At 34.9% G+C, this 265,700-nt stretch overlaps 26 protein-coding genes, 3 long non-coding RNA genes and 1 pseudogene across 38 annotated transcripts in view; 15 read left to right on the forward strand and 15 right to left on the reverse strand.

Annotated features, from left to right (window-relative positions):
- The first annotated feature begins 7,777 nt into the window (after positions 1-7,777).
- LOC117911796 (aquaporin PIP2-7) lies at positions 7,778-9,282 on the forward strand. Its single transcript, XM_034826213.1, has 4 exons — positions 7,778-8,168; positions 8,262-8,557; positions 8,652-8,792; positions 8,908-9,282. The coding sequence occupies exons 1-4, from the start codon at positions 7,886-7,888 to the stop codon at positions 9,025-9,027; spliced, it is 840 nt and encodes a 279-aa protein (XP_034682104.1). The 5' UTR covers positions 7,778-7,885; the 3' UTR covers positions 9,028-9,282.
- A 2,153-nt stretch (positions 9,283-11,435) lies between these two features.
- LOC117908870 (pre-mRNA-splicing factor syf2) lies at positions 11,436-14,942 on the reverse strand. The gene is made up of 6 exons (XM_034822672.1): positions 14,814-14,942; positions 13,840-13,994; positions 13,295-13,506; positions 12,965-13,205; positions 11,966-12,102; positions 11,436-11,870 (listed from the first exon to the last, which is right to left on the reverse strand). Exons 2-6 carry the CDS (start codon positions 13,961-13,963, stop codon positions 11,643-11,645), a joined length of 942 nt encoding a protein of 313 aa, XP_034678563.1. The 5' UTR covers positions 13,964-13,994; positions 14,814-14,942; the 3' UTR covers positions 11,436-11,642.
- Positions 14,943-16,050: 1,108 nt separating this feature from the next.
- On the reverse strand, positions 16,051-18,273 carry LOC117911746. Of its 3 annotated transcripts, none has more exons than XM_034826164.1 (5): positions 18,046-18,273; positions 17,704-17,801; positions 17,433-17,543; positions 17,187-17,365; positions 16,051-17,087 (listed from the first exon to the last, which is right to left on the reverse strand). In XM_034826164.1, the coding sequence occupies exons 2-5, from the start codon at positions 17,759-17,761 to the stop codon at positions 16,527-16,529; spliced, it is 909 nt and encodes a 302-aa protein (XP_034682055.1). In that variant the 5' UTR covers positions 17,762-17,801; positions 18,046-18,273; the 3' UTR covers positions 16,051-16,526. The 3 variants fall into 3 exon arrangements, with proteins under 3 accessions (XP_034682055.1, XP_034682054.1, XP_034682052.1); XM_034826163.1 differs by having other exon boundaries at positions 18,042-18,273; XM_034826161.1 differs by having other exon boundaries at positions 17,704-18,273.
- A 1,529-nt stretch (positions 18,274-19,802) lies between these two features.
- On the forward strand, positions 19,803-22,863 carry LOC117910901 (transcription factor ABORTED MICROSPORES). 2 transcript variants are annotated; one of them, XM_034825081.1, is made up of 9 exons: positions 19,803-19,930; positions 20,123-20,234; positions 20,416-20,601; positions 20,690-20,768; positions 20,848-20,916; positions 21,049-21,717; positions 21,821-22,162; positions 22,243-22,419; positions 22,502-22,863. In XM_034825081.1, exons 2-9 carry the CDS (start codon positions 20,137-20,139, stop codon positions 22,706-22,708), a joined length of 1,827 nt encoding a protein of 608 aa, XP_034680972.1. In that variant the 5' UTR covers positions 19,803-19,930; positions 20,123-20,136; the 3' UTR covers positions 22,709-22,863. The 2 variants fall into 2 exon arrangements, with proteins under 2 accessions (XP_034680972.1, XP_034680973.1); XM_034825082.1 differs by having other exon boundaries at positions 22,505-22,863.
- Positions 22,864-22,935: 72 nt separating this feature from the next.
- On the reverse strand, positions 22,936-23,822 carry LOC117910902 (chemocyanin-like). The gene is made up of 2 exons (XM_034825083.1): positions 23,493-23,822; positions 22,936-23,332 (listed from the first exon to the last, which is right to left on the reverse strand). The coding sequence occupies exons 1-2, from the start codon at positions 23,677-23,679 to the stop codon at positions 22,968-22,970; spliced, it is 552 nt and encodes a 183-aa protein (XP_034680974.1). The 5' UTR covers positions 23,680-23,822; the 3' UTR covers positions 22,936-22,967.
- Positions 23,823-24,989: 1,167 nt separating this feature from the next.
- LOC117911410 lies at positions 24,990-25,943 on the forward strand. Its single transcript, XM_034825773.1, has 2 exons — positions 24,990-25,505; positions 25,708-25,943. The coding sequence occupies exons 1-2, from the start codon at positions 25,059-25,061 to the stop codon at positions 25,717-25,719; spliced, it is 459 nt and encodes a 152-aa protein (XP_034681664.1). The 5' UTR covers positions 24,990-25,058; the 3' UTR covers positions 25,720-25,943.
- An 8,373-nt stretch (positions 25,944-34,316) lies between these two features.
- LOC117911574 lies at positions 34,317-35,609 on the reverse strand. The gene is made up of 2 exons (XM_034825982.1): positions 35,165-35,609; positions 34,317-34,828 (listed from the first exon to the last, which is right to left on the reverse strand). The coding sequence occupies exons 1-2, from the start codon at positions 35,607-35,609 to the stop codon at positions 34,317-34,319; spliced, it is 957 nt and encodes a 318-aa protein (XP_034681873.1).
- A 2,731-nt stretch (positions 35,610-38,340) lies between these two features.
- LOC117911243 (probable ubiquitin-conjugating enzyme E2 23) lies at positions 38,341-46,057 on the reverse strand. The gene is made up of 8 exons (XM_034825540.1): positions 45,946-46,057; positions 42,916-44,970; positions 42,232-42,372; positions 41,219-41,713; positions 40,574-40,643; positions 40,330-40,469; positions 39,856-40,167; positions 38,341-39,048 (listed from the first exon to the last, which is right to left on the reverse strand). The coding sequence occupies exons 2-8, from the start codon at positions 44,968-44,970 to the stop codon at positions 38,797-38,799; spliced, it is 3,465 nt and encodes a 1,154-aa protein (XP_034681431.1). The 5' UTR covers positions 45,946-46,057; the 3' UTR covers positions 38,341-38,796.
- Positions 46,058-47,480: 1,423 nt separating this feature from the next.
- Positions 47,481-51,095, forward strand: LOC117911131 (trafficking protein particle complex subunit 2-like protein). Its single transcript, XM_034825335.1, has 4 exons — positions 47,481-47,640; positions 49,041-49,119; positions 49,279-49,360; positions 50,668-51,095. The coding sequence occupies exons 1-4, from the start codon at positions 47,511-47,513 to the stop codon at positions 50,806-50,808; spliced, it is 432 nt and encodes a 143-aa protein (XP_034681226.1). The 5' UTR covers positions 47,481-47,510; the 3' UTR covers positions 50,809-51,095.
- Positions 51,096-51,692: 597 nt separating this feature from the next.
- LOC117911130 (probable 26S proteasome non-ATPase regulatory subunit 3) lies at positions 51,693-57,959 on the reverse strand. The gene is made up of 10 exons (XM_034825334.1): positions 57,851-57,959; positions 57,701-57,776; positions 57,481-57,574; positions 57,206-57,396; positions 55,521-55,658; positions 55,305-55,441; positions 55,048-55,102; positions 54,861-54,971; positions 52,927-53,166; positions 51,693-52,527 (listed from the first exon to the last, which is right to left on the reverse strand). The coding sequence occupies exons 3-10, from the start codon at positions 57,557-57,559 to the stop codon at positions 52,015-52,017; spliced, it is 1,464 nt and encodes a 487-aa protein (XP_034681225.1). The 5' UTR covers positions 57,560-57,574; positions 57,701-57,776; positions 57,851-57,959; the 3' UTR covers positions 51,693-52,014.
- A 1,066-nt stretch (positions 57,960-59,025) lies between these two features.
- Positions 59,026-62,385, reverse strand: LOC117911810 (monooxygenase 2-like). The gene is made up of 4 exons (XM_034826233.1): positions 61,882-62,385; positions 60,305-60,455; positions 59,527-59,754; positions 59,026-59,460 (listed from the first exon to the last, which is right to left on the reverse strand). Exons 3-4 carry the CDS (start codon positions 59,711-59,713, stop codon positions 59,210-59,212), a joined length of 438 nt encoding a protein of 145 aa, XP_034682124.1. The 5' UTR covers positions 59,714-59,754; positions 60,305-60,455; positions 61,882-62,385; the 3' UTR covers positions 59,026-59,209.
- Positions 62,386-62,477: 92 nt separating this feature from the next.
- On the reverse strand, positions 62,478-68,610 carry LOC117911809 (monooxygenase 2-like). Its single transcript, XM_034826232.1, has 6 exons — positions 68,489-68,610; positions 66,680-66,826; positions 65,988-66,056; positions 65,577-65,742; positions 65,079-65,307; positions 62,478-63,221 (listed from the first exon to the last, which is right to left on the reverse strand). Exons 1-6 carry the CDS (start codon positions 68,560-68,562, stop codon positions 62,671-62,673), a joined length of 1,236 nt encoding a protein of 411 aa, XP_034682123.1. The 5' UTR covers positions 68,563-68,610; the 3' UTR covers positions 62,478-62,670.
- Positions 68,611-71,480: 2,870 nt separating this feature from the next.
- Positions 71,481-94,785, reverse strand: LOC117911350 (RNA-binding protein 39). Its single transcript, XM_034825690.1, has 14 exons — positions 94,683-94,785; positions 92,078-92,745; positions 87,528-87,609; positions 87,370-87,426; positions 77,983-78,038; positions 77,490-77,724; positions 76,541-76,627; positions 76,346-76,420; positions 74,700-74,783; positions 73,628-73,692; positions 73,268-73,517; positions 73,099-73,187; positions 71,965-72,079; positions 71,481-71,878 (listed from the first exon to the last, which is right to left on the reverse strand). The coding sequence occupies exons 2-14, from the start codon at positions 92,668-92,670 to the stop codon at positions 71,837-71,839; spliced, it is 1,830 nt and encodes a 609-aa protein (XP_034681581.1). The 5' UTR covers positions 92,671-92,745; positions 94,683-94,785; the 3' UTR covers positions 71,481-71,836.
- Positions 94,786-95,613: 828 nt separating this feature from the next.
- On the reverse strand, positions 95,614-104,648 carry LOC117911439 (translation initiation factor IF3-1, mitochondrial). Its single transcript, XM_034825816.1, has 8 exons — positions 104,340-104,648; positions 104,174-104,264; positions 103,595-103,662; positions 102,678-102,776; positions 99,997-100,053; positions 98,497-98,565; positions 97,341-97,403; positions 95,614-97,241 (listed from the first exon to the last, which is right to left on the reverse strand). Exons 1-8 carry the CDS (start codon positions 104,550-104,552, stop codon positions 95,871-95,873), a joined length of 2,031 nt encoding a protein of 676 aa, XP_034681707.1. The 5' UTR covers positions 104,553-104,648; the 3' UTR covers positions 95,614-95,870.
- A 5,887-nt stretch (positions 104,649-110,535) lies between these two features.
- LOC117911702 lies at positions 110,536-112,777 on the forward strand. Its single transcript, XR_004650897.1, has 5 exons — positions 110,536-110,613; positions 110,720-111,084; positions 111,162-111,250; positions 111,646-111,836; positions 112,689-112,777. It is a non-coding gene; the product is annotated as an uncharacterized LOC117911702 (long non-coding RNA).
- A 193-nt stretch (positions 112,778-112,970) lies between these two features.
- On the forward strand, positions 112,971-113,936 carry LOC117911703. The gene is made up of 2 exons (XR_004650898.1): positions 112,971-113,131; positions 113,409-113,936. It is a non-coding gene; the product is annotated as an uncharacterized LOC117911703 (long non-coding RNA).
- A 136-nt stretch (positions 113,937-114,072) lies between these two features.
- LOC117911925 lies at positions 114,073-114,807 on the reverse strand. Its single transcript, XR_004650948.1, has 2 exons — positions 114,528-114,807; positions 114,073-114,432 (listed from the first exon to the last, which is right to left on the reverse strand). It is a non-coding gene; the product is annotated as an uncharacterized LOC117911925 (long non-coding RNA).
- Positions 114,808-130,790: 15,983 nt separating this feature from the next.
- On the forward strand, positions 130,791-136,591 carry LOC117911333 (probable protein phosphatase 2C 60). Of its 3 annotated transcripts, XM_034825660.1 has the most exons (6): positions 130,791-131,076; positions 131,204-131,292; positions 131,475-131,923; positions 132,583-132,950; positions 134,553-134,789; positions 135,973-136,591. In XM_034825660.1, exons 3-6 carry the CDS (start codon positions 131,605-131,607, stop codon positions 136,240-136,242), a joined length of 1,194 nt encoding a protein of 397 aa, XP_034681551.1. In that variant the 5' UTR covers positions 130,791-131,076; positions 131,204-131,292; positions 131,475-131,604; the 3' UTR covers positions 136,243-136,591. The 3 variants fall into 3 exon arrangements, with proteins under 3 accessions (XP_034681551.1, XP_034681550.1, XP_034681552.1); XM_034825659.1 differs by lacking the exon at positions 131,204-131,292; XM_034825661.1 differs by lacking the exons at positions 130,791-131,076; positions 131,204-131,292; positions 131,475-131,923 and adding an exon at positions 132,057-132,158.
- A 6,219-nt stretch (positions 136,592-142,810) lies between these two features.
- On the forward strand, positions 142,811-147,922 carry LOC117911431 (protein ALTERED PHOSPHATE STARVATION RESPONSE 1-like). The gene is made up of 4 exons (XM_034825802.1): positions 142,811-144,436; positions 145,605-145,825; positions 146,470-146,693; positions 146,790-147,922. Exons 1-4 carry the CDS (start codon positions 143,548-143,550, stop codon positions 147,634-147,636), a joined length of 2,181 nt encoding a protein of 726 aa, XP_034681693.1. The 5' UTR covers positions 142,811-143,547; the 3' UTR covers positions 147,637-147,922.
- A 997-nt stretch (positions 147,923-148,919) lies between these two features.
- Positions 148,920-153,535, reverse strand: LOC117911433 (protein CHAPERONE-LIKE PROTEIN OF POR1, chloroplastic). The gene is made up of 3 exons (XM_034825803.1): positions 153,146-153,535; positions 150,627-150,987; positions 148,920-149,251 (listed from the first exon to the last, which is right to left on the reverse strand). The coding sequence occupies exons 1-3, from the start codon at positions 153,482-153,484 to the stop codon at positions 149,076-149,078; spliced, it is 876 nt and encodes a 291-aa protein (XP_034681694.1). The 5' UTR covers positions 153,485-153,535; the 3' UTR covers positions 148,920-149,075.
- Positions 153,536-154,852: 1,317 nt separating this feature from the next.
- LOC117908974 lies at positions 154,853-160,256 on the forward strand. Of its 2 annotated transcripts, none has more exons than XM_034822848.1 (13): positions 154,853-155,157; positions 155,646-155,727; positions 155,996-156,102; positions 156,225-156,293; positions 156,397-156,451; positions 156,613-156,660; positions 156,791-156,948; positions 157,080-157,318; positions 157,633-157,723; positions 158,463-158,591; positions 158,684-158,837; positions 159,676-159,770; positions 159,869-160,256. In XM_034822848.1, the coding sequence occupies exons 1-13, from the start codon at positions 154,978-154,980 to the stop codon at positions 160,052-160,054; spliced, it is 1,593 nt and encodes a 530-aa protein (XP_034678739.1). In that variant the 5' UTR covers positions 154,853-154,977; the 3' UTR covers positions 160,055-160,256. The 2 variants fall into 2 exon arrangements, with proteins under 2 accessions (XP_034678739.1, XP_034678747.1); XM_034822856.1 differs by lacking the exon at positions 154,853-155,157 and adding an exon at positions 155,464-155,486.
- Positions 160,257-161,322: 1,066 nt separating this feature from the next.
- Positions 161,323-170,062, forward strand: LOC117911102. The gene is made up of 5 exons (XM_034825297.1): positions 161,323-161,410; positions 163,913-163,953; positions 164,982-165,068; positions 167,449-167,780; positions 167,882-170,062. Exons 4-5 carry the CDS (start codon positions 167,449-167,451, stop codon positions 169,791-169,793), a joined length of 2,244 nt encoding a protein of 747 aa, XP_034681188.1. The 5' UTR covers positions 161,323-161,410; positions 163,913-163,953; positions 164,982-165,068; the 3' UTR covers positions 169,794-170,062.
- Positions 170,063-172,980: 2,918 nt separating this feature from the next.
- Positions 172,981-178,635, forward strand: LOC117911575 (annotated as a pseudogene).
- A 9,375-nt stretch (positions 178,636-188,010) lies between these two features.
- On the forward strand, positions 188,011-195,444 carry LOC117911373 (V-type proton ATPase subunit B 2). Its single transcript, XM_034825721.1, has 15 exons — positions 188,011-188,137; positions 189,458-189,522; positions 190,425-190,480; positions 190,585-190,683; positions 191,104-191,163; positions 191,709-191,820; positions 191,927-192,135; positions 192,668-192,796; positions 192,916-193,053; positions 193,480-193,630; positions 193,719-193,801; positions 194,369-194,416; positions 194,516-194,569; positions 194,646-194,729; positions 194,825-195,444. Exons 2-15 carry the CDS (start codon positions 189,465-189,467, stop codon positions 195,008-195,010), a joined length of 1,467 nt encoding a protein of 488 aa, XP_034681612.1. The 5' UTR covers positions 188,011-188,137; positions 189,458-189,464; the 3' UTR covers positions 195,011-195,444.
- Positions 195,445-196,231: 787 nt separating this feature from the next.
- LOC117909288 (sorcin-like) lies at positions 196,232-201,242 on the reverse strand. The gene is made up of 10 exons (XM_034823255.1): positions 201,111-201,242; positions 200,937-200,995; positions 200,807-200,847; positions 200,358-200,389; positions 199,624-199,652; positions 198,445-198,481; positions 198,157-198,213; positions 197,825-197,901; positions 196,960-197,033; positions 196,232-196,520 (listed from the first exon to the last, which is right to left on the reverse strand). The coding sequence occupies exons 1-10, from the start codon at positions 201,183-201,185 to the stop codon at positions 196,501-196,503; spliced, it is 501 nt and encodes a 166-aa protein (XP_034679146.1). The 5' UTR covers positions 201,186-201,242; the 3' UTR covers positions 196,232-196,500.
- A 3,577-nt stretch (positions 201,243-204,819) lies between these two features.
- On the reverse strand, positions 204,820-208,971 carry LOC117910035 (G2/mitotic-specific cyclin-2-like). Of its 3 annotated transcripts, none has more exons than XM_034824092.1 (12): positions 208,711-208,971; positions 208,399-208,465; positions 208,127-208,262; positions 207,952-208,008; positions 207,835-207,853; positions 207,582-207,740; positions 207,350-207,478; positions 207,048-207,137; positions 205,861-206,082; positions 205,676-205,774; positions 205,327-205,505; positions 204,820-205,216 (listed from the first exon to the last, which is right to left on the reverse strand). In XM_034824092.1, the coding sequence occupies exons 2-12, from the start codon at positions 208,454-208,456 to the stop codon at positions 205,084-205,086; spliced, it is 1,281 nt and encodes a 426-aa protein (XP_034679983.1). In that variant the 5' UTR covers positions 208,457-208,465; positions 208,711-208,971; the 3' UTR covers positions 204,820-205,083. The 3 variants fall into 3 exon arrangements, with proteins under 3 accessions (XP_034679983.1, XP_034679990.1, XP_034679980.1); XM_034824099.1 differs by having other exon boundaries at positions 207,588-207,740; positions 208,607-208,971; XM_034824089.1 differs by having other exon boundaries at positions 208,607-208,971.
- Positions 208,972-214,230: 5,259 nt separating this feature from the next.
- On the forward strand, positions 214,231-215,983 carry LOC117911576 (stress response protein NST1-like). Its single transcript, XM_034825983.1, has 3 exons — positions 214,231-214,527; positions 214,611-214,772; positions 215,460-215,983. Exons 1-3 carry the CDS (start codon positions 214,231-214,233, stop codon positions 215,979-215,981), a joined length of 981 nt encoding a protein of 326 aa, XP_034681874.1. The 3' UTR covers positions 215,982-215,983.
- Positions 215,984-219,180: 3,197 nt separating this feature from the next.
- On the reverse strand, positions 219,181-221,691 carry LOC117910196 (chromatin-remodeling complex subunit ies6). Of its 2 annotated transcripts, none has more exons than XM_034824264.1 (4): positions 221,630-221,691; positions 220,864-221,038; positions 220,364-220,431; positions 219,181-219,737 (listed from the first exon to the last, which is right to left on the reverse strand). In XM_034824264.1, exons 2-4 carry the CDS (start codon positions 221,036-221,038, stop codon positions 219,606-219,608), a joined length of 375 nt encoding a protein of 124 aa, XP_034680155.1. In that variant the 5' UTR covers positions 221,630-221,691; the 3' UTR covers positions 219,181-219,605. The 2 variants fall into 2 exon arrangements, with proteins under 2 accessions (XP_034680155.1, XP_034680147.1); XM_034824256.1 differs by having other exon boundaries at positions 220,864-221,049; positions 221,630-221,690.
- A 4,811-nt stretch (positions 221,692-226,502) lies between these two features.
- Positions 226,503-232,994, forward strand: LOC117911912. Its single transcript, XM_034826347.1, is given in 10 exon segments — positions 226,503-226,612; positions 226,727-226,770; positions 226,916-227,056; positions 227,625-227,804; positions 228,025-228,096; positions 228,179-228,372; positions 230,758-230,920; positions 230,923-231,172; positions 231,449-231,633; positions 232,588-232,994. Coding segments are annotated over 10 exon segments (1,623 nt in total). The 5' UTR covers positions 226,503-226,592; the 3' UTR covers positions 232,962-232,994.
- A 2,374-nt stretch (positions 232,995-235,368) lies between these two features.
- LOC117911693 (transportin-1-like) overlaps positions 235,369-265,700 on the forward strand; it is a 61,041-nt gene continuing 30,709 nt past the window's right edge. Inside the window, 25 exon segments of the mRNA XM_034826094.1 lie at positions 235,369-235,640; positions 237,257-237,392; positions 237,395-237,543; positions 238,726-238,815; positions 239,069-239,146; positions 239,226-239,306; positions 239,714-239,764; positions 240,023-240,108; positions 241,063-241,129; positions 241,236-241,292; positions 241,385-241,414; positions 241,537-241,596; positions 241,768-241,881; positions 244,075-244,188; positions 244,694-244,748; positions 244,751-244,791; positions 248,114-248,239; positions 248,325-248,399; positions 248,571-248,642; positions 248,713-248,823; positions 255,972-256,055; positions 257,836-257,943; positions 258,477-258,581; positions 259,172-259,234; positions 259,327-259,401. Of these exon segments, the coding sequence (XP_034681985.1) occupies positions 235,464-235,640; positions 237,257-237,392; positions 237,395-237,543; positions 238,726-238,815; positions 239,069-239,146; positions 239,226-239,306; positions 239,714-239,764; positions 240,023-240,108; positions 241,063-241,129; positions 241,236-241,292; positions 241,385-241,414; positions 241,537-241,596; positions 241,768-241,881; positions 244,075-244,188; positions 244,694-244,748; positions 244,751-244,791; positions 248,114-248,239; positions 248,325-248,399; positions 248,571-248,642; positions 248,713-248,823; positions 255,972-256,055; positions 257,836-257,943; positions 258,477-258,581; positions 259,172-259,234; positions 259,327-259,401 (2,205 nt within the window). The 5' untranslated portion in view covers positions 235,369-235,463.

The following is a 265,700-nucleotide window of genomic DNA, read 5'->3' on the forward strand; positions in this document are numbered from 1 at the left end:
GAAGTGGCTGGAAGAACCTGCTACTTCAGAATAAAGTGGCATGAATTTTTCAAAAGGAACTGAATAGGAAATCTTAGAATTTGTAGGTTATATATATATATATATATATATATATATATATATATATATATATATATATATATATATATATATATATTATGTTACAAGTGACTCTAAAAGAATCACAATGATTCTTAGAGTTTGTTTGGTAGTATTTTTTAAAACATTTATATTATAAAATGGTTTTTAAAGAAAAATCAAGACTTTTAACAAAATTTAGAAAATGTTTTTAAAAAATTCAAAAATGTTTATTTTTGAAGAAAGTAGTAAAGTACGTGATTATCTCAAAAACACACTTTTCGAAAAAATAAAAAATAAAATCGTTGAAAGCCCTTCCAATATAAATATTGGCAAACACACCCTTACTATAATCATTTTGCCAACCCAAAATATTGATTTTAACTCATCCAAGTGTTGGAGATGCTAAATGTAATCATTTTATTTTTTATATTTATTAATATAAATTATTGCATATCATCGTAATCATCAATGATTAGAAAGCCCACCTTGGTTGATTTTTTTAATCTGTAAGTTGATTATCAAATATTATTATATTAGGAGGGGATATCCAAGGAGATTATTCTCATTCTTTTCTTCTTAGATGAACATCTTATCTTCAATAATTAAATAAATAAAAAAACAATAATTTTAAAAAATAAAAAATAAAAAAGCATCATGCACTTTCTTGTACTTCTTTTCAATCTTATCTTATGGATAGTTTATTTTTTTTTTAATTTATAAATAAAAAATAAAGGTAAGAGCATAATTTTAAACAATTTTCATAATCCAATTATATTATTTAAAAATTAATTTTTACATCAGATATTGATTGCATTAATTCTTTGAATATTTCAATTCTACGAGTATTTGGATGAATATATTATAAAATTAAAATATAACTTTTATTTTATGATAATAATTTTTAAAAAAATTGATAGCGTCTGAACTCATATCATAGTCGTGTCCATGGTTCGAACCTAGGCGTATCAAATGGGAGGAGGTGTTACAATAATTTAAAAGGATGACAAACCAATTCAAATAGAGCCCTAATAATTAATACATATATATATATATATATATATATATATATATATAATACACGCTGGATTCCACTTATCTTTGATTCCACACATATACTATAATAAGATAAAGATGGTGAAATGTGGGACCTTGAAGCTCACAATTTCCAAGATTTTTCTAATCACTTCAATGTCTTATCCCTTAAGAAAATGGTAGTCTTATCGATAAACATGTCCTTTCATTTTTGTCCCACCAAACTTAATTTATTAATTTATAAATTTATTTATTCCCACAATTTTTATTTATTTGTTTATCTACCATTCTCATTTAAACCACCTTGTATTTTTCCTTTATTTTTTAAAGGGAGAATTACCCAAAAGGGTAGGTTGGGCAAAATAATTACTAGAAAGGGTGATATCTTTTAATAATTATTGGGAAGGACTTTAGTAAGTTTAATATACCAAAACTGCCATTTAACTAAAACTTTTAAAATTCAAAGCATTTAAAGTACTTTACTTGATTTGTCAATACATTTATGGTACATGAGTCCCATATTTATTGTAATTATTGATATTTAAATTTTAAATCAAAATTTTGGGTTTAACCCTTACAATTATATATAATTTGTTATTTAAATTTACTATTTAAAACAAAAATACTTTTAAAAAATATTTTCAAATATCATTTATTGTTTTTTTACCTTTTTTATTTTTATTCTAATTTTTAATTTTATGAAGAAAAAAATAAGTTTTATAATTATATAATAAAAATGATGATTTTTTCATAGATATATTATAATTTTAAATTGATAAATTATGTTTTTGTATTAAATTTAAGGAAGATAAAATTTTTAATTTTTCATTCAGATTCTCTAAAAATAATAAGAAAATGATAGAAAATGTTTAATCATTTTTTATTTTTATAATAAAATAATTTTAAAAAAATTATATGATTTTTTTCCTTTGCATAGTGTTTTTTATTTATTTTAATTTTCATATAAATTTTTTTTCTCAATGCATCGTGTGGATGATGTTAATATATTTGATATGTTGAATATTAATAAGGTATAAAAGGTGATCCTTAAAATTATTACTTTTATTATACAATACAAGCACAACAAAAATATGTTATAATTATAATATAAATACACTTACATTACAATACATTACAATAAAACCTGATTAATAAATTTATGAATTTTTTTATAAAATGGTAATTTTGTATGATTATACCATATTTCACAACATACCTATATCATAAATAATTTCTGAAATCAAATAAAATACTAATTTGAATTCACGTAGTTTATATATATATATATACAAAAATTATTAAATAATTTTAAAACACTAAATAAATATTGTTAATATATTAATACGATGTGTTAATACCAATAGGGTATGAATAAACATTTTTAAAATTATTACTTTTATAATGAAATATAGGTACAACATAAATGCATTATACTTATAATATAAATATACTATCATTACAATATATTATAACATAATTTAATTTATTTTTATTTAATTTTTTCACTTGCTATATTACCCAATGAATAATTGTGAGTTATTCCATTTAATAGGTGTCTGTTAGTCAATTGAATATTTATATATTATTCAATTAATGAGTGCTCGAAAAAAATAATTATTTATTATATTATGATAACAAAGTTTTTAATTGTATGTTTTATATATAAAACGATATAATAACTTTAGGATATGGTTTTTATTTATGAGATATTAAATTTTTTTTTTTTACAAGGTTCTCTAAAAAATCTCAATTTAAAAAAAAACAAATTTTTAAATAGTTAATTGTTCAAAAGTAATAACAATTTTTTCAAGTTGAAAAATATACCGTTAATTGTCTATCAACATGTACTTATCATCATGTATGGGCCCCATATCATTTATTAACTTGTACTTATCATTATATATGGGTCCCACATAATTGACAATCTCAATTTATTTATAAATAATATAAAAAATATATTAAAGGGTAAAATTGTCCTTTAAAAGAATGAGCCTTCATAGTCATTAGTTTTTCTAACCCACCTTATTGGATAATTCTCCATTTTTTAAACCTCTTTTCATATTATTTTTTTGGAAAAGTCTTAAAGGATGTCTAAGTAATCAATTTAATCATTTAAAATGATTTAATAATTTAATTTATATCAATTTTAATTATTTTAAGCATAATTTTAAATTTAATAAAAATAAATTGATTATCTTGACTTAATATTTAATTAAATCTAAAACTATGATTATATAAAAAGATTTAAAATTAATATAAATTAAGTCATTAAATAAATTTTAAAATTATTTTTAAAATATATTTAAAAATATTAAAAATTAATTAAAAACATTTTAAATTTCAAATAAACTTTTATTTTATAAAATATCATAACACGGTTTTTTAGAATTATTTTAAAAAATAATTATAAAACAGAACCACAATTTTGATCTTACAATTTATTTCCATTTTAATCCCGTGCCAAACACGGCCTAAATCCATTCTATTTATCTCCGATGACACATTTTTAATAACATGTGGGACCACGAAAGCTCACGATTCCAAAATTTTGTCGTCCTCCAACTCAACCATATAATTATTCAATCACTTTAATGTTGAATTTTACAAAGAAAATTTTAGACTTATCAAAGTTTCTTTTTGATTATAAACCCTCCAAATTATTTTATAATTTTCATTTTTTTTCTTGGGTGTGACATTTTATCAATTTTTTCTCAAACATTTTGCAATTGTCGTTTACGATAAATCAGTATTCTATCTTCTATATTTAGTATTTCAAATATAGTCCATTTTTCAATCATTTTCAAATGACAATTATGTCAAAAAAAAATTCCAAGTATTTTTTTTTATTTAAAATTATTTAATAAATAAAATAGAAAAAAATAAAAAATTTATTATGATAATTTTTTTAAAAAAAAAAACACTAAAATTAGTTCATAGTTTAAATCACTTTTATTATGTTTTGCCTGTCGGGATCGAACCGATCAATTTGTGAAGTTAATGACTTATGTATAATCGTAATTAAGAAATATTTAAAAGTTTTATCATTATATCCTACGATGATCGTATTAATTGCTGAATCATCTTAAAAATCTTGTGTTTTTCTTTATATTACATGGGTGTCTCGAACTTTTTGATAAAATTTTATGTTTGATTATATTTAATATTATTTTTTCTGTTTATAATTTCTATTATTAAAAAATAAAATAATCTTAAAGGGAATGTACGAAGCTTAATAGTTTGGTGAGCCATTAAGGGGTCCACACGGAAAAAAATAATTGGAAAATAAAAAGAAAAAGGAAAAAAAATGGGAAAAAGAAAGACCACAACTTTCTGGAGTTTTCCAGGGTGCCAAACGGGGACCAAAAATTGCGGCAAACGGGATAAAGATAAGGTCATTTTCATCGTAAGAAAAACAAAATTAAAAAATTATAAAAAAAAATAAAAGAGAGAACATAATTCAACGTCATTAAAAATTGGAATCTGTCTGGAGAATGGTGAGTCGCTTTCAAGCATTTAACGTTAGTTTTCAAAAGCACCACCCCCGCCCACAGGCCACAGCCACAAACTCTGTGCCCAAAAAATATGACCGTTGGGAATTTAATGCCGTGGAGAGCCGTTTCCTCCCTACAACGGTTAAAAGAGAAGACTCTGGAAACATCTAGCCGTTTTGTGCAACTTGAAACGTGGCAGAGTGTAATTGATCCACGTGGACATATAAGTATATATACATATAAATTTTTATTGATTTTAAAAAAAATTATATTAAATTATTTTAACAAAATCAACTAAATAATTATAAAAAATAAAACCTTATGATTTTTATTAAAAAAATAATTTAAAAAATAAATCTAAAGAAGCCGCCACCGAAGCAAGGGAACAACATCCGTCTTTTCACTCCAAGAATGACATTGGAAAGGCAAAGGCATGGTAGTTGGGAACCAGCTCATAATTTATTTTGTGGTGGCTCTAAATATTTTAGAATTATTAACTTATAGTTGGGTGGGAAAATGTCACATCTTATTCGAATATTCTAAATATATAGTCTATTAATATTTGTATATCCCACTTTTAGTCGGATATTCCAAATTATGTGCCAAAATTCTCCATGTTCCAAAGTTTAAAAATCATCGTATGATAAACATAATTTCATTTGTTTGTATAGAGTTTTATTTTTATTTTTTTTTCAATAATTTATATTTTGGTATGCAAGGGAAAGTGTTAGATTTTGGAGTGGAGGATGGTAATCCTTGGGGTAAATTGAGTCATAGAAAGGTTGGAGGTGGTGGGGATTAATAGGAGGAAATTAGTGGGGCGAAGGCTAGACCCTTACCATGAGGCTTGATAAATGGTGGCTAGAGGCTAGACCCACGTGATTTTCATTTAGTACTTTGATGAGTCGCACACAATGTAACATTTCTTTAACCTAAAGAATGTCAAGTACCCATCGACAATTAAAGAGGAGTACCCCAATTAATGCTACCTTGGTTTATTGATTTAGAACTTTAGGATTTATGGAGCTCACTCTTCTTCTTTTGTTTTTGTTTTTGTTTTTATGAAAGAGTAACCGATGAAATTGTGAATAGAATTGGTGTTACGGTTTTTTTTTTTATAGGAGAAGTATTATATGAAGGTTTATAGAATTAACTCATTTTTTTTTGTTATGAAAGGTAATCGATAGAATTATGAACAAGAATAATGTTACGAGTTTTTTTATAAGAAAAAGTATCATATACATGTATCAAGGGAAAAATAAAATAAAATATATAATAACATGATATGAACACAAAATGATAGAATGTAAACATGGAATGATAGAATATCGAATAACAAAACATATGAAAAATATTAAATATCCATTTTGTTAATATTTTCATAAATTCAGAGCAATCAAATTTTAATAATATTTATTTTAAATAAATCGAAAGGAATCAAAATTCTTAATGTTGGGGTGGACGTATTTCATATTTTTATTATTTGTATTTATTTTTGTATCAACAATTAAAGAGGAGTACCTCAATTAACGCTACCTTGGTTTATTGATTTACAACTTTAGGATTTATCGAGCTCACCCTTTTTTTTAAACGAAAGAGTAGCCGATGAAATTGTGAATAGGATTAGTGCTACGAGGTTTTTTTTTACTGGAGAAGTATTATATGATGATTTATAGAATTAACTTTTTTTTTTTTGTTATGAAAGGTAATCGATTGAATCATAAATGGGAATGATGTTACGAGTTTCTTTATAAGAAAAAGTATTATATATATATATGAAAAAAATAAAATAAAACATATAATTACATGATATGAACGTAAAATAATAGAACGTAAATACAGAATGATAGAATATCGAATAACAAAACATAGAAAAATATTAAAGATCCATTTTTTTAATATTTCCTATTATTATTATTATTGTTATCATTTGTGTTTATTTTTGTATCAATCCTACCATAATAAGCATATCTAAAAATAACCAAAATTTATTATTAAAAAGTGTCTTTTTTTTTCTTAAAATTATTAAGAAAAGATCCACAAATAGAACCTATTAAAAAAAACCCACCTTGGAATTTTGCTTATAAAATGATGGCATTGAGCCACACAAAGGGAATAGTTTTTAATTATCAAGAAAGGCCCTAATAATGCAGATTCAGATACTCATAGGCAAAGAAAGAGAAGTGGAGAGAAGGTTGGGCCTCTCTGTCTCTCACCTGCACTGCATCCCTCCCTTCTGCCATTTTCCAATTACCAAATAAAAAATGGATGAGGACAATGCAATCAATGGAGACAGACTAAAAGACAATTCCTACTTGATTCTACCAAATAAAGAAGTCACTCTCCACCCCCATTTCCAAGCAACCACTCTCATTAATTTAATGAATTAATTAATTAATATATCTAAAAGAATGTTTTTTTTTTCTTATCTTGGTCTCACTTGTAATTAAGTGCCTTTTAAAACCCATTTCACTCTATATAATCATTTTATTTTTTGAAAATTTTAAAACAAATTCTTGGTCTTGGGTTATTTTCCAATTGATTTGATGTGTGTTTAAAAATAATTTTATTATTAATAATAATTTTCTTTATTTAAGAATAATAGTTATTTACTAATTTTTAAAATATTTTAAAAAATATCATCAAATAAAACCCTAAATAAATATTTTTACCTAATATAAAAAAATCATTTAAAAATGATGAAAAAGTAGGTATTTTTCCATATTGGAAATATATATCACCAAAAAAGAAAAAAAACCCCATGATTTTCCTAGGTTAAAATAAAATACTATGGATTCAAATGGTGGATGAAATGCCAAAACAATGGACACAACATGATTGGAAATCAGAGAAAAAAATATTTAAATAAAACAAGATAAAAAAAAAAAAAAGTGAGAGAAAAAAAGACAAGAGGTAACCGTTGCAGGCGTGGGTTTGAGTTGGATGCCAGGCTGACCATTCCAACCCTACCAACACATCACTGGCAGTGCCCACTGCCCCCCTTCTCCATTTTATCATTAGCCATCACATGGTTTCGCTGTATCCATGGCCCCACCTCTCTCTCTCTCTCTCTCTCACTCTAAACCTACTTTTTTTTCTTTTTCTTTTTTTTTTTTTAATTTCAAAACAGCCCTTGCTTATCCATAAATCTCCATGCCAGTCAGTCATCCTCTCTGTTCTTAAAAGGAGTCTTCTGGGGTTTGTGTGCATCAGTGAGTTAAGCTTTTTGAAGGAGAAGGGATAAGTGAGAAGAGAGAACAGAGAGAGAAGAGAGTGAGAAAATGTCTAAGGAAGTGAGTGAAGAAGGGCAGAGCCATGGGAAGGACTATGTGGATCCACCACCTGCTCCACTGATTGACATAGCTGAGATCAAGCTTTGGTCTTTTTACAGAGCCGTGATAGCTGAGTTCATAGCAACCCTTCTTTTCCTCTACATCACTGTGGCCACGGTCATAGGCTACAAGAAGCAGGCTGATCCATGTGGTGGCGTGGGGCTTCTGGGTGTTGCATGGGCCTTTGGTGGGATGATTTTCATTCTCGTGTACTGCACTGCCGGAATCTCTGGTAAAGAACTCTACAAAACCTCTTCAAAACCCTGTTAATGGTTTTTTCATGTGATTTTCTGATGGAGTTGTGGGTTTTTTCTTGTACTAACAGGTGGGCACATCAACCCTGCTGTGACCTTCGGGTTGTTCTTGGCCAGGAAGGTGTCTCTTATCCGGGCTTTGGCCTACATGGTGGCTCAGTGTTTGGGAGCCATTTGCGGTGTTGGGTTGGTGAAAGCCTTCATGAAATCCTTCTACAATTCACTTGGTGGTGGTGCCAACTCCGTCGCCGCCGGCTACAACAAAGGCACAGCTCTTGGTGCTGAAATCATCGGCACTTTCGTGCTCGTGTACACTGTTTTCTCAGCCACTGACCCCAAGAGAAGCGCCAGAGATTCCCACGTCCCTGTAATTAATTAACCCACCTCAAAATTTCATCCTTTCATGGGTTTATCACCAATTTTTGTCTGTTTTTCACTATCTTTTTGGTGGGTTGTTTCAGGTTTTGGCTCCACTGCCCATTGGGTTTGCTGTCTTCATGGTCCACCTTGCCACCATCCCCATCACCGGCACCGGCATCAACCCCGCCAGGAGCTTCGGCGCCGCCGTCATCTACAACAATGAAAAAGTTTGGGACGACCAGGTAAGAGAAATCAAATCCTTCAACATTTCTAGCTTCCTCCTTCCAACAAACAAAAAAAACATCTACACTTATTTTAGATTTTCCTGACACTGAAACCATATATGTTCTCCAACAGTGGATCTTCTGGGTCGGACCATTTGTGGGAGCACTAGCTGCAGCAGCATACCACCAGTACATACTGAGAGCAGCTGCCATCAAAGCTTTGGGATCATTCCGCAGCAACCCCACCAACTAAAAACCCACAACACCCCTCCCTCCACCATAAAACAAAAAAAATCCCATTTCTATTTGTTTGTTTGTGTGTACCAGAGATGATTATGATGATGATGTTGATGATGAGAGCCCCTCTCTTCATTTTTTTTGTTTTTCTTTTTTTTTTTCTTTCTTTGTATCTTTTGTTCCATAATTTAATCCTTCTTTGTTAGCTTTGGGCTTTTGTGTATTATATTCTTATTTGCATTGGATATTAACCAATAGTGGTTTGTCTTCTTCTCTTGTTCTTCTTCTTCTTTCTCTGCTCCATCTTCTACCATTCCCATGGGGCATTTTCTCTGTGCTCTTCTTCTTTTCTTCCTTTCATGTCATGTTGGGTAGGTTTGGTGAGGCATTGTTACCCACATCCAGTAACATGGTGACACGTGTCACTGAGAGGATATAGAATTGGACCCAAGGTGTGTCCTCTAGGGCATTCGTTGTTCACAAGTGTCCCTTCATTTGGAGCTTAAGGCCAACAAATGGGGCTAAATGGGTGAAAAAGTGGGTAAAAAAGTAGGAGGGTTTCCAAGACCTGGCCAGCAGTGCAGTTTCCACGTGTCACCAGACCAGTGGGCAGTATGTAAAGTAGTCACATGGGTGTAGGTGATATGAGATGGCCCCCCCCCCCCCCCCCCCCCACCCCTCTTTAACCATCAAAAAGACTCTGACCCAAGGCCAAAAATTTAAAGAAAATGAAAAAGGAGAAGGGGGGTTTGCTTTTCTTTTCCATTTTGAATATGAGAAGAATCATATCATAATTCCACCCTCCTCTTTATCCATCAAAAGACTCTGACCCAAGGCCAAAAATTTAAAGAAAATGAAAAAGGAGAAGGGGGGTTTGCTTTTCGTTTCCATTTTGAATATGAGAAGAATCATATTATAATTGATATGGGTCCCTCCCTCTTTCCTTTCCTTGGGAAATTTTAATGGGTATTATTCTTTTTATTATTATTTTACATGGGATTCTCAAGTAATTTTTCTTTTTAAATCCAAAAGTTTGGTGTGGGGGGCGGGCACCAAGAACCTGAAAGACCCATTTCAACTCCCGTCCCGGCTATCTTTTTCAGGTTACCAACTCCCTTTGGCTTTATCTTTTCACTTAAAATTAAAAGCAAAGCCCAAGTAAAAACTATAAACACAATGATAAAAGAAGATTTGGAGTGATAAAGAATGAGTTTTTGGAGATAGGGTTTGGAGACACTGATTGTGTTGGTACCAAGTTGAAGTCGTTATCATGGTGTGTCCACTACCAAAATGAAAGATAATGTAAGATTTGTGTCCACTACCAAAATTATATATTATTACCATCACTGTCTTCTTAGAAAAATGGTGGTGGGTGTTTAACTGGTGGGTTCAAATTCTCTTCCCCCTTATTTTGAGAATCCCTTTAAAGAAATTTTTTTATACAAAGAAAGGTTACTTTTCTTTTTAATATGGGAACTCTTTTGGGTTTCTTATAAGCTAAGAGACTGATTTTTATTATATGTTTGGATAACATGACTCAAAGAGCTTTTAAGTAAATGTTATTTCTTTGGGAGCTATTTTCTATTAAGCGTAAGATGATTTTTGTTTTTCGATTGAATAGAAAAAATTAAAATATTTAATTTTTTTAATTGAAAATAATACGTTGATATCAACCAATATTTAAATTAAACTTGTTGATAACAAGTTCATTTTAATTCCTATATAATTTTTATATTGGTTGATATCAATCTATTACTTTTAATTAAATAGAAAAAACTGAAAACAAACACGGACTTTTTACTAGAAGTTGAAACCAAAATCAATTCCTAATTTTATTAGAATTTATAAGCATTTTAAAAGTTTTACCAAAATTTCTACATAATTTTTAGATTGGGTTTTTCTTTTTCATTTTTATAGGTGGAATCTCTTTTAACAATACTATCCAACCACATGGAACAAAAGCTTATTAACTTAAACAGCTTTTAACGTTTTAGAACTCAATCCAAACGAAACCTTATGATATCAAATTATCACCCACAAACAAAAGGTTATCTTAGTAGAGTTTTATTAGAAGAAGAAAAAAAAAGAATTTTTAGAACTTAAACTCGTGTGAGAGACATTTTAGACCAGAGGAACTTAATTTTGGTCGTGGATGAAATCAGTATAAATGGAGTTAAAACCCTAATTGGACCATGGCAACACATATACCCACAAAGATTTTGGTCTTTAGTGGATGAAATCAGTAAATGGAGTTCAAGGGCCAATTGGACCATGCCAATACATCTTACCCACAAATAGTTTAACCCAAAGCAGACAAAATCTAATCATTGAGATTTAGGACCAATTCCACCATATTCCTGTCTAAAACAATGCCTTTCTTCATCTTCTAGCAAATGGGATGAATAGAAGAGAATAGTTCAATTATTTAAAGCCCTAGTAGTAAAGCCAAAATATAAGTCAAAAGAAGATTATACACTGAAGAAATCTCTGTTACATCAAATCTATCCCATACATGTATACTCCAAAAAAGTACAGAAAGACCAGGGTGGAATATGCCATTGTTGGACAGATAACTTGTACAATTAGAGAGCAAAGAGTTTCACACATACTGCACTAAAATGAGCAAAGACCTTAGTCAGGAAGGGCAGTTCCTCTCTCAAGATTGTTTTTGATCTCCAGTGTATATTTACCAAATGCTCGCTCGATCTTCTTGTTGAAATGCTCGTTACGGTCATTGATGGAGTCGATGTCCTTCTCTTCATGGAACTTCCTCCTCCTGCTAAATGACTGGCGCTTCTCGTCCCGGTCCTTGAGTTCCTTAACCATCTTGTCAATCTTATCTTCTGAGCACTTTGGTGCCTGCACGGTACAAGAACGGGAAATCAATGGATTGAAGCCTTGAGTTTAAGCCAGATAAGCCAGGAAGCACCTCACTTTCTGAACAGAAACCATACCTTCCCATATTGAAGGCTTGAAGCTTCGCGATAGAATTCTGGGTCGGCTTCTTTCATCTTATTATATTCATCGATGTCAACCTCAATATTCTTTGTTCGCTTCTTGTATGCATCGTACAATGTTTTCTGATTGAAAACTGTTCAGTTAAGATATGTCAGGATCCTCCTAAGATCAAAATCTATATGGGAATTCTAAACTCTCACGTTGCTCTTCAATTCAACCCAATGCATATAATATTCAGATGCAAAAATAAAAACAAATAAATAACATAAAAAAGGAGTTTATCATGCTTTATTTTGGATTTTTAGAAAATAAGTTTTCACAGAACTAGCAATTTTCCAATGTCCCAAACACCAAGTAAAGCAAGCTTCCTCAAATCAGCTACTGGGTCTACTTTCATCAGTGGGTAACATACTCAACTATTGAGAGTTGAAACAAATTATAGTGGTGCACACAAGAAAATAATCAGTTCTTAGGAAGTAGTCAACGATGGCTATCTATGCCAAACCATCTCGCCAGGATGTGAATGGTAAAGAAACAAAAGCAGGAGTAAAACTTTGTGCTCTGGATTGCAAAGGGAGTGCTTTGATATGTTTATGCGTGCAGGTCTAAAACTCTCAAATTCTACTCTTATGGGCAAAATAACTATAAAGAGAAAACGTTCTTGCATCTTATACCATCACCAAGGATAAATATTCAAGTCTACATGGCTCACTGTATCTGTAATAAAAGAAGCCTGGTATCTAAATGAAGTTCAGGAAGTTTTCAGGGGACATTAAAAAGACTTGGTTTTCGCAGATGCAAGTTGCTATGAGCTTAGATTTGTCTGTGCTAAATATATTATCTGATATGTTATTGCATGCATGAATACATTCATGATTACCACAAAGAGAAATGAAATGTATATGCACATGAACAAACTAGGCAATGAATAGACCAGATAGAAGCATTATTGTCATAAAGAAAGAAAAAAAAGGTTAACAGAGACATAAACATACCATCCCAACCAAATGGAGCAGGATCCTTTTCCCATTTCTTATATTTTGTCTCTGCCCTTTCTTGTGTATCTAGCATATATGCCTTTTTCATATCCAGACCATTAACATCTAGAAGTTTGCCAATTTTTTTCTTCCTCTCCTCGATCCATTTTTGTTTAGAAATGCCCCTTGACTCTGGTGGAGCTTCCATTTTTTTCTTCTCAGCCACCATGGCTGTCTGATTGGCTTTTCTTGCCTCATTCTGCAAATACAGGAAATAAATTTTTGACATCCCAACACATTCACTTATGAAATTCAAAGCTCCTGATTTGAAGGTTCATGCAAACTTACCATCTTAAGTCTTAACTCAAACAACTTTTTCTGCCTCCCTGTGAGTTGTGTGAAGTCTACTTCCTCAATCTCCTCAACAGGTTGATCATTGTCGTCATCAGACTGTTCTTCAGGATCCGTTCCTTCATCATGTGGATTTTTATCCTGATCAGGGACACCTGAAATGTATTGATCATTGCCGCCACCACTGCCACTACCAGCTTCCATGACTTCTGAAATAGTAAAGGGCCCTTAAGCACTGACATCAAATTAAATGAAATAGGGAATGTATGCATTTACATAATTGTTAAAAGACACACAACAAACTTGCCCACCATTGGATTCAAGAAGACTTTGACTCTGCCATAAGTTATACACTAACATAAAAATAAAAATCAAAAATCAAAAACCTCAAATTGTAGACCAAAAAAAAACTTAAGGTATAACTCCAGTGAATTGAAAGGGGCAGGCATAAGCTGGGAGGTGGAACTATTAGTATATGAATTAAATGTAATCAAAATTGATTCAAATAAACCAAAGAATATCATAAGATAAATGGAAAGTACCTGACTCCTTTTTATCCATCTGTGCCTTGGCTTCGGCAATTTTTCTAAAGCAATATTCAACACACTCATGATAGGGATTAGATGCATTTATGCAATCTGGATGCACTCTTCTTTCTCCAGCCATCTTTTTGCTGAGTTCACTTTCTTGTATACCACTGCAGAAAGTTCAAATGTGATCCATGCTCAGAATGTGTATCAACTAAATCCATCACCAATTCAGTAAACTTTCCCACTTGATTGCATCTTAGGCTCAAAAACCGTAGATTCATATTTTTCATTTTTCATTTTTGAATTGGAAATTCTACCATGAGGCTCCTGTTTTTGTTAAGATCTATAAAAATAATAAATATTTTAAATTTCTTAACATTAACCTACAAAATTACTCAACATAAAATGAAAATTATCCAATACCCACCCAATTGCATATGAAACTCAAAAGACCATATATTCAGGTTTTTCATTTTTCAATTCATGGATTGAAAATTCCAACAAGTGGCTCTAATTTTCGGTTTTGACTATGATAAAAAAATGGATATATTCCAATTTTTCTTACAGAACCCACCAATATCCATAAAAAAAAACCGAAAAAAAAGTGAAATCCAATAATTAAGCAAAAATCTCCCAGAATTTAAACCTCTCCCTTAACAACCCATCAAGGTTTAGCAGAGACCAGGTATTCACAATCTCAGAAACCCCATCAACACACTTCTGTAATGCTTAAGCAACTGAGTGTATCATTTTACAATTTTTTTCAGCGACCCAAGCAAAATAGAAATAAAAGGTTTTCACTTTCCGTCTTATTTCCTTTTCCCTTAGCTTTCTCAGCAACCAAACGAATGAAAACCAAAAAAAATTAAAGAATAAAAAAAACGGGGAATACGAAACAATCATAGATGAAAAACTTCAGAAAAAACACAAAACAAATATTGGAAAATTGTTAAAGAGAATGAAAATCGACGTTGGGAGAGACGAACCTGAGATAGGAATTGATTCGACTGTGGGTGATCTCGCTCCCTGAAGAATTCTAGAGTTTTGTTTTGGATATGGATTGACGAACGAGGTCGAACCGGATTAGGGTTCCGATTCCAGATTGAGATATTTTCAATCTGCTCCCTCAAAGTTTTGTAATTTCAATTCAGCCTCTTTTCGTTTTCAATTTTACCGGCATAGCCCTTGCGGCCCATAGGCCATAAGGTCCTGTTTCCATATGGGAAAAGGAAAAGTTGATATATTTTTTTTTCACTGTTTTTTTTTTCAAATTTATTTAACATTTAAACGAAGAACAAAAAATATTAAAAGATTATTATTTATTAAATTGTATTATATATATATATATATATTATTTATTTTTAGTAGTGAAATATGAAAAAAAGGGAATTTATTTATTTATAATTATCTTTTTGAGAAATATTTTTATTTCAAAATAAAAATAAAAATACATTTTTAAATTATAAAATTACTATTTTTTAAAATGATTATTAAATACGCAAAACATATTGTATAACTTTACAAGAAATAATACAAAATGCTTAACCTATTTAATAACTTAAATTAAGTTATTAAGGAGATTAAATATATTTGATAAAATAATTTAATATCACAATTTAAAGTTAAAAAAAAACTTGTATTAAGTTAAAATAGTTAACTTATTCTTAATCTATTTTTTTAGGTTTTATTTGTTCATATTTAATAAAACATATGTAATAACCATGACTCCAAATTCATGACTCATTTTTTTTTATAAATATTTTAAAGTTATCTTATAAATTTAAAATACTTTAAATATGAATGTTTAATAAACAAATTTATTATTTAAAATTAATAAAAATAAATATTAATTAAAAATTTTAATAATAAATATTAGTTATAACTAATGGGTAAATATGTCAATTCAATTATTTAAAATAAATTTTAAATTAATTTTACCATTTATAAATTAAAAAATAAGTAATCAGTTTTAAGTTTAGAAATTAAGAATAATTTAACTTAAAATCAACTTAATTCGTTAAGTAATAAGTATTAAATCTTACTAAACATCAACTAAATCGAGAACATTTTTATTTAAACAAGAGCATTTTTATTTGAAGTGTTTTTAGTTGAAATATTAAAATCAATAAAAGTGGTATTTGACTCAGAACTGCAATATTATAAGATTATTCCATGCATTAAAAAACAAAAACAAATTAAAAAATATGAATTTTAATTCCTTAATCCCTTGGCACAAATTCTAACAAATTTGGCCAATAAAATGAAATCTTAACCAAACCAACGAAGTATAGATGAAAGAAAAAGAACAATCACCAATGCTAATGTTGACAAGAATCATAAAATTTGCAGAACACATGAATAACAAGAACTTGTCCATTAATGGCTTCCAAACTGTTGCACTGCAACTTCAAATGAATCTTAATCCAGTTCTTTCCAACTTGAACCTACCAGACAAAGCTGCTTTACCCAGTATGAACAGATTCAACCTCAAGCTTTGGCAACCTTCTTTTCTGAGATTCTAGCTCTTTTCTGACTGAATCCACAGCTTGATCACACTTAACCTTGGTCACTTTAATGGCTTCTACTGAGCTCTGGGTCTTCTGTGATTTCATTGAATACATAGCTTCGCTGGTTGGACTTGAATTTTGCAGATTCTAAATCATCAAGAAGAGCGAACAGTTTGGTGAATTGAGAGTTGGTCAGGTGCGCCTAGCAGTTCCAGCACCGACACGTGCTCTAGAGAATAAGCGCCATGGAAGACTGACTACCTTGAGAATGGAAGAGAGCAGATAGGAATCAGATGTTGTGGGTTGAGCCTCTTCATGCTTGTCTTCTTCCGATTTGTGGGCATCATCTGAGATTGCAGTGGATGAAGAAGTATCAATCCTTTCAGCCTCCACTTCTGGGATTGGTGTTGTACTGGCATAGGAGGTAGAAGTGTCCTCTCCAATCAGCACATAGGAATCAGATGTCGCCTCTTTCTGCTCATCTTCTTCCAAATTGTGGGAATTATCCGAGGTTGCAGTGCTCAGAGACCCCATAACAGGAACAGCCCCCGCTTCTTTGATCGGTTTAACCAGCACATAGGAATCAGATGTTATGGATTGAACCTCTTCCTGCTCATCTTCCTCCAAATCTTTGGCATTATCTGATCTTGCAATGCTCCAATTAACAGGAACCTCAGGTGAAGCATCAATTCTTTCAGCCTCCACTCCATCCTTTGGGGAGCCTGTAGTTGACATCTTTTCTGGACCGTTTTCCTTCAACACATACAGAACAGAGAAGATCAAGATAGGTATCAGATATAGGAAGCTGATGACACCAAAACAAAGAACGAAAAACTTAGGCAGAATAAGCACCATTGCTCCATTTTCAGATGTAGCCACCAATTGAAATGACTGGACTTCCACCTCATGGGAAGCTGCGCAACCATGAATGGAGATATTATCAGGCAGTTTAGGGGGTGTAGGTTGACATTCATCGTCTCCCTTCTTTCTTTTCCTGCTCAATTTTCGGGGAGCATCAGCAACAGGGGAGCCTGCAGTTGCCAATTACTACACTCAGCTACTTACAATCAAAACATATGCAGAAATACACACACAAACCTGATTCTTTAGTGTTCTTCCCTGCATCAGCTTTTATGATCCTTTTGAAATATTTTCTTTCTTTGGTCACCTGTTTGCTGAATTCACCTTCTTCCCTGCTCTTTCCATCATCTGAAAATAGATCTCCAATTTTAGAATTTCATCAACAACAAACTGAAGAGGTCCTTGGAAAAAGCTTTAATGGATAAAACTTCACAAAGAACTTTCTAAATTTCTAAATCAAATTATATGCAATAGAAAATCAATTGAGTAACTGACTAAGAAGAATAACCTGAATATGGAGCAGGGCAGGAATTTGATGACCTGCTTACCACTCGTCCACCAGCCATGTTTAACCCAAATTGAGCTTTTCTAGAACTCAGCTGTGGCCTGTAGAAAAATTCAAACACAAACAATGTTTCAGAACTTATTTTGATAACAGAGAACATTCTAGTCCAGTTACAAGTAGGTTCAAAAACCCTAGATCATCCCTTTTTTTTCTCATCTTTGATTGAAAACCCTGTCATGAATCAACTAGGGTTAAACCTTCTTTCAACTAAAATTTGTTCGGAACTGCAAAATTACTCGAACGAAATTGAAAACTAGTTCAGAGAATAGCCTTTTTCCTACTAACAGCCATGGTACAAGTACTTAGGAGTCCATTGAAATTCGTTTGGATAACGAGAAAATGTAGGAAGATTGCAAATATTGGGCCAACCCCATCTCCCTAAAACAACCCAAGCTTTCTTTTCTTTTACTAGGTTTCCCAAATGAACCGCTTAGTTGTTGAGAAAAGGTAGGAAACTAAAAAAGAAATGTTAATTTTTTTTGTTAAGATAAGGCCGTCCATCTCTTTTCCTGCATTTCCTCTTCAACCAAACAAAGGGTAACAGAAAATACAAATGAATCAATGGCCTAATATGAATGATCAAAAGTTGAAAAGCTCAAATTTTGAATCAAACCCAAATCCAAAAACACTGAATTGATTCAAAACAACGGACATATTGGAACAAACTCTTCAAAAATGTAGTCCTCTCCCTCTGTAATTTCTAGGACTTTGTTTGGCTGAGCACTATTTTAAGTGCTTTTCAAATTCAATGGGAAAATTATATGCCCCTCCATTCCAGACTAACCCTTCATGTGTTCCAACAAAGATCAAAAGAAAATGAGACTCAGTCCCAACAAAGGAGGCAATGTGAAATGCAGAAATCAGAGCATTGCCAAAAACAATGAAGCCTACATAACCTTATGATATTTTTTTTTATTAATCACTACACTCCCTCTCTAATTTTATTTTTTCATAATTAATGTTATTTAGAAAATTATTTTTAAAATTATGGAAGACTATGCCTAACTATTTGTTTTGGAAAATAATTATTTATACAATTAATGTCATGTACAACTTAGGAAATGTAGGAAATATAAAAAATAAATCTAACTCATGTCAACTTGGTACGTGTAGAATATGGTTATAACTTTAGTGAGTCGAGTTGGGTTGATAACTAATTTAAGACAAACCCGAATTAAAAAAACAATCAATTCTAATATAAATGAACTTGACCTCTAATTCAAGGTACTTAATCCACTATTATTCTTTTTTAAGTTTAAGCTATATTAGGGTTAGTGGGAATCTTGGTTAGAACCCGACTTTAATTTGGGTTGAAAAAACTTAACTCAAATCCAACTCAAGTATTAAAAAATGATTGTTTTATGATTCGATCAACTTGATTTAGGCCAATTCGATCAACTTGCACCCTCAAAACAAGTGAAATATGATCATAGAATCAAGATATATACTAAAAATACAAAAATTTAATTAGAGTACTAAAAAGGTACTTAATGAAAAATATGACTAATTAAATTGTACCGACTACATATATATTTAAGTCTCATTACTTTATACTAATTACTTTTAGTTTCATTTTTTGTATCCTAATTCCATCGTATTGTATTTTCATTCATGATATACTAATTAATATAATATGATGGGATTAGGATAAAAAAACTGAGACTTGACCTAGATTTTTTTTTTCCTATGTAGTTTCAAGTTTCATCCATGAAGATGAAAATATAAATATTTGGTACTATGACTTCGATATCTTACAATTTTTTTTGCTTACTAACATTGGAAGATATATACAATTGAAGAAGATTCTTTTAGAGTAGTTTTCAGCATGATTCAATGTAGGAGAGTAGTTGAGACATGAAAGAATATATAACCGAAACGAATGAAAAAACTTTGAAGTTAGTTATGGTTTTGTACGCCTTCTTAGCTCACACAATATGCTCCTTCCATTATTACTTCTCATAATATCTTTTTTATATGTCCCCCTTTTTCTTGTCTTGCTTACAAAACTACCTCCCTCTCTCTCATGCATGCACTACACTTCACCTACCAAAGTAACACCCCAAATGTAAAAACCAAATTTTTTCCTTCTCTCAGCTCATTTGCTGAGATGGGGTTTTCTTGGATGGAGTGGATGCTGCAGTTACCTATTCCTATCAGCTAGCCCAAGTTTGTATGGATCTTTGCTTTGTTTTTCTCTTCTTTGCTTTCTTCTTTTGTTTTTCTTACTCTAAAGGATTATTTAACCTTAATTTATATTGTTGGGAAGTTTTCTAGTAGCTTAAACTTTTTTGGGTAATGGATAGTTAGGCATGGGATTGTGTTTAATGCAGGTTTTTTGAAGTGGGTATGATGTTAATTGCAGGAGAAACGATCAATATGGTACAGAGCCTCATGGAGAGGCTAAGGCCTCTTGTGGGATTGAAAAGCTGGGACTGGGACTACTGTGTTCTTTGGAAACTAAGTGAAGATCAAAGGTTGAGTAAAAAGCTAAAATCTATGAGTCCTAGTGATTCTACTGAAAATTTTTATCAAAAGATTTATTTTCGAGTGTTAGAATGGCTACAAACGCATCCTAAAATCAGTCAAACAAGCTTTATGTCTAGTACTACTACTCTTTGTGATCAGTACATGATTCATAATTCAGTTTTGTTTTAGGTTTCTGAACTGGATGGACTGTTGCTGCGCCGGAGGAGGTGAAAACAGTACTCAAAATGGTGGAGAAGAGCATCTTTTTCCTGTTTCCAGTGTCCTTCCTTGCAGGGATGCCATGTCGCAGCACCTAAGAACCAAATCTTGTGATCTTCTTGCCCAACTGCCTTCTTCCATCTCCCTAGATTCTGGGTATCTTTCCCTTTTTTCGGCCTTTTCACCTTGAGTGACATACAGTTACTAATTATAAACTTCATTTGACATGGATGCTTATAAGCAGGATTCATGGACAGACCTTGATCTCAAACCAACCCAGATGGCTCAACTTCTGTAATAGCTCAGATTCAAGCATTCTTGAAGTGAGTTCTATTCCAAATTCCTAGTCAAACAAGGCCAAATCCCCAATTGAGTTAATGATTTTCCACTGGGTTTTTGCAGGAAACAGTTGGGACTGGGCTCCTGATTCCAGTTCTAGGAGGACTAATTGAGCTGTTTGTTGCTAAACAAGTACTATTAATGTTTGCTGCCTCAAATTCTGCATGATCAGTTCTTAACATAGAATTTTCAGGTTGATTTGAAGAAAAATGATATTTTCATGAAGATAATGAAATTGGTAACTTCATTTATTTATTGAAATAGGTAGCTGAGGATCAACATGTAATAAACTTTGTTACAACACAGTGCCACATGATCTCAATGGAGCAGGAAGCCATTATGAATTCAAGCAATATCAATTCAATCTTCTCGGTTAATGTCAATGGAGGCAATGCAGATGAGAATCAAAAGGATCCCAACAATCATTTCCAGGCACCAATTTCCCCAGTAACAGCAATGGAGAACTTGAATGATCTGCCAATCTCAGTCGACCGAATCCGCCTATGCAGCTCTCCCATGAACTTCTTGCAGCAATTCAGTTACACCTCTGAGAGTAGTATCAAGAATGATGTCTTCTTTGAAGGATCCCATGACTCATTTCTTTCAGAGAAGGCAATGATGAATGCTTTAGATTGTGGATTTCAGGAGATGGAGGCAATGCAGAAGTCCATGCATATAGAAATGACGGAGCCTCTAGCAAACAAGGAGCAGCTGGGTGATGATCATAAGGATTCGAGTGCTAAAAGAACAGCGAACCAAGCTGATTCAGTTTCAGACTGCAGTGATCAGATTGATGATGATGATGATTTAAAGTTCCAAAGGAGGACAGGGAAAGGGGCTCAATCGAAAAACATCGATGCTGAGAGGAGGCGAAGGAAGAAGCTTAATGATAGGCTCTATGCGCTTCGTTCTTTGGTTCCCAAAATATCAAAGGTAGCTGCCGTTGTCCTTGGCCTGGTGATCAAATTTCTTCAAGATTAATTCACATTGATTAGTACTTTTTCCTGATATCTGATGTACTGTTCTTGATTCCTAGTTGGATAGAGCTTCAATTCTGGGTGATGCAATAGAATTTGTGAAGGAGTTGCAGAAGCAAGCGAAGGATCTGCAAGATGAGCTTGAAGAGAATTCAGAGGACGAAGGTGGGAAGATGAATGCAGGCATCAACAGCAACCCCAACAATCTCCAATCTGAAATTCTGAATGACAATGGATCAGGAGTAAACATTGGGCCTAAAACTGAAAATGAAGAAACTCAAAACCGGTTTCTTATGGGAGCAGCAGGCAATGGCATTGCCGCCAGTGCCTGCAGGCCGCCATCCACCAAGCAGAACCATGAAACCGATCAAATCACTGATGACAAAGCACAGCAGATGGAGGTACATATTTAGTGTCCCTATTATGTGATTTCTATTTTCTGTGTGTTCAATTGGAAGTGAAATTTGAACCCATGCTGCAGCCCCAAGTGGAGGTGGCTCAGATAGAAGGGAATGACTTCTTTGTCAAGGTGTTTTGCGAGCATAAGGCGGGCGGGTTTGTGAGGCTGATGGAGGCTCTGAGCTCTTTAGGCTTGGAAGTGACTAATGCAAATGTAACAAGCTGCAAAGGCCTGGTTTCTAATCTGTTCAAAGTAGAGGTATGGCAGCCATTGAACACTTTTCTCCAACTGTTTGATAATTTTTTTTCATGTTTATGTATTGATTTTCCTATCTTGGCAGCAGAAAAGGGACAGTGAGATGGTCCAAGCTGACCATGTTAGGGACTCCTTGCTCGAGTTAACGAAAAACCCATCTGAAAAATGGCATGGTCAGATGGCTTACGCTTCGGAAAATGGCGGTGGCTTGGACTTCCACAACCATCACCACCACCATCACCTCCACAGCCATCTCCTCAGTTCCCATCACCTCCACCACATTCAGAATTAGTCATATGATCATCTTCATGGTTCCAAAAAGGAAGTTTATGAAAAATAAGTGAAAGGGGATTATTAATTCTCTACCTCTTTATACCCTTATCTGATCAGTTTATCAATTTTGCTTTAATTTTCTTTTTGCCAAGCATTCGTGGCCACTATTGAGAGATTATAAAATGTATGTTCTCCTCAAAATCAAGGAAAAGAAAAGGAATGGAAACAAACAAACAAACAAACAAATAAATCCTCAAAATATACTTGGCCTTGATGAATTAACTAACAATTTGAAGTATTACAATAACCCCAAATGCAACAAGACAATAACTTCCCATGCCTTGTGGTCTGGAGGCAAAATCTTTATCAGGGCTGGTTGGTGGAGGACTTGGCTCCATTTCTGGAGGTGATCCACCCTTTGTGGTATTAGTACTCGCTGCTTTGACGTCGATGGTGAACCTCATCCCCCCAAGGCAATGCCCAGCAATGGTGCAGATGAACCAGTACTGCTTCTCTTCTGTGAGTGGCACCTGATCATCTCCACTCTCATACTTGGCCAAGACCCCAGTGCTTGCATCGCACGATTTATAGGTCGCCTCGGTCACTTCATACGCGTTATGCTGCACAGCTACATACTTGAAAACTGCAATAGACCCGAAAAACAGAAAAATTCAGAACCATGAATCATTCAATTTGCAGAAGCACAAAGCTTTTCTACATTGAACCAGCCCAAAAAAATCCCATCTGCAGTTGACTTTCTTTACAATGGAACTACTAATAAGATCTAAGGAAAGAGGTCAAACCAAGAACATCGCCCATGCTGAAATTGTATCTCTCAGACCATGTTAGATAGTTTATCCCTGTGTCCCATTCTTCTTCATCACCTACTGTATAAGTTTCTGAATTCGTGCCGTGAAAAAACCCGAGACTGATCATTATTAGGATGATTGTGAAGCTAGAACAACACTTGAGAACTTGAGTTTCTTCCATGGAAATGGATCAAAGCTGTAGTTGAGGGGATCAGGAGGTTGAAGATGGAGGCTTTTTGAGGTTTGTCTGTTGAGTACAAGAAACTCAAACAGCACTTTTCTTTTTTTCCTTTTTTGTGAAGTTGGATACTCAGATTGGAAAATCTATCTGAATCAAAGAATAAACCGCAAAATTTGAACTGAAGTGACATGAAGATGAGACTCGACTTTCACCTACTTAGTATTAATTATACAAATAGAATTTTTGACTAGACCTTTTCAAATTTGATTTATTTGTTTAGATATTTTTAATTTTGTATAATTAATTAATTGTGAGATATTTTGTGGGGATGTTTGGCTGGTAAGAAATGTGGTGGTCCATTAATGAAAGCTGTTAGGGAGAAGAGGGTCAGTAGTGGGGGATAGAGATTGGATCCATTGCTAAAGATGGGCGTGGGCATGGACATGATGATGATTGAAGAAACTTCAAACTAAAAGATACAACTCATTCAATTTTGTTGTTGCAACTACAACCACATTTTATGATATTTATTTTTGTTGGTATTTTTAAATATTTATTAAGTAAAAAATATATATATATACTTAAATAATAATATTTTTAACTTTTTACATTATATATTCTTAATTTTATAATTAATAAAAAATTTATATAAATAATGTTGTCTTAAAAATGTCTTTGGAGAAATTTATTTGGGTAAATAGGAATTTAGGGTATGTTTGAAATTGTTTTTTTAAATGGTTTTCTATTTTTTTTATAAAAATATTTTTGATAATTAAAAACTGTTTTTTATTTTTTATTTTTAAAAACAAAAAATATAATGTTTTAAAAAAAAACATTTTTTAGTTGTTTATATTGTTTTTACTTGTTTTTTAAGAATTATTTTAAGAAATAATTATACAAATATATAAAATAATTAAAAATAAAATATTAGTTATAAAAATTATTATTTTTAAATATTAAAACATGTTAAAAATATTTTAGATTTTTCGAATAGTTTTTTGTTTTATAAAAATCATAAAACAGTTTTTAAAAATTATTTTTCAGAATTGTTTTCGAAAATAGTTACCAAACATGTCCTAAATCTGCATTTCTAAAAAATTATTTTCAAATCTTAGTTAGAAAAAATTGGAAAATTTATTTTTATAATCATAAATCCTCTATTTTTTAATTAAAAATATATTTATTAAAAAAAAAAGGAGTTCTCGAATATAATTTAACAGTTTTCAAATCCTCTAATGCATGCTTTAATTATTTATATAAGCTAGCCGATAGGGCATTCAAAACGGTGTCGTTTTTCTGTATCTCGTAAATGGTAGAAACCCTAGACCACTCCAAAACCCTGATCCCTCAGACTACTCTGCTTCTCTCTCAATTCATCAATGGCGTCATCCAACGGCGGGAGATTCCGGGAGCTCCTGAAGAAGTACGGAAAAGTCGCACTCGGCGTCCACTTCTCCGTGTCCGCCGCCTCAATCAGTGGCCTCTACATCGCCATCAAGAACAACGTCGACGTCGAATCGCTCCTCCACAAGGTGGGGATGAGTGGCGTCTCCACCAAAGATGAGCAGCAGCAGCAGCAGCTCCACCCTCCACCGACGGAGACATTAGATGAGTTTGTTATAGAAGAAAGACCCAGCTCGGAAAATCAACAGCCCACGCTGCAGAAGAGGAACCGGACTGCGGAATTGGCCGCCACCAGCGGCGGAGCCCTAGCCTTGGCCGTTCTCTGCAATAAAGCTCTGTTTCCAATTAGGGTCCCGATCACAATTGCTCTAACGCCCCCGGTTGCAAGGTTCTTGGCGAGGCGTCGGATTATCAAGAACAATGTATGACCTTTGTTGTTGTTCTTCTCTCTGTTTCATACTCTATTTTTCTTGTTCACAGAGAAAGAAATGTGAAAATTATGATTCAATGTGGTTTCAACTCAAAATGGGTTTTGGAAATTGATCTTGCTTGAATATGGAAAAAACTATTTCTTGGGTGAAGAACTGAAACAAGGTTTTTGGGTGGTTTGGGTTTTGGATACAGGGGAGAGGATGACGAGTTTGTGAGATGTGAATCATGTGATTGGGCAGTGCTCAAAGGCCTAGTACCCACAAGATTTTGGTTGGGAATTTTAGCAATAATTTGACACTCACATTATCTTGTTTTGTAGTTTTGAATTTGCTTTTATATCATGGGTTAATGTAAAGAACCTCCAAATAAATTTATAGTTTCTATATCTTGTAGTACTTTCAATAAAGAAGTAGAGTTGGTTTTGCGCCTTTGCTGCTGAATCTTTGTTTGTGGTTGTGTTGCAAAGCTATTTGAGGTTGAATGAGATATACTTAAACCCAATTGAACTGCATGATAGAAAATTAGGTGAAGGAAGATTAGAGAATGAGTGCAGAAAACCAATTAGTAGAACTTCTAGAGCTTTGTTTGTACCTTAACCAGCTGAGATGGATTTCCAAGCCCTGTATTTGTGGACACGTGTTTTATGGATGTAGATTGTGGGAGGAGATTGTCAGGGTGAACTGCATGGTAGAAAAAATTTAGAAGGATAGGTAGGGTGAGACTGGGAATGAGTGCAGAAAACTGATTGTTACACCTTTAGGACTTTGGTATTATGGAGGGATTTTTTAGCTCTGCACTAATGGGAGTATAAGTGTTTTTGTGGTTGTAGATTGTGGGGAGGAGATTGTGAGGGAATGTTTTTGTGAACTGCATGGTAGAAAGTTTAGGTGAAGGAAGAATATGGAAGGCGAGACTAGGAATGAGTGCAGAAAAATGATGAGTGGAACTTCTAGTGCTCTGTTTATACCATAACCAGCTGAGAGATTTTCGAGCTCTGCATTAATAGGAGGATTAGTGTTTTGTGGATGTTGATTGTTAGGAAGATATTGTGAGGGAACATTTTTTGTGAACCGCATTACGCCCCTAAAATGCACTACCTCATAATTGGAGGGATTACTTGTCTTTGTCATTAGGATGACTTTTCTATTGTGAGTGTACTAGTGTGTATGGTTACACGTTGGATATGACCTATGGTAAATCATGATATTAGCTATTGGGTGGTCATGATTTACTAAGTTGCTATACTGCATGAACCTTTAACCTTGAGAGGATGTTAAGCTTATTTCAAAGTCGAGAGACTTTGACTTTAGGTGAGGCCCTAAGGTGATCATATATTCCCTGCAAATTGGGTCATTATTAATAGAGGTTGGTGACAATAGGCATTTTCGATAAAGGCATCATGATATCTTATGGAATTGAGACAGTGTGCCCCCTTGGGTGATTCTAAAGACATGCGATAAGGAAAACTACGACCATAGTATTTTCTTAAATGAAATTTAGCATGTATTCTTTGTGCGTTAGAGTATGTTAGTTGATCATATAATATGAAGATCTATAACTCAAGGATTGGAGGGGTAATCTTGAGAGGTTGATAGCATACACCTCGTTAGATTTACGAACACTGGTTCATGATAAGTCTGTATGTAATGGATAATAGGTCATGAACTTGAGTTTTGTCTCATAATATCACAAGATATTGGAGTATAATTGATCATTTTTAGTGGAATGTTGAGTCAACTTCAGAATTGGATTCAATGTGGCTTACTGTGTATGAGGCAAGTAATGAAAGGATGAGTGGCTGCAAGGAAGTGGGACTACCCAAAAGCAGTAGTGATAAAGGTAGGGGAATGAATGGGGTTGGGGACATTTATGATGTCCAAATTGAAAGAGAGGAATTGGAGGACAAATGGGAAGAGAGTGGCTTGGCGAGATTCAGCCAGTTCCTGGGATTCCCCACGGAGGGGTTGGAGAAGGAAATACTGAATTTTTTGACCAAGATCAGAAAAAGAAGGGAGAAAATTCATAGCAAAGAGCTGCTGGAAAAGTCTAAATTTGAAAGGGAGCTAAGAAGGCTGGAGTGCTCAGTAAATTATGAGGGGGGATGAAACAGAAAGGCTCGGTTCAGGGCAAAGGGCGCCAAATTGTGATTGTCCAATGAAGGTGAAAATACTGAGCTGGAATGTAAGGGGAGCTAATGATAGCTCCAAAAGAAAAGTGATTAAGACCTTTATAAGAAATCAGAGGGTGGACTTAATTTGTATTCAGGAAACAAAAATGCAAGCTATGACGGATAGTACAGCAAGAAGTCTAGGTTCTGGGAGATTCCTTGATTGGAAAGCTGTGGATGCGGAGGGGGCTTCGGGAGGAATTTTTATATGTTGGGATAAGAGGACTTTGGACATTATAGATTGGGAGGAGGGTCAGTTCACGTTATCTTGCAGATTCCGGAATGTTGAAAATGGGAATGTCTGGGTGTTTACGGGAGTTTATGGCCCGTTTGCTAAAGTGGAAAGGGATGCGTTATGGGAAGAATTTGGGGCAATTAGAGGGCTGTGGGAAGAGCCCTGGTGTGTAGGGGGGGATTTTAACATTACTTTGTTTCCAAGGGAAAGGAGTAGCAAAAGGAGAATTAGCTCAGCAATGAGGAAATTTGCTGAAACTGTGAATGAGCTTGGGCTGGTGGATCTTCCTCTTCAGGGGGGAGAATGTACTTGGAATGGGGGCCAAAATAATCAGACCTGGGCACGTTTGGACAGATTCCTAGTGACTCCTTGTTGGATAGATCAGTTCAGTGGGATTAATCAATGTAGACTGCCCCGTCCGGTTTCAGATCACTTCCCAATAATGCTAGTGGGGGGTGGGATAAGACGTGGGCCGACTCCATTTAGATTTGAAAACATGTGGCTTAAGGCTGAAGGCTTTAAAGAGTTGGTGCGCAGCTGGTGGCAAGAAATTGATGTAAGGGGCAGTGCTAGTTACAAGTTGGCTACCAAGATGAAGGAAATAAAAAAGAAGCTGAAAGTCTGGAATAGGGAAGTCTTCGGTAAGCTGGAGAGTAATAAATCTGAGGCCTTGCAGCAGGTGGAATTCTGGGATAGGGAGGAGGAGGAGAGAGTTTTGACTGTGGAGGAAACAGAGTTGAAGAAAGCGGCTAAAGAAAATTACAGAAAATGGGTGATAATGGAGGAAACACACTGGAGACAGCTCTCAAGGGAAATATGGCTAAAGGAGGGGGATAGAAACACGGGGTTCTTCATCGTATGGCAAGTGCTCATCGTAGAAATAATTCTCTGGAGAGAATTAAGATCAATGGGGAATGGTTACTAGAGGAGCAGGATATTAGGGAAGGAATTGCTAATGCGTTTAAAAATTTTCTATCAGAAGATTCGGGGTGGAAGGCGGATATTGGGAGAATTCAGCTTGAGCAGATCAGCCATCAAGAGGCTGAAAACATGGAGAGGCCCTTTTCAGAGGAAGAAATTCATGCGTCCCTGATGGAGATGAATGGGACAAAACCCCTGGCCCGGATGGATTTACTCTGGCCTTTGGCAAAGCTGTTGGGAGTTTGTCAAGGAGGAGATCCTAGAAATGTTCAAGGAATTCGACGAACATGGCTCTTTCCTAAAGAGCCTTAACAATACTTTCTTGGTGTTGATTCCCAAGAAAAGTGGGCTGAGGACCTAGGTGACTTTAGACCCATTAGTCTCCTGGGGGGACTGTACAATTATTGGCTAAAGTTTTAGCTACAGACTGAAGACAGTGGTTGGAAAGTGGTATCTACTTCTCAGAATGCCTTTGTGAGGGGAAGACAAATCCTTGACGCCTCCTTAATTGCAAATGAAGTGATAGACTCGTGGCAGAAACGAAAAGAGAAGGGTCTAATATGTAAGCTGGATATAGAAAAAGCCTATGACAGTATCAACTGGAAGTTTCTGTTGAAGGTGTTGCAAAAAATGGGCTTTGGGCCAAAGTGGGTGGGGTGGATGTGGAGTTGTTTATCTTCAGCCAAATTTTCAGTGTTGGTTAATGGCGTGCCGGCAGGATTCTTTCCCAGCACTAAAGGTCTTAGACAAGGAGACCCCCTGTCTCCTTATCTCTTTGTTATGGGGATGGAAGTGTTAGATGTCCTTATTAGGAGAGCTGTGGAGGGGGGCTTCTTATCAGGGTGTAATATAAGGAGTGGCAGGGAACCCTCTCTGATTATCTCTCATTTGTCTTTGCTGACGATACAATTATTTTCTGTGAGCCAAGAAAGGAACACTTAACTCACTTAAGTTGGATTTTATTCTGGTTTGAAGCGGCGTCAGGCCTAAGGATTAATCTAGCCAAGAGTGAAATCATTCCAGTTGGAGAAGTGGTGGAGATGGAGGAGATGGCTGTTGAGCTAGGCTGCAGGGTGGGGTCCTTACCTTCTCAGTACTTGGGTCTTCCCTTAGGGGTTCCTAATAAAGCGCCCTATATGTGGGATGGGGTGGAAGAGCGAGTCAGGAGGAGACTAGCTCTTTGGAAACGACAATATATCTCTAAAGGGGGGAGAGTTACTCTAATTAAGAGTACTTTGGCTAGCATGCCAATCTACCAAATGTCCATTTTCAGAATGCCCAAGATTGTTGCTAGAAGGCTTGAGAAAGTGCAAAGGGATTTCTTGTGGGGAGGGGGAAATATGGAGGGGAAAATTCACTTGGTCAATTGGGAGGTGGTTTGCACAGACAAGGATAAAGGTGGGCTAGGCCTTAGGAAGCTAGCCATGTTGAACAAAGCTTTGCTTGGTAAGTGGATATGGAGATTTGCTTGTGACAAAGAGAATCTTTGGAAACAAGTGATCAAGGTGAAGTATGGGCAGGAGGAGTTTGGGTGGAGGCCAAAGAAGGTTAATGGGGCAGTGGGTGTAGGGGTTTGGAAAGAGATTTGGAAAGAATCAGATTGGTGCTGGAATAACATGACTTTCAGAGTAGGGAAGGGCAACAAGATCAGATTTTGGACAGATGTGTGGTGTACAGAGACAGCGCTGTCCCATTGTTTCCCTCATCTCTTTGGTATGACGGTGCAAAGGAATGTAACGGTTGAGGAAATGTGGGATCAAAATTCGGGGCAAGGAAACTGGAATCTAAACTTTGTGAGGGATTTCAATGATTGGGAGATGGAGTTGGTTGGGGATTTTCTGCATATTTTGAGGGTCACAAGCCCTCTCTGGAGGAAGACGCAGTCCTGTGGAGGAAAGGAAAAAGAGGTCAGTTCAGGGTCAAGGAAGCGTATAGCTTGATGGCGAGGTCTGTTGATACAAATTTTCCTTCTAGGAGCATTTGGGTGGCACGGGTGCCTACTAAAGTTGCTTTTTTTGCGTGGGAGGCGACTTGGGGGAAGGTGCTCACTTTGGATAGGCTCCAAAAAAGAGGTCTTCAACTTCCAAATCGTTGCTTCCTATGTGGTTGTGAGGAGGAAAGTGTAAATCATATCCTTATTCATTGTACAGTGGTTAGAGCTCTATGGGATACTGTTTTTGGTTTAGTTGATGTGAAATGGGTTTTCCCAGAAAGTGTAAAGGAGGTCTTAGCTAGCTGGAGGGGCTCGTTTGTGGGAAAGAAAAGGAAAAAGATTTGGGACACCATTCCGTTGTGTATTTTTTGGACGGTGTGGAAAGAGAGGAATAGATTAGCTTTTAGGGGAGGTGTGTTAAATGTGCAGAAGTTAAAGAATTTTTTTGTTTGTAATCTTTGGAGTTGGGCCAAATTGTATGTAGGTGAGGAGGCGTTCTCCCTTATAGGTTTCCTGGAGTGGATAGCCTCCAATTAAAGGGAGGTGATTCTTTTGTTTTTGTTGTTGTTTTTTGAGGCCTTAGCTGCCTTGTATACTCCCTGTATACCTTGTGGCTTTGTGCCTTTTGAATGAATATCCTTTACTTATCAAAAAAAAAACTTCAGAATTGGATTCTGAGGAAGTTAAGTATTTTCCTATGAATACCCATTTGAGCTTTTGATTCATGGTGGCACATTTATTTGAGGGTATTTTGGGTTTGTAATTCATAAATGTGCATAATGACGTTTTTGTAAAAATGCAAGGTTGCACTAGATCTTATAAATGATCTTTTTAGATTTGACTAATTAATTAATTGAAACCTAATAGAATTAATTAATTAATTAGAATTCAAGTGGGTTAGATTAGGTGATCTAAACCTAAATTGGGTTCAAGTCATTTAAGCTTAGAAAAACCTATATAAACCCCTTTAGAGGTTTAGAGCTTTACTTTTGCATCCTGTTTTGCAGACTTTAGAGAGCAAACCCTATCCATCCCTCTATAAAGAGAGAGAAGATTATCTTTCTCTTATGCCAAGATCCGTGAAATGAGTGATTAGGTGGAAGATCGTTGGGTTTATGAGATTCATGTCACCTGTGAACTTTCTTCTTTAGATTGGATTTGATATGGGAATATCAAGATTACAGTTATGACTCAAAATCTCTAGATCTACTTATTGTTTTTGAATTTCATGTTTCCACTGTGTGTTAGATCTAGAGAGCTTAAGAATAGTATGCATGCACCCTACATGATCCGGGGCTAGGGAATGGAGTAATTTGGGGTTTCCAACACTTTTATATCAAGAGAAAGATGCCTTTCTCAAACTCTTATGACCAAAAATCTAGCCCCCGTCAAGACTGCAAGTAGAATTCCATTTTGTTTTTCATGCCATGTTGGAGACAAAGCAATGGAATCATTACATAAAATGAAGCTCCCACCAGAAATAAGGGAACAAAAGCAAAAATATGGAACCATTCCATGAAATTCTGAAAGGAGAATTGTTTTTCTCATAAGGTTTTTCCTGTAGTCTTCTTATACATTCTAGTTTCATTTACATTCAGATCTGTCCTGCAGGTTATCTGAAACCTGAAACCCTAAGCCTTGTAGCTGTCAAATTTGCTCACAACTTACCAACTGTTTTTTTTATCATTTATCTCAAGGAAAATTTATGACTTCAAAGAGGTCCATACTAAAGTTTTAATTCAGTTATTGGATTTTAATATAGAATATGACTGGTTAGTGAGATTCTGTATTCTGATCACATGGTTCATATTCTTAGTCATGTTTTCATATCTTTGAACACATTTTCTTGTCTAGTCCTTTTTCTTTTCTTTCTCCTTTTTTTTTTTTTTGTTTTTTTTATCCAATATGTAATGTCAATTATAGTAAGAGCACCCAATAAAAGGGCACACAAAAGGTGCATACCATGTATACAACACACCAAGGAAAAAAAGACAAAGGGAAACATAAAAATACAACTTCCTCGTCTTACTTACAACTTAATCACACAATAAAATCAAATAACGACAATGAGCTATCACTTTAACCTCTTTCCAAGAACGTGCGCATAAAAGATTGTTTAATTGCTTGATCAACCTTTTTGGTGTTTTTTTTTATAGATAAGCGCTGAATATATTGAAAAGAGGCCAAAAAGCCAAAAAGTATACAAGGAGTATACAAACTAGCTAAGCCTCACAACCAAAAAGAAAGCAAAAAAACCTCACCAGCCCTTATCTGGAGGCTATCCACTCCAAGAAGCCTATAAGAGACAACGAACTCTCTCCACTATACAATCTAGCCTAACACCATAAATTACAGACAAAAGAATTTTTTAATTTCTGAATTGTTATCACTTCCCCCCTAAACGCTAGCCTATTTCTTTCATTCCAAAGAGTCTAAAAAATGTACAATGGGATAGACTTTCAAATCTTTTTCCTTTTTTCCCCTACAAAAGGGCCCATCCAGCTCAATAAGACCTCTTTTACAGTTTCTGGAAAGACCCACTGAACACCAAACAAGGCAAAGATCATATCCCACAGGACTTTTGCCACTATACAGTGAATGAGAATGTGAATTACAGATTCCTCTTCGTAGCCACACAAGAAACAACAGTTTAGGAGTTGCCACCCTCTTTTCTGATGCCTATTTAACGTAAGCACCTTCCCCCAAGTGGCCTCCCAAGCAAAAAACAAAATTTTTGTTGGAACTTTATCCACCCAAATGTTACTTTTCGGAAAGTTGTTGGCAATGGTATTAACCACCAAGTTGTAAGCTTCCTTGACTTTAAACTGCCCGTTTCTTCCCCTTTTCCAATAGACTGAATCTTCTTCTAAAGTAGGTTTATAGCCCCTCAAGACATGAAGCAAATTACCTACCATATCCAACTCCCAATTATTGAAGTCCCTCATAAACCTTAAATCCCATCCTCCTTGGCTGACATTCTGATCCCACATTTCTTTTACTGTGTTGTTTCTATTAGCAGTCATGCCATAAAGGTAAGGGAACCTTTGGGACAGCACTGTACAACCGCACCAAATATCAGTCCAAAATCTGATTTTGGTGTCGTTTCCAATAGTAAAAGCCATATTTTCCCAGCACCAGTCTTTTTCCTTCAAAATCTTCTTCCAAACCCCTACTCCAAATGTCCCATTAACCTTTTTGGTCTTTCAACAAAAACCCTCTTGCCCATATTTCGCCAAAAACACTTGCTTCCACAGATTTTCCTTTTCACAAGCAAATCTTCATATTCATTTACCCAACAAGACTTTGTTCAACGAGACTAACTTCCTTAAGCCAAGCCCTCCTTTTTCCTTCTCCGTACAAACAACCTCCCAATTAACTAAGTGCACTTTCCTCTCCAAATTTCCTCCTCCCCAAAGGAAGTCCCTTTGCAATTTTTCTAACCTCCGCGCAACTGACTTGGGCATACGGAAAATGGACATTTGATACAAAGGCATACTAGCCATCATGCTCTTTATGAGAATAAGTCTCCTGCCTTTGGAAATATATTAGCGTTTCCAAAGCGTAAGTCTTCTCCTCACCCTCTCTTCCACCCCATCCCACACGGAGGTAGCCTTATTAGGAGCCCCCAAGGGCAGCCCCAAATACACAGAAGGCATAGAACCCACCCTGCAGCCTAGTTCCGCTGCCATCTTCTCCATCTCTTCCACCTCGCCAACTAGGATTATTTCACTTTTATCCAAATTGATCCTTAACCCTGACGCGGCTTCAAACCAGAACAAGATCCAACTCAGATGAGTTAGATGCTCTTTCCTAGCCTCACAGAAAACTATTGTATCATCCACAAACAACATATGGGATATATGTACCGGTTGTCTTCCACCTCCTCGGATCCTACACCCTGACAGAAATCCCGCTTCAACAGCCCTCCTAATGAGAGTGCTTAAAACTTCCATTCCCATAACAAAGAGGTAAGGAGAAAGAGGATCTCCTTGCCGCAACCCCTTAGAACTTGGGAAGAAACTAGCTGGCACTCCATTCACCAACACCGAAAACTTGGCTGTGGATATGCAACTCCACATCCAACCCAACCACTTTGATCCGAACCCCATTTTTTTCATGACTTTCATAAAAAATTGCTAATTTAAATTGTCATAAGCTTTCTCAATATCCAGTTTACAGATGAGACATTTCTCTTCCCTTTTTTGCCAAGGGTCAATCACCTCATTTGCAATTAAAGAGGCATCAAGGATTTGCCTGCCTATCACAAATGCATTAGGATCTAGGGAGACCACTTTCCCTATCACTTTTTTGAGTCTATTGGCCAACACCTTAGCCAATAGTTTGTACACCCCCCCCCCCCCCCCCCCCCCCAAAAAAAAAAAGACTAATTGACCTAAAATCCCAAAGATCCTCAGCCCCCCTCCCCTTCCCTTCTTGGGTAACAATACCAGAAACGTATTGTTGAGACTCTTGATGAAGGCACTTTGCTCATAGAACTCCTTAAACAGATCCAAGACCTCCTCTTTAACAAAAACCCAACAGCTTTGCCAAAATGCCATAGTAAATCCGTCCGGTCCTGGGGCTTTGTCTCCATTCATCTCCATCAGGGCACTATGAATTTCATCCTCAGAGAAAGGGTGCTCCAAATTCTCCGCTTCTTGTTGACTAATCTGCTCTAACTGCAGCCTATCTATATCCACTTTCCTTCCAATTTGAATTTTCTGTAAGTATTGAAAAACATTAACTACCCCTTCTCTCACATCCTTCTCCTCGGACAGCCACACCCCATTTATCTTAATTCTGTCCATATGATTGATTCTACGATGAGCAACCGCCATGCGATGAAAATAACCTGTATTTCTATCCCCTTCCCTTAACCATAACTCCCTTGAATGCTGCTTCCAATGAGTTTCTTCCAAAGAGACCGACTTAGCATAACTCTCCTTAACTTCCTTTTTTTAAGTTGTTTCCTCCTTTGATAATCTTCTCTCACTTTCCACCAGGTCCCAGTGGTCCACTAGTTGGAGAGCAACAACTTTATTGTATTCCAATCTCCCAATCAACCTTTTTGGTGTTTTAAAAGCTTTCCTATTTCTTTTGATAAGAAAAAAAAACTCTCTTACTTTTCTTCTTCCATAAAGTTCAAAATAAACATAAAATAGTTGTTTTTGCCTTCATTTTTCTCTTCTTCCTTACTCCATGCCAGCCAAGGGCTAATACCCATTGAATGCATAAAGTATCACCATTGAATGCTAAACAAAACAAAAATTAGTTTGTCATAGCATGATTGCTTTAGAACAAAGATAGAGGGTATGTTTTACCATTTTGCCCTCTCATTTACACAAATAAGATATACTCAACAATCTCCAACCCCTTATGAAACTCCAAGCAAAAAATCCAACCTTCATCGAGACCTAAGGGTTCCACACAATGTTCGATGAAAGGCCTCCATTCTACAATTTCTTAATTAGGAGTATTTGCATTTAACCATAAATTTGCCACTCTTGGATACCCTTCAAACCATGATGTTTTCTACACCTCTTATAATCGTTTGCTCTTGCAACCTCCTAAAAAAAACCTCTACCTCTCTAATTTGGAATCATTATTTTTTTTCTCGTGGACAAGAGATTCCAACAACCTTCATCCCCATTTTGCTTTCACAATTGGTTTACCTAGTCGTCTTTGACAAAGACATAGAAAACAACTTAGGAAAGGCCTCTTCCAAGGAATCATCGTTACACCACCTATCCTTTTAAATTTTCAACCCCCTACCATTTTCCACCCTCAATGTAACCTTTTTTATTAAACTCTTCCCTCACATTCCTAATAGTCTTCCATTGCCCATCTATGGTTATGTTTGGTTTTAGAAAATAGTAAGGAAAGAAAAAAAAATATAAAGGAAAATGATTTTTTTATATTTGGTTGTCTTATAAAAAATATCAAAGAAAATAAAAGATAATTAAAATTAGTTAAAATTTTATATATTTTTAAATTATTTAATTTTCATATCAATGAGTTAAAATAAATAAAATAAGTTTGAAGCAGCAAGTAAAAATAATTTATTTACTTTTAATCTATTTTTTATTTTCCTTCTACTTTTCCTTTATATTTTCTTTCCATTACATTTTCCTTCATTTTTTTGGGGAACCAAACATAGCCTATATATTTTCCTCAATGATCAAGGTCGCCAACTCCCCTTGATTCTTTCTATCTGTTTGTATGATTCTTTGATTAAAAAAAAAAAAAGGTATGTTGCTCCCATTTTGAAAGGATTAAGGATCATCGAAATAATGGTTAAACCCAATAATTTAAAACAAAATAAAGGATAAACAAGAAACACCATTTTCAATTATCTATAAAACTAGTATAAGGACCAGAATGACATCTAGTCATATTGTTACTTTGTGCTCATATCTAAATAGGATTGTTTGATTCTCAAATAAGATGAGAGGAAGATGGGAGGAAAACATTCAATACCAAAAATAGACCTTTGTCTTAATTATGACCATAAACATTAATGATGTCAATAACATTCATATGAAAAAATATATATATTATACTACTCATGGAGCCATTAGTGCCATGCAGATCAAGGCTCAATTTGGAGTGATTTGGATGGGGTGAGTGGACTAGAAGGTCAATCCACGCCAAACCCATCATCAAATCTAACCTGATGTCGGGTCGGGAATTTGTAACCCAAGCCAATGTTGTGGGCGACTCAAGTTATTGTGGTTCATACAAGTTATCAACAAAACAAATATTTTAGAACTCATAAAATATGTTTCATACTATGAAATAAGAGATTAAAACCTAAATGCCTCAACATCTTTAAATAAATTATTACTTACTACTTTAACACAAATTATTATTTATAAACTCAAACTTTAACCATCAAATATGCTTTTACAACTAAGGAAAAATGATGAACTTATAAACTTAACATAATTAAAAAATTAAGAATGGTTAGAGCTCTTTCTTTTTTTAATCATTTTTATGGTTTTTATATTTTAATAAAATAATATATATATATATATATATATATATATATATATATATATATATATATATATATATATATAATATAATATAATTATAAATAAATAATAATGTGCTAGACCTTCAATACACAATAACCCTAATATTTTGGGATTGGTATTTTTCTAACCCAAGCCCGACCCAACCCGACCCAAATCCATTCAAACCTTACTTGCCAACCAAAATAATGGGTTTTATGGGTTGGACACTGCCCAAGTTGCAGCCTATACTACATACAAAAAGAGGAGTTTGAAGACAAGCTTATGAACCAAAAGATACCCTCTCAGCCACAATGGACTGCTTACCATTCCAATGCATCCCAAGCAGTTGAAATTTAAATCAACTTGGAGGGGTTTTTACAGGTTTTGTGTGAAATTTCTGCCTAAAGAATGCATTAGCAGGATAATACACTTCTTTTTCAGGTAAAAGATTGATCATTTTTTCGGGTTTACAGCAAATAAAAATGCACTTTATATCACACGATAATCATCAAGATCCCACTCTTTGAGAGTGTAATGAATTGCTAAAAGGATACAAGCAGAGACATCTCAATCAAAGTATATATTGTTTGGGAATGCTATTTCTCACAATAAGGTTTGATGAAAATAGTAAAATACAATGTGAATGTGAAAGAATTTGTAAGTATTCTTTCTCCAATTAATGAATCAATTCATCAAATTTTGAATGGAAGATCAAAGTGAACAGTCAATTCAAAACCCGACTGCCTTCTCAATCCCAGAAAGAAAAAAGAGAACATAAGAACTCTAAATGTGTCAAGACAACTAGTTTAGCAGATGTACTTTTCACCTGCAGTTTTTCTTGAAAATGCAAAGGCTGCTCAAAGTTGATAAGCTTTTCAAAAGGCAGAACTTTTCCAAGTTATATAAGATGAAACATTTCTAAAGCATCTAAGTCTTTACATTATAGAGGAACCTGAAAGAATGTTGAAGTAACCTCTTTCCCTGGTGGAGATGTTGGGATGTACCTCTGCTATGACTGTTGCAGATGCTTGAATTCTTGACAATCAGCTCCAACTTCATTTAGTGCCAAGAAGAGCCTCGGTGCAATCTTAGTTAACATCAATTTGAAACCAACCGATGTAGAATTTGTATTGCTTCTATCACTTGTAGAGGCATCCTTTAAGAGAGAGCCAATTAAGTAGCCTTTCATGTATGCATCACAGGCCTTGAGAATGTAATAGCCCCGCCTCTTGAAATGGTCTTTGACAAGCTCTTCGAAGTCCTGGTCATGGTAGGAGTTGGTAAAAAACTTGTCTTATGTCATAGAATCAGCAACATCCACTTTTAGGAAACATATGGAAATAACTCAGAAAAACTATTTTTAGATTTTGATAATTTGTAAAATTTCTAAGCAACAGATAAAAATCAAAATTATTTCAAAACTAATGGTCACCTTGGTTTGCAATCACAACATCCCATAAAGAACAAGAAAACAAGACGAAGGGAAAATCTAAAGAACCAAGCATTTGGCAAGACAATCGAACATAAAGCCTTTGTATTTGGCAATGTACCCTCATTCAGTTTAATAAAACAAGATGGCAGCTTGCCAAATACATACTGGCAAGAAAAGTGATGCACAAGGTGAGCATAAAGCAGCCATTTTGCGCCTGGGCTGAATCTGGAGGTAATATTTTGGAAAATCCATGTAGTATATTAGATTTTTATGTAAGGTTAGTCCTAGTCCTTCAAAATTTAAAAGGAGGCTGAAATTTTTAGAAATCATTCAGTGCTTCTCGACTTCTATGCCAAAACCACCTGAGCGGGTTTGTTAGCAACAATACTGTTTGACCTAATTATGAGCAATACAATAGATAGCTAAAAGTCTCAAAGGCAAGGTACAACTTTATAGGTAACATAGTTTTGGCAGTTGAGGTCTATAATGTGGCAGCAGCTATTTTTTAGCCAAAAAGCCTCTATGCTTCAGGCACCGTGAAAGAAAGGCCACCTACAAGTAATATAATGATCACTGGAAACAGTAAAAATATGAAACAGAATGAGAATCAGAAACAATAAGAATCTAATATATTACCTTGGGGGGTTTCCGCATGAGATACATCATAGTTTTGCAATTTAGCAAGAAAGTGTTCTCATTGTAGGACAATGAATTTTTCTCTCCTTCAGCAGTCCCTATTTGCTTGTCATAGCCGGCTTCATTAAAATATGGCTTCGAGTTTAGCACCAATCCCTGGAGTGAAACTAGGACTTGAAGGATGCTTGAGGACACTGGATCCCATACTTCATTTCCTCTGCCAGTCCAGGTGTTTAAAAGGCTAAGACACACCTTGCCTTCCTCGTACAGATTTGGGTTTATCCGCCACCCACCAGAATGATAGTACGCTGACTGCAACATCACAGAAACAGTCACAAGACAAATGGAAAGAATAATTTTTTTTTTTCAAAAAATTCCAAGCAATTTATGTAGAACTCTTTAAACAATGGCAGAGCTTTAGCTTTTGCTTCTGCTCTGCGAGCCAAACAATCAAACAACACAATTGGTTCTTACCGGTGGAACATCAGGGTACTCTGGTGGAAGGTGAAAATCAAAGAAGAAGAGACCATCTTGGTAAGGAGTTCCATATGCCCCGGCTATCACAGCCCTTAGGAGATCCATTCGATCTTCATACACTCGCACATAGATCCCATCTGCAAAGAATCCTTCATGTGTTATGAAATGTTGCTAATATTAATTTTTTTTTCAGAATCCTAGAATGTCTTACAAATATTCAAGATACTAATGCATTGCATACCAGGCAGGTTATTCTGAAGGATGCTCCAATCTTGCTGAACCTTCTTGAGCCACTTCCTCCCATTGCTATTCTGTAAATACAATTAACGTGTTGGGGTTCAATAATTCATAATTGATTCTACGTGCTATAAGGTAATAAGGGAACATCCAAAAGGCTGAATATACAAATATGCAAAATAAATAGCAAAGACAGTCAACAGAGCAAGGACATAACAATGAACTTGAAAAACCAAGTATAAAATTTAATAAATTTCTCAATGCAATAAAGAAAAAAATATATAGAAAACTGGAACAATTAAGAAGAAATACAGATAAAATATCAAACAAGAATCTTATTTACAACTCTCTGTCCCTGAGCCTGAGCTTCACCTTCCTAATTATTCGAGCAACATCCAATATGATACAAATTGCATAAATATTTAATGAATATTCTAAACAGTATACTGAAAAAATGCCCTGCAATATGAAAGTCATACAATTATCAAAATGAAAACCCCACTGGCTCATTATGTATTATAAGCTTGCATGAGTAGAAAGATAACCATTTGAAACGATGACATAAACCATACAACACTGAAACAATCAATCAAGGAGGGAATTATTCTTATTCTTTATATTCTAACATAAGGAGGAAAATAACATTCACCTGCCCACTTGCACCAAGAAAATAATGGTCCAAAGGATCTTTAGCAATATCAAAGCGTTTGAAACTGCAGGATTCATACTCATGGCATGCTAGAGCATCTGGCTCGTTGGCCCTTAGATTCACTAAGGCCTCAGCCATATCCAAAGAATCCATAACCTCAACCCCAACATGCTCCTCTTCTTTTTCGTGAGTAGTTTGCAGACCAAAATTGTCAATGACATTATTTGGAGAGTTAGTCTCATCATGGGAAACCTTTATCTGAGAAGGCTTAAGTGCTCCTTGTGATTGGAGTTCATTTTCACCTTCAGAATCCGAAGAAGGTGGTTCTACATGTTTCCTTCCCCGTGAGAATATGCCAGTAGCCAGTCTGGTAACAAACCCCAGGGCAGCTAATGGAAGAGATAATGCCCCATTTCTCCCAGGATTGTTATCTTCAACAGTTGTGTGCTCTTCAGTCTCAGGATCAGTGTCAGCGGTATTTGGCAGCCCAATTTCCTGAAACAAAATCAATTTGCATTATTCATTTAACAAAAGAAAGAATCATTGGAAGAACTGAATAATCGTAAGGTACAAACAGGCAAATAAGGACAGTCTCTAAAGGAAAGCAATTCAATCATGTGGTGTGCATCCAGGGGGTTGGCCAACCATTTGATTGTCACATCATTTAGATAACACAAGGCAAGACATCTTCCAACATGAAGATTCCAATCCTCTGATATAATGCTCTCAAACTTCTTAAGTAAATAAATGTCAATCAGGCAATGTGTATAAGACCTCCAGTACCATGTTTTAGGCTCATTTGATATCCAAATGAGGAGACAAGCCACAAAAGTAAAATTTGCCCAACTCTTTCTTGCGAATCCTAATCTACGAGAGCTGGTGAGGGCACATTAGATAACATGTTTCCTCCCTGCATGTGCATCAAACATATAGTCTCTGGTACACTGACAGCTAACCTATTTTAAAATCAATCATTAAATCAATGACACCCAACAGTTCCAAAAGAAACTAACCTCTTCAGCATTCTCAAGGGCATCCACTTCATCATCATTTACAGTTTCCCAACTAGCAGCATCATCACTAACTTCACTCCCACCAGCAATTGACTCATCATCATCATCTCGACCAACAACATAAACTGCTTGAGGTCCAACCTGGTGCCAAACCACCGGAAAAAAAGATATAATTATTATTACACAAGTAAATGTATCATGAAATCTTTTTATGCACTCTGGATGGCTAAGAAAAGTCAAAGAAAATAAATTTTGAAATCTCACAACTACAATCTCAACCCCAGGTGGTCATGAGGTTCCAAATTTTGGTTTTTCTTCCCTTAATGTACCAAGACCATTAGGGTATGCATTGGATACCGTTCATCAGGCTTCTACAAATATCCTTGGGGTTTAAAGTCACATCATTCATCTCCCACTGCACAAATTTGGTTGCTTTAAGCAGCTAGAGATCTTCAATCCCTGATTGAAATGTTAATTAAAATTCGAGTCACAGTCCACAGTTCCTAAATTCTTGAAATCACCAAGCTCATAGAAGGGGGAAGCAAAGGTGATTGGTAAGTTCTAGTGCTATAAGTACACAAACACCAAGTAGCTAATCATGCAAAGTTTTAGAATCAAGATAATATTTATCATGAAATAATGCCAATTAGGAAGAGAGATTAGTATCTAAAAATATGAATATACCGTTGAAACCATCCCATCAGCCCATGTAACTTCAATATCGCCATTTTTAAGACCAGTTATATTCCCAACCCAAGAGAGATCTGAGAAGTCCATACAAGCTCCATCTGCAGATTCATCCTCCACTTTCTTACATCCAGAGTTATTGTTCAGATCTTGTTTAACCTCATTTGAACCACTTTGCTGCTTTGGTTCCTCCTCTACAGCAGTACCCGTATGGGCAGAGACAGAAACTGGGGACAACCGAACAACTACGTCCCCATAACAATAATCATAGTCCAGATGCCCCTCAAGCTCATAGACGCTTACAACTTCCTCCCTATCAAACTCTCGAGGATCTTCAGCCCTGACAGCTGGCTTTAACCACCTCACACAAGCTGTTCGCTCCTTCGCATTAACACTTTTCACAACACCAACACGTCTAACTTCAGAAGCATCATCACTCTCATCAGAGGCCTTCTCCACCACATACTGTTCAGAAACAAATTCATGATCACCAGGACTGTCAATTGGAATCAAAGTAGTTGATGGCAGTCCACGTGCTGTTGTTCCATCTTGCCATGAAACATCAACTCTAGTCCTTGTATTCACAATCAAAAGTGCTTTTTCATAATTGTCCTCCTTTTTCCGAGTCTTCTTATCTCTCCTAACAACAAGTTTACGGATCTTTTTTCGATGAAGAAGCCAAGTTTCATGGACAGGTTCCTTTGAAACTGATACTGAACTACTACAGGGACTAGATTGTGATGAAGCATTGCCTTCAATATTTCTGTTATTTACATCCACTGCAGACACTGCATCAAGATCCATTGATTCACCAGTACCATGTGCTTCCTCTAGCAAGACCTCTTCCTGATCACACCTGCTTCTTGATTTACTAGAATCTAATTCTCCTTGGACGGAATCATGAAGTTCTAATTCAGATTGGCCCTTGTCCTGGGTGATGGAGGATGATAGTGCTAATGATGGAAGAAGACACCAGTCACCCACTTGCCAATTTGCATGTGCAAAACAAGACAGCAGTTTTAAATTCTTTGGATTCTGCTCTTCAGCTGGGGTAGTAGAAGAATCAGGCCCATAGCCAGCAGATGCTATCCAATATATAAACACTGACCCAACCGTAACTTTAGTAACGGTACCTTCCAACCGGTTAGCTTTCCACAATCCAGATAGCCACCTAGAATTCTTGAAAACTGATGAAGAACGTGCTCTTACCCGCTGACCAGGGTAGTATGGAAAATGTCCATCTTCAAGAATATTCTTTGTAACTGGTTTAAGACGCAGTGGGTCAGCCCTCATAACTTTACACACGGAACCATCATCAAATGACACAGTCACATTATCCAACACATCATCAATTCTACCCAGCCAGGGCCCAAGAACTACATAATCACCCACAGCAAAATCCCTTACACGTTTCAGGTCTCTGGATGAGACTTGTTCTATAATAGTTCCATCAATGGGTAACAAATCAATGGAGATATTGACATCCACCACAACACCTACTTGTCCAGTAGGGTCTGAAGCAGAAGCAACATAATCCCCATGCATGAATCCCCTATCAATTACAGTCACATCATTAAGATTTTGGGTTGTCTCAGAGTCATCCATCCAAAGTACTCGAACCTGATCATCTGGGAGAGGACTGCTCTTATAGTTACCACCACTTCTATTCCCATCACTACTCGCATTGGTATTGCCATGGTTGTCACCTTCTTCATTTCCACCAGTTTCATCTTCATCGTTGTCATCATCTTCTTCTTCTTCATCATCAGTAATGCTGCTATCCGAATCCGAGTCACCAGCAACTTCAGACACAATTCCTATCATGCCACCTTTGTTGCACCTAACAACGTCTTGTCTATAAATGCAAGGGATATTAAGAGTCTCCTTGGCAACATCTGGCATTTTGGTGGCTTCGTTGCTCTCATAAATGGCATTTGAATCGGAAAGAATACTATTTACTGTCGTATCACCTTGGTCCAAAGTAGTGTTATCATGCACACTAGTGCTAGGTTCATCAACTTGGGAAACACCATCTTGTTGATTGATTCCCATCTGAAACCATGTACAGAAATGAACAAGTTCAAAACAATTAACATGTATTATCATAACACTAGTACTAGGTTCATCAACTTAGGAAACAACATCTTGTTGATTGATTCCTAGCTGAAACCATGTACAGAAATGAACAAGTTCAAATAAAATTAAATAAACAATTAACATGTATTATCATATATATCAAACAGGAAGTGGATATCAACCTTACTCAAATCACATACATTGATTGAGCTTATTTACTTACTACACACACTCCTCAAATTTTTCTTACATAAAATACTATATTTTTCCACAGGCTACCACAATCAAACAGCACGTTTATAACATCTGCATATAGAGATTTAAGCCCTCCCAAGATTCATTCCCTAAATGGCATCCTAGTCTCAAACCAGGAGCTCGCAGCAACTCAATGGGTGTGCCCTCTCGTTAACCTTATCACCAAATAGTCTCATAAGTTTTCTTGCACAAAACCCCAGACTTCTTTTAAAAATTTTCCATAATTCTTTCTCCAAAATCAAACAACTAGTTCCTCTGTACACACTATTTCTGGCAGCCCAACTGATAATCGAGCTGTTTCCACCCAAAAAAAAAAACACATTCCCGTCGACTTTTTCTAAAATCACCAAAAATATTTCTCACCACACAATCATCTAGACAACAAATTCTTCAATCACAGAATCCCAAACCCAAATTAAATCAATAAATCAAACTTATAACCGATCATAAGAAACGAGCAAAAATTGAAAAGACAGCAACAAAAACCCCTGCAGCAGCTCAAGATTAAAAAACAAACCAATCATTTGATTCCATCGATACAAACGAGCTGGAATCGGCCATTAATACGAGTGCCAGAGATCAAAAACAACCAAAAGAAAATGAGAAAAAAAAACAAAAAAACAAAATTATCCAAAAATAAAGAGAGGGTTTGAGAATCGAAGCAGCTGTAATTGCAGGATTTCAGAAAGATCGTACCTTGAAAACCAGCGATTCGAAAAGAGGAGGAAAAAGATGAAGCGAGAGAGCTGTCTCCTGAACGGCTTTGGGCTGTTTGTTTAATACTGATTGTATAAGGAAAAAAAATGAAAGGAAAAAAAAAACAGGGAGGAAGGGCGGGATGGTAATTTCGGATGGTTGAACTGTTGGAGTGTTTTTTCTTAAAATGACATTTGATGGTTTGATGGTGGATCAGAGCCGTCCGATGTGATGACTAGATTTAGAATTTTTTTTGAAAATTGAATTGAAATCATTTTGAACAAGACTTTAGTTGAAGCAAAGCAAAGAAATGGGATGCTTTCTTAGGGCATAGGACAGTGGTAGTTTACGGAGAGCAAAAAGGTAGCCTTATGTCCCAAGGTATAAAGGAATTTTTTAGGTAAATATAATGAAATTATGTCCATACATTATATATGCGACCAAACTACGTAGTAATATAACCTAAAATTTATACGTGACACAACATGATTGGTCTCGTTCTTAATCGATAATGTACCAAAACCAAAAATATCTTCTTCTTTTTTTAAAAAAAAAAATACATATTTTATTCATTTATTTAAATGTAAAACCATGTTAAAATGTCTATTGCATGATCATAATCACTGCATTATACAAATAAGATACAAGCAAATCCCAAGTATCAACAATTTAGATTTTTGGTATCCTTCTTCCCTCTCTTATTAATCATTTACGATAATAAATAAGTCATTTTGTAATTTATTTTGAACTCGATATGATAAAATCTCGATAAATTAATAACCTCGTTTGAATTATAAAATCTTATTATCCAAAATCAAGTTAATATACTAAATTAATAACCTCGGTTAAATGCATAAAATAATATTTTATTTAAAAATCCTTAAATGTCTAACTAAATATAAATTAATAATTATAAAAATACATAAAAAATAGGAAACAAAAATTCATAAATTTTTATAACTTTTATTTTCTCAATTCAATTTTTGCTCAAAACCATTACATCTTTAAAACATTTTTATCTTAAATTATTGACTTTTAACATCACATCTATTAGTAATCATCTAGTCTTTTTTAGTCTTTCGGGTTTATATGTATTAACTTTTGACTACATCTATTATTTTCGGATTTATAAATTATAAATATATAAATATAATACTCCTTTAAAATTAATAAATATTCACTTATTGATAAATTGGTTATTCCGTAAAGATAATAATTTTACTCATTCATAAAAGGTATTCTTTTATAGGAGTTTTAGAGTATGTTCGAGAGTGATTGTAAAAAATGTTTTTAATATTTCAAACACTTAAATAATAAAAAAAATTAACTATTAAAAATATTTCCTAAAAACACCGAGCCTTTTACTATAATTTATCGAGGCCAATTTAGCCCTACACTCTCAAAACTTTTGTTAACTCTCCAAATAAGTATCAGAAAAGGAGAAAGGGCCTGTGGGCTTTTCAGTCTTTGGCAAAGCCCAATGATCGGATTCAAGCCCAAGCCCAATACAAAGCTTTCAAAACCTTAGGCCGTGAGGCCCTGTTGCAGCTCCGTGGAGAGAGAAGATGATCGTGTGCGTCGCGGTGGTCGGACACCAGAACAACCCTCTCTACATCCAGAGCTTCACCGAGGCCGATGATGCCCTCAAGCTTCACCACATCGTCCACTGCTCCTTGGACGTCGTTGACGAGCGAGGTTCCTCTTCTTTTTCCTTTTCCCCTCATTTTCTCAATCCGCAAACGCCCCCTCATTCTTAGTCTCCCTCTCGTTTGATCTCCGTTTTTGTGGCTATCTTTGGTTTCCTAGTTGAATTATAGGTTTCGTGACCTGGGATGATTTGGTTTCTGGTGAAATCTGAAATTTTGATGCAAGTTCTTTTTTATTTTTTTATATTTTTTATAAATAATAATAATGATAATAATAATAATTCGGGGGTGTTTCAGTTGAGAATTTAGGGTTAGGGCCAGGTGGTTATTTGGGAAATTGTGGGGGTTGAATTGGAATTGGAAATGGAAGTGGAAATGAAAAGTGGGAATTTTAATTGTGGTGTCTGGGCGTTCCGAATTTTCCAGGAATTTCGATTCATATTGAAGTGGGTAGTGACTCCTAAGTACAATGAAAAAATTGGATCAGTTCGATTTTACTAGTTTTAGCTAACCGTGCTTTGTGTAAGTTATTTTCTTGTCTAACAAAGCTGTGATTCATGGTGAAAGTATCAGTACTCATCATCGTGTGGAAAGTTCTCAAAGCACATAGATTTCGATTAAGTTAATCAATGTGGAACTAGAAATGGTGAGAAATTAGTAGCAAAACAAGGAAATTCTGCAGAAGAAGTTCAGGAAATATATGTCAATACTGATAGATATTGAAGGGGTTGATGGATCTGATGGGTCTATTTAAGACCATAGCTATGGCTACCCCATCAAAGGCTGTTCTTCAAATTTAAATTTTTTGAAGTCTACTTGGAGAATGGGCAGGCTCAGTTTGGCATAAGGACTTGGTCAAACCTGCGTGAACTAAGGTTGAGCATGACTAGCTGAACTTGAGTTGAGCTCAAGCTAGGTCTGATCCAGCTTGAATCAACTAATAAGCGACTTGTTTACACCATTGTCATCAAGGGATAGGAGAAATTAGTTGATGTCCAGGGATAACGAAAATATAGTATTGATGGTATTTGGAGGAGCAATTTTTCATGGAAACTGGAGTTTCATGTGGAACATTGTGTGTTAGGATCAATTGATGCCTCATAAATCACCATATGTAAGATATGCTGCCTATATAAATCTGATTACCGTCTACTTTTCTTGATTAGCGCTGACAAACAATAGCATTTGGAATACAGTGGTAGTTTTTCCATATGCTCTTTTTCTTCCTCCATACTGGTTACGAGTTTAAGGGTTACTTAATACTTGTTTGCAGACATTTTTTTTAGAATTGTTATAGTTTCTGCATCTGATAACATATATTCTTTTAATATTTCCTTCTTTTTCTTTTTTTTTGTCTAAACTTATTACGGTATTGTTCTGTAATTCTGACTGCTATTGCATAGGCTTTTATATTTTATACATAGATCTGATTTGATTTTATATGTTCAGTGAACAATCCGAAAAAATCTGGACCAACCCTGAATGAAACATTTCTTGGTCTGCTTTATCCAACCGAAAATTACAAAGTGTAAGTATCTTTTAAAGTTTATACTTTGTTGGTTGACTGTGTTCTACAAACACAGACACGGACAAGCATAAACTCTTTCTGTTACTAACATTAAAATGGTGTTTCTTGGGTCATAATTATGTAGATACTATTGATCTCATGCCGCATGTTGTCTTGCAGATATGGTTATTTGACTAATACAAAGGTGAAGTTTATCTTGGTTACAACAGATTTAGATGTCAGGGATGCAGATGTCAGAAATGTAAGTTTTACTACTGTGCTGACTAGCTATGTTTTCACATTATCACTTTTAGAGAGTATGGTATAAATAGGTCCCCTCTGAAATCCCTTTAGTCTGTTCATCAGTGATTCGGTTGTAATGGATGTGGCAAGATGAAAGTAACTTCCTCCTGATTTTGCATGAAAAATTTTCCACTGAGATAATTGAAAAGCACCATGCTTTGGATTTTTTATTTTGTTTTTATGGGTAACCAGCAAATATAGTAACAGCACCTAGCGAACAGACGTGCTATAGTAGACATGGCATACAAAGGTGCCCAAAGGCGAATATATACTTTGGAAAAATCGCCTGCAAAAGAATATTAAGCTATGGATTGCATGTACCTAAATTTATTAAAGTAGCAGTCTGGGAAGTGACCCATATAGAACCAAATGGAAACAATCTATGAGTCTATGGCACTATTAGCTGCATTGCATGTGAAGGATGCATGGTTGTCAAAATAAAAAAGCCAATAGTCCTTTGCCTTGTGCCTCAGTTTGGTTTCTTCTTAGCTCTATATCTTGTCCTTCTGATCCTTTCATCTCAGTGTAGTGTGAAAGAAAACGCAGATGGCCCTGGAAATTAAGAGCTTGTTGGGGCACTGTTTTTTAAAATAATTTTCTGTTCTTAGAAATAAAAAACTGTTCTTCAAACTCAAAAACTTGAACACACGTTTGATAACTTTTTGACCGAAAATAGATTTTTGACAACTCATTTTGATAATAAGGTGTTTTTTGATAATATATTTTATTTGTTTTTAGTTATTTTTACCTGTTTTAGAGGGATTTTGTTAAAAAATAATTGTATAAATATGAAAAATGATTGCAAATAAAGTACTACAAATAAAAATTATTTTTAAAAAGTATTTGGAAACACAGATAATAAGTTGAGAACATTCTTAGTCCTCAAATAAACAGAGACTTTTGTTTTAGAATACATTAGAGGGAAGTTGTATGGATGTATGTACTTGACTATTTTCTTGACAAGAAATGAAGACCATTCAAAGAGGCAAACTTGTATTAACTTTTTAGTAGCTTGGGCTCTTCTCTTCAATTGATTTTCCTTTATCTAACATGATCATTATTCACTGGGACAATGATGTCAAGAAGTTGCTATCTTATTTACTGATTTATGTTCAAATGAGTTCCTTGAATGTTTTTGAATGCCGATGGACATTCTTGCTGCTGTCTTTCAATTTCTTCATTGTATTTGGTCTCTGGGACCAACTTTAAGACATGATATCTAACTTGTTCCCTTTTTTATATGTTTTGGTAAAAACTACTCAATAGTTCTTCAGGAGGTTCCACTCTGCATACGTGGATGCGGTTTCAAATCCATTCCATGTTCCAGGTAAAAAAATAACCTCCAGAACTTTTGCAGAAAGGGTCAGTACCATTGTCAAGTCATTTGGTTTGAGTTCAGCTGGATGAATGGCTGCTGCTGGTGTTCTAGAATTCAACCTTCTTGAATCCTCACCTTCATATTTGTTACCTTTGCTCATCGATCCTAGCCTCAAGAGAACATTTGAACAGAGCTTGAAACGCATGCCTCCCCTTTCAAAGAATACTCTGATCTTTAAGATGTGTCAGTGCTAAAATAAATGATTGTAATATTCATGTTTTCTTTCTTATCGGAGATGGTTTCTTTCAGCAAAACATTTTGCTACATTACATGGTTCTTTTATTTCAAAGGGAATGCAGAATTAAGAATTTAGGCAGTGCGATCAAGTGAAAAATCATTCAGCTCATAGGGTAGGTTTACAACATCACATTTTAAAGGGTACCGTCAAATCTTGAAGAGGATGAAATTAGGGTCTTCCACAAAAGAGAGATCCATCTTGCTCATGAATTCAATTAACTGATTACCTAACTGAATTGACTTAATTGCATATCAAGCTACAAAGGAAGGTAAACAGATTCAGAAGCACAGAAAATGGTAACAAGGAAAATTCTAGGGTATGATTTGGTCCTATACTGAAGTTTAATCTGAGATAATGACATGATTGCCTGAATCTGAACTGTTGAACAAAGATATAAAGAAACGGGACTTAAGAATGAACCTGAATTGTTGAACAAAGATATAAAGAAATGGGACTTGAGAACGAACAACCAAAATAAAATACAAAGAAATGGAGACCATTGTAAATGTACAAAATGATAATATTTTGATCGCATGGCTATTTTTCATTTGATGAAACTTTTCTTTATGGTATGAAAACTCTCCTACTATAGAAGAGCCCTAGCAACATATATAAACACCAGCTCCAAAACAGAGAAGCATAGCCAATGCCTATATAATTGTTATGAGTTTGATATGATGGTTCAATTTAATGGATCATCACCCATTTAGGTTTGAGATTGTGTCCTTCCAATCAATCCAATCAAATCGGAAACAGTACCAAAAATAATGTATCATCAAGCATGGGTGGGTGTGTTTGGGTTTGGAATGAAAATCTGAATCCAGATGACAACCCAGGATGTAATTCAGAATAGAGAAACAGTTAGCACGAAGGCCTAAAACAACGTAACTCACAAAGTTGAAAGCAACAGCTAAAAAAGGTGATAGCCATCCACCCTTGTTAAGGAATTTCCAAGGAAGCCACACCACCATAAAGTGCATTGCCCTTAAGGACTCCATTAGAACTCATCGTCGTCCTCCTCAGCAATATGCTTTGCAAGCTCTTGCTCCTGCTGTTGTCTCTCTCTCCTCTTCTCAGCACTTTCTTTCTCCTTGTGGGAATTAGGGGGAAACCGAAGTGCACGCACTGCATCGTTGTGCATGTTAAGGCAAAAGGCAATTCTTGAGTTAAATGCAAATTGAGGTTCGTTGGTGGAGTAGATGTCCCCAGTCTCCTTGGATACCATCCACCCATTTGCATGATCCAATGTGGCGTCAATAGCACCATCTCGGATTGCCTTGGCTACAATGCTCTCAGCATCAGCAATAGGATTTGCAGAGTCCAATCTCAGCTTCTGGGCAACATCCGCCAGTGAGATTCGAGAATACGAGATACTGATATTGCGTAGCCCAGTCCTTATGACATTATGCCGCAGCCTAACAATCAAATTGTGTGTGCGATCTGAACTGAAAGTAGTTGAGAACTTCTCAGCAACAGACTTGAACAGCTCCAGATCTCCAATTCGCACTGCCTGAAAACCACACAGATTGTTTCCTTCAAAATCAGTGGCAAGAGTTCAGTATGCAAAACCAGCCACTTGATCCTCAATAGACCATTTTTTAGGCCTAGTGGGAGTCAAACACCTGATTGCATGATAGGAATTAAAAGATTAAGTAGCTGCAATTCCAGGTTAACCAAGTCCTGCATTAATAAGGACTGCAAGTGCTTTTTCCCCTAAATTTTCAGTAGTGAAATATAAAGGGTTTGCCAGATAGTCTTTACTAGTTAATAGCACAATTACAGCCACATATTAAATTAGCTTACTAAACTCTAATTGAAGGACATTTTCAATCATTAGTTTCTAAACCCGTTTCTTACTGTGTGAACTAAATGAAGGGCTGATATTCAAGTTTCATAATCCCAAACTCACATTTGTAAGCTCAAAGTAGGGCCTCAAAGCCTTCTCCATGCCCTTCTGCATAAAAACAGTCCTTTCAGGGATTTCGCCCAGCAGGAGGCGGACTATCACAGCCCACTTGTTGCATTGAACTCGAAAACCAAGGGCTGAAACAGGAGCTTTCCGAGCAGCTTGCAGGAGGGACTCTTTTGCATCTGTGTACTCCAACTGAATTGTCCTAATCTTTCCTAGGTAGAAGAGGTAGCGACAAAACTGCCAAAGAAATCAATCAGCATTAGAACATTCAGCATATATTTGCAACACCCCCCCGGGGAACCCCACAAAAAAAAAAAAAAACAAAGAAAAGAAAAAAAGCCTGGATCTCAATCCTTTCTAGAGTTCAGTTGGTTATAAGAAACACCATAACTCCACATTATGTTCCCAACAACCTAAAGTGTAAAAATGCTAACAAAAATAAGGACTTGAGATATCTTACGACATTTATAGAAGAGGCCACCATTTTAGATGTTCATCAACAGGTCCTATATACCTTGGTGTATATCATTTGTTATTTATATAAAATTCACCCCTTCACTTATCAAAAAAATTAATGACAGACTAGAATGAAAAATGATCATCACTTCCAGCTAAGCTAAATGGTGGCAAGCTGAGACAAGAGGTGGGGGTGGTGATGATGCCATCAGATGATCATGTTGATAATGACAGTGATATAGAACAATTGAAATAAATCAAATTATCCAATCACAATAGATCTTAGTTATGATTCATCACCAATTAGCGATCCTCAGTCAGCCCTCAAAGACCACCCAAATTATGCAAAGTAAAGGTACATGCCACTTATTAATCATATTTATGCCATATAATGCACTCCAATAAGGTAATAAATAGTTTCCATAACAATCCAAAGATAACACCCTCCTGCTGCATTTATAAATTTCTTGACGGGATGCAGTACCAACGTCAAATACCACACTAGATTCTATGAGTAACTTAATTCTATGTTCCTTTCCTTTAAATACTCTTAAAATTTAAAATTGACATATAAATTTCTTGATGGGATGCAGTACCAACGTCAAATACCACACTAGATTCTACGAGTAACTTAATTCTATGTTCCTTTTGCCTTTAAATACTCTCAAAATTTAAAATTGACATTTACTTAAAACTATTGCATGAAAATGGAAAACACAGCTGAAACTCTTTAATTAGACGAAGTTAAAAAACAAAACTATTTTTTTTTTTTTTTTTGATAGGAAACAACAAAGAAATATATTGATAGAAATAAGAAGTACAAAAGAAGGATGAGGAATCCTCCCACCAAAGAAAAACTAAACAACAAGAAAACAAAAACAAGAAGCTAAAATGTAAAAACAACGAAACAATCTCTCTTGGCTAGACCATCCCGTTGGAGCTACACACTGCTAGTCAATTTAGTTGTAACACATTAAGGAGAATGCCCTTAAAAACCATGGAACAAAAAGCCCAAAGAGAAGCAAGAAAGTGAATGGAATCCCATAGATTCTCTGAATTCCTAGCTTTATCCTAAAAAATCCTAGCATTTCTTTCCCGCCACACAACCCAAATTAAAGCAATGCACGCAGTTTGCCACAAAACTATCCCTCTTTTGGATAATCCAAAACCTTTATAATTGATGAACAAAACTATTATTCATCCATTCCCCTTCTTGTGAGTGTATAATACAGGTCAAGACTTCTTGTTTTACAATTTCACATCCTGCTGCTTGTAGTATACATTTAAGACCTTGTCTCAACCATTAAACAATAGCAGTCGTCATCCCCACCCCCCCTCCCCCCTCCCCAACACACACATACCAACCAAAAAAAAGGAAAAAAATCCGCATCAAGAAAAGAACCATATTCCATATTCACAATCATTGTCGCCTAAGAAGATAGAATTATTGTTGAGTTGAAAGAAGTTGGAGTTACCTGCTGATTTGAATGAGCTTCAAAACGAGGTGCCTTTGACCTCAGTTTCTCAGCCTGATCATACAAGTTGTAATGGAGGTAATTACGCAGAAGCAGGTTTAGAAGTGTTTCCTGAACCATACCAACATGTCAAGAGTAAGGCACTAGAATATGACAAAGTAATTGCACGCATAACTAGAAAACAGACCTGACCCAGCTCATCATGGCGCAATGTTGCAATCCGATGCAAGGCAAGGAGGTTACTGTAAATCAAAGAGTAAATAAGCGTCTAGGTTAGACAAAAAAATGTATAACCATAATGCAATCTAATCTTGTTCCTCATTTATATTTTCTGTATGACAATATATTCACATCACACTGGAATATGCAAAATACACAATTTTTTGCTGAACCGATGGATTTTGTATATGATTTAAGATGAATTTAGACAAACATATCACTCACCCTCGAATCTCAGCAAGATCACCCGTGAGTTCATAGCTAAGAGAGTAATAAGAATAAAGCCTGGATGCCAGAACATCAATGGTTCTCCGATTCAGATTCTTCAGCCGTGTGATGCTTGCTGCGGAACAAGCTTTAGCCTGAAAGACAAAAATATCATATTAATAAGTAACCAATTCAGTGAAGAGGGAATTCCTTGATTGCTCAATACAATCTCACCTCTTTGTATTTCTTCTGATCAATCAGAAAAATCAGAACTAGCAAGTAGCAGTAAATCTCAAGTTCTGGCAAGGGGTGTTTTGCAGGAGTTTGAGTTGCAGATGTTGCAGTATCAACTTCCATGTCATGTTCATCTTCCTGTAACAACATTAACTTAAGCTAATGATATGGAACATGATAAAAATACCAAATGGCATTACTAGAGAGAATGTAAATTTCAAAGGTTAGATAAGGAAGACTAGGAAGTTAGTAATTTTCAGATAGGGCATGATTTGATATTCTAAGATGCATACATCTTGGAAGAGATCATACATCATCCAACTCCAAGGATATACAAATATTATAAATCATCATCATCCTGATATATGAAGTGTTATGAAATAACAAGAAAAAATTGTTTGCAGCCTAGTACAAGATAGAATGGTCATCAACATAGTCAATGGCATAACATCTCTGATTTTTCAGTTTTCCCAATTCTTCCCCGAAAAAGTGTCAATAGCAGCTGCAATGATCATTGTCAAAATTGTCAAGAATTTCACAGGAATGCTAGTAGATAACCATGAATATGGAAGAAAGATGCCTGAGGAAGGTCTGCAGAACTTCTTTTGTGGTCATTCACATCAACAAGATGTATTTTTTTTTTTAATAGGCAATAAAACATGTATATATATGGTGAAAAAAAAAAAAGAGTAATCAAAGCACACAGGATATATACAATGGGCACAATAAGGCAAAACCACACAATAGAGAATTGACCTCAATAAGATGTGGTCTGTATCACATGGGAACAAAGGGGTTATCCACTTTCCCTTGTCTGCTCATGTAAAAGGAACATGGGAAAATGAGCCAATGACTAACATGAGCTACTTGACAAAAGAGAGATGGAATACCTTCTACAAACCAAAGCCTCTAGGTTCCATGTAAGGGTAGAAAAGAAGACAATAACTCAATACATGACATAATATTCCATTACTAGATGTAAAAAGTTTGTGCATCAAGAGGTGTCTGCTTTTTTCTTCTATACATACAGCTTGAGTACTTGATACACAAAGTTTCTTCAAATGAAAATCATTGTTACTTATCTGAAAAAAGGAAATTTTTTAGGCTTGTCTAATATGTCATGTGAACAATGTGTCTAATTTTTGTGTTTAACACAACTCTGGACTAGAGTATCTAGACCATCCACACTTTCAAAATAACCTAAGTCATACAATTAATCCATACTCACTACATCACACTTTCTTGGAAACCTACTCAATCCAGCTCAACAAAGCCTCAACTTCTTGCGGTTCGTTAGCTCTTTACCACTTGGCTACCTCATAGCACCTTCTACTTGAACCAAATAACTCCTTATAGGTAGATTTATTGGTTCACCTTTTATATGATCAAACCATCCTCAACAGCTTTCCCTTGTCTTATCCCCAATTGATGCCACCCCTAACTTTCCCTCCACGAGAAATGAATGCTAATAAAGAAGCTTACGATGGCATCAAATCTATATCATAATCACTTCATTACTGTGTTACAACTGAGGAAACTCAAAAGATACAGTCTCTATTTATATGTAACCAAAGTAAAGTACATAATGTCAATACAAGCTCCATACATTCACAAGATTCAGACTTGCAAAATACACTATAGACTACAAGATGGAATACACAAATAAATGCAAACCCATAAATTACCTTGGGGAGATACGAGGACAACCGGGTGTGCACCTCCGATCCCGGGTTAAGGGCATAATTTAGGAATCCAGAGAGCACAGTCGCCTTCAGCTTCCGCCTCAATATCATGGTAAGCCGAATGGCGCGCACAATGCGGCGAACCTCACGAGCATACGCGCTGCTCTCGATGAGCGACGCTATCTCCTTCAAATCTGAAAACCCCCACATACCCAAAATCACTCAACATTTTCAAAGAAGTTAAAGGTTCGACACATAATTCAATTCTTTTTCCTTACGCTGCAGTGTTGAAGGAGTAGTAGAAGTAACAGAATTTGAAGGAGCTGGAAGCTCTTTCATTTCCACATCTTGAGTCATCTTCCAAAATTGCTCCTACATTACAAAAATACCCAAAAGAGAAAAAGAAAAAAAAAAAACAAAATACAAAAACAAATTTTGATGCCTGAAAGTGAGAATTGAACGTAGAATGATATAAAAACAAACAGATATAAAATCTACCTTGAATTTCCAAATAAATTGACCAAAATTAGCGTTGATCTGATGAAGAAACTAGGGTTTCAGCCAGTTTCTTGCACTGCAAGTCAAGAATGAAAAATCATATATAAATATAGAAAAGAAGAGAGGAGAACTGAAAAGATGAATCGAGACCTCAGATTCGTTGATTGAGATCAGAGAAACCCTAGATTTTTTGGGTTCTCTACGGTTCGCTTCTTTTCAACTGAGCCGAGTTAAAAGCAAACGCTTTGGGTTTTCCTCTCTGAGTGAATATACAGAAGATTCACTCCAGTTCCGGTGCGATCCAATGAAAACTTGCCACGTGACGATCGGAGGGGTGTTTTGGTCATAAAATGAGAAAATGAGTTCTTTTTGGGCATTTTGTTTTACATTAGACAAAAAAAATATTTTAGTTTTGCAAATAGGAAATAACTTAAGATTTGAATCTTACAAAAACATAAAAATAAAATCGAAGTACAAATAAATAAAACTTAATGATATAAATATGATTTTAGTAGAAAATAATGGAGCTAAAAAAATATAATCGAAATAAAAAATACCAAAAATATGAAAAATACAATCAATTACAAAAAAAATTATTACAGTAAAACTCAAGATATTGCATAATTTTCCCATTTTGCCTATTTCTAAAAAAAATAACATATCAAATAATGAAATTCATATATATATTAAAAATGGTAATGGTCAGTAATTAGCCTCCTCTTAACCCTTACCCCAACCTTAGTGGAAAGGCTTCGGGATAAAGATGACTTGTTCTACACCACCATACCCTAATTATATATCATTTTAAAATTTTATTTTAGTTAATTTTTTTTTTCATTTTTCAAAAATTTAAATATAAATAAAATATTATTTTTTATAAAAATAAATTATAAATATTTACAAATTATATTTATTTTTAATAAATTTTAAAATTTTAAAATAAAAATTGAAAAATGTTGAAAATTTTTAAACAAGATAGGAGTAGAGTGAATATAGAAATTTTCTATGTTCGTTTTGCCTTGTTTAATATATATATATATATATATATATATATATATATATATATATATTTACAGAGATGAAAATATACATAAATAGACATATGAGGTTCAGATGGAGTGACCTATCCGAAAGCTGACCTATTGCTCTCTCTATATATATATTGAATATAGAAAAAAATTAAAATAATTTGGAAAAAAAAAACTTTATAAATAATTTTCATTATAATTTTTTTATTTTTCAAGGATGAATTAAGCATCTTTTTTTCTTCTTCCTTTTCTTTTCCTAATTTTGTAATCTAACGGGACATCTACAGCATGTGCAGATTGATCTCAACATGTATGAATTCTCACACCCTCTCAGATTCATAAACATCATCAAAGAAGAAGAAACTATCCTCCATTTCATCTGGGAGAATGGAATTGAGAATCACAGTAAACAAACAGAAAATATATAGTTAATGGCTGCATCAAGAAATGCTGAGCTACCCACAATCAAAATTAGCTCTCTTCAGCAGCACACCAGCCAGGAATGCAGACAGTTTGGTGTCATGGGGTGCAATGCATCACCAGCCACGCAGACATTGTCTTTGCTGATACTCCCCCACTGCAGCTCCCATGGTTTTCTGTATCTCAATCTTGCTGATATAATTGTTTCCAACCCAGTGCTTTCTACAATTTCTCTTAGCTCATCAGGGACCTTCCCAAGATTGTCCAGTACAAACTGCTTCACCTTAGCTGGGTCACCTTCCATCTCTTTCTCTGTATCATTTAACAGATTAGAGTAGAAAACACGAGAAATCTATATAGTGGGACTGAAAGGGTTACCTTGGCTGGAAGAACAGCAGGCGAAAACCCAATGCACATTCTTATCATCATAAGGGATAAACCCAGCCCGTATTCCTTTCCCAAATAAATGGAGGACTTTGAGCTCAAAACCATGACTGCTACTGAAATATTTAACACCCCTCATTGAAGTTCGCCCTGCAAAAGATGGCTCCTGGAAGCCCACCATTTTGCCACCACTGAGTTCACTCCATCACATTCGATCAACACCTTTCATTTACATATCATTACAGATGATAAGGTCTGAGAAATAGGAATAAAATTTTTTTGTGTAGTGTGAAGAAACTAACTAAAAATGGACTGCAATTAGACCTTGGATGACAAAGTTGACTGGTGAGCAACTATGCAAAAACTTGCTTTAAGTCATTTGGATGGTGCATATGAGTGATGGCTAGTCAATAAAATCTTTTCAAGGAAATGACAGGATATATCCATTGAACCACACAACGGATAAGGATTCTTCAGGAGGACATATGCTTACATTAGAACAAGCTCTATGTACATGCAAATAAAAGAAGAAAGGCTGAATCAATGGTCAACCGTTTGTGCTAACAGGCACAAACCTTTTGGGATCACTACATTTGAACAGAATGCTCAAATCATGATTAGACATGTAAGGACTGGAAAAATGGGAGAATGTAGCAAAGAAAAAAGGGGAAAATAGGGGGAAAAAGGGGGTTGCAGAAGGCTTGGTTCACCAACTAAGGTCAAATAGACAAATTGCAGGCAGAGGTCAAGTATGATAGAGGGTAGGCTGTACTTATCCCTGAAGCCGGTAATGTTGTTGACAGAGAGAGTCCCCAATGCCGATTAGGTCCAAGGCCCTCCAAGCATTGGTCCATGCTGTGAACGCAAACCCTGTCATTCTCAAACTATCTGATGATTCCAGCACTAAGCTTCAAAAACCCAGCCTGCAAAACTCAGTAATAAGGAGAAATCCTGTATCTTTTTGTCCAAAACATGAATTCAGGGGAAACATAAAACACCATTATTTAGGAGGGCTCAGAAGTTTTGAAGAATACAGAAAAATGATCATTTGCAGAAACCATTTTGTTGCTGCAGCAACAAAACCATGCTATGTAGCCTGGTTTAAAATTGCCATTGTGATAAAAAAAAATTGAGTACAAAGTATATTTTTTGGCTTCAACTCAGGCAGAGTAACTACCTGGCCTGATAGGCTTGTGAGTAGCCTAAGTCTCTAAAACAACCTGAACTATCCATGCTCAAGTAAACAGCAGCTTTCATTAGAGCTCATTTGTGAAACAAACAAGCCAAGCTCAATCCTAATTTGGAGCTTATTAATTTTTTTATTCGAGCCTGAGCCATCCTACTAGTCAACCCAAGTACCCAACCCAGATATGCCAGCAGAATTTTGATGCACAAGATCAGAATGCTCCTCCTATAGCTCACCAGCAGAGGCAAGATGCATAGAAAAATAGATCTCAGGTAAAAGAAAATTTGTTCGATTCGGGTGATTACCCCAACAGCAGCCATGATTTAGAGAATATTTCTATGTTCCATTACCTAACAGCTTAAACTTTTGGGTTGATGATATCAGAGCTAAAGGTTCAATCCTCTCAGTCTCTTTATTTCCTGTTTTTCTCTTAATAGTATCTCAAATTTTTAACTACAGGAAGTACAGTACCCTTAAAGAATCATTGAAAATTCTATCAGGAAAACTGATAACTAAATGAGCACAAGTATTTAACAGTTACAGCATGGCTTCTCAATAGATACTAAGAAAAATGAATTCAGCACATAAATGAGAAGTTTGAATCTATAAATCTAAAAAGCTTGTACTTCGAAGAATTCTGATTTCTGTTTTCCCTTTGTTTGGCTGCTGAGAAAACTGGGAAAAATACACCCACAGGAATCTAAATATGAGCAATAAGCTCGATAAAAAAATTTGCATCATCTTTCACCAATGCTAAAACACACTTTCTCCATTCTTGTTTCCTTCCATCAACTTTTACCTCTCTGTTTCAAAAAGTTCATTTATCACTCTAAGCCATAATCTCTCATAAAATACCTAGTTTACAAATTTAAACCGATATAGAGCTTTTAGGCCAATGGATTGGTTTCTTGAACAAGTCTGCAGTGGAATGACTCTGCAGTCTACCCAGCTTAATAAAATACTATACCAAATCTGATATGAAAGGAGAAAAGGATAAGAATAATGTACACTACATGAAGGTGGATCTGAATTTGCTATAAAAATTCATTCCTATATGCATTCTATCATGGTTGATTTGGTGTATCCAACGAATCTGCAGTTACCCAGATTAACAAAACACTATTTATCACACGTAGGATGCAAGCACAACAACAGTGAATTACCACTCTCTCAATCACAGTTCACCCCACATCAGATGCTGGGCCATTCCCTTTGGTAATGATCCATCCCCATCACGATGAAACCTCAAAGATCATCAAGCAATCAGTAAATAATGCAGCTTGAGTAGTAAAGCATTGTGAATAATGTACATCATGTGAAGGCAATGCATTTAAATGAGAAGTTTGAATCTATGAATCCAAACAATTTAAACATAGAAACTTCCTAATGTCTGTTCCCCTCCATTTGGCTGCCGAGAAAACGGAGAAAAATGGACCGCAAAACGAAGCCAAATGGGAGCCCTGACCACATTCAAATGGAGATCTTCGTTTTCAGAGCTCCCAATAATGAAAATTTTCACTTCTTTTTCTTGCATTTGCTCAGTGGGCAAACAGAGGGAAAATCACCTGAGATCCTGAGTTTTTGACAGTGAGATCTGAGATCTTCCATTGCCATGAAATGACAGCATTTTATCCCTCCATGTAACACCATAAAAACGCGCCGTCAACTGCCATTCTGCACTTTGCAATTAAAACGCATCGTTTTGAACTTGACTTTAAGGCTATGCTTGGTTGAAGGAAAATTTGGAGGAAAATGCGAAGAAAGTAAAATTTATTGTACTTTTATTATCAAGAAAAGAGAAGCTGCGGTGGTTTATTTTGCTTGAGAAACACAAACAGAAACGCATGGACATCCTTCTATTATCAAGAAGCTATGTTCCATCCGATTTTAGGGAATAGAAATCAGAAATTTAGGAATCTCATGACAATAAAAACAAAAGCATAAGAGTTGCATCAAGACATGCTGAGCTTCCCACAATCAAAATCAGCCTTCTTTAACGGCACCCCAGCAAGGAGTGCAGAGATTTTATCCCTGATGAAGTTCAACACCTTCCCATCACTCTGCTGCATAAAACCCACCAGGTAAGAAGATGTGATGAGATCAATGCCTCTGTATCTCCTCTCCTTAGCGTATTGCTCCAACCCCATTTTGATCCTCTTGAATTCCTCCTCCTCTTCTTCTTTTTCTTTAGCTTTGTTTTTTGGTTTCTTTGACAATGCTTCAGCAAGACACCTGGCTAAGACAACACAGTCTTCTAAGGCTGAACACGCACCTTGCCCAAGATCTGGTGTCATGGGGTGGAGTGCATCCCCAGCCACACAAACATTGTCTTTGCTGATATTCCCCCATAGAAGCTCCCATGGATATCTGAATCTCAATTGAGCTAATGAAAAAGAATCCATTTCAGTGCTTTCTACAACTGCCTTTACTTGATCAGGTACGTTTCCCAGATTGCTCAATGCGAATTGCTTCATCTTAGCTGGGTCATTTTCCATCTGTTTTTCTGTATTATTTCATGAATGAATCAAAGAAAACTTAGGAACTGCCCAAATAAAGGTCATACATACTGACAAGTAACACACAACATTCAGGTTTCAATCCTTCCAATCTACATGGAAATGAGTAAAAAAAATGATAAACAATTTTATAATTGTTAGTAGTCTTGTAATCGTTCATCCAGGCAACAAAATTTTGTTTTGGAGTTTAAAAGCTTGTTTAAAGAGTGATGCAACATAAGTGAACTCTTTCTAACTGACATGGCAAAATACATTTCTGCTTCCATTCTAGAGCAAATGCTCACCATTCTCCATTTTAATGCAAAAATAACATCACAACATAAAACAGGATTCAAGACAGAAAGTTCAGTCAGAAAGAGTATCATTTTCCTGTGTCTAAAGGTGATGCCATGGTAAATCCTGTTTTTCTTTCAGTTCAAACACCTTCATCCCACAATGTCAAAAATGGTGTTGCTGCATGTAGGAGAATTCAGCTTTAATGAATATTTTTTTTCTTTGTGCAAGAATGATGCTATACAAGTCAACTTCTTGTTTTCTAAGTCACTGTTTGGATCACATGGCAGGACACCCATTACTGTGATCTCTGGATCAGGACTTATTCTTTATCACTCTCAAATTCAATAATCTTGAGAATTATTAATTCCTTTTCTGATTCTCATTCTTAAGTAGAGGTGAGAAGTCACTCATCATTAGGTCATAGAGGTTAGCCCTCAAAAGCCTACATGGATTTTATGTTTTGGAAGCAGGGAAGGATTCCTATCCTTTAACCCATGGTGGTGACCCTTGGGTCCCTATGGATTCAACCCTGTGAATGGTGTTGTCCTGCTTTCCCCATTCTTGTGGCAGGTGTCAACATGACCCCATTAAATAAGGGCATTCATGAGGGATTCTGATACATAATCATTCCTTCTATGGGAAGAGTTGATTCCTTCAAGTTTGTCTCCCTTCATATCCTCTCCACATGATTTTCACACTTCCTCAAAGGCATCCCACTTAGGGCATGGTACCCCGATGCTATTATGTCTGCTCAAGTCAAGAGTAGAGCTTCAGGGATCCCATATGGATTTAGTGCACCCTGACAATGGATTTAACCTTCCTACCATTGTACTCTGGGACAAGTTGAGGGTGGTCTTAATTTAGAGGATGGAGCTGAAGACTCATCAAGGTGAGGTAGGTCGTACATACATCAGACCCGTTTTAACCGAAATGGGAGGTAGGGAATACATGATCATCAAGGAAGCATCGCCACCTAATGTGATGTGTCACTACAAGCATGGTGGTCTTAGTAGAAAGTTGGATTGGTATAGGTTGAAGCCTTCCATTGGTTGGCTTAACCTACCAGTGGAATTCAACCATAAGCCTCTATATAAAAGGTTTAATGGTTCTTTTGTGCATAATAACAAGATAAGACTCCAATCACTTTGGTTTTTGGTCTTTGGCCTCCCAAAGTGCTCTTGAATCCATCTCCAAGAGAAGATGGGTCCCTCTCCTATGTCCTTTTTGATGCCTCTTCTCCATTTTGAAACAATTGCCTTTGGCTCCCCTCCCTCTCTTCCCCATCCCCAACACTCTCCTCTTAGTTTTCTCTACTTCCTCCTCAAGCTTTGACGCTTCACTGACCTCCTATCTCACCTTTTACACTACTAAGAATTGCCCTTCAGAAAATACCATTGCCACATCAATCAAGAATGAGATCATCTGATTTTAAAAAGAGAGTTCTAATAGCAAGAGCAAAAATTAATCGTACCTTCATTTTTTTTGTTGGGGGGGTGGGCATGACTCACTCATGCATAATGCATATTCAATAAAACACACTATAATTCTAGTGAGAATGAAAGGGTTACCTTGGCTGGAAGGTGTAAAGGCCATAAACCAATACACAGTCTTATCATCACAAGGGATAAAACCACATCGAACACCTTTCCCATTGAACTGCAGGAATTTGGGCTCAAAACCATGACCACTCTTGAAATATGCATAGGCTCGAAAGGCATATCGCCTTGTAAAAGCTGGCTTCTTCAAGCCCAGCCATTTTGCCACCATTGAGTTCACTCCATCGCATCCGATCAACACCTTCCATTCAAGTATTGTTACAAATAGTGTCTGAGAAATTAGACTCAAAACTTCCCATATACAATAAAATATAAAAATAAAAATGTGCCCCAGTTAGACCATTAATAACATTGTCGATTGGTGGGACGACTATAAATAGAATATAGTTACCTCCTTCATTGAACCCATATTCAATAATTATGATGTATTTGATTTATATCCATTGAGTAATTAGTCAACCTACAGCATACCACCTATTTATCTGACAATAAATGGTAGACTGATTTTACCTTGGTTTTAAGAATGGATCCATCAGCAAGATGCACCAGCTTCAAGTAGCCTGATTCCTCAACAGAAACAACCTTGGAGGAATACCTGATTGTGCCATCTGGCAGTTCTTTTAGAAGGGCTTCTAATAGCACCTTCCTCTGAAGACACCGAACATCATGCTCTCCACTAAATAAGACCAAACCCCACAAGATGATAAAACTCAGAAAGTGCTCAAAATCACAATCAATAAATGAAGAAAAATGACTGATATGGTATATTTTTTCAATTGAGAGATGCCCACCAAAAGTAACCAACACTAATATAGTTGGGACTATGTTAAGTTGAATTGGGGATATATAGATGATTTGGCTAGCTAGTTTGAGATCAACTGATGAGTCAAAACAATTACTATTGTGCATGAAAAAACTTACTTTTTTCCTTTGTCCTTAAATGATATTTCTGAAGTTTGAAGACCTGATACTGCAGAGGTAGACTGCAACCTGAAATCAGATCCCTGCAGTTATTTTACATCCTAACGTGGAGAGGAATAAACCCGCATCCACAATGAGACTCACAAATCATTGAACAAATGGTAGTATGCTAGCATGGCATGCAGAAGTATACTAACACACCAACAGACTATCTCAGTTCCTTTCGGCCAGCCCTATATCCAGTTTTGCAAATTTACAGAGGTGGATGGATCCATATCTCCTCACAATCCTGCAATCCCTTTTTATGATTGCAGACTAGAAATTAAATACTTACTTTATTTTAAATTAAATGTTCATGCAGGGCAAATCGCATTATGGTGGATGGTGCATATTTCTGAGACTAGTCAATAAAAATCTTTTCAAATGAAAGACCAAATATATATATATATGCCACCCAAAAGGATACAAATTCTACACCACAACACATAGGAAAAGAATTGTGAATGGGCACAAACCATTCGAAATCACTATCCTTCATTGAAAACAGAAATGCCTCACACTATCATTAGACATAATTATTGGCTAAATGGTAGATGATTGCAAAAAATAGAGCGATGGCTCTTAATCAACTAAGATCAAATGGACTAATTGCAAGTATAGGTTAATTGTGATGGAGGGTGGGTCAGAGTTACCCATAAAGCTGGTTATGATGTTGACGGAGATAGTCTCCAACGCCTATAGCATCCAAAGCCCTCCACGCATTGGTCCATGTAATGAATGCAAACCCAGTCACTCTCAAACTATGCGATGATTCCAGCACTAAGCTTCGCAAACCCAGCCTGAATAACCAAATAATGAGTAGAGAATCCATAAATTTTTTGTTCTCCAAAACCACAAACTTGCAAAAACAACAAGCATTAAACGGGGGAATCAAGCGAAACATAAACAACACCATTTAAGAAGACTCAATAGTCTGAACAAAATCGAAAAAGGATATTTTTCGGAAACTATCTTAGTCCTCCTTAAATCACACAATTTAATTTCTTGCTGGTTAAGCATCTTCCTTAAAACAAATGATACTGTCAAGCTTTAGCTGACTTGAAATGCACCATAGACCTAACAGCTTAAAATTTTTGGTCGAATGATTGTTGAACCTGGAATCTGAGCTTTAGTTCAATCCTCTCGGTCTGTTTATTTTCCATTTTTCTCTTAATCAATACTATCTCAAATTACAACCATAGAAATGGCTTTTCTTAGACCAAACCCATAAAGAATTATCGAAAATCTGACAGGAAAATGGGTAATTAAATCAATTTTCTCACATCAAAATAACCCATATCAAATAGTCAAAGAAATCTTCTTAATAGATTCTAAGAAAAATGAAAAATTCATCGCGTAAATGAGAAGTCTGAATTCATAGATCTAAACAATCTATACATAGAAGCTTCCTAACATATGTTTACCCCCATTTGGCTGATGAGAAAACCGAGTAAAAGACACCCTCTTTGGAAGCCAATTCCGATTCTTTTTTCCCACCAGCCAAACAGAGCCTTCAAATGGAGGGGGAGTTATTAGTTATTACTTATATTACCACGTACCAGGAATTTTCGCTGCAATGAAACGCACCGTTTTTGCCATCTACGTTAAAACTCACATGAACAACACCATCAAAACGCACCGTTTTGGACAAATTTCACACAAACAACACCATCAAAACGCAGCGTTTTTGACAAATTTCATATTCTCCCATCCCTCTTAATAATTTTTTTTTTTGACAAATTTTATATTGGCATATCCCTATTAATAATTATTTCATTTCATTAGACTTTATTTCCAGGTTTACATTTATTTGATAATGTTTTTAGAAAACACTTCTACTATAAAAAATATTATTGAAAAAAACAAATCAAAGATATGGTAAAATTTAAAAAACACTTTTAAAAAGTAAAAAAAAAATACTACAATACTTATAGTATTTTAAAAAAAAAACATCCAATAGATGATTCTCTTAAAAATACTATTAAACACAGTCTTAAAATTTATTTGATTATAATTTTAAAAGTGTGTTGGGCAGTTTTTATTTAAAGTGTTTTTAATAAAAATGTTTTCTCTAAAAGTACTTTTTTAAAAAAAAATCATTTATGAAATTTTTTTTCTAAAAAAATACTATAAATAATTTTTCAAAATTTTAAAAATATTTTTTAAAATTTATCAAATGTCTAATTATTTTTTTAAAAAAATCATTTTTAATTTAAAAACGCTTCCTATCATCAGACAAGTTCTTAAAAAAATTCCTAGTAGAAGAAGTGGTTTTGAAAAAATAAGAAGTATGTTTGACCACAAAAAAACATTCCCGTTAAAGACAGTTGGACTCTTTTTTCAACGGTACTACAACTAACCTTCATTTTTATTCCTGCCCTTCTTATTCCCGACACGGAGGGAAACAAAACCAATAATACAAAGAAAGAAAAAGGCACGACGGCATGGTGGGGTGGGGTTACCTGTGGAGTCCCAAGGCAGTGGTAAGGCCTGAAATTCCAGCTCCCACAATCACTATCTCTTCAACCGCATCCATCGTCTTCTTCCTCTCTGTTCCTCTCTACTCTTATCTATAGGAGCTCTGAGCTTTGGTTTTGGGAATGAATACAGAGATTTATATAGAGAGGGCAAGGTGTTGGAACTTGGAAGTATGTGGCCACACGTCCCCAATAATTCATGGCGGCTGCCTGATGATGGGCCCATGAATCCCAAGTTTGATTCGAAATAGTCCTTTTGGCCATATATATGTATATTATACTTGTGAGACCTATTTTGAAACATTTCTGGTTTGGCCTGCTAGGCGACTGATTTTGAAAATAATTTGCTCTTTATCTCCAATAAAAAATTTAGAAAATATATCAGACAATTAAAAATTATTTTTTATTTTTTATTCTTAAAAATATAGAATATGATGTTTTCAAAAAATATTTTTAATTATTTTGTACCGTTTTCACTTGTTTTCTGAGAATTGTTTTAAAAAATAATTATACAAACATATAAAAATATTAAAAATAAAACATTAGACATAAAAAGATTATTTTTAAAATATTAAAAATGGGTTAAACATATTTTAAGTTTTCAAACATATTTTTATTCTGTAAAACATCGTATAACAGTTTTCAAAAACAATTGTCAAACAAGCTCTTCATTTCTGTCTATACCTATTCTTGGTATTTTATTTTATTTTGTAAAAATAATTTTATAAAATCATAATTTTAGTATAAATTCAAAAATTAGTTTCCAAGTGGGTATTTGATTAAACTTAATACATATTATTTAATGACTTAAGTTAAATAATTATGAAGTTATTAACTTAAAATTTATTACTTATTTTAAGAATTAAGATTATTTAATAAAATTGACTTAAAATTTATTCGAAATTACTAAATTGACATATTTACTCTTGTTAATTTTAGATAATATTTATTTTCACTAATTTTAAGTAATAAATTTATTTATAAAACATTCATATTTAAAGTATTATAGTTACATAAAATAACTGTAAAATATTTATTATAAAAATTGAGTCATCGGAAATTATAATTCTAAAATATATCACTAGTGTGAGCAAATAAGGCAAAAAATATTTCAAATTAAGAATAAATTAACTCTTTTAACTTATTATTTAAAATTAAAAATAACTTATTATTTAAAATTAAAAATAACTTTTAAGTTGTAATATTAAATTATTTTACCTAACGTGTTTAATCTATTTAATAATTTAATTTAAGTTATTAAGTTATATTAAATTATTAAGTTAATTACATTATCTAATAGAGTTAATTTCATTAATACCCCTCGAGATTTAGCTTAAATATATTAAGTCATCATAGGTTTCAAATTTCGTCAATTAACACCCCTATAAATTTATTATATTTATCAAATTTATATTTTTTTAGAGAGAATTTATTCAAAAATATTTTATATAGGAGTGTTCAACAATTCTTTAACAATTAAATTCAATTATTTAAAAAATAAAATTTATAAATAAAATATATTTATAAAGGTGCTAATGGACGAAACTTAAAACCTACACTAAACCTCGAGAGGTTTCTATGAAATTAACTAAACAATACCGTGAAAACAAAAAAGCTTTATATTTTATATGAAATTCTACCGAAGATGTCAAACTTGTAGCCCCAACGCCGACGCTATGGCCATTACAGGACGGAGGATAAACAAAAAAATTATCAAATTTTAGTTTATTAAATTGGCTCATACAATGAACCAGCCAGTTGATCAATAAAAAGGATGCATGAATGCATGGATGCCTGCCTAGAAAACACCTACGGAATGGAACAAGAAAAGCAACTCCATCGGGAGGCAGAACTTATAAAATGATTCATTTTTACCAAAGATAATATTATCAATCATTCTCACTAGTGCGGAGTGGCCAATAGGTTCCCCATATGCCTAGCCACCCATTATTCAATGCTTCTGTAGGCCACCCGTCAGGTGAGTGTTCAAGAAGATCTCATTTTCCACTGTTAATAAAAAAGAGAGATGGATGCCCAGACAGGCTTCAGGACGTAAGGGCAGTCGTCATTCCAGTTCATTGAATTTGGAATGAATTGGTGGAAACTTTTAGAGCTTATTGGATTTGGAATGGAATGAATTGATTAAAAATTTTAGAGTGCGTCTAGATTCCGTATCCATGGAAGAAGTTTGAATGTGTTACTCTGATTGATGCAAACTATGAAGTCAAAAATAAAAATTAGAATAAATTATTATAAATGATATCAAAATCAATCCACAACTCTAATGTAGATGTTTGTTTGACCCGTGAGAGATATTTCTTTGACTCTGCAATCCCATGGGATATAATGAAGGCGTTATGTCACATAAGAAGTGAGTATGATATCCCATATCAAATAAAGGAAAAAGTTTTTGCGCTATATAAACATAAATTCTTTTTAACCTACTAGACGTATTTTAAAACCGAGAGGATCCCTTTGAGCACGTAGTGGACAATATTTACATGATTGAAAGCTAAGTTATTACATTAAAAAAAAAAAAAGAGAAAGACCTAAATATGAGCTAATGAATACCAAGATAATAAATACGGAACTTGGAATCTAAGCCATTGCAAAATAAAAAGAAGCCAAAAGTGTAATCATGTGATCATTTTCCGTTGAATGGTATTTTCACTTAATAAGATGAATACTTTCCAAAATTGATAATAAGTCATGGAATCATTTTATGGGACCCTGTCATACCAAAGGAAAAAAGTAGTACCCAATAGAAGGGAAAATTAACTTAATTTATTTATAACGACCTACACTCCATTTACTTATCCTAGATCTCATTTATATTTACTTCAGTTGTAACTTTTTAAACCTTTATTCTACAGTTTCGATCAGATTTGCTCACACACACCAAGGAGAAAGTACCAAAGCTGCCTTCGCCATGCCAACGAGGCTACATCTGGCATATCCCACAATCCCCTGATCAGTATTAGCAAGTCCATAGCACAAAGAATATATCGAAAACTGGTGGCAAAATAAACAAATAAGTGGCAAAAAGGTTTACAAACAGTCCTGAATTTTTCAACCAAAAAAACAAGAGAGTGATAATTTCACGAAATCTGTAAGCAACCCGCCCTTTCACTGTTGAGCTTTTGGTGGCAGTTATAATTGGTGAAACACCCAGATGATAAACTGGTTCTTTTGTTACATAAAGACCTGCAACATGTATCGGCCATCCTAATCAGAACATCAGAGCAAGTACATTCAAAGCCAATATTAACATGTATACTGGCTACTTTCCGATTTAGACTCAGCAATGAATCCAGAATCTAGAATCCAGCACTCTTATCTGCTATCCGGGAATTTAGCCTCATAGTTCTGGGGCAGCTGCATATCCAAACAATTTTAAAACTAGTTAGCATTTGAATGCTGAAAAATTTAAAGTTATAAATTTGAATAAGCAGCATGAGTACCATGAATGTTGCAGTGATCATCTTCCCAGCAAACCATCTACCATGTAGGGCACGTTGTGCACTTATTGCAGCTTGTGTGTTATCAAATCGCAAGAATACAAAACCAGCACTATTCCTGTAAACCAAATAAAATGATAAGCCACAATAGTTGAGCAGCAGAAACAGCATCTTTGAATTGTCTCCAGTCCCATGTGTCAACATAGTTGTATCACAGAAAATTCAGACTCCACTGAAGAAAATGCAGGTACGATTAGGTTATGTTTGGTTCTTTGAAAGTACAGAGAAAGTGAAAAAAAAATGGAAAGGAAAATGAATTTTTTTATATTTGGATGTCATGGAAAAGGTGAGGAAAAAAAAAGCTAAGGAAAAGAGAAGGGAAAATGCTAAGAGATTTTCCTCCCCATATTACTTAGATAACGTTTGGGGAAAGTACATTCCTCAACAATTTAATTTTCTTTACCTCAGCTTTTCCTCCATAGACATCCAAACAAAGGAAAAATTATAAATTTTCCTTACCTTTTTCTTTTATTATAAATTTTCTCTCTATTTTCTTTACCTCAAACTTTCCAGGAACAAAACATAACCATAACATTTAATCAAAGGAAGGAATGCTTAAAAAGGTTACCAAATGGAAGAGAAAATGCAGCAAATGGAACTCAAGGTTCTAGATGTCATAAGGTCTTAGATGTAATACCAGAAAATTAAGCATGGGATATAAAATCACCACATAGGGCTCCCACAAGGAAAAATTATACAGTAAGAATTTGAAGTCTGGTTCTATTTTGCTTGCTCACATGGCAACATAGCAGCAGTAAGCAACTTCTCTATAAAAGAAATTTTACAATTTCTTTTTTCTGCTTGCAAATGTTATAGCAGTTAGTGCCCAAACTGGGAATCCACTGGTGTGAGTTGGCTTAGAAAAGGATGAGGTGTCAAGTAAACTGGAAAAATCAGGAAACTGATCCATATATAGGAAAAGTTTACATATAACATATGATAACAAAAGAAATCAGAATTTCTTTTGGTATCCATTGGCACAAAGCTTCCGATCATTCACTGCATACCAAATCCCATCTATCTCATAAACCCGAGCTAAAACGCCAAAAATAAGAATCTGAAAAGTACTAAACTTACTTGTCTACATAGATATGCTTCACTGTTCCAAACTTAGAGCATTCATCTTGAACATCTTCTTTAATGTCCAGATCAAAATCTGGCTCCGTCTGCAAAAGCTCATACATTTTAAGGATAACAAGCAATACCAGCAGAAAAAGGAAACTTCAAATAGATGCACAATACCAACCTCTAATTTGGGATCAAACATATTCTTTAACATCAAACATTCGCTGGGGACACCAATAGTGTCAATGGAAGGAACAGTAACAGCTGGAACTTGAAGACCAGCACCTGGCAATCCTGCAAGTCCAGGAACCGGGGCCTGTACAAGAGGAGCAACAAGAGGCGACACTACAGGTGCAGCACCAAGAATAGGGGCTGTTGATAGAGGAAGGCCAGGGTTATTAAGCACAGGGGAGCCAAGTGAACCAGCAATGCTGCAGAAAATGGAAGTAGATGTAAGAGAAACTAAATCAAATTCTTTACTTAAAAAAAAAAAAAAAAAAGAAAAACTGAAATACAAATACAAGCTGGGCAAGATGCAGACCCTGGAGTGGTGCCACTGCGATCCAACTTCTGCATGAGAATTGCTCTAGAACGAGCATTCAGGGACTGAAATCATTAAAAATATATGTTACATCAGCAGATTAAATTGCTAGTTATCAAGATGAGCATAGTAAATCCTAACAAGAAATTCAGGAAAAGTAGAAACTAGTTGTTAATTGATATACAAAAGAGACAACAGAACAGAAGATATAAAAAAAAGAACATGAATGAAAAAGGTGTGTGAACCTATGCATGATATATATATATAGCAAACAAAATTTATGCTACACATTTCCTTACAGTGTGAAATCATCTTTTTCAATTGTTTCTACCCAGTTGTATTTTCAAAACACCCAACTGCAGAGCACCAAATACACTGAAATAAAGAGAACAGAGATCTGCCACTCAGGTGATATTATTAAAGGAGGAATTAACAGAAATTTCACGTGAAATTTGTATTATAAATTCTTTCTTGAATTGATGTAATCAGAACCAGAACCCACAGGCAACTCCTCCATCTCTCACATTTCCAGTCATGCCATAAAAATAACCGTGTGGATAATCAAGATAAAACGTGTACATGTAGAAACAGCATCTAGTGCAGCACACCACACATCCTTAGGACAAGGAGGCATTGAGACAAGAGCTTCTATTTTCTCACTTCGAAGCTTGATCTTAAATATTCCATTACACAAAACCATGCCCATTGCCTAGAGCAATTGCAAGTCATAAACACTAGATATTTGCAGCACTTACGACTGATTTTTACTCATGGAATCAAATTGTGAATGCTGACAAATAATATGAGACATTTAACCATTTGTGATGAGTAAATGCTGACAACAGTCTTAGACTTTCTAGCTAAATGGAAATGTTGTACTAATTGCCAAACAATACTTGGAGCACTACCACTTTTTTTCTTTTTCTTTTTATCATTAAATTGCTTTGGCTAGATTAGCCAAGAGCAATCCAGACAGATTGAACAGACAATGACATCAAAACATGACCTCACTGAGTTACAAAACATACTTCAACCTTCTTATATATAATTGGATAAAAGAGGCATTACTCACCAAACCACCACCTTCATCATCGTCAAAATCACCTGCATTTGCACCAATATCTTGCAATCCTGCTTGATCAGTAACCACTGAAACCTAAACAGAACCCAAAAAGAGAACAGATATAAAACAATCTTCTAGGATATGATATCCCTGAGAAGGATTTTTAATACAATCAACATTAAGGAAGGTGTACCCTATACACCATGCATGCATGTGGGAATGACAGAAGAATACAACCTAGAATAAAAGAGAACAAAATGTCAGATATGGGAATTGGACTAAACATTTCAACTGCATTGTAAGTTAGATTTTAAATATCCATCTTGGTGACAGCATTGGTGGACCTCATTAAAAAATAAGGCTGTAAACATACTAAGAAGCCTGGAAATAACTTAGGTCCAGCAGCTTGTTAAGAAGCTTCTTGTTCCCTCATTAGCCAAGCCCAAGCTTTTGAGCTTGAACGCAGACAGGTATATACTTGAGCAACCCCAAGCATGGGCTTCACCAATTAGGAAGAAAGAAGCTTCCTAAAAGTTGGACTTGATTAGGCCCATCAACGCCAAGGCAATGTGCCCTATGGTTAAAAGTTTTTTTTTTAAAAAAAAAAAGACCTATCAAAAACATACTCAAAAGAAATAATGAAATAAGCAACAAATAATAATTGCCAATAAGAGATGATGAAGAATTGAGTAGACTTTCAGAACATGCTGGGATCAGAAAATTTGCATCTCAATGACTTCCACCAAAAAAAAAAGAATAATGAAATTATTTTGATTTACAAGTTCATTTAACCCTGTGAAGACCCTTGAGGTCCACTAAACATAACAGCTGAAGCTTGAACGTGTTAGCTGAGCTCACTATCAAAATCTAGATATAGCCAAATTTTTTGGCTTGACTCAGTTTATTGGCCTATTACCATATTCCAATGGGTTCCACAAGAAAAAACCTAGTTTCTATATTGTTAGTGTCATGCCATCCCACAGCTATATAACCTAATACACCAATGGCACTAGAGATATCACGGTATCACCCTTTTCCTTTTTTCCCTATCTTTACAAAGGTATCATCCAGTACCTAAACAACTTATCTGAACAATGCTTTCACTTGATTCATGTATCAAACGATAAACCCACATCAGATCACATGGACACTGATGTATATTAGGCACTTTGTCCCAGTATCAGCCAATACTTAGAATTTTCTTTTTTTCTTGATAGGCAAAGATAGAACATACTAAAAGTGCCTAACGGAAGGGCATGTACAGGCATATACGTTGTCTACAAAGGGGCCGAAAGGCCAAACAATGCTGCAGAAAGCACAAAAAACAACTCCTTCACCTTACTTAGAGCTCAGCCAATCGATGAAGTCCACAACATGGACAAAGAACTATCAGCCATGTACATTCTAATCCACCACCAAAAAATATACATGATCCATATAAATCTACCCATGTCTTTTCTGATTACATATGTTACTAATGCATGTTCTAACTGAAAAAACAGAGCAAGGATCTTATTTTTTCACTGAAAAAAAGTTCAATAGTTTTAAAAAATTTAATCCTTGTGGGTTGATATTTAACAGGGATGAGAATTTTGACCATAAAATTTATGAATAAGCATGGGGACATGCATGGGAAAGAATAATAGTGGAGTTACCTTGATTGTCCGCCCAGCAATGTCCAATTGTCCATTTAAACTTTGTGCAGCTCTAGCATCTTCTAGACGTGCAAACTGCAAGAGACCAACTTATTTACATGAGCCTACAATTTTAATTGGATTTCCACTTAAAAAACAATATAAAAGCCTTCTTGGGCCACTTCCTAAAGCATAACATGTTAACATCATACTCACCTGCACAAAACCAAAACCTTTGCAATGTCCAGTCTCCAGATCAGTAGGCAGTTGCACAAGTTCTACAGTACCAAACGGTTCAAATACCTGCATATTCCACATCATGTTAACTGATCCATGTCCATGGAAAAAGAACAAAGTCTAGAATTCCAAGAAGAAATACAATACTTTATCCTCCTAACAAGAATTCTAAGGCTCGTGGTAATTACAACAACAAAAAGTTGACAGAAAGCAATGAGCTTGTTTTAAAAATCCTGTGTAAAGTGTAGACCTTTTCATAAGATATCTAAAATGTATAAAAATTTCTCATAATTGATAAACAAGATAAATTCATGAAACAAATCAACCAAGTCCATAAGTCACAGGCTTGGTCAGGGTCACCCATGCAAGATCACCCATTGCCATAGCCACAAGAAAGACTCCAGTCCCAACAATTGTTTGTAGTAAATTCTGCATCCCTCAGTGTCATATAGCAATGTAAAATGGAAACTTGTGTAGAGGACCTCTGTCCATGTTGGGAATTATATTTAATACAACACTCAGGCTTGTTGGACACATCTCAAACACTTCTGTAATTTTAAAACATTTTTCCCACACTATACCAGGGCACACACAGGATCAAACACTGGGTGGACACATTAAAATATGACTACTTTGCTTCAATGAAGCAAATGAAAGATAATGATAAGTATATATAGCATTAATATATACACTATTGCATAACTTCTTCCTATTATAAAATTGCTAGTGCAAAAACATAGGTTAATCAAATATATTTATTCATTACATCTAGTCTATGTGTATGTATTGCCATGTGCTAGCCACATCCATGCCCTTGTTTCAGGATTTCCCATTTCCATGCATTTCTATCATGCTGAACTCATGTCAATCGCAAAAATCAACAGATCCATTATTTTTCATTGTAGATGGAGAGATTAAAAATCCTTGCCTGGCGAAGTTGATCTTCTGTAATGTTGAAATGCAAATTCCCAACATACAGCCTTCTAGCCCCCCCTGAATAGGGCCCTATAAGCCCTCCAGGTCCACCAGCTGCAGCTGTAGTTGACTGAACCAGATTCTTTTCAGCTTCTGATGGCTTGACCATCACCGGTTGACCAAGGAGAGGCTGACCAGAGAGTGCTATTGCCATGGGAACTGACATTGCATCATAAAATTCAATGTATCTGAGGAGAAAGCTATATTAGGACCAGAATATTATCAAGGAAAAGAATGTAAAGAATGATCACACTGGCGACAATATTCACTAAAGAGCATCAGCAACCAAGACTTCAAACCAAGCATGGCTGGCCCCTCCCCCCAAAACCGCAAATATGTGTGTGTGTATCAGGCCAACAGTTTAAATCATTTAATTACAAGGTATGCAAGTAACCAAACATTTATTACAAGATGATTATCTTAGCAAATTGTACAAAGAAACTTACCCAACTCCCTTGGAACGTCTTGAATTGCGGTCCATAATAAGCCTCACATCTCGTACCTGAACTTTGTGATTGAAAGGTGTTAGCAAAATTAATGAAAAATCATAGTAAGTTTTGGAGGGGGGGGAAACAAAAAGAATCAGCTTGCAGAAAAATGATCCTCCATGAAAGGTACTATATCATCATTGCAATTGCACCAGAACAGGCAGGTTGGACATGCACCCAGGCATAAGTACACATGCATGCATGTTCATGCGAAACAAATTGCATGAAAAGTTGATATGATCTAGAAAATATACAATTGAAAAATCAGCCAAAATTCCTGTTCTCAGCTTTGATCTGACAACAAGAAAACACTTCAGTGGTTTCAAGGAATGTACATGATTCGTCTCTTCAGAGTTGAACAGCACCAACAAGCTGAATGCATCACAACACATATTTTGTTTGAACATATTCCCAAGGTCTTTTAAAAAACTAGTTTGCAACCTTGTCTTCCTTTCTTTGCCATTATTCAGCCTCATCTCATATAGTAAAGCTCCAACGAGAAAAAGAGTTCTCTACCCCATTTTTCTTACCCAAAAATAAAATTAAAAATAAACACAATATAAGCTCTTTCAACTATGATGTTTATAAATGATGCTCCTTCAACTCTCATTAGCTTCTATGATTGGTTGGGATCTTGTTGAGGGAGAGTGGCGTTGTTTTAGCCATTCCTATATTGTAGCTATGGCTTTTGGTGCTGCCGCTTGGCGGTTGGTGTAAATGATTTGTATACCTTGAGTCACTCTTTTGGCAGCCCTTTTTAAGATATTTACCTTTTTATCTATAAAAAAAATCAAAAGGAGATCCAAAGCAACCTTCAAATCCAAATTTTATAACATCCCTAGGGAAATATGACTTCTAAATCATAGATACTACTTTGCAAATACCTTTATTAGCTAAAAAATCTGTTGTTCTATTCGCTTCCCTATAACTATGATAACATTTATAAATATTTAACTCTTGAGTTAACTTCCAAAGACCCCCAGTTAATATCTTACTAGAATTGGGAATGTTATCCTTTCTATCATAGCAATCTATCACTATTTTATAATCACCTTGAATCTCCAGATTAAGGGATCCATTGTTTCTAGTGGTAGCATCTCATCTCTTGAAGTCATACATTCTACAACAGTTATTGATGCACTGCCTAGATGCCCATTTGCAGTTACTTTAATAATTCCATTAGAGCGTTGATCACTCCTCTGGAAGCACTTTTATTTCCCATCTTTAATTCATCAAAATTTAGCTTAAATTTTTCATCTATTGGAGGAATCCATCGAATCCATTTTTCAACCACTCGAAGGACACTACGTCCTTCATTCTGAATAAAAGAATCAATCAAACAACCTTGCAGATTTTGGAAGTTAATCATAGCTTTCTCATTAACAAGAAAGAAGTTGGGATGGTTCTTCCTAAATACCACCTGATTTCTATAAATTCATATGTTGGACATGATAATGGCAATTTTTTCCACAGGATAATATTCTAAGGATTGAAAAATATATATAAATATATAGTTATAATTTTTTGCTAATGTTCTCTATTTTCAACCTTCTACAGCCACAGAAGTTGAACCAGTGGTAACAATCCAGATGTCCAGCTCCATTGCCACTCAACATGGGGCTAGTCCTGTAGAGTTGGTCATTCTTCAAATCTTGATTGTTACTTAACCTTCCTCTCTATCACAAGTGTTGTCTTCAACACTATGTTCAGTAGTTAAGTTACTATTTTTGGTTTTTAATCCCCACTAGGCCACTATTAAAAAGGTAATTCTAGTTTTTATTTTTTATTTTTTGATAGGTAATAAAAAAATTTATGGTAGGATAGTTATTCATTAGTTCATTACTTAAACGTCATGTAAACTTTGTACATAACAGATGCATAAATCATCTATTGCAGACATAAGTACAAAATATATTTTTCACATCTAGATTTCAAATGCTGATCACTCTAGGACCGTGGACGAGAGGGTGATCGGCAGCTTCATGCTTATAGCTGTATTTTGGGACTACATTCAGCATTTGCATTTTTTGGTACTTAAGTGTTTGCGCTTGGTTTATTTGCATGGATTTATTAATATATTTCATGTTTATAGCTGGCTGCCATTGTATACATCGTGTGTACTTTGGTGCGCCCTTTTTGGCACTTTTTAATACAAATCTCATTTAGTAATAAAAAAAAATATATTTCATGCTTATAGTTGTCTTTTGGTATCATGTCTTGCAGTTAATTCTTAAATATTAAGTAGCATTTGCAAGAGCAGCTGTTTTTTTGGAAAGCAAACCAAGCAATCTATTAAAAGAGCGCCAAGAAAAGGGGATGCACCTTATGTATACAGGATGTAGACACAAGAAAGGATGTATATCGGGTATGTAGTATGAAATAATTGTAATTCCATGCTTTGTAATGTTCTTCGTCATTTTGTTACTTTCTATAAATGTTTTGCAACTTATGGAACAAGAAAACTCATCGCTACCTCAAGATAATTCATGGAAGAGAATAGAGATGAGAGCAAGGGGTGAAGGTGGTGGATTAAGGGGAGGAAGAAGTAGGTTCGTGGTGGAGGCTAAATCTTTCGAAGTATTGATTGAGGAGTTGGGAGGCAAGCTGAAAGGTTGCATTTGGGAGAGAAGCAAAGGGGCCTCCTCATGGATTAGATTCGGGGAGGTTAGCTTAAGACGGTTTCTAGATGGAGTGGAAGTCTGCTGTAGAGAGGCAAACATTAGTGAATGGGCTATTGGCTGGGAGGAGGAGAATAGAAGGTATAGGATGGAGCGCCGATCGAACGGGGCAGGCAGGTTCATCTTCTGCTCAGTCCGCGACATTGATTCAAAGAAGCATAGCATTATTGTTCCAGAGGGAAAGGGTCAGTCTCTTGGTTGGAACTCTTTGGCCGAGAGGCTGAGAGCTCTTGGTGTGATCCCCTTAGGTGGCTTGCAGGGTCATAAAGGGCCAGAGGACTTGCTGAGGGTGAAAGGGGGCTCGAAGGTTCAATGGAGGGAGAAAGGGGCGGAGCTGAAATCATATGCTGATGCTGTTAGGAAAAGCCTGGGAAGGGCAGGCCAGTCTATTTGGATAGAGGTGGGGGAAGGAGAAGTGCGTGGAGGAATAGAACAAATGAGGCAGTGTCTGGTAGGTTGGTGGGGTCATAGATCATCTGTTTGCCCCGAGATGGAGTTCGTTAGTAGCTGGGCACCAAAATATTGGGCTTTGAAGGGGAATCTGAGGGTGGCCATGCTAGGCAGAGGATTAATGCTTTTTGACTTTGAGTCCCCAGATGAGGCTGAGCGTGTTTTAGACAGAGGTCTAAGAATCTTCAAGGAGAATGTCCTAGTATTGGAGAGATGGAACCCTGAGGTGGGGTGTCTTCGCAAGGAACCATCGTCAAAAGATGTTTGGGTAAGGGTGATGGGTCTTCCTCTTCATTTAAGAAGCTCGGAGGTGCTTAAAAGAATTGGAGATGAATGTGGAGGATTCATATCCGAGGATAAATCTTCTTTGCATGAGATGCAATGGGCTAGGCTTCTGGTGAGGTGCGTGGACAGGGAGTTGCCCAGCACTGTCCATATTGTTGTGGGGTCGGGTTGTTTCTCCCTTCAGCTTTGGTGGGAGTCTTCTCCCTGGTTCACGAAGGTGGTGCCGGCGGGAAGATTCAGCGGGGAAGGTAGCTCAAGGGAAGGAGAAGAGGCTGGTGGGACTGTTGGTGACCTCAGGTGTGGAAGTCAAAGGGAGAAGGTGGAGCAGTTGAGGCCTCAGAAGGGAAAGAGTGCCGTGTCAGCCTGTGGAGGTGATTTTTCCCCATGTCCCGCTGTGCTCTATGAGGCAGGGGATGTAGTGGTGGGCAGAGTAGGGTCAGCTGATGGACAGGTTAGAGAGGGAGACGGCTGCTGTTTGAATAAGCTGGATAGCCCAGCGTGTGGGCCTAACTTCGGGCCAGAAGGGCCAGCCCATGGAGAGCTGCTGGGTCTCCCTCATCTAAGCGGGCTAAGGCAGGGGTCTTTTAAAGAAGCCCAGGAGAAGTTGGGCTGTGTCTTAAGGCCCAAAGGCTATTGCGGGGAGAAGGGAGAGGGTGTTGGGCCTGTAGGGCCTGTTACAGCGGAAGGTTGTTTTTTACTTGGGGAAGGCTTCGGGAGCCCTCGAGCTAGGGCACAATCACCAGACGAGGAGAAAGGCTCTGGTGATGCCGTCTCTCTTCGTGGGGAAGCATCTCCGGGCTCTCGTCCTTCGGCTCAGATGTGCAGCTCGGAGAGTCAGATTTTTATAGTGGAGGATCCCATCGTCGACATTCTGAGAGCTGCGTCGCAGTCGGAAGCCCTTGCGGTGCCGAAAATGGATCAAGTACTGCGTGAAGAAGCTTCCAGGTATGTCAGATTACCTTCGTCTTCTGTGGGGGGTCGGGAAATCTCTCCTTCTACTCCTTTCTCTGGGTTCGATCGGGCGGGGACGAATGAGGGGGAAGCGTCGGGCTTGATTTCGGAGAGTGAGGGAGAGGAGCAGCTCCCCTTAGCATTATTCTGGCAGATGGGTGCAATGGGGAGATGGGCCTTGAGGGAGAAAGACATTCGGGTGACGAAGGAAGGGGGGATGAGCTCGAGGTACTATTTCAAGAATCGGGAGGAAGAGGATGTCGATGGGATGATAGTTGCCTGGCGAGATTTAGCAAGTTCCTGGGCTTTTCGACGGAAGGATTTGAAGGAGAAATTCTGAACTTGCTCCTAAGGAATAAGAGAAGGAGGGAGCAGAACATTAAGAAAGACATTTCGGGGTCTACAAAGTTTGATCGTGAGTTGAAGAAATTAGAGTGGTCCATCAACTATAAAGGGGCGAGGAAGGAGAAAGCTCTGAGCAGAGATGGTGGGGACAGAACCTCGAACCTTAAATGAAGATAAAGATCATATCTTGGAATGTAAGAGGGGCCAACGATAGGGATAAAAGGAAAGTTATTAAGGCTTTGATCAGGTCTCAAAGAGCAGATTTGGTGTGTCTTCAGGAGACCAAAATTGAAGACATGTCCAGAGGAATTGTTCACAGTCTGGGAGTGGGGAGATGCTTGGGCTGGGGTGCTTTGAGTGCAAGGGGGGCAGCCGGTGGGGTAGTAGTGTTTTGGGATAACAGGGTTATGGAGTTAATGGGTATGGAGGTGGGTCTTTTCTCAGTCTCCTGTCGCTTTAAAAATTGTGAAGATGGCTTCTTGTGGACCTTCACGGGAGTATATGGACCCACCATGAAACGGTATAGAGAGCTGTTTTGGGAAGAGCTAGGAGCCATTCGAGGGCTGTGGTCTGACCCTTGGTGTATTGGTGGGGATTTTAACGTGGTCAGATTTCCTAATGAGCGTAGTAGAGAAGGCAGTTTGACCGGGTCTATGAGAAGATTTTCGGAGGTGATTGAGGAGTTGGCTCTAAAAGATTTGCCTCTCCATGGGGGGCTATTCACGTGGAGTGGAGGGCTGAATGGTCAGTCAAGGTCCAGATTGGACCGTTTTCTGATTTCAGAGGATTGGGAGAATCACTTCAGTGGGGCGTTTCAGTGTTCTCTCCCAAGACCGGTTTCCGATCACTTCCCAGTCCTGTTAGACGGGGGTGGGACGAGGAGAGGTCCAATTCCATTTCGGTTCGAGAATATGTGGCTGAAGGAGGAGGGGTTTAAGGAGTTACTGAAGGGCTGGTGGCAAGGATTTAATTATAGTGGATCCTATAGCTTCATTTTGACAGAGAAATTGAAGGCCCTGAAAATTAAGCTGAAGGAATGGAATTTGGAAGTCTTTGGCAAAGTGGGGGTGAACAAAGGGCTGGCTCTGGATAAAGTATCCTACTGGGATAATCAGGAGCATCTCAGAATTTTAAATGAGCAGGAGCTAGAGGCGAGAAAGGAGGCTAGGGAGGAATTCAAGAAATGGGTTTTAATGGAGGAGACTTCATGGAGACAAAAATCGAGAGAAATTTGGCTGAAGGAAGGCGATAAGAACACGGGATTCTTCCATAAGATGGCAAATTCGAATAGAAGGAGGAACTGCTTGAAGAAGATAAAAATAAATGGCACCTGGATCTCAGAAGAGCACGACATACAAAGGGGAGTGGTGAGGGCCTTCAAGGATCTTTTATCAGATCCTGGAGGATGGCGTCCTTGCTGCAACAATATTGAGTTTGACAGCATTGGGGATGAAGAGGCAGCCAGGCTGGAGGAGAGCTTTTCTGGAGATGAGGTGTTTTTGGCTCTCTCAGACCTGAATGGGGACAAGGCCCCTGGTCCGGACGGCTTCTCTCTAGCTTTTTGGCAATTCAGTTGGGATTTTGTCAAAGATGAGGTCTTGGGTTTCTTCAAGGAGTTTTATGAGAGGGGAAAATTTGTAAGAAGCTTGAATACCACTTTCTTAGTCTTAATCCCAAAGAAGAGTGGGGCCGAAGACTTGAGTGATTTCAGACCTATCAGTTTGGTGGGGGGTCTCTACAAGCTGCTCGCTAAGGTCTTAGCCAATAGATTGAAAAAGGTTGTGGGTAAAGTGGTGTCCTCCTCCCAAAACGCCTTTGTTGAAGGTAGGCAAATTCTTGATGCCTCATTAGTTGCTAATGAGGTCATAGATTCCGTGCTGAAAAGAAAGGAAAGTGGGATATTGTGTAAATTGGACTTAGAGAAGGCCTATGATCGGATTAATTGAGATTTTCTGATTTCGGTAATGCAAAGAATGGGTTTTGGGGAGAAATGGATTGGGTGGATTAGTTGGTGCATATCCACTGCCTCGTTTTCGATTCTGGTCAATGGCTCTCCCTCCGGTTTTTTCCGGAGTTCTAGGGGGTTAAGGCAAGGAGATCCTCTCTCTCCTTACCTTTTCGTCTTAGGAATGGAGGCCTTAAGTAGTCTCATCAATAGAGCAGTGAGAGGGGGCTTTCTCTCAGGCTGCAGGGTAGGGGGAAGGGAAGGCGGCGGAATCCAAGTTACGCACCTGCTGTTTGCCGATGATACTTTGGTCTTCTGTGATGACTCTCAAGAGCAGTTGGCCTTTCTTAGTTGGTTATTAATGTGGTTTGAAGCCACCTCCGGACTGCGCATTAATTTGAACAAAAGTGAGATATTGCCGGTGGGTTGCGTGGAGAATGCTGAGTTGCTGGCAGCTGAGCTGGGCTGCAAGGTGGGATCTCTCCCTTCCACCTATTTGGGACTCCCTTTGGGAGCTTCACATAAGTCGGTGAAGGTTTGGGACGGAGTGGAAGAGCGGATGAGGAAGAAACTTGCCTTGTGGAAGAGGCAATTCATTTCTAAGGGAGGAAGACTCACCCTTATCCGGAGTACTTTGGCGGGCATGCCAACTTACCTTATGTCAATATTGCGCATGCCAAGAGTGGTTAAGCTAAGACTTGAGAAAATTCAAAGGGATTTTCTCTGGGGAGGGGGAGCGTTGGTGAAGAGGCCCCATCTTGTTAAGTGGGCTGTTGTTTGTACTCATAAAAAGATGGGTGGATTGGGGATTAGAAATCTATCCAATCTTAATAGAGCCCTTTTGTGCAAATGGAGTTGGCGTTATGCGGTTGAAGGAGATTCTTATTGGAAGATTATTATTAGTACGAAGTATGGGGTGGAAAGAGGAGGGTGGAGCACTTGTGGGGCTAGAGAGGGCCATGGGGTTGGGCTTTGGAAGGAAATCAGCAAGGAAGGGCTGCTTTTGCACAATAATGTATCTTTCTCGGTGGGGGATGGTAAAAGGGTGAGGTTTTGGAAAGATATTTGGTGCGGGAATACCCCCCTTTGTGAGGCTTTCCCCTCTTTGTTCGATTTAGCGGGGTCTAAAGATGCGTGGGTTGCGGACTATTGGGATCCAATGGGGGAAGTGGGAGGGTGGTCTCCACTTTTCCTAAGACCTTTCAACGATTGGGAGGTGGAGGAAGTGGAGAGACTCTTATCGTCCATTCAAGGGAAGAGGCTGGAGGCTGATGGGGAGGATAGGATGCAGTGGAGAGGGACGAAAAACGAGATTTTCACTGTAAAATCGCTTTTCAAGTCCCTTGAGCATAGCGGTGCAGTCTCGTTTCCGGGTAATATCATTTGGAGTCCGTATGTTCCTTCAAAGGTGAGCTTTTTTGCTTGGGAAGCGTCTTGGGAGAAGGTCCTTACTCAAGATCAGCTTAAGAGGAGGGGCTGGATCTTAGCCAATAGATGTTGCTTGTGTTGCGTTGAAGAGGAATCGATAAACCATATTCTTGCTCACTGCTCTAAGACGAAGATTTTGTGGGACCTCTTGCTCTCTCTTTTTGGGGTCAATTGGGTGTTGCCGTTTTCGGTGAGAGACATTCTATTAAGTTGGTATGTCTCTTTCAAGGATAAGAATCAAAGAAAGGTTTGGCGGGCAGCTCCTCTTTGTCTATTTTGGACAATTTGGAAGGAAAGAAATAGGATAGTCTTCGATAACGAGGCTTTGTCGACTCAAAGATTGAAAAACTCATTTGTTTGTAACCTCTTATCCTGGACTAATTCTTCTATAGGTGTAGGCCCTTTATCTTTGTTTTCCTTTGTGGATTGGTTGGGTTCCAGTTGAGGGCCGGTAAGTGTTTGTGTTTTTGTTGCTTGTTTTAGGTCTCTCTTGTATACTCTCTGTATACTTTGGGTTGCCTTTCAAGCTCCCTTTTTAATATATTTGTGCCTTTGCTTATCAAAAAAAAAAATAAATGTTTTGCAACTTAATGTCCAATACTAAAAAAAATTCTTTTTGGTCCCTATTGGGACCCAATCCTTGAACCCCTCCTAAATCCCCAGCCCAACTCTTTACCATTTGAGGTAGACCTCAAAGGCTAAAAAGACACATACTATTAATTGTATTTGTTAATCAAATTGGCTATATAATACCAGATGATGACATGTAATAGGATCATAAGTCACTCGAAAATGGCATTCTGAAACACATGTGGCGTTTTATTAATTTTATAAATTCACAATTTATTTTTTGGTTTTCCTATGATTTTTAGGGAGCATTCTAGCATTATTTGCTCCATGTCAAAGTTTTTTACCTGAAACTGAACCACACTACCAGGGCTCACATTCATAAATACCAACAAAGAACCTAGTCTGATACAAATAATCTGAATCATGAATGAGAGTATCAAATTCATATATGAAGCTCCAGTACTCTGAAGACATTCCAAAATTTAGGGATTTCTTTTTGAGTCCAACTGCATTGTGAAATTAATCCATAATACACAAACACATATATAAATTAAGAGTAAGGCAAATAATTAATGACATAAGTACTAGAGTATGTATATTACTGCATCCAAAGGGGATGAAGCCTAGTACTAACTGTGAAATAAATAGTGAAGATCACAAGCCATGTCACCCAATATTAAAACAAGTACAGACCTTGCCAGCTCTCGAGAAGAATTCATAGACATCCCTTTCATCCGCCTTCAAACAAATCTGACGAAATTGACAACAGAAACATTGTCAGGGACTACAGAAGTGCAGGTAACAAAGGTGTGGCACAAAAACAAATGCATCACCAAATACATTAGGACAACCTGATAAGCAAACACAGTCCTCTGATCCCGTTCAGGATCAGCCTCTGGCTCTGCCACTTCTTCCTTTTTATCTTTATGTCGCCTGCAAGACAATGGAAATCTCAAAATTAACCCAACTTGATGATTCATTGATGAAAATGACCATGCACAAGATAAAAAATAAACAAGTTAGAGAACAGAAAATAACTTAGGAAAAATGTTTGCCTTTTGAAATGACAATATGTTTAATGTGGCAAAATGCCTCAAATTATTAAGCAAGACAGAAGAAAGCCTAAAAAAATTAAGTGAGAAGAAAGAAAAGAACAATTCCAAAATGACAAAATTTTTCTGCAAGTTTATAAGGGGCAAATCAATGTAGCATAGTCCTGCAAGGAAGTGCACAAAGTCAAAACCAACTGGACCTATTTTCATATATGATGAAATCAAGAAACTTTTAATTTATAGATAAGAAACAACCTGGAGAACAAATTTAAAATAGGTAGAACGAGACCAAGTTTTTAACCATATGAACCAGCTTCTGAAAAAGGGATTAACAACATGTTTTCTCCCATTCTAAAACAACCTAATCTTAAATGTAAACTACGTAATCAAGTTGCATAAACAGCAGTGTGAAAGGACTCGATGCAAGCTCTAAACTTTTATAATATTACAATATAATATTGATAGAAGAAAGAAAATCAGAAGTAACAAAAAATGCATCTGATGAAATTGATAATCATAGAGAAAAAGTTGAAACTTTAAAGTTTCACAATCAAAAATGTGAGAGAGAGAGAGAGTAGCATGAAATTTAAAAATGAAATCTCCAAGATGTGCAAATTGTATAGATTTTATGAAGAAAAAGAAAACAGGTACTAAAAAAGACGACGATCATGATGATAGTAGTGATAGTGCAAAAGATGATGATGACGGTATGCTAGTGCCGAGCAGACAAGGGAATACAAAATTGGAATCTATGAGCCTATGACCACAAAAGAGAGAAAAAAATAAAGTAGAAGTTCATTTAGAGGTGATGACTTTGGAAACAACTTGCAATCAATTGCATAGTTGCTGAAACAAAGAAGCCTAAAAGTATTGAAACTTGAAGAAGGCAAAAAGACCCAAGGTTGGAAGCTCTATGGGCATCGAAAACCTAAAACTTCAGGGGCAATCAAACAACATACTAATCACAATATGATAAATCCTGCAAAAGAATTGTTGGCCAATCTTGTAGCCAACTGAACATTGAATTTCCCACAAGCATCAGAAGATGAAGTGCTTCTGTTAAGCAAAGGCCATCACTCCCTCATCAGCATTTCTGCAACAGAATAAATATAATTAAGCAACTGAGTTCAAAGGTGGAGGATAACGAAAATCATAACATGACATCACCACCCCTGTCAAAACCTCCAACATTGAAACCCCAATCTTGCAATGCAAGCTTCTAAATAGATTCCACAGAGTCTAGGATGGAACATTTAAAACCCATGACCTGAGTTCCAGAGCCTGGCTCAGTTGCCAGAATGACCATCTGAAGATTGCTCTAGCATATCTGCGAGTTCCCAGAATCTAATGTTCAATATTGAGAATGTTTAAGACTGTTAAATAGCACAAACAGTTATACGAAACTTAAGCACTACTAGCGAAAGAATCATTTAGATAATAGTATAAAATCCCCGAATCACGTGAGAATTATACTAGGAGACAAGAATTTGACAAATAGAATCTATTTACAGCCAAGAATACTTTTGTGAGCTCCAAACCAACAAGACTGGCATCCAGTTGGTCTTGGATACAGATTTATCATCCTGGGTAAAAGGACACAAAACTGAGGGTTTAAAGTGATTTCCAAGTGAGCTTAACAGAATACTCAGGGCAAAAAAACGCATGCAAACCTTGGGAGATGTACCACCTGGCACTGCACATAGCAGAAAGCCTCATACAAACAACAACATACCAACCCCCAACCAAAAAAATGCAAAAAAAAAAAAGGAAAAGAAAAAGAAAACACACAGAAGTACCCTTTTACTCAAAACTATACGTTTGTTCCCTCATATGGTTACCATTTTTTTACTACTACTGGACAAGACACTTTCATAGATCAATAACTGAGCAGTAAAACCCAGAGAACATTACCAGACAAATTTTACAATTAAATATAAACCTTCAAGATTTTATTTTTTATTTTTTAGATAAAAAAACATTAAAATAAAGCACACTGAACAGAAGCCCTACCCTATTACATGGGAAGTATACACAATACATTTAAAAAGTGCAATAAAGAAAAGGAAAAGATGCAAAAAGATATCACTCTTCAGTCCTGGCCATACCCAACTTATCAAAAACTGACTTTGAAATAAAATTCTTCTACCCATGATAGCTTCCATTTTCCAGTTAGGTAAGGATTCTAAGATCAACTCTGAGCTCCAATACCAATAACTCAAAACCTTTAAATATTTTCTTTTTCTTACAATCTCTCAGTAAACAGTGTACAGCAAATAGAAGGCCAAGCCTCCTTACTGCTTTCCTGTCTCCCCTAAGAAACCATCCTAGCCAACTTGCCATCATCTTGCTAAATATCTCCTAAAAGACTCACCAACATGAGAGAAATCAAGGCCCACCCACTCACTACTTTTCCAGGTAACCTGACATTGACGCAAAATTTGCCACTTTAAGGACTAAATAGAGTCATCAATCTTTTTTTCTATAAGAGAATGTATTAAAAGTGCATAAAAACGCACAAGAGTCAGCAATCTTGTGTCAACTTCCAACAATTTGTGCATCCATCCAAACAAATCAAAACCTTCCTAGCCAACCTGCCATCATCTAGGTAAATATCTCCTAAAAAACTCACCAACACGAGAGAAATCAATGCCCACCCACTTACTGCTTTTCCAGGTAAATAGAGTCAGCAATCTTGTGTCAACTTCCAACAATTTGTGCATCCATACCAACCAAATCAAAAACAACACAAACCCCCCCACCCCAACAAAAACATATTAAGGAAAAAACAAAACCCAGTTACAATAAACTCAAGAGAATTCCCACCCATCCCCCTCCAAACATGCTTTCACAAGCACAAGCTGTTACCATATTGTTTCCTGGCCTCCCTCAAAGACTAACACTCCCCCCACCCAACACACACAACTGTTACCTCTCCCCTCTTCCTAATAATAAATTAATAATACTAATTGCAAACTCAAGTCTAATAAGTCTGAAATCAAAGAAAAAAGGAGTGGACGATATAATATGATCAAGAAACATAGTAAAAAGGACCTTGAAAGAGAAACTTTTTTGACCTAATTAAGGGAACCAATATTTCTTCTCCCTTTCCCTCAGAAGCTAAGAATGAAAAAATTTTGAACAGAATCTCTACCATGCTTCTCTCAACATCAACCTCATAAAACTTTTCAAAACTTCAAAGGGAATCTCCAACTGCAACTTCTCTGTAGTTAGAAGTTTCAACAGATCTGAGTTCCCAATTAAATCATTATTAACTATTAAAAAAAAAAAACAAAAATACAGATCTGCATCCCAATGCTTCTCCTCTCCTGTCGAAACTTTGATATCTATCATCTTATGCCTTCATTCAAAGCAATATATGTAAGTCCAGGGAACAAGTATGAAGGGGGACATCCCCACACCAAGAGTCATTCCAAAAGGATACCTTACTCCCATCCCCACAATAATTCCATTAAAACCATCATGATCACCCTCCAAAATTGCACATGAAGTAATTCTCTTACCTTGATCTTCCAACCAATTACTGCTTATATATCACAACTTTAAAAGCTGTTTAGCATGTTTGGACGTTTATTGATGCATTCCAGCAAGAGGTCCTCTTAAATATAACTCTAAATCTACTCTCTTTCTCAATATTACTCACTTAGGACAATTAGGAGAAACATATCTTAAACTTGTTTACTTCCCAATCTTCAATCGGAAAGAAACATCAGTTTCTGACAACTCTCAACTGAAAAAAATAAAAATTAATTGGCGGGTTCTGTTGACATGTGTTTAACAAGATACCCTATTTGTAGAAATTTTAACACCATCCAGCATGGTTTGTAGCTCATTGCAAGTTAACATGAAATATAACCATCCAAAGACAATCTTTGATTCAAAAAACAATAACATTTTAAACAAGCTTAGTTGCTTCATTTTGATTTGAACAAGCACATTCACAAAAACATATATAAGATATCCAATTCAATTGCAGTTAGCATTTATTTCCTCTTTTATTGTGGCAACTTTAAACTGAAAATACCCTCAATACAGAGCCATGGAACCAATACAACAAACAACTGATTTTGTAGAATTTAGTCAGTTAGTAAATGCATTCTGAATTCAACCAATTATTTATCTACAGTATTCTGGTTAAACTGAAGTCAATTTAGAGTACAGGAAACTCTGCAATATACAATTGCACCAATCTATCCAACATCATAAGAAATGATAAAGTCAGTCACATGCAATGAATGGTTCCATAGACATATGCCATGCTAAATCAGTTATGTAGTTTGATGTGACAATCATAAAGTATAATAGATGAGTACATAAAAAAGGGTAATTACCTGGTTTCTCTGTCCCGCTCCCTTATCTCCCTCTCTCTTTCTCTTTCTTTATTCTCCCTTTCCCGACTCCTCTCCCTGTCTTTCTCATCCCGTTCACTTAGATGCTTTTCTGATCGGCTCCTGCTTCTGCGGGAACGCTCTCTTTCCCTCTCCCTCTCTCTCTCCCTCTCACTTTCGCGATCCCGCTCTCTCCTATCCCGATCACGATCCCGCTCTCTGTTTCTGTCTTTCTCCCTGTCTCTCTCCTTCCCATTCCTCTCCTCCCTATCCCTGTCTCTGTCTCGGTCTCTTTCTCTGTGTTCACGGCTACTCCTGTGGCGGTCCCTCTCTCCATCTCGGGATGATGAGCGAGGATGAGATGATCCCCTCTCTTTCCGCCTGTCATGATCACGAGAATCATCTCCAGATTTTGAGCGCTTCGAACGGCGATCCAAATCATCATCATTGTCCTCACTCTTATGCTTTGAACTGCGACTACGCTCCTTTTCCCCTGATTTAACAGTCTCATCACCCCCATTAACGGTCTCTTTCACTTTCTGTGATTCAGGATTTTCAACAGTTTTCTCCAAATAATCATACTCATCAAAATCCATTGTTCAACTTTTAATCAATCAAGCTACTACTTGAAAAAAAAAACCCTCAAGAAATAACCTTTATTGCAACAGAATCTGCAACCAACAACAAACAAATAGAAAAACAAAATACATGAAAATGAACTATCAATTCCAGAAACTTCTAAACACTAATGGTCCATTGAATTCGCTGTGCAGTTTCTGTCCAAAGCAATATCTACCCAACCTACCACAACATTTCTATAGCAATAAATCGGAGCACAAAGGCTCTTTTTGTTCATTTCTATGAAAAAAATTCCCATCCATCCTGGCCTCAATGGTTTATGCAAACCTCATGGATATCCAGTCATGTATACTAGCCTCTTAGGTTAGCTTCAGGGCAAAATATTCTTCTCCTGGCCTGAAATTCAATTTTCCATTTAAACAAACAAAAACTCTATGGAGCTTTGCAAATTAATTTAGAAAGCCAAAAGGCCAAATTCGACCAAACTCCCAAACGACACTTCTCAAACTGAAACCCACACAGAGAGAAGGGGAAAAACAAGAAAAACCTTTTAAAAAGAGCCCTTATTTCTACAAATCCATGACCAACATTATGCAAATTCAAAAATAATAATAATAATAATATCCAGACATGAAATTTCTTAACGCTAATGTTTTGAGATGTCATTTTATTTCTGTAATTTCTTAGCAATCAAAACCACAAAGAACCACTTTTCTGTTCCAACAATAAAAAAAAATTCCCAGTAAACATAAAATTGCAGAACCCCATGGATATTTAGTGATGTCTCACACCCTTAAATTTGCTTCAGGGAAAAGAAACTCTCCCCAACTGGGATAAAATAACCAGATACCCAACAGATGTTCCAATAGATTTAGGAAATGTAAAAGAAAATAGGAAACCTTCAACTGCAATATTGGTAAACCCCAGGAGGAGAATAAAACTAGGTATTGTAAAGAGAGTTTTAGAGATTACTCATCTAAGAGCTGAGCCATGTCAACCTCAACCTACTATAGCATTCCTATATCCCATTCCTTCCACAATTTCCCAGCAACAAACCAGATCATAAAGGCCCCACTTCTTTGTTTTGACAGAAAATTTCCCATTCCATGTCAGGGTCAACACTAATTTATGCAAACATTATGCCTATATTATTAGCCTCTTCGCTTTGCTTCAGGGAAAATTTTTCTTTCCAACTGAAATGAAATTCCTCATTGAGACAAACAGACACTTGACCAAGCATCCCCAAAAAATTAGAAACCAAAAAGGGGAAAATTTGTAATTGCTATAGTGGTGAACCCAGAAGGGTTATGAGGCTAGGATTTTAACAAAGTTTTAGTGATTACTCACCTCATACCTCAACTTACCATAACATTCCTAGATCCCATTCCTTCTCCTATAATTTCCCAGCAACAAACCTCACCACATTGGCCCCATCTTCCCAAAAATTCCATTTCAGGCTCGACACTGATTTAAACAAACCTTATGAATATCATTACCCCCTAAGATTCACTCCATGGAAAAATTCTCCCTCTGACTGGAATTAAATTCCCCACAGAAACTCAACCGAGAGTTCCAAATAAATTTAGAAAAAAAAATGTAAGTTTTCGATGGCATCCATGATGAAATCCAAGAGAAGAACGAAGCTAGGGTTTGTAAATGCAGCTTTAGAGATTACTCACCTCTGACCTCTGAGCTGAGCCACGTCAACCTCAACCTACCACAACATGCCTAGATCCCACTCCTTCTCCTACAACATCCTTCCCATCCATTTCAGGTTCCAAACTAATTAACATAAACTTAATGCATATATTAAAAGCCTCATATCTTCATTCCAGGGAAAAAAATAAAATAATCTTCGCCCCCCTCCTCCCCCGACACTGCAATTAAATTCCTCATTGAAACAAACAGAAACTCAATGGAGCCTACCAAATAAATTTAGTAAAAATTAAAATTTTCAGTTGCAACAGCGCTGAGCCCTAGGAGGAGAATGAAGCTAGGGTTTGTAGAGAGATTTAAAGAGAATACTTACCTCAGAGCTCTCCAACTCTCCGACAACGACGGTGAGGAAGAATTGGTCGAAGAAGAAAAATCCTCTCGAGGCTAAAGACGATGTGTAGGGTCGAGTTTGGAGCACTAGGGCAAACAGACTGGGAAATTGGGCGTCACATGATTTAAAGCGTGTGGGCTCTCGGGTTGGTGGTTGGTGCAGCGCGGAGCCCCGGGTTTGACCCACACTGCTGGCGGATCTTTTATTTTTACTCTGGGATATTTTTATTATAATTAATCCCTGTTACTAAAAACACGTTCAATTTGAAAGTAGCATAAAATGTAATAGAAAAATGATTCTATTTTTCAAAAATTAAGTTAAAAACAAAAAAAACACACACACACACACCTTAATCCTTTTTTCAAATTGGGTATGAAACCGAAAAACATATTTCATTTCTTCGTATTCGAGCAAAATTCTTACTCGACACATTTAATAATTTTTTGGTAAAAAATTGATTTTTAATAACTTCATATATTTTTATTTATTTTTTTAACGATAATTTTTTTAAAATAATTATACAAATGTAAAGTATGATCCAAAAGAAAACATTCAAGATAAAAATTACCATTAAGAATAGGTATTTGAAAACCCGGATCATTGTAATTAACTTGAAACAATTTATAATTATATAAATATAAAAAATAATTGAAAATAAGGCACTCGAGATCAAAAGTTATTGTTAAGAACAAGTACTTGAAAACTAGATTGCCCTAAGAGGCTTGGATCAGAACTTGATCATTTTTCCCCCAGTATGTAACATTATTTTCATGAGAAAACCTGAAAAATATCTGCAGTTTGACACACAGTTTCAGGTCAAAGAGATCTTCAGCATTGGGATCTGATTAAACCTTGTTTCTGATGAATGGAATTATAATAGTTTCAGTTCAGTTGGAGCTTCACTCCCAGCAAAGAGGGCAAATGAGAGATATATTGATTCAAGAATCTAGTCTACATAAAGGAATCAATAAATATTATGCAGAAACATTGGAAAATTTCTGCAATTTTTTAAAATTACAGGGCATGCTTATGCAGTACACATCTGAATCAGAAAAATGTAATGGTTTCATCTGATGAAGGGAACACAGCTGCCCAAATCTAGGGACTCCCCAGTATTATTGGTAGCACAGAGTTGGATATTTGGCTAGAAAACAAGGGTTGTTATGTCTATCATCTTTGCACCTTTGCTTCACTTTCAGAAGTCCTGCTTGGGATGACTTTTGAGCCCTCTCTACTGAACATTCCCCATCCTCCTTGTCCATCCTGATTGACAGCTCCTCTCTGGCTGCCATCGGATTTTGAAGGGAAGTTCGCATTGAAGACGCCTCCTGCACTGGGATTTCTTGCAGATTCAGATGGGTTTCCTTCTTTGTTCCTGTTAACTTCTGATGACATGCCTTGTTTCCCAGGAGCAGTAGCTTTTGAAGCACTGAAAATCCCGTAACTTGATGTCGGGGAGCTTGGAGGCACAGGATGAGACTGTTCTGGCTTGGGACCGTCATTTGTGGGAGGCTTCGAGTTTCTGGATACAGAAGTATCAGCTGGAACTTGCTTGGTTCCCCCTGTTGAGGGCACGAAATTTAAATCAGACCATGACTGCTTTCCTTGATTTGGTAACCGAGGTTCTGACCTTGCCGAGTTTGCAGATGGATCTAGCTTCCCAGGAGCTTCAGCTTTTGGGGCACTAAAGTCCCCGTAACTAGGTCGTGGAGAGCTTGGAGGCCGAGATGGTTCTTGCATGGGAATCTCATGCAGTGGAAGCTTCAAGTTTCTGAACACAGAAGCATCAGTTCCATCCTGCCTTGTTCTTCCTGTTGAAGGTGAGGAATTTGTATCAGATCGTGCTTGCTTTCCTTGGTTTAGAAACTGGGGTCCTAACCTCAGTGAGTTTGTTGCACCTGGGCCCTTATTATCCATGGATGTTGTTGGCATAAACCTGTTCCTTGGTTCACTTTTTCTGTACCTATTCAGAGTTTCAGGTGGAGGCTCAGTTAGGGAGGATGGAACCGAGTTCGTTCTGGTAGAATCAAGGACTGGTCTGGGGCCATGCATAGTGTCAGAGAGATTAATATTTTCAAGAGAGGAGGATGTTTCTAGCTTAGCATTCATTTGTTTATCAGTAGAATTTGAAGGGTTTGCATCATTGGTAAAATCGAATACTTTGTCAAAGTCATCATTTGCATCAAAAGCTGACCAAGTAGCTTTGTTATCTTCAAGATTTTTATCTGCCATTCTCATAGAAGGGGATATAGGTGTGTCTGCTTCATCAGAAAGGACCTCATCCTCATTTTCCAGATCAGATTCTGCCGTGTCTGATTCTTCTTCAAGCTGTATGGGGCTTTCAACATAACTAGAAGGATTAATGGTTGGGCTGATGGTTGGGGACATAGTAGCAGCCTCAGAGCTAGTAACACCAACAACCTTGGAAGCCTTTTTTCCGGAGCCTTTCTTTGATGGACCAAACTTGATATGCCTAACTATTACATATGCCTGTCTTTTCTCTACCCTTGGTCCACTTTCCACAAAACAAACATCTTCAATCTGTGGAAAGTTGTTAATGGCAACGAATGAGAAAAGGAGACAAGTAATTACGAATAACCAGGACAAAGAAATATGAGCAAAATCAAGTTATGGCCTTACCAAACTAGACAGACGAGTTAACAATCCCCCCAAGTCTTGATCTTCAGTACCCATGGCCATACACTATTTAAGAATAGAAGATAAAACAGTTAATTTCGGTATCCTCGTTGAAATATAATAAAGGATACACAAACAAACCACACACAAGATAAGAAGCAAAGAGCATAAGAGAACTTCTAAAAATCAGGTGATTTGTCTGCTTATTCAAGTGTGGACAAATGAATCTCTCTTCTCAGAAAGTAAAGAACCATAAATAAAATTAAACATAAGACACGCAAGCAAAACCAAATCTGGAAGGCATGTTAGAAAGTTACTCATGCATAACTAATTTACAGTTCCACATGCTTGAGAAACAATTAGATAATCTGCACTTGCTTTAGCATTCACCCATGGATACTAACATGAGCCCTTGGCATACTCACAATTTACCATTGTAGGATTCATGCTTTTGCATCTTCTGGCCAAGTATTTCTGAAATATACATACATGGACAAAATGTCTGTGATATACGGAGCTCAGATTCTAAAATTAGAGAAAAACCAGCACAAAATTTAGCTTTATTATTTTTTATCAGATACAAAATTTAGTTTTATGCCAAATAGAATATCACTCCTGGAAATTCAATATGCACTCATCAACCAGAAAATATATAAATCTCAACTAGGAATATGTCCAAGCCAATTTCTCATCTGCTCTCTGTTTCTTTCTTATGTTTCTTTTTTCTGCAGCATCCTTGGCCTTTGTGTTTTTCTCTCTCTCTGGGAGCTGCAGGTATACTTTCCATGTACATAGCTCATGCCCCTTTTGCTGGCTCTTGGTATTAATTGAATTTAATAAATGGAATTAAGTCATTTAAAACTAGCATTTCTCAATGCATTTTTTTGCTTATCAAGAAAAATAAATAAATATTCAAAGTATCTGGCAATCAATCAAGGAAAATAATACAATATGGGTGCAAGGCTCAAGGTTGGCTCTTTTCCACAATACCAAAAGCACACTTAAATTGTCGCATTAAAAAAAATAGAGTTTCAAGCTTTTTCTTTCTTTCTACATCAAAAGAATATCAACATGCAGGTTAGGTACGCATACAATAATCAGCCAACATAGACAATAGCAAAACATTAATCAGAGCATTCCTGGAGGCTGATGAAAGTACCTTCACTCGATAACCACGATCCATCAATCTCTTAACCATATCAGCTTTCATCTTAAGGTCTTTTGCTTCCTGAAAACAAAAGTAGATGTAATTTAACATCCTTTTCCCTGATTAGGAAAACATCATTTGTTTATAATTGGAATACCATTAGTGAATGTAAATACTATACTTCTCCCCAATCCTCCTGCCCCCATCAAAAAATAAAAGATGAAATTATCACCAGAAAGAGACATTATACAAAAAGAAACAACTCTAAGCAGATGGCTACCATCAGAAAGAATGCATAACAAGGGCATCAATTCAACTATAGAATTGCAAGAATTTAATTTTACCCTCTTGATAAGAAATTTATGTGATTTCTATGAAAAATCACAAACAATAAAAAGATGGAGCCTACAGTGATCTGTGACCCACTGATTAATGATATAACCTAGTGACATGAAATGACCTAAAAATTTAACCCATACAGTCATCAATGCGTCTAGCTCTTTACAACTACTAGTCAAGATATGAAACCAATCACACTAGATATTGTAATCATACATCTAAATAACTAATTCAGGACATGTATTACTTGATGTAATAAAATAATAGTTATACTTTCCAGTTATTTTTCTCAGATTTCCGAAATGGACCATTGGGTAGTGTGGTTGGTGGTAACATAGCATCCTGACTATCAGCAGAAACGTAGGGTGGTGGAATGGATGTAAATTAGGGTCAGGGAAAGAGGTCAAGAAGAGGAGTTCAAGAAACAGGTTAGTGACTAGAAACTTGTGGGTATTTATATTGATAGGCACTAATATTTTGAGTCTTCAATGTATACCCAAGTCTTTCAAGGCATTTGATCTACATGCTGTAAGAAAAGTTCATGAGCTTCATGAGCAACATGCCTATTGGATAAAGGAATACTGATAAATACAGCTAGTTTACCTATTGGATAAATGACTCGAGTCAAATGCATTTGATCATTCCAGTAATTTTACAATGTAAGTAGAAAGAAACCACTGGACGAATGGATCCCCAAGAGAATTTGGCCAGCAATACAGATAAGATAGAAAGATTTCTCACTTGGTTAGCAACGAAGAAAACAGGCTATCATGTGAATTGAACTGTCCTCTTGTGATTCATTAGTGCAGAAATTGACAACACTGTTTCAGCATATGAGGAAGACAAATCATGACTGACATTCCTGACATGAACTGCAAGCTAAACAACACCCTTCTTCGTAGAAAGCGCTCTGGAATTGATTTGATGGTCAAGAAAACTACCATATGGTTTTGAAAAGACGCCTCTAGTCTACCAGTTTTAAGGTTCCTATGTCACATCTACCATATGCATGCCCTGATGACCATTTCAGATCAGCAAATTATTTTGTCCCAAAAAATTTGAGGTTGATGCTGCTCCAGAAATCAAGAATAAAGACTCACTATCCAAAAGTTTCAGGAAGAATCAATAAAGTGATAAGAAGAAAATAAGAAAAGTATTAGAGAAAGAACTTACAGTTTTCCCAGAAAATCGAACTTCCTTGCAATCTCCTTTCCGTAAAGTCAACTCAGACTGCATAAAAGCAAAACAAATAAAATATAATCAGCATGGCATGGAAAATAAACTTCTAATAAAGCATGCCTCCTCAAGGTATGAAATTAACCACAAGAATTTTTAAATTTACCATTGGTACAAAAATAGACTATTTACATCTTATCCTATAGGATTGTAAAAGAAAAGTAGGAATTTAAGAATCTTAGACTAACTACCTAGTATGTACTAAAGGTTGCATTCTTTGAAAGAGTTCCTGGGGCTAGCTTGAAAATCCCTATGGTGATGACTGCCTTCCTTGTTCTTCTCTTCTTTTCTAGATCTTCTTCTACTTCCCTTTGTTAATATTCCTCTTTCTCTATACAATTTGATCTTCTTCTTCTTCTTCTTTTCTAGAGTTTCTCTATACAAGGTTTTTAAGGGGATTCCCCTTAACGTGTTACAACTTGATTGGCTAGCGGTGTGTAATTCCAATGGGTTGGTCTAATCTAGAGAGTTTGTTTGTTTTTACTTTGTATTTTCTTGTTTTTGTATTATTGTAGTTTAGTTTTCTTTGGTGATTCCTCATCCTTCTCTTGTACTTCTTTTTTCTATCAATATATCCGTTTGTCATTTCCTATAAAAAAAAAAAATATATATATATATATATATATTCCTCTTTCTCTATACTATTTTGTTTCTTCTCTCTTTTTCTATTTCATTACTTCAATGTTTAATTGTTCAAAAGCTTTTTATTTTTTATTTTTTTAAGTAAAGAAACAGTGGATTGTAAACAAAAAGCGCCAAAATTAATTGTTAAGAAGCTTGAACAACTTTATTAACCAACTTGCCATATATTACTCAACCCTTAGTAACTTCTCACTGTGATGCCATTGAGATTTATCTCTATTTTACCCAAATCATTCCACTTTAGTTTTTTCCCAAAACCTGCTTCACCAGCTAAGATCATATCCTCTTTATACTATTATTATTCACATCACAGGGAATTTTTAGCCCATCACATAAACCAGCCCATATTCTTCCATTCCCTTCACATCATTTTTTTTTTTTCGCTTTTTTTCTTCTTTTTTTTTTTTTTATCAGAAACCCTTGACATTATTTTGCCATCCTTTCATTTTCACAATTATGGCTTCATATTTAAGGAGTGATTTGATTTATTTCTTTTATTGTGGATTGATCAAACTCCAAAAGATAATTTTTGCTTCAAATCAAATTTCTGCACAAATCACTTGAGAGAGTATGATTATTTTACTGTTTGGGGATGATGAAATGCTTAATTGACTGATAGTTCATTCACATAGAGTTCTCCAATACACACTAGGACATTAGTTACCCCTATGTTGCATTACACATACCAGGTTAATATATTGCGTGCAATGGGTGACTGATGTTTTTAAATTTAGCCATAAATCCATATTATGTATGTCCATTCAATATATTTTCTTTCCTATTATCAACCACACAACTCACAGGATCATCTATTAGCTAGAAAAGCATCCTTGTGTGGTGAATAAATCAACTTCTTATTTACCACATCATAGATCACTCTCCACATAAGATGGAGAAATTCTAAATGCACTACTTTGACAATCTTACTTGTACTCTACAAGAAGCAAGAAACATACCCAATGTTTTAAAAGGCTAAAGGTAATCTTGAGGCGTTTTGTCTATATGAGGTGAGGTATAAGCCTCAACTAAAGTAACTAAATAATAATAAATTATCAAAAATAAAAAAAGAAATACTCATATAGTCACAAAAAAATTAAATAATAATAAATAAAAAAACATAAACTTCATAATGATAAAATTAATTATTTTTCATTGTTAACAGTTCTAATTTAGTTCCTTTTTTTCTCATAAAATTTGGCTCTCTCACATGGTTTTATCTAATTGTTTTCAACCTTCCAAGGAATATAATCATATCCAATTGCTATATCATCCTCTCCATTGGTGTTAATATCTGTCCATCCTTCTTCTTTGTTCACAAGTTGTAGTGGTATCATTTTCTATCTATCTATCAAATATTAGATTATATATGAGATCAGCCACTAAGACAGTCATCAATTCCCTAATTCTCTCAATCTCTCTTTTTCATTTTCATTTAAAAGGTTAATTGAAAGTCAACTAAGCCCTTATTTTGTAAAAGGTTTAACCAAGTAGGGACCCAATACTAAACTCATGAAATCAATATCCAAAGTCCACAAAAGCATAGATGATAGAACCCATTAAAACTCATTTAAAATTGATACTTAAGTCTCTTATAAAATATACGCCAAAAGCCCATAAAGGCCAAAAATCCTTTGAGTATTTGAGGCTTATGCCTCAACAGCCTTGAAGATACAACCTCAAAGCCATAAGCCTCGATAGGGTGAGGCTTAAGCCTCCATTATCCTAATTGAGGCTATAACCTCAAGGCTAATTTGTAGAGTCTCACCTTAAGGAGAGCCAAGGCATAAGCCTCAATAGCCTTTTAAAGCACGGAACATACCAACAATCAAGAAACTCAATTATAGAGATTAATATGAATAAACTACTAGCAACATGAACAACAATATCAAAGTAATTACTCACATCTGAAACATTTGATTTGTTGATTTCATTCAAACAAAATTGAAGACAAGTATAAAAGCACAAAAATGACCAACCTTGCTTTTTGCACGGTCCTTTTCCTTTATTTGCTGTTTGTACTTTTCTTTATGGAAGTCCATGATTTTACAAACAGGTGGTTCAGCCTTTCGTTGAACCTGTAAAAAGCATAAAACAAGAGAAATTTATCAAGCCACTATACAGGAATTCAGCTGAAGAAAGAAAGTAGACAAAACAGAAAAGATTATCTTAAAGAATATATCCAGAAAATTTGCATCAGAAGACAAAAAAAAAAGTGAAAAGAACAAAGGCTAATTATCTAAGGAGCCAAAGTTCTAACAGCTCCACTTTTTTTATTCTAGACTATAATAGGGAACTTCTAGGAATTTTTAATAAAAAAAATTTGCTACATTTTTTGTTCATAAAACCAACAATAATAACTTTTACAGTTATACTAAAGAAAAACAAGGAAATTATAAGGAATTAAATTTTATATATATATATATATATATATAAAAGGATCCATTTAAAACAACATCAGCCCCCCTTCCCCCCAACACCATCCTGCAAACCAAAACCAGCCAAAACTTAATCTTGTTGAATGCTAGGACCATTCCCTTAAAAATAGAGATATGGAATGACTTGCACACTAGTGCAGATCAATAAACCCATAAGTCAAGCAAATCTGCATAGGCCAAACTTTACAGCTTTCTCAAGTCACCATCTATTGCATAACAATCCAATTACACCCCATGGTAGTGATAAAATATTTTAAAGGAAATTAGAACAAACTAAATGATTTAAAAGCAAAAATACAAAACCAAAAGAGAACAACAAAGTAAGAAGGAAGGTGCATAACAACAAGTACTCTGGAAGTAACAGGACTCTATTTTTGCTTCAGAATTTTATCTTGGCAATTATAATGTTGACGATTTCTCACAATAACTAATATGGCTATGAAATTGAAACAGCTTACCTCAACTAAATCAAGCTTGAGTTTCCTTGCTCGCTCCAGTGCTACCATCCTTGAGACAATCTCATGCCCTGCAACACATAATTTTTTTTAAAAATGGCCTTCTAAAAATCTAATGCAAACTTAAATCATCAAAAAGACATTTGAATATCTTCTTCCCAAACTTTGCTAATATCCAACACAAATTCTATATGTATCTCATTATTCCCTAAATCACATCACATAGGAATCAGTTCAAATCTTTAGCCCATCTGTTTAATCCCTTTAACTGAGACTAAAAACTCAAGGCAGCTCAATACAATTGGGATATAAGCATTGCAGTGATTAATCAAAAACAGATCATTAAATCCAAATAACAACTTTTCCGGATCAATGACTGTAAAAGATTATTGTAACACTCAATTCAAAACCTTTTATATCAGCTTCTTCAAGAGCAATTTCAAATATGCATACACAATGTTTTCGAATAAAGCTCAAAATCCTAAGTTTTTTAAACAATTCAAGCAATATCACAGCATTGGAATTTCAACGAGTTAAAAAAAAAAAAAAAAGGGAAAGAATCAACAGCAAAAGAAAACACACCATCATCGATCACAAGCCGAACAAAATCAGCCCTGATTTGCTCATTCATTCGAGGCCCGCTTGCGTCCTTCTCTTCCTGCTTCGGCTTGGCCTGAGATTCCATCAACAAACCAATTTAACCACAACCAAAAACCCATCAATTTACACATTAAACTCACGTGATTACCTGAACCGGGGCTGCGAAAAACCTAACATTGTAACAAAAATCGGATGGGTTTCTACGATTAACCCAACATGGATTCTCAAACCCTCGAATTGTTTGATGAGGAGTGTTATTCAGCGAATGAGCATGAGGAATTTGGAGGTAACACCGCTTGAATTGGCGAGTTAGGGTTTGCCATTTCAGCTTTGGTTGGTTGATTCTGTACCAAAACGACATCGTTTTTCTAGTTGAAGATGTCGATGTCTAACATTACGAGGAAAAACCTAATCGGTCATTGATGATACCAGCTCGAAGAGAAGCTCTCTGTGATATGGTCTCGACGCTCTTAGGCCGTCGATCCGCTTGGTGGAGATTATAGGGAATTTGGGCGGAAGATTGGGCCGGCCCATGGACCTACCTTGTTCAGTCCAAAGGTGATATTTATTGGGAATACGTTGGGCTATGTGTTCAGTTCAGCCCAAATTGATTTTTACTTATTTTTAAAGGTTTTTCATTAACACGAATAAACTTAGATTAAAAAACCTAATTCAGGTTTGTTTCAACTCTAAAAAAAATATAAGAATATAAGATTACGTTTGAAAGTGATTCTAATAACATTTTTAGCCTTTCGAATACTTTGAAAGATAAAAAATTTTAAGTGTTATAAAAATTATAAACATTTTATAAAATCATTGTCAAACGCACTCTAAAAGTGTGTTTGGAAGTGATTTTACAAAACGTTTCTAGCATTCTTATACTTAAATGATAAATTTTTTTAAATATTATAAATATTAAAAGTGTTTTCTAAAATCACTATCAAACGAACTCTAAAAGTGCGTTTGACAATTATTTTATGAAATGTTTTTAATTTTTTTAACACTTCTCAAAATTATTACCAAACGCACTTTAAAGTATGTCTTGCAGTGTTTTTACTTAAAGTATTTTTAATGAAAATATTTGTTTTAAAATTTTTTTTAGGAAAATCAACTATCAAATATTTTTCTAAAAAACATTATAAGCGTCTTTTCAACATTACAAATGAATTTTCAAATTTTTAAAAACATTTCATAAATTTTGTCAAATACCTAATCATTTTTCAAGAACATTTTTTAGACTACAAGTACTTCCTAAAATTACTTTTAGACGGACTCTAAATACAATTCTTATTTTTTATTTTAAAAAATTGAAGGGGATGGTAATTTATATAAAAATACATGAATTCTTTTGTTTCTTTTAGATTTACCTTAAAATATAATAGCTCTAAAAAATTATTATAAAATAAATATATACTTTTTATATAAAAGTTACTATATTTTATATAAATATTATTATTGTCTTCTATTTTTTAAAAATAAGTCCCTATAATGTCCAAATAATCATTAACTTACCCAATTTTCAACCCAATATATAACTTATATATATATAAATTATATTTGGTCTAACCCAAAAAACTCGCAAAACAACATGTGTGACAAATTGACCCGATCCCTTCGCTACCACCATGGACCCTTGTTGAAGGTTCGGGGGTTATATGTGATGATGTATCGTTTTTGGGTTATGATGATTATATTTTTATCATAACCGTTCGCAACTCTCTCATTTTATATCAATCTTTTATATTGTGAATTTTTTTATTCTCTACTCGTAGATTTTTTCATACAAAGTTTTTCATGTGAATCTGTGTGTTCTTATTCTATTTTTTTTTTTTTCCTATTATCTATTATCGTGATGATGTAACAATATACAAATTATACACTCTTTTTAATAAAATTAGATTTTTGAAAAGCCAAAACATATATTTTTTAAGTTTATACACGTATTTGATTAATTTTATTCAAATAGTTTACGACCTCTAAAGATTCCAATATAGAAGTTAGGAAAATATGTTTCTTATAGAAGCTCTATTTTGAATTATATATAAAAAAATAAAAATAAAACAGATTTTATAAAACTTTTTATGATATTAATATTGCACTTTAAAAGCAATAACTTTGACTTCAATTTCACCTTATAATCTCTCGATTATAGCATAATTAGATTTTACATTTCAAACATTTTCTTTTGATATAATATAATTTAATTTAATGATTATTGAGGTTTTAATTAATAAACCATTTTATTTTCATTTTTCCTTTTGGAAAAAAAAAATTATTAATTAATAGAAAATAGTTGTATGACCAAAATCATGTTGTCATCAATAGGAAAAAAAGCATTATTATATATTAATAAATGTTGGTAAATTTGATTGTGACCATGCAATGGCGTCACTAATGTTCACACCTTTATGGGTCAATAAATTTTAATTAAAAATATTAGGTTTTAAAAATATATATATATCTAATATTCGACCCTTTTGGAAATTGACTTAAAAATGATAAACAAATACATCACCTTTTATAGATTAGTGGGATTTAATTAAACTTATCCTCCCTGATCAATGTTAATTTATTGTTGATTTGTAACTCGTGATACTAATTACTCTAGTATTAAAATGAAGGCTTTGGTAAGATTACATGGAGTTATGGTCGATGAATTATTGGACGTGGCAAAAATTATAGTAAGCATAATTAAAATAAAATTGATTGAATTGAATTCGTATTTATAAAAGATACTGATTTGATATAGTGACCTACATTCTTAATACAATATTGGTCATTCAATGCGTATAAAAACGAATCTTGACCATTGATAACAGGAAAATACTTAGATATTTACAATTGCGTGATAACTTATTATGCTTTATAAAAAAAAAAAAAAACAAGATATGGTACTTAAAATAATGATTTTTGGAAGGTTAAGGGTTTGACAATTATTTTCGAGAATGGTTTTATGTTTTTTAAAATAAAATAAAAGACTAGAAAAGATGTTTAATAATCAAAAAACTATTTTTTGTTTTCTATTATTAAGAACATAAAACATGGGGCTTTTTAAGTAATTGTTCTCGAAAAGAGTTTTGAAAAATGTTTTTTAAGGCCCTATTTGAAAACTGTTTTCAATAATAGTTTTTTGTTTTTCAGAACAAAAAAACTGAAAAACACGTTAGGCAACCAAAAATTGTTTTATATTTTATGTTATCAGAAAACAGAGTGTTTTCAAATTACATATTTTAGTTGTTTTCGCTTGTTTTTTGAGAAATGTTTAAAAAAATAATTATATAAACGTATATAATGATTAAAAATAAAGTTATGGACATAAAAAAATTATTATTTTTTTAAATAAAAAAATGTTAAAAACATTTCAGGTTCTCAAACAGACTTTTGTTTTACAAAATACCATAAAACAATTTTTAAAAACTATTTTTCAGAACTGCTTTAAAAAACAGTTACAAAAAATATTTTGAATACTATTTTATGATGTTTTGTAAAACAAAAATATATTTTGAAACCTAAAATGTTTTTAACATATTTTAATATTTTTAAATATGTTTTAAAACTAAATTTTATATTTGGTATTTTATTTTTAATCATTTTACATATTTGTATAATTATTTTTTAAAACAACCCTAAAAAAAACAACTGAAAACATCCGAAAACAACTAAAAGGAACATAAAACAAAAAACAATTTTTGGTTGTGAAAAGTGTTTTGACATTTTTTTTTTTGTTTTGAATAATAAAAAATTGTTATTGAAAATAGTTACCAAATAGATCCATTATGTTTTCAAAGAATATCTTTTAATTATTTTAAATTGTTTTCACTTGTTTTAAAAAATAATTATACAAACATGTATAATAATTAAAAATAAAGTCCTATAGACATAAAAATTATTTTTTGAAATATATTTAAAAAAATATTTAAAACAGGTTAAAAACATTTTAGTTCTCAAACATACCATTTTTTTTTACAAAACATCATAAAACGGTTTTAAAAACTATTTTTTAGAATTGTTTTAAAAAACAATTGTCAAACAAGGCTTGCTTGGAAATAATTTTTAAAACAATTTTATATTTTTATGTTTAATTTTTTACTATAACAAATTTTTAAGAATTTATTCCAAAAAAATAAGTGGTTTTTTATTACAAATTTATACTGTGTTTGGATGCCATGCATTTTTTTCAGGGTATCCTAAGAAAGAATTTAAAATAGGAATAATATTTTGAAAACTTTTTTCATTAAGCAAAAGTAAAGAAAGAAAAAATTGGGAAAAAAAGAAAGAAAGTTGTCTTTATAATTAGACTTCTATTTTTAAAAAATGATAACCATTTTTTAAAAAGGTCACCGAACAAGTCATAATATTTTGCTGACATGCATAAATGATTTTGCCCTAATTTTGGTGTCTCTTCAGATTTCAAGCCTAGAAGCCGTTTTCTTCTCTTCATCCCGAGTTCCTCCATCGCTTGCATCTCAATCTCTGCGGCTCTTTGGAATTTTGCCCTAATTTTGCTCTCTTTAGCATTTCAAGCCTATAAGCCATTTTCTTCTCTGCCTAGAAGTCGTTTTCTTCTCTACCTAGAAGTCGTTTTCTTCTCTGCCTAGAAGCCGTTTTCTTCTTTGCCTAGAAGTCATTTTCTTCTCTGCTTAGAAGCCGTTTTCTTCTCTGCCTAGAAGTCGTTTTCTTCTCTGCCTAGAAGCCGTTTTTTCTGTTCGTCCCGAGTTTCTCCATCGCTTGCATCTCAATCTCTGCGGCTTTTTGGAATTTTGCCCTAATTTTGGTCTCTCTTCAGCATTTCAAGCCTAGAAGCCGTTTTCTTCTCTTCCTCCCGAGCACCTCCATCGCTTGCATCTCAATCTCTACGGCTCTTTCATTTTTTCTCGCATTCGTCTCTCTCGAAAATTTGAATAAGGTATGGATTTCAGTTGCGTCTCTCTTGTTGCATATTTGAGGTTAGTAGATTGCCTAAATTTTGGTCTCTCTTCAGCATTTCAAGCCTAGAAGCCGTTTTCTTCTCTTCCTCCCGAGCACCTCCATCGGTTGCATCTCAATCTCTGCGGCTCTTTCATTTTTTCTCGCATTCGTCTCTCTCGAAAATTTGAATAAGGTATAGATTTCAGTTGGGTCTCTCTTGTTGCATATTTGAGGTTAGTAGATTGCTAAGCAAGGTTACATTTAGTTGTTAGATCCTTCTGATCCTTTATTTTTTGTTGTATTATAATATTTGTTTACATGGGTTTTTGCCCTTTTTCAGTTTGGTTGAATTGATTTCCTTGTCAGAAAACAACAAAACTGAAGGAATGGGAATCTTGTTCTATGACATAAACTCATATTTTAGTCGGTTTGTGCTTTGTAAATATGTTTTTCCAGCTGCTTTTAAATTTTTCATTCTAAAGAAAGAGATTATGATGTGTCTTTGGCTTGTTAGCAGCTTCTCAATTTTTAGGAAAGAATCGGATTTTTGAAGGCTTCATGGTAGCATAAGCTTGCCAATGCATTGATCATCTAGTTTTTAGTTCTCCATGCCCTTAATGTCATTAAGACCCAAGATAACTTTTAAATTTTCCTTTAGATTTGCTGGGTTGAACAAAGAACTTGCACACACACAGAGTTCATGTGGAGCAACTTGTTAAAACTGGTTTTTTTACTGAAGTGGCCATTTCATTTTCTTAGCTTTTGCTTGAATATTAAATTATATGGGGTAGGCATCTCCAAACTCATTTCTCGAAAACAAAGATAGGTTCTTGAATAGAGAACTTTGAAACAGTACACGCACATGTGGGACACGAAATGGAGATTGAACTTCATTTTTTAACAAAATCTTCTATAGGCTACACTTGTTTTTCTTCTTTTTTGGGTATTTATTCAAAATTTATATGGTTAGAGCACTTTACTTGCTTCTTTTCTAGAACATACAATTAAAAAATGTCTAATTAAAACATAGTTACTAAGCTACCAAAGATGAGTTTTCCAACTCTGTTTTGGTTCTCATTAGATATATAGTTTACATTTTTGGGTTGACAATTATTCTTCTGGAATTGTAAGGAACCAAAATTGCAAACTTCTACATCAATTGGATGTGTGTTGATAAAAGATTGCTATTGTTGTGGTGGGTTGCTTTTACTTCTCTTCCCCTTAAGTTGTCTAGCTCATCTATCAATACATTGGTATTGCAAGGAACCTCTTCCACCTCTTCGTGCACTTGTTTGAGTTTTAATACATTTGTAATTTGATTGACATAGAGTGTTGACCTTGCAGTCCGGGATATTGTATAGGATTGCAACTTAATTTAAGTTCATCTCTTATTTATAATTCCACACTTAATAACGTTTTCGTAATTATATTAACGTAGGCACGATTGCAGAGTTTTTGTAATGAAATTCATGGAATTGTGGTCAATGGGGGGGTTCTCCAAATCAATCGATGTGGTACGTAGGAGGAATTATCTATGACTATCTCATTAATGTTAAAATAGTTAGAAAAGCCTAATTAATTAATTTGCTGATTTGTTGCTATCAACTTGAATGAATGCAGGGAAAGTTGAAACATTACAGGTTGAAGATTATGGGGAGTATGTTGTTCTCAGCACAAAATGCACACCGAGATCGTGTCCGGAGATATTAAAGGGGATTGTAATTTGTGATAAGACTGTATAAAGTTAGCACATTTGTATGTAATTTATGGTGGACAAATGTAGTTCTTTAAATTTTGTTTTTGGATTGTAATTCTCTTTAGGGGGGCAAACCAAGACACTAATGTTTGTTCACATTAGCCCTGAACCGGATGTTGATGGAGAAACAATTAGCACAGTTAAATTTGCAGAGCGATTTGCCACAGTAGAACTTGGTGCTGCTCGTGTAAACAAGGATAGTGCAGATGTGAAAGAGTTGAAAGAACAGGTTCTGAATGCTCTCATTATTTATCATTCTTCTCAATTCTTATTTATTATTCTGAAAACTTTTAACTATTATTTCAGATTAGTACTCTGAAGGCAGCTCTGGCAGGAAAGAGGAAAACCAGAGGACATGCCATATGCGTATTGGTTTGTGGTAGACTCACTTTGTGGTATGTTTTACGGTACCATGTTTTATTTCTGTTGATACAAATTTTTTTTAACTAACAATTTGAATATCTTTAAATGACTACATTGTCTCTTTTTCATAAAAAAGATTGAGGCATGCCCATCATTACCACCTGAAGTATATTGAAACAAGTCAACAACACTCCTACATGCCTCCTTGATCCAGTGTGTGCCCAGTTTAGTTTTAACATATTGTTACTACCATAATGTCACTGCAAACTCCATTTCGCTACACATTGACGTTTCTATGTTTGCCAACTAACAGTTTTTTATCATATGTTTCTACCTTGCATCATTCAATAAGGACATTCTTTTTTGGTGGATTTTTTTATTAGAAAACAGGGAGTTCTGGTTTTGATGGCATTGTTTGCTATGGCAGGTTCAAAAAATGGGATCAGTTGGGAGGTCAATTGATGTTGCAAGTTTTAAGAATTATGTAGAATTATGCTAGGCAATTGAATGCATGTTTGGAGTTGTAGGTGTGCTCAACGACGAGAAAGGCTCAGGTTGGAAAATGGTGTATGTGGATTATGAGAATGATGTACTTCTTGTTGGGGATGATCCCTGGAAGTAAGTTCTGTTATGTTGTTTTGTGCATGCATACACTGATAGAACCCAGATTTACTGAACCCCCACTATACCATTATAGTAACTAGACCAATACATTATCATAGTAAAATTAACCAGAAATAAAGTCAGTATATACCTACATTTTTAGGATCATTTTGCTGGCATTCTGGTGGGGACTGTTTATAGTTCACTTTCTTGCTATATCTTGCTTTCACAGCTTATGTTTTTAGTAGTTTGTGTTTTCATTTGGAACAACTAGCACTATGGGTTCGATTCTGCAGTTAGATATATTTCTAATGCTTATCAATGTTCCTCTGCCAGTGAGTATGTTGGTTTTGAATCTATTACCCATCACCACAAAGGAACTTCTGTTCTCCGCTATTTAGATTTCTTAACAAAAATTGAGAATTGAAACTGATGAAAGAAAAAGGTGATTGATGAGAAATTAAACCAAGTGGAATGCTATATCTTGTGGTCCTAGACTCTGCAATGGTTCATACCTAGACAAAAACATGTCCTTCCCACGTGCTTTTGAAAGATATATCTTCAGCTTTTAAATTCTCTCTGTTTTCATATTTATTGCATCTTTTGCATTTCAATAGCCTATACTTTGCTATTGCATATTGTGCATTTATATGGGTTTCCATGATTCCTTTTGCATGTTTACACATCTACTTCCACTATTCTATAGATATTTTTTTCTCAGATTTAGGCCCTATCTTCTTTCAGATGAATTATTTTTTATGAAATTACCTCTGTATTTCAGACCATTGAGATTCTTTTAAGCAAAAAGATATTATTGAACATGGAGGTTAGTTGACACTCTCCTTTTATTGCTATGCTAATTCACAGATGGTAGAATGTTTCAATTTTGTGAAGCTGAAGTTCATTTGTGGAAGATATCTTATTTTTAAAGAGGCTTGGTGATATTCAACTTTAAAGAGGCTTAAAAAAGCTTCACCATTGAGCTTGAAGGTTTGCCTGAGATCAGTGAGTCCCTTCTACTCATTTTATTTCTGTGTTGGCCCCAGATCACTCTGGGTTCTAACACTGCATTGATGGCTGGTTCAGATACGAGAAGACAAATTTCAAACTCTTGATCAATGCCTTGTCTGTGAGTATAGAAGGTCTGTTCAAGGATTTTCTAAACAGATTTCCAATTACTTTCGTGAGGTACAAAGTTTCTTTATTTTCTAGTGAATATAGAAACTTTCTTGGTCTTTTCACTCTATTTCTGTCCTTTTTTTAGTAGGGGGTCCGAGCATGAATGGTGGAAAAGGACTATGCAGCTAAAGGTATCAGTAGTGTACATTATTTTCCAGTACGTTGGAGGATGATGATATTTCCATGGGGGTTGTGACAATCCAATAAAAAGTTCCACTTTTCAATGCCTAAAAATGGTTGTTAATGAGAAAATGCATAAGTTGGGGTTCTCACAATCACTGAATTATCATAATCCGCTCCCACTAGGTTATCAAAACCGTGTTGGTGATATTGCTACGCTGCTTATCATGTGCAATTAGCCATCAAGCAATTTAGATTGTAAGATTCTTGTCATTTTTATACATGCAGTGGTTCCCCCTAGCTTGGAACAAGTATCCAATGACATGGTGGAAGCTAGAGCCAGAACTAGAGATGCCAACAAGAAAGGAAGAAGCATTTACCCAGATGGCCAAAAAGAAAAATTTTGTTATCTGATTTGAGTGACTTGAGAAGCAGGGAAATGTGGATGCAATATGACATGATAGCCCTCTCTTTGGGAAAATTGGTTATGGTTGCATTACACAGGTTTACTTTGTTTATGCAATGGCAAGCTAGACATTCCTAAAACCAATGTTTTTTGTCTCCTGGAAACTCTTCCTATGAGAAACAACAGAAATTGTCTCTGGAGAAAAACCAAGCAAACTCAAGCATCAATAAGCTTCTATGAAGTGCAATCTTTCAAGTTTTGGGTTCTCTGCTTTGGAATTTTCTGGGTTAATGTATTGGATCCCTTGTAATAAAACATCTTAATAGAACATGATTTCATTTTAATGGGTCATTCTAGGGCACAGTTGAAAACATTATATTACCCTTCTCTGCAGTATAGGCTATTTGAAACAAAGATTGGTTTTCCTATTTTAATTTAACTACCTATTGTAAATTTTCAATGGAAAATTTGAATTATCATTCAAGTTGAAGATCCATCATTTTCTTCCTTTGTCATAAATACCTGTTTAAAGACAATATGAGACAATTTGAGAGAGAAGGAGATGAAAATTGCATAGCCCTTTTATCCTTTTTAAGACAATTTGACTGTGATGAATACCTGTTTAAAGTACAGTGATTTCATACATTATTTGTATTAAAGAATGTAGGTAACAATTATTTGGCTTGTCAAAATTTAGAGACCAGAACACTTTTGGCCCGGATAAATATAAAAAAATAAGAGATGGCTTACACTATGAATGTAGGGACGTGTTTCTCAAAAAGTCACAGCAGAATCCTAACTATTTTCAGCTGCCTTATTGGCCTTGTAGGTGTTCACTAATTGCAGCTGCACATCTTGAGAAACCGGTGAATGCTCTTTGTATTCCATTATGAATTCACCTTTCCCCTGCACATAGAGGATCAAATAACATATATTTTAACATATTCTACAGAGCAACTCCAGCTATGGCATAGCCCTTATAAAATGATACTTGGTTTTACCTGAGTCATTGAACGAAGTGATGTTGAGTACCCAAACATATTGTTTAGAGGGACCTGTGAAGCAGAAAATGATTCCACAAATGATTACTTACAATAAAACTGATGCAAACCAATAGTACTGCTAATACTGACGATTGAAGCAAACTTGACAAGGTGATTCTTAGAACCCTAAGTCTCTTCCAAACAACTCCAATGCTTTCTGATTAACTACTCTTCAATTTTATTTTATTTTTTTGACAGGCAAATAAAATAAATGTATTAACAAAAAACACCTACCAAAAGTGCTCCAATGTACACAAGTCATAACTAGTGAGGCCAAAAAGCAAAAACACAAAAGAGCAAGAAAAACAAAAATCCCTTCATGAAAACCCTAACCAATCTATAAACTCTTAACATGGTTAGGGATCATCTATGTACAATCTACAATCTATCCCACAACAAAAGGCTATAAAGACATGTGATTAGCGCTTGATTAGGCATTTTTTTTGCTTTCAAATGATCTCTAGTTCCTGCCCTTACATAATGTCCAAAATGTACACAATGGGACAAACCTCTAGACCTTTCATTTTTTGTCCAAAATGAACTAGGACACCTTAAAAGAGTTTCTCTTACTGAACTTGCCATCACCCACACAACCCGAAACAAGGAAAACACCAAATTCCATAACACCCTACCTCCCCATACAATGTAGAAAGATGTGATCTATAGACTCTTCATCTTCCTTGCAAAGAAAATATCGAGTCACCAATAAGACCATCGTTTCTCTACTCTTATGCCTTATACATCATCAGACTGCATGTTCATGGGGGTTTTGAACAAAAATAACTTGTTTTCAAAAAATATTCTCTAAAGTAAATCCCCTATCAAAATAAATTCTAAATTGGTGTTTCTCAATCATGTGGATGCCATGTGGTTTGAGATTTTTTTTTTTTCATATATATATATATATATATAACATTTTTTCGTGTCGCTTTTTCCCTTTTTTGTCCTAGGTTTTTTTGTGGGCAAAATTGCTCAAGGCTTGGTAATAAGAACCCACTTTGCCCTTGGGTTAGTTGGGTGGATATTGGCTTGATTGATTATAATAATAAGGTTTTTTAGAGACTTATAGTCAATATTTGTGTTTAAATTATCAATGGACTTGTTCCTCACGTTTGGAAAAAGTAAGATAGACACCCTTGTACACCCTTGTACTTTTAGTACATTGGCCTTGTACACTTAGTGTAAATGCCTTGTACAGTTGCAGAAATTCAACCTAGATACAACATAACTAGTGCATATGGCTGGGTTAACCACGTTCCAATGTCATGGCTCACCGAGTTGGGGAAAAATGACACCAAATCGATGTTTCTATTCATCATAAGCGCGCTATCTCATCCAATGAATGTGTACGAAGAGAAATGAGGAATGTCTCCCTTAGAAAAAATAAATGAGCAAGCAATTTTTTCAAAAGCATTTCAAATCCTTCAAGATAGGCACCCTTGTACACACTTGTACAGTTAGCACATTTGCTTTGTACACTTAGTGTAAATGCCTTGTCCAATCACCAAATCCCTAATAGGTATATATTTTCAAGTGAATATGGGTGGGTAACCAATGTTTCCATTACCAAGGAGTGTGTTGTCAACCGATATGTGTGAGGAATGTTCACGACGAGTGGAAAATGTTGATGACTAAGTTTTTCAAAATCACTTGAAATACCTTAAGATACACACTCTTGTACACCCTTGTACATTTAGTACATTGCCATTGTACACTTGGTGTAAAGGCCTTGTACAGTTGGAGCAATTCCACTTAAATACAACTGAAAGAGTGCATATGGGCGGGTTAACCACATTCCAAAGAAATGGCTAAGTGAAAAAGGGGAAAATGAAACCCAATTTAGGTTCCTATGCAACATAAGTTTGCTACCACAAGGCATTTGAATGTGTACGAAGGGAAATGAGGAATGACTGTGAGGGATGCCCCCCTAGCAAAAAAATAAGGAAATGAGCAGCGAATTTTTTTCAAAAAAAATTGAAATCCTTCAATATAAGTAGGGTTGTACACACTTGTACAGTTAGCACTTTTGGATTGTACAGTTAGTGTAAATGGCTTGTACAGTTATGCAATCCACCAAATGGACGATCGAACAAGTGCATATGGGTGGGGCAACAATGTTTCCATTATCGTGGATAAGGGAAAATGAGGAAAAACTTAACCTTCATTTCGGTTCCTACGCCTAAGTAATGTGGGGGAGCTAAAACAATGAACTAACATTGTACAAATAAAATAATATACATGGAAGGAGTGTGTTGTCAACCGATATGTGTGAAGAATGTTTACGATGAGTGAAAAATGTTGATGACTAAGTTCTTCAAAATCACTTGAAATACCTTAAGATACACACCCTTGTACACCCTTGTACATTTAGTACATTGCCATTGTACACTTGGTGTAAATGCCTTGTACAGTTGGAGCAATTCCACTTAAATACAACTGAAGGAGTGCATATGGGTGGGTTAACCACATTCCAAAGAAATGGCTGAGTGAAAAATGGGAAAATGAAACCCAATTTAAGTTCCTATGCAACATAAGTGTGCTACCACAAGGCATTTGAATGTGTACGAAGGGAAATGAGGAATGACTGTGAGAGATGTCCCCCTTGTAAAAAAAAGAAGGAAATGAGCAACGATTGTTTTCAAAAAAAGTTGAAATCCTTCAATATAGGTAGGGTTGTACACACTTGTACAGTTAGCACATTTGGATTGTACAGTTAGTGTAAATGGCTTGTACAGTTATGCAATCCACCGAAGGGACGACCGAACAAGTGCATATGGGTGGGGCAACAATGTTTCCATTCTTGTAAAAGAGGGAAAATAAGGAAAAAATGAACCCTCATTTCTGTTCATACGCATAAGTAATGTAGGGGAGATAAAACAATGAATTAACATGGTAGATATCAAATAAAATGCATGCAATGAGTATGTTGTCAACCAATAAGTGTGAGGAATGTCCCCCACGATTGGAAAAAGTAAATGAGCAAGTTCTTAAAAATCACTCGAAATCCCTTAAGATACACACCCTTGTACACCCTTGTACAGTTGGTGTAAATGCCTTGTACAGTTGGTGTAAATGCCTTGTACAGTTGCAAGAATTCGACCTACCTACAACTTAAAGAGTGCATATGGCTGGGTTAACCACATCCGAATGTCATGGCTGACTGAAAAGGGGGAAAATGAAACCCAATTTACTTTCCTATTCATCATAAGTGCGCTAACTAATCCCCACAGCTCACCGTCTCCACCATACCCATTTATTACCTACACTATACAGCCAACAACCAGATTATAAAGTGAAGAATTTTCAAACAGGTGAAATGCCATTTAATAGGAGATATTTTCGAAAATATTCACTGTAAGTTTCTTCAATTTACTTACCTCATGCTTCATTCCTATGACCCAAGATGGATATGATCAAATCAAAATGTGAGAGAAAATAATTTACACCCACCGTCATTTGGATTTTGAAATGATGATGATGATAAAATAGATGCAAGGCTTTTCTAATTTCTGACTTGCTCACAACCCTCGCCCGTCGAAGAAATCAGTTGGGGGACATGCAGCAGCAACTCCCCACACCATATATCATGACAAAACCTAACTCTTCGCCAATCACCCAAAGAGAAGGAAATGAACCTCGTGAACTCATCCCATTCTTGATTGATGCTCTTCCATGAATCTTTACCATTAAGAGCTCCTCACTAAGTCAATAATATGTACTTCATTGATAATATTCAATCATTACAGCCAACATCTAACGTAAACAGGTTTCACCATCTTTTGCAAGACACTTTGACTACATTTGGCTGACATGATAGGATAATATATACATATCCTAAAGATCATTGTCAATGTAGAATATGATGTTCTTGGATATTATATCGGATAGAAACGATATTCTAGTTCATTATATCCAATCAGAGATGTTATAATATGCTCATGTTTGATTTGTAGAAGAAATGAAAAATAAAAAGGAAAATATATTGCATATCCGTATTCGATATTTTTTAAAATAAAAAATATACCAAGTGCCATTAAAAAAATGAAGAAAATGGATGAGAGAAACGAATTTAGGATCCATGGGATGTATATATATATATATATATATATATATATATATATATTTTTTTTTTTTGATAGGCAGATCCATGGGATGTATATATCTCATGAGATTTTAAAAAAAAGTTGGATAAATTATCTCATCACTTATCATATCCTATTAGTTGAACATAAGACATGAGAAATGACGAGATATTTGATTATTATAAGGAATAATCGAGAGGTTTACTTATCTTATCCTATTTCTTATCACAAATGAGAGTTTCTCTAAACCATTTTATCAGCCACCTTCATAAATATTTCTTTATGGCCAATCTCCCAAGCATGAAGCTAATCTTGTTTTGTAAATTCTTGTCCCATATCTTAGCCTCAACTCAAACAGGAATTAAATCTTGCCATTAATGAAGCCTTAATAAATAAACTATTTTATCGGTCACCTTCATAAATTTTCTTTATGGCCAATCTCCCCAAGCATGAATCTTATCTGGTTTTGTAAATTCTTGACCCATATCTTAACCTACGGAGCTTTAACAAATCCATGGCATCTAATAACAATTTTACGTGAAAATTAAAATGGAAAAATCCATGCAAATGTCTTAGGTACCAAGTTCATTTTCATTCTCCACTAATCAAGCATATCATATTCAAATTTTGTGTATGCAATTTCCCAGGAAAAAAAAGTTCAATGATAATTTGTTTTCCAGAAGGAACAACCTTAATTTTCTGGAAATGGGGGTAAGTGAAAGAGAATTCTGAAGTTCCATTTTCAGAAATAGACAAAAATCAACATTAATACTAAAACATTTCTTGAAAAACAATAAAAACAACAGTGCGAATATAAGCGGAAGAAAAGAATCCTAACCGCTGAAACAACTTCTCGGCGGCCTCGGTCTCTCTGGCTTGATACATTGCCTTCAACACTAAATTAAACGACGCCGTATTAGGAATGATGGCGTAGTCCTCCATTTGCGCCACTAGATCCAGCAGCTCCCCAGCCGAGGCGCCGATCATCAACTTCGCCCTCAAGTAATGGTTATACAAGTTCACATCCGGCTTATTCGGCTTCCCATTCTTATCAAGCGACCTAATCCAAAACTCGAACAGCTGATTCATATCCGCCCACCGCTGTGACGTCATCCAGTCGGCGAACACGTTCATCAGGCTCGGCACATCCAGCGTCTGCGACAGCGCCTGCAGCCGCGACGAAGAGGACTGGTGCAGAAATCCTAGAGGAATGATGGACTGAGGCTGGGGGATGGGGCTCCGCCAGTTCTCGTTGTAGAGCGGGCTCCCTGAGGCGGGGTTAGGAGGAAGTGGAGTGGGAGATGGCGGGGAAAGGCTGGGCTCGGCGAGTTGGGGTTCCTAGGAAAGGAATGTGAAGGTGGAAATGGAAGCTTTAAAGGGATTGTTGTGGTGGTTTAGGGTTTTGAGGAGGGTTTTATGGGCTCTGGAGAGGATTGCCATTTGGGATGCCATTGATAAGCTCCACTCAGTTCAGAGGTTTCATCGAGAGTATTAACAGAAGTGAAGGTGACATGGCATTTCACATTTAACACAATTCTCCCTTTTAATTTACAGCAATCTGAGTTGGAAATTTGAAGGGTATATATGTCACTCAATATCTCATAGCCTTTCTATTAATTCTGTAACATATATGGACCATTTGTTAATTTTTGGGCCCAGCTGGGCCCAAAACACAATTCTCCCTTAAAAAATTCTCAAACATCAATTATTTTTCTTACCAACTATTCATTAATTCCACTGTCCACATTGATTCATGGGTCCCACCTTGAAAGTACACCCATACCTAAAATTTGTTCCTCCCAGTTTCAAAAGGCCATGGTTCTCCCATTCAACACCTCTCATTTTATTTTTTTATTTTTTTTATTTTTTGCCTTTTTCTTTGAAAAGGCATTAGTCCTATGTTTGTATTCAACGATCAATTTAGTTGAATCAATGGGAATGAAAGACCCTATAATTTTCAAAGTTAATTCAAATTTGAAGATTCCAACCCTAGAAAATTATAGCATTTAGTGTTATAAAATTGACTTTGATTTTTGAAAACTAGTGAATTTCGGGGAAGATTTGATCAAAATTCATAAATATTTGTAGAAAAATCATTGTTATTTGTGGGAATTCAAATTTAATACACATCCGATAGAAAATCAATCACTTGCATTAATTTATATATAGTTTATTACCTCGGTCTATACTACCATTTTTTTTTACTTTTGATTTTTTTATACATATTAAACTATAACAAGACGTAAATCATGTCACGTATTAAGTAACTCATATGATTTTTGTATTCAAATTTACTTATCCTTATAATAGAAGCATAGCAAGCAGACTTTGGGTCATTTTAAGGTTCATAATTCAAAATTAGCGCATCAACTTATTCAAAATGCATATAAATCACATGATCTCAATTTCAATTTTCAATGGTCTCTTCACGTGACCATAATTTAAGCTTGGTGTAAGCAAAAAAAATATTATGACTAAAATAAGTCATTTTAATTGATTTTATTGCCAACTTGTTTATTTTCACCAAATTATTGATATACAGATTTCCCGGCCTTGGAAAGGGGATGATTTGAAAATTAATTTATCTTCGAAAAACAAAGAGTTATTCATTGGACCCACGTATAGATTCATGGAATATTAAGACCCATTCTTTCAGATCACATTTCACATCAAATAATTTAATTATGTATTAAAAAAGATGTATTTTTATATCGATTTTCCTCAATTACCACTCAAGTATCATACAAACTCATACATCAGACGAAGAAACTATCACAATATACATCATAGCATACCTCATAGTAGATCATGATGATATTGGTAAAAGGCAAAAAAGATTTCTTCACATGAAAATGGCTGAAAACATAGCTATCAATGAAGGTTTAGGTTGTAGGCAGATTTGAAAAATGGTCTATAAGTTCCAAGTTAAGGGTCAAATGTTGTAATAGGAGACAAACCCACATCCCAAAGACCTGAATTGAAGATGGGTACCCTTTTGTTTTATACTTTGGCTTCAAATTGACCCAAAAAAAAAAAGCCCCTAGAAACTGATAGGAATGGGTCAGTCTGAGGGAGGTAGAACTGAAGAGCTCTGTTCCTCTTACTTTCCTCTAGATTCTAACTCTCATTGAACCAAAAAAAGATTGTTGGGTTGGTTCAAATGTTCATTAATATAAGAATAAAGAATGATTTTTGCTGAGTTTCATCCATTAAATGCCCCAAATTCAACCTAGACTAAGTGCATTGCTTCCATTGAAGACAGGGCTGTTTCCATAGATTTGAGTTGAACAACATTATCCATATTGTGGATCTCTCTGGTGGTTGGGATAAGGCATTGGAGGCCAGTCATTTCCCTTCATATTATATAAATTTATTTATTTATTTATTATATTTTTATTTTTATTTTGTTATGGCATTGCTCAATAAAACAGGCCTGTGATTGAGATCTTGGAGTGAACCTGTGGAAATGTGTTCAAATGATTCATGATGTCCAGCTTGTTCCTGCCATTTTTGTGATATCATTGACATCTACGTTACTTTCTTTTTATATTTTTTTATCACTGCATTAGACTATAATACAATTTTTCTTTTCCCACATATAAAACAAAGGCTAGCTATTACCCTCTTCATTTTCTATATACAATAGTTGTTTAACTCTCAATTGATCTAAAAACTTAAGTTATTAGATAATAGATCGATAATATATCTTAAGTTTATTTAGGTTAAAGCATCGATATCATATTTGATAAAAAAAAATTGTCATTTTGAACCTAAAAAAGTTCAATAAATTAAGAGAGACAAAGATCGATGAGACTGAAACTCATGTCCTTCTAATGATCTAGACTCAAACATAATAATGTGTCATTATATCGAAGAAGAAAAGTTCTCAAAATAGATAAAATGTGACATATTCGAATAAAGTTGACATATTTTTAAGTCATAAGAATAATAATGAAGGTTATTGAGTCAAAACGGATATAATGATCGGATTCATCATAATAATACTATATCATTGGATGAATGATACAAAAAAATCTTATAATTGTTTCTTACCTACAAACACTATCAATGAATACATTTCTCCCCTTAATAATCAAAACTATAAACTAAACCAAAAAGAATATGCCATTTTTTTCATTTCCTTTGGCCTTTATTTCTAGGGTCATCCACCCCACTATTTGGGGTCAAATGAAGGGTGTAAAAACAAAGGAAGAGGGGGGTGGGGGTGATGAAATGGGATGTCCTATTCTCTTCACATGGACACACTTTTTGTTGGGGGTTCAAAAAAATGTCACTAAAGTGGGGTTGGTACTGCAATTTATGCCCCCACCACCTCTACCTTTTTAAGCTTTGCTCCAACCTTATGAATTACATTGAACAAATTGAAGAATCAATCCAATCAACGGATGGGACTGACCCTTTGTGACACAATGAAATATTAGGTAAAGGGACATATCCCTCCCTTGCACTTTTTCTTCAACTTTATCTATTTGAGGGTCTCCTTTAATGTACACCTAGCACATGAATACTATTATAAAAACAAAAATAATGATTTTAATAAACTCAAAAACACATGAACTTGGGGAGGGTGGTTCACATTTTCAAAGTGTTAGACCTACCAATAGAGCCTTTTTTTTATTGGTAGAATGTTTATAGAACCTTCTTTTAGAGGCCAATTTGCCAACATTAGGACATAAAAAATTATTCATGTCTCTTGTTATACTTTTTTTGGGATTTTTTTAAGGTACAATTGATGATATGGTATTTCAAGAAATACCCTAGTTACATTAGATAAATAGTATGATTCCACAACTAAATAAAATAAAATAAAAAAATCAAATGATTTAATCATATTATTGATAATGGTTTGATTATATTGGAGGGATAATCCAATTAAATTACTTATTAATATAATTAATAACAATTGTTGCTCTTTAGAAATTAAAAACAAAAAACACATTTAATAATTATAGAACTGTTTCTATTTTTTGTTCTTAAAAACAAAAAAAAAAATTATAAAATATTTTTTAATTGTTTTTAGTTATTTTTTAAGATTGTTTTAAAAAATAATTATATAAACTTATGAAATAATTAAAAATAAAATATTGAAATATAAAAATCACTTTTAAATATATTTTAAAACATTAAAAATATTTTAAGTTTATAAACAGACTTTTATTTTATAAAATATTAAAAAACATTTTTTAAAAATTATTTTTAAAAATAATTATTAAATAAAGTCTTACTTTTCTTTGACCCCGGTTGGATTTATTAGTTATTCGCTTTATAATTTTAATTTAAGTAATAGATCATACTCCACAAATTTGATTCCAACATTGAACAAGTCAATAACAAGAATATTTTGTAAGTAAGATCCTCACCAAAAGGCAAAGTGGGTTACATGGGAAAGGGAATAGAGATATGGAGACTAGGCAAAAGGCACAAGAAGGTGAGAAGGCCCCAAAATTTTGAACTATTCTTCTCCCATATGCTCTTAAATATAAGCAGACCCACTTTTGTCTAATATTGATTATCTTGTTGCAAAATAGGGAAACCGTGTTCATGAGACATCAAATATGATTTGGTCTTTTCTTCCCTTATATGACATTTGAAAATTGCTAAAAAAAAATTTGATATTGAAAATATATTTATCAATCAAAAGTAATAAAAAGTATTATTTTCATTTCTTATATTTTATTTTTAATTCAAAATGAACTTTATTCAATGATTGAGATTTAGTCATAAATTAAAATAAAATTATCATAGCAAATTGATTTTTTCCATTTGTGGTTTTTCTTGTGGGCAAAGTGAAGAACCAAGGGCAAAAATATGGCTTGGTTCAAACTTGTGGGCATTGACAAAGATTGGTAACTACCAATAAAATAAAAAAATAAAAAAATAAAAAAATAACAAAAGAAAAGAAAGGACAATGGGGGTAAAAGTAGATGCCAAAGTTTTGAGGATTTACCAAGAGCAAATCCACAATATGGTCCACATTTTTGAATTATGAGTATTGACAAGATGGCTTTTACCTTGAAGGACATGCAAAAGATGCTAAAATATTTTTACATTTCAATAAATATTATGTGCCACTCAAATTTTCTTTTCTTTTTTTCTTTTTTTTTTTTAAATTTTTTTTTGTATGGTTGCATATATTTGATAGAGATCTTCTCAAATCTTTTAATCAAGTATGTTGTATTATCTTTTGTGAAGATTTTATAGAATGTTGTGTTGTTTCTATGATGGTAGGATAAAGTGGTTTGATAAATGTATGATGCCCTTACATATAAAAAGTTAAAACTTTTTTTATTTTATTTTTTCATATTTGAACTCTTGAATAAAATTTTGTTCCTAAAAATCATTTTCTAAGAATAAATTTTAAAGATATTGTCAAAGTAGTCTTCAAGTCTTATTTATAATAACTTATTTTTTACTTTTGTGATCGGCTGACGTTCAAAGATAAATACGATATAAATAAAAAAAAAAGTCTTTTATACAAGTTCAAAAGGAGTTTTTATGAAATCACCCTTTTACGAAGTCTTAACACTTCTTTTTAAATAAAAAAACTCCTTTCGAGAAAATTATTAAATTGTATTTCAATTTTTTATTGAGCCTAATTGTAATTATTAGAAATTAAAATCTTATTTAGATCAATTTTTAAAAATTTGAATATTTTTTTTTTATAAAAATAAGTTTTTGTATTTATTTGAATAGTTTTACTAAAAGCTTTTAAGATAAAAAAATGTCAAAATTTTGCTCTAGACAAAATTCATTTTTTAAACCATACATCAAGTCATTTCATGTTTAACGAATCTTTTTTTTAAATTTGTTTTAGCTTAAATGTCTAATCGAATCTAAAAAAATGAAACGACATTTCAAATAGATTATGATACGTATTGAAAGGACAATCGACATAGACTAAAACTTCAATATATTTACCTTTTTTTAGTCATGACTAAAACCCTAATACATTTACTTTTTCTAGTCATATCTGTGTGCATGTTATTAATCAAGTCATGGTCATATTTCTTACCCATCCAAGTCGAAATTATTTTGATGTTGAACCATAGGTTAAAATAATTTCGTCACAATGTTCGATAGTTCAAAGTGTTTGAATACCTTGTAGCCACCAAGACAAGGCAGTTGAACTGAATCATTCAACTTTCCCAACAGTTGAATTCAAAATGTTACTTCATGGGGTCAATTCAAACTTGTATTGAAAAGGACTTGCCCATTGGATCCTAAAATTAATGAACTTGTTCTTTCTTCTTTGATTGGATTTCCCAGTATCCAACAATATCATTAGGATTTGATTGAAAAATTATCAAATAGTTAGGTTAGTTAAGAAGTCCAGATTTCAATTACTTCACATAATTTGATTTAGTGAAAATTTTCTTATTTTCATTTTCCAAGAAAACGAGATTTTAGAAACTTAGTGGTTTAGTTACGGAATTCAGGAATCAACATGTATAGAATGTGAGAATATGCATCTGTAAAGTAGTTGTTTCGATATTAATGGATATTATATGTGACTAAACTTATATGCATGTTGGCTCCAATTTAATGTAACTTGTAACTTTATATTAAAAAGCTAACATGATTCTTAAAGTAAATCTATAAGTTCATTATTTAAGACCAAACATCTAGGGTCGGTGGACCATATCATTTTATCTAATTTCTTCAAAATAGATGAATAGTATGTAGTACTATTATTGTTAAGAAAAAAATATTATTAGCGTCATTAGTCTTGTTTCACTTTCACAACATTGATAACATTTTATTGCGACGATAGGTGGTAAAAATAACAATTTTATTTTTTTGTTAATTTTTGTTGTTCTAGCATGTTTTATGATATGAAATTATTGAATTATAATCAAAGATTAATGCAAGATGACTTTTTCAACTCAAAGAACTTATTTTTCAAGTTAAAGAGCTTATTTTTCCAATTATTTTGTAATTTAGTAAGAAAGCGATTTCAAACGTCTTTAATAAATAAATTTGGAGTTTTGGATTCTTTCTAAAAACAATTCTCACCACAATTTCACAATAAATGAGAATCAAAACATTTGACCATGTAATTATTTATATTGGTACAAAAATGAAAGGTAGTCATGGAATATTGGGTGGATAAGCTTAATGTGGAACTTGATATTAACCACGAAAACTACATTTGAACAAATGTCCATTCCATATTGATTTGATTTGAAGATTTTTTTTTATTTATTTTTTCCAATCCAATATTGATTTGAACTTTTTATACATTTTCAGGGACATATCATTGAAAACCAAACCCAAAAGAAATGACACTTCGACAAATAACAACTTCTAATCATTCAACGAAGATCGGACTAATAATCTGATATAGGAAATGTTATAGGAAATTGAAAATAAATCAACTCTATTTTTCAGTTTCATGTTATGTATAATGTGAAATAATTATCGAAATATGTAAAATAAAAATATAATTTAAATATAAAAAATGTGATCAAAATATAAAAAATACAAGCAAATATAAAACTTTGGTATCATATCTAACTTTTATAAAGTATAAAGGTAAATATAAAACTCTAAAAGCATATGATATATGGGTTCCTAGAATAGGTGGACATGTGGCACACAATGGTGGTGCAACAGGCACCATTAGATTGAATCCACATTAGGAATTTTCTTTTCCTTTTGGCAATACCAAAATGTCATAATGATCATGTGGAACTAAGCCCTTTTGATATGGGAACTTTCTTCACCACTTTTTCAATGCTTCCACTCTCCAAAAATAATAATAATTCAAACCCACATGGACCAAAATCAATTGATGAGGCCTACTATCCTCTTTGACCACACACCCCGCCCTGGGAAGACCACTAATAAAAAGTTGCAAAATTCTCTTTTTTCTCAAGTGGCATGAGGCAAGACTTTACAAATTTAGGTGTGTTAGATCATAATATAAAACCAATAGTAATGTTATAGGTTTTAAATTGGATTTTACTCGCTACATATATATAAAAAAAAGGACATGTTAGTTATAAAAAAAAAAAATGATTATTTTTTACCTTTCAGCTATTGAAAGTCGGGTAATGAATGAGACAAAAACATTCCACATGTTCGATGGACCATCTTTTCTATTACTTGCCGAGCTCATTAAGTTCAGGGGGAAAAGTTTGGTAAAGACAAAAAGACTTATATTATATAGGCTATTAAAATTTAGGGTTCCCAAATAGTTCCCATATTTGATGCTTTAATTTGGAAGATGGGTGGGGATCAAAAGAAGCAAGGTGCATTAATTTGAGAAAATACATCATCAATGAAACTATGTATGCTAAGTACAATAAATCGTGATATCGCATTGCTAGATAGTCTTGTGTAAGGTGAAATTATTTTTTGACCATTCTTATGATAAAAAATTAGAATCACTATGTAGAGTCAATGTTATATAATAAATATATGATGTTTCTGTCTTTTTGATCGTTTAATCTTAAAAAAGAGCATTGAAATTAATATCCCCAAAATATAATCACATCACATTTTAAACTCATCGTGTTACTTTCAACTATAATCCAATTACTCCCTAATGTATTAAATTGTTGAATTAAACAAGAATAAAATCAATAACAGTCATATTCATTAAAAGAATTTTACTAGTTACTTCTAAAAATATAATTATGTTAAGCGTCTGGGTATAGTAGCGAAGGGTATTTTTTCAATATTATCGAAAAAATGCTACCAATTAGATAGTGCAACATGGTCTTATTATTTGTACCTTAATTTTATTCATTTGTATATTTGTTTAATGACCTAAATTTGATCATACATGTTTCAATTACTTGAATATTTTGTTCGATGTATGCTACTTTGATACTTCTAACATTTTCTTGATGTTACACGCTAAATTCACCGAAACGACCCTTGTATAACCTTGTCACCTCCTATTGCCATCCCATCAAAAGCAAGGATTAAATAATCCACCTATACATTAGTCAAGAAAAAGCTAGGATCTTTTTTTTCCTTTATATTTTTTGGTCATTTGTTTTTTTTTCATTTTTGGGTGACCCCAAATCATGATTTTAGGGTTTTGGCAAAGACCCAATTGAGAGGAGAAGACCCCATGAACACCCAAAATTGTCAAACACCAACCCAAAAAAAATTGGAAGTTTTGGGAGATTCAAAGGTTGTAATTAAAGGTCGGCGGAGCTCACATATGTCCAAACACCAAAAGCTCTCTATGAGCTGTTGGGCAGACCGTTGCTTCTCTGTGGGCATTACATCACCTCCTTTTACCCTTTCATCTCTCAGAATGTTACCTTCATATTGGTCAATAGGATCCCTCCAGCTCATCACGGAAAATGACAAAATCACTTTTATCACACGTGGCGGAATTGGAATGGTTGTTTTTGGGTATTACGGTGAATGAGGGTGCAGGGGAAATAAACCCCATTGGCTCTGAAGGAGTGAGTCACCAAAAAGGTCACCCCGGTCTGGCCTCTTAACAGTAAACTTGATCGAAGATTGGAGGCACGGAACTTCTGTGCTGTCGAGTAGAATAGTGCTACGTGTGTAAAAATACTGTCAATTTCCGATATACTACCATAAATTCGCTTAAAAGAAAACTAATGTATAAAGTCTTTCAATTTTAGAAAAAAAAATTCACATAATGTACTTGGATAAATTCATTAATGCTTCTAAAAAATAATTAAAAAAGAAAAAAATCGGTGCTATATTTGATTTTTAGAAAATTTGAGGAAGAAAGAAGAAAAAAATATAACAAAAAAGTTAAAAAAAAAAAATTCTTTGTTGGGAAAAATTAAAGAAAAAAATTAAGGTCATAGTTAATAACTGTTTTCGAAAACAGTTTAAAAAAACAAATTTTGATAATTGTTTTTTGATATTTTGTAAAATAAAAGTTTATTTGAGAACATGAAATATTTTTAACACATTTTTAATATTTTTTAAAAATAAATTTTGTATCTTGTGCTTTGTTTTTAATCATTCCATATATTTATATAATTATTTTCTAAAACAATTCAAAATAAGTAAAAACAACATAAAACAATTAAAAATATATTATTTGAAAACACCCTATTCTTTGTTTTTAAAAACAAAAAATAGAAAATAGTTTATGATTGTCAAACCTATTTTCTTAAAAATGTTCTAAAAATTGTTCTATAGAAAATTGTTTTCATTTTTATTTTTTTTCTCACATTTTTCATGATATCCAAATATAAAAATAATTTTTAGACATTTTTCTTTAATATTTTCACCAAATCAAGATATGTTTTAAGAAAAATGATTTTTTAAAAACAAAAATAAGGAAAAGAAAGAAATTAAAAATGATGTTTTTCACTAAAGGCATATTTCCACTATAATTTTTTTTTCATGGATGACAAAACAAATTTTCTTTGCATAGAGTTTTTTTAATCTTATAGAAAATAAAATCATATAATCATTGTTTAACTTATGGCTAAAAATAAGTTATATTTTTTAAAAAAATATTAAGAAAAATGACTAACTCATATTTGGTTTTACTATATAAAAAAAGAAGAAAATATAATTAAAATTATTTAAAAATTTATATATTTTAAAATTACTAAAATTTTAATTATTAACTTTAAATTTATTTTTTTATTTTTTTATTTTTCCTTATACTTTTCCACATTATTTTTTTCCTTACATTTTGCTTCAAATTCTAAGAAGATGTAACAAAATAAAATTAAATTATATTAATCCATTTTGGAAGATTAAATTAATATATTTAGTGAAAGGTGGAATTGGATCTTATTTTATTAAATTAATAATAAATTCAAACAAAATATTTGAAATAAATTTTTGTTTAAAACCCAATTTTTTGTCTTAATTATCTACAAAATTTTATTTCATGAAATGGGGAAAATTAAAGAAAATAAAAAGGGGAGGAGGGAAAGAAACTATAATCATTCTCCAAAGTACAGTTATTCTCGGTTGTGGGTTAGTGTCCACGTGTATTCACGTGGACGGCATTGCATGCAAGATTCATATTATTACTGCGTAGAATATCATTATCCAGATAACTTCATTGACTCTCTCTCTCTAGTTTCTCTCTCCCCAAGTGGTGTGGAGCCCATAGCTGGACCTCTGCTTTGCTGGCTTCAAACTCTCCTTTGTTGGTCTTTTATGGGGTTTGTCTGCTGAGATATACCAGAGTTTTCAGTTGCCTCCAATCTCCACTTACTCTCTTTCAAAACACCCCATTCACTTCTCTTCAGCAATCTCATCAACTTCACCAACAAAAAGGAGTGGAAGCAGGCACAAACCATTCACAAAAAGTCCATCTCTTTTCCATTTTTCTTGTTTTGATGGATCTGCAGATCTAGCCCCTTGGAACACGGATAAAGTTCTTGGTGGTTTTCCCAGATCTTCAGCTGTAGAGCGGAGCAGCTCACCAAATTGTAAAGGTGAGATTTTTTTTTTTCCCTCGTTTTTGGCAAGTTGGATTTCTGTTTGGGGAAGATGTTGAATTGTTGTGATTGACGGGGTTTTGGAGATTTTTCTAACTTGGGTTTTGGTTGTTTCAATGTGAAGTGTTGGACCTTCTGGATTTCAAATGGTTGACCAATCGCTTGCTTGAGAAAAAAGTGGATTTGACCATTCTTTTTTCAAACCCCTTTTGTGTAGGTGTTGATTTTTCATTGTTAGCGGCTGTTATGTTCATGGGTTTTCTGTTTTAAGGAGAAATACAGATGGGTTTCTGATTTCTAGCTATAATTCCTCTGTTTTATTGTATGATTTCTTTGATCTGTTGGGTTGTGATCGCTGCAATTTTTGATTCCGTGTTGTTTCTTTTCTGTTGTAGACTTGTACTATTTCTTTGTCGGTTGTCGAGTAGAGGACGGAACAATTCAAAATTGGGGTACTCGGCTCCAGTTGAACTGAGTCCTTATTAGATGTGGAGAATTTGGAGGGTTGTTTGGATGAGATGAGGTATGTTATCAGGGTTGATGAACTTTTTGAGGGCCTGTTTTCGGCCAGGGTCGGATCGATATGTTCACACTGGTTCGGACGCTGGTGGTCGCCAGGATGGGCTCCTGTGGTACAAAGATTCTGGGCAGCACTCTAGTGGTGAATTCTCGATGGCTGTTATTCAGGCCAACAATTTACTTGAAGATCATAGCCAGATTGAGTCAGGCAGTTTGAGCTCACATGAGTCTGGCCCTTATGGTACCTTTGTTGGAATTTATGATGGGCATGGTGGACCCGAGACGGCCCGGTACATCAATGATCACCTCTTCCATCATCTCAAGAGTAAGTGACTGCAACTATATTGCAATTTGGAACTTCAATTTTTCTTAGCTGCATTGGCTGTATATGTTTATGGTAAAGAATTTTCTTACCTGCCAACCGGTGATTGAGAAAACTGAGGAAAAACAAAGAGGACAAGTATTGTTTTCAGTTGGGTACTTGATTTTATTTTGCTTTTTTCAGAAAATGAAAATCACACATCAACCAAGCCAACCAGGCTTCCTGGATACAATTAAATGTAGGTATTTTGTTTTATAAAATACTATTCTTGAGAATGTTTTTTGATAATCGCCAATTTGTGTGGTGGTAGCAGTTTTTTGGTTCTTTTGAATAACTGAGAAGATGGTGGCATTTGGCTATTGGAAATGAAAGAGAGACCTTTTGTTCCATACCGTCTTAGCTGAGGTTCTCAGAAAATTATAGTGATTGATTGGACTGCCCTTTTCTTTTGTTAGGCTGCAAATAGTGAAAATATAATAGTCAACATTTGATTTCTTTTCTTTTCCAATCTTTTATTCATGAACCGAAATGGAAGATTGGAGTTGCATACTTTAAAGCTTGGCTATTGCTCAATCACTTTGACTGTTGTAGATCACTGAAGTTCTAGTTCTAGGTTAGAGATCAATTCCTTATTAACTTTTCTGTTTTGGTATTTTTTACAGGGTTTACTTCAGAGCAGCAATCCATGTCAACGGATGTAATACGCAAGGCTTTTCAAGCAACAGAAGAGGGGTTTATCTCTCTTGTTGCTAGACAGTGGTCCATCAGACCACAGCTTGCAGCAGTCGGATCATGCTGCCTGGTTGGTGTTATTTGTGGTGGGAATCTTTACATCGCCAACCTTGGCGATTCCCGTGCGGTTTTGGGGAGACTTGTGAAGGCAACTGGGGATGTTCTAGCCATTCAGCTGTCAGCTGAGCACAATGCTTGTATAGAGTCTGTTAGACAGGAGCTGCATTCTCTGCATCCGGACGACAATCAAATTGTAGTTTTAAAGCATAATGTATGGCGTGTAAGGGGCCTTATACAGGTAACTCATTCTTTGCACGAGTACTGGTCATTGATATATGTTGTTATACAGCTAGGGCAGTATTACTAAGCACTTACTACTTAGTAGAACTGGAGTTGGAACTTCATAGTAATGGCTCATTTCACATTTCTCTTTAAAAAGAAAAGAAGAAAAGGAAAAATTGTGCTTTCAGGGTGGTTTCAGTCTATGGGGTATATGGTAGCCAGATGGAGTTCCCAGTTGTCCATCTTTCACTTTTTTTATTTCCTCTTTTCTTTTTTCTTGCTTGTTTTCTACCAAGAACTTCATTCATGCTCTTGAAATTATGAGATTTCTATTAATTTGCGTTTTTATGTGATGATCTACACTTTCATGTGGGTGCCAGGTATGAAGGTATGTTATCTAATCTGAACGGCACAGATGAAGGTTTCTGCCGGCCAGAAGAACATCAAATATAATAAATAAGAAATTCTAAAGTAAAAGATAATATTCCAATTTCATATGTATATATATTTATGATGATAGCTAAAACTTGATGAAGATAATGCATGAAAGGGAGGGAAGTAGAAGATTAAATAAATGATTTCATAAATATTCCAGTAGCTTTGTCTCCATGCTTTCAGTTTTGCATTTCAATACTTTAATTTAAAAGTGATTAAATATTTAAGCAACAATAGCTAGATTACACAAAATTTGGGTTGTGTCATGAGAGTAAAGGGGAAAAGAGAGGGTAGAAAATAGTAGAGGCCCAAATGATGAGGATGTGGGAATAATTCATGTAAAATGATTCCCTCACAAGGGATAAGGTTGTAGACTAAAGGCTGTTTGCAATATTGGAGGTTCCATCACATAGGATAAGGGAGTTGAATGTGCCTAATTCAAAAGGGGAAACATGGAATGATAAGTACCCTGAATATCTGATGGGGGGCAGGATCATGGAAGCCTTCCTATGGGCCCGGCTTGAGATCATGTGTAGATACCATCTATCTGATTTTCTGGTTTTGAAGCAGAATGCACCATGAAGATCTGGGTTAGGATCAGAGCAGAAACAATGATGAGACACTCATTGTAATCATGGTTTCTACATGAAACAATTAAATCTTGATCATAATTGTTGTGCTGGTATAAGAGAAGGACAAAAATCTTTTTCTAAGCATGGTATTTCTTTACCATGGCAGAAGGCTGAAGCATATGAAACACACTATATGGCAGTTGCATGGATGGCTCACTTTCAATTCCTGGGTTCTGCTGGAGATGAATTTATTACATGAGTGATGATGTTGGCTTTGAGTTGATTTGAGATGGTGCTGACACATCACTAAACGGATTATTTCTGCTTGGTTTTGTTTATAGTTCACGAGCTTCTGTGCTGGTAATTTGATATTGAACCCTTTTAAGGTGCTGATACTCATGGTTCAACCATGTTGATCTGATTGGGAAAAAAGCACCTAGGATGCCTTTATGTGTGTATGGGCATGCATTTCAGTATTTGTGCCTGCGGTTGTTGTGTTCTGTTAATTTTCATTTTTTGAAATTGTGTTCTGTGTTATCTAGTTGACTTGATGTTGTGCATCTTAATCTATGAGTATGTTCCTCTAATGGTCAGAATCTTTTCTCTTACAGATTACTAGGTCTATTGGTGATGTATATTTAAAAAGGGCTGAGTTCAACAGGGAGCCTTTAATTGCCAAGTTTCGCCTTCGTGAACCATTCAGAATGCCAATATTGAGCTCAGACCCAGCAATTTCAGTGCACCCACTCCAGCCACACGATCAGTTTGTTATATTTGCATCTGATGGGCTCTGGGAGCACCTTAGCAATCAGGAGGCAGTAGATATTGTTCAAAATCACCCTCGCAATGTAAGTCAACTCTATATATCACTGCTTTTCAGATAAAGGGTTTTTATTTTTCCTTTTCTGTTTCAATCTATCATAAAGTACCGAGCGGTTAATGACTGACTAACCCAGTTCTAAGTTGGTGTTCAAATCTTTGATGTAGTATCATGGTTACTAATCTTTAACATTTTATCTTGAAGAGCCATGGGTTTATTAAGATCATCATTTTCAGTTCATGAACAGAACTGCTCAAGGCCATCATCTATTTAGACCATATTTTCATTTATAGCGTGTTTCAGTTAGATCAGGCTCCATCTTTAACTTTTCTTTTTTTTTTTCCTCTGCCACTAATGGGATGATCTATCCTCTATGAATGTTTTACAACAATCTTTTTCATTTTTTTTGGGCACTTTAGACCACCTATTTGGACAGCTCTCCTAGTGAAAAAATGTCATTGTCCATTTGAAACCATGTTGTTTTATTTGCAGTAAGAGAAAATTTTGGTTAGTCAATACCTTACATTAAGAGGAGTGCCCTTAAATCATAAGTTTGGTACTGTTAATTAATATGGAAGCATTCCATTTTGCTTTCCAAAGCGTTTGAAGGAACAAATCCATCTACAAGAATGGAACTCTAGGGAATGGTAGAACTACCACAAATGACTCTGATGATTTGAAGTCATGTCATTTCATCGAATACCAAAATGTAGCATCATTTGTTGGCGGCTGCATTTTATAGGGCATATTTGTTTCTCTAAATGCAACATGGAGCACAATGGAACAGTTTTACATGGAGCACCCACACAAGTGGTTAATAATCCGAAATTTGCCACAGGATTTTCTTACTCTTGCCCAAATAAATATAGCCTGGATTTTCTGTGTACTCGGTAGTGGGGATTTGCTTGTATAGATATGTGAGGTACTACCTTGAAAAAGCCTGGCCACCCAATTAACCTAATCTTACTGGCTCTTGCAAAACTTGCATGTAGTGGTATTTTCTCCGTGTGAAAGATATTGATTTCAATTTTTTTTTTTTTTTTTTTTCAGTTGTCATCTTGTTTTGATGCATAGTCCAGGAAACATAATCAAAATCAAAACTAGTTCTTTCCTGTTAAATGTGATACTAGTGGCAGAGGCATGTCATGGGGAAAAAAATCTCCATTAAACTAAGGAACAAAACTTACTTTTATTTGCTTTCTCTCATGCAGGGAAGTGCAAAGAGGCTGGTGAAAGCTGCTTTACAAGAAGCAGCAAAAAAGAGAGAAATGAGGTATTCAGACCTGAAGAAGATTGACCGAGGGGTTCGTCGGCATTTCCATGATGACATCACAGTGATTGTTGTGTTTCTTGACTCAAATCTCGTGAGCAGGGCTAGCTCAGTCAAATGCTCTAATATCTCTGTGAGAGGAGGTGGGATCAACCTGCCTGCCAATACTCTTGCCCCTTTCGCTACCCCCACTGAAGCTGGCTCTACCTGATGACGCCGTTTCTCATGTTTTTATCTGTTGTACTATTCTCTTGTGTGAATACCAGGTAGCTTTCAAAAGAGATAAGAGGAGCAGCCCTTCAATTCTTTAATGTACACTGTAACTTTTAACTGGGAACTGATACTTGCTTTTTAGCTTCTGTGCCACAAAGCAAAAAAAAAAAAAAAAAAATGGAACTGCAAACAGAGCTTCAAGGTGATGGTTATAATAGTTATTTCCTTGGACAGTTCTTACTACCTTTATTTTTTCCCTTTGATCTTTCATCCTTTCCATTTGTTGGGGTTTTTGGCTTTGTAAATTGTACGACTTGGTAATCTAAACATCCTTATTTGTTGCTCAATTGTTTACTTCTTTACAACTACTCTTAACTGGTACTAACATGGAGAAAAGTTTTTAGCTGTAGAGTGGTTTGAGGCAGATTTCTGCAGCAATGCTTGATGGAGAACTGGACTTTGAAGCAGTTCTTTGTTCAGGAAACCACCCAATTGATGCAACATTGATCAGGTATTATGGTAGAGATGCTTTCTTCTCATATGAACTCTTTCTGGTTTTACCTCAGAATTTACAGGAATAGATCGAGCACACCCTGCTAACCTTCATTACGTTTTCTGTTTAATGGAGACATGTTTATGTCAAGTAGCTAATTAACTTGTTTGGACATAATCAGCAAATCCCGGTTTCGACCCATTATTTATTGTTAAGTTTGTTTTATTGTATGGTTAACATCAGCAAGTCCCAGCTAAAAACAGTGATTTTTCAGGTACCTTTTGTTTCATATGTAGGAAATTCTCAGGCTAGTGTAATGTTCAAAACATAGCCAATGATCTCCAGAGTCTTGAATTACTGTTTCCTTCGAAGCCACTGAAAATCAGTGTCTTTTTTCTGAAAGGCCTGAAAATCACACCACCCTTGAGAATATGCCTTTGTTAGCTTGAATATTCAAATTGGTAGCTTAATATGATATCAGAGCCTTGATTTTTAGAAGCTCGGGAATTTGATCTCATGACTTGTTTGTTTCCCATGTTTATTAAGTTCAAATGCAAGTCTAAATAAGGCTACCCGTTTCGGGTTAATCGGTAGATTAACGAATTTCATAAAAATGATCCAAAAAAGGGGGAAAAAAAAGAAGAAAAAAGGGTCAAGTTGGCCAACCCTTGACATGCTGATTTGGGGACCACATGTATAAAGAATTAAAAGGGTCTTGTGAGTTCTGATGTACAAGGTGGGTTCCTCTCACTGAAAAGGCCTCTCTGCTCCATAACAAGTGCTTCAGAAATGGCTAATGGCTAGGAAAAATCCAAGGCCCCCTCCCATCAATTTCACTTAGATTCTTCTCCTTTTGGTTATATACATTTGATGGGAAATTTGCCTTATTCCAATCTTTGTAGAAGACCAAGCAACCCTTGGATCTTTCTATATGTTGGTTACTCTTCTCGTATTTTGTGGCAGGTGTTTATGGAATATGAGGAAGGGTTATTTGATTTGTAGGACAAATTATTTTGTGCTTTTGGCACAAATATTCCTAAAGAAAAAGGGAAAAGCAAAAAGGAGTAGCATTTTTTGGAATTATATGGTTATGGCTTGAAGTCCTTTCTTTAAAAATGGTCTTAAAATGAAAGAAATAAAAGCAAGTAATGTGATTTTATTAAATACATATATATTTAAAATGTTTAATTAAACAAAAATCCATTTCTTACATTGTATTTGAAAAGGTTTTTGTAATTGATGAATCACATTTTGATAGTGATTTTAGGAAGTTTTTTTAAATTTTTTTGACACTTAAAATTTTTTATCATTTAAATATTAGAAATATTATAAACTTTTTTTAAAATCATTGTCTAATACATAGTGGAATTTTGGGTCAAATTGATCCTTTAATCATGTTTTTATATGACCGTTCAAACTATTTTTAAAAAAATTATTTAGAAACTGCATTTTGAGGTTTCTAAAATTGCATAGAAACCAAAATTTGAAATTATGATTTCAAACATTTTTTTTTAAAATAAAATATAAAAAATAAAGGATGAAAGAAAAATAGATACTATTTTGGACAATGCCAACAAGGATGTTTTATTTCACTAAAAGGTCATTTTAAATCGAAACTTGAGGTGTATAGTTTGGAAATTGTTTTTAAGAATAATTTTTTATTCTTAAAAACAAAAAATTATTTTTTATTTTCTGTTCTTAAAAAAGGAAAATAGGATATTTTTCTGATAAATATTTTAAGAAATAATTATACGTGAAATGATTAAAAATAAAATATTAAATATAAAAATTATTTTTAAAGTATATTTAAAAATATTAAAAATAGGTTAAAAACATTTTAAGTTTTCACATAAATTTTTGTTCTACAAAAATCCAAAAACAATTTAAAAAAAATTATTTTTTAAAATTGTTTTGAAAAAAACAATTTTCAAATAGGCCTATAATATTTTAAATTTTCTATTCAAACATTTTATGAGTTGTGTTCCATGTTCAAAACATTGTTTTTACCATTTGAAAAACTCTAGTCAAATGGGTTTTAAAAAACCAATGTATGTCTCAAATTGTTAATAAATACAACTACATATGGAAAAATTACTCAAATGGGATTATTAAATTCATAATTTAGAGATATTTAACAAACTTACAAGGACCAACTTTGAAAGCAAGAGTTCCAAGGTTTGGGTCAATGAAAAAAAAATAGAGAAAAAGGCTTTCTTTTCTGACATGTCAGAGAGTCTGAGCATATTCCCCACAACCCCACAAAACCCTAGTAAGTTTTTCTCCTTTTTTCCTTCTAAGTGGCCTTTCTTATTATTATTTGTTGCTTTTCTAAACCCTTGGGACAAAAATGACACACTTCTCAATGCCACTATTGGACCCCTCATCTTCATGGGTCAGAGGAAAAAACCAAAGGCATTTGGAGGATTTTTTGACCCAATTTTTTTGTCACAAAGTCATCCAAGTTTGCCCAATTATCAACTTCTCCTACAAATAGTATTTAATTCATGGGTGATCCCTCTTTACATTTAAATAAATTTTAAGTTAATAAATTATTTTTATTTATTATTTGCAAATCATTTTATTTATTTTAATGTATTGGTATAAAATTAAATAATTTAAAAATATATAAAATTTTAATTAATTTTAATTATATTTAATTTTTTTTTTATATTTTTCATAAAACAATCTGTGTTTTTTTTTTTTCCTTAGCACTTTCCGATGATCAAATATAATCTAATGTTTTAATTATACTCTTTTATCATGACTCAAATTTAGGATAAAATGAGATTTTATTTCCATACAAATGAATTTATTTTCTATTTTATTCTAAAAGGGAATTAAAACACAATCTACTCTCTACTAGAACCTTCCAAACACACCTTTAATCTAAAGGGAATAATGGTTTACTTGATAAAGTTGTGAAGGTGGTGGGTCTCATTCTCAAGGAAATGAAATTAATTTTAAAAGTTGGTTGCAAGTATTCTGTTAAGTTTTGATATTGAGGTTTAGATTCTCAGGCTGTTGAATTTTTGAGGAGGTCCCAGGAATCCTTTTAAGGCCTCTTTATCCTTCAAAAAGTTTGTCCTTCTTTTTCTCTTTTATTGTTTTTATTAATAAAAAATATAAGATAAAGTCAAAGTTTTGAAGATGGTTAATTTCAAGCAAACCCATTTGATGGTTTTTTTTTTATAGGGCAAAAATTACATAAAGATCCTCAAGTACCTTTTTTTATTTATTTATTTATTAGTAACCCTAGAGAAAATAAAAATGATGAATTACAAAGACTCTTCTTATATTTTCTAACGAGTTTAGGTGGGTGTTCGGTAAACCACCTTAAGTTGTGATTTAATAATTTTATTTAAGTCATTAAGTAAATTAAGTATCTTTAATAAAATAACTTCATGGTATAACTTAAAGTAAAAGATAAATAAAAACGACTAATTTATTTTTTAGTCCATATTTTTATTTTAATTTTTTACCTTCATTTGTTTTAGTTACTTCCATGATTTCCTTTCCTACTCCACGACCTCTACTATTCCTCGACCCCTTTTGTTCCACTTGTAATTTATAAGGATAAATATATTAATTTGATGATTCATAATAAATTTTAAGTTAATTTTATCAAATAAACTTAATAATTAAATAATAATTTTAAGTCAATAATTTAAATATAATTTAGCTTAAAGTTAATTTAAGTGATTAAGTAATAAATATTTAATTTTTCCAAGGACCTATATGTGAATTATAAATGAAAGAATATTTTAGATATATGGGCATAGTTTATAAATGATACTACTTAAAAAAAAAAATGTTAGAAGCTAAACAATTAAGTTGAGTGAACATACATTGGTAATTCTTATAACTTATCAAAAAAATAATTTAGAAATTTGGTAAAAAGAGATACAATTCAAAAATTTGTTATGCGAAAAGAAAATGGTAATGTATATGATATACCATGGCATGCATACTCAAGTGGCACAATCACTCGTTTGTATTTTATTATTTCAAAATTTTGAAATAAATTAAATAATAAAATTATTTGGATTTAAAAATGATCAATACAAATTCTTAGCTATTCAAAAAACTAAATTTATAAGATTTGTAATAAAATAATTATCTTTTTTTTTTTAGTATCAACCAAGGATGAGAAAATATGAGGTAATGATTTTAGAAAGCATTTATAGTATTTATAAAATTTAAAAAATAAATTTTTTGAAGTAATAAAAAAATTAAAAACATTTTTTAAAATCATTATCAAATACATTCTAAAGATTTATTTGAATATTATTTTTTAAAATATAAAATACACATATATATTCGAAAAATATTGGATACATTTTTTATAAAAAATAATATGAAGTATTTTAAATAATAATTGAAAATATGAATAATATTTTAGATGATATATAAATTGTGAAAATTATTTTTCATATTTAAGTTTTTAAATATAATTTTATTTCTAAAAATATTGTTTAAAAATTTATTTTCGGAAAAAGTTGTCAGATAGAACTTATACCATCACTAATGAACCTAGAGAAAGGAGACCCAACAACTTCAGGTGGCAAAATTACATCGATGAAGGCCAAATAAATACAAATCGTACCATGAGGGACATTTATGAATATGAAGGCCTCCACAGAACTCTAAATCCATTAAAGTTGCAAAATCTACTGCATACCCTATTCCAAGACCCCACTTCTAGATAGGCATCGTCTTCTTCCCTGAAGACAATGACAGTTTTGACTTGTGGGTTTCCTAAGAACTTGGACTTAATCCTTACTCAAAGCTTACCAACAATGGTGAAGATAACCATTATGACATTGTCTTCTCATTATTGTCTACAAGTTCACAAACTTCAATTGAAAAAAACCAAGACAACTCCACCCTATTTTAGAAGAATTGAAAATAGTTTATGAGAATAGTTTTATAAAAATTATTTTATAAAATTTTATAAATAAAATTTTGTTGAAAATATAAAACATTTTAACTTAATTTTTAATATTTATATATATATATATATATATATATATATATATATATATATATATATATATATATATATATATATATATATATATATATATATATATATATCTTAAAAATAATTTATATATATAATATTTTATTTTTAATTATTATACATGTTTATATAATTATATTTTAAAATAATCATCATAAAAAACAATGAAAACAACTCAAATATATTATTTGAAAAACATCATATTTTTTATTTTTAAAAACATAAAATAACAAACAAAAAAAAGTCAAACATGTTTTTCTATATTTTTGTTTTAGAGAATAAAAAACTATTATCGAAAATAGTTGTCAATGATCCTTACTAGTTTTCACTCATCTTTTCTCAAACTTTTATGTCGAGAGGTATTTCAAAAAAAAAAATTTTGACACCAATTCAAAATTGGATTTATGGGTACTTGGTTTCATTTCCTTCTTCTACATTTATTCCTCCAATCTAGGGTGCCTAATTTTAGATGGAATATTAAGGTGAAAGACAAAGGAAAGAGAAGTTAGGATTAGGATATAGGGACAACAATGTTACAATGGGATGGTTTTAGGGTGCTTATCACATATTTTTATTTTATAAAAATTAGAAAATAGTTTTTAAAACTATTTTTTAGAATGGTTTTCAAAAGTAATCACAGAACATTTTTTATTTTGAAAAAGGGATAGGAGTAAAAAGAGAATTGGGGGAATCATTTGTCATTTATCCTCTTGTTTATACCTTAAAATTTTTTATTGATAAAACGTATGGGTTTAGTACGAATGGTCTTCTAACCCATTAAATTAAGTCATACAGGATCGGTTGAGAGAGAATTTTCCCAACAAAACACCAGACAAAAGGCACACAACTCATACTTCATTTTACAAGTAATATTTTAGTGAGTTTTGACTCCTCTTTTATCACACTCATTGTTAAATGGTTGTATCTTGGTTAGCTTTCTCTAAAATCTCTGCTAAATTTGGTAGAATCTTACAAATTTCGCAGAAGAGAGAGATGAATTTGCCCCCCTTGTACGCCAACTCATGAGTGTCATTTTCCAAACACAAGACAACCCCAGACCCCTCCCTCTCTTTCTCGAGCCCCTACCTCTCCCCTTGCCACCTTTGTTTCTGTCTCCTTTTTCTCTGTCACCTACCCTGCCTCTCTCTCTCTCTCTCTCTCTCTCTCTCTCTGCGTTTTCATTCTCTGATGGGCTGGAACCAGTGTAGTTTATTAGGAGGTAATGCCACTGCTATAACCTTGTTTAGCAGCTGAAACCAGAATAAAAAAAAGGCCCTCTTCTCTGCTGGAGCATGTTTTTTTGTAGTCTTTCTCCGTGTTTGTGTGTGTTGAGCTTCAAATGGAACCTGCTCATCTCTCTTCTTTTTCCTTAACGTATTCTCCTGTGAGCCCTTGAGTGCCAGGGACACAACCACAACCTCCATTTTTAGAAGAGACCCACCTTTATTTTTTAGGAGATGATATGGGTTTGGCTCTGAAGCTTCTTCCCCAGGAGCAGCATTTTCGGCAAAAATCCACCTTTATTTTTCAAAAGATGAAATGGGTTGCCCTCAAACTTCTCCAAGAGCAGCATTTTTAGCTAGAATCTACCTTTATTTTTCAAAAGAGGAATGGGTTGCTCTTCTTCCTCTAGTCTATTTCGCTAAAACCCCAAATAAACCACTCATCCTCCATTTTTTTGCAGAACCCCACCTCCTTTTCATATCTAGAGCCTTCCAAAAAGACCACCTTTCTTACCTTTTCTAACCCAACTCCTTCCTTGAGCAGAACCCTTACTGTGGCTAAAAACAATGGGATGTGTTGCCTCCAAGCTAGAGGAAGAAGAAGTGGTATCTATTTGCAGAGAGAGAAAAAGGTTCTTGAAGTTAGCTGTGGAGAGAAGATATCTTCTCGCAGATGCACATTGTAGGTACTATCAAGCCCTCTATGCAGTAGCAGCAGCCATAAAACTTTTTGTAGCTCGCCATTCTTCCCCTTCTTCACCATTTCTCATCACCTTCCCTCCACCTAGTCCACCATCTCCACCCATCCAAAATGTTATCTCCAACCCAATGTTCCTCCAACAGGAGCCATCTGAGTCAACCCAAGAAGCCATTGCTTGTGATTCAGTTGATTCTTCAACACCCTCAGACTCTTCTGAAGAAGAAGAAGAAGAAGAAGAAGAGAAACAACAGGACACAAAGAGAGAAGAACAAGTTTGTGGGTACTTTTATATGCAAATGCCACCTTCAACGCCATCACCACAGAAGGAGTTTGGGTGGGATTTCTTCAATCCATTTGATGGGGTAAGACCAGAGGTGATAAGCGGTTATAGCAGGTTCTCTGAGGATGATTTGAGGGCGGTCAGGGAGGAGGAGGGCATCCCAGAGCTGGAGGATGAAGGGGATAGAGGAGAGGAAGAGAACAATGTGGTGGTGAGGGCTGAAGAGAAAGGAAATGGAGAAAATGAGAAGGAGAGTGGAGTTGAAGTTGTGGGAACTGTGATTGATGCCAATGTAGGCCAGGAGGAGCAGAAGGGGCTTACAGTTATCGATACCCCGGCCCGGGGAAGGGAACTGTTGGATGCATTGAAGGATATTGAGGACCATTTCATTAGGGCTTATGATTCTGGTAAGGATGTCTCCAGGATGCTAGAGGCCAGTAGAGTTCATATGCTCTCTGGTTTAGAGGAAATAAAAGGTGGGTTGTTTTTTATTTTGCAAGTTTCTTCGGTATTAAAAATTTCCCTTCTTTTGCTTTCATGTTTTAGTTTCTTCACAATGAGTTTTATTTAGGGTTGCAATCCAATTTCTGAGATAATCTGCAAATATGGATTGGAGGAAATATAAGGTAGTGGGTATGTGCTTTTACTTCACCATTTGTTTGGTTGATGAGAAAACCAAGGAGAAGCAGAATTTTGTATCTTATATCTTATGTTGTTTTGCTTTCTCAAAAACAAGCCAAATAACTGTATTAGACAAGTAATGAAATGTCTAAGAATAAAAATTTAATCTTATTTTCTTTCCGCACATTTACTCAGCAACCAAACAGATACAGTCTATCAAATTCTAATGTTTTCAGTTTTCTTTGATTCACATACCTCAGTTCTGCACCTTGAGCTTGCAATTTATTAATTGACTTCATCTGCAATCATTTTTTCGAGGAAATGCTCGAATTTTTCACAAGTCTTAATTTCTGTATAGCTTGATGAGACTTTCCTTCAATTTCTTTGGGTTTCTATTTGATTTCAGTTCATCGATTTAGTTGTTCATTGCTGGAACTAATTTTCCTTTTATCATTGGATAACATCTAATACTGCAGGGTGGTATCCTGTTAATCCTTGTGGGAAAGGTTTATATATTACTATCGGTTTCTGCTTGAATCTTCTGCCTCTTGCCTTCTTCTTTTTGCAATTATTACACAACCGAAGCTCCTAAAAATAACTTACTTTTTGCTTTCTGGAACTAATTGAGAGGTGGGTCAGTGAGAATTTCTTCTCGTTTCTCTGTTTTTGTTTGTTTTTCAGGTTGTCTTGTCTATGGTTTCATTATTGTAGACTTTCTGTTTTCTTACCTTTTGGCAATGTCTAATATGGTAGGGCTACCCATGTTTTTTCTCTGTTAGAAACTTTGATGAATTCCTTTAATATTGTTTGAATTTTTCTGGTTTTTTCCTTGGATCATGGTTATGGCTCCCTTTGGATTTATCATGATTGTGTTTCTATTCTTATTTCCTTAGGTGAGATCTGAATATGATGGAGCTTATCTTCCTTTCTTTGAATCTTTACCTTCTTCCTCTTCACATATGGGCTGAAGATTTTTCGGTTTTGTGGAATACATGCACTTCACCCATCCAGTTTTCAATGCAGGGAACTCGACAAAACTCATCCAAGCTATCACATGGCACCGTAGCTCATCACGGTCTTCATCCTGTAAGAGTCTTGTGGCATCCAGCTCCAAGAGCTCTTCAACATGGACAGAATATAAGAATGATCTTTTCGATGATTGTGGAGGAATGAACTCAGGAAGCCATTCATTAACACTGGGAAGGCTGTATGCTTGGGAAAAGAAGCTCTATGATGAGGTTAAGGTAAATTATTATGACCCAAAATCCTCCTACCTGCATTAATCTTCAATCCTTTTTCTTGGCTTCTATGTTTTTGAACTTTTAGGTGTTTTAATCAGCAGTAGATTTTCTGCTTCAGTTGATTTTATATCTCGAGTTGCATGAATGAATTCTGCTTGTTGTTAGGTTCTGTGTATCGATGGTCAGATCATGTTCTACACATTTGGGCTTTTTGTTTATCAATGCATGATCCATATTTCCAAACCGAAATATTATTGAGATATTGCATTCTGAATAATCACAATTGACATTTGATCGTCATGCGACCTATAAAAGAAAACAGAACCTGATATCAAAGACAAATGGTATCCGGGTCCAAATCAATCATGTGAAAAATAGTGTTCTGAACTGAGAAAGCAGCAAAATCCCATTAGGGTTCTCAGCTAAATTCTCGATTACTGCCCATTTTGCTATGGCTTGCCAGCTATCTCAGCTGTTCCCAAAGAAAAATCTCAGGTGATCCTTGCTGTAAGCTCTGTAGATGATGACAGTATCTTCTTCACCGCCATTCATAAAATGGATGGAGCCGAGTGACTTGGCTCATGCCTTACTTCCATTGCATTGTGAGCTTTTTCAGTGATTCACATGTTGCATTCCTTGCTCCTTAGGCTGGAGACAGTACTCGGAAAATCTACGAGAGGAAGTGTTCACAACTGAGAAACAAGGATGTGAGAGGAGATGATGAACTTTCTGTGGACAAAACCAGAGCTGCAGTGAAGGATTTATATGCTAGAATCTTGGTTGCAATAAGGAGTGCTGAGTCGATCTCGAAAAGAATTCAGAAACTGAGGGATGAAGAACTGCAGCCCCAGATAATGGAGCTGTTAAAAGGGTAAGGAAAGTGTATTGTAGGAAACCGAGCATGCTCGCATTTTAGGGTTTATCTGTGGGTTTCTCTGGTTTTCTATTTTCCTTTTTCCTTGTGCAGCCTAATGCAAACCTGGAAGATAATGTTGGAATCCCATCAAACCCAGAACCAGATTCTGTTTGAAGTGAAGTCTTTTACCTGCCCATCGTATGGGAAATTCTGCAATGAGTCTCACCGGCTTGCAACTCTTCAGTTGGAGGCTGAGCTTCTGAATTGGCGTGCATGCTTCGGGGAGTATATTATGGCACAAAAAGCGTATATTGAAGCTCTCCATGGATGGCTCTCCAAGTTTGTAGTCCCTGAGGTTGAATTCTGCTCACGAGGCAGACGCTCAGCTCCGCCATGCCAAGCCAATGGGCCACCGCTGCTCATAACCTGCCATGATTGGCTATCTTCCTTACAGAAGTTGCCAGACGAGACTGTTTCCCGAGCCATGAAAAGCTTTGGGAAGGATATAAAAGCTTTGTGGGCTCATCAAGGGGAGGAACAGCAACAGAAGAGGAAGGTGGATGGTCTTGCAAAAGAGCTTGACAGGAGGATTCTAGCCTTCCAGAAGGCAGAGAACAGAGTCCTCGAGTTCAAGCTTTCAGAACAGAAACCTGAGCCAGACGGGCAGCATCAAGATGAGCACTTGACAGAGAAGAGGGATCTCCTGGACATGTTCAGAAGGAAGCTGGATGTAGAGAAGGAAAAACACCATAATTGCATGCAAGAAACACAAAGAGTCACATTGAATGGGATTCAGACTGGGTTTTCTTCGGTTTTCGAGTCCTTGACAGAGTTCTGCAAGGCTTCTCTGAAAATGTACAATGACCTTGTGAACTACAGTGAGAATGCTGAAAAAGCTGGGAACCCATCATATATAGAGGGAGGATCCCAGGTTGAAGAAGAGGATGGAAGCAGGTAACACTAGGAAATTGTACATTAGATTGTGTTGAAGCAACTTGCTGAGACACATTTATTTATAATTCTAGCAGGGTTTCTTTTCCACAAGCCGCTTATTGTTTATCATCAATAGATGTAATGTTTGCCCAGTTTTGTTGCAAAACCTGTAAAATTTCCCAGTTTCTGAAACTTTCTTTGGAAAAATGCCCGAGAAATGTTGAACGGGAGGGAAAATTCAGGTGGGTGATCCTTGTAAGTAGTGGTTTTTGGTGTTGAATAGAAGAGAGTTTCATTAAGTATTTGATTGATAGGTCCCTCTGAACCATATGAAGATGCTTAGGAGAAACTGTAAAAGGATTTGAAAGCATCTTGAGGCTTTGTTTCTGAAAGTTGCAGCAGTTTGCAGTAGCTGAAAAAGAGCTTCCTTTTAGAGGTTTTTTTGGAGGTGTGCTCATCATTTCCACAACTAAAAAACATTAGATGAGACTGACAACAAATAGAAAAGAACAATGAAGATGCACGAGGTTCTCTTTATGCCGGTCAAATTGGATGGGAAATCACTTTCACCTTATCCTCAAATTTTTTCCCCTTTTTCTTTTTAATTTTTCCCTTTAGTCAGATAACAAGAATCCCCTTGAGGCCTGGCTCAGTGGTAAAGGATTGGAGAGGGATTGTGAGGGAATAAAAATTTACCCATCAAGAAAACAGGAATTCAGACAAGCCAGTCATTATCCTAACTGTTGACCAAGTAAAACCCAGGGTGATATGGGCCCATTTACCCTCCATCCTATACCACTTAAATATTAAAAAGACTCGAAACTTTTGAGTTTTGATTCATTATCATAGGACTATAGAGCTATATCTTAAAGGGCTTTTTTCTTTCGTTTTAGGAGCTAAAATATCAAGAAATGGCCAGAAGCAACACAATCAAGTATTCTTTTGATGCTCAACTTAAGGGAAATTTGACAGCTTCCAAGGGAAACTGGTTCTGATTGCTGTAATAGCAATTCAATCAGAACCCCTTAAATATGCATAGCACAAATACTTTCTACTCAAAGTAATCAACTTAGAACTAAGCCGGGGATTCAAGAGTCAGGCTTGATTTAGTTTCAATAATGCAAGCAGCATTCTGACCTAAACAACATGCAAAATCATGAAAGTGCATATCTTAAATGACCAACCAGAAATCAATACAAATTATTTAAGAGGCTTTTATACAAAAAATAAAGGCAGAATTAAGGTTGTTTAATTTCCAATGTTTTCCATGATTTTATTAATAAGATGCAGATCACACCGGCAGAGAAGGGAGCTGCAAAAGTATAAAATCTTTAAATGATTCAAGTTCCACTACATTCTATTTGTACAATATGTGCTGATACAGGGTCCTAACATAGCGTGTTAAGATCTTGCAAAAGAATAATTATAGGTCTCACAATTTAGTTATGATTACAGTCTTCTCTCCTATCTTAGGTAGAGGGAGACCAAGAACTGAGAGAACAGAATGAATTCGCTTACTACTACAGCAGGGGCGTGTATGCCAAGAAATGGAACAATGTCAACCTGCAACCAGCTCTCAACTGCTGATCCCACCACAGCACCAGCAACAAGACCCCCTAGAGTTATAACAGTTGCCTTCCCTGCCAAGAAAGAAAAAAGACCGATCACTCTCCAACATAGCTACCTAAGCTGTTAAAAGAAATTGAAATCTGAGTGATCCAGAGCTTGATATGCTTAATTTGACAGGCTAAAACAGTTCTAAATTCCACATGAGAATTAAAGTTAGTGCAATCATGTACTAAGATTAATTATACTTCAAAGAATTGCTCTAATACTACCAAAAAGTAAAACAATATCAAATGGAAACCCTACTTTACCTTTTCTTTTAACAGAAGTATAATTTTGATTCCAAACCAATGCTTATTTTTAGTTTATATTATTAGATGTCCCTATGATTTAAAATGAGTCTGAAGGTAGGGCATAAAACTCATTCTTGCTTAGGTTATTAAAAAATTATGAAATTGACTTCTACCCAAGGCCCCACGGCAGATGCCCACAAGCTAAACACTTAACAAGATGACAATGGAATAAAGTAGTAGACAATGAAGCAAAGCAGGAATTGATCAGTCAAGCATCATTATGCAATCGATAAATAGAGTTTTAAACATAAACAGATAAAACTTGAAGGCACCTTTGATCATACCTCTGCATTCTCAATTTTGCCCCTAGAGTTTGTTTTTCATAGAACTGCTCGGCAGTCTGAATATTTACTTTTAAAAAGTAGAATTTGAAAGGAATAAGAAATCTCGTAAAGGAAATGAAAGGAATAAGAAATCTAACCTTGATAGGTTCACAATCCACCATGACAGTGGGTCTGTGAAAACACCTTTTTGACATGAATGTTCCAACTGTACTTAATTAAACATTTTCTAAGTGGCTCTTCATAATTTTTCTTATTCCATGAGGAATTTCTAGAAGATATGTTGCTTCTTTCAGTAACATAAGACTCCATCGAAGAAGAAATCAGATTCACTTTCTTAATTACCAAGGATCTGTTGCATAACAACAAACCCTTTTTCTCTTCCTCAGGCAAACTACATGCATTGTTCTTGCTCAGGTGAGGAAGACATGAACCCCTATCTGTGGTGCAACCTCCAACACACTATACTAGATAGTGGAGTGGTATTGACACCAACAACATTATAATGATGTATTGTTCTGGCCCTTAATCTAGAATCCATTCATGGCTGATCTAAAATTTACGCACTAGAAGCCAGTATATGTATAGTGGTATACTTAAATGTGTCAGCTAAGAACAATCTAAATCACTTGAAACAGGTAATTCAAATGATGTATCTGAGATCATCTAATGCATCACTATCACAAACAGAGCTTTTTCACAACAGAGTCTGGCTAGAGAGAGAATCAGAGAGGCAGAGACAGACTGAGAAGACTCCCTCCCCACCCAATGAACTTGCAAGAGAAAAGGGCTATCTAGACAAAAAGACAACTTACCCAGTTTAACATTCTTTTTGGTCATGAAGTATAAAGATGCTCCAAAACTAGTTGCCAAGATCAATCCAGGAACATCAGCTCCAGCATATGGCCCTACAGAAGACGTGGAAGCTCCATTGATGTAAGTTAATCCCATTAAAGCTCCATAAACACCTGCTTGTATGCCCAAGTTGCCAGCAGATGGTGTTTCAACAGAAACAGGTGAACTCTTAACCGTAGTCTGCAACCACTGAGGCATTGATCCCAACCCAGAAGCATTTACAGGTTTGACATCAGCATAACGGATGCCACTGTTCACTACTTTTCCAGCTCGTCGCTGTGTTAAGCTCTGCATAAGCAACATGTCATATGCAGCTTCTACCTGAAACACATCATTTGATAAGGTTACTCACAATGAAAATGGTGACAAAAACATTAGGATGTTGGGTATATTTATTCATGCATGATATGATGGTTGGCGGGTGGGGGGTTTTAAGAATAAGACAAAAATAACTAAATAAATCAAATGCTTAAGACACATCCTTCAGCATTTTATGTGATTTTGCTGTGGTTATGGGAAAAGAGAGTCGCTCATTTTCCTAAAATTTCTATTCTACATTAAAAAGGCTTCACAGCAGTTACAATTAAGATATTTATCAAAAGAGAGAAGCAATGATTTTGTGGAAAACAAGATGAAAGTTTAATCAATTTTTTTTTTTTTCCCATATGCTTTTTAGCATGTAAAATAAAAAGTTGAGAACTAAACATATATTGACAACTACACCAAAGAAGAAAAGAGTTATGCTTTGTCCATACCATGTCTTTTCTTTCCCATACACTTAAGTAAAAAAATTTGTAGGAATTTTATAGAACGAAATAGTATTAATGATGAGAAGGTCTAGAGCAGAAAAGAATGCATTTAAGTTTATGGGGGAAAACATATAAAACTTTATTGTTAAAACGGAGTATCAAGTAAACATTGTTTCTTTAAGCTTGCAATTCAAAAACAGTTGGCTTTCAAATAAAAAGGTAAAAGGTTTGAAACCTTAGTGGGAATTTCAAGTAAACAGCCAAAGTAAAACTCATCTTTAAACCAGTTCAAATTCTCGGATGCATAAACAACCTGAGGTTTCAACTTCACCAATTGAGGTAGAATTTTTTAGCTTCCAACAAACTTCAAAGCTCAAAGGTTTTCATTTTACATGCATCTCCATAAATTATAAATCCAGAATCAAAATTCTAAATATCCCAAAGCTAAATTTCAGAATTAACCGAAAACAAATGCTTCACCCAAACAACTAGCAATAAAAATAAAAATAAAAAATAAAAAAACCTGTCCAAAACAGGAACACCCAACTAAGTACCCAAAAGCTCCAAATTACACAAATGAGATAGAAAGTTCAACTTTGGTGCAAAAACCATAAACAGAAGTTATAATTTCCATGAATGAACTCAAAAATTTAGAGAATCCCATGAGAAAATGCAAAGGAATCACTAGTAAAACCCAAAAACAGAACACAAATGAACACTCCAATGTTCTAAAGTTCATACAAATGATATAGATAATCCAGTGCAGAGCAGAACCCAAAAGAAGAATTTCAGATTTACTGCAACTTCACAATTTAGAAAAACCCAATAAAATAACATCCAAAAAACATTGAAGTTTCAAAACGGAACACAATCTTATACAGTTATGCTCAAATCCCTAAATCCACACAAGCAAAATTGCCACGTAAGAGCAGCATCCCAGAAGGAGAATTCATACCCAAAATTTTAAACTGGAAAAGAAAAATAGAAAATCACACAATTGAATCCCCAAACATCTAAATTCACACAAAGGAACCAAAATTATATAGTGAAAGCACAAACCAGAAGCAGATTACATGCTTTCCGTGTCCAGAATTCATTGCTTAAGAAAATGCCACATAGAAAATAATAAAATTATTTTAGAAAGAACAATCCAAAAACAGAACACAATTGAATGCCTCATACCTCCAAAATTCAAGTAAATGAGCAAAAAGTATCTAGCGAAAGCACAAACACGGAAGCATAATTTGTACTTTTCATACCCAGAATTCACTTATTAAGAACCCCCACATGAAAAATCACAAAATTACTCTAAAACATACAATCCAAGAACATACATAATTGAATACCGTAACCTCAAAATTCGGACAAATGAGCAAAATTATCCATCGAAAACACGAAGCCGGTAGCAATTTCAGCCCAAAATTCACAATAAAAAAACCCACAGATTACTCATAAGAAATCCAAAAACAGAAATACAATTGAATCCGCAAAACCTCCAAATCCATACGAAGGAGAAAGTTACGCAGAAAAAAATACAAACCTAGAAGCTGAAAATTTTCACCCAAAATTCCTCAATTCTTAAAAAAAAACCCACATACAAATCACTAAAAAAAAAAAGAAGAGAAACCCAGAAACAGAACACAACTGAAAATCATCCGAATCTTTCAAATCGACCAAATATCAAACAAGTGAAAGAATCAATCCACTGCAACCGCAGCACAAAAGAGAACCTGTGCAATCGCCTCCTGGTCATCCTTGCAAGCTTTGACAATCGAATTCTTCGCCCGCAGTATATCATCGAAAGAAGCCCCCTCGGATACCCCAAGCAGCTTCAAAGCGCTCTCCACCGACATCTCGAACGGAGCCGAGTCGTCCGCTCTGGAGCCTGCGCGGGTCCTGAATAATGCTCGCCGGGAGGGGCTGCTCAAGCCCCATCCGAACCGGCGGGTCCTGATGAGTGTTGCCACATGGGCCGAGCCGGACCTCCGAGCCGGAGGTCGGGGACGTGAAGAACCGGCGGCGGCGGAGGCGACGGCGCGGTTGGGCCGAAGGAAGAGAGTGGCAGCCATGTGTATCAGTAGCAGTAGGTAAACGTGAGGTTGGTTTTTCGAGAGTGAAGAGAAAGAGAACAATAAACGGTAAATCTATGGAGTTGTGGAAGAGCTGACGTGGCAGTTCTGCCTTGTGGACTTTATCTTCCCTCTTCAGACGTGGATCGTTTGATGTTGATCATATGCCTGCAATCATTAAAAGTATTGAATTTCCGGAGAAGAAATGGGGAATTTCACATGCGGTAATTTTAATTTCCGAAATATTTTTATTAAAAAAATAATTTTGACATTTAAAAAAATTAATTAAAAAAAATATATGCTTCTTGTTCAGTATACAACATTGAGTTTTTTTATTGATTGATGGAAAAGATAGATGCAGTTATTCATATTATTTAGAATGAGGTTTTTAGTTTAAAAAATAGTTTTAACAAGTATTTGATAAAATTTTGAAAATATTTTTAAATTTTTAAAAATTATTTGTAATATTGAAAATTTTCCAATTTTGTTTGATCAATGTTTTTTTAAAATATTTTTGAAAAACAAAATTAAATAGAGAATAAATAAAAGTTATTTTCGTGAGTTTTTAAAAATGAAAAAGAAAATATGGTTTAGTTTGACCATATTTTCTTAAATTTGTTTTTAAAATTATTTTTAAGTTTAAGAATTAAAAACGGTTTTTCAAAAATAAGTTTAAAAAAGTATGGTCAAATCGAATCTTAAAAAATTCTATGATATTTTAAAAACATTTTTATTAAAAATAATGGTAATTTTAATAATTTTTAAATCTTTAATTAAATGAAAATATATATTTTTGCATCATATTTAAAAAAATATGAATCTCTTTATTTATTTATTAAATATAAATAAATCATATTATAATTTTATTTTTATTACTAAAACAATTATACTAGAATGAAATAAATCTCTTTTATTTTACATCTATCATTTTTAATTTTCATTTGTTTCCAAATATTGATTTTTTTTAATAAAAAAGACAAAAAAAATTTAGAGCAATGTATATATTCTCTATCAATATTATTACTAAAATGAAATCAGCTAATTTATTATTTATCCAACAAAATAGGAGGTAATGATGTTGAGAAGTATTTTAGAAGAAATGTTAATTGCAGGCTTAAATAAATTTATAATAATAAATTCATAATAGACCCATGAATTTGAAAATATGAAAAAATTTATGAAATAAATCTAAAAAATATTTAAAGAAATTTGTCATTTTTCATTGGAAAAAAAACAAAAGGGTAATAATTGAGTGAAAGAAAGAGAGTGTATGAGTGATTCAGTATCACAATTCGCTAGGGGACAATAGATATGAGCTTGCGTGTGAAATGTGGCCAACACCTCGCTCTTCCAGCATGCTTGTGGCCATTGGCCAAGAGTCAAGGCCATGCACACACACAGCAAAAGATCCTCTATCTCTCTTCTTTTATTTTCCTTGTTTTGTTTTCTTTGTTAATGAATGGCAGTTGAAAGCCGTTAGAGAGGAGATAAAGATGTTGGGCTGTTGGAGGGTAACGCCTTGCCTCTCCAGTGAGTACACAAGTGGGTTTTGCTGCAGGGCAAATGATCTGCAGACCCATGTCAATGGAGTCGAGAACAAGAAGAAGAAGAAGGTGGTTGTAGTTGGGTCTGGCTGGGCTGGACTTGGTGCTGCTCATCACCTCTGTAAGCAGGTCAGCTCTTTCTTTCTCTATGTGTTGAGTCTTTAGTGGGCTTAATTTTCTCTTCTTTTTTTTTTTTTTTTGTGTCTGAACTTTGTGTCCAACCTGTGGAGCCACAACCCCCAAGTAAGATTTTGAGTCTTTATGTGAAATGCCCACCTCATTGGATTCGGTTGATTGGGAATTTGAAGATTGAAATTAATGGTTTCTTTTTATTGTCCTCTGATTTCTCGGCAACCAAAAGGTGGGGGTTCAACTTCTGAATTGGTGTATGCGTTTGATATTAGGGCTTTGATCACACAGTCCTTGAAGGTGGCATTGGCAATTACTCTTTGTGATCAGTGGAGTAGGAGTTTTGGGTCCCAGGAAGCGATTTTTATTTTTATTTTTTTTTTATTTTTAAGATTCAAATAAGCCGTTTATCTCATTTTCCTATGATTTCTCAGCAACCAAAAGGTGGGGATTTAATTTTTTAATTGATGATATGTGTTTGGTTTTAGGGCTTTGAAGTCACAGTCCTTGAAGGTGGCAATGATCCTGAATCCAGGAAAATGCTGATTCCTGATGATGCCGGTATTCATGGTAAAGAAATTGTTCTTTTCTTCATACCTAACAACCTAATGGACATTCCCAAACTGGGTTTTGCTGATATAAGCAATTCTAGAAATTGGGTGAAGCTCAATGTATTTTTATGTTATTTGATGATGAAGTTTGGAAATTGCTCCCTTTTGATTTGGATATTGGTTTTAATATTTACCTGCAGTGTTCTTCATTCTTGAATGTAAAGATGTACTCACAATGTCCTCCATTGATTTTTAAGTTTTAATCTCTAATATCATCTGATCTCCAGGTTTCTGGTACCCCTATCGTAATATATTTAGCCTGGTTGATGAGCTGGATATCAAGCCCTTCACAAACTGGACAAGTTCTGCCCACTATTCAGGAGAGGGAATGGAGGTATCTGTAGTAGTTACACCATCTAACATCCCATAGTTGAAGAATATTAATGTTTATTCACAATCCCATGGTCTTGAGTTAAGTGGATCTGTATATTTTACTGATCTAAGATCCTTTTGCAGGTTGAATTTCCAATATTCCAAGATCTAACTCAACTACCGACTCCATTAGGAACGTTATTCTACACCCAAGTATGCATTGCAGTGCATCTTTATGTTTTATTTTGCCATCCAGGAGACAACTTTATTCAATCTTCTATTGGAAAAAAATCAATCTTTGTTATACTGTCTGCAGTTTGTCCGGCTTCCATTGCTGGATCGATTATCATCCCTTCCTCTAATGGCTGCAGGTATAGTCTGATCTACTGCTGTTTGAATCACTTCCTCTAATGAAACAAATGCAACCTTTAACATTTTGCTTCAGCTTCAGCATTTAACATCTACTGCTGTTTGTTTCATTCTTTTTCATTTTGCGTTTTTGATCCCACTCATCTGCACCTTCTATTTGCAGTTGTTGACTTCGACAACACTGACACTGCTTGGAGGAAATATGATTCAAGTAAGTATCTGCAATATTATCTGTGGAATCATACCATTGAGTGATTACTTGTTGGTTTGCTACTTCTGAATGATTCAAAGATGAACTGTTTGAGGCTTTGAGCATCTTATTTAGGGATCTTATATGTTAGTTACTGCAAGGGAGCTTTTCAGACAGTTTGGCTTCTCACAGAGGCTCTATCAGGACGTTTTTGATCCATTACTTCAAGTAGGTCTCTATGCTCCAGCAGAGCAATGCAGTGCAGCTGCTACTCTGGGAATACTATACTATATTGTTCTTGCACACCAGGTTTGACGGCTTGAATTCTCTTCTGATTTTTTTATACACAAATGGTTAGAGCTCTTTAGCATCTGAGATCATGCTGTTTTACGGGTCATCTTTGTATGAATCTATAAATTTCTCTGTTTGGATGGATACAGAAAGATTTCGATTTTGTATGGTGTCGTGGAACAGTCAGAGACAAGATTTTCAAGCCATGGATGGACTACATGAGAGCTAATGGTTGTGAATTTATAGAGAGCAGAAGAGTGACAGATTTCTTATTTAATGAGGAAACAGGATGCATTTCAGAAGTAGTTTGTGGCAGAGAGAAGTACACAGCCGATGCAGTTGTATTAGCCGTTGGGATCTCTACACTTCAGGATATCATTAAGAACAGGCATTGTCTTTCATTTCTTTAAATTCCCTTTCCTTTTATACCTGATGCTGATTGGAAATCGGTTCTCTAGGTTGAGTTGGATTTTAACATACTGTTGCAAAATTTTACGATCAATAACTCAACAAAGAAGAGCCCGTGATAATGTTTTCGACAAGCTTGATGGAGAATCACTCATTGACTCTCCTGTATCATTCTTATAAAGCTTTTAAGATACTGGATATTCTTTCATGTGTAATACTTTAGTGCCATTTTAGAACTTCGGTTATATCATGTTCTCATTATCCTGTTTAACCGGCATCTGAGTTCTTGTTTAGTGCAGCATTAAGTACAAGGGAGGAGTTTTTGAAAGTTCTAAACTTGGCTGGAATTGATGTTCTCACTGTTAAGCTCCGGTTTGATCGAAAGGTGCATGCAAGGATGATCTTTCCTTTTCATGTTTTGCCCTTATGCTTAATTTGCTAGCCAAGAATTGGTATGTGAAGGAAGAACAACACTAGTTTGGCCTTGTTTCGGAAGTTGGAATAAGGAACGGGAATGGAAAATCCATTAAATTTCTCATTCATTAATGTATTTGGATTACAATTAGAAATGGGAATAACAATCAAAATTTCATTGTCATGGAAACCAAAACCTACTCTTGGAAGGATTTGGATTTCATATTGTAATACATTTCCATTTCAATTCCTATTCCCCATACCAAATGGACCCAAAGGGCACATTTGGAACATTGGAATATGGAATGGGGAATGGAAAATTCATTTCATTTCATTTCTCATTCATTAATGCATTTGGATGACTTACTAGAGATGGGAATAAAAAATCATTATCATGGAAACCGAAACCCACTCTTGTAGAGATTCGGATTCCTGTCTTGTATATAGTATGGTGATTCACCTTCATTCTCGTTCTTATTTTCATTTCTTTTCCTGCATATGAGACACCCTAAATGCACAAACTCTGTTTTTTTATGTGGTTGTTTCTATAGTGCTTCTCGGGCATTACTGTATTTGTTGCCATCCTACCTATGATGATTTCTGGTTATTCTGTGAATTAAGGCTAAGTTTGAGCTACTCCCATAAATATTATTGAACTTCTGTTCCTGTAATAGAACTGATTCTTCGTTATAACCTCTGCATGTAAGCAGGTTAACATTCCAAAAGCAGTTAATACTTGCTCTGGTTTTGATGATTCATGTGGCTGGACTTACTTTGACCTGAATGCAATCCATGACGAGTATAAAGATGATCCAGTGACAGTCTTACAAGCTAATTTTGTCGGTCCAGAATCCCTTTCCTTTTTCAAATTGGTGAAGAAAATCAACTTCTGAAGTTATCAGCATCTTATATCTGTCTCATGTATTTGCAGTATCATGCAAATGAGTTGCTGCTGCTGAAAGATGAGCTCATAGCTGCAAAAGTGATGCATCAGCTTGCAAAGTACATCAAGGACTTGGAGAACGCTTCAGTTGTTGGTCAGGAGATTGAAAGATTTCCAAAGTCTTTGACTCACTTTTTTCCAGGTATCTTTCTAAGGCTCTGGATTGCATGAAAAAGTTGAAAAAGACTTTCTGAAAATTTTTATTGTCAAGCCTAGTTCATATTGTGGGCTTATATTCTAGCAGTTTAAGTTTTTGGGACTATTGGTAGCTTAATATGGTATTAGAGTTATAATAACTCGAGACCTTTTGTCTCTACCCTTTTGGGCGCAATACTCTAGCAGATTAAACTTTTAGGCCAAATAGTGGTTTAACATGATACTGGAATATAGTTAACTCGAGATCTTTTGTCTTCGAATGCGGCTATACTTGAGTGCCCGTATTCTAATAGCTTAAGTTTTTAGTTAGTTGGTAGTTTAACATGATATTAAAGCTATAAATGACTCGAGACTTTTTTTGTCTCTCCACATGTGAGCCGACCTTTCAACAGCCTAAACTTTTATGCTTAATATCTTTCTTAACATTTACGCTATGTTTGGTTTTTCAAAAATTTGAGGGAAAATGCGAGGGAAAAAAAATAGAAGAAAAGAAAAATTGAAGGAAAATTAAAAATAGATTTAAAATTAATAAATTATTTTTCATGTATTGTCAAACTCATTCAACTCATTTTTTACCTTTTATATAAAGATTAAATAATTTGAAAATGTATACATTTTTCTAGTTATTTTTAATTATATGTGATTTTCTTTCGGTTTTTTTTTCTTATGGTAAACCAACCGTGAGATAATCATTTTCCTTTAACATTCTTTTTCCTTTCCTTAGTACTTTCCAATAATCAAACAGCCTTTAAGTTTTTAAGAAAGTCTGTAGCTTAACAATTGTTAAATGTTTCCCCCCTTTTCGTCTTCTCTATTTCCCAAAGGTTCATACAAATACATGATGCGTGGATCGACGTCTTTTCCAAACTTGTTCATGGCGGGGGATTGGATCGTAACCCGACATGGTTCATGGCTTCAGGTAACATTCTCTCCTCATTTGGCAAACATGTACCTACATTTTCTCAACAAATCAACACACCATGAACACACAGACCTGACCTCCATGTTTTTTTCCAGGAGAAATCATATGTGACAGGACTTGAAGCAGCTAACAGGGTTGTGGACTACCTGGAGGAAGGGAGTTTTGCTAAGATAATACCGGTGGAAGAAGACGAACCCCACATTCAAGCTCTTCGAAACCTTAACAGAAACCTTAATGATGTAAAAGCTCAGCTGCCATGGTCTGATTATTTCCTCCCTTGAGGCCATTCTTTGATCATCAGCTCATGTCGTATTTGAATTTGTATTTATACTGATGATTTTGTGTTTGTTTTCTTGGAGTGGAGAGGAAATGGATGATAGAAAGAATGACTAAAATTTTACTGTATCGAGATCTTAATATCAGTCATTAGATTTTAATATACAATGCAACTCTTTGTGTATCATTTGGATTTCATTAGTTGAATCTTGATCAAATGATCGGCTTTGATCACTTCTTAAGTATATCCTTATTGTAGTCTTGATGGTAGGAATGTCATCAAGGTAGGCTCGTTTAAAAAGAGTTGCGAAAAATAGTTGATGAAAATTGTTTTGAATATTTTGATGGTCTGTTTGAAAATTTGAAATATTTTTAATTAGATTTTTATATTTTTAAAAATTAAATTTTGTTTATTGTGCTTTAGAGCATATTTGGTTATGTAATTTAAAAATAGTTTCCTGTTTTTAAAAATATAAAATTGTTTATAAAAATGTTTAACACTCTTTTAGCCGTTTTTATTTGGGAACAATCTTTAAAAATAAAGTGAAATGGAGAACAATTTTTAGAAAACAATTAGGAGTTATATTTTTTATTTATAGTATTTTAGAACCTATTTGATATTGTGATTTTAAAACGATTTTCTGTTTTAAAAATAAAAAACCGTTTTTAACATTTTTAACACTCTTTAACTATTGTTATTTGGAAACAATATTTAAAAACAAAGTGAAATAAAAAATAATTATTATAAAGCAATTAAAAATTATTTTTACCTGTTTTTAAAAACAGAAGGAAACAAAGTCATGTTTTTGGAAACTTATTTTAAAAAATTATTTTTAAGTTAAAGAATAAAAAATAATTTTTAAAAACAAATTTTAGAAAACATGACCAATCGGACCCTTATCTTTCACCGCTCATCGTACTAATATAATTATTTATCAAATGACACATTAAATCAAGATTTTTTTATTTAATTTTATATATAATTGAACTATAGAACTTAGGTTTTGGGTTGTTGATGTGAAAATTATATAGTTTTGAAAACCCAATTTTACATATTTCAAAATTGATAATGTAATTAGAAAATATTTGAAGAATCATGCGCCTTCAGCTTATGTGTATTTCAATACCAAAAATACCCTTCACCTTGCCAGCTAAGCGTTCCACATCTGAAAATTCAAAAGAGAAAAACCCTCCGAATCTAAAACTTAAAGTTATCAAATTTGCAAAACACCCGACCCGCTGAACTCTGTCACTTCCTCTCACTTTGCCCTAACCCGATCTGCATTCTCATCAAAGGTGGAATATTTTTAACGTTTCTGGAAACCGAAGTGGAGCTTCCTCTTCCTTTGGATTAATCGCAGGTGAGTTTTCCATTTAAGGATTCGTTTGGCTATTGAGAAAATATTGGGGCCGAAGGTTGTTTTGCATTGTTCACGACCCTGTCATTTAGACTATTTGGGAATTTTTTTTTGTTATATCTTAAATTTTTATGTTTACAAGACGACCGTTTGTGGGGAATCGTTGAGGAAAAAAAATTTGAGAACCACCAGTGTTTGAAATATCGAGAAATATTTCGGTATTTATCGGTATTTTTTACCGTATTTTCGGGAAATTTCCCGACATTTCCTACCAGCCTGGCCCACGCAGGATGCAAAATCTGTCCATTTTTTTTTTTTAAAAAAAAAAACATAAAATGCTATTTGGTAATCTGATCACGATTTGCAGGCAAAGGTTGTATTTTTCAGCCTGGCTCAAAAATCGTGGATTTAGGGTTTGTGAAATTTAAATCCAATGGCACAAAAGCAAAGAGACCCCTAGAACAGATCCAGAAAACACAGGGAGGAAAAAAAAAAGCAATTTTTTTTTGTTTTCCTTGGGGGTTTTGCATGGATTTTCTCGGAAATCAAACGAGGATGAATTTTCCCGGAAATCAAATGGGGGATGGATTTTCTCGGGAATCAAACGGGGGTTGCAAAAAAAAAATAATAATAACGTGATTAGATTAGTACCTGCGAGGATTGAGAGTGGCAGAGGAAAATAGGGCCTTTTTAGGGATTCTCTCGTCTGGAGGGCAACTTCAGAAAAGGGCTCCTTGATGACCGAGTGAGAGAAGTGGGTGGCCCTTTTGAGTTTTTGATTTAGTATGATAAAAAAAAGGGAAACAAATCATGAGAACAATTTGCTCCATATAAATAATTATTAATTATTAATTATCCATCTTAATTTTTATTAAATCAAAACTGTGGCTTGGGTTCAATCCCTGCTACCATTGGACTATGATACTCTTTAATAATATATATTTAATTTAAATTTGTTAAGGTTCATCATTAAAAAAATATAATTCTAATTATTTTATTTTAGATTATATTTAATTAATTAATAAAAAAAATATAAATCAATATTATATTTTTTTTAACAAGTCTTTTTTATATTATTTATATGATAATTAAATATAAAAAAATAGTATATATATCTTCATTTATTTCACATTATTAAATGCATTTGAATTAAATAAATTATAATTTTAATATTAAATGTATCATAATCTATCTCATTAATCCTAATCTAAAAAATGACTATGACTTAATTTTTAAAAATTTTCTATTTATCCTTTTAATTTTGAATTCAAGGACTTCAAAAGGCAGTCCAACACTCCTCTACTCACTTTGATTGTTGCAAATAGAAATGTTCAAGTTGATTGTCCTGACATTTAGTCTTGTCACAACAGTTGAAGGGGCAAAATTCTTTTGATGAAGGGAATGGAAGGGAAATTGAGATTGAAAGAATTAACTTACATGGTATGCCATCCACTCATGAAGTTCATTTGTATAATTTATCTGTTGGCTTAATATGATCTATTTTTCAAGTTGATAACTTGATATTGTGAGATTTTGGAATCCATTTTAGTTGGAAATTAATTATTTGATTTGGGCAGTCTATTGGAGCCTACCTAATAGCCTTATAAAGTTCTAAAAATAGCAAAAAAAAAAAAAAAAAAAAACCGGTGTCTGCCCCTTTGTAATGTTTGGTAAATTGTAGAAATGAACACATTTCAATAGGAAAATGGTTGACTCAATGGAACACTGATTTCAGAAGATGCTTAGTGCTTGAGGCTTTTAAATCTCAAAAATGTCACACTTAGATGACATTTTTGTTCGTTGTTTTTTTGATTTAGCAAATTCAGTAGATCCTCAGCACTATAAAATCAACTGCTTGGTTTTCAGCTCATTGAAAGCTAGCCAGTCATTGACTCTTCATACACCATAGTTCTTTATATTTGGTAGTTGTTGAATGTAATAGAAAATTTCATACTTATTGCATGTAGAAACAGAGTTTAACCCATTTTCCTGTAAAATGATATGCATCAACGACATTGTTTTAGAGGCTTTAAGCACTTTGAACAGATTGTATGGAGGTTTCTTCTGTTCTAAAAGTTTGTTGGATCCAACTGTTTTTTTTTGAGCTTTAAAGCTTATGGTTAAAATGTTAGCAATTAACTCTTGGGACGTGACTCTAATTTTAGTCCCCTATTATTATAAAAATATATTTCCCTTGATTTTCTTTTGGAGCTTCAGCAGTTGCATCTAAAGTTTTTCTGCTCAGTTTATTTATTTATTTTTGTCCCTCATCATGACTTGAACTTGGAACCGCCAACAAACCCATCCCAGCGCTTTATCACTTGAGCCATGCCTCAAGGACTGAGTTTCTATTAACAATGTTTCTTGCACTTGAAAGCCTATGTGAAAATCAGTAATTAAAAAAAAGGGAGATTGCTAAGGGGCTTATTGAACTTTGTTGCAGGTCTATTTTTAGCTCATAGTTCAGCTGGCATACAAATTAAATTATGTTGGTGTGTTTTGCAGATGCAATTTGGGAGAAACTAAAGGTGGCTGCAGAGAGGAAGGTCTGTTTTTTGTTATATTTTGTGTACTTTGAACGACTTACAACATTCAATTCTATGGTCATGATTAAGATAGCAAATACACATTATTGCAAAAGGACTTTCTTTTGATAGGCTATGTTTATGCTATGCCTCATTTTTGCTGTTCTTTAAAACTTTTATGACATGTTTGGATGTCCCGTTAAGCCGAAATCACTGAAGTATGTTGTACATTAACATACGAAATCAACTCACATTGTTATTCATGTAGCATTATTTTGAATTTCCATGGCATACTGTCTTTCAATTTATCTTTCCGCATTGAATTTTTTGATCACTCCATTATTGATAAAAGTCCTCATTTTTTTTGTTAGTTTAAAAATAGACAAGCTGTAATCCTTTCTAACATGCCACCATAATTAAACAGACCGCAAACATGGTGAACTCCCACTCCCACCATGACCTTTTTTTTTTGGGATAGGTAAAAATGATTGTATTAAAAGCAACCCAAAGTACACATGATGACACACGACCTATTTAAGACATAGGTTAAGTGGGTCCAAGTCAACCCAATTTTTTTATTTCATGTCATCTTTGAGTTTTCATTGTAGGCTATGTTGAGAGTTACAACTCTAGTAAATATAGAAATTCCAATTTATTCTTCCAACATATAGCTTATTGTTAAACATTTTGGTTTACCTGTTCAATTCTTTATTTTTAATTTGTAGGGTGTTTCCTATAGAAAACCCAATTAATTTGTTCAATACTTTTGTTCTAAATTGGACTTCTTATTCATTTTGGCTTATTGTTGTTATAAATATATATTGGAATTATTTTTTAATTCTTTTAATTTTAGTAGTTGTTGCTTATGTATTTGGATTTGTAGTGTATTTGAGAACATTCATGACTTCTCTTATATATTCATAGATTCACCATGTTCATTCAGTTTGCTCAAAACATTGTGCCATTAATCATTTTTAGCTTTTTCCATTATGTACTTCATCTAAGCTTTTAAAATCCTGCCCTATCTCTTCTTCTCTTCCCATTCTCAGCTTCTCCTTGTTGGACCACAGATATATACGGACTTTGCAGAAGCCAAGATTCCAGCATTCATAGATTACCTGGGAACTGTTGTTGAGGTATTCTCTTTTTCCTATGTTGCTTCTTTTTTGTTTTCTGTGTGTGTCTCTGTCTCTCTCTCCTTTTCATGCTAGAACATCATGCGAATCTAGGGAAAAACTACTAACAAATCCATGTGAAAACATCCTTGATAAATGTTGTATTGTGGATCTCATTCAGGTTGAACAGACTAAGTTATCATTGGTTTCCATGATTCTGCAAGATACATGTTTGCAGTGTGTGTTGATAGGAAATGTGATTATTATTAACTGGACTGTATGTTTGGTGCATATACACATCAATGTGTTGATGTCGGAGGATGTTGGTGCAAGCTTTTTCACTTGTATTGTACGAATTACTTGCCTTTCAGCCTCACTCTCAGTATTTAAGTGTTTATACCAATACTTTTAAAGACTTTTGAAGTGACCTTTGGTCCAAGGGGTTTGCTGGTACCATTCTTCCCTTTTGGGATAAGAAATCTTTCGAATGCTTGGGGATAGAGGTGGGGGCATTATTTATATCATGCTATTCTAAGAACATTGAGGATGGTTATGTGTTAGTTTCTCAGGGGTCTATGGACTGGTTTTTTTGTTAGTTCTACAAGTTGTGGGAGGGTGTCTGTGCCTGGGGGTTGGGGTGCATCATAGGGTTATGGGATGAGCTATAAACTTGAATTAAGTTTCATTCAATAAACAATAATTTTTTCTTTTCTTATTATGATGTTTTTGCAAAAGAATTGTTAACAGCTTTTCATGAAAATTTCTATGCATGCACTTCAATTTTGTCATCAAATTCGCCAATTAGCAATTACCTCTACTAACAAATTATTGTAATCATTTAAATGCTTGCAAACCCATATATAATCCCTCTAAGTTCCTTAGCTAAGCTTGTGAGTTCTATATTAATGCAAAAATCATTCAGAAACTGAATACTAACTAATGCATAAATGAATTATTTTGAAGATAAACTATTCATTTGTTTATTATTTTAGCTTATGATGTTCTGTCTAGTTCTGAATTTGATTGGAATTGTGATTCCCTTTTTTTGGCACTGTTTTCCCGTTACCAATCTGACAGTTAACAATGAACATCTTCTATTTTCTTGATTCATTAGCTATGTATGAATGCGATTAAAATAATTTCAGGACTGCATAATTTTCAAATTTGATTGTGCTTAGGATTATCATCGTGTTTTTTTTTTTTAATAAACAATCTGATTTGCGTAAAAGGGTTCTGAACATTAATTTTTTACTAGGTGTGAGTTGAGCTGCTGGTTTGGAAGAATTGATGAATTTTTAAAGTGTACTATTTATGTGGCATAAAAGTTATGCATTACATTCTTCAATGCTTCTTCCATAGTCTTTACAGCCATCTTATTTATTTATTACAAATATCATCCAATTTATCATTGATGAACAATCCATTATTTCATTTCTACTTTTGTTTAATAACCGTTTTCTTTCTTGTTAATACTTCTCAGTAGTTTATTTTGTGCTTGCTGCATATGTTTAAATGATAGGTGATTTAACTGGTTGATGTTCTTTGAATCTTCCAAAATTGGGAAATATAGTTTTAGTATCACTTAGTTTATAGTCACCCCCATAAATCACTCATTGTTTACTACATATTTTTGGTTTGTCTTGGTACAACAAAATTGCTTTCAATTTCTTAACTTCAAAGGATGGGGTCATTGATTATTAACTCTATGAACGAATTTGTTGCATTATACAAATTGATTTTGAAAAAACTATAATATGGGATTTATTGAAATCTTTATCAAGATACGATAGACTTTTGACTTTCAAATTAAGGTCCATGTATAAACAAATTAGGCCTAGGTATACACCTATAAAGTTAAGAGCTCGAAGTTACGTACATGGGAGTGAGAGTGAGAGTGATAGAATAAGTGTATAAAAAGGATGTTCCTTTTTGATATGTGGGATCATTTAATTATTAATGTCTTCTCCATGGTAAAAAGTAATGTTTGATAACTGTTATAGGATGTAATTATGTTTTTAGGATGATGAAGAATGTAAGGGGAAAGAAACTTAGAAAATGGGTTGGAGATGGGCACATGGGAAGGGTGGGTAGGGAGGAAGCCACCATTCTTATTCCTTAAGCAACTTCATGGCATTAGATTATGGATACAAGGATATATTAGGGATTTGAATATAGAAAGGGGGCCTTCATTCCATGCTTCCACCTTTCCTCTTTGTCTTTTGTGTCACTAAAAAAAAATTCTTACACGTTGGATTACCATCACATGGCCCGATGATGACCTCTTTCTGACCTCTCTCTGCACTCTCTCTTCTCCTCTTTCCAACATCATTATATTCATACATAATCCCTATTTACTTTTGTTGTCATTTTGTTTGTAACAAGTCTCTATTTAATTAAGTAGATGGAAGAGGACATGTTCTGCTACATTCATGAAGGCGGTCAGCTAGTTAACTGTGCTGGAGGGTCTGTAGAATATCAGGGTGGTCGTACCGAATCCATGGTTGTTAGCCGGCATATGTCACATAGTGATTTCGTTTCAAAACTTTGTGATGAATTGCACTTTGACCGGAATTCTATCAAATTGGAATTCACCGTCAAGTTTGACCCATCAATTCTACTATCGTTGCATGATGATGCAGCCATACTTAAGATGTTTCGATTCAATGAAAGGTTTTGTCGAGTATATGTCTCATCATCAAGTGAAGTTGTTGAAGCGTGTATATCATCGACTAGGTACTTATAGCCTTACCAACATCACATTCACTTTGTCTATTAACTTTTGAAATATATGTAGATGGATGAAGATAATTTTTTTTTGTTTGTTTTATTTGTAGTGCCCCTACTCCTATTGTTGGTTCAAATTCGGCACATGTACTTTCCTCCGGTGGTGATCTGCCAATTGATATTTGTAATGACTCTCTTACAATTGAGTCATATGGGTTTTCCCAAAGATGTGCTGAATCAAATATACTCGAACGTGACTCAAGGCGGTTTGAAAATTCCATTATGGGTAGTGGACATACCTTCCCCAATGCTGCCAAGTTCCGTGATGCTGTGTATTTGATGTCAATTGCTGGTAGATTCCGTTATTGCTTCAAGAGGAATAGTACGAAACACATGACGGTTGTTTGCACAGTTAATGAATGTCCTTGGAAAGTCACAGCTCGTGCAATTGGGGAATCGAACATCGTTCAGGTTCACACTTTTCAAAACTGCCATAATCATAGTTTGGAAGATGTTGTCGCATGCCAACCTTTAGTGAGATCCAATCGTGCTTCATTGCTTATTGATGATGTCATACGGTCCACTCCCGATTACCAACCCCGCCAAATTTGTAAGGACTTTCAAAGGCAACATGGGATGCAATTGACATATCTTCAAGCATGGAATATCAAGGAGAAGGCAAATGAACGCATTTATGGAGAACCCAAAAATTATTACAAATTTTTGCCTTGGATGTGTGAGAAAATGGTTGCAACAAATCCGGGGAGCATTGTTGAGTTGAGACATTCAAGTGATGGGCATTTTGAGCAACTCTTTGTTGCTCATTCGATATCTATCCAAGGGTTTGCAATGGGGTGTCGGCCAATCATTGCTATTGACTCCGCGCATATGAGTGGGCCATATGGGGGTGCGTTATTTTCAGCCACCGCATACGATGCTAATGACTCTATGTTCCCCTTAGCCTTTGGCGTGATGAGCTTAGAAAATTATGATGATTGGTCTTGGTTTTTGAAAAACTTGAAGAAGGTTGTTGGAGATAAGGAAGTCGTTATTATCTCGGATAGACGTCCTGCTCTTCTTCGTAGTGTTCCTGAAGTGTTTGGCCTTGAAAACCACGCCTACTGTTACCGTCACTTGAAGGAAAATTTCAGCTCTTTTTTGAGCAAACATAACACAAAAGGGAACAAAGGTAAAGAAAATGCACTCCAATTGCTTGATAGTATTGCCTATGCAAGGTTAGAGCATGATTACAACGTTTCCATGTTTGAACTACGGAAATACAATGACACTTTGGCCACATGGGTTGAAGAAAATGCACCCGAACATTGGGCTATGTCAAAATTCCCAAAACAAAGATGGGATAAAATGACCACAAACCTTGCCGAGTCATTTAATGCTTGGTTAAGGAATGAAAGACATCACTCCATTTGTAACTTTCTAATGGAGCATATGACTAAGTTAGGTTCTATGCTTGTCAAACATAAAGAGGAATCGAACAATTGGAAGGGATGTATAGGGCCAAAAATTGAAGACAAAGTGCAGCAGAAAATTGCCAAGGGTGAGGTGTATCCGGTCACTCCTTTCATGAACGGAATATTTGGGGTTTCTATCGGAAGCACCTTCTTGAATGTGGACATTATGAAGCGTACTTGCACATGTAGGGGTTGGGAAATGTTGGGAATCCCTTGTGAACATGCGGCGGCCGTTATTCTTTCCATCGGTCAGAATGTTATTGATTTTGTTCAAGATTGGTACAAATTCCCAATGCAAGAGTTGATTTACTCGGGCTCCTTCTCCGGTATAGAGACCCATGACATGCCAATCGTGGATAATGATGGTTTGGTTCGATCTATCACCGGTGAAGTTTTCTTCTCTCTTAATCCTCCCCATACCAAACGCCCTCCCGGAAGACCAAGGAAGAAGCGCCTTGAGTCCCAATTTCAAGATAAACGGACTGTCTATTGCTCAAGATGTCATACTTCTGGGCACAACAGGAAAACGTGCAAGAATCCTTTGTCTTAAGTGCAATGCTGTCACGTTTTTCCCTTATTGAAACTATGTTCCATTGTATTTCCATTACATGTTTTGAAGACTCTTTCTAAAGGTTGTTACAAACCAAGAACACATTTGTAACACTTATCATTGGTGTGTTGTAATGGGTAATATTACATCCACATCATTTCTCCTGTTTTTCTTCTTTTTTCATGATATCCAACCTTTCCTACTTCCATGAACACGGGTTTCCTCTTATGAGCAGTTGATGAAGTTAATGGTCTCTTTGTATTGTGTAATTTGTTTCTGTTGTACCTAGTTGACATGGCAAGTCTTGCATGTTTTGTTGTGTTGTCTTGTCATCTATATTTTGTATAAATCCATATGGGTGTTTCTCTTTTCAGACTGCAAATTTTTTGTGCTGCCCTTTTTTATTATACAAACATGTTGATGAATCTGCGATTTTTATGGGAATTCAGTCCAAATAGGGCCTGATATTTGTAGGGCAATGGTAGGAAAATTTGGCAGCATATTAATGGCATTTTATTAAATTTCCAGCTTTAGTTCCATATCTGAATGGGGGTCTGAACTTGACCTTGAAGTTTAAACCTAAAGTATAATCCTATCTCTAATTGTAAGTTTATTAGAAATTATCAAGATACCCCTTTAACTACTCTCAATAGTCTTATTATTTTCATGGGTTTTCTTCTTGGAATAGCTTTTTCTATTCCTTGATCCTCCCACATAAATAAAACAAATGAAGGCATATATTATCATATACAAACTCAATAGGTTCCTGTTGCTTAAGTGTATAATAATGCAAATAAAAATAAAACTATGGGACAGTGAATGATTTCCTTGCCACTTGTCATACCACCCAACATTATCGGTGCCAGATTTTGCTTGTTTTTGTGCACTCCTGTCTATCCTAGCTAGATTACTACAAATTTAAAATTTGGTAATTATAGTATCCACAATTACTACAAATTGTCACCATGCTAAACTATAAAACTTTAATTTGTGCTTACAGTTGTGTTTGCAAAAATCAGAAGTTAACTTTTAGTGCAGTACACAATAATAAAGACAAGACCTCCATTCATCTCGATGAAGAACTTCTTGCCATGTTCCCAACCATGATTCCTCTTCAGCATTCCTTCTAGATTTCTCCACACCTATGAAAAATCAACCATAATAAAATGAGCAGTTGAATAACGTGCCATAATGCTTTACTATTCACAGTGGGAATATTTTCCATTTATGAGCATATTTGAGTTGTAGTTATATTTACAAAAATGTCATATTTTGATTGTTAATGTGAATATGCACAAGACATCCATCAAAGTGGGAAAAAAAGAGGAAGTGTAGGTATGCCAAAAAACGCTCCCTGCTTTGTTTAAGATGTTTGGAAGCATCAACTCAATGACCAACAAGGATTTCAAATTTAGAACCTACATGGTGTCTTCATGCCAAAACAGTCTGTAATGCATGACAACAAAAAAGAATACTGCCAGTAGAACTGTATTTTATTACTAAGATCAGCATCTTTTCGTTTTCTTTTGGATCATGGAAAGTACTTGGGAAAAAATCTCAAATTTCAATTCTCCTCTTTGGTTTATAATGAAAAATATAGAGGAAAATGAAATGTAATGAGGATTCTTTACAAATTTCTATACTTTTTAAATATTCAGTAATTATAAAAACGACCCTTGTGTTTCCACTTTTGTCTCAATTTAGGTTGTAATTTTTTTCCCCTTTTACATATGTCAATCTCAAACTATACCCGTTCAATTAAGATTTTCTGTCAAACATAGATCCCGAAACCTCTATGACAATCACGTGGACAATTGGATATATTCATACGTATTATATAATAACTTATGACAATATCGATATGCATGTCACATAGTTTCAGCATCCTTTTTTTGATGGAAAATCTCTATAAAATGACCAATTTGACATATGCATATGATTATATTCTCCGCGTAGATGTACAAGGGCCTTAGCAGAATTGCTGTTTGTGGCACTCCAAAATAAACAAGTTCTACACAAATTAGCTAAGGTAGTACCTCTTTTCTTATAGGATGAAATAAAAACAATTTATGATTTTCTCCGGTAGAAGCTTTACAAACACAGTTGTCCACAAACTGAATCCAGTTTTTCATTTTTGTTTGACCTCTCAACTGATTTTTATAATATTTGAGATCAATTCTGATCAACTGATAGAACTACAACACTATACATGTGGCCTTTTATTGTTGTTATGTTGTTAATGACGAATACATATATAATTTTACGTATCATGAACATGTGGTAGTGATGTATTTGTATTTTATGCTTGATGTATGCATATGTTTGGTGTAATGCAATTGGTGGTGTAGATATGATTGTGGGATGTTCGCAATCAAGTACATGCAACATTGGAATGGGGCCACACTAGCACATTCAATCGCGGAGGTACGCACAACCGATACTTTATTGTTTGGTTTTTTCGAAGTTTTCCCAAACCAGCCCATGATTTTGGTGTGTGTTGTACAGGACAAGATGCATCTATATCGATTGAGGCTGGTCGTGAACTTGCTGACCAACGAGGCAAACAATGCTAGAGAGAAGGTCATGAAGGCATGTCCAATGTGACGTATGAGGGTTGTGCCACTTTTGTTAGTTGCAAGTTATGAAATACTGAAGGTTGCCTATAAAAGACAATGTTAAAGAGAAGCAAAAGGCAACGTGTCTGTATATAATCATGGTTTGCTTTATTTGTTTGTTAATAGTGTCTGCCACAGTGCACCATTTTATAGTAACAAAATTATGCACGCTGGGACAACAGTGGAAACATTTTTCATGGAGAATCTGGTGGGATTTGTTGAACTTCTAACCATTCCTTTGTCTTTTATGCCATGATGCTCCATTAACTTTATTTTTCATGCTTATTGTCTTCTGTTTTACAGGAAAGGCTGGGCAGAGCCACAAATTGGCCTATGTTAAGTACAACAGCAAGGCTAGGTGTGATTAATAGAGGCCACCTGCAACAGGGAAGGTCACTGATGGCACCTTACTTGCCTCAGAGTGGGGCTGGTGGTGGCGGCAGTCCATAATCAGAAGGTGGAGCCCTCTATGCTATTGGTCTGGTTCATGCCAACGATGAGGGACTCAAGCAATTCCTTCGTGATAGCTTGTGCATTAGCAATTTGAGGTGTTTACTGTTATGGTTACGGTTATGGTCCAGAGCAGTGTAAGTAGTGCTTCCTGTGGCGGAACTTTCAGGTAGTGCACCTATTTTGTTTGACATTTTTTTTTCATTTTTTAGATGTTGCTTATTGTTTGATTATTTAATGTTTATTTATTGTGATGCTCAAATCAGTTTCAGGTTGCACTATTATGATCTACTATATTTTGTTTGGTTTATAGAAAACTACTTTTTAGCTCCTTGTCACCTTCTTTTCCCTTATTTTTATTCTCATGATTATTATTATTATTATTATTATTATTATTATTATTTTTCTTAATTTCAGGCGACAATTGGAAAACATAATTCTTCACAACCATGAAGACACCATGAGCAAGACAGGAGCAATGTTACACTGCGGAATCGTGGCTGCTGGAGAAAGGGATGTGATCATAAGACATTCTCATCATCACTCAGACTTTATAATATAACTGTTCATATTTTGATTTTTGTTTGTAAATTTAGGCATGCCCAATACCAGAGCTCTCTAAAAACTATATAGATACATCATAAATGGTTTTTTTGGTTGACCATTTTTACTTTGGGCACCCATTGCATACTTCCGATATATTTGGGTTGTGCCCCCTCTTCTGTTAGGTGCTTTTAGATTAATTTATCAGTGTCTACAAAAAATACATTGGTATATGAAATTTTGGTTGAGCTAAAGAGGTTACTCCATGACCTCTTTGCAGGTGCGTAGTTCTATGAGATCCATGCAATATGAGAAACTATTGCCTAGGTTGAAGAACTTGCTTTCTATTCTGCATACTATTTGGCCAAGGTAATTTTGCTATATGAGAGCTGAAGCTGGAATTTTGTAAGTTTGTTTCAGAAGCCATATTTGTCATGTATGTTTAGAAATTCTGTTTGGTATGATAGATTTTTCTTTCAACTTCATTCATACTGGACCTATGTTTCTCCCAATGCATTACATGCAGGCTTATTCTTCATTTTGCTTGCTGGTAGGAGGTTAACACCCTTTCTAATAATAGCTGATTATGCTGTTACATAAATCATTGCAGTATGTTGCGTTTGAAATTGGCTTTATAACTACGGATGACTTCACAGATGCAGACATATTGGGAGCAACTTACCCAGCTGTTGCAAAGAGGTTATATAATGATTGGATTAATGGTCCTGCAATTCCCATTGTTACTGGTTTGCTTGGAAAGGTTCCTGCTATGAAGTTTAATGGTTTCAATTCCCAGTAACTGGAATTTATGCGCACGAGTTGTAGGAATATGATTTATATTCTTCTAATTGCAGGGTTGGAAATCTGGTGCAGTTACTGCCTTGAGTAGGGGTGGGAGTGATTTGATAGCCACATCCATTGGTAGAGCCTAGGCTTGCAAGAGATTCAGGTACGATCAACCCCTTAGCGCATGGAAACTGAAAGTCCTGTTGCCATTTGCAGTCCTATTTGTAGTTGTACCATGTTTTGTCTGAATTGATTCACAATGTTCTCTAGTTATAATTGATAAGGATGATGGCGACTTTAGTCGTAAATTCTTAATATATTTTTATGGAGCAAGCGTGCTTCCTACGTTCACCATGATTTTTAAACCCAACCGAAATATGATTCAGTTTAGTTTCCTATGCTAATAGGTGTGGAAGGATGTTGTTGGGGTTTTGACTTGCGATCCAAGTATTTATCCACGTGCATTGCCTGTACCATATTGTAATTATATTAGAACTTTAAGGTTGTTTTCTCTTTTTATGAGGTGTACGATTGATTATTTATCTAATATTTCAGATTTAGAAGTGCACTGTTGTTGTGGTGATAACTAGGTTTGTTTCCCAATATACATGGAAAATTACCTTTCTACTTGAATTCGTGTGAAAATTTGAGCCTTTTCTTTTATTGTATTGATAGTTTAATCATACATATGTGTTAAATTCCGTAGTTATCCTGGATTTTCAAATTGATTAATGGCTCAGTCTGTATCTTATTCTGACTTTGCAGTTGAGGATTTTGATCTTGGTTTAAGACGTTTCATCAAGCTTCTAATGTGAATGTACCTCTGCTCGTTGACCTGTAGGTAGGCATTTTAATGATGTAGTAATGCATCTGCTTGAGCTGTGTAGGACCGATTATGTAATGAGATTGTGTGCGAAGTTAGCATTAGGTACCATGCCTATTCAATGTTTTATGCTTCTCAACGTGGGGAGGCTATCGGGAAATTGTTCATGTATGGCTCCTGCAAGAGTGACTGAACCTGCTGAGCAACTAATGAACTCTCCTTTACTTCCTAAGTAACAAGGATGAAATTTACGTTTTGTTTTGCCCCATAGAAGACAAACTTAACATATTTCTCTTTGCTTTCCTTCTCAAGAGCACACCTTTAAAGGAGGGGTTGTGCTTGCTTGATCTCCTTTATGGCCTTTGGTTCTTTGGTAGACTTGACTTACATGTTATTACTTGATCCTCAAATGGTACTTAATGTTTAAGTATACATTGTACTTTCCCTATCTTGAATTGTCTTCCTTGGTAACGGGGAAGATTTCCTTTTTCTAACAGGGAACAAAGTATACATATTTCTATTTGCATTCCCTCTCAAGGTCACAGCTTTGAAGGAGAAGATTTCCTTTCTTGACCTCTTTAATGGCACTTGGTTACAATAAAATGTGTTTTGGCCACAGAAGTTTCTGAAACTGAACTTACAATTACAAAAAGCATTTGTTAGAAGACGACTCTAGCATCAACAAATTTGCAGTTTTGCTTATAAGACACCAGTTTATCATATCTAGATTTTGGTCTGTGTAAGGTTGCAAAGCCATCCGTAGATTGAGGCCAAGTGCAGAAAATTAATATATCATGTGGATCTCAAACTATGCATAAATCATCATTTATGCCATTATTTGAAGCACTGTCAATGTAATTGACATTTAATCCCAATATATTCAAATTTTAATCCTCATTATTTCATTTTTTTTTTTTTTGGGCTGCTTTAGATCAATTTCATTATGCAAGGTTCTTATATCAACTATAGAAAAGGTATAGAAAAATAAAGGGGCACAATGTTTGGTGTTTTTTGGGTTGTCACTGGGAATCTGGAAAACGTTAGTGTTAGTGAAAATGGCTTAGAGTTGACTAGTGCACACCATTAAACTTGAAGGACATTATGATCTTAATTTTTTGGTTCTTGCTTTAGTTTTGATTAACATAATTGTTGGAACCTGAATTTTGGAGCCAAACATTTTACTTGTCCAATCTGAACAGGATATGTAAAGCAGAAAGAACTCTGATGTGTAAGTCAGTAATAATTCAAGGCAAAAGGAAAGTTCTGATGGAATAAGGAGTATATATTTTGAATACTATTGGTTGGGGCATGTCTTGCAGATATGTCTTTTGCTTAATTTCTAGTAAGTTTGGTTGTCCTCAGTATAACAATCTCCAAGGCATGAAAATTAGTTGGTATTATCTAAAATCTATAAAATATTAGGATATAGATGTTCAGGGGAAATTGATATCATCTAATATTATCAAATAGAGAATTTAACTGTCACTAACTGGAGTGGTGCTACTTGTGAAGTAGAGGAATATTGTTTCAATGATCATGTTTGAATGAGATGGAGCATGCCATTATCTAAGGATATGATGATTTGGAGGACATAAAGTTAACTTTTTTTCCCTGCTATAAATTTTCATTTTTGAACTCTGCCACTAGCTGGTTAATTATCATTGGAAGTCATCATTACTTGTTCTGTTGATGACCTTTGTTGGGCTGCCCAGAGTTTTGTGTTGAAATGGAAAATTTTTTATGTGAGAAGTTGTGAAAGAGGTAATGGAGTAGCTCTTTCATTTTCTTGCTGCAACTAATATGAGCTTCAAAGACCAACTACCTTTTTATATATGGTGTTCTTACATGTTAATAGCCCACTCTTCAATCATATAGTGTTCTGATTTACTTCCCTTTAATGTATTCTACGATTTTTATATGGCTTATTTGGCAGCTTTGTTACTAAGCACAGAGAGATGACTCTCTATCCATTCTTCATATTCTATGGACTTCTTGTAAACCTGCCTAAACAATATGGTTATGCTTATGCATACAGGAAATGGTGATCGGTCTATTCCAGAAGGAGATAGCTTGAAAGGAAACAACCCTTCTGAGGGCAACAAATCCAATGACACTGCCTCCCAGAAGTCCCGTCAAATAATTGTGGACTGGAGAGAGTTCAGAGCAGCTCTCTTTGCTCGGGAACAGGTGATGTTTTGTATGGCTTGTAGAGCTTTTATTTTCCTAAATAAAGGTATAACCATTGTGTAATTGTCTCAATATTTCAATACCACCAATATCTACAAGCGCCTATGGCTTATAAACTATCAGTTTCCTAAACAAAATAAGATCAAGGTATAACCATTGTAGTATTATAAGTCAATATATTAATATCCAGTATCTACTAGCGACATTACATGCATGGACACTAGAGTAAGGCACACAGCAGAAATTAGGACACACATAGGAAAGTTCAGACTTTCCTAACCTGACAAAATTGAAGTTTAGTTCAGAGTTTTAAGGTGATGATAATAATTATGAGCTTTATAGAAATGTTGGTGTATCGATTCAGTTGGCTCCTATATGTCATGAACCTATCAAGCATATGACCATATGGAATCTATTACAACTATATCACCCCATATCAAGCATGGTCACATTCATTATATCATGTCTATATCCTACCCACAGCAAGCATGAATATTTTCATGCTTAGAATCACTTTGGTTTCTGGTTGATTGCTAATGCAAAATGAGCCAGATTGTGACTCTACACCAATTTAGCACCAGCTTGAATATTAGTCTACACCAGTTTACCTCCAGCATGCTGGTGAATCTCTACCTACTTATGCCACATATGAACAACCCTTTTGTGGGGACATTCTGCATGCTGTCATGTAGGATAATGGTACGAACCTGGTATGCACTTATCAGTGGAGAGCATAGCATTTAATTTCATCTTTGAGGGTTGAGAGATTTTGAAGTATTAGTCATGGTGGTACAGATCTCTTCAAATTCGTGCTCTGTAAATGGGAAAACTTACACTTGAAAATTTTATCAGGCATAAAAGGCAGATCCTGAGGGTCACAGCCAAGGTGGAACACCCCAAGAGCCTAAACCTCTAGGCCTGAAATGGGCCCATATCTTTTTCCAGTACCCGAGACTGGCTGTGTCATTGTAGCCACAGAGAAGCTTGATGGGGTACGCTCCTTTGAAAGAACCGTTGTTCTCCTTCTCAGATCTGGAACCAGACACCCACAGCAGGGGCCATTTGGAGTTGTCATTAACCGACCTCTTCACAAAAAGATCAATTACATGAAGCCCACTAATCTGGAGCTGGCAACCACTTTTGCTGATTGTTCCTTGCATTTTGGTGGTCCTGTAGAGGCAAGCATGTTTTTACTAAAAACAGGGGAAAACCCAAAACTTCCTGGTTTTAAAACAATACTTATAATTAAGAATCTCTTTGTCACATCTGAATTGAGTCATGAATATGTCATAGATTTCTCAGTTCCAATGAAGTCTAGGCACCATCAGAGAAGAACCCTTCGTGTAAAACCTTAATGGGAAGCTATAAATGTAATGAGAATGCCTGAATGTTATTTGATTTGAGGGAGAAGAGAAAACTTGGAATCTTTTACTAGGCAGCCAATTCAGACCCAAGCTATTATACTGAGGTTTAAATTACTCATAGGAAAATCTTTTCTTCCCAGAGATGGAATGGGGCATGAAGGGAAACAGGCATTTAACCATTACTTTGTAGGCTAAGGGCTGTTTGGAAACTATTCTTGAGAACAATTTTCTGATTTTAAAAATGTGATTGACAATTTCTGATTGAAATAGCTTTTTGATAATCTGTTGTTATTGGTTTTATATTAAATTCAAGATATTTTAAGATTTTTTTTATTTGTGTGATAAGAAAATTGAAAATACCAAGGATAAATTTTTTTGTATTAGACATGGTTATATACTACTGATTGGATGAGTAGGGTGGATTGGGGAAGTGGTGAATGGGAGTCCCTTTCAAAGGAGATTGGTTGTTTTCTTAGAAAGCCTGTTCTCTGAACATGTGAGCAACTTGCCTAAAATCCCCGGAAAATCTTGTTCATTTTCCTGGAAAATGCATGGCGAAAGAACTGAACATTTCATTATATGGATTTATACGTGTATATAATGGCTTGGACTGAGCAACCCCTTTTTAGCTATACAAATTGGAAAATGAGTACGCTTAGAAACTAGATCTACAATTGCCATGAACCATTTCTCAACTGCTATAACTAGATTGAAAGGAAATTGGGAAATCCATGGCACATCTACCATTACATGTTACCTTAATTGGTGTGTAGAAAATGCTAAAATTTAATTTGGAAAGTGATAAAATTTAATTTGCATTGATAAGAGTTGTTAGATTTACATTTCAAATAAAATAGATTCCAAAGCTTATGACATGTCTTATAGGTGAAATTTCTCTGGTTTGTTATAACCTTTAATGAACAAATTGTGTTATGCGCAAAATGGTTGAGTGAGCATTTTCAGTTTAACAAAGTTGATAATAATAATCATAGAGGTCCTAGTTCGCACTGCGACAAATATAGTTCTACACATTGATAGTCATAACACATTTGCAGTACCTATGTTAACCTAAATATTACAATGTGCATAACACATGCTACAAAGAAGCCAACAAAGAAAGAGATTACATATGGATATAAAATAATTTGAAAGGAATGCTGAGCATCAACTGGAAGTTCAAACTTTGGTTTGGCACATGTTGAACTTTCATCACTTCTCTTCCATCTTGGTGCATAGAACACCCAAGCTCGGACAGTTTCCTCTCTAGAAATATATGATTTGTAAACACTTCCCTTACAAAGGGGGATATTCTTTTGACATTGAGCCCATGAATCGTACACTCCATGTCTACAACCGACAAACACTACATAATATGTTTGATTGGTCGTCATCTAATGACATAATTGCTGTTGGTTAATTTTTGATAATGAAACAAGTAATTAATATTGAAAAATATAGTACATAATGTATATAATTAAAATATGTGTACAACATTCTAGGATAATAACAATCATAATAGAATATTTTTTTTTAAATATAACAAGTTATGATCGGGAAAGGAAAACCCGACAAACACTACATAGTATGTTTGATTGTTCGTCATCTGATGACATAATTGTTGTTGGTTAATTGTTGATAATGAAACAAGTAATTAATATTGAAAAATATAGTACGGAATGTATATAATTCACATATGTGTACAACATTCTAGGATAATAACAGTCATAACAGAATACAAACTTTTAAATATAACAAGTTATGATCGGGAAGGAAGGCCCTTAGGCTTGGGAGAGGTATGATTCAACTTTATCTAAGATAGTACCTAAGGTCTCTTAAGGTAGTACCTAAGGGCTATTAAGGTAGTACCTAAGGGATCTTAAGGTAGTACTTAAGATACAGTCCAAAAAAACCAAAGGTGGACCACTTGAGGACACAAAAGAACCACATAATGGCATGGTCTAAGGGTCACAAAGGAAGTCCAAGGCTTGGGAGAGGTAGGCTTCAACTTTAGCTAAGATAGTACCTAAGGTCCTTTAAGGTAGTACCTAAGGGCTCTTAAGGTAGTACCCAAGGTACAGTCCCAAAAACCAAAAGAGGACCACTTGAGGACACAAGAGAACCACATAATGGCATGGTCTAAGGGTCACAAAGGAAGGCTCGAGGCTTGGGAGAGGTAGGCTTCAACTTTAGCTAAGGTAGTACCTAAGGTCCCTTAAGGTAGTACCCAAGGTCTCTTAAAGTAGTACCTAAGAGCCATTAAGATAATACCTAAGGGCTCTTAAGGTAGTACCCAAGGTACAGTCCCAAAAAACCAAAGATGGACCACTTGAGGACACAAAAGAACCACATAATGGCATGGTCTAAGGGTCACAAAGGAAGACTCGAAGCTTGGGAGAGGTAGGCTTCAACTTTAGTTAAGGTAGTACCTAAGGTCCCTTAAGGTAGTACCTAAGGGCTATTAAAGTAGTACCTAAGGGCTTTTAAGGTAGCACCTAAGGTACAATCCCAAAAAACCATTGGTGAATCACTTGAAGACATAAGAGAACCACATATTGGCATGGTCTAAGGGTCACAAATGAAGGCCCAAGGCTTGGGAGAGATAGACTTCAACTTTATCTAAGGTAGTACTTAAGGTCCCTTAAGGTAGTACCTAAAGGCTATTAAGGTAGTACCTAAGGGCTCTTAAGGTAGTATCTAAGGTACAGTCCCAAAAAACCAAAAGTGGACCACTTGAGGGCACAAGAGAACCACATATTGGCATGGTCTAAGGGTCACAAAGGAAGGCTTGAGGCTTGGAAGAGGTAGACTTCAATTTTAGCTAAGCCAGTACCTAAGGTCCCTTAAGGTAGTATGCAAGGGCTATTAAGGTAGTACTTAAAGGCTCTTAAGGTAGTACCTAAGGTACAATCCTAAAAAACCAAATGTGGGCCACTTGAGGACACAAGATAACCATATAATGGCATGGTCTAAGGGTCACAAAGGAAGACTCAAGGCTTGGGAGACACATACTTCAACTTTAGCTAAGGTAGTACCTAAGGTCCATTAAGGTAGTACCTAAAGGCTCTTAAGATAGTACCTAAGGTACAATACCAAAAAACCAAAAGTGGACCACTTGAGGACACAAGAGAACTACATAATGGCATGGTCTAAGGGTCACAAAGGAAGACCCGAAGCTTGAGAGAGGTAGGCTTCAACTTTAGCTAAGGTAGTACCTAAGGTCCCTTAAGGTAGTACTTAAAGGGCTATTAAGGCAGTACCTAAGGGTTCTTAAGGTAGTACCTAAGGTACAATATCAAAAAAGCAAAAGTGAACCACTTGAGGACACAAGAGAACTACATAATGGCATGGTCTAAGGGTCACAAAGGAAGGCCTGAAGCTTGGGAGAGGTAGGCTTCAACTTTAGATAAGGTAGTACCTAAGGTCCCTTAAGGTAGTACTTAAGGGCTATTAAGGTAGTACCTAAGGGCTCTTAAGGTAGTACCTAAGGTACAGTCCCAAAAAACCAAAGGTAGACCACTTGAGGACACAAGAGAACCACATAATGGCACGGTCTAAGGGTCATAAAGGAAGGCTAGAGGCTTGGGAGAGGTAGGCTTCAACTTTAGCTAAGGTAGTACCTAAGGTCCCTTAAGGTAGTACCTAAGGGCTATTAAGGTAGTACCTTAAGGGCCCTTAAGGTAGTACCTAAGGGCCCTTAAGGTAGTACCTAAGGTACAGTCCCAAAAAACCATTGGTGGATCACTTGAGGACATAAGAGAACCACATAATGGCATGGTCTAAGGGTCACAAAGGAAGGCCCGAGGATTGGGAGAGATAGACTTCAACTTTAGCTAAGGTAGTACCTAAGGTCCCTTAAGGTAGTACCTAAGGGCTCTTAAGGTAGTACCTAAGGGCTCTTAAGATAGTACCTAAGGTATGGTCCCAAAAAACCATTGGTGGATCACTTGAGGACACAAGAGATCCACATATTGGCATGGTTTAAGGGTCACAAAGGAAGGCCCGAGGCTTGGGAGGGGTAGGCTTCAACTTTAGCTAAGGTAGTACCTAAGGTCCCTTAAGGTAGTACCTAAAGGCTATTAAGGTAGTACCTAAGGGCTCTTATGGTAGTATATAAAGTACAGTCCCAAAAAACCAAAGGTGGATCACTTAAGGACACAAGAGAACCACATAATGGCATGGTCTAAGGGTCACAAAGGAAGGCCCGAGGCTTGGGAGAGGTAGGCTTCAACTTTAACTAAGGTAGTACCTAAGGGCTATTAAGGTAGTACCTAAGGCACAATCCCAAAAACCCATTGGTGGACCACTTGAGCACACAAGAGAACCACTTGAGCACAAAATTGATCGAAGATTCATGCTACATTGGAGTAGTTGTTAGGTTATTTATGAATGTTAGATTATCTAACTTGATAGACATTGGTTTTAGTCATAATCAATGGTTTTTATTTTCTTTCTGTTTATTTCCACTATGATTGGTAATCGAACCTGGTTCAGTATGGTCTGCTCTTACTTTCTATATGGTTAAGTAACATACAATCTTCTTCTGTAATGGTCTTTACTAGAACAATTGGTTAACTCATTCAGAAGTGGGGTTAGGCTTTTGAGCATTCCTCCCTTATCATTGTGTTTGATCTGTCTGTGTGCAGCTTCATGTTATTTGCTTGTTATATTTGTTTCTTGGTATGCTTAACTTGGAAGAATGTTTTTGCATTCATCCTTCACTGCTTTTGTGTTAATGAGTTATGTGTGCTTATACTTTTTGTCTTTGTTTCCCAAGCTGGTGATGCTCTAATGATCTTATCACATCCTTTGATGCCAAGATCAATCTTCTCAAGCTAGCACCATTTCATGATTTCTCAGAAGTATGCATATAAAGAATCTGTGGTGATTGAAAAACTCAAAGCTATTAGAGAGATTGTGTATCGAGTAGCCAATCCTATATATCAAGATGCAAAAGAGGACAACAAAGAGTGAAAGGAACTTTTGGAAATGGGGAAGACTACTCTTCATACCATGACTGATATCGATCTGTCAATATATGCTTGCTACCATTGGTTTTTATTCCAATGCCGTAAATATCATCAGGAATTTGAAGTCCTATAGAAGTGGTGGCTTACACTTTAGTGGAGTTCTTCTAAGAGAATGTTTAAACTGGTTTGTTCCTACCTGTTTTGAAAGTGTGTAGATTAGAGCTAAGGACATGCATACTTTAGTTGGTTCTACCTTGATAGTTCCTGGTACATTGAAGATAACGGAATTTGAAAATATAGCTTTTAGGACGCCGTACTCTAATCCCTGAATTATGCCATATCTTTTCAAGCTATACTACGTTTTTTGTTTATCATAAAGTTTTCTACACGTTCAATATATTTTTGATTTCCTTGCTATCTCATTGTCCCTTGAAGAAATTACTTAACCTTTAGTGATAAAAATAGAAACTACTGTCTCAACTGAAGAGGATGAAATAAGGATACTTTACTGAATGGAACCCTCTGTTTTGATATTTTCTTCACTTAATCCTTGAAGGGAATTTCGATGACTTCCAAACCTTCTGTTTTCTGGTGGCAAATTTTTAACCCTAGGGGAGGGAAGTGATATTGCCAAATCTATGGCCATTGATGCAAGAACCTGTTTTTGTTTGCACAGTAATACTATCCCACATACTCAAAACATGTATTCTTTCTATTGAATCATTTTTCGGGATTTAGCATTTGATTTGTCTCGTCCTTCATTGCTTGGGAATGATAACATCTGCAACTTTGGTGAACTGCTTGCACATGCAATTGTGAACCCATAAATTCCTACTCTTTCTATTCAAATTATATTTTCCTTTATCATTATATTGCTGATTGTGATGATTTTCTTCTCTTGCTCCTGGATTCTCCTGGTTTGTCAGGGGGAAACAAATTCTAGATGGCACTACTGATGAAGGAAAAATTAGATGGATCACAATAGAGATCAATATATGGACTGAAGAAGTTTAGGTTCTGTGCTTCAATGAACATAAAAGTCTTGGCTGTAGGCAATTGAGTTCTTTCTCCTTTTGTTGTGAGAAAAGAATAAAGGGCCAAGCCCATGTGCATGGTTGTACACAAATAAAAACAAATCAACAGGAATGACAGATCCTAAAAGTTTGCAAAAGACAAGCCAACTACAGAAGTATTCACCATGCTCCAAGAAGAAGTTAAAGGCACAATATCAGCAAATGCCCCTCCACCTCCTCAAAAGTTCTCCAAATATTGCAGAGGATGAAATGAGAGCCACTTCCTCATTCTGGGTTTCTATACTCCACCCTAGAAGCTACTCTTTGGACGATCTAGGCATTGGTGACCTGAAGAGGGAAAAAATAATAAAAATCAAAAGCCACTTTTGGCAGAAAGGTTTGACTCCACAGCCTTTTGGCTGGAAAATGACCTACACTTTGCTAATTAACTTCTCATAATTTGATCTAATGATGAGAGCTTTTGATGAAGTCCATTTCTGATTTGGCACTCACACCACATTTTCACCCAAACTTCTATATTTTCTTTGATAAGTAACCCAGGGTTCTCCATCTATCAAAATTTCAGAAAGTTGTGGCCTCTTCTATCTATCAAGGTTCTTTGATAAGTCCATTTAAATTATGTTTCCAAAAATTCAAAATTTTATGGGGGAAACTCCTTAAGTTTAGGCAATCGGTTGTCTTTAACTAATTGTAAAGAATAGCCAAATGAGGCATTCAGATGTAGCCTGAGAAGAGATACGTTGTCTTCAACTATATACTAGAAATCATTAGGCATGTCTGTTGCTTCTGTGCTGATATTGGATGATCACCTTAAATGGCCTCTGCTCTGTGTTCATCATAACTTTTCTTTTCCATTTTTATTTCTAAAAACAAAAACGAAAGAAAATCCCTAATATGTTCCTATACAATTTGCAGTTCACACAAAGCAAAAGCCACTCTCCTATACGAAACCACAAATTGCAACACAATTAATAAAAGAAAAAAGAAACAAATACAAAACCCCCACAAGAATGCAGTCAAACTATCATTCGGCATTTTCGGAAATATTGTAAACCAACACCATTATCATTCAAGTTTCGGAAGCAACCCATGATAAGAGCAAGAAGTGTTTATAAAACCATCATAAATACTAGAATGTCTACACAGGAATCTCATGTCAAATCATATAAAGAAATATGTTTTCTTTTTATGGAACATACCCGAGTCCATTTTGCGTTTTTGTTTTGAACAAGGTATGGATGATCTTCTAAGGCTATGGAGGGCACTACCTTTCTCTGATTCTCTCTAACGATGGGAGCGGGAGAAACAGTTCTGTTCTGTTATTCAAAAGATGTGATATATAATAGAATAGACACTTTCCTTAACATTTTTTATACCCTCTTGTCTTAGAGACCTTCCCATTTAAAGATTGGGTCATATGTGTCTCCGGCTCATCATCTGAGACACACATGGTATCGGGCTCTACACATGAGGTGGCCCACACTTGAATACGATCAATAAATAAAATACTGAAAATTCGAATAGCTTGATCATGAATAATTGTTAAAACATGTGAGTCCATATCTTAACAAGAAGATCATAGAACACTTCGAAGATAATCCATACCCACTAAAGAAAACATGATTCACGAAGACCCACATACCTCATGCCCGTGAAAATCAATGAAATGTCAGTAATAGTGTCAGTCGGGGTCGGGTATTTTTTGTGATCGGTTTTTAGATTTCATAACTTTTCGGTTCACATTTGAGTTTTTATTAAATTGTGTGTTACCTGCGAAGATGGAGTTTGGCCTTTTTTAGGTTCCTGATGTGGACACTAAACCGGACCAAGGGAAGACATTTTCGATATGAAATAACAATTTACATCAGAGTGCACGAAAAGGATAAAAAATTTTCAATTAGTAGACATATCTTGGGTTATGTAAATTTGGGTTTTGAAAACAATATTATTGGTAAATGGGCCTACCGAAACACAACTTTCTAATTTTGAAACACATTCATGACATATCCTATAGCTTATGAAATGGTAAGAAAAGTTGTCCCACTCCAACTTATACCCAACTCAATTAATCATACAGGCATGCAGGCTTCATCGTTTTTACTAAATAAATATAATAATTGATTGTTTCAATTATTAAAGTGCTTAAAAGTTTAAAAGGTATCGTAGGTATAATTATTTTGAAAAATATATTTTCAAAAACAGTTTTTAAATTAAATATGTTTTCCTCCTCGTATATTTTTAAAAATAAAAGCAAAAAATCTCATTTATGCTATTGCCACCCATTAAAAAAAAATTATTAACTATTTTTTATTCCTTAAAAAAAATAGAAAAATATGTTTAATAACTAAAAAAACCAAAGAAACAATTTAATTTTTTTATATATATAAAAATAGAAAACCTAAGGCCTTGTTTGGTTAGGTTTTTAAGAATTTGTTTTTAAAAACTATTTTTTATTATTTAATTTAAAAATATTTTTTTAAATAAGTTTTAGAAAATATGATCAAATGGATGCATGTTTTGCTTTTGTTTTTTAATAATGGGTAAAAACAATTTATATTTTTTTCTATAAAATTTGTTATTTATTTCCCTTTGTTTTTAAAAATTGATTTTAGAGAATAATGATCAAATAATGTTAGAAAATTTTAAAAATAATTTTTTATTTTAAAAACCGAAAATATGTTTTTAAATCACACAAGTAAACAAGCCATAATATTTATTTATTTTTAAAAAAATATAATTTAAAAATAATTATATAAATATAAAGAATAATTTAAAATGAATTAATACAAATAAGAGTTATTTTTGAGTTGAGTATAACTCAAGATTTCAAGTATAATTTATTTACACTTGGATCAACAATAAACCCATTTACATTTTACATTTTTTTAGGATTAATTGATTAAAAATAATGAAAACATCCCAAATTTGTAAAACTAACCCTCCCCATTTTTTAACTTGAAGAGTACCCTTTTTGACATTAATACCCTTCAATATTTTTATTATTTATATATGTGTTTTAAAAAAAAGAGTTACTTTTGCAAGAAAAAAATGAGGATATTTTTGTTAAAATAAATATTTTTTATGTTGAAAAAATGTTAAGGGTTAGTTTCAAAAGGGAAGATTTGTTATCCTTTTTTTTTTTTTATCATTTTTGTGGTAATTTTGAAAGAAAGTTCAAATATTCCGTAATTAAGAACGGGCTTAAAAGGGGGAAACTGGAAAGCCAATAAACAGTAAACACAAAAAGAGGTACCTGGCATGTGGGCCCCTTCCAGCTAAGCATAATCATACGTGTCTATATTCCACCAATCCAACGGCTCCCAAATCAGCAACAACTCCTCCATCCGGCGGCCACAGTTTCAAACGTAACCTGTGGAGCACCGTAGGCGATCGTCACTGTGTGACTCTGAGAACTTCATATCTCTGGTCTTTTCCCAATTACTATCATTAATTAATTAAAAAAAAAATCAACATTTATTTTATTCCGTCGGATCTCACTCTCTCATCATCTTCTGCGCCATCTCTAGCGTCTTTGCTTTGCTCTGCTTTGTCTTGCTCTGCCTCAGATCATAACGGTGCGTTTCGATTCAGATCCATTCTCTTTATTATTATTTTTTTATTTTCTTTAATTTGATTTCTTAATGTTGTTTCAATAACTGTTTTCAAGAATTGATCGAACCAAATCGAGGCATAATTCGCATTCGATCGTTTGGTTAGTTGGAAAATGGAGGAAAGGGAGAGGGAATGTTTGGATGTTGGTCGTGTTTGGTTTTTTTTTTTTTTTGTTTTTTTATATGTGAATATGCATGTACTCGGCTTGACCGAGTCTGATGGTTGTCTTAGAGTGAGTTGGAGAGGAGTTTTTCAGCGGCCAAACGGTGTGTTTTGATGCGTTTAATTGGTGTTGGTTGCTTTGCCCTGGCTGTTTTGGATGGAGAGGAAGGTCGGGGTTTTCGGATTTGGAAATGATTTGACGGGCGTATACTGGACGCATGCGAATATAACTTCAGTTTTAGCATTTCGTGATGATTTGAATCCGTTGAAGTGTTAATGTCTACTAGGTTTTGCTGATAGACAAAATGGGTTGTTTGGATGTTGATCGATTTAAGTGAGCCCGATGATTGTGTTAAGAGTGAGTGGGAGAGAGCTTTCTTTTGTTCGGAGGGTTATCTCAACATCTAAACAGTGTGTTTTGATGTGATTTAGAGGTTTTGGTTAGTTACTTAGCTGTTTGGATGGGGAAGGATGCATTGGGCTTTCAAATTCAGAAATGTTTTGATTGGTGTATATTGGATCGGATTATGTAGTACTCATTCAAATCTAGCCTAAAACTTTAGCTTCCTTTTTCTTTTTGGGTATTGATTTGAATCTGTTTAAGTGGGATGTTGATCGACTTAAGCAAGCATGATAATTGTGTTAAGAGTGACTTGGAGGGAGCTTTTCCTTTTTCTCTCTCCCTCTGAGTTTTCTCAGCAGCCAAATTGCGCATTTTGATGTGATTACTTGGCCTTGATTACATTGCCCTAACTCTTTGGATTGGAAAGTAAGTTTCAGGTTTTGAAATTGAAAATGATTTGATTGATGTTGATGTGTTGGACTGGAGTATGTAGTACTCATGCAGATCTAATTTCTGTTTTAGCCTTTTCATTTTTGGTGATGATTTGAATCTGTTAAAGTTTTTTGTGAGCTAGGTTTTGCTGATACTGATTTTCTCTTTCATTCTTTTGGATTTTGGTGAATGGAAGAATCAGGGACAAAATTTTGAACTAATGCTTCTTCATTATTGATTATTTCCAACCAACCTGCACTTTTGATGATGAGAATTTTGCTGTCATTGTAATATATAGTATTTGTGTCATTGATTGGCAATTTTGTTTGAACTTGTGTACTTTCAGGTTCAATATGGGTGTGGAACAAAACAATCATGATGCAGAGGAGGGAACTCTGTTGGTTGGCATGGGTAAGCTGTATAGTCTGTAAAATATACTCCCTCAAGCACTAGCACACACATTCAACTTTATAAAGCATGAGGGCCAACTCTAGGGATTGATGGACTTGAAATGCTGCTCAAGCATGCTTGATCCTCACCCAAACCCCTAGAGATTCAATTTTAGGAAGGGCATAAATTGAGTTAGAATGATGGCTAAGATCGATGAGCATGAGATGATTATAGCTCCAAATTTTTTTGTTGTCTTGTTTCAATGACCTGTAAAGTGGAAAAGATGGGAAATATTCACAAACAGAATTAGGATGGCTTGCTAAAGTTGAGAATTGGAGTGTCTTCTCAAGCTATTGCCAGCCCTTTTTCTTTCTCTCATCATTTTTGAGATCTGAACAGTATGTAAAATTTCCATAAAGAAAAATTTAGCTCAGTGCAAATGTTGGCCACCCTGAAATGGCATATATTCCTGTAACATAGGTGTGATGTTCTGAAGATTTTGAGATGGATTATTAACTTATTTACAAACATATGGAAGATAAATAAAAAAAAGAATGAGCTCAAAGCCCTAGTAGTACCATTAGATTTTGAGATAATCACCATGTTCAAATATTTATTAATAAAAATAAAGGCAGGACTGGTTAAGAGATGTGGGGTAGTGTGGATTGAAGATACCAAATAAGTGGGATGAAGGCTTTTTGATATATGCTTGGTATCCTATGCTGCTATTATCACTTATTATCTTGTCCAAATGCTCAAAAAGTTGTTGAGAATCTTTTCTTTCTCATATAGGTAGAAATTAGTTGCCTAATAAATAAATTATTAAGTAGAAGTCATTGCAGTATGAAAAAGGCTTTGTTAAACATGGTTGGGGCTCTATATAATATTGACTGGAATCTTCCTCCTTTATGTGCACATCACAGAGTACAGAACTGTCTCTGGAGTCGCTGGGCCATTGGTTATCCTTGAGAAAGTCAAGGTATTCCTCACTTATTTAGTATTTTTATTTATTCCTTTCTGATTCATATGATTTCCATCTGTTCAGAATCTATTGATCAATGATTTTCTTTCTAATTGCGCCAGGGACCCAAATATCAAGAGATTGTCAATATTCGTTTGGGAGATGGAACAACTCGACGTGGTCAAGTCCTAGAAGTTGATGGTGAGAAAGCAGTTGTGCAGGTGATTACTGTTTGGTATTCTCCATTATGTGCTCATTTTTATGAAGTTCATGATTATACATTCTTAAATGGTTTCGTATTTTTAAACACCTATCACATTTAGTAAATAATAGTGGATATATATGCGTTTTATTTGAAGGTTTAAATGCTCAAAGCTTTTTGTGATATGACCTCCATTACTTATGGACAAAGTATCTTAAGAAATTATCTGTTGGCCTTATGACATATTCATGTTGTAGCGGAGTATACTTAGTTCTTTACTCCTCATGATGTGGCATACAATGCATTGCATAGAAACCTCCAGCAATCAGATAACACATTGTGTTTTGGCTTGGTCCTTCTTGTCATATTGTTATATAGGATTTTTTTATTTTTTGTTTTTCAATTAAATACTTTACTCAGCTTATGTTGTTTTGGCCAGGTTTTTGAAGGAACTTCTGGAATTGACAACAAATACACAACTGTTCAATTTACAGGGGAGGTATAAAATCTTTTTCTTGCATCTGTCCCTTATCATTCAAGCAGAATATCAGGAACTTTTGCAGAACTGCCTAGCATAGGTTTCTGCCTAGCATGCACATCCTGTAAGCATGGTTTGGTAGATTGAGTTGGGCCATCCAACTGCAATCACCAGATGGCATACTTATAGATGTGAAAGAAACTGCTTCTACTGCTTACCAACCAGTCCTCCTTTTTTGTTTCTCAAAGGGGGGATTTTTCTGTATCTGGTCCACCTTGCCTGTCTGTTTTTATGCCAATAAAATCCCTGTCCTTTGTGTTATATTCATTTATTTTTACTCTTGTAGATAATATTGTTTTCTGTTTTTATTTACTGAAAAGTCTCTGATAGGCTTTGATTGGGTTGAAACTGTATTGAACATGAAACATGAAGAATCCATTTTCTGACATACAGCTTCATAGTGAAAGTCAAGCCTTTCTGTGATTGCTATCTCTAGTATCAGTTTGAGATCAACTTCTTTCTTTCTGTAGATATTTCATTGCGTCCCTTTCTTACCCTTTATACAGGTTTTGAAAACTCCTGTCTCATTGGATATGCTTGGGCGTATCTTTAATGGTTCAGGGAAACCCATTGATAATGGGCCTCCTATATTGCCAGAGGCTTACTTGGATATTTCTGGTGAGTTTTTTAGGAGGTGGTATTATTTAACCATTAAAACTCACCTCTGAACTTTAGAGTTTACAACAGTGGCAGATCCTGTACTCTTTTTCTTTCCTTTTTTCAGGGAGTTCCATCAATCCTAGTGAGAGAACATATCCTGAAGAGATGATCCAGACAGGGATTTCTACAATTGATGTCATGAATTCTATTGCCAGAGGACAGAAGATCCCTCTTTTTTCTGCTGCTGGTCTTCCTCATAATGAAATAGCTGCTCAGATATGTCGGCAGGCTGGTCTTGTAAAGAGGTTGGAGAAGTCTGGAAGTCTCCTTGAGGATATGGTAGACTTGCTGCACAGAAATTTGGCATTTAATAAAATTGAATTGCAAAAGATGTTGATTAGTAGAATAACTAGGGCAAAGAACCATTGTTTTATGAAAGGCTTGTAATGGTTCTTAATATTGAAATCTACTCTTTTGATTATTTCCAGAATGTGTTCCCCTTTTATACTTTTAGAAACTTATTATCATGGAATATGAAATACATGCCATCCTCTTGGTCATTGGAAAATTAATAAGAAACAAAACTTTCATTTAAAAAAAAAATATATATATATATACATCACTATGTGTTATTGAAATTAACTGAAATGGCTAAAATAGTTGAAATGGCCCATAAATGCCTTTAATTTTTCTGGTTTAAGTAAAGCGCTATCATGTCAATTGTTCATAATTCATGATTTTTTATTTTTTTATTTTTTGGTGTTAGATGTTAAATGGCCATTTATTTCCTTTTTATTTTATTTTCTTTCTTTTTATCAATTTTGAACTTGCTATGAGATATCATTTTTCTACTTTTAACTTGCAGGATGTGGAAGAGGACAACTTTGCCATTGTTTTTGCAGCTATGGGAGTAAACATGGAGACTGCACAGTTTTTTAAACGTGATTTCGAGGAAAATGGATCAATGGAGAGAGTGACTCTATTCCTTAACCTGGTATTTATATTAAATTAATATAGCGGTATTTATTATTGTTTGTGGTGTAAATTCTAAATTTTAAACCAGGCTTCAGAATAGTTGGCTTTGAATAGTTTTTGATATGCTCAAGTGGACAGGCCAACGACCCCACCATTGAACGCATCATCACTCCTCGAATTGCTCTCACCACTGCTGAATATTTAGCATATGAATGTGGCAAACATGTTCTGGTCATACTAACAGATATGAGTTCTTATGCAGATGCTCTTCGTGAGGTAACGATTTTTTCTGCTTTTGTCAATGAATGGTTTGTGATTGTCTTTCCTTATAAAAACCAAGATAACTCAAAGACTAATTGCCTTTCAAAAATTACACTTTAATTAAAAATTTTAATAATTTTTTTGATAGACTAACAAAAAGATTTAAAAGCGCCAATTGAAACATGGGGCTGCAACCCTATGTACACAGGGGATATACAAGAGGAGCCACATAGACAAAAAGGAGTGGCACAGACTCTTTAAGAAGAAACAAAAAACCACTATCCACAATTTAGATCATCAATAAAGTCTAACAAGTACTTGACTGAAATACTTGAGAAAAACTTCTAATTTTGTTCTTGAGTATTTTCAATCAAGTACCCCATTGAATTCTTCAAGCTCATTACTGATGCTTGTGATGCAAACTACTTATTTTAACTGCAGGTATCTGCTGCCCGAGAAGAAGTTCCCGGAAGGCGTGGGTATCCTGGGTATATGTATACTGATCTGGCAACAATTTATGAACGTGCTGGACGTATTGAAGGGCGGAAGGGTTCCATTACACAAATCCCAATTTTAACTATGCCCAATGATGGTAATGTCAAGCATCATCCATATTTTGATCAAGTGATGACAATTTCTCATTATAGTAGCACTACACTCACTGAACCTGATTTTCACAGATATAACACATCCCACTCCCGATCTCACGGGTTATATCACTGAGGGCCAGATTTACATTGACAGACAGCTCCACAATAGACAGGTAAGGTTATAAATCAACCTCAAGTCTCCTAGTTCATATAATTGATAGTGATCTAGAACAATGATTGTAAATGTGGCCCCAAAGACAACTGGTTCTGGTGTCATACATAATAAACCCTAAGGATTGGTCTGTCAAAAGAGCTGGTCTATCTGGCTTCACATCCATACTCCCATAATAGAGTAGGATTATGTAGTAAAGCAGTTGAAGAGGCAGTGTTTTAAGAGAAAGAAAGGTGGCTTATTAACCAAATGAAAATTAGAATTCTATACAATGAATTTGGTTCTGATCCAGTTGCATCAATAGTATTTCTAGCTTCTGCATCTATGGTAATTTGGTGGCTGAGAAATGATATGGTTTTAGAATTTGTCTTGATAAGTTGACTCTAAACAAATCACTTTCGGGTCTACAACAGGTTGATCAAGCTTAACCCCTTCTTAAGTTTATTGTTCAGATGCATACAGGAAAAAAAAAAACTTGGTTCTTGAAAATATACAATTATATTCTTTTGTCATATGGAGCCTATGGATTGTTGAGGCTAAGCAATGTTTTCTTGTTTGAATTGAACAGATATACCCACCAATCAATGTCCTCCCATCACTGTCTCGTTTAATGAAGGTAACCTTGCTTATTGCATAAGCCCTAAGCTCGGAGATTTTTTAAATGGAAGTTCTGACAAGGGGCTTACATCATGTAAAATGTTGGTAATTCCTGCAGAGTGCCATTGGTGAGGGGATGACTCGTAGGGATCATGCCGATGTATCCAATCAGGTAGAGTATTTGATGTTCGGGTGCGTTCACCTTCTCTTTGAGCACTTCCCAACTAATGCGATTCTTCTTCTTTCAGCTCTATGCAAATTATGCAATTGGGAAGGATGTTCAAGCAATGAAAGCTGTGGTTGGAGAAGAAGCACTTTCTTCTGAGGATCTGGTACATCTCTCTCTTATAAATTATCATTTCATCTGAAATGAATCCCAATTGTAAGAAAACAACTAACAGGTTGTCCGACCCTTCACTGGAAACAGCTATATCTGGAATTCCTAGACAAATTCGAGAGAAAATTTGTGGCTCAGGGAGCCTATGACACCCGCAACATCTTCCAGTCCCTTGATCTGGCATGGACGCTGCTTCGGATTTTCCCCCGTGAGCTTCTCCACCGTATACCAGCGAAGACCCTCGATCAGTACTACAGTAGAGAAGCCTCAAACTAGTGGAGGGAGAACGAAGCTCGCAACACGCTTGTGTCTCCGGCTTAATCAGCACTGGCAATGAGGTTCTTAAATTTGTTTTTACCGCCTTGCTTGCTTTTGATTGGTTGCATACCTCTCTCCTCTTCATACTCCGACTCTACCCGGCATGAATAATAAAGAAAAGGGTTGTGTTCTTTCGAGTCTCGGTACCCCACCAAATAACACCAATATTTTATTTTTTTCCTAATGAGGACGTGGATTTAGATATTGTAATTTCTGTGTATTTTTAAAATTCATTGTTATTAGTGTGTTTTTACACAGATTGAAGTTTCAGGATGAAACAGGACTTGTAGGAAAGCGATGATGTTTGTCTCATTATCCTATTTAAGCATGTAATATCGTCTCTTTGGATTTTGCTTATTATTGGGGAACAGAGGCTGTTCCAAGTTTCGACAGCTTGCTTCTGTACGAGGTTTTTGGGTATTCTTCTTCATGACCTTTGGTTTCTGATTTGAATCCAAAAGATTGCTGAAACAAAACCTAGCACCTGTTTCTACTTTTGGGAATAGAAATTCATTTTCCACCTTAAAAATCATGTTTCACAAGTTTTATGTTGAAAATATTTTTAAAAAAAAGAATTTCTTATTAAAATAAGAGTAATTTTTTGGAAGAAATTGAAGATGCGTTATAAAAATGAGATGATTTTTTAAAAGAAATTTAAGAAGTTTTGGTGTTTTTTTGTGGTGTTACGAAACACGGAGAATAAATTGAAAATTGCATTATTTTAAATAAAATTCTATTCCTAAAATCAAATGAAAAAATTTCTAAGAACTGTTTTATAAAATCCCTCCCTCTTTTGGTTGTTCATGCATTGCAAATATGCTTTTGAGCCGACAATCTATCATCGGTACAACAACGTATGCTCCAAATGTTGTAGAGACGATGGCTTTCCAAATTGTCAGGTAATCACCGCCCCAGTGGGCCACGGCATCCCATTGGGTTGCCTTAGCCGAGCATCTGGCCCAAAGGGCACAACCCAAAGAGGGCCATATAGAACGGCCCGGCCCCCATACCATGCGATTTGTCATATCAAAGGGGGAAAAAGACCTCAACGTCATAGAGAAACCGATTGATCTTTTGGAGTGTATTATCAAAGATTTAATGGCATAATTTATCAACTATTTTTCATTTGATCACACCTGGTCCGAAAAATGTAACATTCACTACGTAAAAGCTTTTGCATATAGGCATAGCGTAAAGAATTAACCTCCACCTGGACCCCATAATCACTAGCTCAAGGTAACTAGAGATTGAACAAGCTATTTTTTGGAAATGCACGCACTGTTCAGATTTGTAAGGTTATATACACAAATATGAGAAAAGGAGTAGGTATGACATTACTCAAAGTAAATCAATCTCATAAATCATAACTAAAATGATTATGAATTCAATGTACATACACATTGTGTAGCATCCAGTGGGGGCCGTGCCCGCTTCAAATGCTGTTGATCTCATATTCTACAATTTGCAGCTGAACACCAAGACAAAGTCCACAAATTCAAACACGTTAGTTTGTAAAGCATATAATGCAAATTGAGAAAAAATAGCTTGTTCACTTTGGCGGTATGAGGAAAGTTGCATTAGATTATATTCACTTAGGATGATGCCCAAGGCAAGATTAAAGGTCATTGGTGATCAAATCATATATTTCTTGGCTTTTAACATGCTTATCAGATCTAAATTGGTTTGAGAAATAAGCTGAAGGCAGTGAAACAAAAAAAAAAAAGGTTGGCTGCTAAGAAGCCGATAAGCAACTTGGGACATATCCCAGCAGAAGGTTCAAAACCATGGGGTTTGCAGATAACATTTTGTTTGCAATTCCCATCAAATGTTTTAAACAAAATTCATGATGCCCTCCAAAAGTTGCAAGCAATTCTCAAATAGCTTTAATCAAGTCAGTAAATACTCACTGCAGTAAACAAATTGGTTGAGATCCAGGGTCACCCTGCCTTGCTTAGCAGTATCAAAAGAATTAAACAGATTCCTACAAAAAGCAAAACAAGGAGATAACAGTCTAATGAGTTAAATGCAGAAGAACTACCAATAATTTTTTAATTCTGTTCTACTGTGTTTCTGAGTATTATAGCCCACAGAAGTTTGTTGAATTGCTTATATTTTTTCATCCTGTTGTATAATTAACAATAAAAAGTTTGTTCACAAGTAAAAAGTCCCAGGTTTTTTGTTATCCAATGTTTGTTGAATTTTTTTTCTTCAGTGCAGATAAAACAGAATGGAAGCCTTCAGTCTTTTGAATTCAGGAATTATTTCAGAATGATTCAATAAAGGTTGGATTATATGTTTAAAATAGTACAAAATGAGTTTGAGAGTAAATTCAGTCAGAATATTTTGTAGCATCTGTTGGGCTTCACTTCAGGTCAGACTACCATCATTAATGTGTGTCAGTGTGTGTATTATGAATTATGATTGGGTTGGGGTTACACTTAAGGTCAGACACCATTAACCTTCAATCGGAATGTTGTTAAAAATGGTAGAAAATCAGAGATCATGAATCTGTTGTGCTTCACTTCAGGTCAGACACCATTAATAAGGTGGGTGGATGTGTTGAGCATTTGGTTCAATTTGATGACAAAGATGATGATCGGCATTTTGTTGAATTTGACCTACAGGGATGGTGATGAAAACTGACATTTTGGTTCCATAGTCTATGCATAGGCACTTTGGTGCCTCACATATTCATGTTACCATCAAACATAATTGTCTCATCATAGAATATTCAGCATGATGTATGCATGTATGACAGTACAAGTTACCTACCGAGCAGACTGTATAAATATACAGAGAGATATGAAGTCATCCAACCGGAATCTTCCATTCTTCTTTTGATCAAAGCTCTGAAAAATCAAGAAGAAAACAGAGTGGTAACTTGCACTAGAATTTTCTGAACAGGATCTGCAGTTCATAAAAACTAAACATAGTTCTTATTGAGCAGTTAAAAAACAAGAATTCTTCTAATTCTAAGTATGAATCTTTGGCCTAGACATCAAACCATAAATTCTAGTTATATTGGAATGTAAACAACTCTGTTACCCTGTTTAACAAAAAAAATCTGCTCTAGTCAGATTTTATTTTCTTTATTTATTTTTTACCTCACAGACAGTGTAAAAAGCAGGAGAGTCGAGGGAGAATCCAATTTTCACCAATCCCTGCAACCATATATGAGTAACACTGGCTTTTCATTAACAGTATTGTGAAAATGAACATCAAAGAAGAAATAATACAAAGAAAGGTATAAACAACTAGGGTATCAGTGATAGAGTTAATAAGAAAAGAGGAAGATGAGTTTACTGGACAAGGTTTGAGTTGTCAAACATGCCACAAAGTCTAAAAACCCCATTTATTCATCCAAGCTACAGAGAAAATTGCATAAAACATACCTCATAAACTTCATCAGGAACAAGGAATCCACGACCCCTGTACCAATGAACAAAAGTAATAACATGGTTTTAAAATTTATTTTTGTGTAATAAACACTTCCAGTCTCAAATATCTAAAACCAAAGGGACAGTCCTAATAACAGGTACACATCAGCAATAAGATCGATAAGTCGAAGTGTTATAAGAGCAAACTGAAATGTTAACAAACTACAAGAGTTCAAGAATTGCTTCTCACCCTGCTCGCATAGTATGGCCATGAATATCAACTTTAAAATATGTATAGATTTTAAGTCCCAGATATACCCAAGTTCACCAACAATTTAACTGATGTACTCAGTTATCAGTTTATTACCAAGAGCATCTTACTTGTCATCAATTTTACGATTGTCAAGCATACAACCTACTCACAGGAAAGAACATAACTCACTAAAGGTACAAAGGAATATCAGTTTCAGCTGTCAGTTCATTTTTAAAGCAGGCTCTTCTAATTAGAATATACATTTTGAATGCATCTGTTGCGATTAACCCACCCAACTAAAATTCTTTGATAAAGATAGATAAATAGTTCGATTTGACATGTATATCTCACCAAGCTAAAAGTAGATTTACTGAGCTATTAAAAATCAATCAGAAAAACAATTCTTTCATAGCCTTAAGCTTATTTGGATAGTGTGGTGGGAAAGAAATGCAAGAATTTTTTAGGACAAGTGGATGACTTAAAAGATGATATGTAACCTAATTTATTTATATTCCTCCTTCTAGGCCTCTATTACTACCACTTTTAAGGGCATTCATCTTAATGTAATTCAACTCGATTGGAAAGTAGTAGGCAGATCTAAGGGTTAGGATAGCAAAGGGAGGAGATGCTTTAATTATAAAGTTTCTTGTGGTTCTCCAAAAATGTACACTTCTTCTTAGTATATTGGAGAAGGTTTCTCCGCCTCTTGTTTTGATAAGAGCTTGCAAATTTTAGGAAGAATTTCTCACCATTTCTTGTACTTTTAAATCCATATTAATGAATGTTTGTTTCTGGTAATTTTTACTTTTATTTTTTAAAGGCAAATTCCTTTGTATCAAAAAACATGTTGTCACGCTGAGGGCATGCGTAAAATACATGGAAAAAAATTAAACATGAGTGTAAATGTGTGTAAAATTCAAATATGTAAGATGGTGAATTACCTCTCTAGGTCCGCAAATGCTTGTTGAACCTGCAAATAATTTAAAAGTAAATGAAATGTTACCAAAAACCTTGGAAGGATACATGTTGTTCTTCCACTTTGAGGTGATACTTTCTGTGATAGAAATTATATATCCAGAAAGAACAGCATGAAGTACGATACTAAATGATAGACAATAACAATATTATCTATGTATAAAAATATCCCTTAAACCAGTGTCCTGGGCTGGTAAAGAAAATTATTAGATAGAAATAGACACTGATGGAATTAATAGGTTCCTGGTGTTCATCAAATGGACACAGAAAATCCACATAAAAATACACACTATCCCTAGAAAATGAGTAAATTGACATTACAACCCTAGAGAAATGCTATAACCATAGGTCACCAGTGTCTCTCACAACAGTTGGGATGTTGCCAGCTTCAAATTATATCATTTAGACTCTATTTAGGTTTTAGAAAGTGTGAGAGAACAGAAAAGACAAAGGAAAGAAAAAGGAAGGAAAAATAATTAAGAAAAAACAAATTTGAGCTCAATAAGTTTCATTCTATTTATTCTCCATCTCATTTATTTTGATATTTTCTACTCAACCAAACAAAGTGACATTCTTCAAACCCCCCTCCCCCCTTTTCCTTTCCCTAGTGGTTCCCAAGATCCCAACAGAGCATAATTTTTCATTTAAAACGCTATACCACAAAAAAGTGCCAATGCATTCAAGGAGTAAACGAACTAACCTTCAGAAGAAACTTGTTAAGCGCAACAAACTCTGAGAAAGAAATAAATTAAGCCAAGTAAGAGAGAGAATCCAACATCACTTCTAAATTAAAAAATCTCAGCACAAAAAGATACAATCGAAATCAAAGTAACAACTAACATCAATTGTGCTTCCTATCATATATCATAAACCTGTACTCTAATCTACCGTATCAGGATCATTCTTTTAGGGCTTTTTCCTATATTTCCTCTTCTAGAAATTTCATTCTCCAACTCACGGAACAGAAATATTTCTTAAAAGCACCATCGATGGCCATTTCGGACTCAGAACAAACAAATCACAAGTTTAAACTCGTATCAAAACTCCAATTTTGCTTGTATTACGAAAATATCAATTTCAAAACCCATGAAAGCAAAGGCCACAGCAACAGTACATCAATTCTCGGAAATTATAACAAAATTATCACACCTTGGAAGTTCATAGTCCCATTCTTATCAAAATCATACATTCTGCAACAAAAAACCACAAAAATTGAAAAATAGATAAATAAATTGGAGTTCAATAGTCGATCAATTGAATTGTGAGACAGAAAATGAACCTGATCATTTGCTGAACGATAGAGAGAGGGAATTCGAGGTTCCCGACGGCGAGAGTTGTCTGATGATCACAACACCGTCGATTTCAAAAGAGAAGAAAAAGTATTACAACAACGTCGTTGCGAAGTGTCAGGTGAAGATCCAAGAAGGCTAAGGTTTTGAAGAAGAGAACGAACCTTGAGCTGAGTCGCAGTGATGCTTCCGGTTTTCTCTGAGTCAACTCTGTTGAACCACTCTCTCAGATTCTCCATTGCCTTCAAGCTTGGAAGTATTCGGCAAACGCTTCGTTTTAATACCTTCGCAAAGCTACGCTCCGCTCCCTTGCTGGAATTATATTCCCAATTTATAATCTTTGTTGAAATTCAAAATTTCCAAAAATATTTTAATAATTGTAGACTCATAACATGTTTAATTCTATTTTTCAAAATTTATTTTAATTATTTTTAATTTATAAAAATAAATTAAAATATAAATAGAAATTATTTATTTCTAAATATAAAAGAGATGTACTATGTATATATACTATCTGAATAGGAAAAAAAGGTAAAGTGGATATTATGTATGTAATGATATCGTGAGAAAAATAATTTCAAAACTCTTCGTTGTAAGTTTTTTTATGGTAAAACCAAAACCACGAGACACATGTCCTTATTGTATGACTCAAAACGACAAAGTTCACTAATGAAAAGTTATAAAGCCTTGGAATTGTTAAACTTTAGGAACGAGTATCATGTTAAATGTTATAAAAAGATCGATTTGACCTCATTAATAAGCACATGGTTTTAGAAGAGATAACTAAGCCTTAAAATTAACGATTTGTATCAGAGTAAGGTCACGGGTTCACATCATCAAGTTCAAGCTCATGTTGTAAGCCTTGAGCCAACCATGAACCCATTTGGCTCCGAATTGGTGCACATAAGTCCTTGAGGTAAGTCTAGGTAGCTCATTGCAAAATGGAATATATGTAAGCGTTGTATGCATCAAGATAACTTTTGGACAAAATGGCTAAAGTCATGTTGTGAGCCTTACAACTTATTAGGAAATGATGGTTATATAAGTTGAAGAAACAACTCCTCTAAGGATGAGTGTGCATATAAGTCCTTGATGTAAAGCTTGAGGCAGTCCCTCTTAAAATAGATGTAAGCCTTACACCATTCCTTGGGAAATTATGGCCCATAAATGACCTTGAATGATTAGAAGTACATAAGCTGGAGAAACAAGCCATCAATGGATGAGTATGTTCAAGTCCTTGTTGAGAGCCTCAAGCCACTCCTCCAGACATGACAATTTAACAAATGATCCCGATGTTAAATATTTATATAGATGAATGGGAATTAGGGCACATCTTTTCCTAATGGATACTATTTATTTCAAATGATGTGTGTCTAGTATTTTAAAGACACATCTCTTCTAATAAGTCACCAACAAATCTATAAATAGAAGTTCTCCTAACATTTCTCATTCATTCATCCATTCTCTCCACTCTTTCTCCTTTCTTGTCATTTAAAACATTCAAGTTCTTCTTAGCTTCAAGTTTGGTCATTTCTCTTTTTTACAAAATATTTGGTATTCAAAAGAATACAAATCAACAAATGATTCGTTGTTTTTTATGATTTAAAGTGTTACTATCACAAGAAAGTGATTGTTGTATATTGGGATATGATTGTCAATAAACTATAAGCACCTGAGTGGGACAGTTTTGTCTTAAGAACATAGAGTCAAACTCTAACCTCGATCAACCTTATTTGTGAGTTTTGATTTTCTATTTACTTTATTTTATTTGTATATTTATTATACATTATCCATATATTTTTTAGTGATATGGATAACACCCTTTGAGATAGTAAGTGTGTACAACTGGCTTACTACTAACCCAATGATGAGTGTATATAAATCCTTATTGTAATAGTTTTCAAATGAGAATATTGAATCTTTGGAACCAACAAGTGATATCAAGTTATGAGTTCTAAGCTCACAAGCATCATGTTAGGTTTGGAATGATGTCTCTTCTTCTAGATGAGTACTAGTCCCCATTGTAAACCTCAAGATGGCTAAAAGCCTTGGGTTACTCCGTTAGAAATGTTGGCTTAAGAAATTACTCATGGATAGGCATGTGTGAATCTTCATTATAACTCTTAAGATGGTTAAAATCATGGACTACTCAAAAGCAAAAATAAAATAAAATAAAAAATCTTGATAAACCTCGATATGGGTCTATCCAAGTAATTAATGGTTTTTAGATAACGTGATTAAAACCTTAATACTAACAAATTTCCTTGAAGTTTCAAGAATATAAGAGTGTATAACCTCCTATAGTAAGCTATGGGTTGCCTTTGAAAAGATTACTCAAGAAATGAACCAATAATGGGTACATGTAAGTCCATTGTAAGCCTTGAAATAAAGTTTCAAGATTATAACAACCACGATGTCATATGAATTTATATAGTAATTTTTTTAATCATTGGCAATAAATAAAGAACGAATTTCCTTAGATACGAACTTAAAATTGTTACCAACGTTATCAATGAGACACAAATTTATTTGCATTCCCTAGTAACTCCTTATTTCCTTTAATGCAAACTTTTATCTATGACCATTAAATCAAAAACCTCAATTCAATTTCATAATTGAGGTAACCTAAGTTTATAGAATCTGTCACAAGTCTCTTAACTTGGACATCAATAAACATTATCACTAAGATGTGAGCTGATTGGCATCTACAAAATGTCCTCATTTTCTCTAACATTCATACGAGATCCATTATGTTGAAACCGTCCATCACACAATCATTAATAGTTCATTTAGCAATGTTTTTAAAAAGCTTCCAACTTAAAAGCCCTTTTCTTTCTAGAACACTTCTAGAGAAAATGATTCCACTAAAAGCACTTTAAAAAGAAACACTGTTCACTCTAAGTCTCATGTGGTTTTAACTTTAAACTTAAAGTCATAGTTGCTTACTACGTTCTTGAATTTTTTTTAAAATAATCAAAGTCATAATTGATGACTACGGTTTTCACCACTTTAAAAAAAAAAATCAAAATTGTAGTTACCAACTACAATTTTATGACGTGGACATGCGTGACGGAAATGCACTAGATTGAACATTATTTTGAAATCAGGTTTAGTTTGTAGATATATTTTTTAAAATGAGCCATTTGGTTAAAACTCACAATTATGAGGAATGTCACTTCACCTTAATTGCACCATGATGGCTCTAAGTTGATTCCAGGATGGATACAATAGGCGTTTGAACTTTGAAACTTGCTCTATGGGGCACGCTGTATTATGAAGCTAGTAGGTGTTCAAACCAGCCAATTAGTTGAACATCTATGAACCACCAACTAAACTATTGGAATGAGAGATTGTTGAGGGAAGGTGAGACAGAGGGTATATAAGATGAGAAGTGCCCTGCTAGCCAAGGAGACTGATACCAAACTCAGGAGCAAATTAAAGAAACTTAAGTTACAGGTTGCAGAGAACTTTGAGTGTTTTGGTAGGGTGGGGTCAGCTCAGGCTCCCCCCCCCCCCCCCCCCCACCCACCTAGGATTTGCTGAGGGGAATTTTTCTTTGTTCATTGGATGATCAAGAGTTAGAGGAATCAGCACTCTTTCAAATATGCATCTTGCATTTAGTCCCTTAATGAAATCAGACTAAATCCTTCCTTTACACATACTCTTCTGCATATATAATTTTTTCGGTTCTTTTTGTTTACTCAGCCATGCATCTTGCATTTAGTCCCTTCATGAAATCAGACTAAATCCTTCCTTTACATATACTCTTCTGCATATATAATTTTTTCGGTTCTTTTTGTTTACTCAGCCATGCATGATCACGTAGAGAATTAGCTTTGATCCATGCTATGAACATCTATTTTGGGAAAGGAATTCATACCAACACAGACCTGAATATTAGTTATCATTTGCACCAGAACAAAATGTCCATATATTCCAGGTGGAAAGCATTAAAATCCATATAACTGGCAGACTAATTAAGAAAACTAGGCCTGCATAAAGACTTCAGCAACGAAAGAATCCCACCAAAGAAAGTAGGGTTTTGACCTGACTAGGGGGGCAACATATTGCGTTAGTCACTACTACACACAAATATCACAACTCAGTAAGCTATAATCACTTTCTGACCATGCAGCACTAAAGGAGGAATTGAGCTGGTTCAGACCTTGCTGCATAGCCAAATTTATGAGTACTGTATTTCCTATGCACTCCAGTGAGCTTTCCTGTACCAGCCTTCTGATGGAAAGTAACCATCATCCTAGAGCATTCCCTGTTAGCACATAAGAATGGTTTATCATGATAGAAAATGGGATATTCCCTTATTTCCAAAATTTGTCGCACAATAACAGGTGAGGAGCATAAATTCAAAAAACGACTCACATGAGCTGATCTTCAGAGTACGCAGTATGCCACTCAGATGTTTTACTCCATTGACTAGACTTGAGAACACTACACTGGGCAGTGTAAACTGCTGCAGCTGCTAGCAGAGATGGTGGGAATTTGAGCATTTCATACTCAACCAGGCATAGCTCAATGATGTAGAAGGACAGAAGCTCGAGCTGTCATAAAGCATAGGTTATATCAAAACTATTTTGATGAATAACAAGGAGAGAAGCTCGAGCTGTCACAAGCATACGTTATCAAGATTATTTTGCTGAATAATGAAGTATAATTAAAACTTGTTTGAGATTAAGCTGCCTTGTGGGAATCCTATTAGGCTAATACTAACCTTTCTGTCCGACTGAGCTGCCTTGAGGAATCTCCTCATGAATACGTATGGTGTTGGAACAGACATATTGAATTGTAAAGTATTCACCATGACTTTCTCCTATGGGAATAGAAGTTTGGTTAATGAATCTAACCCATTAAGGCAAGAGATATAAGAGTAGCACTAAAGTACAACACGAAAAGTACCATATCCAAAACTTCCGTCCTTGTATAAGCCTTATCGCATATCACAATTAGATCCTCCACAATGGGAACACAAACCTCCTCATATTTACATGCCAAAAGCATGGCTGTCATGCCTACCAGTTGAAGCTTCTTTCTGCTCACTGTTTGGCGCTCTAGGAACCTGTCTATAAGGTTGACTGTGAGGAATAACGTCTCGTCCATGAGCTCAAATTTGTAGTGGACCTGTTAATTCAAAAAGGCGATTAATGATCCATTCTTAAGTACAACAAAAAGCAAGTGATGAAAAGAATCATCATATAGGCACAGTGTGCTTGGATGTCTATTCAAAACAGAACCATTCCATTCTGTTTTTGCTAGCATTTTTTTAAGGTGCTACTCCACAAACTCAATGGAATTGACTTTTTTTGAATGGAGAAGAAGAGGACCTAAATCTCAGATGATGGCGAAATCTTGGATGAAACTGACTTATTTTGCATGCTAATGGTACACCCTATGTTTCCTTTCAAAGAAACAGATGTGAATATCGGGTCATAAAGATCAGTCCTATAAATGCTTGAAAATGACTTGTTTTTTAATGCAATTAGACTTCCAAGTGCACCCCTAAAAGTTTCCTTTCAAAAAAGCAAACATGAATCGCGTAAAAGTTTCCTTCCAATAAATGCACAAAAAATTGCCCTGTATTTTTGGAAGCTAATAGGCTTACAAAGTGCGCCCTAAATGTTTCCTTTAAAAGAAGCAAATGCAAATATCAGTCATATGCATGTATCAAATTGACTTGTTTCAAATGCTAATAGACTTTCTAAGTGCACTCTCATCTTTTCCATTCATAGAAGCAAATGTGAAAAGTGTCATTAACACAAGTCCAAAATTGTCTTGTTCTGAATGCTAATAGACTTCCAAAGTACACTTCAAATGTTTCCTTTCAAAGAAGCAACCGTAAATATCGGTCATATACTTGCGTCAAACTGACTTGTTTAAAGTTCTAGTATACTTTCTTGAATTACAGTCATTAACATCAGTCCAAAATTGTCTTATTCTAAATGCTAAATGATTCCTTTCAAAGGAGCAAACGTGAATTACCGCATAATTAAGCATCAAACTGACTTGTTCCAAATGCTAATAGACTTTCTAAGTGCATTCTCATATTTTTCCTTTCAAAAGAACCAAACCAAAGGAGTTTCATATACCTCAATAAGCCAATCAATAAGGATAGCCCTCATTTTCTGGTTGATGTCGAATTGAAAGGACATGTAGGCCGGTGATACACAGCTGAGACTCTGCATAAAATGAATATTGCTCAATGAATCAAACCTATATGCATGGCCAATACATTCTATAAAAGGTCATTGCTCTTAATTGTTCCATTACAATAGAAGTAAATCATCAGTCAATTGATGAAAAAAATAAATTTATAAGACCTACGAAGCAGTATGGGCGTATAAAATTAGACAATTTCATAATGAAACAAGTCTGTTTTCAGTAAAGCTACCTCAGTTTTCCTGTAGAAATGATATATATCATCTATGTACTCAACAACAGCAAGCGGGTTTTCTATATCAGAACCGTCGATATCCAAGACAAGGTCATCTTCCATTGCATCTTCCATTTCAATCTCCTCCTACAGATTGGTGCTAGGATATTAATGGTTTTATTTTATTTTATTTTTTCGGTTTCTCATCTCCAATGCATATAGGAAAAAAAAAGTTAAGGTTAGTAGATACGCAAACAATTTCATCGATTTCATCTAGTATTGCTTCTGTATGCTTCACAAACATTGGGGTGGAAGCATCAATAACATCCCTAAACTCTCCAACATCTTCAATCTTGCAATCCTCATGGCCACGAAAATTTGAGGCCAAAGTTGTTGGTTTCTCAATTTCCTGTTAACATAATTATTTCAAGAAAAAATCAATCCAATTTTCTTTGTAAAAGAAACAAAGGGGGGGTTTCAGTTCAATTCTGCTGCTCCCTCACCATTTCTCCTGCAAAGTTCCTAAGAAAACACCAAGGAAACTAATCAACATCAATGAGAAATGAGCAAAATGGATTTCAACATAATAAGAAAGAGATTTTAAAAAATAGATTTCCAACCTTGTTGTTGGTATATATGCTAAATTTTCTGGGTTCTTCATGCAGATGGCATCTTTCCTGAGCAAAATAAATTCAAACTTATGGCATGGAACTGAGGAAAAACAGATAAAAATGGAGTTTAAGACCAGGAAAAATGCCTAAAGCTAGAGCTTCTATTTGGGATAATGGGAATCACCCTGAGGATTCTCTTTTTGTGATCACGCAAGGCTGAAGGGTAGCTCCCAAGATGTTCTGATCGATGTTGCCTAGAGCTCTTCGGTTGCTGCGTTTCATCTGTGGAACAAACTTGGAACCACCTATCCTCAAAGCACCTTATATATTTGATAAAACACAGAGAAAAATCAAAACAAGAAGATCTTGTAATTGGAAATCCTACAGCTCAATTAAAGGAGCTAAATCCAAAGAATTTAACCAAATCTACAAAATCCCATCCTCAATTGAATCTACCTTGCTGGTTTGAAGCTCCATTGAGATCGGATTTTGCCTGGTGTGATCCAGAGTCCATTTTGATTGCCTTCAAGACCAAAACCAGAAAAAAGTAAGAATCCATTTCCAAGACACATTCAAGAAAACCAAACAAGGTGGCAAAACCATGGATCTATAGAAAGATTAGCAACAAAACCAAGAAAGAAAGAACAACTAAAACCCAAAATACCCTATATCACTCTTAATCAACAGAAGAAGAAGAAAACTGACGATCAGCAACGACCCTAGATAATTCAACCAGAAAACATCCAACCCAGAACAACCCTTTATTACTTTTTCTCAAACTGAATGAAATGGGGTTGAATCTAAGCTGATTTGCGTCGAACTTAGATCCCCGAACTCCACACCGACGCCACCCACAAAGCCGTTAACCTGATGAATTATCTTACTCTCTCCTCTCTCTCTCTCTCTCTCTCTCTCTCTCCGACTCTCGTACTGTCTCTTGGCTCTTTGTGGTTTCCTATATAAATGCTAAAAGAGACGAAGAAAAAAGGGAAAATGAACAGCGAGATAGAATCGAAGAATTCGGGTGGTGTCTACACAGCCGAAGCTCACTTCTATATTTGAAAACAACGGCTACTAAATAGCGGCCGTCCGATGTGAATAAAGAGAAATCGGTCGTTGGTGTTTCAACGGCTATCTTTTCATGGGAGTTTGAAATTTGGTGAGGTGGGGTTGTGCTTGACGCGCTCTAGCATCAAGCGATTGATACGCTCTTGGCCACTTAGGGTTTAGAATGTTCTTTTGCCACATGGCAAACTTTTTCATTTTTTTTCTTTTCTTTTTTTTTTTTTTGCCCTATTAATATATTTCTTCTAGTTCAAGCGTTCCCCTCCCATGATATGAAAAATACCTTATTCTTTTTTTTTTTTTTGGCTTTATTATTTTTAGGTAGCATGACACAATCCATATATTTCACTTTAAATTTTTATTTAATTTTAATTTTTATATTATTATAATTGATATTTTCTAAAGACAAAACCTATTCACAATGGAAAAGAACCTAATTAACAAATGTTTTGAAACAAAATTTCTCTAATAAAATTAATTGCTATATTATTTTCATACAAATATTTTCCAACATAAATGGAAGAGAGTGTCATGGGTGATATTATCAAAATGCAAATTGGTAAATAAATGGCTATAGACTTGTGTTTATCTAAAGATTACATGATAGATGGATGAGAAACTCAATTTTTCTCCTTATTCTTCAAATTTAATAATTTACTTAAATACCACCTTTGAATCTTTGATGATAATAAAAAAATTAAAAAATTTTAAATTTATCATTTTAAGAAAAAAAAAAAAAAAAAAGCAGGTATTACCATCACTTTTATTATCTTTTTGGCACTAATAAATTTGCATTTAGAGTATGGTTAGAACACAAATAAACGGGATCATTTAAGTTTAGATTAATAATTAAAAATTTATTTTTATGGAAATCAAAACTTACTTGGAACAATATTTGAATTCCACTTTTTGAGATGATTTTATAATTCTCCTTCATTTCCATTCTTTTTTTTCCGTATTAAATACCCTTTTAAGATACCATCGGAATATATGAGAATAAGTATGAAATTACGATGGAAATAGAAATAAATCATTAATAACATGTAAAAAAAAAAAAAAGAAGTTAAAATTTTAACAAGAGTAAGTTTGATTTGTCTAAGAATGAATTTTTTTTCTTTTTCTTTTTTTTTTAAAAAAATAATTTAAATGGGAAATAGAATGAATTTCCTGATCCAACATCTCAACCATTCCCTCATTACTTAATTACCATTTCATCTCAACCATGCCCCATTTGCATAATTACCATTTTTGTAATATTAAGAGTCAATTTGTTAGTGATTTTGGAAATTACTTTGATTTTAAAAAGCGTTTTTGAAAAAAAAAATTAGATGTTTGGCAAAACTTAGTAAACACTTCCAAAAATCTAAAAAATCACTTGTAGTATTAGAAATCACTTGTAAAAAACATCTAATAAGTGATTCTCTTTAAAAAAAAACTTTTAAGTAAAACACTTTCATTAAAATCTTATTTTATAATGATTCTAAGAAGCGTTTTTAATATTTTTAATATTTAAAAATTTCTATTATTCAAGTATTATAAATATTAGAAATACTTTATAAAATTACTCCCAAAGACACTCTAAAAATACTTTAAGTAAAAACACTATCAACCTGAACCGCAACCAATTATATAATTTAGTACTTTGATAAACTAATAAAAATGATAGTGTACATTGCACAATTGATATATTATATCTTCAAACCTTCTCCTAGTAAAATTCTCACATACAATAACTAATCACAACCTTGTATGTCAATAGCACCTTTTATGTACTTTTGAAACTTAATTCAATGTCACCTATTACCAGTCACGTGAGTAGGAATGGCAACGGGGCTAGTTCGGGATGGGTCCATCCCAACCCCGCCTCGTTTATTAAAAACAATTCTCATTCTCGGCCCATTTAAAAAATTACTTTTAAATTTTTTTAATTACATTAAAATAAATATATTTTATAAATAATAAAATTAATATAATTTTTATAACTTATTTTATTAAAAAAAATTATTATTATCTATATATTAAAAATAGTAAAATAAAATTTTAAATGAAATTAATTTTAAAATTTAAATTAAATTAAATTTTAAAATTAAATTTATATGTAAACGGGGCGGGGCGGGATGGGGCAATACCCGAACCCGCCCCGGGTTTAAAAAAAAATCGCATACCCGTCCAAAACCCGTTTATTAAATTTAAACCTCATCCCATTAGGGGCGGGTACCCGAAAAAATCCGCCCCGTTGCCATCCCTATATGTGAGTACCACATCATCCTCCCACAAAAATAAAGTTTTAATTGACAACTAAGGTTTCAGTTCAAAAATGAAATTGTAATTGACAATTGAAATTTTACTTAAACAATGAAATATTAATTGGTAATTAAAACTTCATTTTTTAACTGAAATCTTAATTAACAATTGAGGTTTCAGGTTGCAATTGTCACTTCATTTTTTAACTGAAGTCTTGGTTAACAATTAAGACTTCAACTTAAATTTTAAAAATATATATTTTAATGATATGGCTTCAACTTGATAATAAAAATGTCATTTTGAATATAAATTTGACAAAGTGGTTAATATTTTTTTTCCTTTTCTCGTAAAAAGACTATTTTGGCCCAAAACCAAAAAAATAATAGGGTTGAAGTTTTGAATGATAGGATGGAAAGAGGTCAATGAATATGGTATTTTGACCAAACTAGTCATTAGACATAGTTAGGTTCAACTGATTGACTTGGGTGAAAAAGCAACTTTGATCATTCGAGTCTCTAATTTGTTTACTTAATTGGCTAAACTTTTGGCTCAATCGAATACTAGTCCCAAAGGAGCACTCAAGCCTCATTTTTATCACCTTTGATTTTGATGATTTATCTTTTGATTGATGAAATCTATGGATAAGAGCACAAATCACTTCTATTATTTTTTAACTTGAATTTTGTTTTATTTAGTTGATTTGAATTGATTTTTTTTTTTTAACCAATTGAATTAAAGAAAAAAAAAACCTTTTGATTACATAAGACTTTTAATCATAGTTATTAAAGTTACCTATCTCTATATAAAAATAAAATAAAAAAATCTCACAATATAATATTTTCTAAAATTTAAAAATAATTATTAAACTGCTAATGAAGATAGTTATTCTTAGAAGAAAACCTCAATATTTCTTTTATAATAATAATAATAAGAAGAAAATACTTAGAAAGAATATATTGTAATAAAAAAAATAAAGAAATTCTTTTGTGTTTAAGAGTATTTTTTATATTAAAAAATATACAATACTTTTTATCATGGTTTTAAAAAATGGATCGGACTGGCCGATCCGATCGCCGACCGATTCAATTATATATATTTTTTAATTTTTATAGTATCAAAACAACGTCATTTTGATGCTTTTGTCATCAAAACGCTGCCGTTTTAGAGGATATAAAAACATTACACCACCTACCTGGCCGCCCAACTGCCGGATGCAAAACCCGCTGCAACCGTCCCCCTTCCCCCCCCCCCCCCCCCCCCCCTTTTTCTTCGCTGGAATTTGAAACTAATTTTCTGATTTTTAAATAAAATTTTAATTTTTAAATAATATATAAATCATTATTTTTATTTTTATAATTATTTTAAATTTTAATAATTTATAAATTGTATATTTATGACGTTACCAATTTGACCATGGTTCGACCGTCGGTCTGACCAATGAATCGTGAATCAGTAACTTTTTCAATTCAATGACTTGTCTGGTTCTGAAAACATTATTTTTTATTTTTATAAATTATATTAATATAGAAACACTTCTTAAAATCACTTAGCACTAATCGCAACATTTTTCATAAAAGTAAAACTCAAGGCCAAATAAGATTTTACAAATTTCTTCTAATTTAAGCCATTTCACTTTTTTCATTCAACGCATTTGAAAATAAAAAATTATATATAAAATAAAATAAAAATGGAAATAGAAAATCAAAAAATAAAAATCATATTTTTTAGTTTTTTTTTCATTTTCATATATCTTAAATATATTTGGTAGTTTTTATCAAAATATAAAATATAAAAATCAGTGTGCATGTGAACAAAACTAAAATAAGACCTTTTTTTATGATATTTCCATGTATTTCCACAAATTCCCAATATTCATAAGTGAGTAATAATATTAACTTCAAATTTTAAAATGTATTTCAAAAATTTTGAAAATCAAGAAATTTTTAACACCTATACTTTTTTTTTCTCATGTGTTCTATCCAACTTTAAAATTCAAAAATAGATTATCAAAAATGATTTTTAAATTTTAGGTTATAAAAAATTAAACAATAAACAAATAAAATAACAACCAAATATATATCCCTTGATTTATCTTAAAAAATTCAAAAGAAAGGGAGTAAAAGAAAAGTATATCCGAATAAGCCTTTATAAATTGAATTCTCAAATTTGAGAAATAAAATTCGATAAGATTACGTTTGTATCGGAAATTATTATGAAAAGAAAAAAATATTAAGATAAATAATTTTTTTGGTTGTATTATAAAAAATAAATAAATATATATATAATTAAATAAATTAAAATTTTTATATATTTATAAATTATTTAATCTTTATTTCCATGAACTAAAATTAGTGAAATGTTTTTAAAATAACATATAAAAATAATTTAATTAATTTAAATTTATTTTTTATTTTCTTATCATCTTTGTTTTTTTTTTTACATAACCTAAAGAAATTTCAGAATTTAATTTCATACCTAAAATAACAACTCTCCTATATATAAAATTGTACATTATTCATATTATAGTTATTTGTTGTGTCATTAATAATTTTTATTAATAAAAAAGATAAATTAATTAATATCATTAATTTTATAATAATTGTATATTAAAGATAATAGAATAATGTTTTTTTTATCCAACTAAAGAAATTCTTGATTTTGATTTTATCTTCTTTTTTTTTTTTTTTTTTAACAAGTAAACATAACCTAAAACCTCGGAGATCAAATCCAACTTCTCGATTATGGGACCTATACTTTCTGATATGATTTATCGGGTTTTCGAAAAACAACATGATTTACAATTTTCTTCTAAATTAAATTTTAAAAAAATATCAATATTATCCTTTTATCTTCTACAAATAAATGCATTTTTTAAATTATTCCACAAGAACCCTACGTGTTGTGGTGTAGGCATTGTACAGAGGGAGAGAGTTCTCTTCTCAGAATCATCAAGGCATAGCTTTCGTCACCCCCACTGCAATGGAGAAGGTGGAGAGAATTCTGTGGCGCGTGGTTCCTGGTATGAAGAGGTTTCTCATCCTCTCCAAGACGCTCTCATTTTCATGTCTCCTCTTCCCAACTTACATCTCAATGATCTCATGGCTCCTGAGGATCCCATCTCCTCTCTCACGTCTCTTCTTCCAATCTCTTCTCTCATGGGCGCTCGTCAACTATGTTCTTGCAACATTCGCCTGCCACAGCTTCACCAATCCAGCCATCTTGAGTCTGATTTTGGGCTCATCCGAGACTCGCCGGAAGATTTCTGACCTTGGCTTTGTGAGTTTGGATTGATCCCATCTCTCTCTCTCTTTCTCTCGTGTGTTTTTGGGTAATGGGTGATTGAAATATTTTGGTTGCAGGAGCGTCATATTCAGATACTGGAGGGGTTTGGGTGGACGTTTTATTTTGATCTTTGTATCCCACTTCTTTTGATGCATGAGAGTTGTTTGGCTTGGTTCGCTGCCCTTGTTGCTTCCTGTTTTTCCAGCCGGTTGCAGAGGTCTTTTAGTATGAAGAAGCAGGTGATGACGAATCCAAACCCATGATTTTTTCTTAAAATGGCCAAAAAAAATAAAAAAATAAAAAAATAAACCTTTTTAGAATCGTTAATGTGTTGTCATTTGTACATCTATTCATAACTATTTTGACTTTTTGACTCACTGCTTCTTTCTATCCTAGTAAATCATAAGAATAAAAATTAAATTATTTTCTAGAATAATATTAAAAATAAAAATTTATTATCATAAAATTTAAAAATCAAATCTCATACTGATTTTGATTTCAAATATTTTCTTTTCAGGTTCAAAAATTTGAAGATTTTTTAAAATAATAATAATAATAAAATCAATAAATTATTTTATATGTTATTTTAAGCTTATTTCACTTTTTTTTTCCTCTTTTGTGTGAATATTAAATAATTTATAAATATATATATTTAATTAATTTGAATTATATTTGATTTTATTATATATTTTTTATAATAAAATTAAATATGAAAAAAAAATCTTTTTTTTTTTCTTGGTACTTTCTAGGAAGCATTTGATTAGAGAGAAAATTTTGAAATCATATCTTAAAAAGAAAACTATTAAAAACAAGGATAATTTTTATATTTTTAAAATTTTGACTAAATAAAATCAGAGATGATAAAAAAAAAAATTGCTGATATTAATATTAATATTAATTAATTTTTTGTTGGTGTTGTTTAACAGATAAAATTGATAATGACTTGGTGGGAAGATGATGATCGCAAAGAAGAAGAATACGGAGAGGAGTTGAGGATAGAGGAGGAAGAGGAGGAGGAGAAGGCTGAAGATCAGTTGAGGATAGAGGAGGAGGAGGAGGAGGAGGAGGAGGAGGAGGAGAAGGAGAAGGCTGAAGATCTGCAGAAATGGATGGTTTTGAAGACTAGAGAAGATGAAATGAAGAAAGAGGAAGAAGCGAGGAGGGAAGAAATGATGAAGAAAGTGATGGAGAAATTGAGGAAGGAGAAAGAAAAGCATAAAGGTTATAGGAGGAAGTGGGAGGAGGAGAAGGAGGAGAAGGCGAGGCTGAATGGAGAGCTGTGTGTCGCAACCAAGTGGGCTGACTACTGCCAAACCTTTCTGCAGAACTATGAAGAAGAGAGGCGAAAGTGGGAGGAAGAGAGGAGTGAACTGACTGCAAAGCTCTGCGCCGCACAGAAGTCCTCAGATCTTTACCAGCAACTTTTGCACGAATGCAGTTCTTTTTAATGGCCCAAAAATGATTTTTAGTTTTTACATTAGCAATTTAGGTTTTTTTTTTTTTTTTAGTCATTTTTGTTTTTATTATTATTTTTATTAAATTAGTATTTTGGATTATTTATTAAAAGGAGCATGAGCACGCATTTAATTCAAAATAATTAATTTTACACATGCTTGAAACTCGCATTGATTCAAAATTAATTTGGTTTAAATTTATCTTATAAAAATTAAAGTGTAAATCAAGAGAGTGGTTTTTAATATTTTTCTATTTTGGACTCACATGAATATTGATTGAATAATCTAAAGTGAAAATTCGCCTCTTAATTCATAAATGATGGATGATTACTTGTCCCAACGTCTTAATAATTTAATGCCTTAATTAGTATATAATTTAATATAACATTGGTTATTTGCCATCAACCATTAATTAAAAAATAAATAATTTACAATTAAAAAAATAAAATTTTATTTATTCTTCTTGTTGAATTTTTTTAAAAAAAAGTAAGAGAGATAAAATTTTAAATTTAAACTCAATAAATTTATTTATGACATTTTTTTAGATTTTAATTAAACAAAAAATCTACCCATTCAGATTTCTTATGTAATGAGTTCAAAAATGGCTTTCCTTTCCAGGCCATTTAAGGAGGATGATGAGGTGTTTAGGAATCTAATGAAAATGTATTTATTGCATAAATGCTTTTAATTTTATGAAAGTAAAAACCCGTTAAGTTGTTAATGTGATGTAGCATTTTTCTTTCTAGAATTTACGAGAGGTTGAGATGGAAGTGATGAGAAAATGTCAAACAAATTTGTGTGTACTGAAGGGAATGGGCAGTGGCATGGAATTGAAGAAAGAGGTTGGAAATGAGAAGAAAGGTGAAGTAGTTTCAAGAAGCAATAGCAAAATTGAAGAATCGAAAGCTGAGGAGCTTAAAGAAGAAGAGGAAGAAGAGAAAACAAAGGAAGAAAACCAGAATGTGAAAGCTGCTGGGGATATGAAGAAAAGGAAGATGATGATATGACTTGAAGACAATGATTTACCAAGTTGGGGAAAAGATGAATACCTCAACAAAGAGTTCCATTCTGCAAAAACATTTTCTGGGTATTCTGGAAGGCTTCAAGGCATTCTGGCTTCATGGCCTCGAGAGCACCTAACCCTCAGCAGATAGGAAGCAGAGAAGAAGGATCTTGCTAAAAAGCTTCATGCTGTAACAGCATCTGCCATCCTTTACAAGCTCCTTCTGCATGAATCCAGGTAATGCTGTAATATCAATTTGAAACATTTAAAATTTAGTTCAATAAAACACAATGTCATGGAGAATCATAGTACATAATAGTGCTTTACCTCAGCAAAAAACTGGCAGAGGAGCTATACCTCTTTGCTTGGCTCAGGGTCCCAACTTATCTGTGTTTGGCTACTGAGAAACCGTGGAAACTAAAAGAATGGCTTGCAGTGCTAAGCTTTGATTTAGAGAAGGTCTTGTGTTTCTTTTATTTATCAATGCATTTAGCTGCTGGTAAAACAGGGGAAGTTATATATGGCTTGTAATCAATTATGTCATTTTCAGAGATTTGATGAAGTGATCTTTCTTCTACGTTAAAACGTGTCTATAACCATGTCTATTAAAACCCCTTACCCTAACCCCTGTAGGTATTGTTCTATCCAAGGATGAAAATTTCAGTTCTGAGGTCAGCGAAACGAAAAAGGGGGGCGAAATATCGACAGAAGAAATATCTGTAAATTTCACCAAAAATCAAAGAAATTTCAGTAAAAAGAGAAATATCGGCGATTTTTTGAAAAAATCGCCTCCAATTGGAAAATTTCGGAGAAATTCCCTTTTGTTTCGGTTTATTTCGGTGATTTTTTGCCGATTTTTTGAAAAAATTGGCGCTTGGCACTTGTTGTTGATCGGACGGCTCCCAGCTTCCCCGCATTGATTACATTTTTCCCAATTAATTAGTACATTTTTTAAATATTGAATGAATTAGTAAATTTTCATAAAATTAATTTAGTTTAGTTAATTTATTAACTTAATTAACAATATTAATAGTTTCCCAATTTTTTCAATTTTTTTTTATATTTTCATTTGTAATTAATTAGTACATTTAAATCATTAGTACATTTTTTAAATCTTCAATGAATTAGTAAATTTTTATATAATTAATTTAGTTTAATTAATTTATTAACTTAATTAACAATATTAGTAGCTTCCCAATTTTTTCAATTTTTTTATATTTTCATTTATAATTAATTAGTACATTTGAATTAATTAGTACATTTTTAAAATCTTGCATGAATTAGTAGAATTTCATATAATTTATTTAGTTTAGTTAATTTATTAACTTAATTAACAATATTAGTAGCTTCCCAATTTTTTTAATTTTTTTTTATATTTTCAATCGTAATTAATTAGTACATTTGAATTAATTAGTACATTTTTTAAATCTTAAATGAATTAATAGATTTTCATAGAACTAAAGGGTCATTACAATGTAATATGTACAAATTATTGATATTTAATGAAATCAAGTATTTCATGAAGCTTCATAATGAGTGTACAATTACAAAATTCATATTTCTTATCGACCGACATGATATAATTACATTTAATATCGCAAACTATATTATACATATATCAAATTCTTCAACAAAATAACTTTAAATTGTCTATTATATTTCTAATTACATTGATATGAGATTTTTCTTACATTTCCATGAATTTTGATCAAATTTTGGCATACCGGAATTTTTTTCCAAAATATCCGTCGATATTTCTCCAATATATTCGTAAAATCAAGTTACCGATATATCTGTGATTACCGATATTTTCATCCTTGGTTCTATCTATTTTGACCCCTAACTGACTATATCCATCACAACTCTTGACCCCTATAGGTATTGTTCATTTTGAGTCTACTAACCTCATGACTACAAAACCATGCTAACGCATGGATGATTTTGAGAAGCAAACAGAAAAAGAAAATTTACTTGGGTTGAAATGTTATTACACCATGTGGTAAGATAGAGCAGCAACTGAATCACATATAGGACCAAGAAAACAACAAAAGTTGAGCCAAAACCAGCACTAACTGTACACTAAGCATAAATAGGAGTCGGAAAATGCAGAAATTATGTACTTAACTCTCTAAAATAACTCATCAGAAGTAGCTTAAATGATAGAACTGCACATCCAAACACACAAACACAGACACAAAGCAACCCATTTGAACATTTATTTTTTGTACCTGCTTGAATGTTGTTTCCTGATAGGCAAACTGAGACTATATAAAGCAGTGCCTAACAAAAAGGGGTGCACCCTATGTACAGCACACAGCAGAAATAAAGCAACCAAAGCTGTGCAGCATCTCTTCCTGCTTAAATTTTAAAAAGGGTTTATCAACAATATTCTTCAGTAACATTAATTTCATCTATCCAACAAATAGAATCTAAGTTGAGCATTCACATCTATAAGACTTAGCATATAGTCTGACAAACTTGTAACTCAACCACTGAGGCCACTTTACACTTCTAACAAATAATCCTCTCTATCCCTTCCACAATGTGATAAAAAGGGACAGAATGCAGCAGCATAAGCATGTACTGAACAATCGCCTTCAGATTTCTGCAACAAGTTACTTCAGTACAACTTGAGCATTTCTAAGAGCCAGGTACCTCTGAACACTCTCATTGGGAATTAGTCTTATATGCTTGAACACTTCCGTATTAGCATAACGCAGAGTGGTCCTTGGATCAGAGTAAGGTGCCTGTATGCGAAAACAGTGTTCTTATGAGTTCCCCCCAAATAGATCATTCAAATGCAGATTGAAATTAATTTTCCACATAACATTTGTGGTTCTAAATGTATCTATTACGTTTTTCAATAGAATTTGCAAGGATTTTATTTGGTAAGAGGAATTTAACCAGTTTCAAGAAATGCTAACAAGCTACTCATGGTTAGTACAACAAAGAGTATATGGGATAAAGGATACACTTTCACAATGTTTGTCAATGCGTGGACACGAGGGCCGGAAGGGGTGAAAACATCAGTAAAGACAAAAAAAGGGGGAATTATGCTTTAGTTCAATCACCAACACCTTCACATGATTCCTTGATATGACTACCAAGGCAAGCTTTATTAGATACCAATTGAACAATGTAACAGATCAAGATAAAATGTGGTGGCTGGTTCCTTTTAAGAAATAGGGGTTTTAAGATTCATGTCAAGTAAGAGAAAGGTGGGAGGATCCTTTGCTGTAACTTCTTTTTAAGAAGAGGAAGACATGAGTTTGTCATTTAAACTGAATTCCCTCTCTTCCCAATAAAATCAATGCTTTTGTTTTTTTTGCATATGATGACCCAGAGTCCATAAGTTGTCAGGACAGCAACATACCTCGAATCCAGTGATATCACAGATTTTCTTGCATGGATTCATCGAGGGTGGTGACTCAATATTAACATCTGCAAGACAAGATCAAGCGAAGATGTTAAAACTTATAAAGTGGAGATTAACATTAACAGTTCAAAGGCACTACTCTAAACCAAAGTTTCTACTGCTTAATATTTTATCATAAGTTCATGTTTGGGGTAATGGACTTTCCTTTTACAGCTGATGTCCAGTGCAGAAGAAGACATTACTTTCATCAAAGTTCCCATATAAAACTCAAACCAGCATCCAATACAATTTCACTCATAGTTTCAAACCATAAGTGGGTGAAACTTATAATGGTTGGTTAAAAATTTAGGAATTTCAAAGCTCCGGTAGAATACATGTGGAAAACTAATCAAACTAAAAGAAAAATTAACCATTATATCACAGAATAGACAATGCCAGCTTGTTCCATTTTTCCAAGAACTAAATCAAACATAAGTAGTATGTGTTTAGAAGCTCACAATTAGGTTCATCGGGAGGATAATTCTGGTAATTTTCAGCTTGAATGATCTGTTTCAAATGTTTCCAGTGCCTGCCTCTTGCTTGACCTTTCGGGTATTTCTCATGCATCTGAACCTTCTTGAAACTGAGGTAAGTTGGCAATACCATCTCTGATTCTATCACCTCAGGCTCCATCTGAAATCAAACTAAAAAACAAATAAATTACCACATCAGAATCTCTCTCCCTAAAATTTACTTCCCATGATAAACAAACATCCAGAGTTTCCTTCATTGGCAGTTGGGATAAATGCAGCTCAACGGGTGGATTTCACATTGCTGGGTTAAGAGAAATGATAAACAACTTCAATATACATTCTTGCTTCCACAACCACTCACAACACGTCTTAGTGCAGAACGCGACAGCTGTAATCCCAAAATGGCAAGCTTGATGATAGGGTTTTATAGTTTTCCTTATATGATTGTGAAATTCAATGGAAATTTTAGCCCTAAACCCCAAATCTCAACTTCAAAAAATCCCCACTAAACCCTAACTCCAAAACCCAAATTCTAAATCAAATCTGAACCCTAACGAACACAACAAATAAATTACCAGCAAAAATGAACAAACAGAATGATTGCAAGTTACAATTCGACGAGCATCCAAATTCAAATGAATCAGAATTAGCAAAAAAAAAAAAAAAAAAAACCCTTAAAATCTGCATCTTTGGATCAAAATTTCAACACCAAACAGTATTTGGATGAGAAATAGAGGGAAAATTTCCATACCTGTAAATGGGCCTTGTGACTCAATGCCAAATCCTTGGCAATAAGAGACGAGTGTACTGAGAGACCGGGTAAATGGCTTCAAAGGTTACGTATATAATTTCATGGTTCCTAATACGGCGTCGTTTTATGGAAATAAATTTTAAGTTTTTTCTATTTGATTAAAAAGATTAATAATAAATAAGTAATAAGTTAATAAAAAATTAAAACTTAAGAAATTTTTTTGAATCTAGGTTTTAATTACAAGTACATCAATCACATAAGTGGAGTTGGAAAAAAAAACAAGGGAAAAAAAGGTATAGTTGTTTCTTATAACTAAACGTTTTTTTGTGCTACATAAGTATTCTAAAGGAAGTCTTGTTGTAGGTGCAAAAGAAAAGGAACGACAATTTCTTTGGGTTGAATAACAAAATTTGGATGATGATGATACAATTCCTATAGGATTGCCATAACATGGGCTTAGAGCTAAAACATATGCTTTTGTTGAGAAGGAAACAACAATTGAAACATCTTCTTATTTGCAGATGTATCAATTTCTACACTAAAGTCAGGTAAAAATATGAAGAAAAAAAAAAGCAAAATATACTAAGGTGGTGTTTATTTTTTTACTTAATTCTAAATATAACGTTAATGCTTAATAGTGTTAAGCATTAGACTGTTTATTTTTTTAATATTTTATTTTTATTAAGCATTAAAAGATAAATAAAAATCAGCATGTTATTTTTTTATTTATAAAAAGCTAAATATTTTGACTTTTTCTATTCAACAAAATTTTTATAATAATTCATAAAAAAATAAAAAAACAAACGACCTAAAGTTTAAAATCAAATTACTTTCAACAAAAAACAAAAACAAAAAAAACCGACACTCTCTAACATTGTAAGTGAATAATTAAGACCAATTAGAACTAGCTTTTAATATAAGCAACCTTTAAAATTACACAAAAAAACAATTGTTTGAAGAGATTGCGAATGTTGAAAGTACAAGTGATGTGTTTATATGAAAGCAAATTAAGCTCTTATCGGTGGCATAAGTCAAGCTCAAGCTTTCCTTGCTTATCCAATTGATTGCTGCAAACTTTGGTGTTGATTAAATTTAAATCTATTTTTTTATGTGTAGCTTATGATGTAAATTATTTTTGTTTTTGACTTTTTTTGGTGACTACACTTGAAGTTGTAGTATTGAAACTCATGGATGATGATTGAAAGTCAAAAAGCGATATATTATGTTTTCAACCTTATAAACACTTCTTTTATAGTTGTCTTTTCAATGTGTTATTAATATATTATATTTTTTGTTGGGTCCTTAAAAATTGATCCTACAATACTGACGTAAACTAAATGATTGTGACACATTTTATAAACAAAACTTAAACTATAAAGAGTTTGTATAGTATGATCATGTCATTTCAACTTCATAAATAAATAAAGAGCATGATAATTTTTATTTGCATATGAATTTTATTTTGGCAAATCAAAACACCTAATTTTTTGAAACCCATTTCACTCAATAAATTAAATTTACAACTATTTTAATTATATTAGTTATGAAATACTTGATATTGTCGATTATTTTTTATATATTGATTTGACTTTCCTTCCATTTTTCCATCAAAATCAAACACGATAAATTAAATTCTTTTAGCTTTTTCTTGAGAAAAAATTTATATAATTTATGTCTTATCTTATTTTTTTTATTTTATTTTTCCTCTTTATTTTATTTATTTAACATTTTATCTGGACCTAACATAGCTTAAAAGTATATTTAGTTATTAGAAAGTACCAAGAAAAGGTAAAAAATATTTTTTTTTTTATATTTGGTTTTATTATGAAAAATACAAAAAAAAAACAATCGAATATAAATAAATTTAATTATAAACTCATCTATTTTTAATTTTTTTTATATAGATAGTTAAAATAAATAAAATGAATTTAAAATAAATATATAAAAATAAATTATTAGCTTTATTTTTTAAAACTTTTTTTAATTTTATTTTTTATTTATTTATGATTTTCTTCTTCATCCTCCTTCCCTCGCATTTTCTCTCGAGTTTTTTTTTGGACCAAACATAATATTAAAAGTCCTTTAGACTTTGTCATCAACATAAGTCATAGATTTAATCCTTGCAATTGCAGCATGGACGGTTTTGCAGATGGTGCCAATGAAAATGATTGGAAAATAAGTTGCCATGTGAGAAATGGAAATTGAAGAGAGTGACACAATGAATCATCGCAAGTAGACAATTGATCATCGGAATGTGCCTAATGATTGTCTCATTTAATATCATATTTTATCTAATCAAAGAATTGGTAATTTATTTGAATCATTATTTAATAAATGATAGTTATTGTTATGTTTATTTTATGTATATCTTTATTTACAAGATTGTCGTCATTATCTCACAAGAAAGATATTAAAAAAAGTTGAATTAAATTAAAATTTGTTAGAATTTTATATATTTTTAATCCTTTAGGACTTGTTTAGCAATTATTTTTTATAACAGTTTTCAGTTTTTCAAAACAAAAAAAATTATTCGACGATCAAAAACTGTTTTTTTTATAAGGAAAAAAAAAACGGTGTTTTTATATAATATCTTTTAATTATTTTTTAAACTTGTTTTAAAAAATAATTATACAAATATGTAAAATAATTAAAAATAAATGAAGTACGAGATATAAAAACTATTTTTAAAAATATTAAAAACATGTTAAAAACATTTCAGATTATTTGTTTTACAAAACATTATAAAACAATTTTCAAAAACTATTCTAAAAAACCGTTTTTCAAAATTGCTTTAAAAAATTGTTACCAAATAAAACCTTAATCTTTACCCGGAAAAATTAAATAAATGAAATAAGTTTGAAGTGGTATATAAAAAACCAAATTTATTACCTTTAAATCCTTTTTTTTCTTATTTTCCTTTAAATTTTTTGAAAATTAAACATAACCTAAAAACATCTTATTATATGGTCATCATAGAATTACAAGGAAAAATAAATAAATAAATAAATACAATAAACTTCTCTTATTTCATTATCTATAAAATAATTTTTTAAACATTTTGTCATTTCTAGATATTTTTTCCAAAACCAAACACATCCTAAATGATTTTCTTTTAAATAAAAATTATTATAATAAAGCGTATTGAATAATTCACAATATTTGTAATTTATGAGATATTTTTAAGGATATACTCATACTATAAATATATTGAATCATGTTTTCAATTAAAAATATTTTTAAAAAATAAAAAATAAAATTTGTACTCTTTTTAATTAATTAATTTAATTTTGAATTTGAGTCTAGCTAGTACTAATTCTTTCTTAGGAGGAAAGGTGATTATAAGAAAATTTTAAAACGTTAGTCCTAGCTTTCAAAATAAATGATGATTGAAAAATTATTGCTATATTTTTGTAAAAGAAAAAGTGATAATATTTTTTTATATATAATTTTAATAATAATAGCATATTAAAGGGAGATTTAATCATTTTATTTAAAATATGATCTTGACGATGATGTTTAAATTTTCAAAGAATGTCGACATGAGTATTATATTAAATTTATGTACAAAATTATTTTCATATTTGAATTTGTCAAATTATATTAAATGCTTTTTATTTTTACTAATCTAGTAATTATTTTTCAATTCTAAAATAATTTCTTATTATTTTTATTTATTTTTTCCTTTTTTTCCATAATTGTATTTACATTCACTATGATTCTCATTGAAATCCTTACACTATCATTAAGCATTAAAAATATATTAAGTCCCTTCTTTTTCTTCATTTATTTTCTTCCTATCTCTCTATAAATTTGGCAAAATAATTGATATTCTTGTAAATAAATAAGCATTTCCATCATATTTTTTGAGTTGAAATAACGAGTTAAAGGAAATAATGAGTTGAAAGAGAAGATAGAGACGTCGTCAACGGTGTTTGGAGTTATGCGATCGTATATTTTATAATTGTTTGACACTGTATTTTTAAACATCTTAAAAATATTCAATATTATATTTCCGAGTATCTTAAGAAGGTTCAAAACTATAGTTTGAGATATCTATTTATTATCCACTCTTCAAAGTTTTGGACACTATAGCTTGAATTTTTTTTTGTTTTGTTTTTTTTTTCTTGTTTCTATTGCACTATTTTACAATTTCTCATTTCCATATCACTTCTAAATTTTTCATAATTGTTTTACAACAATAGTTTTATTAAATGAGTTTTCAAACGAAAAAATAAGTTTTCACACACTCATATGAAAAAAAATCACAAAACATGAAGCAAAGTTTATAAAATACAAATTTTAAGCCTCTATCTAAAAATAATCAATATTTCATACATTTTTTTTGTCAAATATATTACATTTGACCATTTAAGTATTACTTTTTAATAATAGAGATACTACTTTTCACCATCGTGGACACTATATTTGATCGATTAGTGCACGAAACTTCAATTACTTTTAGAATATTTTTATTTTATGATTATTTTTATGTGAGCGTGTGAAAACAAACAAAACTTACTTTTTTCTTCAAAGAATATGATGTTTTACTAGGGTTTGTAGATAGAAAAAAAACAGGTAGAAAGAAAGAGGAAGAAGATGTGTTTAGAGAAAGAAGAATATGATAAAATGTTTTTTGTATTTTTTAAATTATCGAGTTGATGTATTAATAAGTTTTTAATTTTTGAGTAAATACGCAAATAGATACAAATACCAATTATATTTTTTTTTTAGTAAAAATGTTCTCATTATTAATATTATTATTTTTTTATAAATTTGATAAAAAAAAAAAAACATTTTTTATTTAAATATAAGTATAAATAATCCAAAAAAATTATTTATTTTATCAAATACCTAGCCGAGTGCAAGAACTCCAGGACACGGGCCGCAATACAGCCCGCAACGACGTCGTTCAGGAACTCCAGTTTCTTGCTCTTGAGAAAGTGCATCCCGCGTCAGCGCCTATATGTGCTTGAATCTCAATCTGTAAGTGTCACCGCTTCCACTTCAATATCTCTTCTCTTCGAAACTGCATTTTATCGTTCTTTCCCATCTTCCAAACACCCATCTTGACATTTTTTTTTCTCGTTATTTTTTCAGTTTTCTTGAAAATCAAATTTTCAGCTGTAGAGAGCTCCAGATCTGTGCGCTTCCTAAATCATTAATAACTTATTTGCCCTAAAAAGCTCTTCCCTTTTTTTTTTTTTTTTTGGGGAAATTGATGCGATTGTGAGAAGCCCCGACACCGGATAGATCTATAAATAATATCCTTTTGGTGTATTTTTTTAGTGGAATTTGTATGTGAATGTTGTGAAGAATCTGAAGATGAGACGTACCAAACAGTGATAATGGAGACCGAAGTTCAGAGGTCTGTATCTTTGCGGCTAAACCGCAGAGGAGATCGGAATAATCAATTTCAGCAAAATAGAGGTAATTGAATTCAGTTATAATTTGACTAGGCCTCTGTTTGATTGCTGCGAAAACTAAGAAAAGTAAAGAAGATGTTTCTATGGTTATTCCTTTTTTCCAATTAGTTTGTTCTTTAAGAATGAAAAAAGCTGCTTGACTTGGCCAAATGGTTTTGTTAGCTTCTGAATGATGAAAAACCTAATGGTTATTTTGGTTTAGTTCCATTTTCAGAAAAGAGATTTTTGAGAGAAGACCCCATTTTTTTTTATGTCTTTTTCCTTGAACAAAAAAGTTGGGACCTTATTTTGTCCTTTCTCAGGGGAATAAATTTGCGTTGGGAAAATGAGACAGTTTATTAAAAACAGAAGCAAACAGTGCCAAAAATGTGAAGGGGGGTGGCTAAAAAGGATCCATGGGACTGAATCAAAGTGATTGGGTTTATGACTATTGCTTTGAGTTTAGTCTGAGTCATTTTCCCATTGGCTCACAACCAAAGAGAGCTTTATGGGATTTTACATATAGAATTGCTTGACCTTACATATAAGTAGACCTTGGTGAAGCTATATTCAACAATGATGTGGTGATGCAGATGCTGAAGGTGGTTTATTTTCTTCAGAGAGGCTATCCCAAGACTATCCAATGAAGGCTGTTTGGAAGAGGGGATTCATTCGCCTGTTCCTTGTAGGGGGCATCGTGTGGATTTTACTCATCCTCACTGTATTATTATTTCATATCTGGTCTTGCCAATCTTCTTTTGCCTTTTTTTCAGGTATTTTGGAAAATAGGTTATGTGATTTCAATCTTGAAACACAATGCATGAATTTAAGTTGGAAAAAACCAATACATTGCAAATCATTGAAGTGAATTGGACTAAAATAGTGTGTGGGATTAATGAAAAGGTCATGTATAACTGAATTTTTGTCTCAGATCAAAATTTACATTGTTTTAATGGTTTGAAATAATTCTGAAGTTTTCTGCTTATTGTGCAGCTATCTGTAACAGAGAAAGCAAAGTATTTTTTGTGTTAGACAATATGGGACTTGTACCAAAGCCACAACATCGTAAGATTATAGAAATTTATCTTCAATAGAGTGTATATTTGTACTTATGATAATTGATATTCACTTGCTGATTTGCAATTAGGTTGTCCAATTCCCATTGCCAACGACCCAGACAAAGTAGTCATTCCACAGGGAAGAACCCCTGACAAAATTGTTCAAAATCTATCCTACATTGTGGAAGATAAGAAAAATGCATTTCAATCACCCCCACTATTTGGTGGCCATCAAAGCTGGCTTCAAAGGGAGAAAAGCTTTAGATTAAAGTCAACCATGAAGGTAATTGAAATATTCTCTCTGTACAGTCAGTTAGTTGAGTTTCTAGTTTATATTTTAACATAAAATTTTAGGTTCTTCATTCTTGTTTAGATTGCGCATGTTCTGCCTGAGAAGAAAGAAATTTAAGCTAAATTAGTATGAGGGCAAGTCCACGGTAATATCAATATATCCTAGTTTTTGGTTTTTGGGTATTCTCCTCATGGCTAAAGATCGGTGAAAACTTGAGTAGAAAAGCCTGAGGACCTTTCAACACACTTAGGAATTATTGTATTGTTCCCATATTACATTGAAATATTTTTCCCCTTGTCTCTAGTTTAATTTTGACCGAGAGTTATTTCACTGACTGATATCTAGATCTCCAAATTGGTGGTGCATGTCTACAATATTTGTTAGGTTCTAATATTGGTGAATTTATATGGTAGGATTGGCCCCTTTTTTTTCTTTTTAAATTACAGAATCACTGTAACTAGTTGTTTTTCCCACATGATGGATGAAAATTTTGCCTCTTAAATAAAATGGAAAAATTGTAAGTGAGTTTACAATATCAGAATGGACATCTTTATCACTAGTTAATTTAGTTCTAGATCAAGCAGAGATAATATAGCTGAAAAAAGGAGACCTCTTTTCCACCTGATCTTTTCTTCTACCAAGTTGAACTTGAACTAAACTAAAGAGTGCTTAGGGAAATTGGACTACTTTACTTCTCTCTTATATGAGATTCTTAGTATGATTTCTAGATGGCATTCCATATAAAATTTTGAGGTGTGTTAAAATCATTAGTCATGAGCATAGTTTGGTCTGCAATCATGGAGGAGTCTCAGTAGTGAGTTCTTGTTCATTACTTTTGTTTATTCCTTTTACAGAATGAACTTAAAATAAATAAATAATTATTAACATTGTTTGCCAAATTGAAAACCAGTCAGAGGACTTGATAGGATTCTAGGAGTTATACAACTAGAATGGTAGTACTGCCCATCTTCCGTTCTGTTGATTACAATATTTCCTATTGCTGACATGCATGATAGTAAATTGGTTCTTGGTAATTGAAAATATTGAATATTCTATACTAGGAATGTTCTTGTCACTGGAAAGACACCATGGCTTCTAGTCTAGTTATCTTAGAGGACTGAGTTTAGAATGTTAAGAGTTCTGGGCTTTTCAAGGCAAATAGTGATTACCACTGTAGTAGTGTTATCCAGGAAAAACAATTATCTAACTGTTAGTCTGCAGTTAGGATCTTATAGTTGTTTTTTATGAACCGCATAAAAGACCTTGTTTTGTTATGTATAGATTTAAGAAAAATGGTAATGAGTGATTTGGCTTATTACCTTGATTGAGTGTGAAAGATGTCTTTGCTCAGATTGAAATGGCGCCTTTATGTATTTTTTGGTCAGTTTGGAAGGAGAGAAATAGGTTAGCGTTTGGGGATGAGGATCTTTCGCTTCAAAGGTTGAAATATTCTTTTGTATGTAATATTTGGTTTTGGGTCAGGGGTTCCCTAGCAGAGAGTCATTCTTCTCTTGTAAGTTTTGTAGACTGGATAGGCTCCTAGTTAGGGAAGGTGGTGTGTATACTCCCTGTATACCTAGAGGGCACCGGTTTTTGGTGTTTCCTCTTTTCGTTTAATATACTTCTTTTACTTATCAAAAAAAAAAAAAAAAAAAGATGTCTTTGCTCAGATTGAAGAATAAAGACAATACTCTTGATAAAACTCACATATTTTCTGCTTCTTTTTTTCCTTGTAATTTCTGGGGAAGCTTCGTGAACTGTTACAAAGGTTAAGGGGATTCTTTGATAAATTGGAGTTTCCTTTTTGGGAAGCAAGGAAGCAACTAAGTGTAGTGGTCTTTGAGAAAACAAAAAAGGTCTGATAGATTTGGTCCATTTGGAAGATAAGGGAATGGGGTGAGTTTTAGACCTGTTTGGGTGTTTGTTTACATTTCTTTTTTTGGCTGGTTTGGTGGTGGGTGTATAGGTATTGTTTACCTTGGGTTGCTCTATTGGCGTCTCTTTTTTAATAGATCTTTTTCTTTACCTATCAAAAAAAAAAAATGGAAGATAATGGAATGGGGAGAGTTGTTTCTATCAAATTGGAATGAGAAAATCTTCTAATTCTTTTAATTATTTCTGAAAGGAATATATATGTATGTATGTATGTATGTATGTATGTAAAATTAGTTGGGATCTTTATAGCTGAAATTTCTTGCTTATGATATGTACTTTTATTAACTAAATGAAAAAAAATAAAAGATTATCTCTTTGCATCAGTGCTATTGAATTATAGAGCCCTAATTTGATATATATTATTATATATTGTTTGGCAACCTTGCCTTTTTTTCCCAGTTGGATCATTATGGTTGTGCCTTACAATGCTCTGCCTTTCAGGTGCACTGTGGCTTTATGCAAAATGGGGGTGCAGAAATGAACCCAATAGATATCACCTATGCCAAGAAGTGTAGGTTTGTGGTTGCATCCGGCATTTTCGATGGATATGATACCCCTCATGAGCCTTCAGATATAAGCGCCCGTTCTAAAAAGCTCTTCTGTTTCTTATGGTGATGGATGAGATATCTCTTGATTTCATCAAGAAAAATGTTACTGTTAAAGAGGATGTTGATGGGGGGTTATGGGTGGGTATTTGGCGTCTTGTTCTACTGAAACATCCACCTTATGATGAGCCTAGAAGGAATGGGAAGGTTCCTAAGATATTAACCCACAGGTTGTTTCCTGAGGCACAGTACAGCATTTGGATTGATGGGAAAATGGAGTTGATGGTTGATCCATTACTTATCCTGGAAAGGTATTTTCTTATGTATTTGTCTTAATAATATGCAAGTTGGATTCTTAACATGTGATTTTTTAAGATGAGCTTTTAAAATGTTATGTGAGAAGATCCGCACATACTTACAGTTCTTTCAATAGGTTGATTGTTAAGTTAACATGATTGAATAGACAGTTGATTGAAGAACCCTCCTGGTTTGGACCCATTTGGTCATTGTCATTCCTTAGCATTTCTTTGAATGAGCTAGATGGAGAAATAACTTGATAAACATAATGTGATATATGTGATTTGCAGATATTTGTGGCGTGGGAAGCACACCTTTGCCATTGCACAGCACAAGCATCATCACAGTATATATGAGGAGGCTGATGCAATCAAGCGGAGGAAGCGTTATGCACGGCCTCTTATAGATCTCCACATGAAAATATACAGTTATGAGGGTATGAAACCCTGGAGTCCAAAGAAAGGGACTATTAGTGGTAAGAGGGGAACTCCTCAACATATTTTGGTTCTATAGTTCTCTTTGGTTTTTATTTTAAGTAATAATCAGACTTGACATCAAGGTAGTAATAGTGAGGACACCTCATGCCATTGTACTTGTGTACTTGCTAAACATGAACACCACTGTTTGATTCATGGAAAATTCGAATGAAAATATAAGGGGAAGAAAATATAAAAGAAAAATAGAAGAAAAAGAAAAAAACTAGGGAAAATAAAAAATATATTTAAAGTTAATAAATTATTTTTATATACTATTTAAACTCGTTTCATTTAATTAAACCCTTTTGTATGGTGAGTGAATAATTTTAAAATATATTAGTTGTAACTAGTTTTAATTATATTTTATTTGCTTTGCTATTTTCTATAGTAATACCAAATATGAGAAAATAATTTTCCTTAACATTTTCTTTTTCTTTTTTTAGTACTTTTTTGGAACCAAACATAGCATATATGTTGTCTCGAGAAAGAGGGAAAGGATAATCATCTTTCTCCAGTTCATATGAATGAAGATCTTTTAATTCCTAGACTACTCCCTTCTTATTCTTTAGTTGAATATTTTGGTTTGCTGCCAACCAAAATGAATTTAGGAGCCAATAAACTGGCTTCCCTTTTGCTTCTGCATGCCTGAGCCCAGATCTCCTTTCAACTTATATGTGCTTCTTTCTCCAATCAGATGGAGTAACAATGATTCAAGAAAGTATTGGTTTAATTGGTTTGTAAACAAACCTTCTATTAGACTAGTACATTGCCCAGAAAGTTGAAAACTAGGAGAAAAAAATATAGATTCTTGGGGTTAACTTCTGCCAAAAGCTCTTGATGATGAATAGAAGCATCCTATCTTCTGTACTGGTTTATATTTAGGCAATATCTTCCTTTATGATTCTGGTAATTCCCCTATTATCATGTATCATTGACACATTTGTGAAATGCAGATGTTCCAGAAGGGGCTGTTATCATACGGGAGCACACTGCACTGAATAACTTATTTAGCTGCTTGTGGTTCAACGAGGTCAACCTCTTTACCCCAAGAGACCAGCTGAGCTTTGGCTACGTTGTGTACAGGTTGGGCGGTTTATTCAAGTTCTTTATGTTTCCAAACTGCGAGTACAATTCACTGTTTGTGTTGCACCCACACACACGAGAGCATTCTTCTGTTGTAGAGTGGGTGAAATCACTCGATGAATTTAAGACAAATAAAACCGGTTTGAAAGAGAGTAGGGGCGGATTGGGGTTATGGACTCCTTATTCTGGAAACCTGGATTCAGTTATCCTACCACCTGTAGCAAGAACATCAAAAGCAGGCTGAGGTTCAATTCAATGCATTTGGTCTTTCTTTTCATGCTTCTTTCTCAGTGATTCCTTTATTCTTCCACTTGTATATTGTTCTTGGTTGCTTCATCAGGAAGAATTTTGAGGGCCCATTGCTGGAAAAAATAAATAAATGAAATAACTTTCTATTCATGTGAATGAGAGAGTTGGAAGTTGGAATCAGTTTCCCTTTTTCCATTTTAGGTGTGGTGGGACTTGGGATGGTTTCTTGGATTCCAATTCCATGATTTAATAGGCTATGAAATGAACTGACTTTGTGAAAATGACTTTCACATTCCCACTCTTTGGTTGGGGAAAATAGAGGTAAGCAAAAAAAAAAAAAAACTAGCTTCATATATTTCATGTTTTCAATTTTTAAAATTAGAAAATGTTAATAATTTTTATATGAAAAATAAATGATTTTAAAATTTTGAGATATATATATATAGATAAACTTATTATTTTGGATTCTAAAATCTTTGAAAGTGAGATTTAAAGATATTAAATTTATACTTTTTATGTGAGAAATATATATATTAAAAATAAAAAAGAGGAAGGTATGGAAAATGATGAATGTTTGTTTGATATATAAAGTTGGAATGACAATATTTTTAGAATTTCCTGAATAGAATGGATAGAAGATTCTTCTTTCCCATTATAATATATTGGACTAGTGTTGAGATGTTGAAATGTTGAAATTTTTGTCAAATTGTATACTTATGAAAGCATGGTCAAGTCCTTAGTGGCCTTGAGATTTTTCAAAATTTCAGGGCGTTATAAAACATTCATTATTTGTGTAAATATAGTAATTTTGTCCTTGATATGAGACATTGTTTTATGTGGAAGTGTTTTTAAAATAATTATTTGTTGATAGCCTATTTGGTAGTTATTCTAAAATGTGTTTCTAATCTTTTGAACACGTTGAATTTTTTATCATTTAAGTATTAAAAATGTTAAAAACATTCTAACTCTTACAATAACTGCTAAACACATTCTAATAGCTTGTTCGATATTGATTTTAATCTTTCTAATACTTAAAATTTTTATTTTTCAAGTGTTAAAAATTATAGAAATATTTCTTAGAATTACTTTAACAGGTTCTAAGTATTTATCCATAAAACATAATAGGTCATTTTTTAGATTTTTAAAAGTATTTCTTAAATTTTGTTAAATATCTAATTTTTTTTTATAAATATTTTTTATATAAAAAACGCTTTCTATAATCTCTACCGAATGGGTTTTCAATCATTCTGAAAAATAATATGAGAGTAGCATCCACTTTGATTTTCGATTCTATAATTTTTAAAGTAAGTATAAAATTTTACTTAACCAAAATAGTTTCTTCTATACATTTTTTACATTTGATGAATGTAGGAATTTTGAAATTTAATTTCCAAACAATATATGTATGTTAATGTAAGGAAATATATATATATATATATATATTTATTTATTTCACTCATAAGTTTATATGATTAATCTTCTAATGTTTGTGATCTAATTAGCTTATTTATTTAAAATAAGTTAAATAAGGGTAAAATGGGTTAGTGATATAATTAGTTTTAATTAACATAATTATTAAATAAATCAATTCGGATTAAATTCGTATTATGCTAGTAGATCAAAAACAACTTATTTATTAAATGAGTTATGTAGATTAACATGAACTTTAATTAAATATGATTATATTATAATTAAATAAATGAAACTAAAATTTGATTCGAATTATTTTGACAGATTAAATCAAACTTTGTTATCCTTAATTATAACTCAAACTTGATTTGGGTATTTCAAGGTTTCAAGTTATACAAACTCGTTTTATGTCAATCAATAAGATATATTAAAATTGCTTATTCAATGGACAAATTTCTCATAGAATAAACTAAATTTATGAAAATGTATTTTTATTTTTATTTTTGAATGGAACATTGTCCTATTTCAATCCATGATCCACATGATCCAACCACTCACATTCTTGGAAATATTTTTGCATATAATAAAAATAATTTTATTTTTTGAATAATTTTCAAATACCCTAAAATTGTAAAAATCCCATTAGAAAAAAAAAAGAAAGAAGAAAAACGTTTGAGAATGAAATAGTTTTTCAAGGTATGATTTTGTCTCATGCCAATCAATGTTCACATGATCACAGCTAATTATTTGATTGGAGAATAGTTGTCCAGGTCATCAAAATTATGGTATTTTGAAATATTATTATTATTTTGGATAATTTTGAAATAATTTAAATTTATGAAAATCCAATTATGTAAATATATATTTTTTATAGAATAAAAAATTAATAATAAAACTTACATTCAATTACATATACATGATTAGCATTATAAAAAAGTATTAACTATAAAATTGCCCCCAGTCCCCATCCTAAAAATCCTACCAATTTTTCTCTCTTCCCTTTCTACTCTCCTCTCTCTCTCTCTCACAGCCAAAACCTCTCAACCTGTCCAAAAGCTAAATCTCTCTCTCTCCCTTCCCTCAAAACATGGCGGCGACAGCCTCGTGGCAGCCTCAAGAGGAAGGCTTCAATTCGATCTGTGCCCTACTCCAACACCAAATCTCTCCTTCCTCCGATAAGTCTCAGATTTGGCAGCAGCTCCAGCACTTCTCTCACTTCCCCGATTTCAACAACTACCTCGTCTTCATTCTCGCCCGCGCTGAGGTGTGCTCTTCTGATATCTGAAGTTTTGAAGGGTTTCGTTGATTTGGGGGTTTTGGGGATCGTGGGTTGGGTAGGGTTTTGTTGGAATGGTGGGCCAGGTTGATTTTTGAGGTGTTTGGATCCGTTTGATTGGTTGTTCGGTTGTGGTCTGGGTACAGTTCTGCTTTTATTCATTGGTTTCGAGTTTCAATGTGATGATCACTTGATTGATTGTTGAGTTCCGGTTTGAATACTGTTCTGCTTTTGTATTTTTTTATAATTGAAAATTATAACGCGTCCAAAAACATTGTGTTCGAATTGTAAGAAGTTTTATAGATTTCAAGAACATGCAATGGTGGTTTGGTTGAGCGTGCAGTGGTGTTTTGGATATAGAAATGGAAATAATTATTTTTGTGTTTTAGAAACATTTGTCTTCCATTTATGAATTCGAGGAGTGAAAGTACAATATCATACCCTTTATTGGAAAGAGGTTGAAAGTTTTGTTTGTAAGAATAAAGGACAGAGTATGAGAGTGTGTCAAATTGCAGTTGATCATTGTGGTCTGGGGAATGTGAGGAAGATGAGAGTGTGCTTTTACTTTTATTGCTTTTGAAATGAAAAGCTGTGGTGTCTTTTTTTTTGGGTCTTAAATGCTAAGAATGTACTTTAAGTTTTTTGGGCTTTTGTGTGGGTTACCTTGGTTTTTGTTTTATTCTTTTTCACAGTCATAAGAAGGCCTTTCTTATAGAAAAATTCAACTAGGTTATTTCCTCCATAATATATGTTAGAGAATGCAATTCAAGCTGCAGTGCTGGTCACGCTGACTCACTGGCATGTGATGTAATTTTTGACACAACCAGGGCAGTTGTTTATGTGTCTCTTTGATGAAACATCTTGGGTTGAATTAGTCTGCTGTATGCATTATGGTGATGGAAAATGATATGGGTTAGGATTGGAATAACTTCTCCAGTTAGCTTCTCCAGTCGCTTGGTGGCACAACATAAGTCAATGGCACCACCTACTTACTGTGTCTATTTAGAGGAGCATTTGAGGGATATTACCTGTGAACAGCATCACTTACCTTGGCGATCAATAATATTAAGGTTGTTGCATTTAGTAAATAGAGAACTGTGATTATGTTGGTTTTCCACTGCAAATTAATTATAGAATGGTCTGAACATCAATAAAATTAGCATAAACTTAACTTTACTGATTATGAATCTGTCTAATGGTAGCAGAGTGGGGTAATGGTATCAGGGTGGGGGGTCTTTCTCCTGACCTTAGTATGGAGCAGGAGCTCAAACCACCCCATGATGTAGGTGAAGAAGAAATGGCATTAGGTGCAATGCAATTCAGAATTATTTAATTCTTACATGATTCACTTGTATTTTTGGTTTGGAAGCTGTTCTTGTGTATGGCAGTAGTGGTGGCCCTTAGTGCAATTTAAGTTTGATGATCTGTATTTGCTAGACTTGACTTGCCCATGATGATTTGGAATTCAGTTTTTCTATGTAGCATTGGCATTTCCTGAAGTGTTTGATACTTCTTGCTAGAAATTTACTACTCACCTATGCTTATGGACTTCTAGTTTTGACACTGAGCATTTGTCCTTTATTTGCTTTGGAACTCGTAAACAGGGTCAATCAGTGGAGGTTCGACAGGCTGCTGGTTTGCTTCTGAAAAATAACCTTAGAACTGCATTCAATTCCATGACTCCTGCGTACCAGCTCTATATAAAATCAGAGCTGTTGCCCTGTTTAGGGGCGGCAGATAGCACATTAGGTCTACAGCTGGAACCATTATAACTGTACTTGTTCAGCTGGGGGGAGTTTCTGGATGGCCTGAGCTCTTGCAAGCTCTTGCTAATTGCTTGGAAAGTAACGACTTAAATCATATGGAAGGTGCTATGGATGCTTTGTCTAAGGTAGGTCCCACATTTACATTGATGGTTTGTTGTATTCTTCGTTTCTGATCTAAAGAATGCATTTAGTGATTGTGATGAACTGAATGCATAGTGGTGGTGTCTGAAAGTTTCTTTGTGAGTTATTTAAGTTAACATTTTTCTTTTGCTCTACCTTGATATAGCCCTTTAATGCATGCTTGGTCAGGATTTTTAGTCTTTAGTTATGCAGATGTATTTAATAGGAACTCTTAAAAATGCATTACTGCTAAATTTGTGGAACTGAATTTCTGTGTCAACTTGCCAAAACATAAAATCTAAAAGCTAAAACATAAATAAAGGAGGTTTCATTTGAAAAAAATAAAACTATTATCAGCTGTTACATCATAGCATTTTTTAAACACATGTATGTGAGACCAGAGCTTTCTGGATTGCATGGCAAAGGAAAACAAAAACAAAAGCTTTTTATTTTTGTTTGTGCTACCTGGATTGGGTTGCTTTTACCTTTGAAAAAAGTCAATGCCCTCTCCCCCAAACAACTAATGCAGTTGGACCAGGAGTCCAGGAGGACACTGACCCATTATGTTTGGATCTCCCACCATTTATGAGCAAAGAGACAAAAGCTTGAACTGAGATCTTATGAACACAGCCGGAAAGGATGAATTTAAGATTTGTTGACTCTCCTTTTGGTTGGCATAAGTAATCACTCACCCATATTCATTTGATCCAAAAGTACTAATTCCCATCATCCTCAAGCTGTGCAAAACCTCATTGATCAGCCATTAAAACTTTTCCCACTGATTCCATCTTCCTCTTTTTGGCTTCTGTGGGCTCTTTAGAACACTCCACTTTTCTGTTAGACCAAATGTTAAGTCTGATCATTAAAAGGCTGACCAAAACATGGAAATGTTTGTGACTTTTACTTTTTCAACTTTTTAAAGGGAAAGTTAGCATGCAAATATTAATGCCTTCATGTTAGTTTTATGGATTAAGTGAATAACTTTGATGATTGCCTTTGGATTTGAAAAATTATGCACATGTGATTGTTTCATTTTGATGATATTTCTAGATAGTGTTCATAGAATTTGTTGTGTCCCTTTGGCAGCAATTTTTTATTTTTTTTGGTAATATGTATAGCAAAGCATGAAATATACATTCTTTTACAAATATAATACTTAAAATTCGTTCATGATATGGTGTGCACAGATCTGTGAGGATGTTCCTCAAGTGCTTGATTCAGATGTGCCTGGGTTAGTTGAACGCCCCATCAACTTATTTCTTCCGAAATTATTCCAGGTAAAGTAAGAACTTGTTTCATTAATTTTATGCTCCTAAGTTTTTTGATAAGCAAGCAAATAATACGATTCTATAGACAAGCACATTATGCTCCTAAGTTGTAATTGTAAGTTCTCTTCAGTTTGCTGTTCTGTACTTAAGTTTATACTAGAATCCTTTTTTTCACTTTTGCTTCTGCTTTTTGTTTTCTCTTTCTCTGTATGTGTGTAGATTTATGTATTTCTCCACTAATAACCTGGTTTTGCTCCAACAGTTTTTTCAATCACCACATGCCTCACTAAGAAAGCTTTCATTGGGTTCCGTAAACCAGTACATTATGTTGATGCCCGCTGTAAGTATGCCTAAAATTTTTGCTCTTCAATACTTAGTGGACTTAATTCTGATGTTGCTGGAGGGTGATTTGGTTGCAGGCATTATTTGCTTCCATGGATCAATATCTTCAAGGTTTGTTTGTTCTCGCTCATGACTCTGCTGCAGAGGTTCGGAAATTGGTGAGTAGTATTTGTTGCTTCATTGTATCTGGGTTAACATGCTCTGTGGGATTCTATTTCTTTCAATTGAATAAACTATTGTAAGTATTGGTATGAAGAAATCAGTTTTGGCATTTGTTTAGTCAATAAGGAGTTTGTAAATCTTTATTAAATTTTCATAGATTTTCTTTTGCTGGTGGCGGTTATTTGTAAATAATGAGTATTAATCTCTTTTATAGATGAGCACTAGGAAGTCTAGGATTTTTGGAAAATCGTATTGTCCACTCTGATATCAATTTTATGCTCATGATTTTGCTTTGAATTCCAATATTGTGGTTTTCAAATTTCTATGAGCTATAGAATTTCTTTTCATATATAGAGAGCCTGGTTTTGCCTCATCCACTCATTGTCTTTCTCTTGTTAAACAGGTTTGTGCAGCATTCGTGCAGCTAATTGAAGTTAATCCATCTTTCTTGGAGGTGGGTGTCTTGTTTTGTTATGTTTCCATATTGCACATATTATTCTTATACTTCACCTCCTTAATACATCAATGGGTGTTTAGATACCAGTTTTTTTTTGGTTTTTTTTCATGTCTGGGTAGCTAATTAAAGTGATTTTTTATTCTCTAATCCTATTCTGCATCTTAATTTTTATATGATACTATCTTTCTCTTATGGTTCAAATGATCACGCCCTCAAACTCTTCTTTTTGTTTTTTATTTTTACAATTTATTGCAGCCGCATTTGAGGAATGTAATCGAGTACATGCTACAAGTCAATAAGGATAGTGATGATGAAGTGGCTCTTGAAGCTTGTGAATTTTGGTAACCCTCCACTTTGTGAACTTTGTTTGAATATTTTGACAAGCAACCTTAATTTGTTTGATCAGAGACAGGCAACTTAGTCATTATGTAGTTTTCAGGTCTTTAGTAGGAGTGGTTCCTGATACACTATAGCCTATTGTAAGGTTTTGTTCTATTTGGTTTTTTAGAAGTATCATTTAGGTAATTAGAGTGTTTGTGTGACTAGCTCCAGTTTGTCTTGGCATCCCTCTCTAGGTTAACAATGAAGCCTAAAATTTTTTGAGAATTTGAAATGCTTGCTTAGAAGAATTATAAATTAGATCTGGAGTTATTATTCGTAATCCAAATTGGAATTAGTTGGTGGTCACCTCCAACACTTTGTTAGATTACATGTTTTTACATTCTTTTTATGGCACAAGATTTAAGAATTATTTCAAGTATGGTTCAAAAAATGATGATGCTGAATTCTAATAGTTTGTTTATGTACTGCCCTCTCTCTCTCTCTCTCTCTATGTGTGTGTGTGTGTGTGTGTGTGTGTATGTTGAGGTTGATATGAATGTCTGTTCAGGATCATATAATCATTTCATTTTCAGATTCATGTGTAGGAAATGAAGGTAATAGCTATTCATTTTTTTCAAGTAAGAAGTTGTCTTTTTGGGAGCGGTGTGTCTCATATGATACAATATTGATACCTTAAGATTGGTTGTTCCTTTCTAGATACAGCATCATGGAACAACACCCTATCATGACTGTTATTTCGTAATGTTTTGTCACCATCTATCAAGAGCTTGCTTAGCTTGTTTATTTGTTTCCTTTCTTCTAAGTGATTAGAGAAGGATTGTCAATGTTATGAAGTACATAAGAGGCCAGTGCAAAGTTTCTTCTTGAGTTGTGATGCTAGCAACTCTATAACTTTTTGCTTTTTGGGTGATTCTTTTTGGTATTTTATTTCTAATCATACTTATGATGGGCAGGTCTGCATATTGTGATGCACAGTTACCACTTGAGAACTTGAGAGAATTCTTGCCACGTCTAATCCCAGTACAGCAAACTCTGTGATGATTTCCTTTTTCTTTTTTGCTAATCCTATTTTCTTACCCTCCAGAGCTGTTTGAAATGATTCTCATGCATTTACCACATTCTTTAGGTTTTGTTATCAAATATGGCTTATGCTGAAGATGATGAATCACTTGCTGAAGCCGAGGTTAACTTTTCTCAGTCATTTTACCATTTTGAACCATTCTGATTGGGGAGTTACTGTAATTCCTATTGACCTTGCATTTTATATAATTGCAGGAGGATGAGTCTCTTCCGGACCGCGATCAGGTGTTGGTTTTAATTATTTAATTCCTGGATCTTTTCAAGTTTATTATTTCTTCCCTTACAATATTCTGTACAATGTACTAAGTGTGGAAATATTTTTCTTTGGCTAAACCCTTGCACTACAGGATTTGAAACCTCGCTTTCATTCTTCTCGGTTTCATGGATCAGATAATGCAGAAGATGATGTATGCTACTGATTTTCTTTTCTCTGGTTGCTTATGTAAATTGTTTAGTCCGTCAATCTCACAAAATGTGAACAACTTGGATATGTAGTGCTTCAGTTAGTGTTATAGAATTAAGGTTATTTTTAATGAAATCTCCTTTTGAGTAACCATTTTGAGGTATTATGGTATCAGGATGATGACATAGTCAACATTTGGAATTTACGGAAATGCAGTGCAGCTGGGCTAGATGTTCTCTCAAATGTGTTTGGGGATGAGATTCTTCCAACAATGATGCCAATAGTGCAGGTATTTAGTTTTTTAGCATTGGATGCAAAATTTTGACTATAAAGTATGGATTCTTTAATTTTTTGTTCTTTCTTTATGGTTTTATTTATTTATTTATTTTTTAATTAGTGGAGATATCATCTTCCTGGCTCTTTCTCCTCACCTGAGTCTTCTCTCACCTCCTATTGTCCATCTTTTCCCTGGTCAAGGTTTGAATGACTTGATATGTTTCCTAATACCTGGTATATTTTATTTATTTATTTGTTTTCAAAGTAATAATGAGGTTAACTAAAGGAAAGAACAGAACATAATCACCATTTTGCAAAGAAATTCAGCCATCACCTTTTTTTTTTTTTTTTTTTTTCCCCCTTGGGTTAATAGCTTGACTGTGCCTAGCAATCTATGTTATGGATTTGGGTTTTGTGTGGTGGTATTTGCTCCATTCAACCCCAAATTTTAGTGTAAAGGGTATTTGCTAAAAAGGATCCAAATATTGGGTTTGGTTTCATAGAAACCTCATTCATAAACATTAAATAACATGAAAATAAATTTCTATGAACGGAAGCAACTAAAATAGTAACCACTAGATACATATTTTGCAATTCTCCAACTATAACATAGATAATCAATTTATGAAGTATATCTCAACTATTAATAAGAGCTAGTAATGCCAGTCCGGCCTGGATATAATATATATAGGAATGGCCTTACAGTATTGGTGAATGAGTATTGATTTATTTTTAGTTGTCCTATCGTACTCTGCTTACTGGTGAGAACTGTGGAATTCAATTTTTGAGTTCATAGGTCATATTGTGTTAGAGTGCATGATATACATTGTGAGTCCAAATCCTACAAGTTTAAGTTTTTTTAAAAAATGGTAGTTCAACATCGCATCATAGCCTCATTAGGTGGGAGGTCATGTGTTTGAACCTCACTACTGTGTATATATATATATTGATAGGTAAATAGGAGAATAGATTAATGGGTGTTAGCAAAAGGTGCAGCCAAGTACACACGTACTATACAAAAAAGGCCTAAAGGCTAGCAAGAGAAAGAAGGAGCAAAGATAATACAAACCCACCTAAACAACAAAGAAACCCCCCAAACAACAAACATACCCAAACCCCTAGAAAGCTGGCTCAACCCTAAGCATGACAATAGGCTGCCCGAAAGCCCTTTTGAAACCACATACCAACAACGAAAACAAGACCGCAACCTCAGAGAGAGAAAACTGAACCCCCCACTGCTCCCTTCCTTTCCCTTGACTGCGAGAGGAGTGTCATTGTAATTCACTGAACATTCAAGCTTTCGGATTTCCCTCTCCAGACAAGAAGATGAAGATTTCCTACTCCCCCTTGAGACCTTAACCCCACGTCCTTTTCTTGATTCCATTTTCTTCAAAAGAGCAGTGATTTCCTTTTCAAAACCCACCATCGGCAGCCCTAAAAAACTAATGAACTCGCAAAATTGCTAGGTATAATTGCAAGCAAAACTCCCCCCCTCTGACAAACTGCTTACCTCTAAAGCCTTTTTGACGTCCATTTCCTTAGCGCTACCCACCACTTCCTCACCCGAAGGGCCCTTCTCTTCATTTCCCGTGAGATCCAACAACCTTCCATCTAGGAGCATCATTTGAAGCGGCCAAGATCCCGAAGAAGGGAGATGCCACCCTTACGAGTCCAGCCTTCCCATCACCTAGAGTAGAAGGCCCAGCCGAAGAAGAAGAGAGCATAGGGGAGGACTTACCTTGAAATCCAAACGCTTCATTCACCCTTGAAATCCACCTTGCCTAACCCTGAACCTCTGTCTTTAGGAGAGGATCATTGAATAGCTCCAAAGAAGAAGCACAGGGGTTCCAAAAGAGGTGTTGAGTAAGCCCTAAAGAGGCTGATTGTTTATTTACCTACAAGCATGTGTGGTATGGGCCTACACATGAGGGAGCGTGTTAGAGTGCATGATATACATTATCGGCCCAAATCCTACAAGCTTAAGCTTTTAGGAAAATGTGTAGTTCAACATATTAATATCATTTGAGTCTGACAGAAGTCTTGTGATCTCCATGTTTTGGATGGGAATTAGATTGGAACTTATGTTGTGCCTTAAAGCATCATAGGAAATAGAAATTAAAAGTTATATGTGTCTCGACCATTAGTTTCACTTCTTTGCAACCATTTACTTGTGTTTAAAATATGATTTCCTTAAAAATTTCTGCAGGCTAAGTTATCAACTACTGATGATGAGACCTGGAAAGAAAGGGAAGCTGCTGTTTTAGCTCTTGGTGCTGTAGCTGAGGGTTGCATTACTGGTCTTTATCCTCATTTATCAGAGGTAAACTTTTGTTGACTCAGAAACTGAGTAGCTAAGTTCTGAATTGGTTGCATTTTAATTTATAATAATCGTTGCAAGTATGATGCTTGTGCTCTGAGACGAAGTTGCAGTTATAGTTTTACCAGTTTGGTATATTCATGTCTTTGACATTGCTTGTTAGGAGTTATAATTTATACATGTTTTTCCTCTACTTTCCCCCAGTGGTTGTGGACTTATAATATTGGAATCCTTTCTTATATGGCTATTCTTCTAATGTCTGTACTGGTGTGTATTACTTAGTTGGGCATTTCCTTATTCATCTACACTGGTAAGGTATATTTGGTATGCAACATTTAGAATTCTTGTTTGCTGGGTTTCTATGTTAGGTAAACTGTGCAATGCCTGATTGATGGTCCTTGCCCTTTCATTACTTGAATTTTCTGTCTTAGAGTCATATAAATCTTTGTTTCCTATCTGATGCCTTGCTGATTCAGATTGTTGAATTGTTGAATTGCTTTTATGACAGATTGTGACATTTATTATCCCCCTCTTGGATGATAAGTTTCCTCTCATACGAAGTATTCCTGTTGGACGCTTTCTCGTTTCAGCAGATTTGTTGTTCAGGTATGAGAGAAATTCCTTCTACTAGTTGCTTTGCCACAGCAAGTGTTTTTGCCTACATCTTAATGCACTTTCACTTTGTATGGAGAAAATTATTATGATAAATTCAGATTTATCTTAATTGTGTTGTTGAGATGTCATGCTGTGAAACTTTGGAGGGAGTGATTGAGCAAAAAATATGGGATGAATCAAGAGTATGACCTCATATTGGCTCAGCCTCTATGTCCTTGAGTTCTATGGCATGAATCTGTGGTTGGAAAAAAAAAAAAAATTGAAGAAAAAATCTGTTTTTGTGCCAAAAAGAGACAGATGTTTTACATGGCATGCCACTCATATATTTTGGGGTAATTAGTTTCCACTCTTACCGTATGGTTTTCCTTTTTTGGTTTTTGTTTTTTTAATCCTTCTAATTTTTTGTTGGAAGAGTTCTTTTTCTGAATTAAATTGTGCTGTTATTTATTTTAAGGTAATAAATTTTAATGAAGCTATTGAGTGGGAACAATGGTACGTTGTTAATTTAGTGATGTCGACCATCGAAAATTGCACATGCTATTTAAATTTCCAGGCAGCTAGTTTGATTGATATCAAACTTGTATAAAAATATCTGTTAGTTCAGAACCTGAATAATGGATTTTTCTTGAGTAAAAAACTTTCGACCTTTCTATAGAGGAGGTTGGGGGAAAACTGAGAGGGGTTATTGTGGAAAAGGGCAGAGGTTTTTCTGACTGGATTAGGTTTGAGGATTTGAGTTTGCGACTCTTGTTGGAAGGGGTAGAAGATTGTTGCAGGGATGAGGGTTTGGAAAGTTGGAGCAAAGGTTGGGTGGAGGGGGGCAAGAGGTTCAAGTTGGAACGACGCTTGAACGAGGCAGGGAGTTTTTACTTTGCTTTGTTTGGCTGAAGAGGAGAACAGGTTCTCGTTGGTTTTCCCTGAAGGGAGGGCTTTCATGGGGATGGTCGATTCTAGCAGAGAAGCTGCGTTATTTAGGTGTAGCCTCCTCAACTGAGGCTAGGAGAGTGAGTGGCTCCTTGCTAAGGCAAGGAGTGCCTGTAGGGAGGCAACAACCCGTGGGTCTTTTGCTGATGCTATAAGGAAGCCTCGTGGAGTGGCAGGGGAAGCGGCCTAGGTTCAGATTGGAGAAAGTGAGGTGTGACGTAGGGAAGAGTCTCTGTGCGGTTGTTTGGTCGGTCGGTTTGATGAGAGGTCAGAGCAGCTATCTGACTTATCCTTTTGAAATCTTTTGTGACTGCTCTTTGGTCTCTAAAGAACAGAGGGGAGGGGGGAGGAGATTTCTGGTTTTGGAGGTACCTTGCTCTTGTTTGATTTTGGGATTCTTGCTAAGTTAGAAAGGGTGCTTGCCAGAGGTTCTCGAAGGGTTAAGGAGAGAGTGCTACACTTGGTGAGGTGGACTCCGGAGGCTGGTTGTCTGGGGAAGGGGGTTGTGCCAAGGAGATGTGGTGATGGTGTTGGGTCTCCGTTACATCTTTGGAGTCAGGTGGTGTTTAAGAAAATTGGGGATGAATGTGGAGGGTTTGTCAGTGTGGATGAAGACACAACTTTGATGACTAATCTGCTTTGGGCCAGGATTTTGGTGCATCCTGTTGGGAGTTCTTTACCTAGTTAGTTTCAAGTGGTAGTAGGCAATTCCAGCTTCTCTTTACAATTGTGGCGGGAAGCTCCGTCGGGTTTTTCTTGTGTGGAGCTGAGAAGAAGATATTGTGTGCCCAGTGAGCAAGAGGTTGGGGGAGGAGTGGAGGTCTCCTTGCGCTGATGAAGTGAGTGGGACGGGGATGCATCCTTTGAGTACTGTAGCAGCTGTCGAGTTGCTTTGCTGCAGGCTTAAAGCAGCGGAAGAGGGTGCTGCAGGCCTTGATGCAAAAGCTGTTGCTGTAGGTTTGACTTGTTGCAGGCTGAGGTTGGTAGGGGAGGCTACAGTGGACTCTGCAGCAATTTTTGCTGAGGGGAGGATTTCCTAGGACGTGACAAGAGGGCTACAACTGTAATGGGAGAAAGTGGGGCAGTTGGCCTGTTGCCTTTGTGAAGGATGGTGGGGAGGTTCTTGGGCATCCTTGTTTGGGTAGACGGGGGCTGTAAGAGGCCCTGGTGGTGTATTTGGGGATGCCTCTTCGTCTTTGGATTCAAGAGGGTGGGTCCACCATTTTTGGCCTGGCCAAGCTTGTATTGAAGCTAAGGTGGGAAAGGCCTCTGCGAAGGATGGGCCTTTAAGTGGAGCTTTAAAAGGCAGAGTGAGCTTGCTAGGGCTCTTTTCTTCTGCAGAGAAGGTGTAGGAGGGGTGTGTTCTTTTTGTGCGAGAGAGCAGAGGAGGGGACAATTTTAGTGGTTCAGTTGGGAGAAGAGGGCAGGTATGTCTTTGGATGAGGAGCCCAGAGTTGACCTGTCCCATGGTCCTGATGTCCTTTCCTGTGTGATTGGGCAGTGAGCATTTTCCTATGGATTTGTTATCTTCTCGAGTTGCGATTACTAATGAGGCACTCGTGGTGGAGGCAAATAGGCTTACGGGGTCTTCTCCCCTCTCCTTGGGTCCTCAAAGCCCTGGTTGTTAGCCGCTAAAGATGGTTCTGCAAGATGGCAGCGTGCTGGATCTCTCGAGGAAGGCTGTGAAGGAACCCTTTGGTATGGAGTTAGTTGCCAAGGCCAAGGAGATGAACTTCCAATGGATGTGGAAATTGGGATCTTGGAGGGGGAGAATATTAACAGTCTTCCTAGTGGTTTGTTGAGTTCAATAGTTGTTTAGGGATGCAAATAAGCGAGCTTTGAGAAGGAATTTGTGCTCTAATCAGAAAAATGGAGTCAAGAAAAGGGCTGGGATAAGGATGTCAGGAGTAAGAAAAGGTGTTCTTCCTGTTTGAGAGGAAATCCGAAAGTTAGAGTGCTCAGTTAATTATAATAGCTCTCCGTTCACTGCTAGGGAAAGGGAGCGGGGCTGGGGTTTGAGGAAGAGGGTGCTTCCGGTTGTAGGGTTCTCTCGTTGGTTCCGTTTTTCTGTTTGTTCTATTTAGTTAGGGCAGCTGTTGTGAGGTGGTGGGTATTTCTCCTTTAATTTGTATACTCCATGTGTGCTTTTTTGCGCCTTTTTGCAAGCGCTTGAATATATCTTTGCTTACCTATAAAAAAAAAGTAATGGATTTTTCTGAAATTTTGTTGCTTTTAAATATTATTGAGTTTGATTATTTGTTTTCTTTACCAAATTTGCCTTCTTACTTCTTCTTACTTAGAGTTCTCACCTTTCAGAACTTTTTTCTTTTCACTTTTAAACTGCTGTAACAAAATTCTGAATGGAAATTATTTTTGTTGTCTATTTCAGGGTATTGGTCATCAGCAAGGCTCTGAACAGTTTGACAAAGTTCTTAGGGGTCTTCTACGAAGGATATTGGATACCAACAAGCGGGTGCAAGAGGCTGCTTGTTCAGCTTTTGCCACACTCGAAGAGGTTTCTGTTATTATGCAGTGTAATTATTACATTTCTGTTTTTAGATATATCTCTAGATCCCAATGATTGTTTGATTTACCATCAGGAGGCTGCAGAAAAGTTAGCACCACACTTGGAAATTATTCTACAACACCTAATGTGTGCTTTTGGGAAGTACCAGGTTGTTTTCTGACCCTTTCATGTGCTAGCTCTTCTTAATATGATCATGATGAGATATGATAGTGGTTGATTACATGTTGAAGCTAACATAATGTTTGTATCATTACAATTACATTTTATTCTTATTATTCCACTGGTCCATAAATTTATTCCATGATTTGACTATATCCAGAGACGAAATCTCAGAATCGTATATGATGCTATTGCAACTTTAGCAGATGCTGTAGGAGAGAAACTAAATCAGGTACTTTAAATCATGCTGTGATTATGTTAAATACAATGCTCTGCTAATTCTGTATCTTGTTTTTTTGTAGCCCACCTATCTTGATATTCTAATGCCGCCATTGATCGCGAAGTGGCAGCAACTTTCTAATTCAGATAAAGACATTTTCCCACTGCTGGAGTGCTTTACATCTATAGCACAGGTATTTATTACAGTCTTCTTTTGACCTTAAGCTATGTTATTTGTTTGTTCAAGGAACTTTGTCTACATAATATATAAATTGGTATACTACTTATGATCATGCCAGAAAAATGCATCTAAATGAAGCCCTGATGTTACAAACACTTTTAGAACCTGTGTTTATTCCACAACTATCTAAGCTCTATCATAGTAATGTACTTGAAATTACACTTGGAATTTGACATTTGAAACCCTATTAGGAGTTTTTAAAACTTAAAACCATGATTTGTCACAATAGTCAAGCTTTAAGGGTGTAATCATGTTGAGGTTCATGTTTTTTAATTTGAGTTTTACAACCAAGAATCCACTGAATTATATTTGTTCAAGAGAAAAACAAAGCTGATAGGTTAAAGGGCAAAACATGCCAGTGGTTTCTCTTGGAGGTAAGTGCTGGTTCAGTGTTGAATAAAAAACCTTTGAGGTTTCGATTGAGGAGACCAAAGGGTGATTGGGAAGATTTGCGAAAGGGGTCCAAACTTCTTGTTGTGGATTAGATTTGGTGGGAAAGGGCTTGGCTTTGCTGGTGGAAGGGGTTGAGACCTGCGATGTTCTCAATGATGGGGAACCTTTTAGAAAGGCTTAGGTGGAGGGGGTGGACAATACTTGCTGGAGTTGCACAGTAACATAGCAGGACGGGTTCTGCTTTGTACTGTTAGGAATGTGGAAGGAAGAGGTTCTCCTTGGTGTTTCTTGAAGGAAGAGGATTGGTAGGGGGGGTGGAAGATCCTGTTTAGTTAGTTAAGAAGCCTTGGTGTTTCCCTGGCCCAAAGGAGAGTGGAGAAGTCCAAAGCTATCTCTAAGAAGGTGTTGGTCTGCATTGGGAACAGTGAGGGAAAAGATGGCTTGGTAGTAGGGGCGATGTCTTTTGGCTCTTTTGAACCATGTAACGTAGTGTGGATTGAAATAAAAAAGGAGACGATCAACAAAAATGAGGAAGCTTTGAACATGAGTCTTGTGGGAAGATAAGGGGGACTTTCTGATTGGCCCCCGGACTTCGTCTCTTTGAGGAACTGGGCTCAACTCAATTGGCAGTTGAAAGGAAAACTCCACTTGGCTTTGTTGGGAGGGTTCCTTATCCTTTTTGAGTTTGAAGATGCAGGTGAAGCTGAGAAGGTGCTCTAGTTGAGGTGGAAATGGTTCAATGGAAAAAGTTTCTATTTGGAGTGGTGGAATCCCTTTGTCAAGTGCCTCAAGGAGGAGAGGGGCATTCATGAAGTGTGGGTAAGTATTTTGGGTCTCTTCTTGCATCTTTGGGGAAAAGGTTTGTTTAAAAGATTAGGGGAAACTCATGGGAGGTTTGTGGCCATCGACGTGGAAACGACGGAGCTTTGGAACCTGCAGTGGGCCAGAATTCTTGTTTGGATCAGAAAGTGGAAGTTTCCTAGCTCTTTGCAGGTAGTGGTGGGATCTTCTTGCTTTGCGATCTAGTTGTGGTGGGAGATTCTACATTGGAGGAGTGAGGTGCATTCTTCTTTGTGTTACAGTGAAAGGATGGTAGGAGAAGATGGTATGGCTAGGTCGTGTGCTAGAGAGAGTGGAAGAAGGGTTTTCTGAAAAGGTTATAGCACAAGTGTTGATAGAAGACTTACTGTGCATTCAAAAGGAAGATGAGGTACTGTTTTTGAAAAGATGGGGATTGATGGGTTTGTAGAATCCTATCCCCCCTCCCCCTTTGTCATTGCGTGTGAGCCTTGTGGGAAGAATGATGAGGTTTTGGGTCTATCGAATGGGCCTTGGGCCAAGTTGCGATTTGTGGAGGATTGGAGGAATAGAAGGCCCATTTTGGATGAAGCCCAAGGTTCTTTGGAGGTGGGCTGGGTGCACTTCAAGAGGGGAGTGGAGAAGAGTTTTGAGGCAACTGCCTTTGGGCCCATTCCTTCAGATTGTTCTAAAAAAGAAAGAAGTCGTTGGAGCCCTAGCAGATTGTTGGTCGTGTCGGAGATCATAGGAGCTTCAAATCCTTGTGTGTCAAAGTGGTCTTATTTGGAGGCGATGACGATGCTTGTAGCCGACCCGAAGCTATTTCTTGGACTTTGTTTTCTTTTTTGGGGGGGGGGGGGTGGTTTCTTTTTCTTCTACTCCTTTTTGGGTGATGGAAAACTCCGATCAGGGAATAGACAATAAAGGAACCTTGGGTAATGGGCAGGGAGGGGAAGGATTTTTTGAGCTTGGATAGGGGAGTATTGGAAAGTGTGCTTGACATTGTGAAGAGGCCTTTGTCAATGGTTCTTCATGATGGATCAACAGTGGTCTTCCTGGAGAATTTATTTCCCATCTAGGAGCGCGGGGTTCTGTTGTAATGGTGCTTCAGTCTTGGATCAGGTGGGTACCTTTGGCTGTCTAGATAGCGAGGATCCGCTATTAGATTGGGATTTTTCCAAGCTAGTAGATTTTAGTAAATTTTTAGGATTGCTAGTCAAGGGGTTTGAAGAGGAAATCTGGATTTTGTTGAGGAAATTAAGGATAAATTTTGGACATGGGACCCTAAGCAAAGTGCAGAAGAAGAAACCTTTGTCCTCTTCTTGTTTTAAAAGGAATTAAGGAGGTTGGATTGTTCGTTCAATTATGGAGGTTCTACTCTTTTGTCTAGAAGGAGCAACAAGAACAATTGGGAGTTGGTTCTAGTTGATTGATGAAAATTAAAATCCTTTCCTCGAATGTGAGAGGGCTCAATGATGGTGAGAAAAAGAAGTTGATTAAGTTAGTGGTTAGGACTCAGAAGGCAAATTTGGTTTGCTTTCTTCAGACTAAGATGCAAGAGATGTTGTTATAGGTGGTAAGAAGCTTGGGTGTTGGAGGATTTTTGAATTGGGGTGCAGTTGCTGCTAGAGGAGCGTTAGTAGGCATTTTGATTTTTTGGGACAATAGAGTTTTGGACTTGTTGGAGTTGGGAGTGTGGAGGGTTCTCCATTTTCAATTGCTTTAGAAATTGTGAAGATGGTTTAGTCTTGGTGTTCAATGGAGTGTATGGGCTAGTTTTAAAGAGGGAGAAAGAGGATTTCTAAGATGAATCGGGAGCTATTAGAGGTTTGTGGGATGATCCGTGGTGCCTAGGAGGGGATTTCAATTCTATTAGATTTCTAGGGGAAAGAAAGAATGAATCTATATTCATGGTAGATATGAGGAGGTTCTCATATGTTATAGAGGAGCCGATGTTGAAGGACCTTCCTCTCTTTGGAGGTTCGTTTATGTGGTGTGGAGGATTGAACTCTCAGGCAACTTCAAGGTTAGATTGCTTTTTAGTCTTTGATGAGTAGAAAGACCATTTTTAGGTATCTCTCAATTTGTTCTTCCTAAGCTCACTTTTAAGCATTATCCAATTATTCTTGAAGGTGGAGGTGTCAAAAAGGGCAAGAGCCCTTTTAGATTTGAGAATATGTGGCTTAAGAATGATGAGTTCAAAGTGGCACATAATTTTGAGTTCGAATCATGTCGTTAATAATACTCTAAATTTATCTGGTGTTGATTGTTGCGGGGCGGTCAACACCCCAAGGTTTGGTTCCCCATGAAAAGTCCTAAGGGCTTGGCCATGGAAGGTTTCGTTGTTATAAAAAAAAAAAAAAAAAAAAAAAAAACTGATGAGTTCAAAGACCTCATGAGAAATTGGTGGATTGGGTATGTTGTTAATGGTACCAGCAGTCACTGCCTTGTTAAGAAGTTAAAGGCTCTTAAGAGGGATCTTAAAGTGTGGAACAAAGAAGTTTTTGGCAATGTCTCCTTTAACAAATTAGAAGCCTTTTTCTGCATTCACTTTTGGGACTCTAAAGAGAGAGCTTCTTCTCTCTCTTGAGGAGGCGGAGGCTAGAAGGGGGGGATTAGAGGATTATAAGAAGTGGACTTTATTGGAAGAAACTTCGTGGAGACAAAAATCTAGGGAAATCTGGTTAAGGGAGGGAGATAAGAACGCTCACAAGATGGCCAATGCTTGTGCTATAAGAAACTTGTTAACTAAAGTGAGAGTCAATGGGGTTACTTTGACTGTTGATGAAGAGAGCTTATCATACTCTTCTCTTTGAGATGGGGGGATTGGAGAACTAGTATAAGGGGTTTACGCTTCGAAGTGTTGGGTGAAGATAGATTCAGAAGCCTAGAGGTGCCGTTTTTGGAGGAGGAAGGTTTTGAAGCCTTGAGTAGTCTTTGTGGAGATAAAGCTTTAGGCCTAGATAGTTTTACCATGACTTTTTGGCATTTTTGTTAGGATTTTGTTAAGTTAGAAATTATGGCTTTCTTTAAAGATTTCTTCCATCATGGCACCATTCAAAGAAGCTTAAATTTCACTTCCCTGGTATTGATCCCAAAAAAAAAGGAACTAAAGATTTGAAAGACTTTAAACCAGTCAGTTTGATAGGGGGCTTGTACAAGTTGCTTGCCAAAGTCTTGGCAAACAGGCTTAAGACGGTAGTGGGGGAGGTGGTTTTAGATACCGAACATGCTTTTATTCAAGGTAGAAAGATTTTGGATGCAGTGCTCATTGTTAATGAGGCTATTGATTCTAGGTTAAAGGGCAACATTCTTGGTCTCCTTTTAAAGACGGATATTGGGAAGGCTTATGATCATGTCAATTGGGATTTCCTATTGGCAGTCATGACTAGAGCTTGGGCAAAGGTGGATGAGTTGGATAAAAGGGTTCATTTCCATAACAAGCTTTTTTGTCCTCATTAACGAAACCTCTTTGGGCTTTTTTTGTAGCACTAGGGGCTTGAGGCAAGGTGACCTATTATCCCTTATCTATTCATTTTGGCTATGGAGACTCTTAGCCAATTGTTGTTCGGAGCCAGAAATGGTGACTTCATCTCTAGGTTTAAGGTGGGAAGAAGCAATGGAGAGGGGATGGATGTGTCTCGTTTTTTGTTTGTTAACTACACCATAATCTTTTGCAAGGCCAATAGTGATTAGTTGAGATATTTGAGTTGCGTGTTTATGTGTTTGATGCGATCTTTGGGTTAAAAGTGAGGTCATTCCTATAGGGGGGGTTGTGACAATGGAGGATGTTTGCTTTGGTGATGGGGTGTAGAGTAAGGAAGCTACCCACCTCTCACTTAGGTCTTCCTTTGGGTGCCTCTTTTAAATCTTCCAGGGTGTGGGATGCAGTGGAAGAGAGATTTAGAAGAAGGTTAACAATGTGGAAGAGATGATACTTACTTTGATCAAAAGCACCTTATCAAGTCTCTTGATTTATTTCATGTCTGTATTTGTTATTCCTAGAAAGGTGAGTTCAAGATTCTAAAAGATCCAAAGGGATTGTTTATGAAGTGGCAGTGCCCTTGAGAAAAAGCCTCATTTGGTGAATTGGAATTTAGTTCGTGTAGATAAGGAAGGAGGTCTTGGAATTCGTAGCCTTGTTGCCTTAAACAAAGTCTTGCTTGGGAAGGGAGTTGGAGATTTGTTGAAGAGAGGGAGCCCTTTTGGAAACAAATCATTATTAGGAAGTTTGGAGAAAAGGATGGGGGGTGGTGTTTGAAAGGAGTGAGAGGAGGTTATGGTGTGGGGGTGTGGAAAACCATCAGAAATGAATAGGAGGGTATAAAAAGTAGATCTCGCTTTATAGTTGGGAATGAGAGAAGGGTTGAGTTTTGGAAAGACATGTGGTGCGAGGACTAAACTTTGAAATAAGCTTTCCTTCACTTATTTTTGTTGGTAGTAAACAAAGATAGTGGGGTACTAGAGGCATGGGAGGAGGGTGGGGATTTGGGTTGTTGGAGCCCTCGCTTTTCATGAAGTCTTAACGACTGGGAGATGGGAGAAGTGGAGAATTTGTTTTGTAAACTACAACCCTTGGTTGTTAGAAGGGAAGTGGAGAACATTCGGAGTTGGAGAGAAAGCAAGAATGACAAATTTTCAGTCAGATTTCTTTATTGCTTCTAGAGATCCTTTTCCATTTAGTATTATTTGGAGGTTATGTGCTCTAGTGAGGGTCATTTTTTTGCTTGGGAAACGTCTTGGAGCAGACTTTTGGCTCTTGACCAGCTGAAAAAGAGGGGAAAATTTCCTGAATAGGTGTTACTTGTGAAAAAAGGAGGAAACTACAGATCACCTACTCCTGTTTTGTGACAAGGTTAGAATGTTGTGGAACTTGATTTACTCCTTTTTTGGTGTGCAGTGGGTTGCATTCCTTAGAAGGAATCTGTTCGGTTGACATGACACTTTCATGGGTAAAAAACGGGAGAAAGTGTGGAGGGCTGCCCTCTTATGCTTATTGTGGACTATTTGGAAGGAAAGGAATAGAAGAGTTTTCAATGACGTCGAGGGTCTGACCAAGCAATTAAATCTATATTCATGTATACTTTTGTGAATTAGGCTAGGGTGTATATAGAGGATCACACTTTGTCTTTGACTGATTTTGTAGATTGGTTGTTTGTTAGGTAAGGGGTTTTTTTTCCTCCTTACTGCCTAGCTTTTTTTGGGCTTTGTTTGTATACTTCATTTGTACTTGTTTCACCGTCTTTTAGGCACTTTTAATGCAAACCCCTTTTATTACCTATAAGAAAAAAAAAAAAAAAAAATCTGTTCACCAGTACATACAATTCCAAGTTGGGATGAGTATGTGGATTGTGCTTTTGATTCTATAAGACTTTCTGATATTTTTTTGCTGCTACAACCACATGCATTTATACTTTCTGTTTCAGAGTTTCCATTAATATCTAGGAGCTGTGGTGGTATAAATGTATATGTGGGGGATTTAGGTGCCATTTAGTACACCATTTAATAGGCTTAAAGGAGCTTTTGATGGTGCAAGTTTTTTACAGGGTGTTTGGTTTTATTTAAGAAGTCCTTTATTTAAAGATATTAGGACTTAAATGCTCTTTCTTTTAAAGTTATAACCTAATAGCTCTTGCCAAAAGAGCTTCAAGAATATAGAATTTGTCTCAAAAAGTTCTTTTACATGGACATTTATAATCTTATAATTTTTATAAAATGATATCTATAACCTCGTAAATCTTATAAAATGACATAAAATTATATTAAACAAACACAAACAATCTCTTTCTAATAAGCTTTTTTATGTATAGATTTTTTTAGAAAGGACTTTATTAGAAGGTATAGATTGGCCAAATGGGCCCTTAGTGACTTACTGTGATACAAAAGACTGATGTGTTTTACTCCTTCCAGGCATTGGGTACCGGGTTTTCTCAATTTGCTGAGCCTGTCTTTCAGAGGTGCATAAACATCATCCAGACACAACAATTGGCAAAGGTTTCTATATATTGGATTTTTTATTGTGTTTTTTGTCAGAGTTGTAATTTATCATTTCATAGATTATCGTCATTAGTTTATGGTTTGGTCATTATTATTATTTATTTATTTATTTATTTTCTGTATGTAGTGTCATTCATTCAATGTAATGGCATAGGTGCCTATGGTCATCATTTTATACTTTTATGCCTTATACTTGATGTCATTATGTTTAAGTTCATCAGTAAAAGGAAGGTTAATCTAGAAACATTGTTGAGCTTTAGACATCTACCCACATCTTATTTTTGGCATAAGAAGAATATTTGCTGCGTGGAACCTGTAAAATTTGTATCCATTTGGAATGGAAAGATTATAGTGTCAATGCCAAGATAATGCACTGAGCGCTTGACACCATTGAATTTCTATGTACTTTTGTTCTATGTCTCAGGTTCTTGTTATCTGTCATCTCCCCCTTCCCCCCTTCTGTTAAAAAGTATGTCTAATTGAGTTACTCGGTTTGGAAGTCCTTATAATGGAGAAAAAAATAAAAATAAAAAGACAAGTCTTTGTGGTTAGGACAATGTCCCAGTTAGAAGTGGTTTTTGTGTTACTTGATTCTTTTTATAATTATATTAACCTTGATTAGTGAGACTAGAGTAGTGGTAAAGATTATAACCATGAAGTCTTTACATGATTCATTTTCAAGCGCTTTTAGTTTAATTGCCCTTTTTACCTACTAAAACAAGTAAAGACTAGATAAATCGTAGATAGTTACTTCAGAATTAAAAAATTTATATTTAGTACATATGAGATTGAATATATTGAGCCAAAATTTAGTAAAGCTAGGAATAGAAATAGTAGTCAAGTTGATGGAAGGACCATATTTAGGTTTTGTTTGCCTCTTTAGGAGTGGTCCTGAAGAAATAGAAAGGGGATGAAATGGAGTACTATTCACCTGAAATGTTTGTGGTACATATCTTTCTCAACCCAATATCCGATTTCTGTTCTTTTTCAGCTCTCCTAATGACATCCGTTATGCTCCGGAATTTTTTTTTGATAAGTGAAGGCAATTGTATTAAAAGAAAAAGTATACATGATGTATACAAAGCAAACAAGGTGCGAATACACAAAACTCCGTTTTGCTCTGGAAATTGAGTACTGCATCAGCTAGGCCTGCTACATTCAATTAATGAACTTGTGGCCAGCAACGTGTTAGCATTTGGTCTATTGTTCTTAGTGTAAAGTTTATTAAAGTGGAAAAAATGGAGCCCTAGTTGGATGAGGTTTCTCATATTTCGAACTAACTTCACTTTTGGTATAGAAGAACAAAAGTGTGCTTATGCTTTAGTATTTTTCCTTTCAGTTTTGTAATGTGCCTGATCAATTATTCCAATGATTGCATGTTTCTATCCCCATTTTGCTGGCAGAGCCGCCGGTCTAGTCAGTTTGTACATGGTAGTATGTATTTACCAATTAATTTTCTTTCTTACAAGAGCAATATGTGCAAGAACCTGTTACTACTTCTGGTAATATATTTTATCAAAAGGAGTTCTGTCTGTTTGATGGGCAGATCAATATGTGTGCTTATGAAGAAGTATTGATGCCTCAAGTGAATTGATATAGATACAGTGCAAACTGTATGTCCCCATAGACAATCACTTCTAAACATCTTCATTATAATGTAGAATTTTGCATTCTGCTTAGCTGGTCGCATTATATGTAGCTCCTTTAAAAGTTAATTTGAATGACAAGAATATAGTTGTTACAACTTGCAGTTTTTGTTTTGACACTTATCTTTCAGATTGATCCTGCTTCAGCTGGTGTTCAGTATGATAAAGAGTTTATTGTATGCTCTCTCGACTTGCTGTCTGGACTTGCAGAAGGTCTTGGTAGTGGGATAGAGAGTTTGGTATTTCCCTTTCTCCACAATTTTTGGATCTGGAAGTTACATTAGAGAAGGTGTTTTTATGAACAAAAGTTATCCGCCTGTTCTTATTTTTGAAATTGTACAAGTTTTTCATCCTATACAATGGTTCTCTTTTTCTGAAAATGTGCTTTGAGAAGAAATGCACATTATCTAAAGTAATTTAGCCTAACGATATATAGATAATCTGACAATAATTTTATAATCTATATAAAATAATTTTGCTTGATATTCTTCTATATGGGCCTTTTGCATGATGCAAATGGATTCATTGGACGGTATAGGCAACGCAACCATTAAAATCTAGAAACTTTTGTTCACTTATTTAATTCTTAATTACTGGCTTGCATCAGGAGAAGGAAAAGAAAATTTAATCATCTCTAGGCCTAGATAATTGCAAATTGTTCCAGATCTTTAGCTTTTTTGGAATGCACTATTGATGCTGCATAAGAACAAGGGGTCAGTTTTTCTCCTCCATGAATGCATAATGTTGAAACACTTGTTCAATTTTTCTACAGGTTGCGCAAAGCAGCTTGAGGGATCTCCTCCTGCAATGTTGTATGGATGATGAGGCACCAGATGTTCGACAAAGTGCCTTTGCACTTCTGGGTGATCTGGCAAGAGTAAGTTTAAAATATATCAACTGGCTTATATTACATGGCCAAGCATGCATGTACTCTGAGGGCTGAGACTAGGTGTCAGATTTGTCAAATCTCTAAATCTTAGGACAGCAACACAACTGTGTTTCTGAAATGTCCAATTATAGTTGGATTTATTAAGTTAAAATAAGTTGTCTTTGTAACACACCATGATTGGCATGCACACTTAATTTAAAACATGAAAGTATATTGCATAAACATATTAAGAAAGTGACCTAGGGAATTGCTAGATGATTAGTGATGCTTTCCTCCCCCTCCTATTTTTTAGATGCATCTGTTATCTACTTGTTTGAAATGGAACATCCATATCCATGCCATGTCTTACACAAGCGCTACATGTTAAGCCTTCATTTTTTATCAGCCACTGGATAGCCCAATTGCAACCCTGGCCTGCAGGTTAGGTTCTCATATCCCATCCCTTAAGCAGCTAGTGTGATTTGAGGTTTTAACCTTGTAACCCTTGGAAGGAAAAATTGTTCAACCATATTATTTAGGTGGTTTTATTTTCCTATTCATGTTTAATATATTTCATTCTGTTTGGTGATCTTGTTTAGGTGTGTCCTGTTCATTTGCACCCTCGTTTGTCTGATTTTCTCAATGTTGCGGCCAAGCAACTGGTAATAAATTCATTTCACTAACTGAAAAATATTTTTTAGGTATTGCTTTTTTTTTTTTCTTATAAATTTTATGTAATGAATGATTTATACAGAACACTTCTAAGCTGAAGGAAACTGTTTCAGTGGCAAATAATGCCTGTTGGGCAATTGGAGAATTAGCAGTTAAGGTATGTTCTCCAATTTTTTCTTCAGCAAAATCATTCCACATGATGTGCCTTTCTGGTTTATTGATCTGTCTTAAAAGTTGACTGGATTTTAACATAAGATAGAATGGGTTCCCATTGAAGTTCATATAAAAGAATATATATTTTTTTTTTGATAAGTAAGCACAGAATATATTGATAAGAGGCCAAAAAGCCACACGTATACAGGGGGTATACAAATTAGCTAAGCCTCACAACCAAAAAGAAAACAAAAAAATCCCACCAGCCCTTATGTGGATGCTATCCACTCCAACGAGCCTATAAGAGACAGCGACCTCTCTCCACTATACATTCTCACCCAACACCATAAATTACAGACAAAAGAATTTTTTAGTTTCTGAATATCTATCATCCCCCCCTAAAAGCAAGCCTATTTCTTTCCTTCCAAAGGGTCCAAAAGATGTACAACGGTATAGACTTCCATATCTTTTTCCTTTTTTTCCCTACAAAAGGGCCCCTCCAGCTTAATAAGACCTCCTTTACAGTTTCTAGAAAGACCCACTGAACACCAACCAAAGCACATATCATATCCCATAGGACTTTTGCCACTATACAATGTATGAGGATGTGATTTACAGTTTCCTCTTCGCAGCCACACAAGAAACACCGATTAGGGAGATGCCACCCTCTTTTCTGAAGCCTATCTAGCGTAAGCACCTTGCCCCAAGTAGCTTCCCATGCAAAAAACAGAATTTTTGTTGGGACTTTATCCACCCAAATGTTGTTCTTCGGGAAATTGTTAGCCACGGTATTTACCACCAAGTTGTAGGCTTCTTTACTTTAAACTGTCCGTTTCTCCCCCCTTTCCAAAAAACAACATCCTCTTCTAAAGTAGGATTGTACCCCTCAAAGTATGAAGCAGATTATCTACCATCTCCAACTCCCAATCTTTGAATCCCCTCACAAATCTTAAATCCCAATCTCCTTGGCCCACATTCTGATCCCACAATTCTTCTACAGTGCTATTCCTATTAGCAGCCATCCCATAAAGGTGGGGAAACCTTTGGGACAGCACTGTACAACCGCACCAAAGATCATTCCAAAATCTGATTTTGGTACCATTCCCCATATTAAACGCCATATTTTCCCAACACCAATCTTTTTCCTTCATAATTTCCTTCCAAACCCCTACTCCAAACGTCCCATTAGCCTTTTTGGTCATCCAACCAAATCCCTCTTGCCCGTATTTCGCCAAAAGCACTTGTTTCCACAAATTTTCCTTTTCACAAGCAAACCTCCAAATCCATTTTCCCAACAAAGCTTTGTTTAACGGGATTAGCTTCCTTAGGCCAAGCCCCCCCTTTTCCTTCTCCGTACACACAACCTCCCACTTAACAAGGTGCACTTTCCTTTCCAAGTTTCCTCCTCCCCAAAGGAAATCCCTTTGCAATTTTTCTAGCCTTCGCGCAACCGACTTGGGCATACGGAAGAGAGACATTTGATACAATGGCATACTAGCCATCGTTCTCTTTATAAGAATAAGTCTCCCCCCTTTGGAAATATATTGACGCTTCCAATGCGCAAGTCTTCTCCTCATCTTCTCTTCCACCCTATCCCACACAGCAGCACTCTTGTTAGGAGCCCCCAATGGCGGCCCCAAATACACAGACGGCATAGAACCCACCTTGCAGCCCAATTCCGTTGCCATCTCCTCCATCTCTTCCACCTCGCTAACTGGGATTATTTCACTTTTATCCAAATTTATCCTTAACCTTGAAGCGGTTTCAAACCAAAAAAGAATCCAACTCAAATAAGTTAGATACTCCTTCCTGGCTTCACAAAAAACTATAGTATCATCCGCAAATAGCAGATGGGATACATGCACAGGCTGCCTTCCTCCTCCTCGGATCCTACACCCTGACAAAAACCCCCCTTCAACAGCCCTCCTAATAAGATTGCTCAACACCTCCATTCCCATCACAAAGAGGTAAGGGGAGAGGGGATCTCCTTGCCTCAACCCCTTAGAACTTGGAAAGAAACCGGCCGACACTCCATTCACCAACACCGAAAATTTGGCTGTGGAGATACAACTCCACATCCAACCCAGCCACTTTGATCCGAACCCCATTTTTCTCATGACTTTCATCAAAAACTGCCAATTTAAACTGTCATAGGCTTTCTCTATGTCCAGCTTACAGATGAGACCTCTCTCTTCCCTTTTTTGCCATGCATCAATTACTTCATTTGCAATTAAGGAGGCATCAAGGATCTGCCTACCCATTACAAAAGCATTCTGATCAGTGGATACCACACTCCCTATCACTTTTTTGAGTCTATTGGCTAATACCTTGGCCAATAGTTTGTACAGCCCCCCCAAGAGACTGATTGGCCTGAATTCCCCAAGATCCTCTGCCCCCCCCTTCTTGGGTATCAATACTAGAAACGTATTGTTGATGCTCTTGATGAAGGCACTTTGCTCATAAAACTCTTTGAACAACTCCAAAACCTCCTCTTTAACTAGACCCCAGCATCTTTGCCAAAATGCCATCGTAAAGCCATTCGGTCCTGGGGCTTTGTCCCCATTCATCTCCATCAGGGCACTATGGATTTCCTCCTCAGAGAAAGGGTGCTCCAAGTTCTCTGCCTCTTGCTGATTTAGTTGCTCTAACTGCAGCATTTCTATATCCGCCTTCCAATCTGAATTTTCCGTAAGTGAGTGTTGAAAGGCATTAACAACCCCTTCTCTCACATCCTTCTCCTCAGTCAGCCACACCCCATTTATCTTAATTCTGTCCATATGATTGAATCTACGATGAGCAGCCACCATGCGATGGAAGTAGCCTGTATTTTTGTCCCCTTCCCTTAACCATAATTCTCTAGAATGCTGCCTCCAGTGAGTTTCCTCCAAAGAAGTCCACTTAGCATAACTGTCCTTTGCTTCCTTTTTTGATATTGTTTCCTCCTCTGATAGTCTTCTTTCACTTTCCACCATGTCCCAATGGTCCACTAATTGAAGGGCAGCAACTTTATTGTCTTCCAATCTCCCAAACACTTCCTTATTCCACACTTTAAGCTTTTGTTTCACTGCTTTCGTTTTTGTAGCCAACCTGTAGCTAGCACTGCCTCTCACCTCTACTCCCTGCCACCAGCTATGGATTAGCTCTTGAAACCCTTCAACTTTAAGCCACATGTTTTCGAATCTGAACGGGGAGGGACCTCTTCTCACAGTACCACTCTCCAGCACCACCGGAAAATGGTCCGAAACAGACCTAGACAATCTTTTTTGAGTCACGCTACTGAATTGATCTAGCCAACTAGAAGTAACCAAGAATCTATCCAACCTGGCCCAATACAGATTATTTGGCCCCCCACTCCACGTATAATCTCCTCCTTGCAACGGGAGATCAATCAGACCTAACTCATCTATAACCTGAGCAAATTTCCTCATTGCTGCAGAAATTCTCCCTTGCCTATTCCTCTCATTTTGAGAAAGAATAACGTTAAAGTCCCCCCCTACACACCAGGGTTCTTCCCATAATCCTCTGATTGCCCCCATCTCATCCCACATACAATCCCTCTCATTTTTGGTGAACGGGCCATACACCCCCGTGAACACCCAGACAGCACCATCTTCCACCTTCCTAAACCGACAAGAAATAGTGAACTGACCCTCCTCCCACTCCAACAACTCCAGCAACCTTTTATCCCAACAGATCAGAATGCCTCCTGCCAATCCAGAAGCATCCAAAGCCCTCTAATCTAAGAATCTTCCCACTCCTATGCTTCTAACCATCCACTCAGACATCACTTGAATTTTCGTTTCCTGAATACAGAGTAAGTCTACTTTCTGGCTTCTCACAACGACTTTAATTAATTTCCTTTTAGAGCTATCATTTGCTCCCCTCACATTCCAACACAAAATTTTAAGCTTCATTAACTTCTACAAGTTGGCACCCTTTGTCCTGTGAAGGACTACTCTGCTTGCTTCCTTCCTCATAATTTATTGAGCATTCAAGCCTTTTCAATTCCCTTTCAAATTTTGTCTTCTCTAACGCACCTCTACTGTATATCTTTTCTCTTCTTTTTCTGATTTTTGCCAGGAAATTCAAAATTTCCTTCTCCAACCCTTCTATCGAGAAGCCCAAAAACTGGCTAAATTTGGCCAGATTGCAATCCTCCCATCCATTCTCCCTTTCCTCTCTCGCTTCTTGAGTCACTGCCAACTGTGACCCTCTCTCCCACTCCTTGTCGTTATTATTAACAATGTTGACTTCGATCAAATCCCAGCTCCCACCACCATTATCAACAGATTTAATCCTACTCAGCGGGGTGTCATTTTGTATCTCCTCACATGCAGCCCCAGAATGATCGTAATACTCCCCCTCCGGAGTCCGATCAAAAGGAAGAGAAGAAAAAGAAGAGAACCTCGAGGCCCTAAACCCCCTTTGAAACAGAACAGACCCATACCTCGATTCCTCTTCGATTAAAGCCCGATCAGTCACTGAATGAGACGGTGCCATTTGCTGCTTCCATACTTCTTCCTTCTCCCTTATTTTGAAGAACTCATCTTCTCTATTTCTTCCCTCACTATAATCAGCCCGCGCCCAGAGAGAAACCCTCTCTAACTTACCTTTTCTGCTCTCAGGCTGGGACGGGCCTAAATATTCCCCCGCCAGTCCATTATTTCCATCCAATTCTGGGCTCGCACCAACATCAGCCCACCAAACTGGCTTAGAAAGGACGGCCCAATCCCAGGCCCATCCTCCTCAATCACCACCCCTTTTAGTTTTAGCCCTTTTAATTGGCTCAATGTCATTTTTTCCCCCCATTGGGCCTTAGGAGATAGCGTAACCTCACCAGGCCCGGCCCCAACAATCGCCACCCCATGCCGTTCTGAAGATGCTGGACCCAGGGGAATCCTTCCTGCCCGCAGACGGGCCTGACTGGAGAAGCCCATCCACTTGATCCAGATCTGCAGGAGACCGGGCCCTAGACCCTGCTCTGGCCCGCTTACCAGTCCCATCCCCACCCACCCTCTGACTGCCCATAGTCACGTCAGCAGACAGCAGCAGCGCCTCGGCCTTGCACTGTCCAAATCTTCAACGCGTGGGGTAGCGCGTGCCGCAGCATCACCCCTGACCTCCTCTCTGTAGTTTCCTTTCGAACGGCTGCCCGGTGTCACCTTCCTCATCTCCGGCCTCACTTCCCACCAGAGATAAAGGGAATAACACACCTCCTCCACCACTATGTCTAGCCTGCTCGGCAACCTCCATTCTTTGTCTTGACACGGATGCAAGCCCATTCTAGGTCCACCATCTTCTCCGTCTTGGGATCCATGGCTACAAAACCTCCACACTCGTCCCCCACTTTCCGCAAGATGGACGAAACCCATAATGAAACTGGAAGTCCTAGGATCTTTACCCATACTTCCTTCCTACTCCCACCTTCATCTTCACAACCACACCTAGGGCTCCATCGTTCCAGCCCTAGCTGGACACCTCCCACCCGCCTGCTTCCAGAGGAAAGAACACGATCGGCTTCCCCTCAAACTGAAACTCCAAAGGATCCTGCCCTTTCCATCCTTGCCAACCCTAGCTTACCCCTGCAACCCCAGGACCTCGCCATTAACCATCCTAGTCTCTCCATGTCCATTCCATTTGCTGAGCTAGAATTCTAGCTGCCTACAAGGCAATGCTCCAGTTTGCGCAAGTTACCCCTGATTTCCTCTTCTCTCACTTCCACTCTTATCACTTCAGCCCCCCTGCCATTCGCCCCCTTGACCATTTCCGCGAACAACTTACCCATACTTGGTTTCACCATGACCCTTTCCTCCTGCTTATTCTCCTCTTTGCCATTGCTTCCTACCACCTTCTGTAACATCTCCGCCATGATGTTCCACCCCCCTCTCTCGCCTCTCCTTTCAGAATAAAAATATAAACTCCCTTCTCCTGGTCGACCACCCCTAATCTAATAAAAAACCCTGCTTTGTTCTCATCCCGCACCAGAGAATAGGTTCTCCCATTTTCCCTCCAACCCCTTTCCCATTTTCCTTATCCTCTGCCTTAATACACTGGTTCAGGCTATCCAGGAGGATTTCTACACTCAACGGCCCCAAACGGACCCAAGATGAAACCCCTCCCTTGCTCTCCTCAATAACGATTTGGTTTTGCCCTGTTCTCCTCCACCCCAAATCTCGAAGATCTTTGACTCTCACCCAAAGCTCCCCTCTTTCCTTCTTCTCCTTCTTCGCTGTACTTCTCGAAAACCTCCCTCATCGCCCTCACTCTCTCGCTCCATATCTTAAATAAGTTTGCAAATATAAT

This window comes from Vitis riparia, chromosome 3 (genome assembly GCF_004353265.1).
Source record: "Vitis riparia cultivar Riparia Gloire de Montpellier isolate 1030 chromosome 3, EGFV_Vit.rip_1.0, whole genome shotgun sequence".
Classification (NCBI taxonomy): domain Eukaryota; kingdom Viridiplantae; phylum Streptophyta; class Magnoliopsida; order Vitales; family Vitaceae; genus Vitis; species Vitis riparia.

Coding starts and splice junctions, on each gene's coding strand:
- LOC117910035 (XM_034824092.1), bottom strand. CDS start 208,456: ATGGACTCTGGATCACACCAGGCAAAATCCGATCTCAATGGAGCTTCA. Junction 208,009..208,126: donor ACAAAAAGAGAATCCTCAGG/GTGATTCCCATT, acceptor TATTTTGCTCAG/GAAAGATGCCATCTGCATGA. Junction 206,083..207,047: donor TTATTGATTGGCTTATTGAG/GTATATGAAACT, acceptor TTGAATTAACAG/GTCCACTACAAATTTGAGCT.
- LOC117911746 (XM_034826161.1), bottom strand. CDS start 17,860: ATGTTCTCTGTTATCAAAATAAGTTCTGAAACATTGTTTGTGTTTGAA. Junction 17,544..17,703: donor CTGCCCTGCTCCATATTCAG/GTTATTCTTCTT, acceptor ATCTATTTTCAG/ATGATGGAAAGAGCAGGGAA. Junction 17,366..17,432: donor GAAGAACACTAAAGAATCAG/GTTTGTGTGTGT, acceptor TGGCAACTGCAG/GCTCCCCTGTTGCTGATGCT.
- LOC117910901 (XM_034825081.1), top strand. CDS start 20,137: ATGGTACAGAGCCTCATGGAGAGGCTAAGGCCTCTTGTGGGATTGAAA. Junction 20,602..20,689: donor TCCATCTCCCTAGATTCTGG/GTATCTTTCCCT, acceptor GCTTATAAGCAG/GATTCATGGACAGACCTTGA. Junction 20,769..20,847: donor CAGATTCAAGCATTCTTGAA/GTGAGTTCTATT, acceptor GGGTTTTTGCAG/GAAACAGTTGGGACTGGGCT.
- LOC117911574 (XM_034825982.1), bottom strand. CDS start 35,609: ATGGCGGTTGCTCATCGTAGAATCAATCATATGGACAGAATTAAGATA. Junction 34,829..35,164: donor GAGGATCTTTGGGATTTTAG/GTCAATTAGTCT, acceptor GCATATCCACAG/CCAAGTTTTCGGTGTTGGTG.
- LOC117911373 (XM_034825721.1), top strand. CDS start 189,465: ATGGGTGTGGAACAAAACAATCATGATGCAGAGGAGGGAACTCTGTTG. Junction 190,481..190,584: donor TTATCCTTGAGAAAGTCAAG/GTATTCCTCACT, acceptor TAATTGCGCCAG/GGACCCAAATATCAAGAGAT. Junction 192,136..192,667: donor AGTCTGGAAGTCTCCTTGAG/GATATGGTAGAC, acceptor TTTAACTTGCAG/GATGTGGAAGAGGACAACTT.
- LOC117911439 (XM_034825816.1), bottom strand. CDS start 104,552: ATGTCGTTTTGGTACAGAATCAACCAACCAAAGCTGAAATGGCAAACC. Junction 103,663..104,173: donor TCGGCTTGTGATCGATGATG/GTGTGTTTTCTT, acceptor TATGTGTTGCAG/GGCATGAGATTGTCTCAAGG. Junction 97,404..98,496: donor ATCGTGGTTATCGAGTGAAG/GTACTTTCATCA, acceptor ATTCTTAAATAG/TGTATGGCCATGGGTACTGA.
- LOC117911796 (XM_034826213.1), top strand. CDS start 7,886: ATGTCTAAGGAAGTGAGTGAAGAAGGGCAGAGCCATGGGAAGGACTAT. Junction 8,558..8,651: donor CCAGAGATTCCCACGTCCCT/GTAATTAATTAA, acceptor GGGTTGTTTCAG/GTTTTGGCTCCACTGCCCAT. Junction 8,793..8,907: donor AAAAAGTTTGGGACGACCAG/GTAAGAGAAATC, acceptor GTTCTCCAACAG/TGGATCTTCTGGGTCGGACC.
- LOC117908870 (XM_034822672.1), bottom strand. CDS start 13,963: ATGGCTGGAGAAAGAAGAGTGCATCCAGATTGCATAAATGCATCTAAT. Junction 12,103..12,964: donor TGCTCCATTTGGTTGGGATG/GTATGTTTATGT, acceptor TTAACTGAACAG/TTTTCAATCAGAAAACATTG. Junction 11,871..11,965: donor CAAGCCTTCAATATGGGAAG/GTATGGTTTCTG, acceptor TGTACCGTGCAG/GCACCAAAGTGCTCAGAAGA.
- LOC117911431 (XM_034825802.1), top strand. CDS start 143,548: ATGGGATGTGTTGCCTCCAAGCTAGAGGAAGAAGAAGTGGTATCTATT. Junction 144,437..145,604: donor TGGTTTAGAGGAAATAAAAG/GTGGGTTGTTTT, acceptor TTTTCAATGCAG/GGAACTCGACAAAACTCATC. Junction 145,826..146,469: donor AGCTCTATGATGAGGTTAAG/GTAAATTATTAT, acceptor CTTGCTCCTTAG/GCTGGAGACAGTACTCGGAA.
- LOC117908974 (XM_034822848.1), top strand. CDS start 154,978: ATGTTGGGCTGTTGGAGGGTAACGCCTTGCCTCTCCAGTGAGTACACA. Junction 155,728..155,995: donor TGATGATGCCGGTATTCATG/GTAAAGAAATTG, acceptor TCTGATCTCCAG/GTTTCTGGTACCCCTATCGT. Junction 159,771..159,868: donor GACATGGTTCATGGCTTCAG/GTAACATTCTCT, acceptor GTTTTTTTCCAG/GAGAAATCATATGTGACAGG.
- LOC117911333 (XM_034825660.1), top strand. CDS start 131,605: ATGTTATCAGGGTTGATGAACTTTTTGAGGGCCTGTTTTCGGCCAGGG. Junction 132,951..134,552: donor GTGTAAGGGGCCTTATACAG/GTAACTCATTCT, acceptor TTTCTCTTACAG/ATTACTAGGTCTATTGGTGA. Junction 134,790..135,972: donor TTCAAAATCACCCTCGCAAT/GTAAGTCAACTC, acceptor TCTCTCATGCAG/GGAAGTGCAAAGAGGCTGGT.
- LOC117911350 (XM_034825690.1), bottom strand. CDS start 92,670: ATGGATTTTGATGAGTATGATTATTTGGAGAAAACTGTTGAAAATCCT. Junction 74,784..76,345: donor TTGCTGGGCGGACAATCAAG/GTAACTCCACTA, acceptor GGTTCTGTTTAG/GTTTCAGTGGTTACTGATCA. Junction 73,693..74,699: donor ATGATGAAGGTGGTGGTTTG/GTGAGTAATGCC, acceptor TAATGATTTCAG/TCCCTGAATGCTCGTTCTAG.
- LOC117911576 (XM_034825983.1), top strand. CDS start 214,231: ATGGAGAAGGTGGAGAGAATTCTGTGGCGCGTGGTTCCTGGTATGAAG. Junction 214,528..214,610: donor AGATTTCTGACCTTGGCTTT/GTGAGTTTGGAT, acceptor TTTTGGTTGCAG/GAGCGTCATATTCAGATACT. Junction 214,773..215,459: donor CTTTTAGTATGAAGAAGCAG/GTGATGACGAAT, acceptor GTTGTTTAACAG/ATAAAATTGATAATGACTTG.
- LOC117911102 (XM_034825297.1), top strand. CDS start 167,449: ATGGAAGAGGACATGTTCTGCTACATTCATGAAGGCGGTCAGCTAGTT. Junction 167,781..167,881: donor GCGTGTATATCATCGACTAG/GTACTTATAGCC, acceptor TTTTATTTGTAG/TGCCCCTACTCCTATTGTTG.
- LOC117911810 (XM_034826233.1), bottom strand. CDS start 59,713: ATGGTGGGCTTCCAGGAGCCATCTTTTGCAGGGCGAACTTCAATGAGG. Junction 59,461..59,526: donor CTGCTGTTCTTCCAGCCAAG/GTAACCCTTTCA, acceptor TAAATGATACAG/AGAAAGAGATGGAAGGTGAC.
- LOC117909288 (XM_034823255.1), bottom strand. CDS start 201,185: ATGGAGAATCTGAGAGAGTGGTTCAACAGAGTTGACTCAGAGAAAACC. Junction 200,848..200,936: donor ATCGTTCAGCAAATGATCAG/GTTCATTTTCTG, acceptor TTTTTGTTGCAG/AATGTATGATTTTGATAAGA. Junction 197,034..197,824: donor ATATTTATACAGTCTGCTCG/GTAGGTAACTTG, acceptor TGCTTTTTGTAG/GAATCTGTTTAATTCTTTTG.
- LOC117910902 (XM_034825083.1), bottom strand. CDS start 23,679: ATGGAAGAAACTCAAGTTCTCAAGTGTTGTTCTAGCTTCACAATCATC. Junction 23,333..23,492: donor CAGCATGGGCGATGTTCTTG/GTTTGACCTCTT, acceptor GGTCTATTGCAG/TTTTCAAGTATGTAGCTGTG.
- LOC117911410 (XM_034825773.1), top strand. CDS start 25,059: ATGGCGTCATCCAACGGCGGGAGATTCCGGGAGCTCCTGAAGAAGTAC.
- LOC117910196 (XM_034824264.1), bottom strand. CDS start 221,038: ATGGAGCCTGAGGTGATAGAATCAGAGATGGTATTGCCAACTTACCTC. Junction 220,432..220,863: donor TCCTCCCGATGAACCTAATT/GTGAGCTTCTAA, acceptor CTTGTCTTGCAG/ATGTTAATATTGAGTCACCA. Junction 219,738..220,363: donor GTGATATCACTGGATTCGAG/GTATGTTGCTGT, acceptor TTTCGCATACAG/GCACCTTACTCTGATCCAAG.
- LOC117911131 (XM_034825335.1), top strand. CDS start 47,511: ATGATCGTGTGCGTCGCGGTGGTCGGACACCAGAACAACCCTCTCTAC. Junction 47,641..49,040: donor GGACGTCGTTGACGAGCGAG/GTTCCTCTTCTT, acceptor TTATATGTTCAG/TGAACAATCCGAAAAAATCT. Junction 49,120..49,278: donor CCAACCGAAAATTACAAAGT/GTAAGTATCTTT, acceptor GTTGTCTTGCAG/ATATGGTTATTTGACTAATA.
- LOC117911130 (XM_034825334.1), bottom strand. CDS start 57,559: ATGACTCAAGATGTGGAAATGAAAGAGCTTCCAGCTCCTTCAAATTCT. Junction 55,442..55,520: donor ATCAGAAGAAATACAAAGAG/GTGAGATTGTAT, acceptor TTTGTCTTTCAG/GCTAAAGCTTGTTCCGCAGC. Junction 54,972..55,047: donor GCCATGATGAGCTGGGTCAG/GTCTGTTTTCTA, acceptor GGTATGGTTCAG/GAAACACTTCTAAACCTGCT.
- LOC117911243 (XM_034825540.1), bottom strand. CDS start 44,970: ATGGGAATCAATCAACAAGATGGTGTTTCCCAAGTTGATGAACCTAGC. Junction 42,373..42,915: donor CTGATGGGATGGTTTCAACG/GTATATTCATAT, acceptor GTTTGGCACCAG/GTTGGACCTCAAGCAGTTTA. Junction 41,714..42,231: donor CCCTTGAGAATGCTGAAGAG/GTTAGTTTCTTT, acceptor ATTTTGTTTCAG/GAAATTGGGCTGCCAAATAC.
- LOC117911433 (XM_034825803.1), bottom strand. CDS start 153,484: ATGGCTGCCACTCTCTTCCTTCGGCCCAACCGCGCCGTCGCCTCCGCC. Junction 150,988..153,145: donor ACCAGGAGGCGATTGCACAG/GTTCTCTTTTGT, acceptor GATGTGTTTCAG/GTAGAAGCTGCATATGACAT. Junction 149,252..150,626: donor CAAAAAGAATGTTAAACTGG/GTAAGTTGTCTT, acceptor CTTTCTTGGCAG/GGAAGGCAACTGTTATAACT.
- LOC117911809 (XM_034826232.1), bottom strand. CDS start 68,562: ATGGATGCGGTTGAAGAGATAGTGATTGTGGGAGCTGGAATTTCAGGC. Junction 66,827..68,488: donor ACTGCCTTGGGACTCCACAG/GTAACCCCACCC, acceptor TTGGTTATTCAG/GCTGGGTTTGCGAAGCTTAG. Junction 65,308..65,576: donor GATCCATTCTTAAAACCAAG/GTAAAATCAGTC, acceptor CTTGAATGGAAG/GTGTTGATCGGATGCGATGG.